The 262,994-nt window shown below is 41.5% G+C and overlaps 2 protein-coding genes across 3 annotated transcripts in view; both read left to right on the top strand.

Annotated features, from left to right (window-relative positions):
* Positions 1–19,990: 19,990 nt before the first annotated feature.
* Positions 19,991–177,047, top strand: ENAH (ENAH actin regulator). Its single transcript, XM_023203648.1, has 15 exons — positions 19,991–20,060; positions 107,575–107,740; positions 119,661–119,838; positions 144,660–144,744; positions 155,574–155,905; positions 157,793–157,903; positions 159,926–160,230; positions 161,818–161,963; positions 162,120–162,177; positions 162,965–163,013; positions 166,800–166,866; positions 169,792–169,854; positions 173,781–173,859; positions 176,340–176,397; positions 176,928–177,047. The coding sequence occupies exons 1-15, from the start codon at positions 20,056–20,058 to the stop codon at positions 176,963–176,965; spliced, it is 1,740 nt and encodes a 579-aa protein (XP_023059416.1). The 5' UTR covers positions 19,991–20,055; the 3' UTR covers positions 176,966–177,047.
* Positions 177,048–245,992: 68,945 nt separating this feature from the next.
* Positions 245,993–262,994, top strand: part of LBR (lamin B receptor) — a 28,558-nt gene continuing 11,556 nt past the window's right edge. Inside the window, exons 1-8 of one of the 2 annotated variants that reach the window (XM_023203650.2) lie at positions 245,993–246,152; positions 250,038–250,216; positions 251,851–252,051; positions 254,056–254,139; positions 254,399–254,588; positions 256,266–256,462; positions 259,121–259,175; positions 262,116–262,307. In XM_023203650.2, the coding sequence (XP_023059418.1) occupies positions 250,052–250,216; positions 251,851–252,051; positions 254,056–254,139; positions 254,399–254,588; positions 256,266–256,462; positions 259,121–259,175; positions 262,116–262,307 (1,084 nt within the window). In that variant the 5' untranslated portion in view covers positions 245,993–246,152; positions 250,038–250,051. Of the gene's footprint in view, positions 246,153–246,516; positions 246,638–250,037; positions 250,217–251,850; positions 252,052–254,055; positions 254,140–254,398; positions 254,589–256,265; positions 256,463–259,120; positions 259,176–262,115; positions 262,308–262,994 lie in introns of those variants that run through there. The other variant, XM_023203651.2, reaches the window with a different exon arrangement.

The following is a 262,994-nucleotide window of genomic DNA, read 5'->3' as shown; positions in this document are numbered from 1 at the left end:
CACCGTGTTAGCCAGGATAGTCTCGATCTCCTGACCTCGTGATCCGCCCGTCTCGGCCTCCCAAAGTGCTGGGATTACAGGCTTGAGCCACCGCGCCCGGCCCTTTCTTTCTTTCTTGATGGAGTCTTGCTCTGTCACCCAAGCTGGAGTGCAGTGGGGAAATCTCGGCTCACTGCAACCTCCGCCTCTCAGGTTCCAGCAATTCTCCTGCCTCAACCTCCCAAGTAGCTAGGATCACAAGCATGTGCTACCACCCCCGGCTAATTTTGCATTTTTAGTAGGGACGGGGTTTTACCATGTTGGCCAGGCTGGTCTTGAACTACTGACCTCAGGTGACCCACCCGCCATGGCCTCCCAAAGTGTTGTGATTATAGGCATGAGCCACCATGCCCAGCCAAGGCAGATTTCTTTTCATTTATTTCCTCAGTTATTCATCCACACGTTCAGTCAACCATGTTACCAAGCAGGAGTTAATGTGAGGCCCTCAGGATGTAAAAAGAGTAAGATACCACTGCTATTCTTAAGGAGTTAAGCTCCAGCAAAGAGACGCAGGAGCCCCTCAACCGACTAATACAGTAAGTAGTCTGTGGTGAGGAGCTTGTGAGAATTATGGACTAAGAGCTACCAAAGAGCACAAATAGCTGTCGATTCTACTTCACGAGGCTGAGACAGCTTCACAGAAGAGCAGACCTTTGAGCTGGGCCTTAAAGAATCAACATGCCATCATGTAGAAAAGAGCAGGCCGGGTGCAGCGGCTCACGCCTGTAATCCCAGCACTTTGGGAGGCCGAGGCGGGCGGATCACGAGGTCAGGAGATCGAGACCATCCTGGCCAACATAGTGAAACCCTGTCTCTACTAAAAATACAAAAAATTAGCTGGGCGTGGTGGTGGGCGCCTGTAGTCCCAGCTATTTGAGAGGCTGAGGCAGGAGAATGGCATGAACCCAGGAGGCAGAGCTTGCAGTGAGCCGAGATGAGGCCACTGCACTCCAGCCTGGGCAACAGAGCCAGACTCCATCTCAAAGAAAAAAAAAGAAAAAGAAAAGAGCAAAGGGCAACCAGGTAGCATAAACAGTATGAGCAAAGCCACAACCCCATGATCATGTGTGAGAAAATTAGGGAATAGTCAACAGTCCAATATGCAAGTGTAGAGGGTGTGGGGTCAAGCAGAAAAGGTGGGGAAGAAAAATTACCTTACCCAAATTACCCCAGTTAAAAGAAATTGGTCTTTTAGTCTTTTGTGGCTAATTTGGTAAAAGCCTTAAATGTCATTTTAAGAAGTGTGGACTTTATTCTGAGAAAATAGGGCTCCAGGGAAGGCTTATAAATAGGGTTAGGACACAATCAGACCTTGGTTTATGCTGGAGATGAATTAGAATGTTACATTTTAGAAAGGAGATGATGAGAGCCTTGTATTAGTCAGGGTTCTCTAAAGGGACAGAACTAATAGGATAGATGAATGTATGAATGGGGAGTTTATTAGGAGAATTGACTCACAGGATCACAAGGTGAAGTCCTACAATAGGCTGTCTGCAAGCTAAGGAGCCAGGAAGCCAGTCCAAGTCCCAAAACCTCAAAAGTAGGGAAGTTGATAGCGCAGCTTTCAGTCTTTGGCGGAAGGCCCAATAGCCCCTGGCAAGTCACTAGTGTAAGTCCAAGAGTCTAAAAGCTGGAGAACTTGGAGTCTGATGTTAGAGGGCAGGAAGCATCCAGCATGGGAGAAAGATGGACTCCAGAAGACTCAGGAAATCTGCTCTTTCCATGCCTGCTTTTATGCTGGCAGCTGATCAGATGGTGCCTGCCCAGAATGAGGGTGGGTCTGCCTCTCCCAGTCCACTGATTCAAATGTTTATCTCCTTTGGTAACATCCTCACAGACACACCCAGGAACAATACTTTACATCCTTCAATCCAATGAAGTTGGCACCTGATATTAACCATCACAAGCCTAAATGTGGAAGAGTGGCAATAATGGGAACAGAAAAGGTATATGGGTGGCCAGTAAGCACATCAAAAGATATTTACCATTAGCCATCAGAAAAATGCAAATTAAAACCACAATAAGGGCTGGCGTGGGGGCTCACGCCTGTAATCCCAGCACTTTGGGAGGCTGAGGCGGGTGGATCACATGAAGTTAGGAGTTTGAAACCAGCCTGACCAACATGGCGAAACCCCATCTCGACTAAAAATAGAAAAATTAGCCAGGCATGATGGCGTGCACCTGTTATTCCAGCTACTTGGTTGGCTGAGACATGAGAATTACTTGAGCCTGGGAGGTGGAGGTTGTAGTGAGCTGAGACAGCACCACTGAACTCCAGCCTGGGTGACAGAAGGAGACTCTGTTTCCAAAAAAAAAACAAAAACAAAAACAAAAACAAAAAAACCAAAACAAATAAACAAAAAACTAAATAAATACAAATAAATAAACAGACTAGGCACCATGGCGCACGCCTGTGATCTCAGCACTTTGAGGGCTGAGGCAGGTGGATCAGGAGATCAAGAGATGGAGATCATCCTGGCCAACATGGTGAAACCTCATCTCTACTAAAAATACAAAAATCAGCTGGGCATGGTGGCATGCACCTGTAGTCCCAGCTACTTGGGAGGCTGAGGCAGGAGAATCGCTTGAACCCAGGAGGTGGAGGTTGCAGTGAGCCGAGATTGCGCCACTGCATTCCAGCCTGGTGACAGAGTGAGATTCTATCTCAAAACAATAAATAAATAAATAAATAAATAAATAAATAAATACCACAATGAGATACCATTACATATCCACTAGAACGGTCAAAATTTTAAAAACTGATCATGCCAAGCATTGGCCAGGATGTGATGCAAATGAAACTCATATATTGCTGGTGGGAATGTAAAATAACACAACAATTTTGGAAAACAGCTTGGCAGTTTTCTTTAAATATACACTTACCACGTGATCTGGCCATTCCAATCCTAATTATTTACCCAAGATAAATGAAAATATATGCCCAAAGACTTGTATATGTATGTACATACCAACTGTATACATAATAGTCCCCAAACTGGAAATAAGCCAAATGTCCAATAATACATAAATGGATCAACAAATTTAAACAAATTGTGGTATATCCATACAATGGAATATTACTTAGCAGTAAAGAGGAATGACCTGCTGATACCATAAATTCATTATGTTGTGTGAAAGAAACTGATTTGTATGAAACTCTAGAAAAGACAAATCTAATCTATAGTAACAGAAAGCAGACCAGGCTGAGGTTGAGAGAAAGATTAACTAGGAAGGATTACAGGAAATTTTGGGGGGTAACGGGGTTGTTCTCTACCTTGATTGTGATGGTGGTCACATGATCATATACATTTGTCAAAACTGATAATGTAGATTTAACAGGAGCCTTTTATTATACATAAGTTATATCACAATACATTTCATTAAAAATAATTGAATTTAGATGGTTAATGGAATAAACTAACAACATGGTAGTTGATCTGATTTTATAGGCTTTTCCCTTGGTTCTGTGTAATCATGAATTGATGTCTTAATGCAGTCCAAACAGACGGAAACAAACTTAGAAAGGATTCTCGCTTCCTTCAGCTAATCAAGGGGAGGGATTTATGCAGTAAAATTCAGTAGCCAATACAATACAGAGCTCCAGTTCCAATGTTAGCAAAAAACAACTCAACTAAATGTTAATGTGATATTAATAAACTCCCCTGAAACTGGAAAGAATTTATTTTAAGGGCTTCTTGTAACCCCTTCCATTCCTTAGAAGAGTTTTTAAAAAATATTTTTCTACATTTATTTATTTTTTCCCTCAATATTGATGATGTCATTTTTTTCTACATTCAGGTGCATCTCTGCTGCTTTATTTATGTATTTAGGCCTAATACAATGACTGGGTTATCTTTAATACTGCTGGTTTCAAAAAATTATTTATTCCTTTTTATTTTCATTCTTCTTTTCACAATTTTTATTATACATCTAGGGAAAAAGTAAAATATGGAGGGTGATAAAGTGAAAAAAAAGAGAAAGACATTGCTCAGAGCTTGTTATTATGCCATTATTTTAGGTTTTTCTCTATTATTTTCCGTCTTACTCCTTAAATGTGTGATCCATTGGGAAGCAGCAGAACTTGGTAAGAAAATCAGAACTTAGCATTGTTTCATTTCTGTCTTCAGGGAGTAATCCCTCCCTTCTTTGAAGGACAGTCTCTCTTCCCTGCCTCCAAGGATTTTAGGAGGGCTCTGAAGCTGGGCATGTGACCTGAGAAGAATCAATGAAAGTACTTTACCTCCTGACCAGTGTTTGGGTGGGATATGGGCACATGACCCAAGTAAGTCAATCAGAGCCTTTCCCCAGTTTCCCCCCACCTATAGTTTATTGGGGGAAGAGTCCATCCTTCTCTGGTGGCCAAGGAAGAGGTGAGCCAGGAGCTGCTGGCTGTTGTGGTTACAGCTTTGTGAAGAAGCCAATCTGAAAGAAAGAAGCTAATACTCACAGAGAAGCAAAAAATGGAAGACAGAAAGAGTTCTGACCTGTTTGAGATGCTGTTCATCCCTGTCTTTCCTGAGATTTCATTACATGAGAAAGAATTCTCTTAGTTCAAGCTGGCTGTCATTGAAATCTTTTTTAAAAGGAGTAATTAATATAGGTTTCTTGGGCTGGGTACAGTGGCTCATGCCTGTAATCCCAGCACTTTGGGAAGCTGAGGTGGACAAGATATATATATATGTCCTCTGGCATCGATCATAATATAGTTAATCTTTCCAAAGCAGCAGACAGTGGCTTGGGTCCCTAGTGAAAAAAACTGAGGGTTCCTCCTGTGAGGCCAGGTTTATATTGATATGCAATATAGTTGGTTCCCAGGACCCCTTCCAGACGGCTACATCGCAGGTATTTGTAAAGAATTTCCCTCCCCCTCCTATAAGCCTTGATTCTTTCCTCTTCCTGACCCAGATGTCAGCTTCTATTGAGATCTAAGTGTCTTGAGCTCTCTGTCCCCTTATTACAGCCTTCTTGGATCTCATATAATCTAACTTCACTGCAGTTACTCCACTGGACTGCTGCCTAGTAAGTCTGGAGGCCAAGATCTAAAATACTGTTCTGAGACCTCCAGGAATATCAGCTTCCTTCCTTCTTCCCCCGTTGGAGAGAAATGGCCTCACTGAACTCTTCTGAGGGATGACCTCAGTGTCTTTTTCAAATTGGAAAGAAACATGAGTTTTATCCCAACTCATGCCCACCTCCTTAGCCATGACATATGGACAATGGCCTCTCACTGAGAACTCTGCAAAGCGTATCTGAGTAGCAGCTGATTCCTAAGTGTTTATTCCTAAGGAATTTATTAGGTGGACTAAAGCATGAGAGGGGTGCTGTTCTCCTTAGAAACTTGAACTTGAGCATGGACAAAGACTCTTCCTTTACTAACTTGTGGATCAGCTGAGAGCAATTTGGAACATTCCAACAAGACTTTACCAAAGATTTCTGGAAAACAAAAGGAAAATAAGCAGAGAGGGAAATAAGACTCTAGATCATCTGACATCAAGTTACAGCTCTTGTTATGGCCTCAATAACGCCTGCCTTCAACCTGGGCAACAGAGTGAGACTCTGTCTCAAAAATAAATAAATAGGGCCAGGTGCAGTGGCTCAGTCCTGTAATCCCAGCATTTTGGGAGGCTGAGGCAGGCGGATCATGAGGTCAGGAATTCAAGACCAGCCTGGCCAACGTGGTGAAACCTTGTCTCTACTGAAAATACAAAAATTAGCTGGGCGTGGTAGAGCACCTGTAATTTCAGCTACTTGGGAGGCTAAAGCATGAGAATCTCTTGAACCAGGGAGATGGAGGTTGTGTTGAGCCGAGATCGCACCACTGCACTCCAGCCTGGGTGACTGAGTGGGACTCTGTCTCGACAAAAATAAAATAAAATAATAAATAAATAAATAAATAAATAGAGCCAGGCACAGTGGCTCCCGCCTGTAATCCCAGCAATTTGGGAGGCCGAGGGGGTGGATCACCTGAGGTCAGGCGTTCGAGACCATCCTGGCCAACGTGGTGAAACCCTGTCTCTACTGAAAATACAAAAATTAGCTGGGCATGGTGGCGCATGCCTGTAGTCCCAGCAACTCAGGAGGCTGAGGCAGGAGAATCGCTTGAACCCGGGAGGCAGACGTTGCAGTGGGCTGAGATCACGCCACTGAATGATGCCTGGGTGACAGAGTGAGATTCTGTCTCAAAATAAATAAAATAAAGGCCAGGCATGGTGGCTCACACCTGTAGTCCCAGCACTTTGGGAGGCCAAGGTGGGCGGATCACGAGGTCAGGAGATCGAGACCATCCTGACTAACACGGTGAAACCCCGTCTCTACTAAAAATACAAAAAATTAGCCAAGTGTGGTGGCGGGCACCTGTAGTCCCAGCTACTGGGCAGGCTGAGGCAGGAGAATGGCGTGAACCCGGGAGGCGGAGCTTGCAGTGAGCCGAGATCGCGCCACTGCACTCCAGCCTGGGCAGCAGAGCAAGACTCTGTCTCAAAATAAATAAATAAATAAATAAATAAATAAATAAATAAAATAAATAAATAATAACTTCTGCCTTAACTGTATGTCATCTGGTGCTCTCAGAGTTTCCACCTTTTTATCATTCTCATCCTTCCCATCTTGGATTTTCTGCCCCCTTCTGGAGGAAGAACTCCAAAGAATATCAGTCAACAAACCAGTGGTGAGTAGTTGTGGTATATCAAGGCTCATGGACTCTGCAAAGTCTTAAGAATATGCCTGGATATGAGATCTTGGGCAAAAGTGAACATCTTTCTTTTTTTCTTTTCTTTTTGAGACAGTTTCATTCCTGTTGCCCAGGCTGGAGTGCAATGGAGCGATCTTGGCTCACCGCAACCTCCGCCTCCCAGGTTCAAGCGGTTCTCCTGCCTCAGCCTCCCGAGTAGCTGGGATTACAGGTGTGTGCCACTACACCCAGCTAATTTTGTATTTTTGTAGAGATGGGGTTTCTTCATGTTGGTCAGGCTAGTCTCGAACTCCTGACCTCAGGTGATCCGCCTGTCTTAGCCTCCCAAAGTGCCGGGATTACAGGTGTGAGCCACTGCGCCTGGCTGAAAGTGAACATCTTTCAGCTGGAGCAAGAGCTTCAACCACAAATACTCCTCTCAGTGCAGGAGTCATTATTCTATTCAAGGACTTACGGGAAGTTGTTGAAGAAAAGAATGGGTCTATCAGTTAGTGTTTATTTTATTTTATTTTATTTTATTTTTTTTGAGACGGAGTCTCGCTCTGTTGCCCAGGCTGGAGTGCAGTGTCACGATCTCGGCTCACTGCAAGCTCTGCCTCCCCGGCCCACACCATTCTCCTGCCTCGGCCTCCCGAGTAGCTGGGACCACAGGCGCCTGCCACCGCGCCCAGCTACTTTTGTGTATTTTTAGTGGAGACGGGGTTTCACCGTGTTAACCAGGATGGTCTCGATCTCCTGACCTTGTGATCCACCTGCCTTGGCCTCCCAAAGTGCTGGGATTACAGGTATAAGCCACTGCGCCCGGCCAGTTAGCTTTTATTGTATAACAAACTACTCCACAACTTTAGTGGCCTTAAAACAATGGGTTGACTGGGCAGTTATTTTGGTCTAGATGAGCTCACCTGGGGCTGGATGGTCTAGAACGGTCTTACGCACAATCTTTTGGTTGGCAGGCTATTGGTCCAGGGCCTCAGCTTGAACAACTCGATTCTACTCCATGAAGTCTCTCATTCTTCAGTAAACCCGTCCAGGCTTCTTCACATGGCCACCACAGGTTTCCAGAGAGCAGCAAGAAAGGGTGGGCCCTGATGCAAAAAGCCCTTTACAAGTCTCTGTTTGTGTCACATTTGCTATTGCACCACTGTCCAAAGCAAGTCACAGGGCCAAGCTCGGGGTAGTGTGGGAGAGGACAACCAAAATCATGGATATTGACAGTGTAATGATTGTGACAATTTTTGTAAAAAATCTACCACAGTTAAGAAGGAAGGAAGGATAAGGGAAGGAGGAAAATGAGGAAGATCCAGGGACTTTGTGGTGCTGCACCCTCTATTACTCTGGTCTATCATTCTGTTGAGGTGAGCAGGCTGTTGGTACAAGCTTAACTTCAAAGGAGCCCAGGGCATCTGTAGAAGCACCTATGGCTATGTTTGAGCCTGTGAAAATATTACTCTCAGAGGTTTCTGCTTTCTGGGTTTGTTTTTGAGACAGAATCTTGCTCTGTCGCCCAGGGTGGAGTGCCGTGGCATGATCTCGGCCCACTGCAATCTCCACCTCCTGGGTTCAAGTGATTTTCCTGCCTCAGCCTCCCAAGTAGTTGGGACTACAGCTGCCCGCCACCACACCCAGCTAATTTTATGTATTTTTAGTAGAGATGGGGTTTCACCATGTTAGACAGTATGGGATGGTCTCCATCTCCTGACCATGTGATCCGCCCGCCTCAGCCTCCCAAAATGCTGGGATTACAGGCGTGAGCCACCGTGCCTGGCCTGTTTGTTTGTTTTTTGAGACAGAGTCTTGCTCTGTCTCCCAAGCTGGAGTGCAGTGGTGCGATCCTGGCTCACTGAAACTTTCATCTCCCGGGTTCAAGCGATTCTCCTGCCTCAGCCTCCCGAGTAGCTGGGACTATAGGCATGTGCCACCACACCCGGCTAATTTTAGTATTTTTAGTAGAGATGGGGTTTCACCATGTTGGCTGGGCTGGTCTCAAACTCCTGACCTCAGGAGATCTGCCCGCCTTGGCCTCCCAAAAAGTTGGGATTACACAGGCGTGAGCCACCTGGCCCGGCCAGGTATCTGCTCTTTGTAAATTGACTCCCACCACCAAAGAAAAATTATTCCCTTACCCATTCCTCCTACCTCACTCAAGAATGTTGTTCTTGTTTAGTTAAACCCACGCTCCCTAGCTGGAGGCCCTTTGAGTAGCTTTGGATTTGGTTGCCCAGTATATTATTTTATGTCCCATCCCTTCCAGTAAGAGAGCTGTCTTCCTGACCAAGGGTGGGCCCATGATTTGGTTCTGGCCAATAAGAGAACCTCTTCACCCTGGTTGCAGCCAGTGGTTCAGGATGACCATGTGACTCCTGCTGGTCCAATCAGAGAGACCTTGCTACTTGGACAGATTGTCAAGCTTTGGGATCACAGTACTGATAGAAAGTGAGGTTGGGACTATATATAGGAGGAGAAAATAGGTCAAAACACAAAGAAAGGCAAAGATAGGCAGAACTAAAAGATGGAGAGGATGCCATTGTTTGAGCCCCTGATCTAGCTAGCCGGAAGAGCATACTGAAAATATGCAGTAACATTAAGCTACTTTGAATTGGGTTTCTATCACCGGCAACCAGAATCCTAACAAAAAGGCCAGATAGAAGGTAAAAGCAGAAAAGCTCCTTTTCTTTAATGGGGGTGATGGTAATGATGGGAGTAGTTAAGTTGGCATCAGGACCCCTCATTATTATACTCCATTGACTGTTCTCTCTTGGAGCCCCATCATTGAGAGCCAGTTAAGGGCCTTATAGTCTTTTTTTTTTTTTCTTTTTTTTTTTTTTTTTTGAGACAGAGTCTAGCTCTGTCACCCAGGCTGGAGTGTAGCGGCCAATCTCGGCTCACTGCAACCTCTGCCTCCTGGGTTAAAGCAATTCTCCTGCCTCAGCCATCTGGGTAGCTGGGATTACAGGTACCTGCTACCACGAAGGGCCTTATATTCTATTGGTTGATGCCAAGTGAATAGGACTTAACCAAGAGAGCAAACTGCCTCACTAACTTTATTTATTTATTTATTGAGACAGGATCTGGCTCTGTAGCTCAGGTTGGAGTACAGTGGCATGATATCAGCTTACTGAAACCTTTGCCTCCTAGGCTCAAGCCATCCTCCCACCTCAGCCTCCTAAGTAGCTGGATCTACAAGGCATGCACTACCAAGCCCAGCTAATTTTTGTTATGTTTGGTAGAGGCAAGGTTTTTCCATGTTGCCCAGGCTGGTCTTGAACTCTCGGACTCAAGCAATTGCCCGCCTTGGCCTCCCAAAGTGCTGGGATTACAGGTGTGAGCCACCTCTACCTAGACTGCTTTAATTCTTTCTTCCTTACTCTACGTCCTCATCTAGTTTTGGAACAGAGTTACTCTGGAAAGCAACTCTTGAATCAAACCTGACATAAACTATTAGCTAGTTACATCAATTTTCAAAATTAAACAGACTGTCCAGTGCTTGGGATACCAGAAGACCATGAAGAATTACAGGCCAGCTTTCTTAGGAATTGCTTCTTAACTTAATTTGGGCATCATTCAGTAGGAAAAGAATGCCAAGCCAGACTTGATATTAAACAGAGGCCGGAAGATACAAATAACTCAAATAAGGCAAATCAAGAATCACCATCTCACTAGTAGGAGGAGAGAAAATAAAGTGAACAATTAGAAGGAAAAGACCAGACTGTGAACTTTTGAAGGGAAATATTATTTGCAAGTGAGAGACACTGAAAAAAAGTACAATGAGATGCTCAGTGAACATTACAAAAAACCGCACAAAACAGGAGCTATTCAAAGACTAATTGTGAGATGTTGACAGATATAAAATGCCACCTGAGTTAGACAAGAAACCCTCAATGGGAAGCTAGGATAACAGTTTTCTATTCGGGACCTTTCCCTGAAATATAAGCACCCTCACTGCTGATAAATTTTAAATGAGCAAGTCCTAAAAAAAAGTTTTTCACAAGAATATAAATGAAGAAATAGATGAGTTATTGTGAAAGATTTTGGTACATCTCATCCTAGAGTAAGACTTTTATGCCAATTGCTTTGCAGACAACCAAAGCTAAATATAGCGTGAGGTTACTCTTGGGGTACAGTATCCCTTAGTTACTCTCTGATTCTAATCAGAACGTTAATAAAGAGAATGTTAGACATTCTCAGAACACCTTTAAAAACACACTGGCTTACAGGTATATGCATATATCCAAACTCAGCAAATTGTATACATTAAATATAGGCAGTTATTTTTCTAAAAAAACTACAAAAACACAAGAGACAACACATACACGCACTCACTGGCTTGGCTTTATTTTGTTTATCACTCTGTGTTCAACAAAAAATGTTAGCATTTCTATGAGTTTTTTGTTTACTGAGTTGGTTTAAGTAACTCTACCCCTATAAGCTTTATAAAACCTCCACTAGTTGTATGCCTGAAGTATCCAAGTTGAAGGAGTGTTGAATGAATGAATGGCTATTGGCTACTTCTCAGTAGTATTACTGTTTTGGAAATGAAGTCCTAATGTTAATTTGGAGGCTCATTTAACTCATTTATTGAGCCCCTAAAGTGCACAAAGCCACAAGCCTAGGCACTAGGAATCAAATCTGTGCTTAAGGGAAGACCTTATTTATTGCTTGGGAGATAGAAGTGTCATGATTTACCAGATAGGATATCTCTGTAGTTTCTAGCAGCAGAATGAGGAAGTTAAGGAATTGAGAGTATTTTGTTTGTTTTATTTTTACCTTCCATTTCCTAAGTGGGACTTGAGGCTTTTTTTTTTTTTTTTCTTTTCTTTTGTTTTTTTTTTCTCTTTTTTAATCAGAGTAAGTAAAGTGAAATAGAAGAGATCCTGTGGTGCAGAGGTTAGGAGTGTGGGCTATGAAACTGGCCTTTCTGACTTTCTCATTTACTAGCTGTGTGACTTTGGGCAAGTCTCTTAACCTTTCTGTGCCTCACTTTCATGAGTTGTATAGCAGGCATGACTATAATGATATCCATATCACAGGAATATCGTGATGATTAATGGAGTTAACATACGTTTAAGTGCCTAGCAGGTGAGTAAATATCACTATTGGTCAACCAATCACTTAGCTACATTCATCTCTTACATTCCTGTCACTCAAATAACATTATTTTTCTCAAATAGAAAGCTTGTTCATGTCAGATTCCATCTAAGGTAGGTATTCCCACAGAGAGGTACAGAGAGGGGCCTGAAATAAGAGGTTAAATTTAAATTCTTCCCTCAATGGCTTTAATTTTTGATTTGCAGTTCAATTCATTTACTACCAAATAGAGTATTCAATCACTGCCTACTTTGATCAAAGAATCCAACAGCTTCATATACAAAATAAGTACAATATCAACACTTTACTTCATTAAAAGTTGGTACTCATGATAAATGAGTTAAGGGTATTAGAATGTTTGGAGGCCAAATGAAAGTATTATAACTAATGACACATAATGACATTTTTTTTTTTGAATATTTCCTTCCTTTCAATTTTAGAAAGACTTGACTAAAGGCTGAATTTGGACATTAAACCCAAGAAAATGAACATTTGAAGATAATTTCTCAAAGTAGAATTTGGCTAGGTCACCATCTTAGCAACAGTTTCAAAGAGAAAGAGAATTGAGATTTTTAATAAGCTTTGAAACTTACCTGAAAGGTGGGATAAAAGTGTGGTGTTAAGCAGTATGAATTAATTTTTTTTTTTTTTTGAGGCAGGGTCTCACTCTGTTGCCCAGGCTGGAGTGCAATGGCACAATCTCGGCTCACTGCAACCTCTGCCACCCACGTTTAAGTGATTTTCCTGCCTCAGCCTCCTGAGTAGCTGGGACTATAGGCGTACACCACTATGCTCAGCTAATTTTTGTATTTTTAGTAGAGATGGAGTTTCACCACGTTGGCCAGGATGGTCTCGATCTCCTGACCTCGTTATCTGCCCACCTCAGCCTCCCAAAGTCCTGGGATTACAAGTGTGAGCCACAGCACCCGGCCTGTGAATTAATTTTAGACAGCTTGCTTAGGACACATCCTAGTGGTAATATCTTTCTTCTGTACTGTGATTAGTCAGAAAATAATCTTTAATAACTTTTTTTCTGATCTCCTTTGAGGAAATACTCTAAGGTCAGTCGTCACCTGATCATATTGTTTGTGAAAATTAAGTGGTATTCTCTAGCTTTGTTACAATAAATCACTTCAATGCAAGAAAGAGGGTACCAATCTTTTTTTTTTTTTCCTAGCTACCAGCTAGATTTTATAACATAGGAGCTAAGAGTTCAGAATTATATTATGATGATAGTTCATTTCTCCCTCTCTTTCTCTCTTTCTTTCTTGACGGACTTTTGCTCTTGTTGCCCAGGCTGGATTGCAATGGCGCAATCTTGGCTCACCGCAACCTCCACCTCCTGGGTTAAAGAGATTCTCCTGCCTCAGCCTCCCGAATAGCTGGGATTACAGGCATGTGCCACCACTCCCAGCTAATATTTTTGTATTTTTAGTAGATACGGGGTTTCTCCATGTTGGTCAGGCTGGTCTCGAACTCCCGACGTCAGGTGGTCCGACTGCCTTGGCCCCCTAAAGTGCTGGGATTATAGGTGTGAGCCACCACGTCCGGCCGATGATAGTTCTTTTCTATTTTCTTTCTTTCTTTTTTTTTTTTTTTGAGACCGAGTCTCGCTCTGCCGCCCAGACTGGAGTGCAGTGGCCGGATCTCAGCTCACTGCAAGCTCCGCCTCCCGGGTTTACGCCATTCTCCCGCCTCAGCCTCCGGAGTAGCTGGGACTACAGGCGCCCGCCACGTCGCCGGCTAGTTTTTTGTATTTTTAGTAGAGACGGGGTTTCACCATGTTAGCCAGGATGGTCTCCATCTCCTGACCTCGTTCGTGATCTGCCCGTCTCGGCCTCCCAAAGTGCTGGGATTACAGGCTTGAGCCACCGCGCCCGGCCCCTATTTTCTTTTTTAGGACAGAGTCTTGCTCTGTCACCCAGGCTGGAGTGCAGTGGTGTGATTATGGTTCACTGCAGCCTTAACCTCCTGGCTTGAGCCATCCTCTACCCTCAGCCTCCTATGTAGTTGGGTCTACAGGTGCATGTCACCATGCCTAACTAGAATTTTATTTTTTATAGAGATGGAGTCTCACTATATTACCCAGCCTAGTCTCGAACTCCTGGACTCAAGTGATTCTCCTGCCTCACCCTTCCAAAGGGTCAAGATTACAAGCATGAGGCACTGCACCAGGCTCCATACTTATTTTCAATCCAATTTCTTTCTTTTTTTTTTTTTTTTTGAGACAGAGTCTCGCTCTGTCACCCAGGCTGGAGTGCAGTGGCCAGATCTCAGCTCACTGCAAGCTCCGCCTCCCGGGTTTACGCCATTCTCCTGCCTCAGCCTCCCGAGTAGCTGGGACTACAGGCGCCCGCCACCTCACCCGGCTAGTTTTTTGTATTTTTTAGTAGAGACGGGGTTTCACCGTGTTCGCCAGGATGGTCTTGATCTCCTGACCTTGTGATCCACCCGTCTCGGCCTCCCAAACTGCTGGGATTACAGGCTTGAGCCACCGTGCCCGGCCATCAGTCCAATTTCTAACGCACTATGATTTGACTGTTATCTAGATATGGGGCCCACTTGCCATATTCTTTAAATCGCAGCCATAGCTGAATTTTGTGGGAAAAAACGTATTGCATTTTATAGAATATGGCCTCTATAGACTAATGTTACTTCAAAACCATTCAGGCTATGGGAATCTTCTGCCAAATGTAAACATTGTAGAGCTAAGAAAAGAAAGAGACTCTGGGGAAGATGAAATGAAAGTAACTCAATAAATCCTAATTTGGAAGGGAGAAAAATGACAAATGGAAGAAAAATGCAAAAGGCAGAGAGGCAAATAGTTTCCTCTAATGTCTGTGTCTCCTGATAATATTTTAGAGCCAAGATTATATATGGGCAGCTAAAGCTGAAAGATGAGAAATAAAAATATCTTGAATCCTACCAGAATATCATGTTCTACCTTATTTTTTTTCCATTCTTGGGGACACAAAAATTACACTGTGAACTAACTGCCACAAAAGAAAACACAATACTGTTAGGTGTAAGCAGAAATATACAATCAAATTCACTCCAAACTACCTTCTCTTCCTCACCCATCCGTAAAGTAACTCTTAATTTTTTGAGGGAGAGCCTTTTTTTTTGGGTGATGGGGGAGACTGTGCCTACAATCCTTAGCATTGATTTCCTGACTGCTGAGTAGCATTAGTCATGCATCCTCCTCATGCCCATAAATGGAGGACAAGCCTACACTGATGCTATCAGATGAATTTAAACAAGGCATGTTCCAAGTGAACCCTCAGAGCCAGACTGACAACACTCCTGCAGCAAACTCATCTTCAACAGAAGCAAGTTTTATTTCCTTTTCTGAGTACACACTGCTAACAAATATATAGGCCAATGTGATGGCTCTGTACTGTACACCTAGGGCTTGAAGCAGGCCTCCTACTGTGACATTAGGCAGGGGTGGCTGGGCGCAGTGGCTCATGCCTGTAATTCCAGCACTTTGGGAGGCCGTAGTGGGTAGATCACCTGAGGTGAGGAGTTAAGAGACCTGCCCGGCCAACATGGTAAAACCTGTCTCTACTAAAAATATGAAAATTAGCTGGGTGTGGTGGCAGGCGCCTGTAATCCCAGCTACTGGGGAGGCTGAGGCAGGAGAATTGCTCAAACCTGGGAGGCAGAGGCTACAGTGAGCAGAGCTCTCACTACTGCCCTCCAGCCTGGGCAACAGCGCAAGAGTCTGTCTATAAAAAAAAAGAAGCATGGGTGAAAGTTTATCTGAGGGAAAGTTGAGGTCTATACACTTGATGTTAAGAACAGAGTATATTTCTTTTGATGAATAGTTTTCTCTTTAATTAGAGAAGTCATTCACTCATTTTATTCATTCACCTTTTAAATACCTAGGTGCCTACATGATGGGCCAGCCACCGGGCCTTGGGCCGGCAACCCTTATGAGAGAAGAGTTCAAATGATTTCCACTATTCAGCCAAGCCAATACAACCTCAGCTAATTTTTGGTTTTTGATTTTAATTGTTTAGAGACAGAGTCTGTCTCTCAGGCTGGAGTGCAGTGGCCAGATCATAGCTCACTGCAGCCTCGAAGCCTCGAATCCCTGGGCTCAAACAATCTTCTTGCCTCAGCCTCCTGAGTAGCTGGGACCACAGGAGTGTGCTACAATACCTGGCTCTTCGGCTTTATTTTTTCTGAGATGGAGTCTCGCTCTGTCGCCCGGGCTGGAGTACAGTGGCACAATCTTGGCTCACTGCAACCTCTGCCTCCCGGGTTCAAGTGATTCTACTGCCTCAGCCTCCCGAGTAGCTGGGATTACAGGCTTCCACCACCGTACCTGGCTAATTTTTTGTATTTTAAATAGAGACTGGGTTTCACCATGTTGGCTAGGCTGGTCTCGAACTCCTGACCTAGTGATCCACCCGCCTCGGCCTCCCAAAGTGCTCGGATTACAGGTATGAGCCACCGTGCCCAGTTACCTGGCTTATCTTTAAAAAATTTTGTAGAAACAGTGTCTTGCCATGTTGACCAGGTTGGTGTTGAACTCCTGTGATCTGCCTGCCTCAGCCTCCCAAAGTTCTGGGTTTACAAGCATGAGCCATCATGCCAGGCCCAGACCTAATTTTTAAGCAGAGTTTATGAGAAGAGAATTAGCTTTAATTTTTATTGCCTTAATGCACTCTCATCCCATAGGAAGGTAGTTTGATACAGTAGAAGGAACAATGGACCAAGAATTGGAAATCCTGAATTTAAGTTGTGGGCAAGTTACTTAACCTCTCTGGGTCTCACATTTCTTTTCTGAAAAATGAGTGGGCTGGACTGAAGATTCCTTCCATCTCTAAAATTCTTTTATTCTATATGGTAACACATTCCACAGCATTTCCTTTGTGACCAGAATTAGTCTGTGACTTCCTACCTCAAGTATCCCTTTTGCCCTCTTTGAATGTTAAACCAAATATGAACAAGAAGCAATAACATTTTGTCACAGCCAACAAATTGCCCTTCCACAGAATGACCTTTGGAGGTCAGGCCACTCATTGCAATATCTAAATCCAAAAGGCAATGCTATGACCAATTTGTGAACTGGCAGGCTGCCATCCAAAAGGATGGAAATGGTTGTAGGCAGCCAAAATTCTTGGCTGGTACATTTTTAATAAACATAGAAAATAAGAACAGCGTTTTCCACTTGGATTGCTTAATTTGGTGCCCATACCATTGGAACATTTGCTGTTAGAATAAAGATGATGTGATATATCACTTATTTAGCGCAGGATGGATTAACTTTCACAAATGAGAAGTAGGTTATGGAGTCATCTGTAAGGAATTTTTATCCTTGTTTCTTGTGTCTGGCAGGAGATAGCTTGAGTCATTACAGCACTCTCTCCACCCCTTTTGGCCCTTTGTAAGTTTTCCCTGAAACATAAGCTCTGTCGGATTTACTGTATGGCTATGAATGGACTAAGGCAAATTGGTGTGACTTCTTTGTGGTCAAATATGTTTTATTAATACTTTTCCAGGATGGTTCAATATGTCTTAATTTTTCCAAGAAAAAAGTCTCTACAGCACATGTTCAAATACTTGAGGTATGTGTTTCAAACTACAGGGAGAAACTTTTGTAAGACAATGACCCTCATAGTTGGTAGCTATGATTTTTAATCATGCCTGCTGCACTGATTCAGTTACTTGAGCTCTGTGTTTCCCTGTCTCTACTTGCAATATGGCAACTAGGACATTTGACTGGCAAGTTTGTTTTCTCTCCAGTGCTTGGAGATCCTTGAATAAAATGTCCTCTGTAATGGTAAGCTGTAATTAGATATGTGGGTGGAAATTAGCGTTCTTCAAGTACACCATGTTTAAGGCAGAGGCATCATGCTTTTTACTACCTGAGGCCACCTTGATCCTGTGCCATAGCCCTAGGTCACTGCTTCTATAGGGCTATTGGTCTAAGGCTGCCAGTTCCAAAAAGAAAATAACTCGGTATTGAGCTCTGAAACCAGGAAGCTTTTTTTATTTTTTGAGATGGAGTCTTGCTCTGTCACCTAGGCAGCAGTGCAGCGGTGTGATCTGAGCTCACTACAACCTCCTATTCCCGGGTTCAAGTGATTCTCTTGACTCAGCCTCCCCAGTAGCTGGGACTACAGGCGTGCACCACCACACTCGGCTATTTCTTTTTTTTTTTTGTATTTTTAGTAGAGACAGGGTTTTGCCATGTCGGCCAGGGTGGTCTGGAACTCCTGACCTCAGATGATTCATCCGCCTCAGCCTCCCGAAGTGCTGGGATTACAGGTGTGAGCCACCTCACCCGACTGAAACCAGGAAGCTTTTTTATGGTTAAAAATGGGCTACACAGTTCTATTACAGACAAGTTAGGCATTGACCGCGGATCACTATAACTTGTCTTTTCATTTGGAAGTGTACATTATCCCAACCTTTATAACTATCTTTTGAATGGTACCTGCATCTTAAAACACCAAAACTTTTGAATGGATGCCTGGAGTCATGGCAGGTCCTCCATTTTGGATGAGATCCTTCAGCAATAGGATCCCTGTAGCAACAACCCTTTCTCATCCTCATCTTTTATACAGAAAGTACATCCCTGTCTTCGGGACTAAAAGGGGGCTGTAGTTCGTACAGTTAAAATTTTTATTATTGGATTTGTTTTTAGATTAAAAAAAAACAAACCAAAAAAACCTCAACAACAACTATCAATTCTGGCTTCCTGGATGCCCTCCTCCCCGACTTGACTTGAAATTGTCTCGCCAGTATTTTATATCTACTTTTTAAGGGAGATGACTTCAAGACCATTGGGAATGACGGAAGATTTAAAATTATCATTAGTTCCTCTCTCTCCCCGCCCCCTGTCCGGGATTCCCTCTGCTAATGACGCTGGAAAGCGGTTCCACTGGCTGCGTTTCTCTTCTTCCACTCTTACGGCAACACACGGTTCTGCGCGCGTCTCCCGGCGACTGCGTTTCCCCCAGAGTCGGCTGCGTTCGTTTGGGGATGAAGTCATCCCTATACTAGTGTGCATATCAGCTTGTTCCATCGGCGCAGCACGCTGGGTTTCCTCGGGAAGAAAAGGAGCAAAGGGAACAATGATGACCATATTTTCCATTTATATGCCCCTCCTCAACTCCGCAGGAATCGCTGGGCGCAGCCGCGGCGGGGTCGGGCGGTTGGGCTGACCGGGATGCCCCCTCATTCCCTCGTCCCAGTCCTGAGACCGCAACAGGGCGGGCTGAGCACTCGCCCCGCGCGAGGCACTCGGCCGCGAGCCGACCCGGAGTCTCCTGGCCCGGCCCTGTGCCCAGTCAGTCACGCGTCCCAGCTCCCCACGCCGGTGCCTGCGGGTCCGGCGCCTAGGAGGTCTCGGCGCCTCGGTCTCCGCACCGCGGCCGTGGGGGAGGCCCCGGAACTCCCCAAGCCTCTGGGGAGCGGGAGGCGACTGGGAGGGGGCCGACAGTCAAGGACAACCCCGGGCGAGGAACGCCGGCCGACAGCGGACCGGACGTTTTGGGTAGGGGGGCGGTGGCCGGCCCGAATCCCAGGGGGTTGCAGGGGGCTGGGTGGGGAGGCAACAAAGAGCCTCTCTACTCCGCCGCCGCCGTCGCGCTCGCTCCCGCCCAGTCAGCTCTCAGCAGTCCGGCGGGGGCCCACCCGCCCGCGCGGGGGAGCTCACCCGGCCCCCCGCCTCCCCTTTTCTCCCCTCCCCCCCGCACCGCCCCCTCGCCCCCGGGGGAAGGAGGCGAGGAGGGCGGCGCCTGCGTGTTCCTCCGCCGCGCGCCCCGCCTCCTCCCGGGCTCCTCGCGGCGATCCCGACTCTCCTCCCGCGGCTGCAGCAGCTGCCGGTTGCACACGGCCTCGGCGGCGGCGCGGCGGGCGCGGGCCTGTGGAGCGGCGGCCGGGCGCGCGGCCCCGGCGGGCACCCCTCCGAGGGCGGCCGAGGAAGCTCCGGGAGGAGGTGCAGGACCACGAGGAGGTGGGAGGCGGCGGCCGCCTAGGGACCCGCTCCGCGCCTCGTCCTCTCCGCCCCCTCCCCAGCCTTTCTCTCACCCTCTTCTCCCACACTCCGGGCCGGCGCCTCGGCTTTGTGCGAGGAGATGGTGTAGCCCCCTGGCCGCCGAAGGAGGAGCCGAACACTTGTCTCCCGTCTCCGAGCTGCTCCCCACCCCTGGAGGAGAGACCCCCTCTGCTCGGCGCCTTCCGCGTCTCCCAGCTGGTGGGGAAGCCTCTACGCCGCCGGCACCATGAGGTGAGGGGCGCGCGGGGCGGGGGCCGGGCGGGCCATTGTGCCGCGGGAGCCGCGACCCTAGTTCTCCTTGGACCCCGCCTTCTCTCTCCCGGCCCGGCGCCTCTCCCCTGGTCTCCGGTCTGTTCCTCCCCCCTCCCCCTTTTGTCCCTTCCAATTTCTCTTTCTTTCTTGGAAACCTCCCCAACCCCTGTGGTTTGGGGGTCTCCCTTCATCGTTCTCTCATTTTTCCTCAAATGCTCTTCTTTCACCCAGGATTTCCCTTCCTAAATTTAATTTGCGCCTGGCTCCCTCCCCCCAACCTTTGCAAGCGAAACCCGGGAGATGGGGAGGGGTTCGAGAATCGAAGCGTGCATGTTGCTGGGAAACAGGTATTTTTTCGTATGTATGTAAAAATTTCATGCACTTTTGCCTCCGAACTCTCGTGTTTAATTAAAAAAGGAGGAAAAGTTTGAAAGATCTGATTTTTGCGGGTAATAAAGTGCCTCTAGTAGGGGTAGGTAAAGGAGCTGTAAAAGGTGAAATTTCACGGATGGTGGGGGAAGGGAAAGAATTGATTAGCTTCACGTGGTGGGGGCAGTAAAAGACTGGGATAAGTTGGTAGGGATGTGTAAGCGGGGGCGAGGAACGGATCTGTTTGGAGAAGCTTTTTCTCCCCTTCCTCTGTAGCAGCCTGTGTTGCATTGCAGCAGCTGCTTTTGCCCTTTGCTCTGTAATCAGTAAAACAGGAGCTAAATTATTTTTGCGGCCCTGAAGAAGAGAATTGAATGTACTGTCGTAAAATAGTTTTTTAATTGATACGTTGAAACATATGGTGTGATATTTTTCTTTATTGTTTCTCAAATTGTGTAGGAGAATAAACCGTGATGTGGTGTGTCATTCATTGGAGATTTTTTTCTTCCAGCCTTTCCTAAGCCTGTTTTGTGTCCATAACCTTCTCTTTTCGGATTGGTGCAAGACTTCGTGAGAAATGGGACTTGGTAGACTGAAGGCTGATCCATTCTGCGTTATCATCCTTAAAGGCCTTCCTTTTGGGTTAAACAATTGTGGATAAAGTAAATTACTCCATTTCTCTCTCCTGGAAGAGATAGTCTTACAGTTCATTTGGATTTGATTCTCCTTTGTGTTAAAGATTAACGGTCAACCGTTGCCAAGACCTTTATAATGTAATACAATGAGATTTGAATGATATAATCTACAAATTCCTTCGCTTTGGCAAGAAAATGTCATCTCATTGGAATTCTTTCTCAATTTCGGTGGTTTCCATTTTAAACTTTACTTTTCATTTTTTTCTATCAAGGTTGAGCGTGTTTCCATTTGGCTTTTGTATGTATATATTTTGTGATATATCTGTGTTGAATTTTCACTTTCGCTTACTGTGAATTTGAATTTTTTTCTCTGATTCCAAGTTACCTGTATTTATGATGGCCTTAAAGAGTGAGTTTAATGTTGTGTCTCTAGGTGACTGACCCCTTTTCCCTTGATGATTTCGCACAAGTTATTTTCAAATATAAGCGATCAGTTTAAATAGTAATTATAGCATACAAACCAGAAAACACAGTCTTTGTAAAATATGGCTTGAAAACTTTCAGTCATATGTTTGAGCATGACTTTTTTTACTGATGTCATTGAAAACTCAGGAACTATAATATACGTACTGTTATATCTCGTAATATTATATGTTGTTGGTTTCTGTTTTAGAGATCTAATGCCGTAGGGATCTTACAGACTAGAAGTTATCAGTTGTTTCAAACTTTGGGTAAACTTATCTTAACATTGAGAAATATAAAACAGTGAAAGTTTTTTTTTTTTTTTTTTTTTAAAGATGCAGTCTTGCTCTGTCGCCCGTGGAGTGCAGTGGTGCGATCTTGGCTCACTGCAGCCTCCGCCTCCCGGGTTCAAGCGATTCTTCTGCCTCAGCCTCCCGAGTAGCTGGGATTACAGGTGCGTGTCACCACGCCCGGCTGATTTTTTGTATTTTTAGTAGAGACGGGGTTTTACCTTGTTAGCCAGGATGGTCTCCATCTCGGGACCTCGTGATCCACCCGCTTCGGCCTCCCAAAGTGCTGGGATTACAGGCGTGAGCCACCGTGCCTGGCCAAAAGTGGGTTATTTTTAAATAAAAACAGGCATAGTTGTGTAATTCAAAGATTGTGAACTAAAAAAAAGTTGCCGTTTTGGGTATTCAGTGAAGTTTAATCACTGTCATGTATAGATGTCAGTCTGTCACAGGTAAATTATGTCTTCACTTGAAAGTTCCTTTTCTAATAAAAAGTAACTTCTGTTTTTAAGCTCTTTTCTTGCTCTGTTCCTTGTGAAGTGTAGAGAGAGAGGAACCACACTGATGTTTTCCAGTAACGTAAATATAGAACTTGGTACACGGGTCTGAAAAGTTTATTTAAGCAGTCTACAGTAATTCATTATACAATAATTTTGAATAAGAGCAGGAAAGAGGGTCAGCTTTTCACTTTGGAAGGAACTGGATTATTTGGTAGGTGGTTAGGTAGTGCTTAGGATGCTTAGATACTTGTAAAAGTGAGATTGGTACGAGGTAGAACGTTCTTGTGCTGCTTGCAAAAAAGTCTTTGGGATATTCTTTGGAATATTTTGGTGCTTAAGAAAGTGCTTTTCAGGTTGTATTAATATATGCTTAGTCTTCGTGTTTTCAAGGCCTGTGGGACGTAAATGTTAGTCTTTTAAGTTGAGTCCTTTTTGGTTATATTAAGAGGTATTTCTGATGTTTCAAAGGCCACCTAGAAATAGGAATGCGTGAACAGGAATTTCCAGTGAAGTCGGTCAGAATCTTGAACAGAGGATATGATAAATACATTATGGTATAAATATTAGTGATAGCTCTCAGATGACTTTAATTTTAGGAATAGCATGCTCACTGTGTATAATGTAATCTTACACAGAAGAGAACTGAATAATAGTTTATGCTCCTGAAACAGTCATAGGCATTTTACATTAGTAAAATGCAGTATGTAGATTTACTTGTTAATAATTTGTTTAAAGATGAATATTTAAGAAATGAAAAAGCATATTACTTATACAGGACAGTGGAAAAGTTGACACCAAAAAGCTGGTACTTTTAGTGTCCTATCTGACTGTTTAGTTCTATTCTTATTTTTCATTTATGCAATGTTTCAAAAGTGTAAGATGCTTTGTGATTGAAGTGTGTGTGTATGTATGTGAATGCGTGTGTATGCATGTACATTGTGTGCCTTTTAAGTGCATTTTTAAAATTAGTTGGTTGGTTACTTAAGATATATATATTTTTTTTTACTGAAAGAGGAGCTTGTCTGATCTAAAATAGTTGCATGTAGCCTAGTGGCTAAGGAGAGCTCAGAAGATTTTGTATTTACATTCTTGGATCCGTATTAAATAGTCCAGGCTTCCACTAGCTACTCTGACTTTCTCATATAAAAAGGTGTAATAGGGTTATGAGGATTTGTCCCAGCCATTTACTAACTGGGTGACCTTGAACTAATTACATTATTCCACTGATGCATTTTTTAAAAATATGTAAAAATAGAGATAATTCTTAACTGAGTAGTGAGGATCAAATGATAATAGAAGATGCTTTATATACTGGTAAACGTTAAATTTATGTTACTCCTCCAGTTTCCAGGCCTATTTCTATGTTAGACTAGTTGGGTAAAACTTCTGGGCAGTGGGCTCCACCTTGCGACCTTATTTAGCTCAAAGATGTCAAAAAGGCCACATTTTGCTTATTTTATAGGTGAGGAATCTGTTTCCTTCTTGTGTGTTTCCTTCCTTAGGGTTTTTGAAGTATCTTCATTTGTGGTAACGATAAATTTTATATACATTTTAGAATGTGGTACAGTCAAGGGTCAGAAGATCCAGGTTTTATATGCTGACCTGTTAATTGAGCAAACTGGTTAAAAAAAAAAAAAAAAGAAGATAATCTTATATTTCACAGGATTGTTTTGTGAAGTGTCAATTGAGATATCCATGAAAGGATACAAATAGTAGTCTCTTTGTTCCCATGGGTCTTCATTTATACTCGTAGCTGTTGGATATGTGACTTTCCCACAGAGGTTTATTTTAGGAGCAAGAGCCAAATCTTCATTTTTTGAATGTCAGTATTGTATTGTAGGAATTTACTAATTGAAGAAATCTTGAATAAGAGTGTGGATTAATGGAGAAAATTTACTAAAGTTTATCCAGTATTCAAGGTGTTGGATACCTTGTTAGCCCAGTTGTATTAAGCAAAATAACTATGGAGGCACCATTTGGCTGGTATAGAAGAACTTACATACTGAATAGGTTTTGGTGATTTATCTTACAGAAGGCTTAAAACAGGGGTGATTGTATAACTTGTAAAACATCTAGTCTTTATCATGAGTGTAAGAAAGATTTGAAAAAATGTGATTTCAATTTTTACCTGGTTGTTGGGGAGTAAAAGGGTACTTAAACCCTACTTGTGCCAACTTAAAGTTGTCTTTTCCTCTCTTTTCTCCCCCTTGTTTGAAATTGATGAATGGAATTGAGTGGAAGTAAAAGTTAGAGAGTATGAGCTGAGGCTGTACTTCAGTGGATGCTTCTTCAGATGAGGGTTTATGAAATTATCCCGACTAGAAACAAGAAGGGGATTCCTTGTCAGACTTGGAGTATAGTCCTTGACTTGCTCCTAACATGCTCCCCCAACCCCCTTGTCCCCCACTATTCCTGTGTGTTCTAGTGCACTTTACATGTTTTTTCCTATTGCATTTATTCTGTTGTTTTATAATTATGTGGTTCGTTTTGTCCCTCTTCCTTTTAAGTTCCTTGAAGACAGGGACTGCCTTTTTATATTTATGGTGCTAGCAAAATACTTGGCAAATAGTGGGTGGCCTGTGTAAGTGTTTGACTTTGACTTCGTTGTTCTTTTATAGAATCTATTCACTAACAATCCCGTTTTTGGAATGCCTGTAGTGTTCTAGAAGCTATACTGGATATTGTAAGGTGTAGTGTAGTATTTGGTGGATACTAAATGTTAATAACATTTAATTAAGCAAGCAAAAACTCACATCCTGACTACAGGAATAGGTGTAGAATTTGGTTTTCTTTCTTTCTTTTTTAAATTTTAATTTAATTTTTATTTTGTAGAGACGAGGTCTTGCCGTGTTGACCAGGCAGGTTTTGAACTCACCTGGCCAGAATTTATTTCTTACTCTAACATAGAGCTCAGAAGTGGCTACAAGTGTCAGGATTGTCTAAATCCTAAGCCCTTTGGAGGATACCATGTTTCCTTGACTTTATGATTAAATTCTCAATTACTAAAAGGGCCGTCAATCTGTTTTTAAAGTCTCATTGACCAAAGAACTTGTAAGTATTTTCGAGTAACAAGCATATGCATCTCTTATTTTTACCCCATTTAGTGCTTGCTTTGTTTTGATTCTTATCAGTGCTTCAAATACTAATCATTGGGTAGTGCATGATACTCTTGAAGTATTAGTGTGGGCTGCCATAACAAAATACCATAGGCTGGGTTGCTTAAACAACAGAAATTTATTTTTTATTTTTTATTTTTATTTTTATTTATTTTTTGAGACAGAGTCTCTCTCTGTTGCCCGGGCGATCTCGGCTCATTATAAGCTCTGCTTCCTGGGTTCATGCCATTCTCCTGCCTCAGCCTCCTGAGCAGCTGGGACCACAGGCATCTGCCAGCATGCCCGGCTAATTTTTTTTTTTTTTTTTTTGAGACGAGTCTCTCTCTCTCTCTCTCAGGCTGGAGTGCAATGGCGCAATCTTGGCTCACTGCAAGCTCCACCTCCTGAGTTCACGCCATCCTCCTGCCTCAGCCTCCCTAGTAGCTGGTACTACAGGTGCCCACCGCCATGCCCGGCTAATTTTTTGTATTTTTTAGTAGAGACGGGGTTTCACAGTGTTAGCCAGGATGGTCTCGATCTCCTGACCTCGTGATGCACTCGCCTTGACCTCCCAAAGTGCTGGGATTACAGGCGTGAGCCACCACGCCCGGCCATTTTTTTGTACTTTTTAGTAGAGACGGGGTTTCACTGTGTTAGCCAGGATGGTCTTGATTTCCTGACCTCGTGGGATTAGAGGCGGGAGCCACGGCGCATGGCCTAGAAATTTATTTTATGGTTCTGGAGGCTGGAGGTCAGAGAACAGATTGCCAGTGTGGATGGGTTTTGGTGAGGGTTCTCTTCCTGGCTTGCAGAGGATATCTTCCTCTCTGTGTCCTCGCTTGGTAGGGCGGGTATGGGAATCCTGCGGTCGGGGAGACTGGGGGGAATTTCTCTCTTCTCATTTCATAAGGCCACTAATCCTATTGAATTAGGGCTCTACCCTTATAACTTAATTTAACATTAGTTACCTCCTAAAAGCCCTTTTTCCAAATATTGAGGGTTAGGGTATTAACATGTAAATTTTAGGGGAACACAGTTCATTCTATAGCAGAAGATAACTACATTTTTTTTTTTTTTTTGTCAGCGCATACAACTTTGGAAGAAAATAATTTGTTTAATGTTTAGATGAATTTTAGGTAAGTTTTGTTTTAAGTAACCAGAAATTGTTTGCTAAAGAAGATAAATTGGGGGAGGGGGTTGATGGATTTATACAAGGTTATCTGTTAAATTTTCTAGAAATATCTTTACATTGGGAACCTATTTTACAATTATTTAAGTAAGTTTTATTAACAGGCAACTTTTCTAAAGACTACTTTGGGTATGAGACACTGTACATATATCTAAGTGTAGAGATTGAATGGTGTAGAATAAAGCGGACAGGCTTTGAAGTCAACTCTGGGTTTGACTCTAGTTTGACATTTACTAAATAATTTATTTTTGAGTGGGTTATAAACATTTTTTGGGATCGAATTTCTTATGTAAAATAGAGATACTTTGTGAATTATAGAGTTGTTGGGAAAATTAAATAAAATTCTGGCATAACACTTGGCACACAAAATGAGCTTGATAAGAGTAAGTCCCCTATTTCTATGAAAGTCTGACATCTCTTAAGTTTATGTTAAGAATGTGAAAAACCATGTAAAATGGTGCAGCTGCTTTAGAAGACAGTTTGGCAGTTCCTCAAAAAGTTAAACATAGAGTTGTCATATGACCCAGCAATTCCATTCCTAGAAGTGAAAACATTTGTCCACAGGAAAACTTGTACACTAATGTTTATAGTATCATTATTTGTTATAGCCAAAAAGCAGAAATAATCCAGATGTGTCTCAGTTCATGAATAGATCATCAAAATGTGGTATGTCCATACAATGGAATACTATTTGGCCATCAAAAGGAATGGAGTTTTGATACGTGCCACAGCATAGATGGAAGCATTATGCTAAGTGAAAGAAGCCAGACACAAAAGGTGATATATGCCGTGATTCCATTTATATGAAATGTCCAGAATAGGCAGATCTATATAATAACATGAGAAGAAGATCTCATTAAGTTGTTTCTGACATATTTATTACTTTGGATTAATATTTTAAATTGTCATCTTCATCCTTTTTGAAGAAGAGAGATTGAAGATAGAACCACTGGACATTTCTCTGTAGGGAAACAAGCAGGTGGGAGTGCTGAGGTGGAAACCTTGATAGTGGCGCCATTGAAAGGCCTGAACAAATTTTGGAGCTGTATATTCGTGCTAAGTAGACAGCCATCTCTTTGGTATGCCTGTTGTAAGTAAGGATGACTAAGGTCACCAGTAAAATGTGATGAAGCAAAGCCATCAGAATCTTCAGCAAACTTAAATCTGGGTGGTGATTTTCTGGGGTTTGTTTACAGTAGTATCAAATACCAAAAGTTTTGTCTTTGGGGAGTGAGGTAATCATGATATTTTTAAATAAACTGAGCACTTTTCCAGTGGTAAAGGCCTTAAGGAACATCTGGTCTTGGTAAGAATACATCTGATGATGTGAAATCAAATGACTACCTTTGACTGTGCTTTAGAGGTCCTGAGTCTTCTGTCCTTTTTGGTATCTGTTACATTTGCAATTTGGCAGGAGGGGAACTTTATAAAGAACCAGGAACATAAGTAAAATAAAATGAGTGGCTCTTTAGGTCAGATCTCAAGGGAGTCCAAATTGTTCCTTTACAGTTCAGTGAAGGGATCTTTCTATGCAGGTTTAATAATCATTAAATACTGTTTATTTGGATATCTGCTTTGTTCTGCAGTCTTTCTTCTCCTCCCCCGAATTCTCATGTTAGACTGATAGTGAAAGCAAAATTGTGACTGTTCAGTTTTTAACAATTTAAGATTTATGTATCTTGAGTTTTCATTTAAAACTTTTACTTACAGTCTACTTAATTGTGGTCTTTGCAGTATTTTTAGAAAAATAAATCAATGACTGTTGTCCGTATGTCTGGTATTTTTTAAAATTACATTTTCCCTTCCATTATAAAGTAGTACAGATTTTGAACAGATTTTAGAAGGCATGGGAAGTATAAAACATTTATGAAATGTTAAATCCAAGCCATCTAGAATTTTAATATTTTAATGTGTAGATTTCTAAACTTTTTGTAGTGCATTTGCAGCCATCATTGTGTGTGTGCATATGAGATATAAAAGTAAGATACTATTTGAAAACGGACTTATACTATATTTGTATTGTGTATTCTGTAGCTGATCCCTTTCCATATATAGAATATCTATATTTTTTTACATTTTATTATTTTTATTTTTATTTTTATTTTTTTTTGAGACGGAGTCTGGTTCTGTCGCCCAGGCTGGAGTGCAGTGGCGCGATCTCGGCTCACTGCAAGCTCCACCTCCCGGGTTTACGCCATTCTCCTGCCTCAGCCTCCCGAGTAGCTGGGACTACAGGCGCCCGCCATCTCGCCCGGCTAATTTTTTGTATTTTTTAGTAGAGACGGGGTTTCACTGTGTTAGCCAGGATGGTCTCGATCTCCTGACCTCGTGATCCACCCGTCTCGGCCTCCCAAAGTGCTGGGATTACAGGCTTGAGCCACTGCGCCCGGCCTTATTTTTATTTTTTAAATAGGGTCTTGAACTGTCACCCAGGCTGGAGTGCAGTGGTGCAATCATAGCTTACTGCAGCCTTGAACTCCTGGGCTCAAGCGATCCTCCCATCTCAGCCTCCTGAGTAGCTGAGACTACAGATATGTGCCACCACACACTCTAATTTTTAGGTTTTTTTGTAGAGACAAGGTCTTGCTATGTTGCCCAGGCTGGTCTTGAACTCCTGGCCTCAAGTCATCCTCCCATTTCAGCCTCCCAAAGCACTAGGGTTACAGGCATGAGCTGCTGTGCCCAGCCAGTAATTCTTGTTCCTAACTATATAGCTACATAACTTTAAGTGATGGCATAATATTCCATTGCTTTGGATGGATGACTTTGTCTACTTAAATCTTAAAGATGGGCTTTTAGATTTGTTCCATTGTTTTTGTTATTATAAAAAACACTGCTATGAATATCTTTGGTTATATGTCTTTGGGTACATATCTGATTTGGTTTTAGGATACATTCCTAGAATTAAAATCAAGAAGTAGTGCTTTTTTTTTTTATTTTTTATTTCTCTACTTTTCTGTATCCAGTCTATCATTGTCCTACCAGGTTACCTTCACTTGCTTCTGTCCATCTCACTGCCTCAAGTTCAGGCCACTGTTATCTCTTACCTGAACTATTAGTGTTTCCTCATTTCCATTCGTGTCCCCTATTCTCCATGCATCACTTAGAATACTCTTAAAGTGGAAATCAGATATTGTTATTTCCCACCTAAAGCCTTCAGTGGCATCTTAGACTAAAACCCAAATTAGTCATAAAACCAAAATTATTAAGGTCTTGCATGACCTGGCTCCGCATTCCAAGTTCCCTGTACAGGCCTGTGTGAGTATGCAGTAAGTATTTGAGTGAATAATAAAATGACTGAAAGGAATTGTATCAGTTTTTGATACACATTACCAAATAAGCAAGAGTAGATGAGAGTTCTGGTTATCCCACATTCTGGCCAGCTCAGGCCATTATCAGTCTTTTAATCTTTGCCAATGTGATAGGCAAAAGGTGTTATCGTTTTAATTTTTATTTCTTTGATTACTTGTAGGGTCTCTTTACTTGTTTATTGGACATCTTTATTTTTGTATGGATGTCTGTTCATGTGCTTTTTCTATTTTCCCAATGAGATGTTTAGTTTTTCTTCTAATGATTTATAATAATGAGGATATTAACTCTTCATAGTGCATATACATATATCGTATCCGACATCTACTGCTGTTTAACAGAGCATCTCAAATCCTAGTAAAACTGTCACCCAGGCTGGATGGCAGTGGTTCAGTCGTAGCTTACTGCAGCCTTGAACTCCTGGGCACAAGTGATCCTCCCACCTCAACCTCTTGAGTAGCTGAGACTACAGATGTGCTATATGGGTTGGCTGGGCAGCTCTTCTTACCTGCACTCATTCGTGTGTTTTCATTCACTTAGGTTCATCTGGTGTGTGTGTCCCATCTCTCTGCCTCATCGCTCACTTAACAGTAGCAGCCTCCTCATGACAGCATGCCCTAGTATGAAAGCTCTTATCAAACCTCAGCTTGCATCCTGTTTGCTTATGTTTCTTTGGCCAAAACAAGTCATATGGTCAAGCCCAAAGTCAGTGGGGGAGGCGATTACACAAGGACAGATCAAGAGGTGCGATTCATTGGTGGTCATAATATAAAATTTACTATAATGTATCTTCTTTTTTTTTTTTTTTTTTTTTTGAGATGAAGTCTCGCTGTCTGTCACCCAGGCTGGAGTGTGTGCAGTCGTGCAATCACAGCTCACTGCAACCTCTGCCTCCTGGATTCAAACAGTCCTCTCACCTCAGTCTCCTGGGTAGGATTACAGGCATGCATCACCATGCCTGGCTAATTTTTTTTGTATTTATTTTTATTTTTATATTTGAGATGGAGTCTCGCTGTGTCGCCCAGGCCGGAGTGCAGTGCTGCAGTCTTGGCTTACTGCAACCCCTGCTTCCCAGGTTCAAGTGATTCTCCTGCCTCAGCCTCCAAGTAGATGGATGAGACCACGCTCAGGTAATTTTTATACTTTTAGTAGAGACAGGATTTCACCATGTTGGGCAGGCTGGTCTCGAACTCCTGACCTTAAGTGATCTGCCTGCCTCGGTCTCCCAAAGTGCTGAGATTACAGGTGTGAACTACGCCGCCCAGCTTTTTTTGTGTTTTTAGTACAGATGGGGTTTCACGTTGGCCAGGTTGGTCTCAAACTCCTGACCTCACGTGATCTGCCTGCCTCGGCTTCCCGAAGTGGTGGGATTACAAATGTGAGCCACCGCACTCAGCCTTGTATCTTCTGTAATACCAAGTTTTCCATTCTTTTTTTCCTCTATATATTAAGATTTAAAATTTTGTCTTAAGTGTGCAGCAACTCATTTGTTTCTTTTTTTTAATTAAAGATGGGGTCTTGCTGTGTTGCTCAAGTTAGTCTTCAACTCTTGGCCCAGTGATCTGCTTGCCTTCACCTCTGAAAGTGCTGGAATTACTGAACCACAGGGCTTGGCTTAGTTTCTAGTTTAATAGGTTTAACATGGTACCTTTAAAAACAGTTCTTACATGTTTAGTAAGAATGTTTAGTAGTAACATGTTTAGTAGTAACATGCATAATTTTTTTACTATATAGACATAAAAGCATGTATGATATACTTTTAGATTTTTTTTTTATAAGTACATTTGTTCTCATTTTTCTTTGTCTTAATTTTATCTAAAATGTATGTACTTGTATTTGGCCAGGTGCGGTAGCTCATGCCTGTAATTCCAGCACTTTGGGAGGCTCAGGCGGGCAGATCACGAGGTCAGGAGATCGAGACCATCCTGGCTAACATGGTGAAACTCCGTCTCTACTAAAAATACAAAAAATTAGTCAGGTGTGGTGGCCGGTGCCTGTAGTCCCAGCTACTCGGGAGGCTGAGGCAGGAGAATGGCGTGAACCCGGGAGGCGGAGCTTGCAGTGAGCCCAGATGGTGCCATTGCACTCCAGCCTGGGCGACAGAGCGAGACTCTGTCTCAAAAAAAAAAAAAGTATGTACTTATATTTAAACCGTAAAGCTTGTGTTTTTAAAAATGTTTTTCCTTTGCTAATTAACTTAATTTCATTGTTGGCATTTATATTCTTCAGTTTTCTTAGAGTTTAAAAAAATGTGATAGCTAACTGTTACTGAGTACTTACTGTTTGAAATCTTTATGTATTAACTCATTTAACACTGATGGAACTGTTATCTCCATTTTATAGATGAGGAAATCGAGCCACAGAGAGTTAAGTGACTTGCCCAGGGTCACCCAGTTAGTAGACAGTGGAACTGGGATTCCATCTCAGGCAGTCTGGTTCCAGAGCCCATGGTTTTTAACCAGTAAGCTCTTTTTAACCACATAACTCTTTGTAATGGTTAACTTTTGAACTGAAGCATATATTTGAATTTTCCAAATGTTAATGTGTGAGTGGGTAATTTATTTCTCCTTGTGATTTCATTGTTTAGGGGGTCTTTATTTTCTGAAAATAATTGGCATAAGAACAAGATCGTGTAGGATGAATTGACCTAGAACTTTTCAGAGATAATAGTACATAGTTGGGGTGGGGAGAAAAGCCTTTATTTGGGTTTAATCTTGAAAAATGAAACAAAATTATGAAAACATTCATGTTACAGTTGCAACTATGTGTTAAATTCTTAAAATGAAAGAAGAATGGATCAAGTGTTGGTTGCTTAAAAAGTTTTACAAAATTTTTCTGAGAAAATTGCAAGATCACATGAAACTATCCATGTTATGATGGACTTTTGCAGTATGATCATAAAGACAGTCCTTTTTGCCAAAATATTCAAGGGCTTCATTAGTTTTCCTCACTTTACTTTGATTTTCAGATTTTCTTTTGACTTCCTGGTAATCTCATCTTTGTTAGTTCTCCACTTATTAACTACAATCTGTTAAAATGCTTTCAGCTGCAAGTAACTGTTTACGACTTAAAGTGCTTAAATACTGAGAAAATTTATCTCATATAATTGGAGGTCCAGAGGTAGGGTAGGCTCCACACATACTACAGTCAGTGGGTCACTGATGTCTTTGAGGACACAGGTACATTTTGCCATCTTTGGTAGTCACTTATCTTTATATTGGTAACAAGTAGACCATAGGGCTTCCAGGATTCACATTCAGACCCAGTAATTCTTGGAGGAAGTAGGACCATCCTTCTTGTGTCTTTTAATCCCGCCATAGTCCATTTTATGCTTCTATAAGAGATACCATAGACTGGGTAATTCATAAAGGAAAGAGGTTTATGTGGTTCACAGTTCTGGAGGCTGAGAAGTCCAAGATCAAGGGGCTGCATCTGGTGAGGGCCTTCTTGCTGTCTCATAACATGGTGGAAGGCGTCACACAGTGAGATGGTGTATGCTCAAAATAGAAAAAAAGGGTTGAATTCCTGTGGTAACTAACCCACTCCCATCATAACAGTATTAATTGATTGATGGGGGTGGAATGCCCATGGCTGAATCATTTCTTAGTACTGTTACAGTTAAATTTCAACATGAGTTTCAAAATTCAAACCATAGCAACTCTAAGGTATCATTTATATACAGCTAAATGCATAAATCATGTATACATATAACTTGGTACATTTTTACTATGTATACATACCTGTGTAGCCACCAACCAGGTCTGGATACAGAACACACTTAGGCCATTAAGTTCCCTAATGCCCCTTCCCAGTCAGTATCTTTCCAAATACTCATTTTTTTTCAGTTGCTTTGTAAAGAGTTTTCATCATTTTCAGTGACTTCATAAAGGCCTACATATTTTGGAATGTTTGCAGTTTCACTTTGTAGATGATATGCATTGTGTTGCTTTGTAATTGAAATAACCTGTCAGTCATTGAGAGCCTGACAGGGCAAAGGTGAAATGGCCTGACATAGAGGCTAATGTTGCTTTGGGAGGGATGTTTAATGGGGGACTGATATTATAAATGTTTAGTTCATTAGTGGATATTTTTGTGTTAAGACTGCTTTTGCTTCTCTGGCAACTTCTGTGAATCTGATAATGAACTTTCATTGTAAGACCCTTGTACCTATTTTGTTCTGTATTACATTTTTACATATATGTTGTTCTAGATTCTCTAATTTATTGCATTGGTCTATTACTCCCATGCAGTCTGTTAGCTGTGAGCTGTTAGATCTTTATGAAATTTAGATTTGATCAGCTCAACCTTGAGTTTGAACTACTTCAGTGCCTTCCCATTGCTCTTGGAATTAAGACCAAGTTCCACCAGGCTCCTCCTCATTGTGGCTTAAATCCTACATGATTTTCCTTTCTCAGTGATTCCGAAGTAAGTAAAATGACTCAATAAAAAAAATCCTCAACAGTAACTTACAAAAAAGTAGAAGTGTGCATAGGTATGACCCATTGCCTTAGGCTTACAGTTTAGTGGGGGAGGAGGCATTAATTTTCAAGAGCTGGCAGAGCACAGTGTCTCATGCCCATAATCCCAGCAGTTTGGGAGGCCGAGGTGAGTGGATCAGTTGAGCCCAAGAGTTCAAGACCAGCTTAGGCAACATGGCAAAACCCTATCTCTACGAAAAATAGTATTAGCTGGGTGTGGTGGCACACACCTGTAGTACCAGCTATGCAGTAGGTTGAGGTAGGAGAATCACTTGAGCCAGAAGGTTGAGGCAGTTTTTTTCCCCGAGGTTTTTGCATTTTGGGGTTAGTCAAGTTTAATAGAATCAGCATTGACTTCAAAGCCATTCTGCTATTTACTGGCTGTGAGACCTTGACTTTCCCAAACCATAATTTCTTTTTCTGTAAAATGGAATTAATTCATTGCCTTAAGATTTGCCATAATGTAGTTAGAGGTTTTATGGATTGGGCATATTCTATTTATTGTTTTCTTTGTGTTGTACCATGAGATTAAAACAAAAAATAAAGTTCAAGCTTCTGAATGTTGTTTTGCCTTTTTTCTTTCTTGCTTGCTTTCTTTTTCTTGTTTTGAGACAGGGCCTCACTTTGTTACACAGGCTGGAATGCAGTGGCGCGATCATAGCTCACTGCAACCTGTTACTCCTGGACTCAAGCCATCCTTGCACCTCGGCTTCCTGAGGAGCTAGGACTATAGGCACCTGCTACCACACCCAGTGTGCCTTTTTTAACTTTTAATATGAAAGTTTCTGTTTTTTAGGCACTCTGAAAGCAAATGGCCAGTTAAATTCTTAGAGTTCTTGTATTTTAAAATGATGTTTATAATTTAAGATGAGTATTTAAATAAAAACCAGCACCCAGACATGGAATGGTTATTTGCATTACTAGAACAAGTTCTTCCCCTAGATCTGTCACCCTCCCTTCCCTTCATAATGTGTGGTTCCCGTGTGGTCAGCCATCCTATTTAAACTTTCCCCTGAAAAAAAGGCCATGCACGGTGACTCATGTCTGTAATCCCAGCCCTTTGGGAGGCTGAGGTGGGTGGATCATTTGAGACCGGGAGTTCTAGACCAGCCTGGCTAACTGGTGAAACCCCGTCTCTACTAAAAATACAAAAATTAGCTGGGCGTGATGGCGCATGCCTATAATCCCAGCTACTCGGGAGGCTGAGGCATGAAAATAGTGAGGCACTTCACTCCGGCCTGGGCGACAGAGTGAGATCCTGTTTCACAACAAAACTACAACAACAGAAAACAAAAAACAACAATTTACTGAAAAAACCTTCCCCTGCACCCCGGGGCACATGGAAGAGATGTCTTAACCTGGCCTTCAGGGCCCTCGAAAAACAGTTCAGTGGTGCCTTTCAGAACTCCCCATGTGAATTCACTTCCTAACGGTCGTTTATTGTTTTCCAAAGGTACCAGTGAAGTTTTGGTTTCATTATGTTTATTCTCTTTGTCTTCTGGAAAGCTGCCTTCTCTGTGCTCACCTCAATCTCATTCTTGCTTTGGTTTCCTCTTCTGGTTTGTCTTTAGTGATTGTTACAGGCTGAGTCTCTCTCTTTTCATGGTTTCTGTTGACTAGCTCTTTTGGTATGTCATACATACATTTTTCCCTTAAAAAAATGGAGTAAGAGCTCATTACACATTTCTCTGAACACTTTATATCATGATGGGTTCATTGAGATACTTTTAATAACCTTTTTGAATAAATTAAAAAACTAAACTCATGACTATTGATTGTTTTAGGCGTTCTCAATTTTGTTCTTTATTTCTTTCCTTTTTTTTTTTTTGAGATGGAGTCTCACACCGTCGCCCAGGATGGAGTGCAGTGGCGCAATCTCGGCTAACTGCAAGCTCTGCCTCCCAGGTTCACACCATTCTCCTGCCTCAGCCTCCTGAGTTTTGAGTAGCTGGGACTACAGGTGCCCGCCACCACGCCCGGCTAATTTTTTTTGTATTTTTAGTAGAGACAGGGTTTCACCTTGTTAGCTAGGGTGGTCTTGATCTCCTGACCTCGTGATCCACCCGTCTTGGCCTCCCAAAGTGCTGCGATTACAGGCGTGAGCCACCGTGCCCGGCCTGTTCTTTATTTCTTGTAGAGATGAGAGTCTTGCTTTGTTGCCCAGGTTGGTCTCAAATTCCTGGCTTGTAGTGATCCTCCCACCTCAGTCTTCCAAAGTGCTGGAATTATGGCTGTGAGTCACTGCACCCTCATTTTATTCTTTAGCTAAATCATCTGATTTTTAATAAAGATATTGGGACAGTCCTTTAAACACTTTTATATTGTACATAGTATGTTTTGGTAAGTGACAAAGTGAAGATGTCATGGTATAACGTTTTAACAAAAATTTTCAATATGCACTTGAAAATGTAAAGACATCAAATATATTTGGTTTTATTTTTCCTGCCTGGAAATGTTATACAAAATAAGAATCTTGTCACCCAATCAGCAATTGTTTCCCTTTAACATATTGACTGTTAGTTTTTTCTGAGTCTGTAAAAAGTTACTAAAATTAAAAACTAATACAGTAAGGGCTTTATAAAAACTTTATAAGTACATAAATTTATGCAGATCTTGGGTACACTTCCGAGGTAGCAGTTTATTTTTGTGACTTCCACATCTACTCTTCCCCTGTTTCCATAAATGCTCCCATCATTATCAGCCAGGGTTCTCCAGAGAAACAGAACCAGTATTTGTTTATTTAAAGGAATTGGCTTACATGATTATGGGAGTCTGAAATTTGTAAGGCCAACAGGCAGGCTGGAAACTCAGGCAAGATAATTGACGTTGCATCTTGAGTCTGAAATTTGCAGAGCAGGTCAGTAACTGGAAACTGAAACAGGAGGATTTCTGTGTTACAGTTTTGAGGCAGAATTGCTTTCTCTGGCTTGGGTTTGCTGGCAGTCTTTGGCATTCCTGGGCTTGTAGGTCCATCACTTCAGTCTCATGCTTCTACAGTCACATGGCAGTCTTTTCCGTGTCTGTCTTCAGGTGATGTTTTCCTCTTCTTATAAAGACACCAGCCATATTGGATTAAGAGGTCCACTCTACTCTGGTATGACCTCATCTTAACTAATTACACAAAGACCCTGCTTGTAAATGAGGTCACATTGTGATGTACTGAGGTTTAGGACTTCAACATCAGCCTCTTGTCTGAGTTTCCTCTTTGGGTATGGACCACAGTAATCTCTTTCATCTCTCTCATTAGTCAGATGAACTAATTGTCTCAGATGACAGGTACAGAGGGAGACATGCATACACACATTAAAAATAAATCTATGCAAAGATTCCACAGTAAAGCAGCTAGAGCTAATGAACAAATTCAGCAAAGTGGAAGGGTACAAGATTGTTAAACAAAAAACAGTTATTTCTATACACCTGCAATGAACAATTGAAAAAAACCAATTTCAGGCTAGGTGTGGTGGCTTGTGTCTGTAATTCCCAGCACTTTGGGAGGCTATGATGGGAGGATCACTTGAGGCCAGGAATTTGAGACCAGCCTGGGCAACATAGACGGTCTTTAAAAATAAGTTTTATATAGAAACAATTTCATTTACAGTAGCATCTAAAGAAATAAACACCTAGAAATAAATTTAACCAAGAAAGTAAAAGACTTGTACACTGAAACTATAAAATATTACCGAAAGAAAATACGTCAATAAATGAAAAGACTTTGTCTTCATGAATTTAAAGACTTGATATTGTTAAGGTGACAGTACTACCCAAATTGATATGCAGACACAATGTAATCCCTATCAAAATGCCAATGGTGTTTTTTTGCAAAAATAATTCATACAGAATTTCAAGGGACCCCGAATAGCCAAAATAATCTTGAGAAAGAACAAAGTTGGAGGAGACACTTCCCGATTTCAAAACTTAACTTTGTAGTTAACAGTAATCAAAACAGGTAAAGGTATAGTAAGGACAGATCTATAGACCAGTGAATAGAATAGCCCAATAAACCCTCACATTCGATAGATTTTTGATGACTGTGACAAGAACTTTCTCCTGGGAGAAAGGATAATCTTTTCAAATGATGCTAGGGAAATTATATTCCCAGGTCTTTTCAAAGAGAGTTTGGTGTTTTTTTCTTAAAACATCAGTGCCTACTTTCAGAGTTTCTCAACCTCAACACTATTGATGTTTGGGGCCAGATAATTCCCTGTTACAGGGTTGTACTGTGAATTGTGGGATGTTTAGCAGTATCCCTAGTTTGTACCCACCATATACCAGTACCACACACCCCTTAACCTTTCTCCTCCAAGAAGAGACAACCAGAATGTCTCTACACGCTGCCAGATGTTTATGAGGGCTAAAATCACTCTTGGAGAGCCTCTTTAAATTCTGTAAAATGTCAGCAACTACTATATAAGTTACACATTTAAAAAATATGTTAACATATTTTAAACTCTTAAAAATGCTTTATGTTTAAGTGAAATGAGGTGGCATTCATGCCATTTCTTACTTTCATTACAAAATGCACATATCTGTTTGGTTGCCTCGACTTTAATAGGCTATCTTAGTACCCCAGCCACAATTATAAGCAGTTTCAAGTTTGTATCCTAAAATTCAGTTTGTAGTCTAAAAATCATAAGCTCATTTATAAGTTGGAACTGCCTGAAGAAAAAAAATCAGATTTTGAATTTTAACGTAAGTGAAATGGAAAAAAAAAACACTTTCAAAGAAGTTTAGGTACTTCATTGTTAATTTATTGCAAGTACTTAAACTTATTTTTAAAGATTAGCTTTTGAGTTTCAAAGACATGATATTAAATGTCCTTACTGATCGAGAGGCCTGATAGCTGAATATCCAAAACATGCCTGCCACAGGGTATAAGTCCTTCGCCACAGACCAGAGCATCTCTGAGGCTAACCTTTGGGTAATGTTTGTTCACATCTGGTGCAAATTAAGTGATCTAACCAATTACATATGATAACTTTGATAAGTAATATTAATAGGTATTATTTGTTGAATATTTAAAGATAGGCCAGGCAACTTCACATAGATAATTTCATTCAATGGATTTGAATAAGCCATGAGATTCATGTCTTCATTGCTGTTTTACAGTGTAGGAAACCAAGGCTTAGTATACTTAACTGACTTTGCTGAGGTCATATGGTAGATAAATGACAGCTGAAATTCAGATCTAAGTCCTGCATAACTCCAAAGCCGTTGCTGTTAATACTTTCTATAGCCTCTTGTTATTTTACCTTTCAATGCTGTTTCTCAGATTTCATTTTTCATCTTTAAGATCACATCCAATGCTGTCTCAAGTCTCATGTTGGAGTTTGTGTTGGAAGCAGTAGAAAATACGGCAGTTGGGCTGGGTTGTTTAGGACTTTGAGTGATAGTTGGCCGGGTGCGGTGGCTCATGCCTGTAATCTCAGCACTTTGGGAGGCCGAGGCGGGCAGATCACGAGGTCAGGAGGTCAAGACCATCCTGGCTAACACGGTGAAACCCCGTCTCTACTAAAAATACAAGAAAAAAAAAACTAGCCCGGCGTGGTGGCGGGTACCTGTAGTCCTAGCTACTCGGGAGACTGAGGCAGGAGAATGGCATGAACCCGAGAGGCGGAGCTTGCAGTGAGCTGAGATCCGGCCACTGCACTCCAGCCTGGGCGCTGGGTGACAGAGAAACTGTCTAAAAAAAATACTTTGAATGACAGTTTAAGGAACAAAACTAACATGCCACGTACTTCCTGTACATGATGTCTTCCAGTCCGTAAGCCACCATGCAGGGAACATTTCATTAATGCCAAACCTGCATGGGTAGTAAGTAGTGGCACCTAGACCTGAACCCACCTTTGTCTCATTTCCAAGCCTATATGCTTCTTACCCTAAGTGTTTTATTCAAAATAATTTGAACTTTTCCAGTGGATTAATGACTTCCAGTTTGTGAGCGCTGGGGGGCATCTGCGCCATTCCTTTAAAGAATAGTTGAACGCCTAGATATAGCAAGATTTGATTGTAATCCAAAGATGCCAGCCATTGTATTTCAAGTATATGTAGATGCTTTTCTGATAATGTTCTGATTCATTTAAAAGCTTGCAAATTTAATGTGCTTTTAAATCACATTTTTTCAGTCAACATACGCGGTATTAAAAGTAGAACAATTATTCATTAAGTTAAAGGGTCTTTTCATCTTTGGAAATGTTGAGAACCACTTTTTTTTTTTGAAACGGAATCTTGCTCTGTCACCCAGGTTGGAGTGCAGTGGCGCAATCTCGGCCCTCTGCTGCCTCTGCCTCCTGGGTTCAAGCGATTCTCCTGCCTCAATCTCCCGAGTAGCTGGGATTATAGGCGCCCGCCACCATGCCCAACTAATTTTTGTATTTTCAGTAGAGATGGGGTTTCTCTGCTTGGCCAGGCTGGTCTTGAATTCCTGACCTCAGGTGATCTGCCCACTTCGGCCTCCCTAAGTGCTGGGATTACAGGTGTGAGCCACTCACCGCACCCAGCTGAGAACCACTGTTTTACATAGATTTTTTCTGTATTTAATCTGTCTCTTGATTGGTAGCCATTTAACATTCTCAAAATAGAGGAGGAAACTCTAAACAATGAAAGTATTTAAAGCTACGGCAAGAATAAATGCAATCTTGTTTTTTGTTGTCTCGGTGAAGTAGAATTTTGGGAAAAAACCAAAACTTCTTGTCGATTGTTACTGGTTACCTACAAAGGCAATCCATAAAAATAGTACAAACAAATTATGAGTAGGAGAAAAACTTAAACTGTTAGGACATTATAGTCCTTTTTTATAAATTATAATTTGTAGAAAATAAACTGAAAGGGTCAAATGATGTCTTTAAAATTATGAAACAAAATCTGTGGGTATGCTGTTACCTAGGATTGAAAAAACAAAACCGCTAACTCTTGCAGATGATGCAGTCCAGGCCGGGCGCGGTGGCTCAAGCCTGTAATCCCAGCACTTTGGGAGGCCGAGACGGGCGGATCACGAGGTCAGGAGATCGAGACCATCCTGGCTAACACGGTGAAACCCTGTCTCTACTAAAAATACAAAAAACTAGCCGGGCGAGGTGGCGGGCGCCTGTAGTCCCAGCTACTCCTGAGGCTGAGGCAGGAGAATGGCGTAAACCCGGTAGGCAGAGCTTGCAGTGAGCTGAGATCGGGCCACTGCACTCCAGCCTGGGCGACACAGCGAGACTCCGTCTCAAAAAAAAAAAAAAAAAAAGAAATGTAGTCCAAAAATGAGCATTGACACTTTTTGCTGGTACATGGAGAAACTTTCAGAGTGAAGGCATATTAATACTTTAAAGTTGTAAATAGGCTGGAATTAGGGCTTGTGATTTTATAGTTTGAGAATTTATATTATTAGACTTTTAATATTGGTAGTAGTTTATGAAAAATTGTTGTTTTTTTTCTTTTTTTTGAGAGACGGCGTTTTGCTTTGTCACCAAGATTGGAGTGTAGGTACGATCTTGACTCACTGCAACCTCCGTCTCCCGAGTTCAAGTGATTCTCCTGCCTCAGCTTCCCAAGTAGCTGGGACTACAGGCGTGTGCCACTACGCCCAGCTACTTTTTTTTTTTTTTTTTTTTTTAGTAGAGACAGTTTCACTATGTGTGGGTCAGGCTGGTCTCAAACTCCTGACCTCAGGTGATCCACACGCCTCCCAAAGTGCTGGGATTACAGACATGAGCCATGGTGCCTGGCCCTTATACAAATTTGTTTTGAATACTTCTCAGCCTTGATGGGGTTAATTGTGGCTTGGCACATCAAGAAAAGGAGTTCTGTGCTGTTTTCAGACTGCAGAATCTTGTTGCTATGCAACAAAAATTGTCAGTCAGTATAGGGTATAGTAAATTGGTATTCTCTGTCCCTTTTCACTACATGCTCATTTTGTAATCTGAGAGAAGTGGTTTCGGGCTAGTTTGCAAGGTTTTATTTTAAAACAAGCACTTAAAAATTTTTGTTGCTATTTGTAATTGGTTATATTTAAGGTCTGTGAAGCCTCTCTGTACTTATTAGAAGATACAATAAAATGCTAGTGTTCAAAAGGTTTATAGATCTGTTTCCAAGTTGTTTCAGGTTAGAGCAATATATTTTTGTTTTGTTACTGTAACAGGGGTAATATTGCCAACTTCCCAAGAGTAAATTTTAGCTTGAGAATTCAAGTTGTATAATTTGAACATCAGAAGTTTATTGTAAGCACATCATATTATTTTTAAATTTAGTTTTGCAAAACAACCCAATAAAACCCTTTTATTGATAAAATTTTTAAAATACGAGCCCTAAACTTGTATGGAGTCTCATGTATGATAATTTATTTTCTGCCAGGAGAAATTAAAATGCCTTCATAGCAAATGGGTGATGGCTAATAGCCTTTTAAAAGTTGCGATAAAATATATATAACACAAAATTTACCATTTTAACCATTTCGAGTGTTTCACATAGTTGTGCAAACATCACCTCTTCATCTCCTGGAACAACCTTTTGCATCCCATTTAGTAACTTAGTCCAGGCTGTCTTCTAAATCCTTTAATTCATTTAATCTTCATAAGAGCCCTGTGTGATAAGTACTTTTGTTGCAAATGAGAAAAGTGAGGCCCAAAAAGGAACACAAAAGTAGTAATTAGTGGAGCCGGAATTTAATCACCAACAGTCCAACTCTTCTGTGCTCTCAACTATTATGCTATGTTACCCTCTTTTGGAATTACTTTTTTTTTGTTTAGTGGTAAGATCTTTGATTTAAAAAAAAAATACTTTCTGTAGCTTTTCCAAGTAAAGTTAATGCAGTTTAACAGCATTTTGGACTGTTAATGAATTTAGTTTGGCTATAAATCCCTGCAATCTTCTAGACTTTTTTTCTAAATACTTCAAAAGGATGCAGTTTATGTTATATATTGTTATTTGTATATGAAATTATACATATTATGGTTAATTATATAGAAAGGATATACTTTCCTTTTTCAGTTTGTTTCTGGACCATTTTTCATGCCATTCCTTCCAATATAGAATGCAAATTATTTTCTGGTCATTTAATATAAATAGGAAGGTACACTGTTGTTAGAGAATTTTAATATGATGCCATCCAAAGACTAAAGCCAGTTGGCATTGGATCATCTACTTAGTATTCTCTAAATTTATGATCTTTTTTTTCATGAATAATCTGGAGTTAATTGTAGTATTGGCAGTTTAGAATAAAGAGCAATAGGAGTAAAAAGGGAGAAAAGCATTGCAAGGAGTCATTTAACTTCCGGTTTATGAATAGGGATGAGTTTTTGCAGACTGCTTTTTTTTCTGCCATGCAATATCTCTACTACCATTCATTCTTTAAGGAGCTTACCTTTCCTTCTTTGATTTTTTTTCCCCACCTTCTACTTTTTTTTTTTTTTTTTTTTTTTGGAACAGGGTCTCACTCTGTTGCCCAGACTGGAGTGCAGTGGCGTGATCTTGGCTCACCGCAACCTCTGCTTTCTGGATTCAAGTGATTCTGCTGGCTCAGCCTCCCGAGTAGCTGAGATTACAGGCACACTCCACTACCACCTGGCTAATTTTTGCGATTTTAGTAGAGGTGGGGTTTCACCATGTTGGCCAGGCTGGTCACGAATTCCCAACCTCAAATGATCCACCTGCCTCGGCCTCCCAGAGTGCTGGGATTATAGGCATGAGCCACAGTGCCTGGCCTTTCCCTGCCTTCTTTTTTTTTCTTCTGAGACGGAGTCTTGCTCTGTCACCCAGGCTGAAGTGCAGTGGTGTGATCTCGGCTCACTGCAACCTCTGCCTCCTGGATTCAAGCGATTCTCCTGCCTCAGCCTCCTGAGTAGGTGGTATTATAGGCACGGTCCACCATGCCCGTCTAATTTTTGTATTCTTAGTAGAGATGGGGTTTCACCATGTTGACCAGGCTGGTCTCGAACTCTTGACCTCATTATCTGCTCACCTTGGCTTCCCAAAGTCTTGGGATTACAGTGGTGAGCCACTGCGCCTGGCCCATATTTCTGTCTTGCTCAACCAGACTTACTCTATATAGTCAGTTTGCTTTTCATGTCTGTTCACAGTTGCACCATCTTTTAAAAAATTTTTCTTCTTTTATTTTTGTGCATTTATATATGTGTGATTATACTTGGTATTTTTTTGCCTTGTTCATTTGATATGTTTTGCATTTTCTATGTTTTTTAAAAACTTAGAATTTTATTAGTTACATATTTCACTGCAGTTTACCTATTTCCTTTAAAATGGCTATTTATGTGGTTTACAGTGATTTTGTATCATGAATAATGCTTTCATAAACCCAAAGGTTTTTTTTTTTCCCCTCCTAATTGCAGACTAATTTCTTAAGATGGATTTCCAGAAATAGTATTAGATCCCTGAAGGAATAGAAATGGTTTTAAAAGCTCTTGAATCCTGTTGCCAAAATGCTTTCCAAAAGTGTTGTACCAGTTTTCATGCCAGCCAGCAAATATATGGAGTGTCCATTTCACCTCAGCCAGCAATAGGAGGGAATGTTTTGATGCTGACCTTTAAATCGAAGAAGAATTGATTTACAGCTCTGTTAGGCTTCTATCCTGAATTACACCCAGAATTATAATCATGGTTGAGATTGGATTAGAAAGAAGGAAAGCCTGGTTTACCAGTGTCTCCTCCTTCAGCTGCTTATATTCTGTTTTGCCCAGTTAAGGTACATCCTTTTGGAAACATGAAGTAACTGCCTTTTTCTGCTTTTCAGCCCCCTTAATTATTTTGATAAGTTGGTAGGGGACAAAACAGTGTATGTTTATAAGTTGATAGGGGACAAAACAGTGTATGTTTCACATGACATTTCCCTTGAGAGCTGGGATAGGTTTGGCTCTCTTCTCCACTCCACCACTGGACTTGGTGTCTCTGGAGGTGTCTAAAAGTCACATTCGGTAGCCACCTTGTCCAGGGGTGCTACTTAGATGCAGCCTGAGTCACTGCTACTTCTTTAGCTAGAAAATTATTAACAACTCTGGAGGTAAAGTAGCTTTTCCCTAAGAACTTGTTAGATAATTTAGTATTAAGTATGGATGGAAATTTTTCTCCCTGAATAGGAGGGTCAGGGGATACCATTCCTACTGAAAGTTGATAACAAGGAGGTCTTATCTGGTCTCCTGTGGCCTCATAACAGCATTCAGCACAGTTGACCATTCTGGCCTTGAGCCACTTTGCAGTGATTTTAAGCTCCCTTGGTTCTCTCCTTATCTCACTGGCTGTATCTCTTGTTCCTGTCCTCCTTTTTCATTTTCTTCTCCTCATCAGACTTCCCCTCCTCCACAATGTTACTCACTCCCTGGGCTTTTACAACCTGTGTGCTGCTGATTCCCAGATTTATTTTTTTACCTAGCTCTTGCTCCTGAGCCCTGCTGGCACCTTAATTCTCTTTGTATAACTAATAGGCACCTTAAATACCATGTATCCAAATCAGAGTGTTGTGATATTTTCATACAAGTTTATACTTAGGTGTTTCGGTAACGTTTTTCCCACAGTTTCAACCATAAAAATAACGTAGGGGGCTACATTATTTGTACGTAAATTGATACATAAATACCAATTTAAGACATACTGTATTAAAACTGTCTTTCTCATTTTATAAGCTGTAGAGCCCATAATTTTTCTTCTGATAGGCCAGAAGAAAGTTTACCTATTTCCTTCCCAATGACTAAGAACAAAAATTCTCACTGGAGGATTTTATTTTTGTGGTTTTTCATATGATATGTACTTGTGTTATGAAATACCATTCCTCTTTCTCAGTTTAGCATTTCATATGTCAGTTGACAATGATTTGAACTGTATTGCATGGTGATGGTGATACAACTTGCCCACTCAGCTCATTTTCACTAGTATCAATGCCTTTGTAGTGTTTTTATTTGAACGTTATTGTGGTTTTGCCTTTATAAAAATGAGTAGAGAATAGAAGAAAGGAAATGTTAATGCTAACACAGTTGAGATAAAGATGGAAGTCACTTGGTTTTCCAAAAGTGGTAATTCTTTGGTGTTTTAGTCTGTTCTTGCTGCTGTAACAAAACATCTTAGACTGGGTAATTTATAAACACAAATTTATTTCTCACAGTTTTGGAGCCTGGGAAGCCCAATATTAAGGTGCCAGGAGATTTGGTGTTTGGTTAAATGCTGCTCTCTGCTTCGTAGATGGTGCCTTGTTGCTGCATTCTCACATGGTAGAAGGCGCTTAGGCAGGAGGGCCTAGCTCTTTTTTAAGGGCATAAATGCCATTCGCGAGATTGGAGGGCTTGTGACCTATTCACCTCCCAAAGGCCCCACCTTGTAATGTCATCACCTTGGTGATTAGTTTCTACATAGGGATTTTGGAGAGACACATACATTCAAACCATAGCATTTAACCTCAGTAGAACGATAACCCAGTTTGTGCTTAAGCTGACTGTTTATCAGACAAGATTTTTTTGTTGGCACTGATAGAAACTCAAGTTAGCTCTCCTGGTAGAGTCAAAGTGAGAGTTGCTGGAGCTGGGGGCAGCTTGAGGACCTCAAGGATGAGAACAGAGCTGACCATTTTGGTTAAATGGGAGTTACTCTCTTATATTTGCTTAGCTTTATTTTTTTTCCCTGAAGTCTTTCTTCATGGTTTTTCTAGATTACCATTCTTCCAGCTTTCATAAATGGAGAGTCAAAGGATGTTTCCTGTAATCTTCAGGGAGGAAATCCTGAAAAAGACGGGTAAAGTCCGACTTGGATCTTTGTCCCTTCTTTATTGGGGGATGAGGTACTGTGGTGGGCACTAATAGGTAGAAGGAACAGAGTTCTAAAATGGAAGAAGGAATGCTGGCAATGGATATCTACTATGATATTCAACTAAAGAGGACAATAGCAAAATTAAGTTATATTTAAAAAATACAGGAGGCTAGGTGTGGTGGCTCGTGCCTATAATCCCAGCACTTTGGGAGGCTGAGGTGGGTGGATCACCTGGGGTCAGGAGTTTGAGACCAGCCTGACCAACATGGTGAAACCCTGTCTCTACTAAAAATACAAACTATTAGCCGGGCATGTTGGCACATGCCTGTAATCCTAGCTAGTTGGAAGGCTGAGAGTTGCTTGAACCCAGGAGGTGGAGGTTGGGGTAAGCTAAGATCATGCCATTACACTGCAGCCTGGGCAACAAGAGTGAAATTCCATCTCAAAAAATAAACAAAAATATAGGAAACGTGTTGATTGTTTTAGTAATCTGTTATATTGACAGGACCATAGAGTTTGTGGAGGAATGTAACTTGCAAGACTTCTTTTTTAAAAAAAGAAGAGGCCGGGCGTGGTGGCTCAAGCCTGTAATCCCAGCACTTTGGGAGGCCGAGACGGGCAGATCACGAAGTCAGGAGATCGAGACCATCCTGGCTAACACGGTGAAACCCCCGTCTCTACTAAAAATACAAAAAAAAAAAAAAACTAGCCGGGCGAGGTGGCAGGCGCCTGTAGTCCCAGCTACTCGGGAGGCTGAGGCAGGAGAATGGCGTAAACCCGGGAGGCGGAGCTTGCAGTGAGCTGAGATCCGGCCACTGCACTCCAGCCTGGGCGACAGAGCAAGACTCTGTCTCAAACAAAAAAAAAAAAAAAAAAAAAAAAAAAAGAAGAAGAAAAGACAGGAGTTCAACTGTGTCTTAAGATATTTTTTAAAGAAAATTGGTAAGACATCTCATTTCTTGCAAAGTCTCTGAGCAGTTTTTTTTTAAATTACTTTTGTCTACTAAATATTGCTTTAGGTGTGCCAGGAAGACTAGAATTTGAGCTAAGAATTTAAGAAAATTAATTAATTATCTGCATTTCATATTTACTTTATCTTGTTTTAAGTGATTGCTTATACCCTTTTAAAACTAAACATTCATAGCCTAACTAAGGATTTTTAGTATCTTTTGACTCCTGGAATGAAAACCCATTTTGAAATTTAGCCTATCGCTCAGCTCTTGTGCTTTCACACGCTTTTCAGGAACGGGCTATGTGTGAGAATAGGGACACTGGAATTCCAAACATCCGACATCCCCATTGTTGACCACAGTTCTCCACCATCAGGTATCAGTCACATCGAGGGGTGAGTCATTTCACATCCCACCAGGTTAGATGAGCACTTAGTTCCTTAGCTTTTCCATTTATTTGGTGATGCAGTGATGTAGAAACCATGTTAGATTGTGACCTGGGAAGAATCAACCCTGTGACAAATAACACAAGCCAAATCCTGGGGTATTTTCCTTTTAGGGGACCTTAATCTCGGCTTCTTCATCCATGGTAGATAGAATCCAGTGTTGAGATCAGAGCATCTTTTTTTCATCGTCTAGGACAGGTTGTAGCTAAGATTACAGACCTGCACCACCACATCCGGGGAATTTTAATTTATTTTTAAAATATTGATTTATTTATTTGTTAATTGATTTAGTGGCAGGGTCTTACTCTGTCGCCCAGGCTGGAGTGCAGTGGTGCAATCTCGGCTCGCTGCAACTTCCGCCTCCCAGGTTCAAGCGATTCTCCTTCCTCAGCCTCCCAAGTAGCTGGTATTACAGGCGCCCACCACCTGCCCAGCTAATTTTTGTATTTTTAGTAGAAACAGGGTTTCACCATGTTGGCCAGGCTGGTCTCAAACTTCTGACCTCGAGTGATCTGCCTGCCTCAGCCTCCCAAAATGCTGGGATTACAGGTGTGAGGCACCACGCCTGGCCATATTTATTTTTTAAATATTTCCTTGTCCGTTTCTTTCTCTATCAGCTAATCTTAATTTTTTTTTTTCTAAAGACAGGGTCTTGCTGTGTTGCCCAGGCTGGTCTCGAACTCCTGGACTTAAGCAATCCTCCTGCCTTGGCCTCCCAAAGTTGTGGAATTATAGGTATGAGCCACAGTGCTCAGCCTATGAAGCTTTTAGTATTTAAAGTTTTTATGTTTTTCAAGAGATTTGTTGCAGCCATAAAAAAGAACAAAATCATGTTCTTTGCAGCTGGAGGCCATTAGCCTAAGCAAATTAATATAGAAACAAAAAACCAAATACTGCATGTTCTCACTTATAAGTAGGAGCTAAACACTGGGTACACACAGACACAAAGATGGGAACAATAAACACTGGGGATTCCAAAAGCCGGGAAGGAACTCAAGAGTGAAAAACTACTTATCGGGTACTATGTTCACAACTTGGGGGGCAGGAAACCCAAACCTCAGCATCATGCAGTGTACCTGTGTAACAAACCTGCATACCCCTGAATCTAAAAAAAAAAAGAAATATTTGTTAATTAAAGTTTTTATCGTATTTTTGAATATACAGGTGAAATTATGAGTCTTTGCTGATAAAGACTTAATTTCCTTTTTTCTTTTCTCAGTCACCAGGTTAATACTGGTGAGCTCGGCCGGGCGCGGTGGCTCAAGCCTGTAATCCCAGCACTTTGGGAGGCCGAGACGGGCGGATCACGAGGTCAGGAGATCGAGACCATCCTGGCTAACACGGTGAAACCCCGTCTCTACTAAAAAATAAAAAAAATTAGCCGAGCGAGGTGTCGGGCGCCTGTAGTCTCAGCTACTCGGGAGGCTGAGGCAGGAGAATGGCCTAAACCTGGGAGGCGGAGCTTGCAGTGAGCTGAGATCCTGCAACTGCACTCCAGCCTGGGCGACAGAGCAAGACTCCGTCTCAGAAAAAAAAAAAAAAAAAAAAATACTGGTGAGCTCAACAACATAAATGAGATAACCTATAATCTAACAGCCTTAGGGGAAGCATTTTTACCAAACAGATAAATTGGGAAATGTAATTAAAAAAAAAAGAAACAAATTTACTTTGCTAATTATAGACAAAATTAAAACCACCTTTGTTTTATTTTTCTCAAGCTTATTTTTTCAGAGATCTCTTAAATCCATGGTAAGAACTCTAGTGTCTTGAAAAATTCTAGCTGCCTTTCTTTTGCATTTTAGCATAATCCAGAACCTTTTCTGTAATAAAAAAGTTCCCCTACTTTTAAAACCTTAACTTGCAAGTTTTTCTGCTTCAAGTTGAAAAGGTTCTGTAAACTGGGCCATGGTGGGGGTGGTGGGGTGGAGGATTTCTCTTTATGTTTTATCCCTGTGCCCCTCACTGTTGCTAGGTTTTTCCTTTTGAAATCCATCCTTCGAGTTCCTTTCTGGAGCAAATTACTCTCTGTGATCCCCTATCCCCCAGCTCTTATAAGCTGCCCTTACATGCTTAAGGCTTGTGGTTATGTCATTCTGCCATAGTGCTATGGTCTGAATATGTGTATCCTCCCAAGATTCTTAGGTTGAAACCTAAACCCCAAGGTGATGGTATTAAGAGGGTGGGGACTTTGGGAGGTGATTAGGTCGGGGGAGCTTGCCCCTTTTGCCCTTCTGCCATGTGAGGACAAATAGAAGGTGCCATCCATGAACAGCGTGCCCTCACCAAACACCATATCTGTTGGCAGTTTGATCTTGGACTTCCCCAGCCTCCAGAGCTGTGAGCAATACATTGATGTTGTTTATAAATTACTCAGTCTAAGGTATTTTGTTGTAGCAGCAGGAACAACTAAGACCCATGGCTTATCAAATATTTAATACAATTTATAACATTTAACAGCTTTAAAAAAATAGAGGTGGGGTCTTGTCATGTTGCCCAGACTGGTCTTGAACTCCTGCGCTCAAGGGATCCTCCTGCCTCAGCCTCCTAAAGTGCTGGATTATAGGCTTGAGTCACAGTGCCTGGCCAACAGCTTTATTGAGGTATAATTGACATACAATAAATGTCACATATTTAAGGTGTACAATCAAGATAGCAAACATATCCACTCCTAATATGTAAACATATGAACACAAATTTGAAGGGACATCACCCCATAAGCTCTAACACTCAATATGTATAATAACCTTTGGTGTCCTTTTTCAATGAACATGACCATGAACACTTTTCCATGTCGTTACATGATCTTAATAGTATGACTTTTTAAAGAGTTGAGCAATGGCATGTTAAAAACACGTTCTTTACACATCTAAGATGATAGTACATAGATTGATTCATGTTACAAGTAGAAACATTTTTAGCTTCTTTTGAAGTGAGAGATACGAAGAGGGAGGCTATGAGAGAATCAAAGAGAGCACAGGTAGTTCTGAATGGGCTCCCCTCTTCCAAGGCAAATACTCCTGTCTCCAAAGACTGAGTAGAGCTTTGAGAAGGAGGATAGGTATGTCACAGAGAGCAGCTAATTTCTGATTAGGTGAAACTGAAGCTGCGTGCTGAGGTAAATGGTAAATTTAAGAGTGACTGCTTGGGATTTATTCAGTTAGAGGTCCATGTAGCATGTGGGAAATGTTTATATTTGATGATGTATGCAGTTAAAGAAAAGCCAATGAAGGATTTGGGGGATTGAGTGACTGGGCCCTTATGGTGTATATGTAAAATAATCTTTGTGGTTGATTAACAGATAGGTTTAAGGAAGTAATTCCCATGGCCATACTGAGTCAAAAGGGTGATAAGTATAATGAGAATGGTTGGTGTGAAAGGTCACACCAGGGTTCTGGAATTTGGTAATAGGATGATAGCATTGTCACTCCTAAAAAGATGATTTTAGGCAAGTGGACATGGGCAAGGATTTTCCCAAGAAGATTTATTTTAATTCGGCACACGTTTTATCAAACGATAATATATCACTATGGAAGGAGGCTTTCAAAGAGTACAAAGGACTATCTCCACAATTTTTTTTTTTGAGACGGAGTCTTGCTGTGTCACCCAGGCTGGAGTGCAGTGATGAGACGGCAGCTAACTACAATCTCTGCCTCCCAGGTTCAAGCAATTCTCCTGCCTCAGCCTCCTGAGTAGCTGGGACTACAGGTGCCCGCCACCTCGCCCGGCTAATTTTCGTGTTTTTAGTAGAGACGGGGTTTCACCATGTTGGCCAGGCTGGTCTTGAACTCTTGACCTCAGGTGATCCGCCCACCTTGACATCCCAAAGTGCTGGGATTACAGGTGTGAGCCACTGCGCCCGGCCCTATCTCCACATTAAGGAGCTTATGATCTGATTGAAGTGAACATACTTTCAGAAAATAAGATAGATCTGATAGAAAGTAGCAGGCTAAGATTGAGGCTCCAGATTTGGTAATTGTGTGAAAACAAGAATGAATCAAGTATCCCAAGTTGCATGGAAAAGTAGTGGGTTTATATTAGAGGCCTGGGACTTTTTTTTTTTCTTTTTGAGACAGAGTTTCACTCTTGTCATCCACCTAGGCTGGAGTGCAGTGACTGATCTTGGCTCACTGCAACTTCCACCCCCCGGTACAAGCGATTCTCCTGCCTCAGCTTCCTAAGTAGCTGGGACTGCAGGCACATGGCACCGCGCCCAGCCAATTTTTGTATTTTTGGTAGAGACGGGGTTTCACCATGTTGTCCAGGCTGGTCTTGATCTCCTGACCTTGTGATCTACCCGCCTCAGCCTCCCACAGTGCTGGGATTATAGGTGTGAACCACTGCGCAAGTCCTGGGACTCTTCTGGTGATGAAGTGTTGAAACCAGTAGTGGTCACACTGAAAAGCATTCAGAGATACTAGATCACATTACGTCTTAATTGCAGATAGTTCCAGCTTTCAAATCAGATTTTTGGTAGGAGCTTAGCACGTATCTTTCTGTGGGAACTATGTTATAATGAGGGCTAGTAGGTTCTCAAGTGGTACACACAAGACCATTTAATGCATCGTATCCTTGAAGTATGTGTTACACTATTAGGCTAAACTATAAGAAATTACTGTTTTTGGAAGTCAGAAATCACCAGACGTTGGCAATTTCATATGGTTCAATCCAGTACATTTAATTATCACCAGACATTTTTTTAGCTTAGTGAATTTTTTAAATTTATTATCACTTATGTACTTTTTATTTCAGTACTTTTAGGGTACAAGTAGTTTTTGGTATCACGAGACATTTGATGTCTATAATTCGTTTATTTGACAAAACACTGAGACTGCAGAATTGACCTGATAGCTGTGTTTTAAAAGCATTTCTCTGAGACCATTCAGGGTTTTACATTGGGATGTCTGAGATTGAAGGCCCTTCTGCCCCAGGGATTCTCCTTAATCCCAAGGTTCTGATGGGTTTTCTCTCTATAGTCATCCTCCTTTCCCCCATCCCCAAAATAAGACTAGGGAGGTGGGAGTATTTTAGGGTGGTGTTTTTCTTTTTTTCTTTTTTTGAGATGGGGTCTCACTCTGTTGCCCAGGCAGGAGTGCAGTGGCAGGATCTCGGCTCACTGTAACCTCTGCCTCACAGGTTCAAGTGATTCTCCTGCCTCAGCCTCCCGAGTAGCTGGGACTACAGGCGCTTGCCACCATGCCCAGCTGATTTTAGTATTTTTTAGTAGAGACAGGGTTTTACCATGTTGGCCAGGCTGGTCTCGAACTCCTGATCTCAAGTGATCTGCCCACCTTGGCCTCTCAAAGTGCCGGGATTACAAGCGTGAGCCACTGCGCCTGACAAGGATGGTGTTTTTCTAACTGTAGGTTATTAGCAGGAGTTACCACAAATGAAAGAGAATAGAAAATATTCAAGAAACATTGCACATGGTAATGGCAAGTGTTGTTTCATGAAACATTTAGTCTCTTTGCATTTGTGTGTGTGTATGTGTACTGGATTGTATATACAGTGTATTTATTTATCACAGGCCTTAAAAATGTGAGTAATACTGATTTGGGAGATAAATTGATGTAGGTTGGGCATCTTGGGGATTGAAGGTAAGCCATTGTAAGGGTCCTGGGACCTTCCTATCGTGGGCCAGAAAGTAGACCTTCTCTCTCTCCACTGGTGCCATCAAACTCCTCTGAACTCTGCCTCATGTCTTTCCTTTACTACCTGCATGTAATGTAATGTAGTTTAGTATAGAGTAGAATCCATTGGAATTTTTTTAAAGGTGATTCCTGGTAGTTGCTGGTATAAATGGTTAAAAACGGGGCTGGGTGCGGTGGCTCAAGCCTGTAATCCCAGCACTTTGGGAGGCCGAGACGGGCTGATCATGAGGTCAGGAGATCGAGACCATCCTGGCTAACACGGTGAAACCCCGTCTCTACTAAAAAAATACAAAAAACTAGCCGGGCGACGTGGTGGGCGCCTGTAGTCCCAGCTACTCGGGAGGCTGAGGCAGGAGAATGGCGTAAACCCGGGAGGCGGAGCTTGCAGTGAGCTGAGATCCGGCCACTGCACTCCAGCCTGGGCGACAGAGCGAGACTCCGTCTCAAAAATTAAATAAATAAATAAATAAATAAATAAATAAATAAATGGTTAAAAACGGAAAACCTAAAGCACAGAGATAGTGTTCTCATTTCACTTTTTAAGTAGAACGTGAAACTTTCTAAGTTTTTGTAGAGTTATCACTGAGAATTCATCTGTATTTCAGAGGAAAACAAGAAAGACTAATTCCTGGTAGGTAGGCACTTGATAGATTTGTGGAGTGGGTAGAGACAGTCCTGAGTACCTGTCTAGGGTGAGTGAACTACTTATTAGTGAATGATGAAGCAGAAGTGATAGTAGGAACAGAGAGGTGAATATCTTCCTCCCCCCTTTTTTTTTCTGTGCTGTGCTGTCTTGGAGAGGTGAGGAGAAAAAGGTTCCAAATTGGCCGCTGGATGATTGAAAGAAGTCCCTGTGGCCAATTTTGTATCTGGATGACCATTCTTTTTTAAGAGACATGGGTAAGCCTTTCATATAAAGAGCTGCTGGCAGGATATTGTTTTATTAGATTTTAGGAATATTGGCCCATGGTTCACTTTTTCTTTCTCCCCAGTTATTGGAAAAGTTGATTGCTAGTAAGGCTGATTGCTTTCAGGGAATTGTCATTTTCTTCCAGGGGGATGTTTGGATGAGAATGGAGACCACTTTGGCAAGGGCAACAGCTGCTCAACAATCTGTTTGGGATTAGGTGCAAGTTGGTATGTAGTGGAAATCTGCCTCTTGGTTCCTGAAATTATGTTCCTTTGCCTCAAGGATAAATGTTTTTCTGCTCATTCCAGTTACATTCACTTAGCTGTGGCTGGTAATGCTTCTAACTGATAAAACCTTTCTCTTTTAAGAGAGCTTCCTTGAAAGAATAATTGATAGCTACGATGAGCAATTAAAAATGTTATGCCTTCCCTTAAGATTTGCTCAGGATTTAATCATAGGTTGGTGGTAACAGAATGTTTCAGTTCAAAATTAACTGTATATTATCTAACCATTTTGGTAATGGGAGAGACTTAAGGTGCTTTCTAATCATTTAGATGGCAATATCACATGAGATTTATTCATATTGTGTGTTGGAATGTAAATTCTAATAACCTTTGGAAGCATTAGTAGTAAAATGTACTTAGCTGGCTGTTTGTAAGCTTCCTAGTGGGTTGGAGTTGCATGTGTGAATCATACCTCTGACCTATTGTGATGATACAAATTAAGTCGAGTTTAAGGAAGCAACTAAATTAATTGCCATCCTGTGACCACACTGTCCACTTAGCACTGTACAGCTAAGATTCTTTCAGTTTTTTAAGTTTTAAGTTTTTTTAAAAATACTTTTTTAATACCACAGATATAAGAACCTTCAATGGGTGCTTTTAATTTGGGTCTACGCTGACCTTTATGTATCAGATAATGTATCTAAAATCCTGAGCCAGGATCCTAATAACCCCAATCTCTAGCTAAGCATAGCCTTTTAAAAGCTGTCATTCCGTACTAGAACTTTTGTGGTATGGAAGGGTAATGTACAGGGGGCTTGGAAGTATATTTACCTATTTGCTTATTTGGTTTGGTTGTTACTTTGTGAGTAGAATTTAAATTCACTTTTAGAAATGATGTCATAGTTGTCAGTGGACATGCGTGTTTCAACTAACTGTAAGAATGACAGATGGAAATGTTCCTTTCTTTTTCATGTCTGGTAATGCATTTGCATTTGTTGGTCTGAGGTCAGCACTTAAGTTGGACATCTTCAAATCTTTATTTTTATTTTTATTTTTATTTTTATTGAGATGGAGCCCTGCTCTGTTGCCCAGGCTGGAGTGCAGTGGCACGATCTCGGCTCACTGCAACCTCCGCCTTCCAGCTTCAAGAGATTCTCCTGCCTCAGCCTCCCAAGTAGCTGGAATTACAGGTGCCTGCCACTATGTCTGGCTAATTTTTGTATTTTTAGTAGAGATGGGATTTCTCCACTTGGCTAGGCTGGTCTTGAACTCCTGACCCCAGGTGATCTGCCTGCCTCAGCCTCCCGAAGTGTTGGGATTACAGGCCTGAGCAACCATGCCTGGCTTCAAATCTTAATGGATGGAGTCAGTTTTCCAATCACTAGTAGAAACTCAGTAACCATAAATTTTGAATGCTTGTATTTTATTGGAGTCTGGAATTACCACCTCCAGAGATATTTAGATTGACTTTGGAGTTCTGATTGGTGGTATCACTTTTGATTTTTGAGCATCTCAATTAGCTTATCTTTTCATAGAAGAATATTTTCTCTTCAATTTTTATATATAGATGCAATATATAATGATAAATACTATATATAACATGTACTTGTGAATCCGCATTTCAAACATACATCAACATAGATTAGTTGTAGTTAGGCTCCTTTTTAAATGTATTTTAATTTAAAATTTACTTGTATGAATAAACTCAAATTTGTTAAAATTTTTTTCTCAACATTATTTAATATTGGCATATTGTCACCAATGAGTTTGAAATAATTCTCATGCCTTAAGTGTGACTATTTTAAAGTGTTACTCTTAAGGATTTATTTGTGTAGGGGGAAGGGTATTGGGGTTGTGGAATAGAAGTAGGGTTGGTGTTGGAAGAAGGGTTACTAAGTACCTTATGGAATAGGAAATTTGCGACAGGTTTCTGAGTGCTGAAAATAGGTAAATGTGGAATTGTAATATCATAAGAAATATATATTTGGTTTCTGTTCCTGGTTCCTGGCACACAGCTCTTAAAACCCTTGGACTGACCAAAGTAATGTAATAAGTGGCTTTTTTTTTTTTTGAGACGGAGTCTCGCTCTGTCACCCAGGCTGGAGTGCAGTGGCCGGATCTCAGCTCACTGCAAGCTCCGCCTCCTGGGCTTATGCCATTCTCCTGCCTCAGCCTCCCGAGTAGCTGGGACTACAGGCGCCCGCCACATTGCCCAGCTAGTTTTTTGTTTTTTGTATTTTTTTAGTAGAGACGGGGTTTCACCGTGTTAGCCAGGATGGTCTCGATCTCCTGACCTCATGATCAGCCCGTCTTGGCCTCCCAAAGTGCTGGGATTACAGGCTTGAGCCACCACGCCGGGCAGCAATAAATGGCTTTTTGTATGCTAATGAGATGACTGGTGGCTGGGGCTCCTGGATAGCTTCAGGGTGGGGGAGTTGGTTGCTAGGGAAACCAACCAACCAATCTCATGGGAGGGGAAAGGGGAGGAGTCTGAAGGATGAGTTGATAACCAATGGCCAGTGATGTCTACCTAATGAAGCCTCTATACAAACCCAAAGGATAGAGTCTGGAGAGCTTCCAGATGGATGAGCAAGAACAATCCCTCCAAATGCAGGGATTGGGGGTACATCACAGCTACAGGAGGTCGGAAGCTCTTGCTCTTAGGACCCTTCCAGACCTTACTTCATGTATCTCTTCGTCTGGCTATTCATTTGTATCCTTTAAAATAATTAGTATTGGCTGGGCACAGTGGCTCACACCTGTAATCCCAGCACTTTGGGAGGCCGAGGTGGGTGGATCACCTGAAGTTAGGAGTTCGAGATCATCCTCCCCAACATAGTGAAACCCCATGTCTACTAAAAATACAAAAATTAGCCATGCATGGTGGTGGGAGCCTGTAATCCCAGCTACTTAGGAGGCTGAGGCAGGAGAATCGCTTGAACCCAGGAGATGGAGGTTGCAGTGAGCAGAGATCGTGCCATTGCACTCCATCCTGGGCGACAGAATGAGACTCTGTCTCAAAAAAAAAAAAAAAATCTTTGTAATAAATGCGTAAATGTAAGTAAAGTGTTTTCCTGAGTTCTGTGAGCTGCTCTAGCAAATTAAACTCTGGGGAGAGCTTATGGGAACCCTGATTTAGAGCTGTTGGGCCAGAAGCACAGGACACAACCCGGGGCATGAGATTGGCATTAGAAGTTGGCATGGTCTTCTGGGACTGATCCCTTAACCTATGGGATGTGATGCTATTTCCACATAGTGTCAGAATTGAATTAAATCATAAGTCACTTGGTGTCTGCCAGAGAATCTGGTGTCAGAAGTACGTTGTGTGAGAGTAGAAAAAACAGGTTTTTTTCCCTTATCTTTATAATACAATATGCTATAAGGTGTAGTAGAGCATTATCCCTTATTAGGAAGGTTTATAATTAGTTATTTTTGTTGTTATGACTGAACCAGACCTTTGCTTTGTTCTTAGAAAATATCTAGCAAAGTTACACGTTTTCTTTGGTTCAGTAAGTGTTGTTTGTTGACCTAGTTGTATATTTAAAAAATAGTATTAAAAAATACAACGTGTTTATTACACACAAAATTGACAAACTGAAAAAGTAGAAGGAACAAGTTAATCAACAAATATTTATTATCTTGACAGATATTTATTATTACCGCCAGGCACTGTTCTCTGCCCTGGGGAAATGGAGTTAAGTCATGTACCCAGGGGGCTTACATTCTGGTAGCTGAATGGAGAAGGATGTACCAATAAGTCAGTTATTCTCAGTAAGTGTGAAGAAGATAAAATGTGTAGTGAGAAAAGATGGTGGTGAAGGCCAGGCCTAACTTGGTTGGAGTGGTAATGGAAGGCTTCTTAGGGAGGGACATTTGAGTTGATCTGAAAGATGAGGAGGCAGTCATTGGAGAGCAGGAGGAGAGTACTCTAAAGCAGAAGATGTCCAAAGGCCTTGCATTGAAAATGAGCTTGCTTTGTTCAAGGGACAGAAAGTAGGAAGAAAATAGTGTCCATAGGGAACATACTTTTTGAGTCTTTGTGGATGCATACTTTGGCTTGTATTTATAGAATTTGTGTTCTGTTTTAATATTTGCTTCATAATATGAACATTCTTCATTTCATACCTTAGTAAACATTTTTAGTGTCGACACAATTAATTTTGTAAATGTATTGTGGTTGACTTATCCATTTCCCAATAGTTTGGCATTTAGATCCCTCCCCCTTTTGTGTATTATTATAAGTATTACAGTGAGCACTTTGGATATAAAACTTTTTTGCTTCTTATGGTTGGTCCTCAGAAGGCAAAATATAAACTGGGGCAAAGATATGAATTATTTAGTATTTATTACCAGAATATTTGGCAAAAGCTTTAGTTTATGTTCCAGTTACCAAAGTGTAGAGAGTGTTTACTGTATCCTGGCCAGCATTAAGTATTATTTTTGTTTTGAATTTTTTTTTTTTTTTGCTGTGGAAAAGTACAGATAACATAAAATTTACCATGGTAACCATTTAAAGTGTACAATTCTGTGGCATTAAATAAATCCACAGTGTTGTGCAACCATTGCCACTGTCTACTTCCAGAACTTTTTCATCACCCTAAGTGGAAAACCCCGTACCCATCAAGCAATCATTTCCCAATCCCTGTTCCCCACCAACCCCTGGCAGCCATGAATCTGCTTTCTGTCTCCTTTGCCTATTCTGGACATTCCATGTAAATGGAATTATATAGTATATGGCCTTTTGTGTCTGGCTTCTGTGACTAAGCATAAAGTTTTCAGGATTCATCCATGTCATAGCAGTGTCAGTACATCTTCCCTTTTTATGACTAATATTCCATTGTTTGGATATACCACATTTTGATCATTCATCTCTTGATGGACATTGGGCCATTTCCACCATTTGGCTATTGTGAATAGAGCTGCTATGAAGATTTATGTACAGGTATTTGAATACCTGTTTTCAGTTTTTTTGGACATATATCTAGGAATGGAATTGGCCAGGTCACATGACAGGTAATTTTCCATTTAGCTCATTGAGGACTGGCCAAACTGGTTTCCCCCTTGGCTGCCTGATTTTACATTCTCACCAGCAGTGTATGAGGGTTCTCATTTCTCCATATCCTCATGATACGTTATTTTTAATTTTTTTTGTGTTTTGTTTTTTATCATGGCCATCCTAGTGACTGTGAAGTAGTACTTCATTGTGGTTTTTGATTTTCATTTCCCTAATGACTAAAAATATTCAGCATCTCTTCATGTGCTTGTTGGCCATTGAGTACTATCTTTTTGTCACTCTGTCACCTGTGCTGGAGTGCAGTGGTGTGAACACAGCTCACTGCAGCCTTGACCTCCTGAGCTCAACTGATCCTCCCACCTCAGCCTCCTGAGTAGCTAGGACCAAAGGTGTAGGCCACCACACCTGGCTAATGAAAACATTTTTTTTTGTCTGGGCATGGTAGCTCACGCCTATAATCCCAGCACTTTGGGAGGCTTGAGGCAGGTGGATCACCCGAGGTCAGGAGTTCAAGACAAGCCTGGCCAACATAGTGAAACCCCATCTCTACAAAATATATAAAAATGACACGTGCTTGTAGTCCCAGCTACTCAGGAAGCTGAGGGAGGAGAATCGCTTGAATCTGGGAGGCAGAGTTTGCAGTGACCTGAGATTATGCCACTGCACCCCAGCCTGGGCATCAGAGCAAGACTCTGTCTCAATAAGTAAATAAATATGTAAATAAATAAATAAAAAATTTTTTTAAAAAATAAAGACAAGGTTGCTTAGGCTGGTATAGAACTCCTAGGCTCATGCAGTCCTTCCACCTTTGGCTCCCAAAGTGCTGGGATTACAGGGACTATTATCTTTTTTCAACTCGAAATTTTTATTGAAGTATAAGATGTACAGAAAAGGGCACATAGCACCAACTCAATACACCCGTGTAACTATCACTTTATGCCCTCTTCCAGTTACAGTTACTCTTTCACCAAAGAGTAACCCCATCTGACCCAGAACACCGTAGATTAGTTTTGCCTGCTTTTGTACTCATGTGAATAGAATCGCATAGTACATATTCTGTATCTGGCTTTTTCGGCCTAACATTAGATCTATGCCATTCATCTGTATCATTCACATTTTATTGCATTGTGTGAAATACTAGTTTATTCATTCTAAGGCTGATGGACATTTGGATTGGTTGCAGTTTTTGGATCTTATAATGTCCAAATTATAAGACATTATAATTTCTTGTTATATTCTGCATTTGTTTTTTCTTGAGCTATTTCTGCTATTTGTTTTTTCTTGAGCGTGTGTGTGGGCCCAATACAGCTTTTGGAGTGGTTGTACTAGCGTTAAAATGTCGCCATTGGTATAAATAATTCCTCTACTTTGTTGCCTGTTTCTTTTTTTTTTTCTTTTAATTTTAGTTCTGTTCAGGCATGGAGAAGTTGTAAGTGTTTTTCTTTTGTTCATTTATTTGGTTAGTTTTAAGTTTGGATTGTAACCCCTTCATCCAGAGTTTTAAAATTGGAAGTCAACTCTCTGAGTCACATAATCTTGGTATGAAGTTTAAGATGAATGAAATGCAAGCATACTTGAAAAAAAAGAGAATATTTTCTTACTGGGGACCTATCATTCTTTTCTTTTTTTTACCAAATGTTGAGTATCCCCCAATATTTTTATAGTAATTATAAAATTACAAATTTATTATAACCCCACAGTAGGTCCTAGAGACTAATTGGAACAGAAAGCAATATTGTTTTAATTGTTTGGTTTTTGAGCTCTAGTAACCTTCTATATCTTTTCTTTCTTTCTTTTAAAATTACAAAATAATGCATATACATTATAAAAAATTTGAAAATTACATAAGAAAATTAAAAAAATGCCACTACTTGAGAGAAAACCACTTTAGTATGTACACTTCCTGTTTGTTTTTAGGCAATACTAGTTTTTTTAAATTGAACATAATGTTCTTTAATGTGATTTCCCCTAAATATACTGTGAATACTTTCCTCTGTAATTAAATATTATTCTAAAGCATGGTTTTAAAAAATTAGAGCATGATTTAAAAATTTAATTTTTATCAAATGGTGTACATGTACATATTAATAATTTATAAAGTCATGTACTTTTACAAGGCTAATAATAATAATAAAAGTAGGCTGGGCGAGGTGGCTCATGCCTGTAATCCCAGCACTTTGGGAGGCCGAGGCAGGCGGACCACTTGAGGCCAGAAGTTCAAGACCAGCCTGGCCAACATAGCAGAACCTTGTCTCTTCTAAAAATATACAAAATTAGCTGGGCCTGGTGGCGCATGTCTATACTCCCAGATACTCGGGAGGCTGAGGCAGGAGGATCGCTTGAACCTGGGAGGTGGAGGTTGCAGTAAGCCGAGATCGCGCCACTGCACTCCAGCCTCGGCGACAGGGAGATTCCATCTCAAAAGAAAAACAAAAGTCCATTCCCTTTCCTGCTAGAATCTAGGTCTCAAGAGGAAACACTATCAACATTGACTTGTTTCTTTGGTAGTTTTTTATTTCCAGATAACATGCTTAAACTAACCTTTTTTGACTCTTTCAATTTTAGATTTATCTTTTGACTTGCCATGATGGAAGATAGTGGTTTAGCTGTTTTACATTTTCTTCTCCCCATGATGCGTACTTTCCGTCTTCTATATATGGTTATATAACCAATTTTGGTTAATAAAAGTTTATATAATTATTCACATTGGAGCCATGCTGTGTACTATTTTAATATGGTTACTCTTTTTTTTTTTGAAACAGCTTTTTGTTTTAGCTGGATTTAATGAATCTTTGTGTTTGTTTGGTTTTCCATGCGTTCATCACTTCCTCAGCTCAGACTGTCCTACTAAAGTTTAACTCTCCTTTTAGTACAATAAACACATCAGGTAATCTTTCAGTTTCTTTTTATTTTTCATTTTGGATACTTCTAACTTTCTGTTCCAGTTGAACTGATTGCCTTCTTGGCTTGCTTCCTGTAGTGGGATTTTTACCATCTTCATGGGAATTCTTCCAGCCTTATTCTGTTGCTTTTCATTGTAGCTCCCTTAGAAATGAAGCATGGGAAGCAAATTCTTTGAGACCTAGAATATTTAAGAATATCTATTAGAGCCTACTCTTGATAGATAACTTGGCTATATTTACAAGTCAGGGTTGGAAATTATTTTTCTTCAAAATTTTGAAGGCATAACTCAAGTGACTTGTTTCTACAGTTGCTCTGCAAAGTCTGATGTCATTTTGATTCCAAGACACCCCCCGCCCCGACTTTTTTTTTTTTTTTTTTGAGACGGAGTCTCACTCTGTCATCCAGGCTGGAGTGCAATGGCATGGCATGATCTCGGTTCATCTCCGTTCACTGCACCCTCCACCTCCTGGGTTCAAGCGATTTTCCTGCCTCAGCCTCCCGAGTAGTTGGGATTACAGGTGCCTGCCACCACGCCTGGCTAATTTTTGTATTTTTAGTAGAGACAGAGTTTCGCCATGTTGGTCAGGCTATTCTCCAGCTCCTGACCTCAGGTAATCCACCTGCCTCTGCCTCCCAAAGTGCTGGGATTACAGGCGTGAGCCAGGGCGCCTGGCCTCCAAGACCTTTATAAGAAACCTGTTCTTTTCTTTCTGGAAACCTTTAGGATCTTCTCTTATTCCTGGTGTTCTGAAATTTTGCAATGATATTTCTTACTATGAGTCTTTGTTTTAAAAAAAAAAAAGAAAGTCCATTGTGCTGTGCCCTTGATGGATCTTTTTATTCTAGAAACATATGCCCTTCAATGCTTAGAAAGTTGTTTCTTTGGTAATGGACTCTGAAAAGGGAAAACTCCTTATTAGGGGGTTTTTGGGTCTTCTGAATTCTTTTATGTTCTCTTTGCTGTCTGATTTTGTCTCTTTTTTTTTGCTGTTCTTTATATTCCAACTCCTTTATTGGATTTAAAGTTTCTACTGTCTTTAATTTCAAAAGCTGTTCTTTCATGAATGTTTCTTTTAATCATTCTTATTTCACGGATACGTGTCTTTTTTTTTGACCCTTTGAGGATATTATGATTTGTTCCTTGCGTTTTTTTTTTTCCTTGCTCTGTTTTGATTCCTACCTTTCAAATTAAAGGCTCTCTTAAATGTTCGATGTTCCTTGCCTATCTGTTCAGACTTAAGCATGAGGCTTTTAAAAATTTTTTTTTATTTTTAAAGCAAATTGGGAAGTCTTTCCATGGCATGGGCCTGTGACATGATCTTCCTCTCTGAGGGATGAACTGGTGAATGTGGCTTGCCGTGGGACCCTCAGCTGTCAGTGTCTCCAGGCCTCTCTTTTTTAGGCTGTTTTGTTTTCCTATCTAAGCTTGACTGCCAGAATTCTGTGGTGAATTGGGGAAAAGGAGGGTGGTGGGTGGGTGGTTAGTTATCATTCAATATTTAGACTTGCATTTAAATCCCCTCAGACCTCCCTCAGAATGCCTTTGTTTAGAGTCTCTCCTGTGTAAACTTCCCAGAGTAATGGGCTGAGTGTCTGATGGCATTGTTTGGGTTGTGGTATCTGGGATTTTGATGAATGGCTCCTTATCTAGAATTTCAACCAGTTCCCCCCACCCCCGCCGCAGCCCCACCCAGCCCTGCTCTGGATTCGTGAACTTTTCTAGGCTTTATTCTTGGTGCATTCCCTCAGTAATTCTGCTAGACAGTTTCTGTTTTCTTCAGTGTAAGTCAGTTACCTCTAATCTAACTGCTTTCCAGCTTTCAAAATTGTGCTTGTATCTAGAGCAAGCTTGTCCAGCCCACGGCCTCTGGGCCACATGTGACCCAGGATGGCTTTGAATGTGGCCCAACACAAATTCATAAACTTTCTTAAAACATGAGATTTTTGTTGAGTGACTTGTTTTTTTTGTTTTTAAGCTCATCAGCTGTCGTTGGTGTTAGTGTATTTTATGTGTGGCCCAAGACACTTCTTCCAGTGTGGTCCAGGGAAGCCAAAAGATGGCACACTCCTGATCTAGAGTCTGCTGTAGTGTCCTCTTTTTTTTTGTTGTTTGTGGTCTCTGCATTTATAAATTATTTATTATTTAGTGTTGGACTTGTAAGAAACACTCTGTTCCACCCTGCCGAGGAAAGGGTGAACTGTTATGGTGAGGCCTTCCCAGGTCTGTGTGCCTGGCACTCTCAGCTACATTATTTAGGACCTTGAGGTGTGTGTAGTTATTTTATTGGATTTATGTGAGAAGGGCTAGTTTTGTGATTGGTTAAGTTTATTGAAAATTGACCTTTTTTTTTTTTGAGACAGAGTCTTGTTCTCTCGCCCAGGATGGAGTGCAGTGGTGCTATGGTGGCTCACTGCAATCCCTGCCTCCTGGTTTGAAGGGATTCTGCTGCCTCAGCCTCCCTAGTAGCTGGGACTACAGGTGCGCACCACCACGTCCATCTAGTTTTTGTATTTTTAGTAGAGACGAGGTTTTGCCATGTTGGCTAGGCTGGTCTCCTGGCCTCAACTAATCTGCCTGCCTTGGCCTCCCAAAGTGTTAGAATTACAGGCGTGAACCACTGCATCTGGCCAAAAGTTGACTGACTTTGAATGGGCTACATTATAGCTTACTACGAGTGCTTATCAACTAATATATTAAAATATGGTAATTCTTTTTTTTTTTTTTGAGATGGAGTCTTGCTCTGGGTTGCCCAGGCTGGAGTGCAGTGGTGCGTTCTCAGCTCGCTGCAACCTCTGCCTCCTGGGTTCAGGCAGTTCTCCTGCCTCAGCCTCCCAAGTACCTGGGTTTACAGGTGCCTGCCACCACTCATGGCTAATTTTTGTATTTTTATAGAGATGGGGTTTTGTTGTGTTTGCCAGACTGGTCTCGAACTCCTGAACCCAGATGATCCACCTGCCTCGGCCTTCCAAAGTGCTGGGATTACAAGCATGAGCCACTGCATCTGGCCAAAATATGATAATTCTAATAGGTCACATCAGGTATATTTTTTAAATGGTCTAATATAACATTAAAAGTATTTGTGAAAAATTCCGTTTTGGTATTTTAAGCATGATCTATCCAAAAGGAATATTAAAAAATAATAATTAAAGGGGAATGTGAGATTTAGGTTTTTAAGATGTTCAGTATTTTTAGGTAAGAGTGTTGTAGTAGTTTGTTAGGGCTACCATAACAAAATACCACAGACTGGGTGGCTTAAACAATACTTTCCTCACAATTCTGGAGGCTAGAATGTCAAAGTGTTGGCAGGGTTGGTTCCTTCTGAGGCCTCTTTCTTGGCTTGCACATGGCTCTCCTCTCTGTGTCCAGTGATCTTCCCTCTGTGTGCGTCTGTCCTAATCTTTTCTTCTTATAAGGGTACCATTCGTATTGGATTAAGGGCCCACCTGTTATACTCACTCAGTTTGCCTCAGTTATCTCTTTAAGGCCCTGTCTTCAAATACAGTCACATTCTGAGGTAATGGGGGTTAGGATTTTAACATGTGAATTTGGTGGATGTTGGAGGGGCACAGTTCAGCACATAACAAATATTTTTATTATCTCATGCATTTAAAGGAGTATCATTTCTGATACACTTCAGAAAGGAATGTATTAGTGTGAAGTGGAAATAGCTTGGACATTGTAGTCAGATAGGTAGGCCTGGTTTGAACTCCAGCCTTGCCTCTTAATAGTTCCCTAAATTTTTGTAACTTCTCTGAGACTTGCTTCCAAATCTATGAACTGGGAGTAACTGTACATCACAGAGTGATGGTAAGAAATCTAAGGACAATGTATGTTAAAAGTGCCTGACATTGAGTTGACTTCTAAATATTACGTTCTTACTGGTCTTTTCTCTCCTCCACCCCCCAAAGTAGTGTTTTGTATCTTTCCCCCTTATTTAATATCAGAAGGTGTCAATTTCAAATGTATCATTTTAATGTATCATTTCAAGGTATCATTTTAAAATTTTTAGTCTTTCTATTCGCAAGTGGTTGAATATCAGCAGTTTCTTAAGATTCAATCTACAAATGTATTTACCCAGTCGCTTGTCAGAATTTCCAACCATCATGTAGCTCAGTTTAACATTTTACATACTTTAAGTGAAACCTACAAAAGTGTAATCTGCTGAGTCAGTGGATGTTTACATTTCAAAGGCTCTTGATGCATAAGGACAAGAGCCTTTGCTTTTTATCAACAATATATGAGGATGCCTTTTTCCCACTGTATTTTCTCCTAATTATCAAAGTCTAAAAAGATACCTTGTTTTATTTAACTTGCATTTCTTTACTAGCCAACTTTAATGTTTTTCATATCTTTATCAGCCCTCTCTAAATCTTTTATCAATTGTCCTTTTTTTGTTTGTTTTTGTTTGAGACAGGGTCTTGCTGTGTTGCCCAGGCTGGAGTGCAGTGGCGCAATCTCGGCTTACTGCTTAAGCGATTCTCCGCCTCAGCCTCCCAAGTAGATGGGACTACAGGTGCACAACACCATGCCTGGCTAATTTTTTTTTTTTTATATTTTTAGTAGAGACGGGGTTTTACCATGTTGGCCAGGCTGGTCTCGAACTCCTTACCTCAAGTGATCTGCCCGCCTTGGCCTCCCAAAGTGCTGGGATTATAGGTGTGAGCCACTGTGCCTGGCCACCCTTGTACAATTTAAAAATACTGTTGTTTTTGTAGTGGATAAGGCATACAATATGTAGTCTCCCTTTTTTTAATAGCTGTCTGGGGCATTATTTTCCCACCTATTTACCCCCCAATTTTTATTAAACCCTCATTTTCCTCCTTTAGCTCTGCCTGCCTGTTCTCCCTCAGCAAGTCTTTGACATTTTCCAAAGTTAAGAGAACAGTAATAACTTCACTGAATAAAAATGGTGAGAGAGCCTGGACTTTAATTATGCCCAGAAGACCTCCTAAGAGTGTTATTTTCAAAATCAACGTGGAATTTTGGTTTTTATGTCTGCCACTGAAAGTAGCTTGTTTAAATTTGAGTTTAATTAGTAGAATGACAGGGTTATTACTCATAGTATGTACTGTTATTAAAGATTCTCTGGCATACATGCAAATTTTTGCTTATTAGAAGTTTCTAGTCGAAATTATAGCACTCACAAAAAGTTTTAAATAAGTAAGATTTAGAATGATTGACCCCCTGAAAACCTGGTATGCAAAAGGCTACTGGGTAATTTCATTAATTTTATATAACACACGTGTGATTTCACCATACTCTTTTTGTTCCTTATGGTTGATTCTAAGTGATCAGCAATTTTTATTTTAACCATTTAAACCCATAGCTATTAGCTACTTAAATTTGTGAAATTCTGTATAGTGATTTCAGTTTTACAAGTTTGTATCTTGGCCGATGCTGTAATTTTGAAAACTTTACATTTGGTAAATACCAATGTTTTTCTTAATGTACTTTTTCACAGTCCTTCTGATTGATTTCAAAGTGTTGTCTTTGAAAATAAACATGACTCATAGCACTTGGGTAGCCAGAGCATGCCTGTAGTAAATGCCTTTGTACATTTTGAGGCTGTGGTAGAATAAACATAGCAGTTCCTTTACTTTTTGAAATGGAAGTTTGATACTAGTGCTGAATTTAAAGATGAACAGAGCTGTAGGTTTGGAGAAAGAGACAAGCACGGTTATATTTGCAGGTACATTTTTTTCTAACTTTCATTGACTATTTTTGAGTGTTAATGTGTAATTATTAATAGAAGTAATTTTATAGAAGCTGCAAATTACCATATTTCAATGTATTTCGGGATTATTCCTTTAATAATTTAAGAGCTTTGAAATATGTATCTCAGACTCTATATAATAAAGAGTCATCTGTGTAGTTAAACTTTTGAGCTTTTAAGAAGTTATAATTCTAAATATTTGCTTAATTATTTATTTTTACTTAGGGAGAATGACTGTTTAAATGTTGAGTCTTCACTTTTTGGATAACCAAGAACCATTAACTAATTTCTGTTGCTTTTGCCATTGATTTGTGGGTACCTTTTAATCTTTTATTATCATTTAGTTCTTTGTGTCCCAGAGTAAGTTCTCATTTGGTTCTATTTGGGCATTTGTTTTTGTGCTCATATCTCTTACTGTTTGCTATACTTCATAGTATGTTTTAATATCTGGTCAAGCAAGTTTATTATTATTATTATTTTCTGAGGTTGATTTAGCTGTTGGTTAACCTTTATTTTAGCATGAACATTTTAGGCTGCTTATTGAATTCCTTAAAGAATCAAACTGGCAATTTGAGATTGCATTACATTTATAGATTAATTTTGGTGGAGAAATGTTATTCTATTTGTGGATTGTTTTGGTACTTCTAGATAGATGATGATGTCATTGGCAGCAGTGACAGTTTTATCTCTTTCTTTTCAAATGTTACACTCTTTATTTTTTACAGCATTGGCCAGTCTGGCACTGTGCTAAGACAGCATGGTCATATTTGTCAACTTAGGGAAAGGCTTCTGAAGTTTCTGTGTTATTTTATATTTGTTACAGGTTATATATATATATATATATATATATATATATATATATATCCTTTGCTAAATTAAGGAAACTCCTTTCTATTCCAGGTTTGCATAGATTAAAAAACCTATTAATTAGGTGCTTATTTTGTCCAGTTATTTTCCTGCTTCTATCAAGATAACCACCTGAGTTTTTCCTTTGCGCCTTTAATAATTAACAACAAAAAAACACTGTTGGATTTGATTAGTCAGTATTTTATTTAGGCTCTAACTTTATAGTGTTGTTATTTGATTTTATATTCAATTTACTAGCCTGATAAAAACAACCTAGGTAGCTTTTGTTCTTTTTAACTTTCTGAAACAACTTGTATAAGATAAGAATAGAGTGTTTCTTAAAAGCTTAGTAGAATACACCTATTAAAAAAAGTCTCATTGCGGAGTTGGTTTTGTTTTACTTTGTTTGGAGAGGTGCATTGCCATTTCAGTTCCTTTAATCTTTTGATCTATTTTTCAACCTATTTTCTTTCAATCCATTCAAATCCTCTTTATTTCTTGTGATAATTTTGTTATTTCTCTTCTTTTGGATCTTCTTTGTCTTTTTCTTGATGAATCTTACTAGAATTTTATCTAGGCTATTAATATTTACCAAGATACAGCTTTTGGTTTTGTTATCTTCTTAATTGTCATTTGGACTAGATTTTCATTGATTTCTGTCCTTTATTATTTCTTTCCTTTTTATTTCTTTGGCTTTTCTCTGTTAGGTTTTTCTTTTCTTTTTCTTTCATCTTTTTATTTCTGGTAAATGTTTAAAGCTATATGTTTTCCTCTTAAGTTCTTCCTTGGCTCTAACATATATTTTCTAAATGTTTCCTGATTTTTATTGATTTCCTTTTTAACATAAAGTTTATTAAGTTATATTTTTTTAGTTTCCAAATTTGAAGATTTTAAAAAATTACTGATTCCTGAGTTCATCGTATTATATTAGAACATAATCTGTATGCTCTTATGCCTTCTACATGGTTTAGTAATATAAATGTTTAGGGTATGTGAGAAAAAGAATGTATCCCCTGCCCATTGGAATGTAGTATTTCTTTGACCTAAGGAAGCGTAGGTCATTGCTATTAGGCCTTCCTTTTTTAAAGTAAGTATTTTGTAATTGGAATTTTTTTTTTTTTTTTAGGAGACGGAGTCTGGCTCTGTCGCCCAGGCTGGAGTGCAGTGGTAGGATCTTGGCTCACAGCAAGCTCTGCCTCCCAGGTTCACGCCATTCTCCTGCCTCAGCCTCCCAAGTAGCTGGGACTACAGGCGTCCGCCACCACGCCCAGCTAATTTTTTGTACTTTCAGTAGAGACGGGGTTTTACTGTGTTAGCCAGGATGGTCTCGATCTCTGACCTCTGTGATCCGCCCACTTCGGCCTCCCAAAGTGCTAGGGTTACAGTCTTGAGCCACCGTGCCTGGCCATAATTGGAACCTTCTGTTAGTACTGTTGAGGACTTGAATTTTTTTGCTTATATTTTGTCTGCTTGATCTGTCAGTAGTTCTGAACAGAGTTGATTAAGAGTAATTGTTGATTTTTCTCTGACAGTTCTGTTAATTGTTGAATATATTTTAAGGCCTGTTGTTTGAAGTGAGTTTGTTTATGGTGGGTAGATATATTCTCTTGTCATTTTCTCCAGTATATAGCCTCTTCTTTATGTATTTTTAAATCTCTTTTAATTTGCTGTTTTTGGGGAGAAATTTCAGACCTTTAAGAATGTTGTAAGAATGTTACAAAGAAAATTATTTTGCTCATCATATAGATTTACCAATTAATATTCTTTCTTTTTCTTTTTTTTAGCCTTTTTTATTTCCTGGTAAATGTTTAAAGCTATTTATTTTCCTCTTAAGTCTCCCAGGTTGCAGTGCAGTGTTGTGATCATAGCTTACTGCAGTCTTGAGCCCAAATGATCCTCCCACCTCATTCCCCCCCAGTAGCTGGGACTGCAGGCACACACCACATGCCTGGCTAATTTTTTAATTTTTTTGTAGAAATAGAGTCTCACCTTGTTGCCCAGGCTAGTCTTGAACCCTTGGGCTCAAGCAGCCCTCCCACCTCAGCTTCTCAAAGTGCTCAGATCACAGGCATGAGCTACTATGCTCAGCCTTTTCTAACTTAAGAAGGACGCTTACTTAGGTTGTTGCTTTTAGGCCTATTAGGTTGCTGCAGAAGTAATTGCGGTTTTGCCACTTCTAATGGCAAAACGCACAATTACTTTTGCACCAACCTAACATAAGGATTTAAAACTATAAATTTCCCATTAAACACTACTGTACTTGCATCTAATTTTTTTTTCTTATTTATTATTTTTTAGACAGGGTCTGACTGTCACCCAGGCTAGAGTGCAGTGGCACCAACATGGCTCACTGCAGCCTTGACCTCCTAGGCTCAAGTGATCCTCCTGCCTCAGTCTCCCGAATAGCGGTCTTACTCATTTTCTACGTGTGTGTTGACTGCACCATTTGAGAGTTAGTCACAGTGTTAGTCCATTTTGTGTTGCTCTAAAGAAATAGCTGAGACTGGGTAATTTATAAAGAGAAGAGGTTTAATTGGCTCATGGTTCTTCAGGCTTTACAGGAAGTGTGGTGCCTGTATCTGGTTGGTTTCTTGTGAGGCCTCAGGGAGCTTTTACTCATGGCAGAAAGTGGAAGTGGGAGTAGGCATGTCACATGGGGAGAGAGGAGAACCCAGGTTATTTAATGCTATTAAATAACCAGCATTCCCGCTGGGCGCGGTGGCTCACACCTGTAATCCCAGCACTCTGGGAAGCCGAGGTGGGCGGATCACGAGGTCAGGAGATTGAGATCATCCTGGGCTAATACAGTGAAACCCCGTCTCTACCAAAAACTGTAAAAAAATAAGCTGGGCGTAGTGGCGGGCGCCTGTAGTCCCAGCTACTCGGGAGGCTGAGGTAGGGGAATGGCATGAGCCTGGGAGGCGGAGCTTGCAGTGAGCCAAGATAGTCCCGCTGCACTCCAGCCTGCCTTGGGGGCAAAGCAAGACTGTCTCAACAAAAAACAAAAACAAAAAACAGCATTCCCAGCTCTCAAGTGAGCTGACAGAACAAGAACATACTTTATTATACAAGGAGGGCACGAAGCCATTCCTAGGGATCCTCCCCCATGATCCAGACAGCTTCCTCCACGCCCCACCTCCAATAACGGGGGTCACCTTTTTTTTTGAGATGGAGTCTCCGCCCTGTTGCCCAGATTAGAGTGTAGTGGTGCAATCTGGGCTCACCGCAACCTCTGCCTCCGGGGTTCAAGCGATTCTCTTGCCTCAGCCTTCCGAGTAGCTGGGATTACAGGTGCCTGGCTAATTTTTTTGTATTTTTTAGCAGAGGCGGGGTTTCACCATGTTGGTCAGGCTAGTCTCAAACTCCCGACCTCAGGTGATCTCCCCGCCGCCTCCCAAAGTATAAGGATTACAGGCGTGAGCCACCGAGCCCAGCGGGGAATCACAGTTTAACTTGAAAGTTGGAGGGTACAAACATCCAAACCATTTAAATCACTTACAGCACTTTACTCCGCAGTGTAAATAACACAGGCATTCTCCTACATAATCACAATACAGTTATCATACTCTGGAAATTTAATATCATCTAGTATACCTTCCATACCCAGATTTTCTTGGATTTCCCAATGATATTTCTTACTGCCCTTCTCCCTTTAGCCTTCCTCCTTCTCCATTCAGGATTCTACTATGACATTTCATTTTCATATCTCTTCAGTGTCTCTTTAGCTTTGTTTTTCTTTCTTGATGTTGCCACTTTTAGGAGGCCAGGCCAGTTATTTTGTAAAGATCTATTCTCTTTGATATGTTTCATTTTGGATTTGTTTCATTGTTTTTTTTCATGAATGGATTCAGGCTAAACAGTTTTGGGCAGGGCTATTTATTGTATTACCTAGTGATGTGTTCTTTTCAGTCCATCATCTGGAGGCCCCTGATGGCAGTTTTCCCAATATTGGGAAATCAAGTTTTGCCCTTAAAACATAGACATGTTTATTCTTGTTGATTTTAAAAACTTAATAGTGTTACTATCTTTTCTTTAATAAGATAGGTACTTTATTTCATTCTGTGTTCTTGGGCAAGGTCTCCCCTCACCCAGTCAAGTTGATGTTAATCTAGAATTTTTAGTTTTTTAAATTATGGACATACTTTTTGTCTTTTCCCTTTTCTTTCACTCTCCCTGTATTTGTGCCTCCCCCCTTTACTCTCCCTCCCTCCCTCCCTCCCTCCCTCCCTCCCTCCCTCTCTCTTTCTTTCTTTCTTTTCTTTCTCACAGTCCTGTTCTATTTTTCACTCTTGTGTAGATTCTCTTTTAGAAAACAGCAGGATATTATATACTTTACTTTATATTCTCTTTCCAAATGAGAATAATTAAAAATTTTTGATATGTATGTATGCAAGGATAGGAATCCTCTTGTAAGTGGAAGAACTCTACCACATGCATGAGTCATTAGTGTGTTAAACACTGGGATGTGACTTTAGGTCCAGCCAGGTGCTCTGAAGAAGGTAGGTTTCTTCAGTTCTTTACATTAACTGTCTCCTTATCTTAAGAAAGGAGTGAAGAATACTGACCTTGCAGAGGTTTTGTGAGGATTCAGGTAGCATAGAAGCATAGAACTAGAAAAGAATATTAATATTTGCAAAAAAAAAGTTAAGCAGAGAGAAACTCTTAAAATGTCATTGAATTAGAAAGTAAGGATTTAAAAAGTTAAACAGGTTGATTTCAGATCTAGCTCTCAGTAGAATATGATCTTAGGATGGACCTTCGATAGGCCTTATGCATCATCTATTAATATTTTGTTCAGTTTCAGTGTAGCAAAAGAAGAAAAATACTCTTTTTTGTTTTTCTGGCCCAGGATTCAGTTCACATGGCACATTGGGTTTCACTGTCACATCTCTTTAGTGCCTTTTTTTTTTTTTTTTGAGATGCTCTCGCACTGTCGCCCAGGCTGGAGGGCAGTGGCGCAGTCATGGCTTACTGCAGCCTGTACCTCCCAGGGGTCAAGTGATCCTCCTGTCTTGGGCTCCTGAGTAGCTGGGACTACAGGTGTGCACCACCATGCCCAGCTAACTTTTAAATTTGCAGAAACAGGGTCTTTCTATATTACCCAAGCTGGTCTTGAACTCCTGGGCTCAAGAGATCCTCTTGCCTCGGCCTTTCAAGGTGTTGAGATTATAGGTGTGAGCCACCGTGCCTGGCCTTCTTTAGTGTCTTTTGATATAGAACAGTTCCTCAGTCTTTCTTAACATAGATATTTTTGATGAATAACAACTATTTATTTTGTCTAACATCTCCCACTTTGGGTTATATTTTATTTCAGTATTGACCTTGTTCCAAGGCACTACCATTATGAAACATGGAGACTCATGATTTAATATGGTGTTAATGTTTAAATTCTTATATTTTACCATGGGTAGAATACTTGGTTCATGGCAGAATGGAAACATAAATAATCGGCTATTTTGGGTATATGTCCTACATGTAGGATTGATGTTCAGTATTTGAACTGAAGGCTTTTATTAGGAAGGGGAGAGGTGGGAAGGGGATTTAGAAGTCTTCTAGATCTCATCAGAATGACAGAAACAGTACACCTCACAGCTGTGGCCACATGTTCAATTTATTTGCCATTTTTATCCCACTGGTCAGATGTTTTAATTTTCATTTGAATATTTAAAGAAAGATTGAAGTCTTAAGATGTCAGTCGTGTGTAAGGAGTAGACTGTCCAACTGCAGATAAACAATAATTTTTAACCCTTCACTGCCCAAGTTGTACCTGTATCACCTGATTATGATGTTTTTATTTTGTGGCTATCTGTAAAATCAAGTTTTCAAAGTGTATTTCTAGAATAAATGAAACTTCATAGAAACATTACAACGGATTTAGAGCAATGTATATAAATCTGAACTTAAGCATTTTTTCTTATTATTATTTCCCTACTATTAAAGAGGATACCCTTTTAGTTAAAAATTTAGAAACTATAATTTTCTCAGCATTTTCTAGTCTTTTATTGTTGTTGCATAATTTAAATGCTATTTGAGGAGTACAGTTAAACTTGTTGAACAAGAGTACTTTGGAAGCCAGTTTTTTTCGCTTCCTCCTTCTTAATCTGAAGCTGTTTAATTTTACTGTGGTTATATGTGGTCCTCCTAGATTTGTAATAAGGCCGGTGTGATTTCAGGAACCCTTTTGTTTTAGAGATCAGGACATTGAAAACCAGAGAGGGCTAAACTCAACTTGAGTCCTGACTCTTTGCTGATTAAATGTTAGTTCTGACTTGTAGAAGGATCAGTCAGGTGGGTTTGCCTGGCAGGCTTACCCTAAGTAAAATATAAGTTCCTGGTTATCACTAAGGGGGGAAAATATCTGAAAATTGGGGTTTTCAATGAAGAGTACTTTCTGTTAGACATAGCTGTCTGTCTCACTAGCAGTGGGATTTCCAGGGTAGAGTATTAAAAGATATCATGAGTCTTTTGCAGCTAAGCAGCTTATGAGGTCAGTCAAGGAACAAAAAAGTAAGCCAGCTTCAGAAGAGTCTTATAAGAAAAATTGTGGGAGGGTGTAGAATTATGTCAAGATGCTGAGAAAACTATAGTTTCTAAATTTTTAACCAAAAGGGTATCCTCTTTAGTAGTAGGGAAGTAATAATAAGAAAAAATGCTTAAGTTCAGTTGCAGACTTTGCGTATCTTGAGGAAAAAAGAGGACACTTCTAAAATTAAAATATAGCCCATAACATTTTTATTTTTTATGAATTGGATTACTCATCATTTTGAATGTTGCCTTCTGCTAAATTACTCCTTTAGCATGAATTAACCGTATTTTTTTCAGTCATATTCCTAAATGTTAGATGAAATTCATTTAATGTTTTGAACTTTGTATTTTTAGCTGTACTATAAAGATTACACAGCTGTTGCTTGGAGATATATGTGAATTACTTGGAGCAGTAGGATCATGATTTGGGTCCTATGCCAGCTGATACAAATGAAGAGATCCTAACACATGGGAATAAAAATTCTTAAAGGATATGAATATCATATTTTAAAATGTTCTGGGTAGTGCCTGCCCTTGTTTTAGGCACCTAACTATTTGTCATGACATACCACATTTCATGATTAGGAGACTGACTTTAGGTTTTCTGTTGGAGAGCTGAGAGTATTCTCCCCTCATTTTGATAGCAATTAGAGTAACTGTGACCAGCTACTCCTGTCAAGATAAATTGCATTACCAACTTCAGCTTTTGTATTTCATTTGATAATTTTTTTTTTTTTTTTTTGAGACGGAGTCTCGCTCTGTTGCCCAGGCTAGCGTGCAATGGCATAATCTTAGCTCACTGCAACCTCTGCCTCCCGGGTGTAAGCGATTCTCTTGCCTCAGCCTCCTGAGTAGCTGGGATTACAGGTGTGTGCCACCACGCCTGGCTAATTTTTGTATTTTTAGTAGAGACGGGGGTTTCACCATGTTGGTCAGGCTGGTCTCGAACTCCTGACCTTGTGATCTACCTGCCTTGGCCTCCCAAAGTGCTGGGATTACAGGCTTGAACCACCGTGCCTGGCCTGATTAAAATTTACCTAAATACTTAGTTTGATTCTCTGTGCTATGGTTGATTTAGTATGTTTTAAGATTGAGTTGCTCCCAAGCTACAATTAAATAGCTCTGATACTCTATGTGTTTTCTGTATACCTATTTTTTCTTGACTGTATTAATTCTCTGTTTATTGAGAGCATGTGTAGTTTCTAACCTTCATTGATTGTGCTCAAAGCAAAGCTGTCTATGAAGCATTTTGTGCTTATAGCAAAGATGTCTATAAAGAGAAACTTCAAATACAGAATTACATATTATTTTCATTGAAAGTGATCTCTAATAAAGCTTAAAAAGATTAAAATAGTGGTTATCCATGATTCCTGCTGGGCATTGTGTTCCATTTACTAATTTGACATTCAGCAAATGCTTGAATATGCTTCAGATATTAATATTGTAGATAGAGGTGATGCAGTTCTCTACACTGGGAAGTGTATAATCAACAAATCATCATAATAGAGTGAGGATCATGCTGTGATAGGAGTATCCCTGCAGTTCTGTGGTGCTTGGAGACCTGCCTCCCAGAGGGATGTTTTTGGAAGAGGGGCAGTCTGAGTAGACTACTTGGATGTGAACTGGGAGATACAATTGAGTAGTAACAATTAAGAAGGTGGTGGAGGAAAGGAAGGATTTTCTTATTTGACAATCAGGAATAGCATGATTGAATGAGTGGAGAGAAGTGAGACTGTTGCCCCAGTGGGAATGATAGGATTTAATAGATTGTTGTAATGATGTAATTTCATTGAAATTTCCCCAAAACTGAGACTTTGCGAAGTATTTGAAGATGTCCTCACTCAAATTAGAAGTAAAATATATTGCATGCGCTGTCACTTTTACATCCATTTAAGAACAGTTTGTCCTTAAACTTTGAATCTAGCAGTATGCCAGAGAAGCAATGTGATTGGTTCTCAAGATAACAAGATCATCTCTGAATTTCTAGCTTCACGCCAATATTTATGGCAGGCTCACTCATATCACCTTCTGCCTAAGGAAATTGAAAAGGGAATTTTTATAGCTGAAAACCATATGAGAATACTAAGTGTAATCTCAAGGCACATCGATTTGGTGACTTCTTCAGTAGGTTCCAGTAGTCGTTGCAAGCAACTGTTGATTGTTAATAACTACACCTTATTGATATTATCAGAAAAGCACAACATTAAGGCCTTCTAGTCAAGCAGCTTTAAAAAATTGTAATAATTACTATTCTACCTTGTTTTAACCTTTTGTGGAAGCACAGAACAAGAAATTCCAGAATCTTTTGAATGTCATACAGTTCGTAATGAGCTGAAGACGAATGATAAAAGCGGGCTGCTGTTTTTCAGATTACGGCCAGTAATTCTCTTTGATTTTGCCTGTGCTAAAATTACTTTCTGAACACACTGCCAAAGTGTGTGAACAAAACATCATACGCTAGTGATTCCCAAATCACTCTTAGCTTTCATATTTGTTCTGTTGGTAGTGTCAACCGCGTGACACTGCATTCTATACTTACTCTTCCACATGCATAAAGTTTTAGTATTTGCCTTAACATTCAGCCTTCTCTTGTCACAAACATTCTTTGATACTTCTGGGTTCTCATACTAGGGTACTTGCACCTGCCCCACAGGGGCATGCTGTGGTATGCAAGCATATGGAGCACACTGTAGATGACAAAAGTGACATATCTACTGGGAAGATCAATTCTACTGAAAGATTTATGGAGAGAACATTATATTGAGATAGGCAGTGTAATGGGGTGAATTATAAAATACTCATTCAATTTTAACATGAACTACAAAACTCCTGAGAAATCTGTTTGCTTTTCAGGCTGGCTAGACATCTTTAGTCTGTGTGTGTGTGGAAGGTCTACTATGTGCCATCTCTTATCAAATAATCTTTTTCTGGCATTTTTGTTATATGGTAGTTACAGCTAGTCTAGTCCTTGGAACTAAAGTATTTTGAACTTCGTTTGATATAGCAAATTTGTGCCGGGGTGATCTGGCATGTCATGTTTAGGGGCTGTATTCCTCGTCTATGTGGAAGAACTAGATGTGGAGAGAGCAAGAGATACGCTTCCCCAGCCGTAGTGGACAGGCTGTTTTTCAGGACAGAATTTTACAACTTTTATAAAGTAGTTGTGAGCAGGAGTTGGCAGCTGGCAAATGTTGTATGTATTTGCCAAACTATAAATATCTAGTCTGTGGCCACAAATGTCCAAGAAAGGCTCTTGGAAAATTAAGGGTTTCCTTAGGATAATAGTAAAACCAGGCTTTCCTCAAGTGATGATATTTAAGCATAAGAAGCAGCAGTTCATAATTGATTTAGTTATATTCATTTATGTTTTATTTCAAGTTGACTTTTAATCCAAATACTAAAACATAAAAAAAGACAATTTCTTAGGACTTGAAAAGTACATAAACTTTAAGTCACATACAGTAGCAGTTAACTTAAACTGAAACAAGAAGTTAGAATTGTATTTCAGTCCATAGAAATGTGCTAAACATCGTGAATTCCCAGATTGACAGATAACCACTGTAGCTTAGAATACCCACCACATAAAACGAGTGTCCAGGGAAGAGTAAAAATGAAGAGAGCCTCATTGGAATGCACTTCATAGGAAGTTCACCAAGCTCACTTGCTGCATGGGGAATTGGTCACGTTCACTCCCCACATATCAGACTGGCAGAATGGGAAGTTTAGGTTCTTGTATTGGTCAGAGGATGGCTGGAGGCATGTGGGTCTTTGGGTTTGTTTGTCAACACATCATGTCTTAAAGGTGTACTGTTTGGTAGTGTTGAGCTCATTTGCGGTTCTAGCAAATAGCAGAACCGCAAGTGAGCTGAACACTACCATTTATTTGTGATCTCCATTTACCAAAATACTGTTGCTGCTGATAGTAATGAGTAACATCACTGAGTACCTAACGTGTGCCAGATACTTGAAGCGCTTCATGTACGTGGTTTTATTCTCACAACAGATGCATGAGGTATTACTATTACTATTATACTTTAGAAATCAGGGAACAGAGGCTTAAGGAGGCTAAATAAAAACTTGTTTAAGGTCACGCAACTAGGAAATGACAGAGCTGGAATTTAAATTCACTTAGGTTTAACTCCGATTGCCTCCTTAATCCCCATGCTCTGATGCTTCTAAAGAGACCAACACTCTGCCCTGAAGAATTTAGTACTGATGTTAAACATTTCAGAAAGATGTTTAAAGCCTTTTTTTTTTTGGAGATGGAGTCTTGCTCTGTCGCCCAGGCTGGAGTGCAGTGACGTGATCTCGGCTCACTGCAGCCTCCACCTCCCGGGTTCAGGCAGTTCTTCTGCCTCAGCCTCCCGAGTAGCTGGGACTAGGGGCTACAGGTGCCTGCCACCATGCCTGGCTAATTTTTGTATTTTTAGTAGAGACAGTGTTTCACCATGTTGGCCAGGCTGGTCTTGATCTCCTGACTTCCTGATCGGCCCACCTCAGCCTCCCAAAGTGCTGAGATTACAGGTGAGAGCCACTGCACCCAACTTTTTTTTTTTTTTTTTTTTTTTTTTTTTTAACGGGGTTTCACTCTTGTCACCCAGTCTGGAGTGCAATGGCAAAGTCTCAGTTCACTGCAACCTCCACCTCCGGGGTTCAAGTGATTCTCCTGCCTCAGCCTCCTAAGTAGTTGGGATTACAGGCATCACCACCACAGCCTTCTAATTTTTTGTATTTTTAGTAAAGAGACAGGGTTTCACCATGTTAGCCAGACTGGTCTCGAACTCCTGACCTCAGGTGATCCACCAGCCTTGGCCTCCCAAAGGCCTGGGATTATAGGCATGAGCCACCGCACCTGGCCTGAAGCTTTGTTGAGGTGTAGAATGTGTGAGAAAAAACGTATAGTCCATGTGCCAGTGATTCCGATAACACAAAATATGCTTAGCAACAATTCTATAATAAAATCATCATTGTCGTCTGGTCTTAACTTAAAAAGTGGTAGAGCGTTAATAAACTGTCTTTAATAGTTTACCTGAAAATAAGACCAATGAACCCAACGGAAATGTAAATGTATTTTGTAAAAGGTCCTAATTGAACTATTCTTGACTAGATTCTCCTATACAGAAATTGTAGGATGTTATTTTCTAGGTAATATTTAGAGGCTTATTCTTGCCCAGGAAGTAGATTATGGGGCTTCTAGCAGGAGAGGCTGATGGTAGAAAGGCTGTTTTGGAGGCCGTTGTAATCTAGGAAAGAAAGAATGCTTTAATATAGTGGTGCAGTGGAACAGAGTGGGGGAGGTGTTAGTAGAGATGTTTGGGTGGTAGAATTGACAGGCCTGGAGACTGACATAGGGATGTTGGCAGAGGAGTCATCTAGGGCACTCCAGTTTCTAGCTCTGGCCAGACAGTAGGGTTTTGATATCCTTCATCTGGGAAAGGGAATAGGGAGGAAGAAAAATAGGTTATATTTTGAGGTACGTATGATATCTAAGTAGAACACATAATAGGCAGCTGTTTATGTGAGTTTGTTGCTCAGGAGAGAAGTATGGGCTGTAAATACCTATTTGGCTTTTCTTTTCTTCCCCTTCCCCCCCTTCCCCTTCCCCCCCTCCCCCCCTTCCCCCTCCCCCCTCCCCTTACCCCCCTTCCCTTCTCAGGCTACAGTGCAGGGGTGAGATCTCAGCTCACTGGAACTCCACCTCCCAGGCTCAAGTCATTCTTGAGCCTCAGCCTCCAGAGTAGGTGTGTGCCACCATACCCGGGTAATTTTTGTATTTTTTAGTTGAGACAGTGTCTCACCGTGTTGGCCAAGCAGGTCTCGAACTCCTGGCCTCAGGTAATTCGGCATTCTAAAGTGCTGGGATTACAGGTGTGAGCCACCACGCCTGGCTCCTGTTTGGCACTTTTTAACAGGTATTAGTTGAAATGGTGAATATAGACTCTGTTTAAACCTTGGCACTGTGTGTGTGTGTGTGTGTGTGTGTTGAGTGATGAGGGGAGGAGATTAGTCACCACAGCATCTACCAAATTTTATTTTCATTTATATGTTGTTTCTCAACCCATTTGATTTAAAATTCTTAGAGTACTTAGTTGAATGAATATGGAGAAATAAAACATGCCACTCTTTTCCCCTCTAATGAAGTCTGTGCATAATTAGTTCTTTTATTAGAAAAAGCTGCATGAGGAGTGCACACATGGTTAATTTTCCCCTCAACATTTTATTATGAAAAATAATATATTCAAGAATACAGAATGGTTGAATTTTTCTGTTAACATATGTATACCCACAATCTAGAGCCAACTGTTAATAGAAACATTTTACTATATTTGCGTTATCACACATATGCCTCTCCATCCTTCTCCGTATACAGTTGGCCCTCTATGGGTTTCATATCCACGGGTCAAAAATACTAAAAAACAGTGCAACAATAATACACATAAAAATACAATGCAGTATAACAACTATTTACAATGTATTAAATATTATAAGTAATCCAGAGATTTAAAGTATACCAGAGGATGTGTATAGGTTATATGTAAATACTATACCATTTTATATAAGGGACTTGAGTATTTGCAGATTTTAGTATCTGTGGGAGTCCTGCAGCCAATTCCTCCGAGGATACTGAGGGCTGACTGTAATTTATTTATTTATTTAGATGCATTTCTAAATAAAAAGTAAGTTGTAGTCATCAGCACACTATTGCCTAAGTATGGCAGTATTTATATCATTACCTAGGGTTCAATAATGCTTATTTTTTTTCCTTTTGTGATAAATATATATATATAGTGGAATGCAAGATTATTGAGCAAGTTTTGACAGATGCAAACATGTGTAACTCAAACTCCTTTCAAGATTACAGAATATTCTGGGGGTGATGCCAAAATTCACTGAAGCCCCTTCCCACGTCACTCCTCGCTTCGCCTCCCTGCTGCCCATACAGTTTTATTCTACTATAGATTAGCTTTTTTATCCTGTTCCAGAATTTCATCTAGGAACCGTAAAATATATACTCTTGTGTAAGGCTTTCTTCACAGCGTGATGTTTTGCAATTTATCATGTCATGTATCAGTTGTTTGTTTTTCTTGTTTTCTGATGAATCTTTGTGTGAATACACCACAATTTATCCATCCTCTTGTTGATGGATACCTGGGTTGTTTTCAGTTTTGGGCAATACTTAACATTGAAATTGACTTGTCAGAGGGTAGGTGTTTGTTTAATTCTGTAAGAAACTGCCAGCTTTTTTTTTTTTTTTTTCATATGGACTCTTGCTCTGTCGCCAGGCTGGAGTGCAGTGGCGCTATCTTGGCTCACTGCAACCTCTGCCTCCCATGTTCAGGTGATTCTGCCTCAGCCTCCTGCGTAGCTGGGACTACAGGCATGCACCGCCAAGCCTGGCTAATTTTTGTATTTTTAGTAGAGACAGGGTTTCAGCATGTTGGCCAGGATGGTCTCAGTCTCCTGACTTCATGATCTGCCCACCTTGGCCTCCCAAAGTGTTGGGATTATAGGCGTGAGCCACTATGTCTGGCCCCAACTTTTCTTTTAAAGTTTGTTGAACCATTTTATACTCTCACCATTGCTGTGTGGGAGTTAAGGTTAAACCATGTTTTAGCCATCCTGGTGGTTATTTAGTGGCATCTTACTGTGATTTTAACTGGCTTGTCTCTGATGATTAATGATTTAACACAAATTTACTGAGCATTTATATATCATGTTTTGTGATATCTGTTCAATTTATTTGCCCAATGTTTTATTGGTTGTTGGGGTTTCAGAAATGTTGGATTCATGTCCGATTTATGTTTTTTAGATTTTTTCTTCATCTGTGCCTTGCCTAGGTATGCATTCTCTCCCTTTTTCCTTCTTCCCTCTCTTGCTTCCTGTAACAACTTTATTGAGAGAAAATTTATATACTCTATGCATTTTCTTAAAGGTGTCTTTTTATGGGAGAAAATTTTAATTTGCCTTTTCCTATGATGATTGAGAAGAACTTTTGCCTACCCACGATGATTTTTCTCCTAGGTTTCCTTCTCCAAGTTTATTGGTCTAGCTTTTAGGTTTAAATCGATGTATCTTGAATAATTTTTTTTGTATGGTGTGATGTATGCATTGAGGTATTTTTTCTGCATGTATATCCGGTTGTTCCAGCATCACTTACTGAAAATTCTATCTTTTCTCCACTGATGTCTTTTTAAAAAATTAGTTGTCTCTATATGTGTTGATTTCAGGACTCTGTCCTGCTTCATTGATATATTTGTCTATTTTTGAGGCCACTACCATACCCTCTTAATTGCTGTAGCTTTGTAATCTTGAAATCAGATACTGTTAGACTTCTATCATTATTCTTTTTTTTTTAAGTTGTTTTAGATATTCTGTGCTCTTTGAGTTTCCGTATGAATTTTATAATTAGTCAGTTTCTACAAAAATGTCTTGATGGGATTTTTCATTGTGATTGCATTCAAACTATAGATTAATTTAGGAGAGACTTTACATCTTAACAATATTGAGCCTTTCAATCCATGAACATTGTGTATGTTTATATTTAAGTTTTTAAAAATTTCTCCTACCAGTGTGTTTTAGTTTTTAGCATAGAGATTTTACACATGATATTATTAAGATTTTCTTTTTTGGGTGCTGTTGCAAATGTAGTTTTTAAAACTTTATTTTTCCAGTTTGTTGTTGCTGCTATATAAAAAAATGCAACTGATTTTTAAAATTAAACTTGAGGCCGGGCGCGGTGGCTCAAGCCTGTAATCCCAGCACTTTGGGAGGCCGAGACGGGCGGATCACGAGGTCAGGAGATCGAGACCATCCTGGTTAACACGGTGAAACCCCGTCTCTACTAAAAAATACAAAAAACTAGCCGGGCGAGGTGGCAGGCGCCTGTAGTCCCAACTACTCGGGAGGCTGAGGCAGGAGAATGGCGTGAACCCGGGAGGCGGAGCTTGCAGTGAGCTGAGATCATGCCACTGCACTCCAGCCTGGGCGACAGAGCGAGACTCCGTCTCAAAAAAAAAAAAAAAAAAAAAAAAAAGAAAGAAAAAAAAAAAAATTAAACTTGAATCCTGTGACCTTGCTAAATTCACTTACTAATTTGCTGCTTTGTAGATTCCTTAGGATTTTCTATAACCAACAATTCGTCATCTGCAAGCGGAGGCTATTTTCCCTGTCTTTCTGTCCTTTCTTTTTTTTTTCTTTGCCTTAGTGCAAAGGCTAGGACCACCAATACAATGTTGAACAGAAGTGGTTAGAAAGAACATCCTTGCCTTCTACCTGACCTTGGGGGAAAGGAGTTCAGTATTTCAAAATTAAGTATGATGTTCTAGATATTTTTGCATATGATCTTTATCACATTAGGGAAAATCATTTCTCTTCCTACTTTTCTGAGAGTTTTTGTCAAGATAGATGTTGCATTTTATCCTGCTTTTTCTGCGCCCCCCCCCCCCTTTTTTTTTTTTTTTGAGATTTTCAGCCTCCCGAGTGAGTAGCTGGGTCTACAGGCATGTGCCACCATGCCCGGCTAATTTTTGTATTTTTAGTAGAGACAGGGTTTCACCATGTTGGACAGGCTGGTCTTGAACTCCTGACCTCAAGTGCTCCGCCTGCCTCGACTTCCCAAAGTGCTGGGATAATGGGTGAGCCACCGGGCCCGGCTTTTTTCTGCCTGTTTTGCATTACATTGTTTTTCTCCTTTATTCTGTTATGGTGAATTACCTTGATTTTCAGATGTTAAACCAACCTTGCCTTCCTGGAATAAACCCTACATTGTCATGATGTGTTAGTATTTTAATATTGCCAACTTTGATACTATTTTGTTAAGAAACTTCATATATTATTGAAGGATAATATAATTTTCTTTATTTGTAATACCTTTGGCTTTGATGTTGGGATCACACTGGTCTCATAAATCAAGCTGGAAATGTTTTCTTTTTTTTTTTTTGAGAGTTTATGTAATATCAGGGCTGTTTTTTCCTGAGCTGTTTCACACAATTCACTAGTGAAACCATGTGCCTGGAGTTTTGTTTGTGAGGAGCTCAATATATCAATTTATTTCTTCCTTTTCCCTCTACTTTTCCCTTTTCCTTCCCCCTCCTCTTCCTTCTTTTCTTCCCCCTCCTTCTCCTCTTCCCTCCCTCCCTTCCTCCCTTCCTTCCTTCTTGTCTGTCTTTCTTGTCTGTCTGTCTTTTTTTCTTGTCTGTCTGTCTGTCTTTTGAGATAGTCTCACTCTGTCTCCCAGGCTGGAGTGCAGTGGTGCGACCTCGGCTCACTGCAGCCTCTGCCTTCCGGGTTCAAGCAATTCTTATGCCTCAGCCTTGAGTTCCTTAGCTCAGGTGATCCTCCTGCCTCATCCTCCCAAGTAGCTGGGACTACAGGTGCACACAACCATGCCTGGACAATTTTTAAATTTTTTTAATAGAGATAGAGTCTGACCTTGTTGCCCAGGCTGGTCTCAAGCTCCTGGGCTCAGTTCTTCCACCTTGACCTCCCAAGGTGCTGAGATTTACAGGCATGAGCCACCATGCCCATTCTTTTCTAACTTAAGAACGAAGCTTAAATCTTTGCCTTTAGGCCTTTCTTTTATCATATATGCATTTACAACTATAAATTTCCCATTCGTCACTGCTTTAGCTGCATCTCATGATTTTTTTTCTTATTTATTTATTATTATTTCTTACACAGGGTCTCACTGTGTCTCCCAGGCTAGAGTGCAGTTAGTACAGACATGCCTCACTGCAGCCTCAGCCTCCTGGGCTCAAGCAATTCTCCCACCTCAGCTTTCTGGGTAGCGGGGACTACAGGTGCACGCCACCATACCCAGCTAGTTTTTAAATTTTTTTGTAGAGACGGCATCTCACTGTGTTGCCCAGGCTGGTCTTGAACTCTTGGCCTCAAGTGATGCTCACACCTTGTCCTCCCAAAGTATTGGGGTTACAGGCATCAGCCACTGCACCTGGATGTAGCTCATGATTTTTATTTGCCGAATTTTCATAATGATTTAGTTAGAAATATTTCCTCATTTCCCAATTTATGTATGTATAAGTGAATGAATGAATGAATGACAGGGTCTCACTCTGTCACCCAGGCTGAAGTGCTCATAGCTCACTGCAGCCTCCATCTCCAGGGTTCAAATGATTCTCCCACCTCAGCCTCCTAAGTTGTTGGGACTGCAGGCATGCATCACCATGCCTGGCTAATTTTACTTTTTTTTGGTGCTGATAGGATCTCACTGTGATGATACTCAGGCTGGTCTTGAACTCCCCGGCTCAAGTGATCCACCTTGGCCTCTCAAAGTGCTGAGACTACAGGCATGAACCACCATGCTTGGTCCTAATTTTCCTTGTTTTCTTCTTTCACCCATGGATTACTTAAGCATGCATTTAAAATTTTCCAAATATCATACATGTATTCTGAGGTATCTTATGGTTAATTTTGAATTTAATTCCTATTTGGTCAGAGAGCATACTCTCTATGCTTGCAGTTATTTAAAATTTGTTGAATTTTTTTTTTTTTTTTTTTAAGACAGAGTTTCACTCTTGTTGCCTAGGCTGGAGTGCAGTGGCGCGATCCTGGCTCACTGCAACCTCTGCTTCCCGGGTTCAAGCAATTCTCCTGCCTTGGCCTCCCAAGTAGCTGGGATTACAGGCACCCGCCACCACACCTGACTAATTTTGTATGTTTACAAATTACAAATTTGTAAAAATTATTAAATTAATTAAATTAATTATTTATTTAAATTATTAATTAATTTAATTATAAATTAATTAAATTATTAGTAGAGATGGGATTTCTCCATGTTGGTCAGGTTGGTCTCGAACCCCCAACCTCAGGTGATTCACCTGCCTTGGCCTCCCAAAGTGCTGGGATTATAGGCTTGAGCCCCTGCACCTGGCCAATTTACTGAACTTTTTTTTTTTATGGCCCAGCATATCATCTATCTTGGTGATTATAGGTGTACTTGAAATGATTGTGTGTTCTGTAGTTGTTATGTATAGTGTCTTCAAAATATCAAATGAGTCAAAGTGGTTAATAACCTTCATTTATGTGCTTGCAAATTTTTTGTGTACTTCTGTTGTCTAGTTTCATCAGTTTAAGGGGGTGTTAAAGTTTGCAACTAATACTGTGAAAATGTCTTTTTCTCTTTCTCTCTTTTTTTTTTTTTTTTTTTTTTTGAGACAGGGTAGCACCCTGTCGCCCAGACTGGAGTGCAGTGGCGTGATCTCAGCTCACTGCAACCTCTGCCTCTTGGGCTCAAGTGATTCTCCTGCCTCAGCCTCCCAAGTAGCTGGGATTATAGGCGCATGCCACTACTGCCTGGATAATTTTTGTATTTTTAGTAGAGATATGGTTTCACCGTGTTGGCCGGGATGGTCTTGAACTCCTGACCTTAGATGTCAGGAACTCCACCTCAGCCTCTCAAAGTACTGAGATTTTTCCCTTTAATGCTGTCAATTTTTGCTTTATGTATTTAGAGTCGGTGATTAGGTGGCTGCACATTCAGGATTGTTACTTGTTTCTGATGAATTGACCGTTTTATAATTTTGAAAAGCTCCTCTGCTTAAAAGTCTACTTTATCTGATACTCATGTATCAATTCTGATATTACTATATGCATACTGTTTTCATGGCATATAATGTTTATTTACTTTTTTCCTTTTTTTTAATGTTACTTTGAGGATCCTGTTGCTTACCAATGTTTATTTACTTTGAACCTACCTGCTTTCTGTGTATTTAAAGTACATCTCTGTGGGCAGCATGTAATTGATTATTATCTAATGTCTGCCTTTTAATGAGAGTGTTTAGTTATTAACATTTAATGTAATTATGAAGAGGTTGGACTTCACTCTACCATTTTAATATTTGTATTCTGTTTGTCCCTTCTGTTTTCACTCCTTTGTTACTCCTTTTCTGCCTTTTTGGGGGATAAATTGAAAACCTTTAAAATTCTATTTTAATTTTTCTATTGATTTTTTTGCTATACGTCTTTGCATTTTCTTTCCCCGTTAGCTATTGCTTTCACTTTTACGATTTACTTAGAGTTAATGTTGTAGCACTTCACATAAAACGTAGAAATCTTGCAACTCTCTAGGTTTGTTCCCCCCAGTTTATTTTGCTGTATTTGTCTGATATATCCTCTGCATAATTTGAAAGTTCTTAAGATAACTTTACAAGTTTTGCCTTAAAAGAACACAATCTAATTTATATTTACCCTGTATTTACCTTTTTTGTTTTTGAAACAGGGTCTTGCCCTGTCGCCCAGGCTTGTGTGCAGTGGCACAATCTTGGCTCACTGCAACCCCCACCTCCCGGGTTCAAGTAATGCTTGTGTCTCAGCCTCCCAAATAGCTGGGATTATAGGTGTGCACCACCATGCCTCACTAATTTTTGTATTTTTAGTAGAGATGGGGTTTTGCCTTGTTTGCCAGGCTGGTCTTGAACCCCTGGCCTGAAGTGATCTGCCTGCCTTGGCCTCCCAAAGTGCTGGGATTACAGGTGTGAGCCACTCTGCCCAGCCTATATTTGCCATTTTTGATGCTCTTCATTTCTTTTCTTTCTTTCTTTTTTTTGAGATGGAGTTTCACTCTTGTTGCCCAGGCTGGAGTGCAATGGCTCAATCTCAGCTCACTGGAGCCTCCACCTCCCAGGTACAAGTGTTTCTCCTGTCTCAGCCGCCCAGGTAGCTCAGATTACAGGCATGCACCACCATGCCTGGCTTATTTTTTTGTATTTAGTAGAGACAGGGTTTCACCATGTAAAGCTGGTCACGAACTCCTGACCTCAGGTGATCCGCCTGCTTCTGCCTCCCAAAGTGCTGGGATTACAGGCATGTGCCGCCGCACCCAGCCTAATGCTCTTCATTTCTTACAGACTATTCGAGTGTCTGTCTGATACCATTTTCTTTCAACTTGAATAATTCTCTTTTCTTTTTTTATTTTTCTTTTCTTTCTTTCTTTTTTTTTTTGAGACAGGGTCTTGCTCTGTTGCCCAGGCTGGAGTACAATGGCACGATCTTGGCTCACTGCAACTCCACCTCCTGGGTTCAAGCGATGCTCCCACCTCAGCCTCCCAAGTAGCTGGGATTACAGGCACCCACCATCATGCCGGGCTAATTTTTGTATTTTTGTAGAGATGAGGTTTCACCATGTTGGCCAGGCTAGTCTTGAATTCCTGACCTCAGGTGATCTGCCTGCTGCGGCCTCCCAGAGTGCTGAGATTACAGGCGTGAGCCACCTCGCCTGGCCTCTTTTTTTCTTAATATTAATATATCTTTATTTGCCTTCATTTTTAAAGAATATTTTCTCTGGATGTGGAATTCTGGATTGGCAGCTTTGTATTTGAGCTCTTTAAAGACGTCGTTTTACTGTGTCCGCTCTCTTTTGTTTCTGCAATATAATATGAGAATGTCTGTCGTCATCCAATTTATTGTTCTTCTGTATGTAAAGTTTCATTTTTCTCTAGCCATTTCAAGTATTTTCGTCTTCAACTGTGACATACCTACTTGTGGTTGTTTTTAGATGCTTTTTAGATGTTTTAGATGGTTTGCTCTTTTTTGCGGAGAGTGGGGAGTTGTCCCAGACTCTTGCACATATTAATATGTTAGCCCCGATGATACTGTCCCACAGATCTGTATGACTTGGTTGGACTCAAACAGCAAATTCTGTCTTTTAGGCAGTGGGTCATATTTTGGTTCAGCTCTTTGAGTTACTTGGAAACGGCCCACACATGAGTAGATCAGGAATCGTCCGGAGATTTAGGCAGAGTTTATATACAGAATTTGGGGTTCCTTCCTGCCCACTAGCTCATTTTCCACCCAGGAATATCCTCTCATTTTGCAGCAGCTATGGATTGCCCTGAACTCTATCCTTTTATCTTTAAGCTAGAAAGTCTGTGGGGGTTTCTGTTGGAGTTTTAGCTCTCCCATCTAGCACAGACCAGGACCAGTTGTCAGGCTAAAAGCTGTAAACATCATAGAACTCTGCCCATATTATTCCTTTCTGAAAAGAGTTGACTCCCTTCTTCTTGTTCTCCAGTGCTTTCCTGCATTAGTCCATTCTTTCACTGCTATAAATAAATACCTGAGCCTGGGTAATTTATAAAGAACAGATGTTTAATTGGCTTATGGTTTTACAGGAATCATGATGCTTTACAGGAATCATGATGCTGGCCTCTGAGGAGGCCTCAGGAAACTTACAATCATGGCGGAAGGCAAAGGGGAAGCTGGCACCTCCTGTGGCTGGAACAGGAGCAAGAGAGAGAGGAGGAAGACAACCAGATCTCATTAGAACTTACTGTCAAAGGAATAGCACCAAGGGGATGTTGCTAAACCATTCATGAAGGACCACCCTCATTATCCTGTCACCTCACACCAGGCCCCATCTCTAACATTGGAGATTACAATGACATGACATTTGGGCAGGGACACAGATCCAAATCATCATTTCATATAGTTGTTCTATAAATTTTATGCAGAGGTGAGGATTGTATGCGCTCAGGAGTTTGAGACCAGCCTGGGCAAGATAGGGAGATCCTATCTCTACCAAAAATTAAAAAAAAACAAAACAAAAGCTGGGTGTGGTGGTGCGTGCCTGTGGTCCCAGCTGCTTGGGAGGCTGAGGTGGGAGGATTACTTGGGCCTGGGAGGTAGAGGCTGCAGTGAGTGCCACTGCACTCCAGCCTGTGTGACAGAGTGAAACCTTGTCTCAAAAAAAAAAAATTGTTTTTAAATTTTAATCCAGAGTTTATAGTTTTATCTGTGGGAGGGTCATTTGGAAAGGTGGCCATTACTTGGCCAGAAGCAGAACCCTCCCTGCTTACATTTTGAGAAAAACAGATTGAGATTCTATAGTATTCTGCATCATGTTTTCTTTCTTGGTCTCATATGGTACTTGTTTTTTGCTGACACTATTCATTCATTGAAAGTAATAACTTTGCAAAGTGAAAATATAAAAACAGTGTGGCTCACCCTCCACCCTCCACCCCCACCCCATCTTTCATCCCCCATTTTTATTTCCACATCTGTCCTAACTTGGCTCTGTCTGGTGCCTTTATTATAGCTGAAATTAGCCACACTTGGTATTTTTAACTCTATGGTGCTTGGAAAGTATTTTGAGAGGCTTTGCCATATAACTTCATGAAAATAATGTGAGGAAAAGAAGAATTACAGGAAACAGGTGAAATAATCTATTCAGTTACTGAGAAAAGTTTCTTGTTAATGGGAGAATTTACTAAGATAGGGAAGTATGTGTTGCCAAGTGAAGTGTTTTCCCACATTTTTTTTTTTTTTTCTGTGACCATTTCTAGGTGTCTATACTTTTTGTGAACTCTAATGCTGTGAATGATGGTTTAGGTTTGCTGGTGCACTGGGAATTGATCTTTGAAAATTACAAGTCCAATTAAAAAAAGATGGGTGGCCAAAGAATCTGAGCCCTGTGTGCCTATATGTGTGCTAAAAGTCATGAAGCTTATGAAATCTCAAGTAGTCTTGGCTTTGTTTTTTTTTTTTGGGAAGGAGTCTCGCTCTGCTGCCCAGGCTGGAGTACAGTGATGCCATGTTGGCTCACTGCAACTTCCACCTCCCAGGCTTAAGCAGTCTCCTGCTTCAGCCTCACAAGTAACTGGGATTACAGGCACAAGATACCATGCCTGGCTAATTTTTGTATTTTTAGTAGAGACAGGGTTTCACCATGTTGACCAGGCTGGTCTCGAAGTCCTGACCTCAAATGATCCACCCACCTTGGCCTCCCAAAGTTCTGGGATTACAGGCGTGAACCGTACGCGGCCCAACCTTGGCTTTTAAGTAGTTTAAGCTCTTGGGGTCAGGCAAGAGGAAGTGAAGGGGTGGTGTATTATTTATAGCTACACAATAAATTACACCAAAAGTTTTAGTGGCTGAAAACGTCACGTATGTATTACACAGTTTCTGAGCGTCAGGATTCTGGGTTTGGCTTAGGTGGATCCTCTAACTCAGGGTCTTTCACAAATGCATTCAAGATGTTGGGGAAGGCTGCAGTCTCAACTGAAGTCATCACGGGGGGAGGAGGATCTGCTTCTAAGCTCATTCACATTAATGGGTTGGATTTAGTTGCATGCCAGCTGTTAGACTGAGGGCTTCATTTTATTCCTGATAATTGTCTTTGTTGTGTGGGCCTCTCCATAAGGTGGCAATCTAGATGGAAGCCAGAGTCATTTTGTAAATTAATCTTGGAAGTGACATTCCATATATTATTATTATTATTATTTTATTTTTATTTTATTTATTTTATTTTTATTTTTTTGCCATACTGTGTTCAGTAGGGGCAAGTCTCTGGGCATGAATACCAGGAGGTGTGCAGGTCATTAATAGCTGGTTTTTTTTGTTGGTGAGTTGAGGGTGTGTGGAAGAAGAAGGTATACATTTTTATTTCTTACAGTGTATACTTAGAGTAGGAGCCAGAATCACACAGCAGGGTGAGAAATTTTAAAAGCAAAGTTTATCATTAGGAAGCTATGTGATGTCTTACATAAGAACAGCAAAGCATCTCAAAGGAACGTAACAAAACTTTAAACATTGAAAGGGTCTTTTTCTGTAGTTTTAGGTTGAAGTTTTATCTTAATTGTCTAGTCAATATTTTTCTTTCTTTTTTTTTTTTTTTTGAGACGAGTCTCGCTCTGTCACCCGGGCTGGAGTGCTGTGGCCGGATCTCAGCTCACTGCAAGCTCCGCCTCCCGGGTTCACGCCGTTCTCCTGCCTCAGCCTCCCGGGTAGCTGGGACTACAGGTGCCGCTACCTCGCCTGGCTAGTTTTTTGTAGTTTTTAGTAGAGACGGGGTTTCACCGTGTTAGCCAGGATGGTCTCGATCTCCTGACCTCGTGATCCACCCGTTCTCAGCCTCCCAAAGTGCTGGGATTACAGGCTTGAGCCACCGCGCCCGGCCTAGTCAATATTTTTGTACACTGACTTGGATGAAAATATTTATAACTGAAAGTATATTATTTCTTTTTACCTGTTCTTTTTGAAAGATGGAAAGACATATTCTTCTAATTGGCTAATCGATTTCAAAGTTCATGTGCTTCCTGTAATGTGCTAAACTCGTACATTGTGTAGTAACAAAATTGGAGTAGTTTAAAATCATGGAACAGTAGCTGCTATTCTATTCTTCATGTTTCTGTGTGCATGCCTGTGTGAATCTCTATCTGTATCTATAGTTTGATGTCTAAAATATTTCCCACAGATTTTGTCTTTCATGTAATTCTTTGAAGAAAGTTGAGATTCTATTTGAAGGAAACTTTCCCTGGAGTATTAATTTTATAAACAAGTTTCTTCTTTCTGCCTTAAAAAAATCTGATATTCTAGACATGTTTTTGTTATAGGTTAACATTATATCTTCAGTAATGAAATCTTTTAAAATAAACCTGGGTTATTTCTGAAAAGAACATAAATTTCAGCAAATTTCTTTCCTCTTAGCTTCAAATTAAATATAACATGAAGTACAGTGTGGAAATAATAGAAAATATACGAAGAGATAATTTTGTGGAACTAATATAGTTGATAGAATCTTTCTTTCTTTTTTTTTTTTTTTTTGAGACTGAGTCTCGCTCTGTCGCCCAGGCTGGAGTGCAGTGGTGCAATCTCAGCTCACTGCAAGCTCCGCTGCCTCCCGGGTTCACACCATTCTCCTTCCTCAGCCTCCCTGGAAGCTGGGACTACAGGCGCCCGCCACCACGCCCGGCTAATTTTTTTGTATTTTCAGTAGAGACGGGGTTTCACCGTGTTCGCCAGGATGGTCTCAATCTCCTGACCTCGTGATCTGCCCGCCTCAGCCTCCCGAAGTGCTGGGGTTACAGGCCTGAGCCACCGCACCCGGCCAGAATCTTTCTTTTTTCAGTAGAGTGGTTGCAAGTCCAGATTTGGAAGCAGACTGGCTGCTTTGAGTCCCATTTCTGCCTCTCCCCACAGTATGTCTTTAGTCAAGTTAATTCACTTCTTGTGTCTCAATTTCCTATCTGTAAAATGGGGATATTAAGGGTACCTACCAAATAAGGTTGTTGAAGAGGTAAGTGAATTAATAAAGGCAAAGCACATAGAACCATATATGGCACTTAGTAAGTACTATATACATATCCTTATTTTTTACTATTATTATTAGTATTATTAGTATCAACACTGGCTCAGTAATTATTTATGTCACTTAATTGTCTCTGGGGTTTAGGTCTTTCATAATGTAAACCAAGAGATTTAGATTCTTTATGACTGACTAACCGGGGAGCAGTTAGTCTCTATTAGACAGTAATTAACTGATACATTTTTCCTAATTGATAGGATTTTTTGTGCCTACAGTTAATACTCTGAAATATAGTCTCTGAAATATTTATAGACAGTTGTAGAATGCATTCTTCTGGAACAGGTGGTTTTGTTTTATTTTGTTTTGTTTTGAGACAGTGTCTTGCTCTGTCGCACAGGCTGGAGTGCAGTGGCCGGATCTCAGCTCACTGCAAGCCCTGCCTCCCAGGTTCACGCCATTCTCCTGCCTCAGCCTCCTGAGTAGCTGGGACTACAGGCACCTGCCACCACACCTGGCTAATTTTTTGTATTTTTTAGTAGAGACGGGGTTTCACCATGTTAGCCAGGATATTCTTGATCTCCTGACCTCGTGATCTGCCTGCCTCGGCCTCCCAAAGTGCTGGGATTACAGACATGAGCCACCGCGGCCAGCTGGTTTTAATTTTTACATTTGCTTTATCTTTGTTAATTAGTCTTTCATATTACAAGAAAGAGAGGATTGCTTGAATTTTTTCGGTTCTGCTTAGCAGCAGGCCAACTCTTCATCATTATGTGGCCAGTTAGAGTTGCACACACAAAGCAGGTTCCCATCCTAGATACTCAATCTTACTAGTTTGTTAATATTTCTTCCTTTTCTTCTTTTTTTAAGAGATAGTGTCTCGCTCGGTTGCCCAGGCTAAAATTCAGTGGCTCAATAATGGCTCACTGTAACCTTGAACTCCTGGGCTGAAGTGATCCTTCTACCTCAGCCTCCTAAGTAGCTGGGACTACAGGTGCACACCATTGTGCCTGGCTAATTTATCTTATTTTTTATTTCTTGTGGAGAGAGAGTTTCACTTTATTTTGTCCAGACTGGTTGCTAACTCCTGGGCTCAAGTGATCTTCCTGCCTTGGCTTCTCAAAGTGTTGGGATTACAGGCCTGAGCCACTGTACCCAGCCTGTTTCTTTTTATTTTTTTCTGTCTCCAGAGCTTTTATAAGTTTTACAAGTTTCTCTGTGTCTCTTGTGTTCTAAGAATATGGAAATTGTGCATTCTCATTGTCTGTATTATTCTCTGTCTCCAGGTATGTTGTAGATAGGGACAGGTTCTTTTTTATCGCCTGAGTCACTTAAGTAAGAGGAACTCATGACTGAAGTCAAATAGTACCATAAGAATTATTGAGAAAAGATTACTCCCTGAAAGATTACTCCCTATTGAAAAAAGATTACTCCTAAGCACACATGACTACATGTGGTAGGTACATTCTCTAAAATACTTTTTCTACATATTATTGTATTTAACCTTAACATTTTTCCCAACTTTGATTTTTTTCATCCTGCAGAATGACCCAATAGATTTGCTGAAATGTTTTCTTTTAAATCACGCCATCTTGCTTTCGATGATCATTTAGACTGATCATTTTCTTTGGTGAATCTGGATCCATTATACTAGACTGCATTTGTACTTTGCACATGAATATAGATGTTGTAGGACAAAGAGTTTAATAGTGCCATATTGATATTTTTACCTTTTATTTATTATTCTATTTCTCAGAAAGATGACTGAAATATTAATGTGGTCTTTAAGGAAGTTTTGCCTTTCTGCATATTTGGTACTGCTGCATTCCAGATGGTTTTCTTGCCTTGCAGAAAATAACTTTGTAGGCTGCTGTTATTTGCATCTGCTGATTGTCAGTGGCATTCAGAGTGTTTTTGTTGTATTCCTCAATCTCTCAGCCATTGTGGCAGAACCTAATTCTAACTAGCAAGCAGATTTTTTCCCCCCGATTCTTAGCAAGATTTGTTTTCTTTCTTTTTTTAATGGAATGGCAAAGGAGGTAAGTCTCTAATTTGGTCTAATGGTGATAGTGGTTGGTTAGTTGAAATAAAGTTTGGTATCCTTAAAAATGACATATAACTTTAAATATTTATTTTTCATTTATTTTTGGAAACTTAAGCAGATTTTTAAATTTATTTTTTCATTTTTTTGAGATGGGGTCTTAATGCTGTCATCCAGCTTGGAGTGCAGTGGCACAATCTTGGCTCAAGGCTTCAGTGATCCTCCCACCTCAGCCTCCTGAATAGCTGGGACCACAGGTGCCTGCCACCCTGGCCACCTAAGTTTTGTATTTTTTGTAGAGAATGGGGTTTTGCTATGTTGCCCAGCCTTGTCTTGAGCTCCTGGGCTCAAGCAGTCCACCTGCCTCAACCTCCCGAAGTGCTGGGATTACAGACATGAGCCACTGTGCCTGGCCCGGAAATTTATTTTCTCACAACTCTGAAGGCTGGAAGTCTGAGATGGATGTGCTGGTAGGGCTGGTTTCCTCTGAGGCCTCTCTCCTTGGCTTGCAGATGGCCGCCCTCTTGCTGCCTGTTCATATGACTGTCCCTCTGTGTGCTTGCTCCTGTTGTGTCTCTCACTCTTTAAATGCTGTAGTCTCTGTTATATCGTATGTATTAATTAATTCTTTAGTCTTTTGCTGTAAAGCTTTTTCTTTAGTGTTAGTCTGGTGATGAGACCTCTATATTGTTTTTCTTCCTAAAGCATGTCCCAGCAGATAATGATGTTTCAGCTTTGGTTTTTTTGAAGTGGAGAGAGAACTTAGACATATGCAAAGCATTCTGAATACAGAATTCTGCTAGACTTGTATGATCCTTTTAGTGACCTACCTTGATAAAGACTTTTCAAAACATTTAACTTAATTTTTATAGTATTTCTGTATACTCACATCATATCAATTTATATAATATTTAGATTGCAGACTTACAATTACAATGAATACATTTGGTCACAAACACAGCTGATTCTTTTTGTTTGTTTTTTGGGTTTTTTTGTTTTGTTTTGTTTTGTTTTGAGACAGTCTCACTCTGTCACCCAGGCTAGAGTGCAGTGACATGATCATGACTCACTGTGGTCTTGAACTCCTGGCTCAAGTGATCTTCCCACCTCAACCTCCCAACTAGCTAAGACTACAGGCATGTGTCACTGTGCCTAGCTGATTTTTTAAATTTTTCATTTCTGTAGAGGTGGGAGTCTTGCTATGTTGCCCAGGCCGCACAGCTAATTCTCAAGCACAGTCTAACCTCTGGGAGCAGAACAGTGCAGAGTGATGAGTTGAGCTCTGAGCATTTAGAGTGCTAGTGGTATGGTTTGTGGATGGGAAGGGGAGGAGTGGAGAGATTGTCCATTTGGGCATTGGAGGTCAGAAAAGGAAGCTTCCACTGTCGTATTTCAGGGCTCTTACTCTAAGTTTACAGATTTTTGCTTTTTATACTTAGTATCTCTCACCACTTTTCGGGCCACTTCTCTCACAAATCTTTAATTAGGAGAAAGACAGTGCTAGTCCTTCATGGGTTTAACATCTGATACTGGTAGAGATGATGTGCACAATATATTGTGAGAGCACAGGAAATAAGTTCTTGTTTTAGGGGAGTGTAAAAGCTTTCAAGAAGAGGTGATTTTCTGAATTCTCAAGGACAGGTCAGAATTAGAAGGTATCTGGGAAGATGAAAATGGGGCAGATAGGTCAGGAAGAGGGGAAGGCATGTTATTGCTGTAATGTTGAACTATTTTGAACACCAATGTGCTCCCAGCACTAGGATGGTAGAATAATGTCTGGCACACATTACATGCTTAATAAGTATTTTAAAGAAAGAATAAATGTTGAGGAAGACAGAGGCCCAATTATAGTGGACTCTGTATGTGATGCTGTGAAGCCAGAGTTTATCCTGAAATGAATCTTTGAGGTATCTTAACCAGAAGAGTGGCATGATCAGATTTTATTTGTAAAAATTTCCCTCTGGAAGCATTGGGAGGGGAGAATAAGATTGCAATGAGAGATACAGGTAAGGAGATTACTGAAATAATCCAGTTGAGGAACTAGGGAGGGCCCAAATTAAAGCTTTTGAGCATTGTGAACAAAGGATACTGATGCATTGTAGGAGTCTTTTGGACATATAATTGACAGGCCTTGGTGACTGTGTGTGTGGAGCAGTGAGGGTCATGGAGGATTCTGGAGTGATCCCTCCATTTATTTGTAGGATGGTGATTTCAGAGTGGTGGTGTTGGTGCTATGGACTAGGAAAAGGCTAATCTAGTGCTTAACACAATATATAGCACATGCTATTTATTGTTCACTTTCCTATTTGGGGAAACTGTTTTTTATTCCTATCTGAATGCACAATCTTTATTTTTTTATTTTTTATTTTTTTTTGGAGACAGAGTCTCACTCTGTCACCTAGGCTGGACTGCAGTGGCGCACTGTCGGCTCACTGCAACCTCTGCCTCCCGGGTTCAAGCAAATCTCATGTACTCAGCCTCCCAAGTAGCTGGGACTGCAGGCACAAGGCACCGCACCTGGCTAATTTTTTATGTTTTTAGTAGAGACGGGGTTTTGCCATGTTGGCCAGGCTGGTCTCGAAATCCTGACCTCAGGTGATCCACCTGCCTCAGCCTCCCAATGTGCTGGGATTACAGGTGTGAGCCACTGCACCCGGCCCACAATCTTTTCTAACTGAGATGGTCTTACTTTTACTATATGCCAGTACCTGTGTTATAAATGTGAACAATATTTGTGGAATTGAGTTGAAACCTAACACAGTTGTGTTTACTCTGAGCCTCTTTAATGTTTGAAATGTCCTAATATTGGCCGGGCGCGGTGGCTCAAGCCTGTAATCCCAGCACTTTGGGAGGCCGAGTCGGGCGGATCACCAGCTCAGGAGATCGAGACCATCCTGGCTAACACGGTGAAACCCCGTCTCTACTAAGAAATACAAAAAGCTAGCCGGGCGAGGTGGCGGGCGCCTGTAGTCCCAGCTACTCGGGAGGCTGAGGCAGGAGACTGGCGTGAACCCGGGAGGCGGAGCTTGCAGTGAGCTGAGATGCGGCCACTGCACTCCAGCCTGGGCGGCAGAGCGAGACTCCGTCCCAAAAGAAAAAAAAAAAAGAAGAAAAAAAAAGAAATGTCCTAATATGGTAGACTTAACCCAGTAAATTGACATCAGATAATAAGATGGAAATCCTGTCTTTAAAATTCCAAAGTTTTTAGTGTCATTTCTTAATATTTTATCTTCTGAATAAATGACATCCTAGTTCATAGAATGACTCAGTATCATAACAGATGTGATGCTAATTCTCTTTCTTCAGGATACATTCTTTTAAGAGGCTGATAGTATAGTAGCTATTGTGCACATGTTGATAACTCACTACAAACTAGACTCTGCTGCACATAGGGGATTCAAGAAGGAATGACATATTTTTCCATTTTCAAAGGTGATGAAGACATGTTTCTTTCTTTTTTTTTTTTTTTTTTTTGAGACAGAGCCTATATCTGTCGCCCAGGCTGGAATGCAGTGGTGCGATCTCGACTCCCTGCAACCTCCGCCTCCCGGGTTCACTCCATTCTCCTGCCGAGTAGCTGGGACTACAGGCGCCTGCCACAACGCCCGGCTAATTTTTTGTGTTTTTGGTAGAGACGGGGTTTTACCGGGTTAGCCGGGATGGTCTCGATCTCCTGATCTCATGATCCGCCTGCCTCGGCCTCCCAAAGTGCTGGGATTACAGGCTTGAGCCACTGCGCCCGTCGGACATGTTTCTAAATAAATGAGTTGGGTCATGACTTTCAGTGGTGGTACATTTTAATACTTTACAGCTTATCACATACTAACTGGGAGTATCATTAAAATACTAGGTGCATCCATAATTTTTTTTCCTCCTTTTGATTGCTTCCTCCTTTGCATCTTGTCTATCTACAGATCCTTTTTGTTGTACTTACAACATACATCCCTAGTGCTTTCCTCTCCCTCCTTTTTTTCTAGTCTGGTATTTATGCTTCTGTTTTGATTTTGCTGCCACTTTCTTGAATTCTTTCTCTACATAGTAGGTACAGTTATGTTTAAAATGTAGGTCATGTTCTGCTTAAAGCCCTTCAGTGGCTTCCCAGTATACACTTGGAGTAAAACTCAGGTCCTTCCCATGGCTTAAATATTGCCTCCTCAGAGAATCTTGGTTGTTGAGAGATTAATGAATATTCTGATAACTCAGAGGAAGGAGCAATTAGTTCTGGCTTTGGGAACCCCAGAAAGAATAAGAGGAATAGTATTTGATCCAGGTCTTGATGAGTAGGATTTTGTTAGATTACAGTATGTGCTGAAAAAGCATTTGAAGATTGCCTACTATGTGCTACGTACTGTCATATTCATGCTTTCTTTGACAAGTAATGATTAATAAGTGATATCTTTGAAAAATTGATACATGTTAACAACTTGATTTTACTGCGATCTCAGTAAATAGTATATACAAGACTAGCCTAGCAATCCTTAGTCTGCTTAAGTACCAGGAACTGCTTCATTCACTGGTACCTACGAGAATAGAACTTGGCAAGCGTTCTCATCACATATACCTGCTCAGTCAACTTAACTATATTCAGAAATGAACTACCTGACAAAACCACAAAATTGTAATTTGGTGTCTTGGTTTTTAGACCTTTTTTTCCCCTCTGTTAAACGAGCTGTTTCTAGCCTTTTACGAGCTGTTTCTAGCCTTTTAATGCCGTATTTTATTTTAAAATACCAAAATTAACACCAGAAGATGAAGTATAATTAACTATATATACCAATTGCATTGGGTCACAAAAGTGAAGTTTTTGTTTATAACTCTAATTTAGTGCCTAATCTTCACAAAAGTACCGCTTGTAATTTACTAATTTAATCTTTTGCGTAGTTGCTTCACTGACTCAGAATCTTGAAGACTTTGACCGCGTATTCATTTTGAGGCTTGTCATGATGCAGATAGGATGGTAGTAAAATGATGCATTGCTCTATTATTTGTTCACCAGTGTCCCTGCAGCAATACTGTCCCTTGTGGCTAAGGCCAGCCATATTTTAAAGCAGGCCCTTGGCTAAGCATTTCACTGGTCCAGGGAAAAATGAGGGGAAAAAAATCTACAGATTAATAGAGGGAATTGTCTAGAAAGCGCATGTTATTACATTTAATGATTTGTCTTTGTTTTGAAATATTCCTATTTTTAGATTCCAGAAATATCATTTTAAATAAGTTATGTTGGTCCCCACCACTGCCCCATCGCATACCTGGCAAGTAGGGCAAAATATTGGTAGCCAGTCTGTATTGATTTATCTACTCTGCTTTTGATATTCATGGCTCCATGAAGTCTAAAACTGCTTACCGCTAATTTATTTTGTGCATCACACCTGTAATTGGAGTTAGTGTGTGAGTGGCTTTTTTCCTTACTTCAACAGTCTCTTCTCCTTCACCAGCTGGGTGTCCAGCAATTCAGTTCACTCTGACACTATGCAGAGTTAACATAGACCCCACAGGTTAAGGGCTTAGTTCCATAAGGCTGCTCCTGCTTCAGATACCAGCTGCAAATGGAGTGCCCAGGCTACCCACATCTGCTTAGCCAACTGCAAATACTGAGGTTCCTGAAACCACCCAACCCACATTTGATAGTTTGCTAGAATGATTCCCAGAACTCAGGAAAGCATTTCACTATTACCATTTATTATAAAGGATATAATTTAGGAATAGCCAAATGGAAGAGAGGCATAGGGCAAGATGTGAGGGTGTGGGGGTTGAGTCTTTTCCTGCCCTTTCCAAGTGTGAGACTCTCACAGCACCTTCATATGTTGATCAGCCTGGAAGCCCTCTGACCCTGTCATTCAGGGTTTTTATGGAAGTTTCATTACATAGGCATGATCGATGAAATCATTGTCCATTGTGATTGAACTCCATCTCTAGTCCGTCTCCCTTCCCCAGTTATTGGCAGGGGGAGGTAATGGGGTGGGAAGTGTGGGCCTGAGTTCCAGCTTTCCAGTCATGCCATGATATTGCTGGCCACTTGGCCCCATCTGAAGCCACCTAGAAGCCCCTCAGCCAAGAATCATCTCATTAGTATACCAAAGACACTTTGAGGAGCCCTGTACTAGGAACTGAGGACCCCAGACCAAATACAATTGACCCTTGAGCAGTAGAGTTAAAAAAGGCGAGTAGAGGGGTGGAGGAGGTTAGGGACTCTGGCACCCAAGTACAACTTTTTTTTTTTTTTTTTTTTTTGAGACAGAGTCTCACTCTGTCACCCAGGCTGGAGTGTAGCGGCGCGATCTCGGCTCATTGCAACCTCCTCCTCCCGGGTTCAAGCAATTCTTGTGCTTCAGCCACCCAAGTAGCTGGGACCACAGGTGCACGCCACCATGCTGGGCTAATTTTTGTATTTTTAGTAGAGATGCAGTTTCACCATGTTGGCCAGGCTGGTCTCCTGACCTCAAATGATCTGCCCGCCTTGGCCTCCCAGAGTGCTGGGATTACAGGCATGAGCCACTGTGCCCGGCCCAAGTGCAACTTTTGAATCCCCAAAAACTTAACTACCAATAGCTTACTGTTGAGTAGAAGCTTTATAGATATCCATAAACAGTTGATCAACACATATTTTGTTATGTTATATGTGTTTTTACCATATTCTTTTTGAGACAGAGAGAGCTCTTGTTGCCTAGGCTGGAGTGCAATGGCGCGATCTTAGCTCACCGTAACCTCTGCCTCCCAGGTTCAAGCGATTCTCCTGCCTCAGCCTCCCAAGTAGCTGGGATTACAGCCTCCCGCCACCACACCTGGCTAATTTTTTTTTGCATTTTTAGTAGAGATGGGGTTTCTCTGTGTTGGTCAGGCTGGTCTCCAACTCTTCACTTCAGGTGATTTGCCTGCCTCAGCCTCCCAAAGTGCTAGTATTACAGGCGTGAGCCTGTAAAGTAATCTCTAGATTACTTTTCTCTAGTAATCTAGAGAAAAGAACATGTTATTTAAAAAGATTAAAAAATCACAAGAAGGAGAAAATATATTTACTATTCATGAGGTGGACATGAATCATAATAGAGATCTTCATCCTTGTCTTCATATTGAGCAGGCTGAGGAGGGGCAGGAAGAGGAGGGCTTGGCTTTGCTGTCTTAGGAAGGGTAAGTGGGAGAGGTAAAGGAGGTGAAAGGGAAGGCAGGCACAGTTTTTCCAGTGTAACACTGGAAAACATACTGAAAAACACACTGGAAAAAAAAATCTGTGTATAAGTGGACCTGCGCAGTTCCCATGTTGTTCAATGGTCAGCTGTATTTTTATTACACGACAGGATGTCTCTAGTGAGAAGAGGTCCTCAGATGCTGTGGAAAGGAATAAGAGGACTGAGTTGCATTTGTCACTAAACCCCAGCAGGCAGTGCCATCTCTTCCTGGCTGGGCCTTGATGTGGCTTCTCTGAGTGCCTAATGTCTTTTTTTTTTAAATGGAGGCTTGCTCTGTCGCCCAGGCTAGAGTGCAGTGGCGTGATCATGATTCTCCTGCTTCAGCCTCCCGAGTAGCTGGGATTACAGGTGCTTGCCATCACACCCAGCAAATTTTTGTATTTTTAGTAGAGACGGGGTTTCCCCATGTTGGCCAGGCTGGTCTTAAATTCCTGAACTCAGATGATCCACCTGCCTTGACCTCCCAGAGTGCTGGGATTACAGGTATGAGCCACTGTGCCCCGCCAGTGCCTGATATCTTCTAGGACTGCACAGTTATTTGGGTTTAGCCAATCCTTTCACAGTGTGCCGCATACCCACATGGCTATTACTACCTCTCCAGTAACACCTCGGCTCTTACCCATAGCTTATTTTTTCTTCTCTTTATTCTCAGCTTTGTTTAGAATTGGAAATGTTTAACATTTCATTTTGAAGACTTCTTTTCATCTTCATCAGAAAACCAATTACTTTTTTGCATTTTTGACTTTTCTTTGCTACTTGGATAGGTTCATTTGGAGAAAAAAAGTAGAGGAAAACTTTGGGCCATTAAAGCTAACTTTTCTTGTTTTAGATTTCTTATACTTAAAAATGTTTTTTGAAGCATGAAGTGACCTATTTACAAAACGAGGTATTCCTTAGCTTATATGATCTTACTGATACTTCTTAAAGAGACATTATTTTATTTTACCTTTTTTTTATTATTATACTTAAATTCTGGGGTACATGTGCACAACGTGCAGGTTTGTTACATAGGTATACATGTGCCATGCCATGTTGGTTTGCTGCACCCATCAGCTCGTCATTTACATTAGGTATTTCTCCTAATGCTGTCCCTCCCCCAGCCCCCCACACCCCAAGACATTCTTTCTTGGGAATCTTGGAAACAATGTAACTGTAAAAATATTATTTGAAAACTGGAAAATACTATCCTGTATTGTTCTAGATTTGTTTATTGAATTGTTATTTACATTTAGCAGTGAATTTGTTGCTTGAATTGTAAGCTATAAGAGGCACTTTGCCTTAGCTTGTTTCATGTAAACTTTCCATAGGATTCTGTAAATGTCATCACATAAAAAATATTTCTGTTGTGAATGATGGGAGAGATTTTTTCAACTGTTACTGACAAATGTCCTTTAATCCATCTTTTAAAAATAATTCAAGTTTTAGTCATTGGCTTGTTTTTATTCCCAGAAGTATTTTACCAAAAATGTCAGTACAGCATAAAAATTTAGACATTACCGTGGGTTTGCTGCACAAATACTGTTACAAGTTAGTTTTTGTAAACATTTTTCTAATGGAAAATGACAAATAATTATAACCCTGTTGTTCTGAAGCAGTTTTATTACTCGGTGCTGTGACCTCTTTAGGCCTTCAGTGATCTTCTGTCACCAAGGACAAGAATAAAACACACGCTATCTCCTGCAAAGTTGCATTTCATTATCCCTCTTGGATGGGTTAAGAGGTGGGGCAGATGCACGAGTAAGAGGGGAGAGTGTGAGGAAGACTTTCTGTTTCTGATAATTTTTAGGAAAGAACCCACATGATTTATTGTTTAAAATTTTTGAGATAAAATTGGTAGAATAAGCAGTGCTTTTGTGAAGGATATGGTTGCATGAGCTGCTTCAGAGGATTTCCATTAACGACTGTTAAGTCATCAGGAGTTATCAGAAGGTTTGTCTGTATTGAGGTTGAGTTATTTTAATTGGGTTAATAGCATAGAGTTGATGTACCTATTCTAATACCCTAGAATATTTGAAAGATGAACCCATTGCTTAAGATGAAATTGAGATTAACTTTATATTTTATTTTAAATATAGAGATGGGGTCTTGATATATTGCCCAGGCTGGTTTTGAACTCCTGGCCTCAGGTTATTCTCCCACCTTGACTTCCCAAAGTGCTGGGATTACAGGCATTGAGCCACCGTGCCCGGCATCTCTGTTTTATTTATTTGTGTATCTCAGTCTCACTTGGTAACAAATAATTGAGATAGATGAAGCTAATGTTTAAGAATTGGCCTTTTCCCCTTTAATATTTATCTGTGGAGGCTAGAATTTAAAATCTAGTGGGGTCTTTAGAAATTACCTCATTTTACATTTTCATTTTTAAATGAAGAAATTGGAAGCATAGGATGTTATCTTGCCCAAAGGGAATGAGGAATTTAGTTACACTGCCATCCATTGGTTGTTAACGGCCACTCCATGTCTCAAGGGGCAGATGGTTGATTATCAGACTTTGTTACAGACTTTAAAGCAAGCTCAGAATAAAAATAATTTTCTTAGTAAAGAAGGTGTTATCACAGGTCATCAATATACTAAACATGTATGCAATTAAGCAGATGATTAATTTACACTTGTATTAGGTTGGTGCAGAAGTAATTGCAGTTTTTGCCATTAAAATAGCAAAAAGTGCAATTATTTTTGAACCAACATAATATATTCAGTTTAGTGAATGAATTAGATACTCAAATTTAGAAGAAACCATTTGTTGTGTTGCTTATCTAAGTGTTCTTCATGGATCCTGCTCTCCTTTTGGTCTTTTAATCATACTTTATTTTTTTTTTGGTTTGTCTTCACCATTAGACTCTACGCATAAAGGTAGGAAGCCTCTGTCTTGTCCTTTGTTGTTTCCAGCACCCAGTAACAGCATGGATTGTTGACTGATTCCTAGGTTTATGTGGCTATGTGGAGCACTTAGCATACTTAATATTGTAAGTTTGAATATCTTATTTTATTTTTACAGTGAACAGAGTATCTGTCAGGCAAGAGCTGCTGTGATGGTTTATGATGATGCCAATAAGAAGTGGGTGCCAGCTGGTGGCTCAACTGGGTTCAGCAGAGTTCATATCTATCACCATACAGGCAACAACACATTCAGAGTGGTGGGCAGGAAGATTCAGGACCATCAGGTAAGGCTTTACTACAATTCTTGTTAAAAATGATTTAGTATTACAAAGGACTTGGTATATTTCATAAAATAAAGTAGTTTTAAAACTCTAAGCAAAATAGTCTCTCTGGGAAAAACTGCATATAAAATTGTCTCTCCACCCTTTCTACCTTTTATGAAGCCTGAACTTAAACAACGATTTAGAAAAAAATTGTACAAAAGTAGAAGTACAAGTTTTTTTATGATGAATTTTCATTAGATTTTCTGGCCTTCAATTAGTTTTTGAAATCTAAAGCAAAATAAAGACAAACAGAAACAAAACTCTACTTAAGTGGCAGATTGTATGTTTATGGAATTCGTTTCCTGCAAAGTTTGGGGTATGGGGTTAGAGGAGGGAATTGAAAGTATAGATAGTTTCAGAAAATACTGTTAAATTCACATATTATAGAAAAATAGTAGGTATCGAGGTTGCTGGAATAGTTCGACTTTTGCAGTTCATGTCTGGGGCGACAGCTAAGCTTTTACTAATTCCTTGCTCTGGATTTCCTAGAAAGTAGCTGGATTATCTGATATTGGGCCTTAACAGATCAAGAGCAGTAGATAGAGGAAAAGGCAGATAAAGTCTTACTAGCATTAACTATATACTAATAGTAAGAACTTTTATAAAGAGTAGATTTACAAAATACTTTGGGAAAAAATATTTACCAAAGATGTTGGAATCAACTGACTTTAAAAATCATCCTGCTACACATGCAGAAAGAGTGTAACAAATTTTCTTCTTCATTGCCCAGCTGAGCTCTTATAAAGAAAGGTAGGGCCAGGCGCGGTGGCTCAAGCCTGTAATCCCAGCACTTTGGGAGGCCGAGACGGGCGGATCACGAGGTCAGGAGATCGAGACCATCCTGGCTAACCCGGTGAAACCCCGTCTCTACTAAAAAATACAAAAAAAAAAAAAAATTAGCCGGGCGAAGTGGCGGGCGCCTGTAGTCCCAGCTACTCAGAAGGCTGAGGCAGGAGAATGGCGTCAACCCGGGAGGCGGAGCTTGCAGTGAGCTGAGATCCGGCCACTGCACTCCAGCCTGGGCGACAGAGCGAGACTCCGTCTCAAAAAAAAAAAAGAAAGGTAGGTTCCTAGGTTCCCCCTACATTGCGTGGTAGCATGCTGTAAACAGATGCTGCATTAGCCCTGGGTTTTAGGGTGGTGATTATGGATTGGTAAGATTTGTCATGTATGCATATAGGGACTGTGGGCCTGTGAGAGGTTGGGCTGTGAAACTGGTATTTTGGCAAAAACAAACAAACAAACAAACTGGCAGTCTTAGAGGGACTACACCCCATAGAAAGAGGGCTAAGAGAAATCATCCTATCAGCACAGGGAAGCAAAGGAGTTTGTTGCTTTCTTAACTGACTTAGAAGCTCCCCCGAGAAATGAGAAACTCCTTCACTTAAGCAACTTCAGCCTAGAAATTAGGAAAACACTGGTTGTAGAGCACTGAAACTGTTGGGGCACGTGGTAAAAACAAATGCGGTGCCCACATGGAGATGAACTTTCACAGTTCTGAGTCAGTCTGTAGAAAGAGCAATTCACTGAATTTACCACATTTATCCATTTATACAAACGGTTTTGGCCTGCCCCTTTTTCTGCCCTCTCTGGCTGCCTTCTCCCTATCTCTCCCCTGTGCCCCGCCCTCTTACTCTCTTCTTTCCCCTTCTTAGTCTTCCTGCCTTTTCCTCTGGGCTCCGGTTTCCTTGTTGTGTTGCACAGCCTTTTTCTGGTCTCCCAGGCTTTTTACCAAGAGCCCCCTCTGTCCCATTTGCTGTCCCATTTGAAGTCCAGGTTCTGCTGAGCACTCTCTCATTTTTGTCTTTGTTCCAGCAGCGACTTAGGCCAGAGATAAATCAAATATGCCCCAAGATGTTATTATGGGGGGAAAAAAAGAAAACTGGACAATTAAGATTTTGTAGAAATTGTTGAACCTTCTTAATACAACATTGCAAACTAATAGCTGTAAAGTAACTACATTTTTGGTAAATTTAGTGAATTGGTTATTTGAAAAGTACTGATGAATAATCCTATGTTTACAGAAACGAAAAAGAGTATTTGAAGATAATCAGAAAGAATTTTTTTTTTTTTTTTTCTGAGATGGAGTTTTGCTCTTGTTGCCCAGGCTAGAGTACAACGGCATGATCTTGGCTCACTGCAACCTCCGTCTCCCGGGTTCAAGCGATTCTCCTGCCTCAGCCTCCTGAGTAGCTGGGATTACAGGCGTGTGCCACCACGCCTGGCTAATTTTGTGTTTTTAGTAGAGATGGGGTTTCTCCATGTTGGTCAGGCTCGTCTCGAACTCCTGGCCTCAGGTGATCCGCCTGCCTCAGCCTCCCAAAGTGCTGGAATTGCAGGCGTGAGCCACTGCGCCCGGCCTGGAAAGAAGATTAAGCTAGGAAATTTGCATATGAAGTACTAAAATTTTTATTTCTGGGAGAGGTAAACTATCTTATGACTCAGATTTTGGCAAGTAGAATGTTTCTTAAAACATTAAAAAATTAAAATTATGCTAAATTGTGACATTAAGAGGAAATTATTATGAATATTAGAAAATAAGAAAACATTGAGGCCTGAGTGGTATTACATATAGAAACCTGTAGGACATCTAATCTGTCCTTAGATGCGCAAGTCTTAATTGTATATAGTAGGAAAAAAAGGGAAACTAAAAAACAATGAGCTTAACCCAAAGAAAGCAGAAGAAAATTTTAGAAAGATATTAATTAAATAAAAATAAATAGTATTTGTTAATACAAAAGCTACTTCATTGAAAAGACAAACTAGCTGGCATGGTGGCTCACACCTATAATCCCAGCTCTTTGAGGGTCGAAGGCAGGAAGATTGCCTGCCCAAGAGTTCAAGACCAGCCTGGTCAACATAATGAGACTCTGTCTCTACAAAACTATTTTTTAAAACCCAAACAGGCCAGGTGTGGTGGCGCATGTCTGTAATCCCAGCACTTCGGGAAGCCAAGGCGGGTGGATCACCTGAGGTCAGGAGTTCACAACCAGCCTGACTAACATGGTGAAACCCTGTCTCTACTAGAAAAAAAAAAAATTAGCTGGGCGTGGTGGCGCATGCCTGTAATTTGAGCTACCTGGGAGGCTGAGATAGGAGAATCACTTGTACCTGGGAGGCAGAGGTTGCAATGAGCTGAGATTGTGCCATTGCACTCCAGCCTGGGCAACAAGAGTGAAACTCCATCTCAAAGAAAAAACAAAAACAACAAACAAACAACCCAAACAACTAGCCAGGTGCAATGTGTGTGCCTGTAGTCCCAGCTACTCGAGAGGCTGATGTGGAAGAATCACTTAAGCCTGGAAGGTGGAGACTGTAGTGAGTGTGATTGTGCCACTGCACTCCAACCTGGGGGACAGAACAAGACCATGTCAAAAAAAAAAAAAAAACTTGCAGAATCAAACGAAAAAAAGGAACAGTACGAATAACCAATTTTAGGAATGAAATAAAGAATACCACTATAGTTACCTAAGGAAATAAAATATTATGAAAAACTTTATGCCAATAAATGGGCCATTTTGTAGAAAAACATAACTTTCTAAAACTGAAGAGTAGGAAAACGTGATAGACCTACAATCATGAAATAAATCAATAGTAAATAATCTGCCCCCCAAATTTTAAAAAGCTGCAGGAGAGTACAGAGCATTTACAAATGAAATCTAAAATGTCACTGTGTTTTCTGTTTTATGCAACCATTGTAGAGAATGATATTTTATAAGGCTTGTATAATTTTGATATCCAAAACATAGAACAAGTTTGGGAGAGGAGCCAGTCTTCAGTTATGAATGTATACCTAGATATAATAGTCCTCAATAAGATATTAGCAGACCAAATGTAGTAATGAGTAAAAAACAAAACAAAACCACTTCTTGATCAAATAGGGCTTATCACTGTTTGCCTCAGTAATATAAGGATGGTTAACATTAGATAACTTACTAATGTTATTTCCCAGGAGAAAACCTACAAAAGCAAGATGTTCTGGAAAAAGCATTTGATAAAATTTGAATCAATACATAACAGTTCTCATCACATTAGGCATAAAATTAATATTCTTAAGCTGATATGGGTGGATAATAGAAGCATACAGCAGGTATCTTACAGGATCGTACAATGTCAAGAGCATTTCCATTAAACTTGTGAATAAATTGAGCATTTCAGCTCTAACCGTTTTCATTTAGTGTTAAAGAGGAGGTACTAGATAACCTAGCCATACAAAGTTTAAGAAATAGAAGCTGTAAGAATTGGTAAGAAAGAAACAGCTGGTTACTCACCAATGATGTAATTGTCTGCATAAAAATCTCCCAGGAGTATCTGCAGATAAACTATTAGAACCAACAAGATTGTTCAGTGGGGTTGCTGGTTACATGATCAGTATATAAAAAACACTCGCATTTTTGTATAAGCAGTAAACAATTAGAAAATATAATTTTAGTAATATAATGATACTTAAAAAAACACCATCCCTAGGAATAAATCTGATAAATAATTGGTTTTCTTCCTTCCATTCTCGCATTTCCTTTTTTTTTTTTTTGAGACGGAGTCTTGCCTAGCCACCCAGGACGGAGTGCAGTGGCGCGATCTCGGCTCATTGCAAGCTCCACCTCCCGGGTTCACACCATTGTCCTGCCTCAGCCTCCTGAGTAGCTGGGACTACAGGTGCCCACCACCACACCCAGCTAATTTTTTGTGTATTTTTAGTAGAGATGGGGTTTCATCGTGTTAGCCAGGATGTTTTTGATCTCCTGACCTTGTGATTCACTCCCCTTGGGCTCCCAAAGTGCTGGAATTACAGGTGTGAGCCACCGTGCCCGGCCTCTTTTGAGACAGAGTCTTGCTCTGTTGCCAAGGCTGGAGTGCAGTGGTTTGACCATAGCTCACTGTGGCCTTTACCTCCTGGGATCAAGTGATCCTTCTGCCTCAGTCTCCCGAGTAGCTGGGATTATAGGCATGAGCCACTGTGGCTGGCCATCATTCTTACATATCTTAATGGTTATCAGTCAGTTGTAAGTGGGCACATGTTGTTATAATTTACTAAACTTCTAAACTTTCTATAGTAAGAGCTGTTAAAACCACCCACCATTTACTTGTAAAATTTAATATGTACAATTATATAAATATATAAGCATGTTAAAATACTTCATTTTCCAACCTAACATTTATTAAGTGCTTATGGGTACTATGCTTGGATTTTATATTAGAATATCATTCCTGACCTTGAATAAAAGATGCAGTAAAGAATGGGGATGTTGTCTGGGCGCAGTGGCTCGTGCCTATAATCCCAGCACTTTGGGAGGCCAAGGCGAGCGGGTCACAAGGTCAGGAGTTTGAGAAGATCCTGACCAACATGGTGAAACCCTGTCTCTATTAAAAATACAAAAATTAGCCAGGCGTGGTGGCGCGCGCCTGTAATCCCAGCTACTTAGGAGGCTGAGGCAGGATGGGGATGTTAAGCACATAAGCAAAGAACCTGAGTTAAATGTTTCAGTTGTGATTAGTATAGAATAGAGCACAGTGAGGGCATAAAAGCATCATCAGTTTGTTGAGAAGATAGGAGAAAGGGTCATGGATGACCTTATAGACAGGATAAGATATTGAGCCAGGTCACAAGGAAGTGTGGGTGTTTACTGTAGTGTTTACTCTGTTATGGTCAGGCTAAAAATGGATAGGCATGTGTAAGATGGAACATCACCTCCAGTCTAGACTCAAGCTCACTGGATCTGAAGCACAGAATTTAGGATTATGATATAGTCCAAACCTGACAGTATGCTCAGCGGACAGCCAATAAGTAGTTATTAAGTGAAAATACTTAACTTATTTAATTTTTTTTTTTTTTTGAGACCGAATCTCACTCTGTCACCAGGCTGGAGTGCAGTGGCACCATCTTAGCTCACTGCAACCTCCACCTTCCTAGTTCTAGCGATTCTCCTGCCTCAGCCTCCCGAGCAGCTGGGATTACAGGAATGTGCCACCACGCCTGGCTAATTTTTATATTTTTAGTAGAGACAGGGTTTCACCATGTTGGCCAGGTTGGTTTTGATCTCCTGACCTCACGATCCGCTCACCTCCGCCTCCCAGAGTGCTGGGGTTACAGGCGTAAGCCCTTGTGCCCAGCCTGAAAATATTTAATTTTAATACTTTTAAAGATTATTTGCAGTACTGTCTATCCTCAATGGTTAGATGAGTGAAAGAATTAATTCAGATTTAAAAAATTTTTTTTTGTTTCTGTTTTTGAGACAGAGTCTTGCTCTGTCGCCAGGCTGGAGTGTGATCTCTGCTCACTGCAACCTCTGACTCCCTGGTTCAAGCTATTCTTCTGCCTCAGCCTCCCGAGTAGCAGGGATTACAGGCACGTGCCACCAAGCCCAGCTAATTTTTGTATTTTTAGTAGAGATAGGGTTTCACTATATTGGCCAGGATGGTCTCAATCTCTTGACATCGTGATCTGCCCACCTTGGCCTCCCAAAGTGCTGGGATTACAGGCGTAAGCCACCACACCTGGCCCCAGATTTAAAATTTTTATATTGGGAAAATGAAACAGTAGTTTATATAATTTTGATCCTAGTAATATTTTCCACAACTTTTTCTAACATTCTGTTGTGAACATTTGAAAAAGTAGATGTAACACGTCTTTTCTCTTGTCTGCCATTTTAAGCTATTTGCCAAGCAGGGATATTGATTTGCCTTAAAAGGGTCTTCCAATTTTCTGATAATATTAAATTTTAATAGCTTTGGGTTTCTAGTATCTTCTAAAGAATCGTGACACCCTTACCCCAATATTTATAAAAACCACATCAGGAGGGTGGGCACAGTGGCTTGTGCCTATAGTCCCAGCTATTTGGGAGGCTGAGGCAGGAGAATTGCCTAGGACCAGGAGTTCAAGACTATCATGTCCTATGATTGTGCTTGTAAATAGCCACTGCACTCCAGCCTTATGTTATAGTAAAATGTGCATAAGGTTTTAATCTTTTTTTTTTTTTTTTGAGTCAGAGTCTCACTCTGTCACCCAGGCTGCAGTGCAATGGCGTGATCATGGCTCACTGCCACCTTTGCCTCCCCGGTTCAAGGGATTCTCCTGCCTCAGTCTCCCAAGTAGCTGGATTACAGGCATGTGCCACCACGCCTGGCTAATTTTTATATTTTTAGTAGAGACAGGGTTTCACCATGTTGGCCAAGCTGGTCTCGAACTCCTGACCTCAAGTGATCCACCTGCCTTGGCCTCCCAAAGTGCTGGAATTACAGGCATGAGCTACCTCCAGCCTTGGGGTAGCTCCTATCTCAAAAAAAAAAAAAAAAAAAAAAAGTTCAGATTTGCCTAGGTTCTAGTAAATAATCAGGGTGCTACCCATCCCAAATTGAGGAGGTCCCAGTGGGGATGTCCTGGTAGTGTGAGAAGGTTGGTTAGGGTTTCATGCCCAGGAGACCTGTGGAACAAACCTCCAACAGCATAGTGCTGCTGAACAGCCACTTTAACTCAGTGTCTCCTTTGGCCAAGTTACAGAACAGACTTTCTGGGCTAGTCCTGCTTCCCCACTTTGTCTCTGACTGTTCTTAGGGATATTTCTCCCTTCTGGAACTCCCAGTGCTTCCCATGGTTTGAGATGACAGATGGGTCTTTTGCCATGAACCCAAGATGGTGGAAAAGTTTGTTGTTTATCTTGATCTCACTTTTTCCAGTGTAGAAGGCGTGAGTTGGGGGAAGATTTCTGCGTGCTTGGTGCCAGCAGGCTGTGTGGAGGGCCATTGTGGTTATGGAGGTCTGATTATCTTACTGTCTGCTGAGAGCGTTTTTATTTCTCTGTGTCTCCAGGAACTGTGTCCTACTCCTATTTGAGTTGTGGGATATTGCTGGTGATAATTTTGGTGCTGTGTACTTGATTTTGTTTTGTTGGGGGGGCGGGGAGAGTAGAGAACTGTTAGGTTGATGCAAAAGTAATTGCAATTTTTGCCATAGCTTGCTTCTGCGCTGCCATTTTGGAACCAGAGGTCTCAAAGTTCCTCTTGTTCTGGTTACAAATTTACGAATCACAGCAGGAGACTTTAACTTACTTCTGTCAGTAACTGATGGAACAGGCAGTCAGAAAAAAAGGCCTGTAAGAGTATATAGAAGGTTTGAACAATATAATTACTTCCCTACCCTAATTGGCATATATACCACATGCCTTTCAAATGTACATGTCACAATTTCAAAATTGTATGTATGCTTGGCCCTAAAGAAAGTGTCAACAAATTTCAAAGGATTAAAATCATACAAAGTGTGTGGTCACGGCAGAATTAATCTAGAAGTAAGATAATAGAGAATCCCATAGGTGTAGGTGTTAAGAAATATCTTTCTGAATAGTCCATGAGTCAGAGAAGAAATCACAATGAAATAAGAAAAATTAGTTGAGCTAAATAATGATGAACATGCCACATATTAACACCGGTAGAATGCTACTAAACTTCTGATTAAAGTGAAATTTAGAGGCTGAAATGTTATCTTGGAAAAGAAGTATTGTTGACTTTTCAGCCAGACTCAGGATGCATCTCAAGAAATTAAAGAATAGGCCATTAAAGCCATATAAAATATTAATAGAAAGAGGGTAACAATAAAGATAAGAGCCAAAATTAATGCAGTAGAAAGGAAACACACTAAGCAGAGGTTTGTCTCTAAAGTCCTTGTGAGGGACAGCTCTTGAAAAAAAAAAAAAAAGAGAATGGTTTAAATAGCCATTATGAAGAAAGAAGTGACATCACTATGAATCTTAGAGACATTTAAGTGATTAAGGGGGGTATTTTGAACTACTTTATTTTAGTAATTTTGAAAATGTAGATGTAGAAATTCTTAGGAAAACACTTTAAAGAAATTAAGACTATGATTAAAAGAAATAAAAGGAAGAAAACTTCGTTTAGCTGGCTCTACTGGTGGTGTCCTTTTCAACCAAACCTTTAACAACTAAAGAACACCAATATTAGATACTTTTTTCCAGAGAATACACAAAGAGGATGCCTATCTTTTTGCCATCTCTACAGTGCCAGTTCATTTTAAGTCCAGCATTACTTTGCTGTCAAAACCTAGCATTAATATAATGAATACATGAATGCAATAGTGAGGTTAATCTCATTCATAAAAGTAGATGTAAAAATTTCAAACAGAGCACTATCAAACAAATCTAGAGATTTATAAATTGATATGTGAAGACCAACGTTGTTTATCCTAGGAATGTAAGGTTGGTTGGTTTAATACTAGAAAATAATCAGTGTAATTAACTGCATAAAAAACAGAAGAGCCAGTCACCTCAAGGGATGTTGGGGAGCACTCGATAAAATGCAGTATTCAATCATGATGGAAACCCTTAGCTGTCAAGTAATAGGAGGGTTTTTCCCCAGATAAAAGGTATCAATAAGATTATTACATGAAAGTTCATTTATTTTATTATTTATGTATTTATTTATTTTTTGAGACAGAGTGTCACTCTGTTGCCCAGACTGGAGTGCAGTGGCAGACTCTCAGCTCACTGCAACCTCTGCTTCCCAGGTTCAAGTGATTCTTCTGCCTCAGCCTCCCAAGTAGCTGGGATTACAGGCACATGCCACCACGCCTGGTTAATTTTTGTATTTTTAGTAGAGACAGAGTTTTACCATGTTGGCCAGGCTGGTCTTGAATTCTTGACGTCAAGTGATCCACCTGCCTCGGCCTCCCAAAATGCTGGAATTACAGGCATGATCCATGTTGCCTGGTGTGAAAGATCATACTTTTAATGGTTTAATTGAGAAAGCTTTCCTTCTAAAATCAGGAAATAAAGATACTTGTTATGAACACTTTTTTTCAGCATTGTATTGTGATTTCTAGTAGGTGTATGAAGATAAATACATCATGTATGGATTGGAAAGGAAGAAATAAAGCTGTCAGTTGCAGATTACATGGTTGTGTATTTAGAGGAAAAAACCTTAATTAAATTATTAGGCATAATAGAAGATTCTAATACTTAGAACTCAATTAATAATAGAAAATAATAAATCTAATGAAAGATACTCAAGACCCCCATAAAGATACTCAAGAGCCTCCTCAGATTGATATGTTAGCTTTCATGCAACCTCAAAGTCCCCAAAATTTCTTTGGTAGAAACTGGTAATCAGAATGTAAAACTAGCTGCACACAAAGGACTAAGAAGAGTGAAAGCAATTTTGAAGAATGAAACAGGAAGACACACTCTAATGGTCATCTAGATTTCATATAAAGCTACAACAATTAGGACATTGTAGAGTTGGCAAAAAGGCATATTGATCTGTAGGAGAAAATAGAGCCACATAGACACTTGATTTATATGCTGCAGGCAAACTTGTAACACATTGATACTGCTGGATCATTTTTACAGCCATATTGAAACAAATAGCAAACTTGATCCCTACCTCACACCATAGGCACAGATCAATTCCAGCTGGATTGGGGATAGAAATGTGAAAAGTAAAATAATAAAGCTTCTGCAAGATAATATAGGACAATATTTTCATGACCTTGTGATTGAGAAACATTTCTTAAACAGCACTAAAGCAGTAACTATAAAGAAAAAGATTGCTAATTTGAACAGAATCAAAGTGAAGAACTTATATCCATCAAGACGCCATTAAGAGTGAAAAGGTGATTCATAGAATAGCTTAAGATATATGCAACATAGATAACCAACAATGGTATCATATCTAGAATATATAAAGGGCTTAGAAATCAAAGAAGAAAAAAATTGACAACTCGGGAGAAAAATGGGCAAGAGACTTAATTCAAGCAGATATTCACAAAAAGAGACATCTAGATAGCTAATAAAAATCAGGGAAATGCAAACTAAAACTGCAGTGATAAAGCATTCATACCCACCAGAATTGCTAAAATAAAGACTGACAGTACCAGTTGTAATGTTGCATAGTTATGTGGAAGTAGCACAAGCTCTTGTATACTCTTGTGGAAGTGTAAATTACTAGAACCAATTTGGAAAGCTACTTGGAATTTTCTACTAAAGCTGAACATACACATGTCCTGTGATATTTCCACTCCTGGATATATGCCCAACAAAAATGAATGCTTGTTTGTACCAAAAGACATGCAATAGAAAGTTGTAACATCACAATTTTTAATAACCCAAACTGCAGACAATCCAAATGTTCATTAATGGGAGGATGCTTAAATAAGCATGATTTATACAAAGGACTACTATACAGCAATGAAAATGAACAAACCACAGCTGCATGCAACAAGTGGATGGCTCTTACAAACATAATTTTGAGGATAAGAGAGCAGATACGTTACAATACACGTTGTATAACTCCATTTTTATAAAATCCAAAATCCTACAAAACTTGATTAATAATAGAAAATAAATCTAATGAAAGATACTTAAGACCCCTATATAGATACTCAAGACGCTTTTCAGATTGATACGTTAGTTTTTGGATTTCATATAAATGTAGTAATTTATGATATTAGAAGTGTGGCTAGTACCTTTTGGGAGGTGGGAGGAATTAAGAAGATGGGCTTCTGATGTTGCTGTTTGATTTCTTAATTAGGGTACTGACTTCATGTGAACATTCACAGAGATACACTTTTATGTTGTGTATACTTTTTTGTATTTGTAAAACTTCAGCAAACAAGTTAAAATATATTTAATGAGGAAAATAGATTTTGTTTTGTTTTGCTGATTTACTGTTTTATGGCAGACCTTTGTAATCAGCAAAAAGCTTAACTTCTATCAGACTGATATTTCTGTAGATATTACCCTAGATAATTGTTTAAACCATTTTTGCCAAGGTCTGTTAGGAACACATTTGAATGAATATATGCAGTCAGCATTTGTTGACATCCTTGACTTTGCCAATTATTGGTTTGACTTTATAAAGACTTATTATTTTTTAGGTCGTGATAAATTGTGCCATTCCTAAAGGACTGAAGTACAATCAAGCTACACAGACCTTCCATCAGTGGCGAGATGCTAGACAGGTGTATGGTCTCAACTTTGGCAGCAAAGAGGATGCCAATGTCTTCGCAAGTGCCATGATGCATGCCTTAGAAGTGTTAAATTCACAGGAAACAGGTAGGGTGCCCATGGTTTACTTGTATTTTCTTTCTTTTTCCAGAGACAAAGCAAAACTGAAGGTTTACTTGTATTCTTAATCTGAAGTGCCGTGTATATGTTAAAGAGCAAATCTTTTTGTTAGCTTTTAGATCTTGTATATATTTGAAGTAGTTCTTGAATTTTTATTTTCTATAGAAATATCAACTTTTTACTGATGATAAATGTATAATCTAGAAAGACAATCCTGTGAGTTTAGTTCTCTTTAATTTGTAACCCTTTTATTTGAAGTATTTAGATGTGTTTCATCCTGCTTTAGAAACACTTTTGTTGAGAGTACATGAAGCCCACAGAATATGCAGTGGATAGGAATTATGCTTATTTATCATCTTTGTGTAAAGAAACACATGTTTTCTGAAAGTTGTTTTTCAAACCATGAACTTGAAGTAGGACTGGGTCTTTTTCCTAGTAGGTAAAAATGTGATTCTTGGTTTTTAAAAGATTTTAGGAGTGCCCTCAGGTGGTACAAGTCATGAATTGCATCTCCTCTGATAGTGCATATTGGTTAGAAAGATATGTAGAAATCACTTTTTAAAAAAATCCCAGTTTTTAAAAACTGTATATATGTCAAGGATAAGATTAGTTTTGTCTTGGTTTAAAAAAATAGAAAAATGTACCAGTGTGTGGTTATTTCTTTGAAGAGATAGATTTTATAATCAGAAAATAATTGTTACGTATAAAAACACAAATATGATTACTCTTGCTTATATTTTATATTTAGTAATGATTTTAATGATATAAATCAATATATATTTTAAGAGGAAGGAGTTGCAGTCAGATGAAAATTTGATACTTTGTTGAAAGTATAGAATATCAAAATCTGTTATGAATACATTAAAAATTTATATGTTGCCTTATACTAAAAAGGATTCAGTCATCTAGCTCATGTGTTGGTCTGTCAAATACTAGTTTCAGAGCAAGAAGACATTTTGGGATCTTGTAAAAACTTAAAGTTGTTATGGCTTTAGATGTTTTGTATCAGATCTTCTTTTGAGGAAATTAATATCAATACATAACTTATACATAGTTTGCATATTGTGTCTAGTTTGAGAAAATAAACCACTAGAACTTGGCCTGGTTTGTCTTTAAGTCCAGAAAATAGCATAGGAAAGTCTGTACAGTCTTGTATGTAGGTCATTTCTCTGAGTCTCTGTACTTCTCTTGCAGGTGTCAGTATTTTATTGGCATGCTATCATAGGTATAGAATTGCTTTTCATTTACTGTAGTTTTACCATAGGGAAGAAACTAGAATTGTGATTCTTAATATCTTGTTGGATGGATCAGTTACATGATAAATAATTAAGGTACCAAAGTTTGGAGAGTAGATGTATGACATTTGAATTTCCCGTGTTTTAGAACAAACTAGCATTGTTTTTATTTCTGAACTTTCAAAAGAGTATCCATTGATATTAGGAACTAAATGTTACTGATATTAGGAACTTATATTAGGAACTAAATGTTCCTTTTTTAAAAGTAGTTAACATTATTATTATTATTATTGTCAATGACTTTTGATTTTTAGTTTTTAGCCAAATGGAAAGGATTATTTCTATCAATGAGTAGTCATACGGTTTGATTTCAAAATGCAAATGCCAGTTAATGTGTTTTGTTTTTTTTTCTGATTTTTTTTGTTTTGTTTTGTTTATTTTGAGACAAGAGCCTAGCTCTGTTGCCCAGGCTGGAGTGCAGTGGTGCGATCTTGGCTCACTGAAACCTCCGCCTCCCGGGTTCAAGTGATTCTCCCTCCTTAACCTCCCTGGTAGCCGGGATTGCAGGCACTCACCACCACGCCCAGCTACTTTTTGTTTTTTTTTTTTTTTTGAGACGGAGTCTTGCTCTGCTGCCCAGGCTGGAGTACAGTGGCCGGATCTCAGCTCACTGCAAGCTCCGCCTCCCGGGTTCACGCCATTCTCCTGTCTCAGCCTCCCGAGTAGCTGGGACTACAGGCGCCCGCCTCCTCACCCGGCTAGTTTTTTGTATTTTCTATTAGAGACAGGGTTTCACCGTGTTAGCCAGGATGGTCTCGATCTCCTGACCTCGTGATCCACCCATCTCGGCCTCCCAAAGTGCTGGGATTACAGGCTTGAGCCACCGCGCCCGGCCTACTTTTTGTATTTTTAATAGAGATGACGTTTCACCATATTGGCCAAGCTGGTTTCAAACCTATGACCTCAAGTGATCTGCCCACCTTGGCCTCCCAAAGTGCTGGAATTACAGGCGTGAGCCACCGTGCGCAGCCTTTTTTTTTTTTTATCTTGATCTTTTCAAATTAATGAATCAATGTGGAGAGACGCAATTACATTCTCTATTGTAAAGTAATAAGCTTTAAGAAACAATATTCCTTCCACATTATAGAAAGTTTGGCAAATAGGAAAATCGACCATAATTTCACAAGCTACACAAGCATTTTAGTGTGGGAAAAAAAATAGGATTCTTGTTAGATGATTTTGATACTTTATTCTCTTCTCGGTCACAATCTCAACCACTCATACTAGGGGCTGAGGAAAGAGAGATAATGGAAGAAATGAGTCCGTCACAGCTTCCTCCTGGTATTGTGGATCAGGTCACTGGCAAGGAAGCTTTTAGTTCCGTAGTTTTTTCATCATGGAAAACAAAGCATATAGAGTGGCTGAGTTCTAAATAGTCTGATTTACTTAGAAAATGACTTTTCATAAATTACTGTAGTTAAGTACTATTTCTTATTTTTGATGGCCTTAATTAGTGTGGAAGTAGAAGCATAGGAGAGAGTAAGATGTTAAGAATCAGGAGTGTTCTTGGGAATAGATATCATTTCTTATGCAGATTCTCCAATGTAGAAAAGGTATGTACCCTACCCCAACATTATATGGGCCACCTCCCCTTTATCTAAACAAGCATACCCACTAGTGTCGCCTCTGAGCTTGGTCATACCCTGCCAAAAATCTTTGCTTTGGGTTCACAGCCAGTTCACTGCTGAAATCATCTACTGTCTTTCTTCCAAAAGCAAGTTGAAAAAGCCTAACTTACATGTCCCTTCCCTTTACAAACTGTAGCCTGATAAAACTGATGAGAAGCAGAACAAACTTATTGATAAAGTAACTACAAATATTAGTCTTGCCTGTTTCTTAATGTTTTTACCACTTAGTAAAACATTTTTCCATATAAAACATTTCTGTTTGTATTTTTATTTATTAGGTGCTAATATCAATATTATCCACGGCTGTCATCGGCTAATCCTTCTCAGTGATTTTTCAGACTTTTAAAAGTTATGGAGATTTTTGTGCAAATGAGATATTTGGTAGTTCAGTCTATAAATGGACAAAAAATATGGAGCTTCTCTAATTGATGTGGGGTTCAGGATCTGCAACCTCTGAGACACCTCCATGGTTGTCTAGAACTGAATTTGAAAATTACTAGCTCATGTTTTGTGTTAAAACCAATAATCACATAATTCTCATTTCCTCTTCTCCCATGTCCCCTAAATCCTCCAATTTTTAAAATGTATAAAAAACAGTTTTCTGGGGGTCTAGTCATACCAACCTTTACGAGGTGCTTTGTGTGTTTGTGTAATACTTCCATTTTTTTAATGAAAATGGTGGGTGGCAGAAATGTTTTCCTTTATTTTGTTTTTAACTTGGTATGCAATTATCTAATATACTGGAAAGTACAGAAGGTGCTAAATACAGTGAGTTATATTTGGAAGTTAAAAAAACACAAATCACATGTTCTAACATTTTTGAAAAAGAGCTGAATTAGTGCTCTTCCTTTTATACCAAATGCTACTGTGTATTTTTTCCTTTCTCCATGGAAATGGATTCAATTTTAAATGGGTGTATTACCTAAAGTGATATTTTTTATTTCTCTATTATTATTTATAGATTTTTGTAGGTAATAGTTATGGATTATATAAACTACAAAGTTAATTTTTGTGATAATTGGTGGAGGCAAATTTGCCCAACTGTTTTGTTTTTGTAAAAGGTTTAAATCATTTGAAAATAGGAAATAACTTTTTAAATCCAAAAAAAAAAAAAAAGAAAATTATATGCATAAGCAGTAAGATAATCCCACTGCTTTTGTTCTCAGCCAAGATGAAGCATGCCTTTTCAAAAAGAACACCCCAAAATAAGTATTTTACCATTATCTAAAAGACTACTTTTGCTGGGTTTTATTTTTTAATCTATTGAACATGAGAACATAGTCAAAAGTCATACTTTCCTTATAGTTGAAATTTTCTTCAGGTTTTATAATACTGAGATTTCATTTTTTAGTGATAATTTGGCCTGACGTACCTTCCAATATGTGCATTTGTATGAGTTTTATCACAGCATTTAAAAATCTCTTTATGTTTGGAATTAATAGGATTTTTAAAAATCTCAATAGTTTCTAGAAATACTTTATAGTGACAGTTTTGTTTTTTAGTCTTCCAGATTGTTGATATTAATGCAAATAATATTAAACTTATCACAAAAATATTTTCAATAAAATGTATTTTTTACAAACTGTGTTAGGCACTGGGAATAATACAAAAATGATAGATAGAGCCTGTCCCTTGCCTGATGTCACAGTCGGGCTAGAGCTGCCAGAAACAAGGCCAGCAAAATTAAGATATGGCTTGCAAATGTAGTGTGAAGAAAGGCCTTTGGAATACCAAAGAAAATTCTAGGGTCAGGGAAAGCTTTGAAGAGAAGGTGATGTTTCAGCTATGTTTTTAAGAGTGGAGAGGGCTCATCAGTGATAGAACATTCTAGATAGGTTTGGAAGCATGACAGCATGGAGCGATTGGGAAATAACAAATACACTATGATGTGGCTTGGACATGAGAATTTATGTGGTGGGGGTCAGGAGTAGGGCATCCCAAGGGATAAGGTTGGGAAGGGCCTGGTGCTGATGAGTATGCATTTTATCATGGAGGTGGTGAAGAGTCATCGAAGGAAGCTAAATAAAGGATTGATATGATCAAGTTTGTGCTTTAGGACAAGTGTGGTGAGCATGCAAGTTACATGCATGAAGATCAATTCAGGACACTGTTGTGATAATACCGGTGAGAAAGATGAGGCCTGAACTGACAAAGTAGAGGAGAGGAGCAGAATGAAGAGGAGGTGACCAGCTTTCATTTAGTGCTGGCTGTACCTGCCATGGCAGTGTTCTAGTTTTCTACCTTTGTCCTCACATAGAAATTAAAGCCATTCTGAGGCAGGAATAGTGATCTATTTATTGGTCACCTTCTGTGTGCCTGGTCTTAATCTGGCATATACATAACCAATCATCTTTATAACAACCCTACAAGGTTGGTGGTATTATCCTTGTTTTAGAAATGAGATTGGCACTTACAGAAGGTCACTATAGTGGTGCAAGGACCCACAGCTAGATAGTGGCATTAGTGGCTTTTGTACCGAGATCTTAGAATTCAACCTCTTTTCTCTTTGTCAGTAAGATGTAATGGGCAGGCCAGGAAGGAGAGAACAGTGTTTTAAAATGATGACCAGGTGTGTCAGTTTGGGACCCCGGTAAAGATGGTACTGTTAACCAGAGACAGAGTGGAAGAGGGTGGAAGAGGAAATACTGTGCTGTAGATAACACATTTGGTTCTGGATATACTGCATTTGGGGTTCTTTATTAATGCTTTCATGAAATCTTAAAAATTTGGACCTGAAAAGAATCCCAAAGATACTCTTGGACTAAGTTTTTTAGTTTAGCTTTGCGAAACAACTAATCTTATTGGAGAATTAACATTTTGAACTCTATAAAACCTATCTGTATGGCCGGGTATGACATTTTGAACCCTATAAAATCTATCTGTTCAGCCGGGTTCGGCAGGCTCATGCCTGTAATCCCAGCACTATCAGAGGCCAAGGCGGGCGGATCACCTGAGACCAGGAGTTCGAGACCAGCCTGGCCAATGTGGTGAAACCCCATCTCTATTAAAAATACAAAAATTAGCTGGGCGTGGTGGTGGGCGCCTGTAGTCCCAGTTACTCGGGAGGCTGAGGCAGGAAAATTGCTTGAACACGGGAGGTGGAGGTTGCAGTGAGCTGAGATCGCACCACTGCACTCCAGCCTAGGTGACAAGAGCAAAAACTCTGTCTCAAAAAAAAAAAAAAAAAAAATCTGTTCATTAAGTATTAAATGACTAACAGGTTTGGGGATTGGATAGATGGAGACAGTCTTTTTGTATGCCTGCCTGCTCTCCTTTATTCTCATACTTACCTCTCACAGTTGTCCCCTTTTGTGAATCACAGTAATGTGAGGTTAATATGTCTGTTGTTACTCACAATTTTCAATTAGGAAGATTGACCTGGAGAGATGGGATTTCCCCAGGTTGTCCATACCTAGAAAGGGAGGCACAAAGAGGATTGGGTTTTCGAGCCTTTAGGCCATTTCTTTTTATTGAGTTTGTCTGGCCTTCAATTCAAGATCTTCGAAGCATTTTTAAAAACACCTTTGAGGGAAGTTAGTTTAGAATGAGAAATTAGGAAAGAGAAAACTTGAATTTACTTTTAGTTTTGTGTTTTTAAGTAAAATGTTACTTTATTGTGATTTAGTAGAAAGAACTTGAGTTTGGAGTCAAAAGACTCTAGTTCTGTCTCTCCCTCCGGTGGCAGGTTGCCTTCTCTAAAGCTATTTCCTAATTTATAAAATGTGAATCATGAGAATATTTATGTCAGGATATCATGGGAATTAAACAAGGCAACAGCATAGTATTAAACTATAAAATGTTATTTTGAATGCTAATGTCCAAAAAAAAAAAAATGAAAATTCTATGTGGATTAACTTAGAGGGGAAAAAAAAAAAGGTAGACTTTCAAATTTTCTCCAACATCTGCTTTATTGTAACTGTCCAGTAAAGACATCTTTTGGGTGGTTTTTTTTTTTTTCTTATAGAAAAATTAATTCATCCATCATTTGAGTGCATCTGTATGCCAGGGCAAACTAGACACAAGTCTTGTCCTCATGGATCTTCTTTCTCCTCTCATAGGGGAGATAAGACACAACCGTAACATACAAGAGAAACCCTGTCTAAGGACAGATAACATACTGTATTGGGTGTGTGAAGGGGATGAGCTTTCTTTTCACTGGAGCAGCTGGGAACATGTTAGTGACGAGCTGACTTTCAGGTCTGGATTTTGAAAGTTGGGCATACTATAGGCATGGGAAGACAAGGGGGAAAGCCATATCAGGCCTGAGGAATAGCATACATGTACAAAAAGTGGGAAGAATAAGCTGTGTTTGTAGAGCAGGGAATTCTTTGGCCTGGTGGGAATAAATTCAGAAAGGTAGGTGATCAAGAAGGGCCTTTGGGTGATAGAGATTCAGTGTAAGTTGTCAAGCAAGAGTGATAATGTGAGCAAAGCTGTACTGCAGAAAGCTAGCTGTGGTTTGAAAAGGGAGCTGCTGAAGGCTGTAAGTTAAGCATTCAGTTCCTGAGTAGAGGCAGAAATAGAGAAGAAAATTCAAACAGTGGTAGAATGAGGTGAATTTAAACAGGAAACCAATGTGGTTCTGATTGTACTTCACTTACGTAACTTTTTCATTAAGAAAGAATTCTGGCTACCCATTCTCATATGTTAATAATAGAGGTCTCGGCCAGGTGCAATGGCTCACGTCTGTAATCCTAGCATTTTGGGAGGCTGAGGCGGGTGGATCACGAGGTCAGGAGTTCGAGACCAGCCTGACCAACATGGTGAAACCCGTCTCTACTAAAAATAAGAAAATTAGCTGGGCATGGTGGTGAATGCCTGTAATCCCAGCTACTCAGGAGGCTGAGGCAGGCGAATCGTTTGAATCCAGGAGGTGGAGGTTACAGTGAGCCGAGATCGCACCACTGCACTCTAGCCTGGGCGGCAGAGTGAGAGTCCATCTTAAAAAAAAAAAAAAAAAAAAGAGGCCTCCGGGAGAGTATCATATATGTTTGAATGTAATGTGTGTGACACCTAAAATTATTTCTACTATATGAAGAAAATCAGTACTTTGGGGGAAACAGGTAAAAATGAAAATGTAATTCAGCTTGAGTTTTTCTGTGAGCCTCAGTCCAAGTTTTAGAAAGAAAGGTACATAGACACAATTCTGGCTTTAAATAGTTCACAATGTGATAAAAGAAACTTCATTAATTTCTTAAGATTAATGGTAAATATACTTTCTTTGGGCAGATTCACTCTAAATATTGAGTTCAAGGGGGTTAATTACAGTATAAAAGGGTTTCTAGCTGTTGAAAAGGTTGGGAGCTACTGAATTAGGCCTCTAGATCCTGTAGCCTACCTGTTACACCTCAAAGCCTCAATTTTCAGCCCCTTCCTTAGCCTTTCTCAACTAGGGTTGTGAGACAGTTAAGCTCTAAGGAAAATTGTTTGAGTAACTAATATCAGTTCTCCCAAGGACTATATTTAGGTATTCTTTACCTACCGTGGATGTGTTAGGGCTAGACTCTCTTGGAAGGATATTTCTCTTCTGTTCTCTTTCCTTGCCCTCCCTTTATGCTTCTGTTTTCTGATCCTCCATTTACATACAAGAACAACCTTGAAGTTCTGGGTTGGAATTGGGACCAGAAAATGACTATAGCTTTATCTTCTAATATTTGTGTTGATTAATGCTTGAAATTATATCTAATAATTCATAGTCACTAAAAGGAAAGTTTGAGTGAATATCTGATAGTAACTTATCCTCTTAAAGTTTACAGACCTCAGGCCAGGCTGATTCTCTTCTCACTAGGGTCAGGCATGGTGGCTCAGGCCTGTAACTTCAGTGCTTTGGAAAGATCTCTTGAGGCCAGGAGTTTCAGACCAACCTGGGCAACATAGTGAGATCCTGTCTTTAAAAATATATATATTAAAAATTATGACTGGGTGCAGTGGCTCACTCCTGTAATCCCAGCACTTTGGGAGGCCGAGGTGGGTGGATCATGAGGTCAGAAGATCGAGACCATCCTGGCTAACATGGTGAAACTCTGTCTCTACTAAAAAATAAAAAAATAAAAAAAATTAGCCGGGCGTGGTGGTCCCAGCTACTCGGGAGGCTGAGGCAGGAGAATGGGTGAACCCAGGAGGCAGAGCTTGCAGTAAGCCGAGATTGCGCCACTGCACTCCAGCCTGGGCGACAGAGCGAGACTCTGTCAAAAAAAAAAAAAAAATAGGTGGGCATGATGGCATACACCTATAGCCCTAGCTTCTTGGGAGGCTGAGGCAGGAGGATCACTTGAGCCTGGGAGTTTGAGGTTACAGTGAGCTGTGATTGTGCCACTGCACTCCAGCCTGGGCTACAGTGAGGCCCTGTGTCTTTAAAAAAAAAAAAAGTTTACAGATGTCCTAATCATTAGAGCTAATAAGGCCTAGATTATTATGTACTTGGTGGTTCTCCATGTTTTAAATTCCTTTGGGCTAAATCAGGTGTAAAATTGGGAATCTTGAATTTAAACCTCTAACTCCGGGATTCAAAAAGTGTGGTCCATGGCAACTCTTGAGGGTCCCCCCTCTGGACCCTTTCAACAGATCGTCTTCATTATACTTCAGCCAGAACAGCATGCCACAGCATACTGAATACAAAAGCAAATGAAATAATCTAGCTGTCTGGATTATTATTTAATATTTACTATTGTAAAACCATGGCATTCTAATCACTTAAAATTTTTTGTTCTGGGAAATAGTTATTTTTCATTAAAATGTTATTTTTTTTTATGTAACTGCTTTTTAGTTATTTTAAAACTGAATTCCTAAAAGTTGAAACATGTAGTTTAGTTATTTAATATAATAAATAATGATAGATACAACCCACATAAGCAAAAGCTCTTTAGTGTCTTTAATAATTGTTAGGAGTATAAGTGGATCCTAGGAATAAGACCTTTGAAAACTACTGTCACAACTTAGCAGGGACAGCTATTGACTAAGAATGGAATTTTTATAGTCTTTTTATCTTTTCCAAACAGCCTAGCAAAGCAATCTTAGAGGTTGTCTGTCAGATGGGCTTGATTATTCCATATTTTCTGTCCCTTCAGTGTCGGTGGACATGCCTAGCTTTGACTGTAACAGAGAACTCTTCCTGTCTTTTTCCTTTCTGTATTTCATCTTCTCTCCTCCCCCATGAAGACATCATGGAGGGCTGGCCAGAAGTAGGACTTTACAAGTCACAGAAGTGGCAAAAATTATTCCTAATTGCTCTCATCATCTGTCAGCGAAAGGGAAAATGTAGATCTGATGGTCTTTTTGATGCTTAATATGTAAAAATTGCACAGCAATTAGCTTTGTAACCACCATCTATTTAATAGCACTAACTGTTGTTACTAGCTGTTTCTAGCTTAGTACATTTGTGATTTTTCTTTTTGTGATTTTTTTTGTGATTTTTCATAATTATATATGAATTACATATTCATATATGTGGATTTGTAAATTGTTTATACTAAATTACAATAAATGCATTTTAATATATTAACTTCTGTGACCTTTAAGTTCTTGTTCACTAACTGTATGGGAAAGCTGCTTTAGCTTAATCATACCTGAAGCCTCATTTTTCATGAGCACAGCATTTAGTCTTACGTTGTGGAACTTAAGATATCTTGTCCTGCTTCAAGGTGGGAATGATTAAATGGCTAAAAAGGGGCAGATACTATTTTTGTGATAAATATGGGTTTCATGTATTATAGAAAGTTATTTTAGCCTGGAGTTTGTTGTCATACAGACACTATATTCTCTCTGCCTTTCATTCCCTTTTCTTTGCGTCCTTGTGTTTCTGGAAGTTAGGCACCTTATAATCTATTGTCTGATGCATGTCCAGCTAGTGACTTCAGTTCTTCTAGGCTTATTTTACAATAGGCTTGATCTTTATTCAATGGTGCTACAATGACCTGAGGATGTCATCTCTGGTTATTTGCATGCTTTCCTACATGAGGATAGTAATTTGCATGTAATTATCTTTATTCATGAATTTTTATCCTTTATTGCTCATAAATTGAAGAAGCATTTTGCTGGATGTTAAATAGTCAAAAATTTTGATACCTTTGTGTGGAACATTTTCCTCCTAAAACAAAAATAAAAAGAGGCTTTAATAGTCTGTCTTGTTTTCCATTGATGATAAGAGATGAATTGCAGGAACCACTTCCAGTCTGATGAGACCATTCACAACACACAGCAGCAGCCAAACCTGTTCCACGATTTTTACAGCTTAATCTTGGCTGTGCTTTTGTGCATTTGGAAGCGTGATAATGCCCTGTCAGGTTTCCCATGTGCATATTTTGGGGCATTGCCTCTCAGTTAACATTGGGCATTCCTGCTTTCATAATCTAGGCAAGGTAGAAAAATTCTAAAGAGTCTTTTGAAGATGGTGTTAAATAGCAGTATCTTTGAAGTCGGTTGGTATTTCATATATGAAAAATATTGTGGCATTATTTCATTAATACATGAATTGCTAAGAGGTAGATGCTGTTCTAATCTAAGAGAAGAAATGCTGTAGTTAACTGGACTTATTTGTACTCCTGTTAAGGTACTATGTTACATGATAGGAGAGAAACAAATAATTCAAAATTTTTGGTCTTAATGGGGCTGTTAATTGTGTAGAGAGGATAAGTCATGGTCAAAAATATCCACAAGGCAGTGTAAGTACTATGAATAGTGCAGAATGGTGGTTAGGAAACAAATATAGAATGCTACTCATGTAAAGGTACCAAAAAGAATTCTTACAAGGTAGACCTGATATTTCTGTGAGCTTTTGTCATTTCTGGAATGATTCACATGAGAAAACAAATGACTTCTGTTTTCTGGAAAATTTCAAGAGTATTTGGTTATGACATTGTCATTCATGTAGGAAGAAATACATTTTTTATGAAGGAGTTTATTTTGCAAACACTATCCTGCTCTTTGCTGTGGTAATATTGTAACAGAGAATTACTTTTTCTTCAGAAATAGTCACTGGTTTCCTATTGATTTAAAGTTTTCCTTAAGCCTTGAAATCAGTCCCACTTTGAAGACTGGATGAATGATATGGGTGCCTAGGAAATGCGTTTCCAGTCTCTTTTGCAGATAACTAATGGAATTGGCCTTCTATTGCTAGGAAGATGGTAATGTGGGTTTTGCATAACTATTGTAGTATTCTCTGATAACCCTGCCGTGGCTTCCTGTCAATCTTGAATAAATTACAGAATTTTTTTTTTTTAAGAGAGAGTCTTGCTTTGTTGCCCAATCTGGAGTGCAGTGGTGCGATCATAACTCACTGTAACCTCGAATTCCTGGGCTTAAAGGATCCTTCTGCCTCAACCTCCGAAGTAGCTGGGACTACAGGTGCATACCACCGCACCCAGCTAATTTTTAAATTTTTTGTAGCGATGAGGCCTCGCTACGTTGCTCAGGCTGCACTTGAACTCCTGGCCTCAATGTCCTGCCTCAGTCTCCCAAAATGTTGGGATTACAGACATGAGCCACCACTCCTAGCCATCTTTAATTCTATTTAGTAAATCCCATGTGAGACAAACCCAGTTTATTTAATTTTTATGTATTCAACCAAACTATTTTAATAGAATTTTACATATTTTTGAATTTCAAAAAGTAAATGTGGACAATTTTGTCATTTAAATATTAGCTGTCCTGTGTTGTTTTAGATAGAGATTGCTTCTTGGTAAGCAGCTTGTTGAAATACCAGAAATTATTGTGCAGAGAGGTAGAGAAGGGCAAGGGCAATGTGATTCCCATGGAAAAGGAGACAGCTGTCTTTGTTTAACTAGGACAGTCCTGGTTTTTGATGAACCATCCTGAATGGATATGTACTGAGAGAGTCATGACCTAAAAAATGCCTTTGGGTTTAATTCCTCCTCCTGGAAAGTAGTGTGGTGGCAGAACAGCCACTGTATGCCTTCTCTCAACCAGCTCTGGTGTTTGGAAAGGGTATTCAGGTCCTGGCTTTGCAGTCTTTCTAAACATTTGGGGTCATGTTGGGGTTATTCATAGAGTCACTTCATTCTTTATGTCCAGTTCTCTTGTTAGAAACTAGAGCTAGGCCAGGCGCAGTGACTCATGCCTGTAATTCCAGCAGTTTGGGAGGCCAAGGTGAAAGGATCACTTGAGGCCAAGATTTTAAGACCAGCTTGGGCAACATAGTGAGGCTTTATCTCTTCAAAAAAATTAAAAAATTAGCTGGTTGTGGTGGCATGCACCTATAGTCCCAGCTACTCAAGAGATTGCGGTAGGAGGGTCACTTAAGCCTGGGAGTTTGAGGTTCCACTGCACTGGAACTCACCACTGCACTTCAGTCTGGGCAATTGAAGTAAGACCCTGCCTCAAAACAAAAAACAAACTAGAGCCAGTTAGAGCTCCATCCATCTAGAACCACTCTTGTTAACAGAACTGTAATTTCCATAGCATTTTGTTTTTCAAATGAGAATAAGTTCTTTTTTTCTGATGATAAAGTCATGTGCTATTTATAAAAATTTAAGCAGTATAGAAAAGCATGAAGAAGAAAATAAAAATACCGAAAATTCCACCAATCACCTCTTAATATTTTTCAAAATGGAAAAAGCAGTAGGCATTGGGATATTTTTGAACTTTGTGTTATAAACAATTGTGAGATGAAGAACAGATGCACAGCATGACACTTGTTATTTTCCGTAACAGCTTTATTGAGCTTTACTTCACATACCATACGGTTTACCCATTTAAAGGGTACCATTCAGTGGTTTTAGTATATTCACAGGGTTGTGCAACCTTTGCCACAATTTTAGAACATTTTATGTTTTTTTGAGACTGAGTCTCACTCTGTCGCCCAGGCTGGAGTGCAGTGGCGCTATCTCGGCTCACTGCAACCTCTGGCTCCCGGATTCAAGCGATTCTCCTGCCTCAGCCTCCCGAGTAGCTGGGACTACAGGTGCCCGCCACCACACCTGGCTACTTTTTGTATTTTTAGTAGAGATGGGGTTTCACCATGTTAGCCAGGATGCTCTCGATCTCCTGACCTCGTGATCGGCACGCGTTGGCCTCCCAAAGTGCTGGGATTACAGGCCTGAGCCACCGTGCCTGGCCAATTTTAGAACATTTTTAATCACAGCAGAAAGAAACTCTCTACCCTTAAGTCATTGTCCCTTTACCCCCAATTTCTCCATACCTCCCAGCATCTGGCAACTACTAATATAATTTCTATCACTGAAGATTTGCCAGTTCTGGATGTTTGATATAAATGGAATCATAAAATATGTGAGTTTTTTTGTGACTGGCTTTCAGTTAGTATACTGTTTTCAGGGCTCATACATCTTGTAGCATTTATCATGCATGGCATTTTGAAAAGCAAATCTTAGTTAAAAAGCATGTATTCATGTATCTAGGCATGCTTTCTTAGTTTTAGTTATTGGCTCATTTTAATTGTGTGAGTGTGGTGTATAGTGAAAAGTAATGGCTAAATCTTAAGATTTTTTTTTTTTTTTTTTTCTTTTCTTTTGAGACGGAGTCTCGCTCTGTCATCCAGGCTGGAGTGCTGTGGCCGGATCTCAGCTCACTGCAAGCTCCGCCTCCCGGGTTCACACCATTCTCCTTCCTCAGCCTCCCGGGTAGCTGGGACTACAGGCGCCGCCACGTCGCCCGGCTAGTTTTTTGTAATTTTTAGTAGAGACGGGGTTTCACCGTGTTAGCCAGGATGGTCTCGATCTCCTGACCTCATGATCCGCCCGTCTCGGCCTCCCAAAGTGCTGGGATTACAGGCTTGAGCCACCGCGCCCGGCCAATCTTAAGAATTTTTAAAGTGATTAAAATCAAAGCAAGAAGCCTTCCTCAGATTCTTTAGTTGTTTTCTTTTTAATAAACATTTTAAAACTTGGTAAATTATGTAAAGGAGAACTGTGTAGCATTTTCAGTGCCAGATTGAATGTAAACAAGGATGAGTTCTTGACCAAATTGTGGAAATGTCTGAGGTTTATTCTCTTGGTCCAGGCTCAGTTTTCTTGCCCAAAATTGCCCTACCTCCGCCGCCTTCATTTTTTCCCACCCTTAAGTATGTTAGTTTACTCATCAGAAATCTCATGCCTTTGTTATTTCTCTTAATTCTATTTTTCTCCTGTAAAAGTGGGAGAAAACAGACATGGTCTTTGAAAGTCTTTTAAAATACTTTGAAAGAATAAAAACTCCTATCTTGGTTAAAGGAGATTCAGTTTTTTACATGTAAATGAGAGAGTGAAATTGTGTTTCCTTAAAATGATGTGAGGTATTCTCTTACCTTGAACATCCCCACTTTTACCTATGGAATTGGGTGCCTTTATCATTTTTCCCTGAAACTTCAACCTTTTAGGCTATTCCAGATTTATTTTCTCTCTGTTGCCCACTCGCATCCAGAGTGAAAGAAACCAAAACAAACCCTCTTTCTTTTGTACCCAAATATAAGTTTGAAGCTTTTTGCATAATTTTAATATCGTTCTAAAATTTTTCTCATGATCGTCTTTAGACAGATTCCTCATATTTCTTAGGAAATTGGATATTATCTAATTTTATATTTATGCTTCTCTCCTTTCAAATCTGTTGAAGTGGCTAATCAGAAAAAAACATGTACAATAAAACCTGAAGTAGGAAGTGTGATTCCTAGTGAAAGAAGAACTAATTATTTTAGTTTTCTGAGGGCTAATAGTAACTCTGAGTGTTGACTGCCAGAAAGTTCTAGTTGGTACAAAAAGAGGCATACCAGTTGACCAAGAAAAGAATATCAGAAGTAGAAGGCACAGCATGTGTCAGAAAGGCTCTGCAGAAGAATGGTGATACAGCATGTTTGAGAAATTGAGAGACCAGTGTACCTAGAGCCTAGAGAGCAATAGAGTAGGAATTCAATGAGATATGTGGCAATCACATGGGGGACAAGCACTGGATTTTGGTATTTATCTTAAGAGCAGTGGGCAGCAGTTGAAGAGTTTTTACTAAGAGCAATGATTTGATCTGGTTAATTATTAAAGCATCACTGGCTACTGTGGGGAGGGGGACAGATACCAAGATTGGAATGGGCAACTTAATAAGATGATGCTAATGTAATTGTGTAGGTCGGTGGTCTCTCAGTTTTTGAGCTTATCCCCTGGTAAATGTGTGTTTATCATTTATATGTATGTATTTTGTTGTTGACATGTTGAGTACATTATAAGACTTTCAAAAACAGTAAAATGGATGAGAAAAATTAATGAAGTGCTACTGTTTTCTTCCCTGCCCTAACTGATGTATGTTAAGCTTCTGGGATACAAGTCGCCCCACCCTGAACATGACTAAGCAAGGGATCGTGGAACAAGAACAGTGGCAATGGAGATAGTTTGGAGAGAGAAATTAGGAGGTTGCATTAACAGGACTTGAAAATTGGTTAAATAGGAGTAAAAGAAAAGGTAGTGGATTCCTGGTTTGTGTAAGTGAATAGATAAGAGCACAGATTAAAGAGTCAACAAACACTCTGATAGAAGCTAATTGTGTTAAAGTAGCATTCTACCAGAATGTGGTGGTTTTTCTGAGCATATACTTAATAATGCCCTTAGTAACAAATGGTATGAGGGCATTTGATGGGCAAGTCTTGATCTGTGTTCAGGAAGAGGAAGCAGAGCAGTGAACCTGAGGACACAGGTTACTCTTGCTTTTGGAGGCATTAGAATATGACAGGATTGGTAAATGATAGGTCCCTCAACTTCTTGTTGCCTCTTCAAGTGTCTTTAGCTGGAGGCAGGGTCATTCATTTCACAACTAAAAATAAACGGCTTACGAAACATGGTGGACTGAGGAACATATTAAGACTATTGCCAGTGCAGATGAATAATTTGTCAGCAAGTTATCAACTGTTAGCAGTCATTTTCATATTGGTTTAGAAGGGAATAAAATGCATTTGAGTCACAATTTGAGAGAGGATTACAAGAAATAAAGGATGGGAAAAAACCCAATCATATATACAGTTTTGCCTTAAGGTTGAGTTAAAAAAAAAAAAAAAAAAGGGAAGATGTTTATGATGGTACATTTTCATGTGTAGCTATATATGCACGATGCTCCATTTCCTGATATATATGAAAGTTTATCAAATTTTAAAACTTTGAAATAATATTTTTGAAAATGTTTCAAAATGCCACTTTCAAAATGCATTGCTTTGAATAAAATTTACTGTTTGTAATCCTTATGCCTCCTAGCACAGTGCCCTGCAATGTGGTAACTTTTTTTTTTTAATGCAGCAACTGTACCAGTGCAGTATCTGCCTCCCTTCTATTCTAGATACCTTTGAGCAAACATAAACACATTTGCTTTCACTGTCTCAAAAATGTATTGCATAGAACTTTGTAATCATGTGAGAAATACCTGGGGGCATTATAGATGGTCTGAAGTGTGAACACCACTAATTTAGATTCTGATGTTGTGCTCACTCACCCACTCAGCTGACCAGCCTTCCAGAGAATGCAAGTCAGATTCAAGCCAGTCTTTAAGCAAACATTATCTCATTTAATCGTAAGAAACAATGCTAGGATGGGTCATATCCCCATTACCAATTGCCTTGGGACTAATTGGTAATAGGAGAAACTGCTGGTTGTAAAAATCATGAATGCAGAGTTTACTATAGTAATTATATATAGTAACAAAATACAGTCATGCCAATCAAATCTAAACAGCCTGTCATTTTGCACTACTGGTAACTCACCCAACCATTTCTGCATTTCCTGGCTCATACAAAACACCTAATGGTAAAGTATGTTAAAGTCAGGGGTAAGCCTGAAGGATGGCTGTTTGACAACTGCATTAGCGATAAAGGGACAGCCATGCAAAAAAAAAAAAAGTTAAAATGGCTAACTTAAAAAGAAATGTCCTTTCATAGGCAAAATGTAAGGTCTATGTAACATCAGTGCTAGTGTTAAAAACTATGTTGAAAACATCGTTTTACTGAATTTACTCAACCTGGACAGTGTTCTTTCCCTTATTTTGTTCTGTTCCCCTGACTGAATGAAGAAAGAGTTAATGGCATCAGTATTAAGCAGGAAGTTCTGTTAGGCTTATGCATATAATGGAATGAATAATTTAGTATCTTCAGGAAATGCAAACTGCAGTAGAATTTAAGCAACCTATCAGAATTTAGACCAATATTTTACATGATAGTATGAAATTAAAGTCAGTGGAAAGAAGATGCTTAAAGATACGAAGTGCAAGAATGTTAATAGTTTAAACTGTGAGAAAGACTGGGAATTCTTGATTGGAAATATTTTGTCTTACGCAGCAATAATGGTTTACCTGCATTCTGACACTTGTCAGATGACTTTTTGCCAACATGATTGGTAATGGGATGTGGCAGCTTCTTTGCTGTCAAAGAAGAGAGAATTTCTCAGGTTTTTCTTGTAAGTTTTTAAAATTGTCCTTATGGGGTTTTTTTTCCTCTTTAAATATGGAATAAAGGAACTGAAGGGTAAAACCTGAAGACTAGGCATGTTTCTTTAATAAAGGTTTTATAGAAGTAGCCATTTGCATACATCGGTAAGACAGATCTTTAAAAAACAGTTTAAACTTAAAATACAGTGATTGAAAATATTCTAAATTTTTTATCTCCTGTGGAATGATCTCATTAGCTTGGTAGACATTTTATATGTACGCCTGTGGTCTTTCTATATCTTATGTCATTACTGTAAATAAATATTGTGCATGCAACTTTAATAATAGATTGGGTGGTTGGAAGTACTTAGCAAAGGTGACATTTATCAATCTTATTTTGTGTTTGCAAAAAAAAATACAGTGTATGTAATATTTTCAAAGCAAGACTTAATTGGATTATGTTAAATCTAATTTCTAAAAATGATGAAAAATTACCTTATTTAAGACATTACAATTTTTAGATGTGTGTTATTTAAATTATATTGGTTTGGTTCTGATTTTTCTAAAACTTTTAGTTAGCACGAGTTGTATGTTTTAAATAATACAGTCTTAGAGGAGATCTAAAGCACTGTCTTGTTTGCCTTTATGTGGGCTTTCTTAAGCCCCAGTGCATTTTAACCACTCATTGTTTCTTGGTGAATACCAACGGAAAAAGAAAATCTTGCCCATGCTGAAAAGAATTTAAGATTTTACAGAAAATTATTGATGTAAAGTTTTGGATGTCACTAAAGTAATAGTTAAAAAAAAGTTTTGTTTTTCTCATCCCAATTTTGAGTGTCACTTTGATTTCAGATAAATCCTTCCCCTTTTCATAGATCATCACCTTCTCATTGAGTTTTTTCTCCTAAAAAGAATTTACTTCATTGACACTTAAGCTAAAATTTAATGTAAATAGCCTAAATAAATGGCTGTTTGATCTGGCCACACCTTTTTAATAAGACGTTTTGTCAAGTATGTATATATATTGAGGAAAAAATAGTAAATTGTGGCTTGGTAAAAAATGAATAGCTGATTTTTAGCAAACCAAAGATACTCTTATTTTGTATCAGTGAATATAAAACTCTTTATTGCAGTGGGCCGTTTATAATAACTTTGGTCTTTTTCCAACTAGTAGGAATGAGTTAATCTTAAGCACTTCCAAGCCTAAATTTTTTTCGGATTCAATTCTCCTAAATGAGAGGATAGATCTTGTGAAATTAACATTAATGGCCATAGATCTTGACTTCCTCTACCTTATCTTCATTGACTTTAAAAATATATAACCATAAAATGCTGGTTACGCTCTTTGACCATATAACTTAGGAAATAACTAAGTTGTACGTGCATCATTTGATCTATGGCTGCTTATAGGGTTTTTCCACAAAAAAAAAGATTGCATAAATTTTTTTTAAGAGCCTATGTTAAAGAGGATGCGTTTTTATTAAATTACAGAGCTTCCAGGATGAGGATCTAGATAGGACGTATGTATAAATACATTTTGAACATTTCAAAGCACCTTTTAGTTTATGTGAAGTTCTTCAGATGGCCCCGTTGTCCTTCGAAGCTTCTAACACCAAGGTGTCTGTTGCAGCCCAGAGCAAGGTTACTGCTACCCAGGACAGCACTAATTTGCGATGTATTTTCTGTGGTAAGCAACATTATGTTTACATTACTTTTTCAAGCTGTGGTACATGCTACTTGCGCATTTCCATAACTTTTGTTTTTTTTAGGCCATAGTCTGGTTTGTGACATTTGGGATATATAGCAAGCTATTGTTTTTATGTTGTGATATTTGTTGTGGTTCATGTAGGTGATTTGGTCAGCTCTGAGTTGCCTTGTTAGTGAGGATTAGACTTAGTTAGAATTAGGTTCTTAAAACTATTCTTGTCCACCTTTTCCAACACAAATGAGAGGGGTTTTTGTTTGTTTGTACATTTTTGTTTTTAGTTATTTTGTTTGGGAGCAAATTTTTGATTTAGAGTTTAAAGAAAAAATTTATGTCCATCTTAATATGTTTTGAGGAATGTAAATGTGCCTTAGCAAAGGGAACTTTTGCTTAACTTGAATTAATTTTAGGTATGCGTGTTGTGAGGCAGATGTAAGCTATTACTTGCTTTAATAGGTTGATTTCTGATTGACAGCCTCCTTTATTCAGTAGGTTAAAGATCTGTGACTTAAGAGTGAATTTAGGCTTATTGATTGTTTTCTTTCACTCTCACTCTCATATGCACACGTGTGCACATATATGTATTGTTTGCATGGACAAACCAGGTATGTCACTTAGCCACCCCAAATTAGAGATAATAAGATATATACCTAAGGATACGTATCTATCTCTATACACAGATAGACACATATCCTTGTCTAAATTCTTTTTATTTCCATTTGTTTCTGAAACTTTCTGTTTTAAAAACCCAAGTTCCAAAGAGTTATTTTTAATTACTTGAGCTTTGAAAAGAAACCTCATATATACCTTTCTGACTCATGTGTACCTTGCTAGCCAGGTTATTTTATGAGAGATAGTTATTAAATGATATACAGTATTGCTCCAGTTTTACATAAAGTGTTCAGCTCTGTGTATGTACTTTTTGTGACTCAGAATTTTTAATGTGACTCCTCAATACTAATGATACTTTTTTTTTTAACCTGTGAAGAGAATTATTTTAAAATGTATGTACTTTCTGGTGTAGGCAAAGAAGTATGTGTTGCAAATTTCTTAAAAAAAAAAAAAAAGGAAAGAACAGAAAAGGCTAATGTATTTATTAGTCACTTAAAGTTATATTTTAGGATTATTCCAGAGGTCACAGTTACAGTAGTGAGCCTACTGTGTGGCTGTTCGTAAATCCTCCCTCTCTCTCCGAGATCCCACAATAAAACACTGCAGATTAAGTGTGTAATCAGTAACTTTTTCTCCTCATTTTTCTGCCTCCTCCTGGGGGTTTTTCCGGGCTATCTTTTGAACTAGCCATGAGTGATTATTGGTATTTGTGTTATTAGGACTCTCTTTAGCTCATTTTGAAAACCCACCCAATGTTGTATACCTTTCTACTTAATATGTTGAGGTCCAGATGCAGAATAATGGATACTTTACCCAATTGCAGAGAAAGTATTGATTTGACCTAAGTGAAGGTGAATCTTTAAAGTTGTAAAATAATGTGTTAAAAAGCAGATTTCCCCCCATTATTACCTTTAATTTAACTGTGTATAAACAATATAATTACCACGTTGCTAAGTTTAAACTTGATTGTATTGTGTATATAATAACACCGATTTGTCTTTTAGTCCTGTGTTTTTAAAAAGTCTGTGGCTAATTGTGAAAATTAAAATGTGACATTAAGTGAAATGTGTTTTAACCAAAACTCAATATTGAAGGCAAGACTGACATGCAGTTCCTATTACAGAGTCTCCTGATCTGATTTTCATCATTTATAGGATACTGTATCAGTGACATTGCCACATTTCTCTGTTACAAACAGTAACTCACAAACTTTGCTATATATCTTCTTCTTGTAGTCAGGACAAATTAAGATCAGCCACTATCTTTGGCTGTGAGGGAGAGAACAAACTCTCAAACAGCTGCTATTCTTTATGATAACATAGAAAGAGCAAAGCAGGTTCACTGATTTCTTAACCTTGGTTGTTCTTCCCTCTTTTTCCCCTCCCCAAAGGGCTGTTAACCACCACATGATGCTCATAAATATTGTCATTTGCCCACTGAAATGGTTATGAAAGTACCTATTTTGCATTTTATGAGAACACAGATACTCATTTAGTAATGTGACCTGTGTAAAGTAATGTTTATATTCCTGAACATACAGCAGCAGCTGACAGACATTGCCTTATCCTAGTTGCTGCTTCATGTCATGTGGGGTGCCTTTGATATTACTTAACAATTTTATAGCCCATTAGAATGTTTGACAAGAAGGAAAAATGTAATTGTGTACCTTAAGTTTATATTTACCTGGAACTTTTAATGTTTATAGTATGTTTGTATTAATTTTTAAATGCACATAAATTTCAATGTGCTAGTTACTGCAACCTGACAATCTGAAGAAGAAACAAACAGAACAACCAGATTAAATGTACATGTGAAAAGGTGCCAAGGGGAGTGATTCCGTGCACACACACACAGACACACACACACACACACACCCCATTTAAAGGATATCTGGAAAGACAAAAAGCCCAAAAATCCATTATCATCACAAAGAACCATGTAGAAAAGAATTGTTAAGAGTTGTTCTAGGATCAGGATTCTCCCCACTTTAAAAGGATCTTCCTTGAAGCTTTTAATTGCAACTGCAGGAATAAACTGTAGTAAATTTTTTTTTATATGATAACAGCCAGAAAATATTACCCACATTTAAAATATCTCCTTTCTGAACAGATTTGCTTAGTAACCTTTTAAAAAGCTTAAAAAGAAATATTCCAAAGCAGGTTCTGTAAATTGCTAAAAGATTTTCTTTTCTCAGCTTTTGTGAGTTACATTAAACTTGTGTTAGTTTTTTAAAAACCTGTTAAATAAAATAAATAGGATTGAGTTGAAATTTTGACGTTTTTTGAATCTATATATTTGAATTAAAGCTGAGATTTTAATTGGCAGATTTAATCCATTAATATTACTTTTGATATATAACACCTATCCTAGGTGTGAATAGTACAATTGCATTCTTCTTTGAGGTAGATGCCAAACAAGTCTAACCTACTCACATTCAGCTGTTTCATTATTTAAGCAGCCTGAGGCTTTCAACTGAAATACTCAAGTAAACATTATTTTAAAAAATAGTTAAAACATAATGGTCTTGTGTGTTGCCCATGCTAAATGCTCACATTTAGTACTTTGGATATATAAAGTACATTCCCCAAATAATTTCATGCTACCTCAGATTTACCCCCCGCCTCCCGCACTTTGTATGTCTCCAGAAGAGAGGTCTTTTCCCTGTAAAGTATTAAACATTCGTGTATAGCCTAATGGGAGAGTCTGTTTTTACATCATTATTTTAATTTCCCAAGAAAAGAATTCTAGTCTGTTTACTAGACAGCAATCATGTATTTTCATTTATACAAACATTTATGTGTGTATTTAATTTCAAAAGTTTTGGTTTTTTTTTTGGTTATTGATTACATAGGATTAATTTTTTTATATTTCCTTTATTTGGTTCTCAAAATAGCAGAGTCTTAGGAAATCTAATGTATCACTGCAGTTGTCATCAGTTTGTCTTTAGAGGACAAATGAAATGATTAATCTAAAAACATTTGTAAAGAGGTGAGAAAAAAAGTTAGTAGGTAAGTTCAGATCAAGTTAATTATGTTTTTCCACACTTGGGATACACCAGTACTGCATTACATCCTAGTAAATCTTCCAGTTGTGAAATCTACTCCACTACTATAAAATACTTTGCATGATTAGCCCATAGATTATAAGAATTTAGTACACAGAAGCATTTATTTCGTAACTTTTAAATACCAGTTGTCTACAAATCTTTCAAAATATCTGTTAGGAGCATTTGCTGGTACACTGGAATTCACAAATACATGTAGTATGGCATTACTCATATATTCTTCTCCAAGAGTGGAAGATAACTACTGTTTCTTTACTTTCTTGTTTACTGGATTAGACTTCAAGATTGTTCTATTTTAACCCTAGGTATTATATATTAGCTCCAGTATTTATCTCATTTTGTGACAGATTTAATTTTTATATCCAATGACATTAAGATGTCCCATAATTCAGTGGCATTCTATCTAAGATGCAAAAAGCAAGTCTGCATTGTACATGGTATGTGGGAATGGATGGTCATTAGTGTCTCATGACAGAACCATGTTGTATGAATGCAAGTTTTTTTTTTTTTTTCCTTCTTACCCTAAATGAAAACTTAAAATTACTTGTTGCATTAAAAAAACTCAGTTCAGTAGGTTAATTACTATACAGAGGTTTAGCAAATGTTTGTTTTCACCAGTGCTGGAAATGCTAGGCCATTAGACAAAAATGGCAGCTTAAATTGGGCAAATTTGATAAATGCTTTAGCATACTGGAGTCTAGTAATAAGGTTCTCATGCTCTCTCTCTCTCCTGTTTTTCATTTCCAGTGTTCTATTTAGGTGAGTTTTTGAATTCTGATTTTTCATTTAAGTTCTCCCTCTCCACTTCATGAATAATTACCCCAAAGAGAATGTCTCATTGTCTTAGAAAATGTCAAGCTTAGGTGCCTCTTCAGATGCTCATCGAACACTTGTTTTACTCAAGCTCTTCATATATAAATGTTTCTTTTTCCTTATTGTTGATGTTTTCCATTTGTTTCAAGTAAGCCTTCTGGAGATGATGACAGTATTATGTTGCAGTCTTTCATTTGCTCTGTGTTATGTAAAGCTTATATTTTATTTTGCTAGACAAAAAGAAGACACGTTTGTAAATATGTGATGATTTTATGTTATTCTTATGATTTTATCTCCTCTATCTAGCTAGATATGAAGATAATGTTCATCTGTAATGTTTTCTCCCTCTGTAGGGCCAACATTGCCTAGACAAAACTCACAACTACCTGCTCAAGTTCAAAATGGCCCATCCCAAGAAGAATTGGAAATTCAGAGAAGGTAAATTTGCAAGTTACTGTTTGTGCTTTTTCTTCATGCTTCAGAAGACAAAACTGAATATCCTGTGTTTAAGTCTTGTCAGCTGTTTAAGAGTCACAACTTTTATTCTTATATTAGTAAGTTTTGCAACTATCATTAATAAGTTACCAGATACTTGTTATGCGTGACATGAGATGTTATAAAATTTCATACCTGTTTTGTTTTTGTTTTTGTTTTTTTGTAAAAATTCTACTCAAGGTACGTTGAAAATATTGTAAATACACTTAACAGAATTCAAAATGTTTTATGGTTCAAGAAGTCTTACTTTTATAATTATAAAGTGATCTGTGACTGCTGTGGTTTTCATGTGACGAATTTAACTAAAAAGTTGAAAATAGTGTTGGCTGTTTCTGTAACACATTTATCTTCAGATATTACTATAGGGTTTCGTAGTAGAATAAAAAATCATTCTCTGCTGGGCAGCATTCTTCCATGACTGGGAGTTCTCTGAAAGTGGGCAGAGTAAGTAGGCTGACAGGCTAACCTTTGGAGTACCAGAATGGGGAGCAGGCAGGCCTCAGAACCGCACAAATGCTGAGCTACTTAAAGCTCCACCGGAAGCCCCAATTCATCTGAGGCAGCTTCTTCAGTTTCTTTAAAGAATAGTCTTCCGTGGTAAATGCCATTCCATCCATTGAGCTGGGGTTGGGGAGGACAGGGGAGGAGCTGGTACATATAGCTGTTCTGCGGATTTATTAATCAGCTTGATTATTGTGGTACTGCTCATTCCCGTTCTCTCTACCTGTTAATCTGAAGTTAGATCTTCCTCAGGTTCCTCTTCCCATGTCTGCTTTGACCGTCTTCAGTATGTGTTCTGGGTTATGGATGCCTCCGCTGCTCCATTTATTTATGTCACAGGCGTTGTTTGTTCTAAGTGCTTAAGTTATATTGGGAAGGGGGAGGGAGTGGAGGGAATAAAAAGCCTTAAACTCATCAGACAATAAACATGACATGATATACTAGAAGATGGTGAATGCTATAGGGAAAAATGGAACAGAGTAAAGAGGATTATATGTTGTGGAGGGGCAGAGGGAAGTGCTGGTTGTAATTTTATTTTATTTTTCCATCCATTATTTATTAGTCTCAGTACTTGTGAGTTTAAATAGATTGGTCAGGGTAGTAGATCTCATTGAGATGAAAAGAAGGAATTAACCAAGCAGATATCTATGTAAATGCATTCTATGCAGAGGCCTTAAGGAAGGATGGTGCTTGTGTGTACAAGGGAAAACAAGGAGGCTGTGGAGGCTGGAGCAGAAGAGAGTATTAGGAGATAAGGTCAAAGGCGTAATAGAGGTCAGATCATGCAGGACCTTGCAGGCTACTATGAAGAATTTAACCTTTACTCTGAGAGAAAGGAGAATCACCGTACAGTTTTGAACATAGGCATGGTCTGACTTAAAATTTTAGCAGAATCAGTCAGGCTGCTCTGTTGAGCCTACACTATTGAGAGATGACTTGAGGCAGGTACAGGGTTGTGACAGCAGCTCAACAAGAAAGCCAGTTAAGAGACTTTTGCAGTGAACTAGGCAGGAGATAATGGTGGCTTCTACCAGGTAATAGAAGTGGGTGTTGAGAAGTCAGATCCTTATGTCTTGGTGGATTGTATGGTGGGGTATGAGGGAAGGAGAGGGGTTGAGGTTTTTAGGCTAAGCTAGTGGGAAGGATGGAGTTGCCATTAATAGTTGAGAAAGACTGTGGAGCAGGCCTTGTTGGGGGATGTCAGAGATGAATTTTGGGGATGTTAGGTTCAGGTTGTTACTGGATGTCTAAGTAGAAATGTTGAATATTAATCTCTAGGAGACTAGGGAAGAATTCTAAACATATAACTCTTTCCTACCCTTTCTGTCTTCCAGAAATCTCATGATAAATTTGTCCTACTAATGACCACCACCTTCCGTTTTCTACTTGGTCATGGGTTTATTTAAATGCATTTTAATGATGTTTCTGGAATTTTAGTAGAATATTGGGGGAAGATTACAGGACTGCTCAATCTACCAACCTGAATAAGAGTCCAGACACTCCTGTATTCTCATCTCCCTGCTCAGCATTCCTTATGGCTGCCTCTCCTCCCATCCAGTTTACTTCTTTGGCCTGGCATTTAGGAACTCACCCCGTATTTGTGTTTCACCCCTCATGACTGTCTCTGTCTACACCATACTCATCTTTCCCTCTGTATTTGTGTGTGGCATTCACCTCTTCTGACATGTCCTTCTCATATCCTTTCTATTCTACAGAAAATTGTCATTTTCTGTAGACTCTTTTCCAGGCACACTGATGTTCTTCTTTTCTGAATTCCTGTAACTGAATCACACAGTATTTTGTATTTTCTTCCTAATTGTTTATTTTACATTTGAGTATTACCTCTGCAGTGAACATTATGGGCTAATTTGAGAGTAGAAATCTCAATAAAATTTCTAATAAGAAGTCAAGAAATTTCTGGTACTGAATTAATTCATATGCAGGTTTTGGGGTATAAGACAGAAAATATATATGTTTGCCCTTTAATGTAGTAATTTTCTTCATTTTTGCCTAATTTTTCCCCCACTCTAAACCCGTGGTTTGGAGGAGAAATTATTGACGTTTAGCTGGTAAACGGCCTTTTAGAGACTTCCCAGGTGCTAGGGAAGGCATTACCTAGGAAGGTTGTTGAGTTGATTAAGATAACATACTCTTTTCTTGCTGCCGAGGATTTTCTGTGTTTTTTGAGAGTTGGTGGGAGGTTCACGGAGGAGGTGCTCTTTGAGCTGTGCCTAAAGAGGCAATAAAGTAGGAGTTTCCAGTCATAGAAGGGAAAAGCATTCCAGGAAGAAAGAGTAGGCGTGTAAAGGCAAGGAGATGCAAACACACATGCAATGTGAGTACGCTTCCTCCTTTCCCTTCCAGGACCAATGGTATGGTTAGATGAGGTTGTGTCCACCTTGTAAGGGCCTTATATACTGTGCTAAGAAATTGCTTTTTAAAACTCTTTTCCTGAATTTGTCATATACTCAAAAAGCATCTTGCTTTCTATCACTTTAGTAAATTTCAAATTATAAGAAAGGTATTTGTCATATATCCCATGCAATCTGTTTTTGCCTGTGGTTAAACCATACTTGGAAAAAGATAATACAAAACTCTAAAATATATACTAAATATTTATATAGACGCTTAGTACTGGTTTTCACTTTCTCTCAGCTGATAGTAGTGCATGACTGGATCTGGTTGTGTAGGCTAGCAAATGGGAAGGATGTATAGCACGATCTAGTGTGAAGTTTGGTTCCCAGTGGAAATTATATTTCCAAAATTTATTTCATGTGGTTATTTATATAAAAATCATTTTTTAAAACTTGATTTAATCTTCAGAGGCACAATAAAATACCCTTAGGCCAACTTTATACTTCATGAACTGAGTGAAATTGTCTGTTAACTTTGGCTGTTTAACTGGCTTTTTTCTATACTATTACTGGAACGTGTAATGAGAAACATCAGTTTGCATTATAAATTCACAGCTGTGAGGATGTGGGTAAGGTGCCAAATGAAAAGAGGAATTAGGTGAAAGTTGGCCAACTTGGTTTCTTTCCCTTGCTCAGCTCCTAGACACTGGCAGCCAGACCTGTAGAGCCCAGCAAGAAACTAAGATTCCTCTTTGGGAAAATTGCCATGGCCAAGAGAAGACAGAGATGTTGACACTCATCCTTGCCAGTGAAGCTTATTTACTTAAGGGCCTCTGATCAATTTTGGTGCTACTTATAAATATGAACAGACAGCCAAGGATCATCAAACCTTTCAGGCCAACTTCTATAAAAGAAATTGTATGAAACAGATGCAATGCAGGGAGCAGAAGAAAACCTAAAAATATACTGCATGAAATAGTTTCAGAGAACTAGGAGAGTATATTTCATTGATGAAATAAAAATTAATAGTTACTTTAAATGGATCACTCAGAGAACGAGAAAGTAAACTTGGAAACGTTTTTTAAAAACTACTTTTTTTTTTTTTTTTTTGAGAAATAGAAGAACTGGCGCACTGTGGCTCACGCCTATAATCCCAGCACTTTGGGAGGCTGAGGCGGGCAGATCATGAGGTCAGGAGTTCCGAAGACCAACCTGGCCAATATGGTCAAACCCGGTCTCTACTAAAAATGCAAAAATTAGCCAGGCCTGGGGGCACGCACCTATAGTTCCAGCCACTTGAGAGGCTGAGACAGAAGAATTGCTTGAACCTGGGAGGTGGAGGTTGCAATTAGCTGAGTTCGTGACATTGCACCTTAGCCTGGCGACAGAGTGAAATTCCGTCTCAAAAAAAGAAAGAAAGAAAGAAATAGAAGTTTTGAGAACTAAGGTTGAGGAATTTATTCTCTGAAAATAGTCCTAAAACTAAGAGGTGGCATATGAGAAAGAAAGTAAAGTAAGAAGAACAGATTAGAAGGTTCAGCATCCAAATAATAGAAGTTCTGTTATTATTTGGGGAGTGGGGAGGAGAACAGAAACATGAAGAAATTGAATTTGCAAATAAATAACAAGAAAATTTGCTGGAACTCATTGATCGTCTAGATCAAAGGTCCGCAAACTTTTTCTGGGAAGGGCCAGGTAGTAAACATTTTAGGCTTTGTGGCCCATCTGTGTCATTTGCTAGACTCTTCCTTTGTAGCTTACCATAGACAACATGGAAATAAATGGGTATAGCCAGATTTGGTCCTAGGGCTGTATACAGTTTGCTAGCTTCTGGTCTAGGTCAAAAAAGCCTGCCAAATTCCAGCCCAGTAACTGGGAAAAATACAAAGACCTCCCACCAAGGCCTCTTCACTGTGGAATTTTAGAATGTTCTGGAATAAGTAAGATTTCAAATGCTTGGTAAGGGGTGGTGGAAGTGACGGAGGTGTGGGGGAGCTTCAGAATCCTGAGAGAATCTCTATCCTGAGAGGAGATTTCTTCTGCACAACTTCCTAAGAAGCTATCGGAAGATGTGTTCCGTTAAGATGAAAGAGTGAAGCAAGAATGATGAACCCAAGACAGCATCGAGGAGATAAGAAATCCATTGTAGGAAAGAGATGAGCAATTCCCAGCTCGACATTTGTGATTTTGATTTCACTAAGGTGAAATCAAAACCTAGGGAACAGTTGCCGGTTGGTGCCAGGAGGGCTGAAGGCTCCGGACGGGGTGTTTCTGAGGGAAAGCAAAACAAAAGAATAGAAAAACCTGACTGTGGTTCTGCTATGTTGAACTATGTTAATTGGGATTACAGTTCTAATGGAGAGTTTGGGGTGAAGTAGGGATAGGTATATAGAAAAAGAATCAAAAAAAGTACTACTTTGTAGCACCAGAGTAAGAAAGAAATTGTTCTAGAAAGTAAGTGTGATCAGCAGCAAATTATGTGATACGTGAATATTGATGTAATCCAAAGTGGTGTTATGAGTTTATTGGAAAAATGGAGAAGAAAAAGTTTTGGGGGGCTAGGGATGTAGGAATTAAATCATTTGTATAGTAGGAAGTCAGTAGATAACATCTAAATATGAAAAATCTGGAAGTAATAGTTCTAAATGAATTACTGTATCTAGAAACGAGATAAGTACCAGAGTATTGAAAATAATTGCTTCTGGGAGCAAAATCAGAAGTGGTGAGCGTTAGTAAGAAGATTACTGTTTTGTTATAAGTCTTATAATTTGGCTTTATAAGTTATATATTACTACTGTTATGTTTAAGTTTTATTTTTAATAGAGTCAGTAGAGTAAATGTCTAAGTGTTAATTCTTTTTAGTCCAATACCCTTTATTATTATATCATTATTAAATAGTTTTTGGTTCCTACTCATGTAATTAATATTTGACTTGGCCATGATGAGAAAACATATTCTAAGAAACATGAGTCAGTTCTATGTTAGTCTCCACATAGAACCTTAATATAGTTAATATCTATAAATACTTCACAAATCACCAGTACTACCTGAAAGTTATAAAAGGGGAATAATAACTGTGGCACAGAACTGAGCAGTTGGAGCAATGAGAGTGTATAGCCCTCCTATTGGCCTTCAGAGGCAGGATGGACCGAAAGTTGACCGCCTTCTCTTGTGAGTATCAGCTCTTGCCTCAGCAGCTTTGTAATATTAAAACATAGCTGTCTGAGTACATTTTATCCATTTTTTATTTGTTTACTGATAGTGAAGTGAAATGCCCATGTTATACAATCAAACCATATCTGTGTAGTTTTATTTTCTGAGAAATGTCAATAATAATAGTGTTACTAAATGTTAACAACTCAGAACATTTTTCCTAGACTGTTCCTACTTCGTTTTGTTAAAATTGAAATCACTCTTTATTTACCTAGTAACACTATTCATTACAGGTAAAGCTGGATGAAATGTATTTTGAACTGATGTTACTTACGTTTTACTTATTTCAAGAAATGTGTTTGAGTCAACATAAACTAAATAATGAATATATATTTAAATCTCAATGTGGGCTGGTGCTTTGTGCATCTATTTACATTTGGGGATAGCTGTTTTGGAGAGAAATAGGTATTTGGGTGGTGGGAGGAACTGTGATTTTTTTAAATGCTTAAAAATAATACTGGTCATTTGCACTATAATTGTTTCTGAATAAAATTTATATTCTCAGAAACTTTCAAATTATTGTAGAATATACAGGCCTAGCTTAAAAGAAAAATTAAAGTAGTCTGTCAGGATTTTTCCATGGTTCAGAATTAAGCCACTAGTTCTTTGAAAAAAGTCCTCAGACAATTCTATTAATGACTGAAGAAAACAGTTGGAGAGAGAACTCTAGGAAGAGGAGCCATGCGCATTTCCAGTGTGTGAATTGGCAGCAATAATTCTGAGGAAAAGCAAAGTTTATAAATTTGGAAACTCCTCCTAGAAAGCTACACAAATGTCTTGCTTTAGAGGTCAAAACATGAAAGTCAAATTTATAAACCATCCAATTTAGGTGGGAATTATTCATGTCACACAAGATTCGGAAGCCAGAGATATTCTGCTTGAATCACTATTTTGGGAAATCCATTTAGATGGGCATCTTTTCAGCAAGCAGGCTAAAAATTAGCTTACAGTGTTCAACACTTTCTTTTCTTACCTTCAGAACAAGAAAATAGTAAGAATCTCCTGCAGCTATATGAATTGCCTGCTTGAATCATCTGTCTGTGAACTTAGAAATATTCTCCAGCATTGTGCCCTTTTCCTGTATCAGTAGACACTCCTTATCTTTTATAGCCTGAAAACCCTGGAATATGATGACATGTGGAACAAACTTCTTAAGTCAATACACCCTAGCTGTAAACACTGTTATTCAATAATTCTTTCAGATTCATCTCACTCATGCCTGGCCTTCTGCCTGTGACTTTTGTATGTGTTAAAAGCATTGTGTTGCTTAGAGAAACAGCCATTAACTTGGTAGTTAAAACCCACAACTAAGAACTTGAATGAGAAATGAAATGTAGTCATAGACTACTGTTTGGTTCAGCTGTGAGCGGTATTTACATTATCATGTTAATAAGCCCTGAATATTGATTTTCCATACTGGGAGAAGCATGAGTGGAGTGAGGGAGTTGTAGAAGGCCTCTTCCTGTTAGAAAGTAGATAGCGAAAGCTAAAATGTAAGAAACAGCTACAAGAGTAGGAAATGGGTGGGAGGGTTGGGGCAGTGAACTACTGATTTTTGTTATAAATTTTAAAAACTATGTATTTGTGTTATTTTGATAAAATAGAAGAAGTAACATGTTCAAAGATCTAAAAACTTAGATTTTTTCATCATAGATTTCTTGGGACAGCTACTGTGCTCTTAAATATTTTTCTTTAGCTTCTATATTTAAATTTGTTCTAATTAGAATAATACGTGTGTATCTTTTGCCCTTTGGACCCAACAGATTGCTTAGAGCATTATATTTAAAATGGCCCATAGTTTTTGATTTGTGTTGGATGTTTGAAATTTAATACAAGCTCCAGCTGAGTTTATTAGCTGCAGGTTACTGGAAAAACAACCACCACCAACCCTGACTTTTCTCTATTTATTATTAAAAACATTCTTTTGAATACATCTGATTTCTTCCCCTCGTCCCTGCAGGAATATTGTTATCCCTCAAAAACTTTGGCAGCTAGTGATTTATCAAATAGCGTAATGAAGTCAGTACTAGATCCTGAAAATCTCATTTTATTGGTAGCCAATATCTCAAACAACTACTCATAAATAAATAACTACACATAAACTCAGTTTCTTGTGTTTTTCTCTTGCAGTCATTGTTAAGTGTGGTGGTATGTCCAGGAGAGGCTGTGTGTTTTGTGAGAGCAGTGGGGTTGATGTATTTGTCAAATGGGCCTTTTCTTTTGTTGTATAGCCAGCTTAGAAAACATGAAGGAGAGAGCTTTTTGGAAAGATCTTACTGGTGTGTTGGTACCTCTGGAAGGAACAAAGGATAGCATGCATGTGCTGTCATTTAGCTTTGTCTCTAACTAGAACCCACACAGTTTCTTAGCCAGTCCAGAAAGTCCCAATTTGAAATTTCCAAATAATAATTATTGTTATAGCCTACATTGAGCGTTCTTGTGTTCCAAGTACTTCTTAAAGAGCTTTTTTAGGTATTACTTAATTTAATCTTCCCCACAGTGCTATGAAATATATATGTGTAAGATAAAGATACGCTTTTTGGGGGAGGGAGACAGGGTCTTACTCTGTTACCCAGCCTGGGGTACAGGGGCACAATGTTAGCTCTTGACAATGTCACAGCCACCTCCATCCCCAGGGTTCAAGTGATCCTCCTGCCTCGGCCTCCCAAGTAGCTGGGATTACAGGCACATACCACCAGGCCCAGCTAATTTTTGTAATTTTAGTAGAGACAGGGTTCCACCATGTTGGCCAGGCTAGTCTCGAACTCCTGACCTCAGGTGATCCATTGGCCTCGGCCTCCCAAAGTGCTGGGATTACAGGCATGAGCCACCATGCCTGGCAAAGATAACTTTTTTTTAGGGAAAGTTAATTGACACTTTTCCTAAAGACAATTTGGAACCATGTGTCAAAAATCTTAAATTCATACCTTTTCACCTAGCAAAATTTGTGTCCTTATTGATCCTATAGAAACAGAAAAAAGATCGAAAGATGAAGACAAATGTTGCAGTATTGCCAATAGTGTTAGGATAACTTAATATCCTACTATAGGAGATTGCTTAGACTCTGGACAGCTAAACAATCGAATATTATTATGCACTTATGGAAAATAAAGATGCTGAACTAAGTGCCTTAGGATCTCTCTCTCTCTCTCTCTCTTTCTCTCTCTGTGTGTGTGTGTGTGTGTGTGTGTGTGTGTGTGTGTGTGTGTGATTCCAGTCAGAGTTGTACACACAGGCAGGTCCTCATCCTAGATAGCCTCAATTTTACTAGCTTATGTCTTTTTCCTTCCTCCCTTCCTTCCCTTCTTTTTCTTCCTTCTCTTCTTTTTCTTCCTTCTTCCCTTCCTCCTTTTCTTTCATTGTTTTTGGAGACAAGGCCTCCTTCTGTTGCCTGGGGCTGATGAGTGGTGATGCAATCTTAGCTTACTGTAGCCTCAGACTCCTAGGCCCAAGCAATCCTTCTCCCTCAGTCTCCCAAGTAGCTGGGAATACAGGTGCATGCCACCATGCCTGGCTGATTTTAAATTTTTTTGTAGAGATAGGTCTTGCTTCATTGCCCAGGCCCATCTTGAACTCTTGGCCTCAAACAGTCCTCCCACCTCAGCCTCCCGAAGTGCTAGGATTATGGGCCTGAGCCACTTCACCCAGACCAACTTTCACAATATATTAAGTGAGAGAAAGGAAAGCAGATTTCACAGTAGCGGGAAATGATCACATATTATTACGTTTTTAAAGTTTATGTGTGTATTTTTACACGAGGGAAAGTCTATCGGGGGAGGGTGTGTGTGGGGGAGGGTGTGTGTGTGTATGTATATGTGTATATATAGATGTTGTATCTTTATATACATATGTTGATGATAGTTGCCTCTGGATATGAGATTTCAGTCATTTAAAGTTTATTTCTTCTTTCTTGACCCTTTTTCATTCAGTAAACTTTTTTTTTTTTTTTTTTTTTTTTTGAGATGGAGTCTTGCTCTGTCACCCAGGCAGGAGTGCGGTTGCATGATCTCGGCTCATTGCAGCCTCTGCCTCCCAGGTTCAAGCGATTCTTCTGCCTCAGCCTCCCAAGTAGCTGGGATTATAGGCGCACACCACCACGCCTGGCTAATTTTTTATATTTTTGGTAGAGATGGGGTTTCCCCATATTGGCCAGGACATCCTGATCTCGAACTCCTGACCTCAGGTCATCCACCCATCTCGGCCTCCCAAAGTGCTGGGATTAGAGGTGTGAGTCACTGCACCTGACCCATTCAGTAAATATTTATTGAGCTACTGCTGTGGCCAACCGTTGTATTTTCTGAAATGATAATTATTATTTGTACAGTTAAATTTGATGTTAAGAAGGATATTGCAATTTTACAAAGTTTTTCATTAAATGATTAAAATAATGACTTGGTTATTAAAGTGGTATGTTATTTGGAAAATTCATTTACTTGCAACAGTACTCATGAAAAGTACAGAATAAAATGAAATGTTAGTGTAATGTGCTGAAGCATTCAGCCAGTATGATGCTAATAGGAGAAATGATTTTTATTTGTATGCAACAGTCTCTATCCAAGGTAGTCTTCATGTGGGAGGAGAGATGTTTGCATGCTCTACATTGCTTTTATTTAACTCAGAAATAAAGTTTACATAGGTGAAAAGAATCACTTTTTCGTGATGAGTAGCCGTAGATGCATGTTTTTACCTTTTTTTTTTTTCCAGACAACTGCAAGAACAGCAACGGCAAAAGGAGCTGGAGCGGGAAAGGCTGGAGCGAGAAAGAATGGAAAGAGAAAGGTTGGAGAGAGAGAGGTTAGAAAGGGAAAGGCTGGAGAGGGAGCGACTGGAACAAGAACAGCTGGAGAGAGAGAGACAAGAACGAGAACGGCAGGAACGCCTGGAGCGGCAGGAACGCCTAGATCGGGAGAGGCAAGAAAGACAAGAACGAGAGAGGCTGGAGAGACTGGAACGGGAGAGGCAAGAAAGGGAGCGACAAGAACAGTTAGAAAGGGAACAGCTGGAATGGGAGAGAGAGCGCAGAATATCAAGTGCTGGTAAGAAGTTTACAAACTCTTCTGTGTTCTTGTATCCGAGCTTGGATGATGTCTCTTGTGTAGTCATGTGTTAAAATATTTCACATTTGAGATGTTTGGGATTAAGCCATACAATTTGAAATTATGAAAAATACGCAGCAATTACTACTTTGACATTTTCTTTTTATTTCTCTCTGTATTGCTTTTATTGCTTGGAGACTTAAAGCTCTTGGAAATTTTTATTCTGCCATTCTAATTCTTCTGACTCCCTATAAATTGGCTATAAAGTGTAAGTGTGTTTTTATGGGAAATTTTTTATACTGGATGAACTTCAAATATATTTCCCTCATGAGATCACTTAAATTGTCTCAAATACTATAGTACTATAGTACCATTCAACAAGAAATTTGCTTGATTACGTTCTAAAGATTTTGGAGGAAGAATTATTTTAGAGAAATATTCTCTAAAACTGACTAGTTATTTAAATATACTTTCTAGTATTACGAAAAATTAGTGAAAATTATGAAATCTGATGGAATTTACTGAAAGACATAAGGGTTAATATATGGCTGAAAGTTTGAGATATTTTAACATCTATTAAAATTAACATTCATTATAGGATTTAAGAATACGCCTTATGGCCTATATAAAAAGTCTCAATGTGGTTTGATTAAATAGTGGTTGGTTGGTTGGTTTATTAAGTTACTTTATGTATTTTTAGCTACCTAATTATTTTCTGGAGTTATGACCAACAAAACAAAACTTTTCCACAAGTAAGCATTGAATAGGAGGTTTCTCACCTCATTAAATGTTTTACCAACTTTACTAGTTTTGCTATTTGTTGTTTTTAAAAAAAACACTAAATTTATTCTTCTGTTTATGGTCCTATTCTTGTGATTTTAATGTCCTTTTTCTTGTCTAAATAAAAGTTAAGACTAATACTGGCTTTTTCTCGTAAAAGAAATGAGTCAATAAATTTGTTAATCCACTTATTAGATAAAAAGGAAACTTATTTCATCCCCTTCTGAATCTCAAAATGTATTTACAAGTTAAAATATTCTTGGGTGAAAATAGTTATTTGCATTTGTGCCTAATTCTCTGATACTAACTGTAGTCTACATTTATACATTGTGTCTGAATGCTGGTTTTGTGGCTTCACTAGCTCCCTTTTTCTCTCTCCTTTTTTATCCTGTCTTTTGCTGCTGCTTTCCACCTTCTGTCCAGCTCCATCTTCAGACAGCTCCCTGTATAATGCTCCACTTCCTGAGTATTCCAGTTGCCAGCCTCCTTCAGCACCTCCTCCATCATACGCTAAAGTCATCTCAGCTCCAGTGTCAGATGCCACTCCTGATTATGCTGTAGTGACTGCTTTGCCACCTACTTCCACACCCCCTACACCACCACTGCGACACTCAGCGACACGTTTTGCAACATCTTTAGGTTCAGCCTTCCACCCTGTTCTTCCCCATTACGCTACAGTTCCTCGTCCTCTGAACAAAAACTCTCGACCTTCTTCTCCTGTGAACACACCCTCTTCTCAGCCTCCAGCTACGAAGCCCTGTGCCTGGTCTACTTCCAATTTTTCGCCCCTCCCTCCATCTCCTCCAATAATGATTAGCAGCCCCCCAGGCAAAGCTACTGGTCCAAGGCCTGTCCTCCCTGTTTGTGTTTCTTCTCCTGTGCCCCAAATGCCTCCATCACCGACAGCACCCAATGGGCTGGTTGAATCTGTAACATATCCAGTGTCTCCACCGCCTACCTCAGGGCCAGCAGCTCCTCCGCCGCCGCCTCCACTGCCTTCCCTCGCATCACTCTCGCACTGTGGATCTCAAGCTTCTCCTCCTCCAAGCACCCCTATTGCCTCAACTCCCTCATCCAAGCCTAGTGTTCTCCCTTCTCCCTCTGCAGCTGCCCCTGCCTCTGTTGAGACTCCTCTAAACTCTGTGCTGGGAGACTCTTCTGCTTCTGAGCCAGGCTTGCAGGCAGCCTCTCAGCCGACCGAGACTCCAGCCCAACAGGGTAAGGCTTTCTTTATTGCTACTAACAGCTAATCACTTGAAAATGTTACATAGCAGCAACTTTAATTGCCTGAATGGATGGGTAGGATGGTTTTGATCCTTGAACATTTATGTGCCAATGCCATGTTTTTTTTTTTAATTAAAAAAATTAAAGTAGAAAAATGGTTTTCCTGTTGGATTAATTGCATTTGGATGAACTTCCATATTGAACTAGGTTTTGATATCTTTTATAGTGCCACAGTTAAAGATGTTTTCTAGTATTTAAGCGCCCTCATAATACATTTCTTTTTTTTTTTCTTTTTCTTTTTTTTTTTTTTGAGACACAGTCTTGTGTTGCCCAGGCTGGAATACAGTGGCACGATCTCAGCTCACTGCAACCTCTGCCTCCCGGGTTGCAGCAATTCTCCTGCCTCAGCCAACTGAGTAGCTGGGGTTACAGGCACATGCCACCACGCCCGGCTGATTTTTGTATTTTTAGTAGAGACGGGGTTTTGTCATGTTGGCCAGGCTAGTCTTGAACTCCTGACCTCATGTGATATGCCCCCTTTGGCCTCCCAAAGTTGCTGGGATTACGGGTGTGAGCCACTGCACCCAGCCAATACATTCTTTCACTGGGAAAACTTTGCTTGACACATTGATATACCACACAATAAATACATGATCTAAATTTTTTTCCTTTATTTTCTGGGACACTTAGAGAGATATATTTAGTGCTCAACTGTAGTCATTAGGTACATCATCCCAGAGTTTCCTTTGGAGCAGTTCTGATCTTGGGCCCTGTTTCCTTATCTTGCCTTTCCTATATTACATGCTCCATGTTGGACTTTCAGGATAGGTGTCACCCTAACCCTTGCAGCATTATGACTTTGCAGGAGGAGTAGAGAGGATGGCAGGCTTGGCATATGCCCTAAAGAGTTCCAAGGTCCAAAATTACAATAAGTAGTGGCTTGAAGGGGTAATTGTTGACTTACCAAATTTGTTTACAAGGTTAGTCAGAATTCTAAGATGTTCAGTTTGGTTTCACCGTGACAGTTATACTGTACAAAATGGGCACAGCCAGCCTGACAAAGTGACCTGCTGTACCCTCAGAACTCTTAACCACCCCTACAGAAGGGACAGACTATTTCTAGATGCTTCTTTCAACAGTTTATGTTTTCTGCTTGTGTAACGGCTCAAGCTGAAAAAGTTAGCAACTACCACCCAGTGTGCAAAATAGCATTTTATTCATTCTGAAAACTCCCCTCTTAAACCTTAACTAAAGAAGCATCTACTATTTCAGTATTCTGTTATTAAATAACTTTTTGTTCCCTCCTTTTGTGATTTTATAACATTTGAATATTTCTTTTCTTGGCCCCCATTTTGTGGGATAAAACAATTCTGCTTCAAATTCTATGGTATTTAATTATTTCCGAGCGTTATTTTGAGGTTTTACTTTGTACTAGTAAATTCCTTTACTTCAGTGATTCTCAACCTTGGCTATCCATTGAATTTAAATATTAAGAATTTTTAAAATACTGAAGCCTGGGACTTACTCCTCCTTCATGTTTTTAATCCAGCCACTTTGACTGTAAACAACTAAATATATGTGTTCACTGTTACTGAATTTACTGTCTCAACACTTAAGGTTAATGTGGATTATTTTGGGTCTTATTTCAAGTAGTACTAACTGCCATTGTATATACTAGTTTGTGTTTTCAGGGATGCTTACCTCTCTTCCAAATTTTATAAGTATTTATTTTGTTTATTTACCAAATCCCCATGAACAAAAAATCTTAATTAGATGATCTGTTGCATAGTTCTATTACTAAAGCTCTAACATAAAGTAAGTAGTTATATATACTTTGACCTTACATTTCAGTATCTTTCAAAACTGACTGGAGTTTTACAACTATGATAAATTGAACTCATTAAGTAAATACATGAGTCAGTTTAATTTAGCATGGCATTCTGCGTACCTTCCCACATAAAATAATATCACTCAGCTCTATTGTTGATGGTCTTACTTAACATTTCTTTCTCTCAGGCATTGTCTTGGGACCACTTGCACCTCCACCTCCTCCACCACTCCCACCAGGGCCTGCACAGGCTTCAGTAGCACTCCCTCCTCCCCCAGGGCCCCCTCCACCTCCTCCACTCCCATCCACTGGGCCTCCACCGCCCCCTCCTCCCCCTCCTCTCCCTAATCAAGTACCCCCTCCTCCTCCACCACCTCCTGCCCCACCCCTCCCTGCATCTGGATTCTTTTTGGCATCTGTGTCAGAAGACAATCGCCCTTTAACTGGACTTGCAGCTGCAATTGCCGGAGCAAAACTTAGGAAAGTGTCACGGGTAAGTAGCTTTCTGAAATTTGTTTTTTAATATGTCTTATTCTTCCTAAATATCTAAAATGTTGAATTTATTGTATTCTAATTTTATGAACTGTTATGAACTTCATTTATTTAACAAATTGAAATAATTTAACTGGGCGCGATGGCTTACAACTGTATAATCCCTGCACTTTGAGAGGCTGAGGTGGGCAGATCACCTGAGGTCAGGAGTTAGAGACCAGGCTGGCCAACATGGTGAAACCCCATCTCACTAAAAATACAAAACTTAGCCAGGTGTGTGACACATGCCTATAATCCCAGCTGTTCGGGAGGCTGAGGCAGGAGAATCACTGGAACCCGGGAGGTAGAGGTTGCAGTGAACCGAGATCGTGCCACTGCACTCCAGCCTGGGTGACAGAGTGAGACTTCGTTTCAAAAAATAAAGTAAATAAAAAATAAAGAATTGATATAATTAAAATTTTTATAGTAAAGTTGTAAAAATAGTATAAATAATTTCTATAAATTCATCACCTAGATTCACCCATTAACATTTTACCAGTATTTGCTTTTTTATTCCTTCTTCGGGTATGTTTCCTTCTTTACACATGCACTTTTTTTTTTTTTTTTCCCTTTTGAGACAGAGTTTCACTCATGTTATCCAGACTGGAGTGCAGTGGTGCGATCTCAGCTCACTGCAGTCTCCACCTCCCAGGTTCAAGTGATTCTGCCTCAGCCTCCTGAGTAGCTGGGATTACAGGCACCAACCACCATGCCCAGCTAATTTTTGTATTTTTAGTAGAGATAGGGTTTCATGGTGTTGACCAGGCTGGTCTTGAAATCCTGACCTCAGGTGATCCACCTACCTCAGCCTCCCAAAATGCTGGGATTACAGTTGTGAGCCATCGCACCTGGCCTACACATGCACTTTTGTTTGAATGATTTGAGAGTAACTCAGAGACACAAGCTTCTATTTTCCTAAGTACCTCAGTGTGAATTTTATAAGAACAAGGACATTTACCTGCATAACCAGTAATATAATTGTCAAAATCAGGAAAGTTAACATTGATAGAATACTGTAATCTACAAATGTATTAATATTCAAATTTTGTCTGTAGTCCAATGACATCTTTAGTGACAGTTTTTTTCATAGTGCAAGATCATTTACTGCATTTAGTTCTGATGTCTCTTTGATCTACTTTATGATAATTCCTCAATGTTTCACAATACTAGCATTTTTGAAGACTGTAGGCAGTTATTTTGCCTGTTATCCTTCAGTTTGGCTTATCTGATTTTTCCTCAAGATTAGATTCAAGTTATGCAGGGGTTGTTTTAGCAGGAATATTATCAAAGCAAAGTTATGCCCTTTTCAGGGCAACACAGGAAGAGACACATGATACTGTTTCATTGCATTCTTGTTGATAGTAGTTTTGATAAACTCTTGTTGGGATATAAAATCAATGCTAAGAATCTATTGGTTCTTAAAGCTTAAAAATAATATTTAGATTTTTAAAATTAATGCTGATGTTTCCTTCTGTTTTAGCTGTAATATATTAATAAAAATATGGTTGTCTAACATAGGAGTTGATTATGTCTGTGTATTCTCATTAAGATGGAGGATGCCTCTTTCCCAAGTGGAGGGAATGCTATTGGTGTGAACTCGGCCTCATCTAAAACAGATACAGGCCGTGGAAATGGACCCCTTCCTTTAGGGGGTAGTGGTTTAATGGAAGAAATGAGTGCCCTGCTGGCCAGGAGGTAAGGAATTTCATTATAATGGACATGCCCAGAATTGAGAGGATTTTAATTTTATTCCAAATACAACTAACTAGATGCACTTCTTTCCTCATAGAGAAGTGGTTTTTATACTGAATCAGATAATATTTTTAAAAATTGGATTTGCCTTCTTTGTAGGAGAAGAATTGCTGAAAAGGGGTCAACAGTAGAAACAGAACAGAAAGAGGACAAAGGTGTAAGTTAATAAAGATAATCTATCTTAAAATATGGTATTCAAGCATAGCCCATTCAGGAAATAGTGTCAGCATTTATTTAATTTGAACTTAATTAGTTTGAACTTATATTTGCTAATTTTTAACTGTTTATGCATGTGAAGTGGCTTGTTTTGACTGTTATTTATAAATTTTTAATGGCAGTCTTAGTAAAATGAGTTGAGTATTTGGAGTTGTGGGAAAAGCATTGAAGTTCAAACCTGTGGAGTTTAATTCTGTTCCTTAAATGAGTGAATGACATTTCATCTCTTAGAATCTCAGTTCCCTTGCTTTAATTTAAAAGCAAGGAATTAGCCTAAATTCATATGTTTCCCCTAGGAGCTCGATGGTTATTGGCTGTGCCCCTTAAGAGTGTATCCTTCATGCCCTCCTCCCTGATTCAGCTGGGCACACTCTGCTTTGTCTGTGCTATATATTGGTGTGCAACAAATAATATGTTTCCCTTGCTCCATTTGGCTGCCTTTGATACCATTCCTCAAATCTGTCTCTTGTGTCTGGCTTTGTAGCATTGGCTAGTGAAAGTTCTCAGGGAAAACACATGAGGAAAGGAACTGTGGGGAGGGTTGAAAGGGAGGTGATTGAAAACAGGAGAAGAAAGAAGTCTAAGCTGAAATGAAAGGGAGAGAAGACCGATGAAAGAGAAAGTGGGGAGTGGCAGAAAGAATATTAGAAGTACACGTGTAAAACACTAAATGTATATAGCAGCAGGGGAGTGGTAGATGTGATATTAATATGTATCTGTATATTTAGGAAGATTCAGAGCCTGTAACTTCTAAGGCGTCTTCAACAAGTACACCTGGTAAGTTCAAGATAAATATTTTAACCTTTATAAACTTTCTCTGCAAGTATTAATACTCCCCAGTTAAAAATTCCCCGTTTCCCCATGTTTGGACCAAGTGACTAGACACCAAAATGCCAGAGTTCTTTGTTCACACCTGAAAGCATTAATTAACTGTTTTCCTCCTGGAAGCTGCTGTTGCTTTCTTGAGGTTACTTACTAAAACAAGGAAAATATTAATATACTATTAGATGACGAGAAGTATTTTTCATAATTGTTTTCCTAAAGGTAAAAATAAAGTGAGCATGTTAGTTAGTACTGCAGTTTCCCTCAGAACATTCTCAAATTGAGAAGGGTATCCTAGCCATTCATTTGGGTGATATTGATAATTAAGGGAATAAAGTTTCTGATTTGTAAACTTAAAAAGTCTCCTTAAAATTTTGGGGAAGTGTTCTTGAATTCAGTGAAATTTCTGACATTGAGAATTCTTGAGCATCCAGTAAATCACCTAGAATATTAACAAAGTATATTTCACTAGAGGTACTTGATGAGTGCTGTATCCAAGATGAGAATACGAACTCATTACATATTCACATGTTATTTCTTCATTTTTGATTAAAGACTAAGGGCTGGACTATCCAACTCCTTATCTATTCTGGAATGAAACAGCATAAATAAACTTGATGAGTTAATATCTAGAGTGGTCCATAGGAAACCAGTATAGAGAAATGCTTATATTCCTACAGTTTTGATTTAAAGACAACCAATTGCATCTACAGTTACCTTTTTAATTTTCATTGTTTTATTTTTTCGAGATGGAGTCTCACTCTGTTGCCCAGGCTGGAATGCAGTGGTGTGATCTTGGCTCACTGCATCCTCCACCTCCTAGGCTCAAGTGATCCTCCCCCCTTAGCTCCCCAGCCCCCCAAGTGGCTGAGGCCACAGGCACATGGTACCACTCCTGGCTAATTGTTTGCATTTTTGGTAGAGATAGGGTTTCACCATGTTGCCCAGGCTGGTCTCAAACTCCTGAACTCAAGTGATCCAGCTGTTTCAGTCTCCCAAAGTGCTAGGATTAGAGGCGTGAGCCACAATGTGCCACCTAGAATTCCCTTTTTTTTAAGTACTTCTGTTTTTGTTTTTTTGTGATTGTAATCCATCTTTTCACACACCCCCCACCCCATTCCTCATTCTCGTTATTAAATAGTGACTCTTCAGTAGACTGATTGCTGTACCATAATTAACATCATGGCTTTGTTTTCCCTCTGAATAGGATTCAATTTATGTTACTTTAATTAAAAATTCACTGCTTTGTGACCCACTTATTTTAGCTTTATCCTTCTTTCTGTAAGCCAAAATTAATTATATATGCTGTCATTAGTACCGCATAGATGTTGTAAATCTGAACCATACTTTGGGGTCACAGAACCTTTAGAATATGATGAGAGCTATAGATCCTTTTTCCAGGGAGGAAAATTGTATTTTTATTCAGATTTGTTCATAATTTCAGAATGTTCATGAATTTCTTGAAGGTTATCCGTGGACTCCAAGTTAAAAATTCCTTATAATGTATAACCCCTTATATAAAATATGAAAAACTAATGTGCAGATTTTGTGTGTGTGTGTCATATATATAAGCAAAAAGGGCAGGGCCTCTTTTGTCACTTGTTTCATTCCGTTTTTAAATTGACATTGTGTCAGGCACCTGAAGTGAAAGGTGCAGGTCCTAAGCAAGAATAAACTCTTGGTCCAGCTGGGAAGATGAGACACACAGGTGTAAAGTTAACCTTTAACAACCACATGTTGAATACTGAGTAATGTGTGTCAAAGAGGGAGGAGATGACACATACGAGTCACCTGAGTCATCTTTGTAGAGAAAAGTGACATCTTAGTGTGCCTTGAAGAGTATTTAGTTTGGCTGAAAGTGAGGGAAGGTGTGATATTTCAGAATGTAAGTATCGCTTGAGCAAAGGTATGGAGTTGGAGATGAGCAAGAAGAGATTAGGAAATAGGAAATAGACTAGAACGGGGAATTCTTTGTGAAGAGTGTTGTGGGGGAAAGTTTGGAAATATGAGTTAGAAACAAAAATGTTGAGAGCCTTTTATAAAATTATCAAGAGTTTAGACTTTATCCTGCCAGTACTGAGTTCAGTGGACATTTAATCCACTGAAACTGTTTGAGGCACATTAAAATGGCACTTGCGGTTTTCCCATTAAAACTAGGGAGGATTGAGATAGGCAGACCAATTAGGAAGCTCTATACGCATGCCAGTAAAGATCCTCTAAAGGGAACCCAGCCCTTGCCCCTCCTGAAACACAGCCGAGCTCCTTAGAGAGAAGAGGCCCTTGCTTCTCAGCTTCCGCAGAGCCAGCTGAACAGCTCTTTCTCACAACCAGATGACCTTTAAGACTAAAAGATGGTTCTGGTTTGGCTGACTGGGAAAGGACCTCAGCCAGCTGTTAAAAGGTAGCACTTGCTGCATCTTATCCACTTTAGAATTACTCCCTCATCCTTCCACCTGCCATCTCTTTAGTGACAGTGTCCGATGACCGTTCCCCTCCCTGTCCAGGTGTCCCTCAGTTTCATTCAGGACTTCCCTCTTTTCACCTGCTTGGACTGGTGTCAGTTGGATATGTTTCTGATTCTGCCCGTCCCAAACCCCATCCAATTTGATCTTCCTGGTCATGTGTGGAACTTGCCACCACTGTGGCAGTCATTGAGAGACTGTGTTAGCTGTTAGAATACAAAAGAAGGAATATAAAAAAGAAGGAATTTGGTTGATGAGGAGTAAAGCAAGATCAATAATGACTTTAAGGTTTCACACCTAATGCCTGCATGCAACAGAAATCCAGAACCAAGAGCAGGGCTTCATGGAAGAGTGTGAGTTTATTTTTGCGTAAGTGTACTTTGAAGAAACCATAAGCTACCTGAGAATGTGCAGAAGCCAGTTGAGGAGCTGAATTGGAACTCAGAGCAGTTTTAGTTAAAACTACACAGTGAGATCACAGCTCATGAATAGACTTCATTGTCATGTGGCCCAAATTCTTTCCTCCATGACAAGATTCTACTTCTGATTTTACCCAGTCATGTAGTGAGGCCAGTGACAGCATCAGTGAGTCAGCCCAGATTAGAAAAACAATTCAAGCACAATAGATAGCCAGCTAGTGAGTCACTGACTACATAGTGTCTTTTGTAATAAGAGCTTAGAGCGAACTTGTTTATGTTTAACTGGAATTATCGGCAAAGTCCCAATAATTCATTGTTTAAGAATCAAGGAAGTACAGTAGAATTTCAGGATTCTGAAATTTATTTTGAGTTGCTCCTGTTTTTTTCCCCAAGAGGGACTATTTGGATTTAGATTAAATGTTGAAATACATGAACATATTATAAGTTATACTTATTGTTTTTATCGTTGGCGCTAAAAGTAATTTAAAACAGTGTCAGTAATACTCCATTTTAATTAATTGAACTATCCTAATTTTAAAATTATCCTACTTTATTCTTACTATCCTTTCTTTATTAGAGAAACTCCTTACCATCCAGTTTATAGAATTATAATATTTTAGACTTAACAATGTAAGTTTTTCCTTGGAAACTTCCCGTACTGGTTTATAATTTCTTCTCATTTTGAGGTCTGGCATTGTGCAAATTAGAATCCTTACAGATTTCAACTAAAGTTTAGATTTTAAATTTTTATTTATATTACTGCTATGTAAACAGGTATAATGAGATTTAGTATTTTGTTTTTTGTTTTATAATAACTCTGGAAGTGTATATTTAATAACTTTTGTTCTTTGTTTTTAAAGAACCAACAAGAAAACCTTGGGAAAGAACAAATACAATGAATGGCAGCAAGTCACCTGTTATCTCCAGGTATCAACTTTTTTCTCTTAAGTTTTATATTTTATTTGTATAAAAAAAGAAATCAGTGCATTCTTAGTATAGAAAAAAAATTGAATGGTAAGAAATCATACAAGGAGTCCATAAAACTCTCATGATCCTCCTAGTATTGGACAACCACGAAGCCTCATTATATATTACTCATCTACATTACTAGTGATTGATAAATTATACCCTACATTAATTAACCAGATGATCTGAGATTTTAAGATAGCTTTGTCTTTCCCAATTTGTATTTTGAAAAATTCAAAACTACAGAAAAATTAAAAGGATGGTACAGTGAATATGTGTATACCCATTTCCTAGGTTTAACAGTTGTCAACATTTTGCCCCACTTGTCTTAACTATCTACATATCCACACTTTTTTCCCCTCTGATTAGTTTCAAAGCAGTTCACAAATAAGAAGTGTTTCACCCTAAATACTTTAGTGTTTTTTGGAAGAACCAAGACATCTGCTTTGTAACCAGAATACCATTATTACTCTCAAGAAATTTAACATTGAACAATAATATTATCTAATATAGTATATAGTCACATTTCCCCAGTAGTCCCAATGACATAGTGTGTATGTGTGTGTGTGTGTGTGTGTGTGTGTGTGTGTGTATAAACATATAACTTGTGGAGCCTTTTTTAAACCTGAAAATCATCTGGAGAGAAAAGAGCAAAATGAAACCTACATTTTTGAATTTATAAAGTAGAAACATGTATTTCCCTATCTCATTTGAAACGTGTACGTGTAATCAAGTTAGAAAAGATAGTATCCAGAAACAAGGCTAGCTAATACTTGTTTCTACAAGTACGTGTGGGCATGTTTAGGCAAATTTGTTCTTCCTTTAGCTAGGCATACTTTATTTTCATGACTAAATTTGTATCACAGCTCCTGAACACAGATGAAACCTTTTCTTGGTTTATGAGACTTGTATAAAGTTTAAAGGACTTGTATTTTTCCCACACACACACACAAAAAGTATGTATTTAGAAACTAAAAGGTATTTTGTCTTTTCTTTCTGAGCTATTTGCCTTATTTTTGTCTTGTAAAAAGCAACTTGACTCTAATTATAGAAACCTAATAAAGAGAAGTACAAGGATAGACTTTATGTTATCACAGACGTGTTCTGTGTTAGTCTGAGTCTGAATTTGGATTTGGCTTTCTATGTGGTGCTTTCTGCTAGTAGGAAAGATTTGGTAATGACGCAGTTGTTTAAGCTCCACAAAGAAACTAGACCTTTTGGAATGTATAAAAGCTTTTAGTTTCTAAGTGATTGAAAGATGATCATATTTTACTTTAGAAAAAAGAGGGGAATTGCTTTTGGTGTACATGTGTTTTCAGTAGAGTAGAAAAATTGCACATTTATGTTTCTCAGACTCCTAACTGAGATGGCCTTCTAACGTATCTCTACCGGTTGGATTTTCTTAAGTACCACATTATGAAGTGCTGATTTATCAAGCCCATAACAAGGGGCTGACCAGGTGTGGTGGCTCATGCCTGTAATCCCAGCACTTTGGGAGGCTGAGGTGGGTGGATCACTTGAGGTCACGAATTCGAGACCAGCTTGGCTAACATGATGAAACCCCGTCTCTACTAAAAATACAAAAATTAACTGAGCATGGCAGCACACACCTGCAATCCCAGCTACTTGGGAGGCTGAGACACGAGAATCACTTGAACCTGGGAGACAGAGGTTGCAGTGAGCTGATATCGCGCTATTGCACTCCAGTCTGCAGACCTGTCATGTGTCATTTGTTCTTTCTCTTCATCCTGCTTCGTTGATCTGCATTCCATAGTGAACTAAAGCTAAGCCTATGTTGATGGCAGAAGTCATGTCTTAGAATGGACATGGATGAGGTTCTCCAAATGGAATACATTCTTTGATGTATTTGGTCCATTTAGTAAAGGAAAAGTTGTTCTTTGAAAGATTTTTTTATTTTTCCTAATTCCAGAGTAGGGAAAAAAAAGATTTCTTTTTTTTTCCAGACTTGGAAATTTAGTAAGTGCTCTAAAGGTCACCATTTTGAAAATAATTTTATATAAATGAGTTGAATCTTGATTCTTAATATCTAATAGTGTACCATAATCATGTTCCAATTCTGTTAGGTGGTTTTCCTCCCATTTCCCAAAATAGAAATTCTGAAACCCTGATTATTTCCTGACCACTCATATATCTTTTGATAGATTTGATCCAACTACTGGCACGTAGGTTTTAAAATTTCACAAAAGCTGTTTTAAACTATAAAGGATTTTAAAAATACGTTTAAAAGAGTAAGAACTATATTGCTTTTCTTCCTAAGTTATTTCCCTGTTCCTTCGGAAAGCAGGTGTATTAGCTTCTTTAAGTATGTCTCATCTTGCATTGTAGTGAAGGTGCCCATTTATCTTTGGAATAGCTTTGTCAAAATTATGTTAGTGGTAAGATGGATTAATATCCCATAATATACATGAGATATTGCATATTGCTGTGTTTGTTAAGAGTAAAAGCAAGAATGTTTGGTTAAAAATGCTTCAAACTATGACTGGATTATAACATTTGGAAGGTTGGTGCATTCATCTGTGATTATTAAGACCTTACAGATCTTGTATTCAACATGGGAAAACTAGTCCTTTACATGCCTCCTGAGAAGAGTTAATTTTTTATACTTTTATATACTTACTGTGCCTAACAACCTATAAAAAGTAGCCATTGTGTAATGATTTTTAAAATTTTCTGTAACTGGTATCTTCACATAACTAAAAGTAGTCTTAAAATATCTTTTTTATTGGGGAAAAATTGGTTATTTTAAGGTTAATAGACTCAATTATTGTTTGGTTTGCTATTAACAACCTATAAAACAGTAACATAATGAGAATTATTTTTTAAAGTTCTATTGTGTATCCCTTTCAATGGTTTTCCCCTTCATAGACGGGATTCTCCAAGGAAAAATCAGATTGTTTTTGACAACAGGTCCTATGATTCATTACACAGGTATCATCCTGCTGTGACGTTGTGATTTGAGACTTTTAAATAACATGTTCAGGATAGGGCTGAGCTTTTTCTACCTGGATTGGTAATCACCACAAGGGAGATTTTTTTTTTCTTTATTTTGAATACCTTTTAAAAATTCTGCCATCACTTCACAGTTGGATTAGGATAAATACAAATGGTAAACATACTCGAAATACTAGACTGGGAATCTAAGGCCACATATATTATCTAGGCCATTTGTGGCCTAAGCATTTTCTTTTAAAGGCTGTTTGCCTTATGACTGTAAGACAAGGTTTCAAAAAAGTAGTTAGAAGATCCTTTTCCATCTGTTACTGGAACATGGGCTAATATTAAAGCCACGGTTGTGGATTCTTTGAGGAAAATCTGTTTCCTAGGTACTTTGTAGTAAGTTATCTTGGACAATTTAACATCTAACACCCTGAGTAGATTGTTTTCTAGGTGAGCCCTATTATACCATTTTTTAATTAAGAACACTTAAGATATGAACTAGTTTTTTCTTAATTAAAAAAATTGACAGCTAAAAAAAATTCTCAAATGCTTTTCAGTTACTTACACAATTAATGTGGCAGAATAGGGACTTAAATATAGTAGTACAGTCATTTTATAGGCAGATATTTAAAGGCAACACTCTCATCATAAAATAATAAAAACTGGCCCAGCACGGTGGTTCACACCCATAGTTTTGGCACCTTGGGAGGCCAAGGCTGGATGATCATTTGGGGCCAGGAGTTCAAGACCAGCCTGGGAAACATAGCGAGACCCCATCTTTACAAAAAATAAAAAATATAGCTGGGCCTGGTGGCTTGTGCCTATAGTCCCAGCTACTCAGGAGGCTAAGACAGGAAGATATCTTGTGCATAGGAATTAAGAGGCTGCAGTGAGGCGTGATCACACCACTGCACCCTAGCCTGGGTGACAAAATGAGACCCTCTCTAAAAAAAAAAGTAAAATAAAAACCTGAGAAATCCTCATTTTGTGATTATGATGAAAACCCATAGGTTAGAAATAACTGAAATATATTTATGTTATTTTACAAATCTTACAAATCTTTTTTTTTTTTTTAAATATACATCAGGTCCACTGGGAATATGAATTAAATGCTATTCATAGTGGATGTGTATCACAGTGAGTTGGGAGTTCAGTAAGCAGACTCTGGCCAAATTCTTACTAGCTAAAATTATTTTTATGCTATTAATGATCGAACTACTTAACAAGTTAATTTTGTCAGCCAGTTAAATCTTCACAAAATGTTTATATTCCACTAGTGAAATAGTTTTTTCTGCCTTTTTTTTTTTTTTTTTTGAGGTGGTTTGTTTTGGCCAAAATATTTCTTTAGAAAATTTGCTAGTACATAGAAAAATAGCATTTAACAATGAAATTTTTAAGGCTGGGTGCCATGGCTCATGCCTATAATCCCAGCTCTTTGGAAGGCCTAGGCAGGAGGATCACTTGAGTCCAGGAGCTTGAGACTAGCCTAGGCAATGTGGTTAAACCCTGTCTCTATAAAACATACAAAAATTAGCTGGGCATGGTTGCATGTGCCTGTGGGAGGCTGAGGTGGGAAGAAGGCTTGAGCCCAGGAGGTCAAGGCTGCAGTGAGCTAAGATCATGCCACTGCACTGCAGCCTGCATGACAGAATGAGACCCTGTGTTCAAAAATATATATATATATTTTAATGTAGTAAATCTGCTCAGTTATCTTGCCGCTTTCACACATAGTACCCCCTGGGATAATGTTACTGATAAACTTTTTTGGTAAAAGTTAAGAAAAAAAGTGGTGATTACATCTTTCCTTCAGTATGAAAAGTTCCCCCCTTTAGTTAATTATCATGGTGGTGGTGGTGATGGATTGCATGTTAGCATGAATTAAATTTTTAAAAATTTGCATGTTTCCACAATTGTTTTTATTACATGACAATAATTTTTTGCATTGCCTAGTAAATATGGATATATTCGTAACATACTTGCCCAATTAAATAGCAGACTGTAGTTGTTCATGTGAATTTCAGAGGTATTCATTATATAACTTGAGAAAATAACTAGCTAAATGGACCACTTAAATGAGAAATGTAAAAGAAAAGCAGAGTATGCATTATAGTTTAATTCTAGAGAACAGGAATAGGTAGCATGAGTGAGTATATGAAATGATGATGTCCTAAACTGTAAGACTATTTGCCAGACGTGACTCTGCATAGGGCACCATGACTTGCATTTTATGGATCTCAGTAAATCTTAAGTGACCTTGGAATTTAGTAGTCTTCCCTAGCAAAGTAAGAAGGTGTAGCCTCACAAGAGGAAAGGAAATATTTCATATAAATCTTACTCCCTACAGTGCCTAGCTCAGTGCTTATTGAATGAAATTTTCTGAAAGTTATTATTTCCCCCCATTCATATAAGCAGATACCTAATAAGATAACATTGGACAACTTGCTTCCTAACAGTCTTTTAAGCAGTAATACATTTTGATAGTAAAGCAGATTAACAGGCCGGGCGTGGTGGCTCACACCTACACCCAGCAATTTGGGAGGCTGAAGTAGACAAATTATGAAGTCAGGAGTTCAAGACCAGCCTGGCCAACATGGTGAAACCCCGTCTCTACTCAAAATACAAAAAAAATTAGCCAGTCCTTGTGGCGCACCTGTAATCCCAGCTACTCCGGAGGCTGAGGCAGGAGAATCGCTTGAACCCAGGAGGCAGAGGCTGCAGTGAGCCGAAATCGCACCACTGCACTCCAGTCTGGGCGACAGAGCAAGACTGCATCTCATAAACAGCAGCAACAACAACAATAAAAAGATTAACTCAGTGTTTAATCTTCAGGAACCATGCCTATGGGTTTAAAGTATTTTATGTCTTACAAGAATTATAAAATTATAACTTGGAAAAATTTATTATGCCTTTTGGGTCTTGCTTCAGATTGCTAACGTTGGTACTCTGCAAAATTGGGAATATATGATTTGCCTGATGGTTTTAAGTTGCATTTATTCGTGGCTCGTACTAGACTAAACCAGAACCCAGAGGCGTGCCCAATTAAAACTCTAGGTTTTCCACTGAGGATTCTTTTATTGCCACAATTGGAGAGGGCACCATGACTGGTTTATTTGGTGCTGAAACTTGTTTAAAATATACCTAATCATTGACTTATTAAGAATTATAATAGAAACTAAACTTTTGAAAGTGCAATAATAATTGACAATCTGCTTCTGTTTGGCATTTCCTTTTTATTTAATAAAATAAATGTGTGGAAGTAGTTAGCCTGAAACACAACATTCAAATGACGTCTCCATAAAATTTTCACAAGGAAATAGTCACATAGTCTAATCTAATAAACATTTTTAAAACATTTTTTATTTTGATGCTTGAAATGGAATAATATGTATAAAGCACATCATGCTCACTAAGAATGTTTTCTTCCTACAATCCAAGGCATCAACTTTGTAAGCTGATTTATGTTAGTGTAAAACATTCAAGTCTTTATGTTTCTCCTTTCACTGGTTTGCCCAGGTATTTAAGTAGATAATGTAAAAGTTCAAAAGAAAGACAAAACAAGATTGTGTTATTTGAGCCTCAGATGTTCCAGCTGGCCTCTTCTTCACTGTCTTGGTCAACATGCCACGTTATCTGGTTACCTCACGCCCAAAGAATACTGTCTTCTACTCTTTTCTGAAGAAGTCTTACCATCTTGTCACCTTTTTCTAGTCCCTTTATAAATAAGAAATACTGAGAAAAGTGAAAAAATTTTGTTTTATGTCCTATTCAGCCCTACAATTTTGATAATTTTTAACAAAATGGCTATTTTAAAGAAATGTATTTAAATCTGGTGTTGGGTTGGCAAATTTGTAATTATTTATGAACTTATTAAGTGTTAAGAATGTTGTTTACCTGTCCTGGAAATTTCATTTATGCAGACCAAAATCCACACCCTTATCACAGCCCAGTGCCAATGGAGTCCAGACGGAAGGACTTGACTATGACAGACTGAAGCAGGTGGGCGCTCAGTGGCAGCTTTATTTGTACTTATTTCTTTTTAAAAAATATCTCATATGCATATCTTTGACATGGATCCTGAATATACTTAGAAAGACCATAGAGCTATTGTTATACAAATTAAACAGTGGCATTAGTAGTACTGTATTTTTTCAAATCTACACTTCCAGTTCATTGAGTTTGCATGAAGTTCCAGAGGTAGTGGAGGATGGGGCTGTGATTCAGTGATAACAGCATAAGGTTTAAATGTAAGTGCATGGTATGCAGTTGTAAAGAAAACAATGGGGCTTTTACTTTTCAGTTACTGTATTGGCAAAATCGAATGCAACAAATCTGATTTTGGCAAGAGTGCGAGGAAATAGGCACTCTTCTATACGTCAGCTTTCTAGAAAGCAGTTTGGAAAAACAAAATCAAAAGCCTGAAAAATTATCTTATCTTGAACTCAGTGATACGAATTCCAGAAATTTATTCAAAGAAAATATTGTGGAAGTATCCAAATGTATAGTGGGTGGAGTAGAGGCTCTGTAGGCTTCAAGGGATCAGAATTTAGTATGCTTAATAGTAAATTGTGAATACTTGCCTGTGTTAGGTAACAAAACAGATGTGTACAGTTATCTCAATTTTGTATAAAAAAAGATACTGTACACATTTGGGTACATATGCATTATATTTAATACCTGTGTGCTCAGGAAGAAGTAGTAAGTGATAGGATTGTGATTTAAAATACCTTATTCACAGAAGAGATGAAATACATTTTTTAGATAAACTGAATTTTCATACTGCAAAGCTATTTGAAAAGTTAAATTCAGTTATATGATCTTAAAGGGGAGCATGTGGTCATTGAAAATCAAGCCCTTGTTTTGCTCTGTATTGAATGTGGCTTTCTTGAAAAATGTTTTAAAATAGAGCACTTCCACACACTTCAAAACATGGTCAATTCTTGGTTATCTGAAGAATTGGAGGATAACAGAGGAATAGATTTGATTTGGGGGATGAGATGTAAAGAGTAATTTGGATCAGGATATCTGTGAGTTTATTTAATAACTTCGGTGTCTCAGTCTTTTCCATTGTTAAAATGAAGACTTTAGTTGATAGTTTTATTTTAAACATGAGAAGCTTTTCAAAAGGTAAACTTTAACAGAGCAATTTAATTTTTCCTGGGGTATTCAGTGTTAAAGTCACACAGTTCAAAACTAATCCTTCCAAAGGACAGCTGTTACTTTTCACCCATTGAAATTGTGTCACTTTGTCACAGGACCTCTAATCTTGAATCTGCAGGGGGGTTTTTTTGTTTTTTGTTTTTGAGACAGAGTCTCACTCTACCGCCCAGGCTGGAGTGCAGTGGTGCGATCTTGGCTCACTGCAGCCTCTGCCTCCCGGGTTCAAGCGATTCTCCTGCCTCAGCCTCCCAAGTAGCTGGGATTACAGGTGTGCACCACCACACCCGGCTAACTTTTGTAGTTTTTGTAGAGACGGGGTTTCACCATGTTGGCCCGGCTGGTCTCAAATTTCCCAGCCTTAAGTGATCCGTCTGCCTCGGCCTCCCAAAGTGCTGGGTTTACAGGCGTGAGCCACTGCACCTGGCCAAATCTGCAGTAGTTCTTGAAGGAGGGTCTAGAGCACCACAGTTAATAGAAGTATAATGTGGGCTATGTATATATTTTAAATTTTTTCTAGTAGCCGCATTTTAAAAATACAAAACAAAAGGGCAACATTAATTTAAAAACTTAATAATGTATTTAAAGTATGTTTTAATATGTAGTCAATTTTTATAAATTACTAACGAGTTATTTTACATTATTTTCATCATATTAAATCTGAGAAATCTGGTGTGTGTTTTACACTTACAGCACATCTCATTTCAGATTAGCTTCATTTCAGCAGCTGCATATGGCTGGTGCCTGCCGTATGGGACAGCATGGGTCAACCAGGGCCTCATCCACCTTTCTGCCTACCCATTAGGGCAATCTCTGAGGTCCCTTCAGGGAAATCCTAGACTCCTTGAAATATGGTTTGGCAGCTATGGTGATTCCTGATAAATCTCCATACTTCAAACAAAAGAACAGATTTGCCAAGAGCCGATTGTCCAGTTTATTGTGATATCTTCATCCTCTAAAATTCCTTTGCATCACCTCTGAGATTGTTCCCAGAGGACTAGATTGAAAGCACAGCTGTTATCATTTCTAGAAACTATCTGAATCATACCTTTCACTGGATGACAGAGTAATTATCTTAATTTTAGGAAGCATTCTATTTCACATATTGCTAGGCTAGAATAAGCCAGGATTGGGAAGGGAAGAATATTAAAACAAAATTTACCAAGGCTAGTCTTCCAAGAAATAGAATTGTGGCTCTGGAAACAAACAAAAAAAAAAACTACACATCGTACTTCATGACATTCTTAAAATTTTATATGAGTAAGAATCTTTTTAGCAGTATTTTTTTTCTGTATTTCTGATATTTTTCTCTAATATTTTAGGACATTTTAGATGAAATGAGAAAGGAGTTAACAAAGCTAAAAGAAGAGCTCATTGATGGTAAGTATCTGGACAAATTTACTATTCCTATTCCTATAAACAATGTTTAAGATTCACCATTTTTAAGAAAATGCAAATAAGGAAATGCCCAGTTGATTACTTGAGGGCAATGACTTCCATAGTCCTGCCCTTTTAGGATTAGGGTTTTGGGGAGGAGGTTTCTCCTTCATGTAATGGAAATTATTTTTATAAATAGGGATTAAACAAAATCCCTCAATTCAGATGTTGTCTTTTCTTAGATGGAAATCCACGTGAACAGATCTTTCTCTAGGTTACCCCTGCTCACCTATCCCAGTGCCCTCTTGTTTTTGAGCCCACATACTCAGTGTTTTCATTTTGTATACAAAAGGAGAAAATATATAGAAATTAGTATCATCTTTCTAATATTAAAGATGTGTGCAATGAAAGATGCAAAGTTAATCTTTTTATTACTGTTTGAGCACAATCCTTAAAGTTTCTTAAAAATGAACCACTCATTTATCTTACTTCACCATTATATTTATTTTCAATACTTGTTCTTTTCCATCCAGCAATCAGGCAGGAACTGAGCAAGTCAAATACTGCATAGAGGAACAGACTAAGGAGAGATAGGACTTTAATCTGGAGGAAAAATATCCTACAAACAACAACTGTTCACAACAGCAAACTCCTACATTTTATGAGCTGTAAGAAGAAAATGGAGACAAACAGAAGGAGGGAAAAACCAACCTACTCTGAAAGCCTTCAGACATTATGACTCTGGCGATAAGCTCTTTCCCTCTCCGTTTGCTGCTTTTTTCTGGCCTTTACAACAGAATGGAAGAGAATCATATAAGAGTTCCTGTAACAGTTATGCAGAAAATACTAAAACCCATCAGGCAAAATCACCACGCATTGAAATATTTTCATGTCAAGATAAAATCGCACATTTTCCACAATACATTGCTAAAATAAAGAGGAGAAAGGCTTAGGAAGTTTTTTTGCAGAGAGTGCTGGTAAAGAATTGAGCAAGTTTGCTATTGTATTGTAATGTTTCTCTCAGGTTTGTTCTTCCTATCATGTTTGATATTCCATGAATAATTGAGATCAGGCCTATGTAAGTTAAGATCATAATATGTGGAACAAATGGAATTGTAAGTGCTTTCAAAGGGTAATATTTATAAGACAGTGTCCGAAAAATGATTTCTTCAGCTTGAGGAATTTTAGAATGATAGGAAGTCTCTCAAGTTAGCCTTCATGCAATTTTGTAGATTAAAACATAAAATTTGTCCAGAATTTAAAGATTTAGATGCCTTCCTAAATTGTTACAATGCTTTACCAAATCTATGACTTCTACATAACACAAACCAGTGGTCAAATGTAAACACTATATTGTAGATTTACTGTAGGTTTTCAACCTTTTTTAGATTTATGCATGTGGACATTTTTATAATGTAATTACAATCACCACAAAGTTAGCTTTTTTAATTGCAGACAGTAATGCATGTCACACTAATATGTAGTGGCCTTTTCAAGGCCTAGTCCCAGGGAAAACATTTTGTAGAGTATAGGGGAGTGGGAGGAAGGGGAGGAATAATTTTTTATTTGAAGTTGATTTCTGCACTTTTTCTCAGTTACCTGCATGAATAATAATGAGGAATATTTTGTGACTTTAATTGGTAAATATGTTACAAAACCAAGTACTTAATCCTTTACATCATGTCTTCAGCTATTTGTATTTTAACCAGTAATTTCAATGGTCTGAAACATGATTCAGAGCTTCACATAATATCTTACTGTGTAACTCAAAAGTTTGATCACTGAATTTGCCAGTTATTATTACCTAGGTACCCCTGCTGTTACACAGGTATTTAGATACATCTTCCTGAATGAAGCTGCCTTTGAATTTTGTTATGTTGAAATGCAAGAAATAACAATGATGGCAGCAATTAAGGTCACAGAAATCATTAGGTAAAGGAAAACCAACAAGGAGTTCTGCAGTTTTCTTCTAATAAGTAAAGTGAGACTTGAGGGTGGTGGGAAGAAGGAATTCGACTCTCTGCCTTCCACCCTGTGTGTGTGTGCCGTCACGCACATGCTGTCTATATGGAAGCCACTTTTCTTTCCTTTGAAACTGGTAAGGTTAAAATAAGGGAGAAATCTTATATGTTGCAATGATAGCTTTTTGGAAAATTTAAGAAATCAAACTCTCCAGGCTCTCCATCTTGATTTATGCTTGAGTTGTTATGTGCCATATTTGCTTTGAACTCTGATTATCAGAAGTTTTACTAAAATTTTGAAATAATTCACTTTCATCTGCTTTCTAGATTTTGTACATCTCTGTCCATAAAGCAGAGCTTGTTGATAGTGTAGTTTTCTAAATGCTGCAGATTTGCAGCATTTAACACTACAAAGGAGTTTGGATGAGGGATTTCTTTTCCTTTGTTAAAATAGTTCCTATTTCTGTAGAAATTTCACTTATAGATTAAACTGTGATGGATGAGCTATCATAATTCAAGTATACATTTCTTTTTTCTATCAGATATTCATTGTCATGCAGTAGTAGTAAAAACATCAAAGATGCAGCAAGCTTATGACGTATTTTCTAAAAGAAATAGGAGGCATTTTCATCTTTATTATTGTACTTTTGGTTATGCAAACACTTTGATAATATAAACAGTTATGTCCCCTATAAATCTGGTCAGAAACCTCTTTTGATTTTGTTGGGTAAGTTAAATAGTTTAGAGTAGGTAGAGTACTGGGTACAAGTGGTCCAAACTAAGACAAGAGACTAAAATAAAATGCTAAATCTTAAAAGAAACTGGGTTTATGCACTAAACGTTTTGTGCCTTGGTCTAATATTAACATGATGTCTGTGTGAAATGACAAAAGAAAAAAAAACCAGTGTTGAATCACGCTGTATTTTCCATCATCCCAGATTGCTACATGTGTTCTTTCCAAGAAGTCTGAATGAATTATTATATACATTTGCTGTCACATACATGACAGTTGTGTCATTATTAGAGATTTCAGTAATTACAGTGGGAAACAGAAGCCTAAGTTCTTTACCTTATCAAAACTATGTTCCCTGGAACCACATTATTATGATGGTTTTTGTGCTCTTGTACATTGGATGTCTTAAGCTGAGTACAGTTTAGGGGATCCTTTCTCATGACAGGAAGGTACTGCTTTCCTCAACACTGTGATCTGACCTGTGACAAATCTGTACTATCCACTATGTAAATGGCTCACAAGTCAATTGCAAACAAACTGAATGTACACATCTTAGTGCTGGTGCTGAAATCTCTTCAGAATAGTCATCATGATTTAAAAGTTTGTTTAAAAATTTGCAAGCATCAAGTGTCAATCAAAACTGAAGATGAAACACTAATGAATGTTGAATTCTCATGCTTTTTAGGTGTACTTCCTTTTTAGAATTTTCAGTTTTCTATTTTTACCGTAACTATTTCGTTTAAATTTGTTTCACTTCAATTTCCTACACGCTAACTTCGTTTGTGCGATTGAAATAAAATTGCAGTATATATGTGTTGCTTGTTTGTGACACTTAGATAATCTTCTGAAATAATTTGTTTTAAAGTAAGTTACATTGGATGTGAAAAACACCTTTTAAAGTCCAAGACTTTACTACTTAAAAGTTTACATGTCACGTCACTACTCTTTAAAGATTTCATAGAAGTCGTGAATACTAAGTAATGTATACAAAAGAAATACGTGATGATATGCCTACTTTTTGTTTGAAATAACTGTTGGGTATTCCCTGTTCTTATTTTCTCTCTGCCCACCTTGACACAGTAACTTCCTCTTATAGTCAAGTTGATAGTAAGTGTTTAATTTTTATTCCATTTTGTTCTGCAACACATTCAGATACTTAAAACTCATTCATGCAGTTAGAATTTTCCTTTATATAGTTTGCATGGTAAAGGACATTGTGTGGTAAAGGGCATTATTGAGTAATGAACTTTATAGCAAAATGTCTATGGTGTTTATACATGATGCTGATTTCTTAAAACCTACATATAAGCAGTAGTACTTTTTCTCTATTATAAAGTATTAATTTTGAGTTCCATTTTATAATTCTGATGTCTTCTTTAGAAATACAAAATTACAATCTTTGTATTATTTTCTTTGACCAGACCCAAATTTTCCCCCTTTCAACCGCCTCCATTCTCTTCTCCACTTATCATGGACCACATGTTCCCAACGTTCATTAACATTTGCAGCCATTACAGGGTTGACAGTTGTTAAATTTTCAGCTGATTTTTTTTTTCTTTTTTGCTCTATCCTGTTTCATGTTCTTGCTTCTCTTCATATGTAAGTCAGAATTTTTGTCTACAAATTAAAAGTCACTTCTCATTCAAAAATGAGTTAAGTAACATGCTAACCTTTTAAATTTGCCTAGCTACAACTTTTATGTTTCTTGTAAATTTATATATACTTTCAGTGCCATTATGAAGAATTGGCCCTTTAATTCTAAGTAGTGTTACCCTATGAAGCACAGTGTGCAAAAGTATGCTACAGGGTCTCTTTAATTCCTGTGTAGCCATTGTAGCTTTTTAATACCATTACCCTTTAAATTCTACCGATTATAAGCAGCATAAAAGTAACTGTATAAAGCAAACGTCGCAAAGGAACTCTGTAGGAGCTCTTAATTCCTCTCTGTAGCTATCATAAAATTCTCTTTTCTGAAGACATTATCATTCACTTCCAAACTCCAAACATTTTTCTGGTAGCACCACTTTCGTTTTTAATAGAAAGGTGAGTTCATATGTGTACATCTCTCCAAAGCTCTAAGGAATGAGAAAAGCATGCTAGTATATTGAAATTACTGATGTTTAATACCTCTGTCTTTTCACTGAAAGCCATTTAATATTTATAAGTTAGATGCTTTTTAAAGTCAAAACTTGACATACAGGTATTTATAAGGAATCTCCATGAGTCTGAAAGAATGAAATTGACGTAGATAGCTTTGGCTACATAAAGACATGGTAGAGGACATTTACTTTTTCTTCTGAGGATATGTAGATTTAAGCAGCTGAAGTCAGTAACCCCTCAAGAAAGGCCGTTTATGGGAGCCAAGAACTGCTGGAAGTCTGTGATGCAGGTTTTTCTGTTCCCAACATCAAAAGCTGTGGATTATTAGGTGTGTTCCCCTTTATGTTATCTCTAGGTAATTTTTGAGACATCAAAACTTTTTAAAATTCAATACTGGAAAGATGAAACCTTCAAATTAAAGCCTAAAAGTGATTAGAAAGTAAAATATTAATGCAGTAAACTTAGGATGGTTACAGATATTCACCATCAACATAAATGAGTTCCAAGATAAATTCTTTGTGGAATGCTAATGGTCAAGTCACGTAAGAGGAAAATTAAATCTTCTGGTGAAGAGACATTTGAAAACTAAAGAATTAACTGTGTCAATTTGTCTTTCTAAATAGTTCTCTTTATAAAGTAAGAGAAGCATTGTAAAAGGGTAAATAAGTGACCGTCATAATGACTTAGGATGTTGTAAGAATATCTGCCACATTTATTGGTTATTTCTGTTGAAATCTGAAGGAATGAATACATGTGAAGATTGAGAAAGGGGAAAAGGACTGTCTCCATTATAGATATTTTGTAATGCACAGAACCTTCTAAACAGAAATGTTAGTATCATTTAAAGCACATAGTAGACCTTGAGTATTTGCTGACTAGTTTAACATACAGAAAAAATCAAGGATGAAGCACCAATTAAGTGTTTGAACCAAAGACTCACAGTCACTGAGCTGCACCCCAGTTCTGTAAAGCATGTTAAATACTCAAAAGAGCAGAGAGCAGGGCCCGTAAACGCTTCTAGTGCAGGACACAGGAATTCTAGGCAGAGGGAGAAAATTAAGGGCCCTGATTGGTGGCTGAGAGTAAAAAGAATACACCATTTGAATAGTGCTGTTCTTTTTCCTCACTTTATTTAAAGACATATAATTCCTAGTAATCAGGACATCTAAATAGCTCAGTAAACTGGTCAGAGGTGAAAGGATAGCTTGAGGCCACAAGTTTTGAGATCAACCTGGGTAACGGAGACTCGTCTCTACAAAAAAAAAATTTTTTTAATTTGGGCCAGGCGTGATGGTGCACACCTGTAATCCCAGCTACTCAGGAGACTGAGGCAGGAGGATCACCTGAGCTCAGCGAGGACAAGGCTTCAGTGAGCTGTGATCACGCCACTGTACTCCAGCCTGGGTGACAGAGCGAGAACCTGTCTCTCAAAAAAAAAAAAAAAAAAAATTCTAAGAGAATATAGCTTTTCATTTTAATAGAAATTATTAGAAAAGCGTACATATTTCATTAGAGCCCAGTTAGACTACATTTATTCTGTAAAAGATCTATATAAAAATGACAACCTTATAGTTGATCATGTTGTAAATCTGATTTAACTGTTTCCCTTCAATTCCAATCAAGATTTCTTCAGCAGTAGATGACAATTCTAAGAGCATATTATAAAGAAGTAACTAATAAAGGAGATGGATGATGTTATAGATTGGTTGGGTTTTAGTAAATAGTTATTCTATGAAGGCTTAGAAAATAGGGAAAATTGGCCGGGCGCGGTGGCTCAAGCCTGTAATCCCAGCACTTTGGGAGGCCGAGACGGGTGGATCACGAGGTCAGGAGATCGAGACCATCCTGGCTAACACGGTGAAACCCCGTCTCTACTAAAAATACAAAAACTAGCCGGGCGAGGTGGCGGGCGCCTGTAGTCCCAGCTACTCGGGAGGCTGAAGCAGGAGAATGGCGTAAACCCGGGAGGCGGAGCTTGCAGTGAGCCGAGATCCGGCCACTGCACTCCAGTCCGGGCGACAGAGCAAGACTCCGCCTCAAAAAAAAAAAAAAAAAAAAAAAAAAGAGGGAAAATTGAATAGCTGGTACTTTGAATTCAATAGGAAAACACTCAGAAGAAAAGAAAGTTTACATTCACTGGTGTTTAGATTGAGAGAGATTTAATTTTCCCATCAAGTCCAAAAGTTTCCATCCAAGTCTACAGAAACGGAAAGAAAGGGTCCTGGCTTACGCTTAAAATATGCATTGTTGTAACCGTACACGTGAAATACATTATAGAAAGCTTTTAAAAATTTGGTCTTAAAGCGCCTAACATTCCATGCTTTAGTCACATCTGTGAAACCTCTTTTTTTTTTTTTAAGATTAAAGGCGTTTTAAAAAATAAATGTTTTACAGCCGGGCATGGTGGCTCACGCCTGTAATCCCAGCACTTTGGGAGGCTAAGGTGGGCAGATCACCTGAGGTCAGGAGTTCGAGACCAGCCTGGCCAACATGGTGAAACCCCATCTCTACTAAAAATGCAAAAAAAATTGGCCAGGCATAGTGGCGGACACCTGTAATCCCAGCTATTCGGGAGGCTGAGGCAGAAGAGTCGCTTGAATCTAGGAGGCAGAGGTTGCAGTGAGCTGAAACCACGCCACCGTACTACAGCCAGGGCGACAGAGTGAGATTCCATCTCTAAATAAATAAATGTTTTTCAACTTGTTTTATGTGAGAAATACCAGCTTTTCATTGTTACCACCAGTTTATCTCAGGTATCACTCAGGTGGTTCTGCTGACCGAGGCACTGGGCATTTTAAATATAGAGTTTCCCTCCACCCTTTGATCAAGTCTGAGGTTTGTCCATCCTTGGCGGTGGGCTAACTTAAGTATGGATTCACAAACCTCATTTGATTGTCATAAGTCATGAGGCCACCCCAGTGCCAGTGGTTGGGCATCACATTGAGTCTGAGGTGATGAATTTGAGTTAGCTGTAGGCTAGTTCTGTACCTCAGCAACAGCCCATGGATGAGGTAATAGCCATTGACTGCCACTTAAATTTCCAGGGAGAAGAATAGCTTATAATTTATCTGAGGAAAGTAATTGGGAAGGCTTAGATACTGAGAAGAAAGCCCTGTTAAAATCTAGGTAGCATTTCCTTTCTACTTATTTATTACTAGAGGTATGGGAGGTTCAGGCCTGAGTTAGGATTTTACAATTTAGTGTCCTTCCCAGAGGTACTTTAGGCCTCATCATTTTAAGTTTCAATTACAAAAAAAATTTTTTGATGGAGTCTTGGTCTGTCACTCAGGTCGGAGTGCAGTGGTGCAATCTCGGCTCACTGCAGCCTCCGCCTCTTGAGTTCAAAGGGATTTTCCTGCCTCAGCCTCCTGAGTAGCCGGGACTACAGGCACGTGCCACCACGTCTGACTAATTTTTGTATTTTTAATAGAGACAGGATTTCACCATGTTGGCCAGGCTGCTCTTGAACTCCTGAGCTCAGGTGATCTGCCTGCCTCGGCCTCCCAAAGTGCTGGGATTACAGGCATGAGCCACAGCGCCCGGCCTTCAATTGCAGAAATTTTTGAAGGGAGAATATTTGATCCTCACATAAAATGTCCTTGTTTCTGAAAGAAAACATGGTAAAAAGATTGTCATTGAGTCCATGTCTTTGCCACCTTGTTGGACTTGATTTCCCTTTCTCTGTGTTCCTCCTGCCCTCAGTCTCTCCCAGTCTGTCCTTTTTGCATGTGGAGTTGTGGGCAGGTCATTGGACTGGGACTGACTTTACCAGTTTTCAGGCTGCGGGGCTAATCAGTCATTCTCTCTGAGCCTTCTACCTCTAAAGTTTAGTTCTTTTTTAAAATTATTTTTGTTTTGTTTTTATTTTTTCCTCACCACTATACAAGCGAGGGTAGATAAAGCTTGTTATTGTTAATATTATTTTGAGACAGTCTCGCTCTGTCGTCCAGGCTAGGGTGCAGTGGCATGATTTCAGCTCACTGCAACCTCTGCCTCCCGAGTTCAAGCGATTCTTCTACCTCAGCCTCCTTAGTAGCTGGGACTACAGGCATGCGCCACCACACCCAGCTAATTTTTGTATTTTTAGTAGAGACGGGGTTTCACCATGTTGGCCAGGCTGGTCTCGAACTCCTGACGTCAGGTGATCCACCCACCTTGGCCTCCCAAAGTGTTGGGATTGCAGGCGTGAGCCACCATGCCTGTCCCCGATAAAGCTTAGTTCTGAATTTCCTCTTTCAGCGTATCCTCGGCAGCTACTGGTTGGTTTATTCTTTTTAAATCTTTTTTGGTTTATTCTTTTGATTTTTGAAGAGAAGGAGAAAAAAGATCTGAGTTTGGCTCTCCCATCTTAAGTGCAGCTTTTAGTTGTTTTATAGTCATAGATGCTATTGCATGCATCCTGGATATAAACAATGCAGAAAAATCAATGGAGTGACCATTTTGAGGTCAGTGGTGTTGCATAAAGCACCAGTGGTATGCTGTTCTGTGCCAGTTTCCTCTGCGTCACGTGCTTTCACAGTTTGAATTTCAGGCATCTGTGTGGTGGCTTCAGTGCATTCTCCACTGTGCTTCAACCTGGAAGCACATTCTGCCATTCAGAAAGACCGATTCCAATCATGTAATGGGACCACATGAGATCCATGCTTGGATTATATGAATAACAGAAAGTCCATTTAACTCTTCTCATTCAAGAGCCGTTTCTAAGTAAACAGACTTTCCAGAGCTCGACGAAGTGAAGAAGCCCTTCTTTCAATTCCTGGGCAGAATTCAGTGGTTTTCATATCATCTGAACCTGCTGTGCTGCTGTTTATTCTATCACTGCCATCCTTGAAAGGAAAAAAGGAATAATCTCACCCTCCTGCCCTTCTTATTTTATATCTTCCATCTTACCCATCTATATCCATGTAGTCATTTCTTCCAAGTTCCCCGGTTTTAATCCAAAAGACTCTGTTAACAGCAATGTCTTGGCAGACCAGGTGCTGCTTCCGTGCCATTTGAGGGCTCTGAGTCTTTGCTTCATCTTAGGAAGATAAAGATAATTTGGCAGAAAGTCAGAGATGGAAATAGAAGGTTTGGGATGATAAAAGATGGGTCCTGTTTTGCTGACATTCTTTTACTCTGGTTCTTGGTGCGTGTCTTTTGGGATTCATTTCTTGTTAGCATGAATAGGACATGCTTTTCATTAGGTGCTTTTCTTTTTTGGAGAACATGAAGTGTTTCTAACAAAACTGAATGAACTAGAAAGAATTCTATTTTGAGACATCTGTAGTTGATGTGAAGTATTTCTGAAATTCTCAATTACAGTACTTACATATTTGCACAGATTTTTTTTTAATTTTTGAGGAAGCCTCTCTGGAGTCTGTATTGACAGGAGCATCCTGAAAGCCCCTATTATGTAGCTGGTGGGAGAGAGAGGGACAGCCACGCCCGTGCTGTGAGCAGAGCACAACTTCAGGCAGGGTGAACCCCTTCTGAGTTCTCATTGGAAGCTTTCTGTTGCTCAACCTCTGGCAGGTTTCAAAATCTTGTGCTTAAGCCAGGTGTGGGGGCGTGTGCTCCTAGACACTGACTCGGGGGGCTGAGGCAGGAGGATCACTTGAGCCCAAAGTTGGAGACCAGCCTGGGCAACATAGCTAGGCCTGTCTCCTTTAAATAAATAAATAAATAAATAAATAAATAAATAAATAAATAAATAAATAAATAAATAAATACCCTTTTCCTTGACCATTGTGCTTTCTGCTGCCCCTTTGTAGGGATGGGGTAGGGTCAGAATAAGCATGTGCATGAATGGCGGAAAGCTTTGGTGGTGTTTTTTTGTTTCTTTGTGTTTTGAGAGGTGGGGGAGTCAGCAGTGAACCTTTCTGGCTAAAGAACAACATACATAATTTCTATTATGAGATTTAGAAGGTTAAATACATTTTTTTTCAGGCCTACCAAGTTGATAGACCAAAAGTATATAGTATAACAGCACAGTAGAAAAAATGTAAAGGTGAATTTCTTATGGTCCAAAAGGATGGATAGTCACAGTCCATAACCTTTCGTAGTGTACGCTGGAATTGGAATCTCTTGCTTTGCTCTGAATTTTAGAACTACAAGTGTGCATGTATGTCAAAAGATTATGCAGAGCTATTTTCTTTGCTAATGATGTAAACATTTGCACCCCACAAATGGGACTTTATAATCTGGAAGTTAGCCTAAGGTTGCATATACTGAAATCATGTTTTAAAAGTTAAGGTTGACTTAAGCATATACAAGGCTGTATTTTAATTGTAACTAGAAATCATTCAATATGCATACAGAACCTCAAGTATCTTATCATGGAATTTGTGAATTATGGGCCTGCTGAATTCAAGGGTAAGGGAAACTGGTAACAACTTGTTTTAAATCAACATAAGTTCCTGCTTGCTTGACTAAAGTTGTTTGAAAATCTGAATTAAACAGGATCTCATTGTCAGGAAACATCTTCTAAGCTTGACATCTACACTTAAGAAGGGAATGTGGAAGAGAGGGCGAGACATGAAACTAAAATAACTGGCAGGGTAGGATCAGACTGCACCTGATTTTTGCACCAAAGTTTCATATAGGAATAAATAAAAAGGAGGACCACTTGTGAGCCAACCTAGGAAGGACTTGCCAGAAAGTAGCAGCTCCTGCTGCAAAATACAGTGCCTTCAAAATGATTCTCTGTGTGAATTGCATGCAATTTCATGTAACCATAAAGTGTAACCTGTATGTGCATGACATGTGTCTAGAATGTGTAAAGTTAGGGTTCAGCAGGAAGGGGCCTAGCCCTGTCACTGTGGTGGATCAGTGGACCTGCTGAAGTCACTGAACTTATGTGACTTAGGTTTGCAGCATCAGACCCCTGTGTTTGCATTAAGTGGTCATATCGTTGAAATTGGATCCATCTCTCCCTCAGCTTTCTTTCCTACTTTGCAGCTTTGCTGGTTTTAACTGCATTCTTCTGCTTCTTGGTATCCTTTCTTCTTTTGAAATAAAAAGATTAAATACTTAATTCAAAGAAGACTTGTATTTATTTTACCAGTTGCTCTTAATTTACTAAAGGTATACGACATGAAAAGAGTTGCATTCCGTTGCCTTGGTTGTGATTCTGACCTTAAAATATGCTCAGTTCTAAAAGCTTGAGGAGCATTCTATACTGGTCCTTCTGCATTTCAACCTGTCACCAAGGGGAGTGTTTCGCAATCCGCCATCCTTTCCCTGAATGCTGCTGCTGCTCTATGACGGAAAGCTTGGTGACCTCTTCACTGGAGGCATCCAAGGCCAACGAAAAAAACAGCCTGTTGGTAAATGAACAAGCTGTATGCACATGCTATTTTCCTTCAGGACCAAATGCCCTGTGCATTTTAATATTAAGCATACTTACTGCAGGAACCAGTACTGGCACCACTGCCAAATTACACAATGATGCAAGTGCTTTGGGGTTTTGAAGAGCTGAAGGCATATATAAGATTTAGCGTTCTCAGGCCAGGCACGGTGGCTCACGTCTGTAATCCCAGCATTTTGGGAGGGGTGGGTGGATTGCTGGAGTCCAGGAGTTCAAGACCAGCCTGGGTGACATGATGAAATCCTGTCTCTACAAAACAAGACAAAAAAAGGACTTGGTGTTCTCACTTTGTGACCATCCTGCTCCCCACTGGAGGTCCCTAGAGGCAGGTGCCTTTCAGCTAAGAACATCTGGGAGTGTGTGGTTTGTGAGGAGCTTGCTGGCGCATTAGTGTAAAGGGTGTGATCTTTTTAATGGCCACACTTTTCTGTATAATGTCTTTGTTTTCATTCTCTGATGTCAGGGAGGTGAAAAGAAGGCTCAGGCACTTTGATCAACTGAACCAGAGTAACTTGTCACCTCCTTTTTTGCCAGCCTCATTTCTAAATAGACTGAATGTCTGTTTCCTCTCCTTTTCAACTGAGAAGCCCTTGGCATACAGCGGAAAGGGGCTGTGTGGGAATGCGTTTTGCCACTGCAGTCATGAGCTGGCCCAGCCTTCTGTATTCTTGGATGTTTTCATTCTAGGCTGAATCCCATTGTGCTATAGCGAACAGGCCAGACCCTAAGAGACTATGTGCTGAAAAGATTTGTGAAGCCCCTCAGTTCCCAGTGACTTTTAGAGCTTATTGTCATGAGATTCCTACCCTAGCCCTGGGCAGTGTGGGCAAGGACACCATAGTGCCTGGGCACTGAGTCCAGGAGTTGTATTTTAGCCGCGACACTTAATGGCACAGTGTCGCGGGTGCTTTCTTGAAACCTGGTGATGTGAACAAAGAATAAAAATAGCTGCTTGAAATGCCTCCAAATGAGCAAATGCAGGCATTGTTGGAATTCCAACAATGTATTTAGTTGTATTTATTCTCCTCTCAGCTGTAAAGTGAGGTGTTTGGGTCTTCAAAGGTCATTCCAGCTCCAGCTTCTGTGGTTTCAATATGCTGGAGGTACCTGGCTGAGGCTCCCCACCCAGGTGGCCTGGCTGACAGTGACAGTATCATAGAGTGCAAGCCTCTGTCACCGCACTGCCAGCTGCAGACACCAGTATGGAGGGGTTATGTGGGTGAAGCTCAAGGCTTCTCTCTGTGAACAAGCTAAAAAGAACCACTCATTTGTCATTTCTCCTTGGCCACAGGCTATCATGGCAAACGCCTCTTGCTGAGGAGTAACACAGCATTGAACCGATTTTAATATTGTAAAGCCACTCCTGTGGATAAAGGCATTGAAGATGTATGCGTCAAAGCATTTTTAAAAGTCACCTGGGATATGACAGTGATGTCTATGCTTCTTGGATGATTATAGCTCTAAATCATCACTCCCAACCCCCAAGACAAAAACGAGCCTGAGAAACCAGGAAGCTGGTTTGCAATGTGTTGCATGGAGTTGGGCCTTTCCTGCCGCAGTTCCTGCTGCTGGGTGAAGTGTTGGAACCCTGCAGACAGGTCCTGTCGCAGCCAGCTGGGAAGCCGAGGTGAGCAGACCTCCTGAGACAGATGGAGCCCCAATGATGAGGCCACTCAGATCCACAAAAGGGCACCGTCAGGGGCCTCCACAGCTGGGATTGCCCACCATGTTTTGGCTTTTTTTTTTTAAAAAAAAAACCTTTTTTAAATTTTAGAGATGGAGTCTGGCCATGTTCCCCAGGCTGATCTCGAACTCCTGGACTCAATCCTCCCAAAATGCACCTCAGCCTCCCAAAATGCAGGGATTACAGGTATGAGCCACCATGCTCAGCCTTAAGAAAAAAACTTTATTGAAGTAAAACATACGGACAGAAAAGTGTACTTATGCATACAGCTCACTGTCTAAACAAACTACACCCATTTGCACAGCACCCAAAGCGAGAAACGACATTGTCAGGACCCCAGAAGCCCCCTCGTGTTTCCTTCCAGCCATTCCCTCCCAGCATCACCCCTCTCCTGACTTATGACCCCCAAGGTTGCTGTGTCTGTGCTTGATGTAAAGGAATCCTGTTATTTTGTGCTTGGTTCCTTTCTCCCAACATTGCGTGTGAGATCATCCGTAGTGTGTATAGTGGTGGATCGTCTGTCCTCGTGATATCGTAGTTCCCAGCTTAGGGCTATTATGGGTAGTCCTGCTATGAATATTCTAGCATGTGTCTTTGGTGAACATATGGACGTGTTTCTTCTGGGTGTGTGACTAGGAATAGCGTTGGTGGGTCACAGCGTATGCCTGCGTTCAGCTTCAGTAGATCCTGACCCACTTCTAAACGTGCCTAGCAGTGCTGGAGCCATTTATGGGCATGTCAGCTGGCAGGGCTGCGAGCCTCCCTCCATCGTAGCTCTCTTCTGTGAATGGCCCCACCGGCAGCACAGGAAACAATCCAATGAAAGAACCGAACCTGCCTTGGACGGCTAACTAACTGTGGTCTCATTCTGTTTCCCTGAAACATGGAATTAAGTTTCTAATACAACGTTCTTTCCCTCTTAACAACAATACTATTCATGTCTACATTTATTGTAAGCATTTACTTAGAAGACAAGGCCTATTTTCCTCCAATAAGGTGAGTTTATATTCAATGAAATTAATTTTTTTAGTTCATTTAAAACTGCTACCCAACAAGTTGCAGATTTACGGATTTATTTCTTCCTGACCTGCAGATTATAAAATGGTCTCACTCTCAGGGCACAAGAAGCAAGAGCACGTACCCAAAGGCCAAGGAAGTGGCTGCCTTTTTTGTTTTTCCTTAAAAGATGTCCTCTAGAGAAATTCCCATAGCCCCATTATGAGATGGGAATTTGCTTGATTTAAGGAGATGATTCCACTTTCTGTCTAGTAATCTAGGGCATGAAATGGATGGTTAGATACAAATCTCCAGTGTTAAGTGCCAATAATTTTTGGCAGTATGAAAAAGTGGCCGGGTGCACTGGCTCACACCTATAATCCCAGCACTTTGGGAGGCCGAGGTGGATGGATCACCTGAGCTCAGGAGTTTGAGACCAGCCTGGCCAACATGGTGAAACCCCATCTCTGCTAAAAATACAAAAATTAGCAGGGCGCGGTGGTGGGCACCTGTAATCCCAGCTACTCAGGAGGCTGAGGCAGGAGAATCACTTGAGTCCAGGAGGCCGAGTTTCCAATGAGCTGAGATCACGCCACTGCACTCCAACCCGGTCAACAGAGCGAGATTCCATCTCAAAAAAAAAAAAAAAAAAAAAAGTGCTTTTCTTTTTAAAAATGTAATTAGAGACATAGTCTTGCTATGTTGTCCAGGCTGGTCTCAAGCAATCCTCTTGTTCTGGCTTCCCAAAGTGTTGGGATTACAGGCATGAGCCACTGCCAAAGATTATTCATTACTATTATTACTTTACTGGGAGCTGGTCAAGTCCCAAAGCCCTCTAGCTCTCCTAAGTTTTCAAAAAAAGGCAAAAGGCTTTTTCCACATAATATCAATCCCATGTGTCAGATTCTCTTGTGAACACTGAGACGTGTTGGTCAGGAAGGGTCCACAAGCTGTGAGTGCATAGCAGGTGGAACCGGAAGGGGAATTCGTTTTTGCCTTGCAGATCTCCTGTCCTGACTCAACACTTAATGGCACAGTGTCGCGGGTGCTTTCTTGAAACCTGGTGATGTGAACAAAGAATAAAAATAGCTGCTTGAAATGCCTCCAAATGAGCAAATGCAGGCATTGTTGGAATTCCAAATTTCAGAGCTGCTTTCTGGAGTCCTCGTGGATTAACGTAGCAGGAGTGGGTACTGAACAGCAAGGATGGGGCTGGAACTGTAAATGAAGAAAGCATGGTTATAAAAGGGGCATGTCAAAGGCCCAAGGATTGGAGAACGATCAGAGTTCCTAATTTGGGGTAACCATAGAAATTGTTAGCTCCAGCCCTGCTAGACAGCGATGGCTCAAAGAGGCAGCTTGTCAGAGTTGGTGCCTCAGTCCCCCGCCAGTGCCCCCGCCCTGCCAAATCTCACTTAGAGGAAGCTCTAAGTGTGGGGAGGAGGGAGGGTAATTGGAATTCAGACAGGAGCCAGTTTCAAGTGATATGTAAAGTATGTGAATGAGCTTGAAAAGATGATTTTATCCAAGATGGTAGCTCAGCTTAACATTCTCTTCCCATAATAACCCCCATCACAAATACACAAGGGCCTCAACACCCAGATACGAATGGAATGATACACTTCCTTCCCTAGAATTGTAAGGCAAGGGAGAGGGAGAAGCATTTACTTGCCTCTAAAATATAGCCCTGGTCCCTAAGTCCATGTGTATTTAGGGGGAGGCAGACAAGGAGATCAGTGAACAATTTGGCTTAAATTGGTTTACAAAACAAAAATTACAATATGAGCATAATCAATTATACAGAATGATATAGAAACAGATGGAGAAATAATGTCAGCTGCTTGGTGGAGAAGTCAATTCATCTGGAATTAACAGATGAACTGTTAAGAATGAGCAGGTGTCCTTGGGCATCAAAGGGGCAAGGGTATTTCTGGCAGAGCAACCAGCAGTGTTTGCGGGTGTGAGAGTGAATGGGCTGTTCTGCAACAGGCCCCATAAATGGGAGAGGTTGGAGATGAGCCGTGGGGTGGAGGCAAGGCGGGAGGTGAGCTGGAGAGGTTGGGAAAGAATTGGAAACATTTTGCTCTGTCCTCTGAAATCCCGACACACGCCACATTAGATTGCATGGTTTCTAGGGAGCTTCAGAGGTCCTAATGAGCATTTGAGTCTGATTTTAAAAAGAAAACGATTTTAAGGTTCTGGCACAGAAGATATAAAAATGTGTGACATATTCCCTGTCTGCCAGAAAGCACGTTCTTCTGCACATTTAGAATGTATGTAGAAAATATAACTCTTTAAAAAATCACAAATACAAATTGTCTTCAAGTATTCCAGAAGGAAAATAAAAATAATATATTGGCCCCTTTAGGAAACAGAACGGCCTCTCATTTCCTGGACGGTGGTTGAGAGCAGTCGTGCCAGTGCTACCTGGATTCATGGATGTGCCACACGGTGATCAGGTTCTGTGATCTGTCACGCTATGGGCACAGGAAATAAACCCACTGGCTTGATGCTTTCCTGAGTCCGTGTCAAGCAAGGCAAGTGGCAGACATTCAGAGTAGGAGTAATTGGTATTATGGGAGCACCTGGGCTTAGATGACAGGTTGCGTCCAGCTATAAATAACACCTGACTTAAAGCAGCTTATGTAAATAACAGTTTCAATTTCCTCCTTTTCACCTGTTAATGAGGGAGGGATTCCTGCCCTGGGATTGTAGCAATGGCCAAACACACAGCACCTGATACTGGACAGGTAAGATTGACAGCAGGTTATTAGTAACCTGAACTCACAGCTCAGGGGAGGAGGACACTGCCCCACATAGGGCTCCATGGGAACTGCACTCAGGAACAGAGGGAACCAGCCGGGGCTGTGGGAGGCAGGCTTTGTGGTAGCAAGAGGGTGTGGTGACCCCTGGTTCCCACCTGAGAATATGATTGACTTGTTTAAGTAATTCCGCAGGCTGGGAAGGAAGTGAAACCCACAACTCGTGGGTGAGCAGGAGCCCTGCCTGGTCTCCTGGGTAAGGAGGGATGTTTGGCTGGGGGCCCTCATCTTTGAGAACACAGTGAGGAGGGGAACTTGCAGCTCGGTCACACCTGGCCCAATTGGAGCAGAGATCAAGGCAGCACATAGTGTTGGGTTTCAATTTTAGGTTTTACCCTACCGGTTTATTAGCACGCGTGACACTCAACCCTGAGGTAGGAGGGCTTAATTCCACAGCTTTGGATGCCACAGCTAGGTTCCTGCCTTTCCTCAGTGCCACTGTCACTGCCTCAGCCCCCAGCAGGTGGTTTCCTCTTTGTGAATCCCTTCCATTTTTCTCAGGCAGGAAACTTTTCTGTGGCCCCTGTGACTTTCAGATCTCAGGCAGAGCTGGTCCCATCCCACTACTCTCCATCTGCAGAGAGGAGAGATCCCCTTAATCCGTTCAGATGAATTACCATGCATCTCTCAGGACCCAACCTGCTTTCCTGAGCTCCTCGCTGCCCAGCAAGGAGCAGTGGACATGGCCATCAGACAGGCACCCCAGGGCCTCATCTTCACCCCAAAGCAAGGCTAGGGAAAGTGGAGTTCTGGAAAGTCACACTGATGTGTGTCACACCTCTGTGCTAAAAATTGGATCCATGGTCTGGTAGGCAGTAAAATATCTATTATATAGATACATTTATATAATATATCTAATATATTATATGATTTATATTTATATAATATATATAACATATTATATGATTTATATTTATATATAATTAAATATAATATATATTTATGCCCCCCCCCTTATTTTTTTTACGGAGGAGTTTTGCTCTTGTTGCCCAGGCTGGAGTATAATGGAGCGATCTCAGCTCACCACAACCTCCACCTCCCGGGTTCAAGTGATTCTCCCGCTTCAGCCTCCCGAGTACCTGGCATTACAGGCATGCGCTACCACCCCCAGCTAATTTTGTATTTTTAGTAGAGATGTGGTTTCTCCATGTTGGCCAGGCTGGTCTCGAACTCCCAACCTCAGGTGATCCACCTGCCTCAGCCTCCCAAAGTGTTGGGATCACAGGCATGAGCCACCACACCCGGCCACCTTTTTTTTTTTTTGAGACATAGTCTCACTCTGTCACCCAGGCTGGAGTGCAATGGCGCAATCCTGGCTCACTGCAACCCCCACCTCCCAGGTTCAAGCGACTCTCCTGTCTCAGCCTCCTAAGTAGCTGGGATTATAGGCACACACCACCACACTCAGTTAATTTTTGTATGTGTAGAGACAGGGTTTCACCATGTTGGCCAGGCTGGTCTTGAACTCTTGACCTCAAGTGATCTGCCCTCCTCAGCCTCCCAAAGTGCTGGGATTACAGGCATGAACCATCACGACCAGCCATACATTTATACTTTTGAGACGGGGTCTTGCTCTGTCTCCCAGGCTGGCGTGCAGTGGTGCAATCTCAGATCACTGCAGCCTCAACCTCCCAGGCTCAAGCGATCCTCCTGCCTCAGCCTTTTGAATAGCTGGGACTCCAGGTGCACGCCATCATGCCTGGCTAATTTATCTTTACTTTGTAGAAATGGGTTCTCACGCTGTTGTCCCAGCTAGTCCCAAACTCCTGGGCTCAAGCGATCCTCTTGTCTTAGCCTCCCAGAGTGCTGGGATTACAGGCGTGAGCCAACATGCCTGGCTGGCAGAATATATTAATATTTGCATGTACCACAAATCAAAATGTTTTAATACAAAAACTGATTAACTGTGTCTGTTGGCTTGTGTATATAAAAGTTTTGTGAAATAGTCTCAGGTGAGGAACCTAAGGAACTGAGGATGGTTCTTGCAACACTGAAAGAAGGTAGATATCAAGATTAGTTGCTTCTCTCCAAAGACTGAGTGACAGTTTGTTTAAAAGTTTCAAGCGTGCACCACACTGACTACTGTGGTTCAGCAGAGAAGCAGCTGAAATATATCCTTTTAGAGCTAAGTTCTATCCATAGGGCTGAACTTACAGTGAAGTTCAGTAAATTTTGGATTTACTGTAGGTTCTTGGAGACCAGAATTAGAGGAATGAGAACCCTATGAGTTATAAAGTCCAAGCTGTGTCGCTGTGTCAGCCCTTTTCCTGGGAGCTGTCCTGCCCTGTCCTGCCGTCTCCTCTCTTTTTTGGGGGGCCTCCTTCTCAGTCTCCTATTGGTGCCCTTTTTTTTTTTTTTGAGATGGAGTCTCACTCTGTCACCCAGGCTGGAGTGCAATGGCGCGATCTCAGCTCACTGCAGCCTCCACCTCCTGGGTTCAAGTGATTCTCTTGCCTCAGCCACCTGAATAGCTGGGATTACAGGTGCCCACTGCCATGCCCAAATAATTTTTGTATTTTTAGTAGATACGGGGTTTCACCATGTTGGCCAGACTGGTCTCGAACTCCTGACCTCAATGATCCACCTGCCTTGGCCTCCCAAAGTGCTGGGATTACAGGCGTGAGCCACTGCGCCCAGCTGCTATTGGTGCTTTTGAAGGCTTTGTTCCTTACCCACCTCTCAGCCTCCGGAGAAGAGCCCGTTTTCTCCCATGTCTTCTCTTGCCTTTTCTCCATCAACACACCAGTAACTCCAAGGAGTGTCTCAGCCCTGTCCTGTCTCCTGAGCACCAGAGCCTACCCACTGGGGACAAGACCCCAGGACAGCCCTGCAGCATCTCAAATCCAAGATGACCCAAACAAAACTCTTCACACTCCTCCTCCATTCTGATCCCCAAGCAGGTTTTACTTTCTCCTGGGCTCCACGGCCCATAAGTGAGTGGGCCCCATGGATGTGCCTCCTGCATGATCCTCCTGGAGCTCCACTTGTTTCCAGCCTTGTTGCCAAGTCCTGTCAACCTCCCTCCACCTCTCACTGGACCTTTGCAGCAGCCTCCCGCTTCCTCCTCTCTCGCCCTGCACACAGCCCACTATGGCCGGAGGGAGCCGTATGAACCGCATGTCAGAACACGCCTCTTCCTGCTCAAGGCCTTTTGAGGCTCCCTGACTGTAATCAAAATGAAGTCTGAATGTTTTAAGTGCCTTTTATGGTCAGCCCTGTGATCTACAGCGGGAGGTAGGAAAGGGACAGCTGGCAATGTGGGAGAAGCTGCCTCCTCAAATGCCTCCCCTCCCTTTTTCCCTGCTGCCAGAACCCCGTTTCGTGTAGGCCTCAGTGGAGCTCCCTTGATCTCAGGAATGTAGGTCCATCCTCAGTCTGTGAAGGGGGCGCTGTGGCCTAGTTCTGGACACATCTGTTGGAAGCTCCTGGGAAGGTTTTTTTTTTCTCCCAGATAAAAGGAAGGCAAATGAGAAAGCTCTCCCCTGCTCCACCCCCTCACTTCTCTTCCTTGAACTTGATGGGAGTGTATGATGCTCTGGGCAACTGCAGCCATCTTGTAATCATGAGGGGAAGGTCAAGAATCTCAGAGAGCCAGACCTGGCATCTCCGAGCCACCACACTCATGTCAGCAACCACCTACCCCTATACTTATTTAAGGGAAAATAAACCACTCTTTGTTTAAGTCACTGCTAGTCAGAGGATCTGTTGCTTGCAGCCGAAAGGATTCCTAATAGACACAAGCAGGATGTGTGGGAGTGCGGAGGAAGACTTCATGCGGGAGGTGGCATCAGAGTGCAACCTTGGGGGTGAACGGTGAAGGGTGCCCCAGGCAGAGCGTGCTATAGGAGTACAGAAATTAGGGAATGGGAATGGAAAATTCCCGTTTAGTTGGAACATAGGAGGGATAGAGAACAATACAAGACATTTTGCCATAAACACTTCGACACAGTCATTTCAACCTCAGGGATAATTTTACATTTCCTTCCTTCCTTCCTTCCTCCCTCCCTCCCTTCCTTCTTTCCCTCCCTCCCTCCCTCTCTCTTTCTCTTTCTTTCTTTCTGCTTTTTTCAGGGTCTCACTCTGTCACCTAGGCTGGAGTGCAGTGGTGCAATCTCAGCTCACTGCAACCTCTGCCTCTCGGGTTCAAGCAATTCTTGTGTCTCAGCCTCCAGAGTAGCTGGGATTACAGGTGCATGCCACCATGCCCGGTTAATTTTTGTATTTTGGTGGAAACAGGGTTTCATTATGTTGCTCAGGCTGGTCTTCAACTCCCAGGCTCAAGCAATCCACCTGGCTCAGCCTCCCAAGGTGCTGGGATTACAGGCGTGAGCCACCGCGCCTGACCCTCATGTTGCTCTTTTGGTTTGGATGTTTAGTCCGGGCTTTCCAGAGAAGCAGAACGAAGAGGATGTGGTGTGCATATGTCTTTCGTAACAGCACTAATCCCATTCATGTGAGCTTTACCCTCACCACCTCACCTCCTAGAGGCCCCACTTCCGGATGCCATCACCTTGGGAGTTACGATTTCAACATGTGAACTTTGGGGGAAAATAAACATTCAGAGATATACCTACAAGTATATTCACACACACACACACACACACACACACACACACACACACACACTCTTGTGATAAGGAATTGACTCACTTGATGATTGAGGCTGCAGTGCGAGTTGGCAAGCTGGAGACCTGGACAGCCAATGGTGTAGCTCCATTCCAAAACCCAGCAGGCTCAAGATGTAAGATGAGCTGAGGTCTCAGTGCAAGTCTGAAGGCAAGAAAAAAATGATGTCCCAGCGCAAGTAGTCAGGCAGGTAATGTCCTTTTACCTGTGGGAGCATCAGCCTTTTTGCTCTATCAAGCCTTCAACTGATTGGACGAGGCCCACCCACACTAGGGAGGAGGATCTGCTGTACTCCGTCTGCCCATTCAAATGCAAATTGCATCCAGGAACACCCTCACAGCCACACCAGAATCATGTCTGACCAAATGCCTGGGCATCCCATGGTCAAGTCGACACTGAAAATGAACCTTCATGGATATGTGATGGTCTTCCCTTGGCTGACAAGGACCCAGCAGGCACTTTGGAAACAGGAGTTTCCTCGACTTTAGGCCCAATTAAAATGCTTCCTTGGCCACCAAGAGGAAGGGGAACTGTGACCATTCACTGCCATTTCCCATCTGGCCAGAAAGAGGTGTCATCTCCATTTCCTCACCAAGTGGAAGGAGAATTATTTTTGTTTTTATTTTTTGAGATGGAGTTTTGCTCTTGTCACCTAGGCTGACAATGAGTGCAATGACCCGATCTCGGTTCACTGCAACCTCTGCCTCCAGAGTTCAAGCGATTCTCCTACCTCAGTCTCCTGAGTAGCTGGGATTACAGGTGTGCCCCACCATGCCTGGCTAATTTTTGTATTTTTAGTAGAGATGAGGTTTCGCCATGTTGGCCAGACTGGTCTCGAACTCCTGACCCCAAGTGATTCTCCCGCCTCGGCCTCCTCAAGTGCTGGGACTACAGGCGTGAGCCACCGTGCCCTGCCTGGAAGGAGAATTCTGACATCAGCTCTGGATCCCGTCTGTTGTTCTGCAGTACCCGCTAAAGCCAGCCTGCTTCCTGGGCCCTGGGGACCTCCATGGAGGAGCAGTCCTGGGAGTTCGCAGGCTCTCAGGCGGGGCATTTAATGGAGCAGAGGGCGCCCCAGGCAAGGATGGATGGTACAGGCACCTGGCCAGGAGGAGCACATGAGGTCCTGGGCCAGGACAGGCCTCAGGAGCAGGTGACGAAAAGACACTGCTAGGGAGAGGAGCTGGCCTCGACCTCATCGAGTCCTTGGAGGTGGTGGGTCCGCTGTACTCTGTGCGGTGTCATTTCCATCCTTTCCAAGGCTGGCATCACCATCCCGCCAATCTCACCCAGCCTGCCCACCTGCCCTCGGCCACTGCAGCCGGGCTGGTGTGGGGATTTGCAGGGAACCACTCGGAGCCTACCAGGGGAGCGGGGAGAGTGAGGAGCAGGGAAGGGCGGCACGTCCCAAGGCCTCAGGGGTGCAGGTCCGCTGGGCGCGGAAGGCCAGCCGGGCTCTGCCGGCGCCCGTGGCCTGGACGGCAGCGCTCGGGCGACCCCTGGCGGTCATGCTCGGCAGCGAGCCCCGTCCAACACGGGTGCGCAGCGCCCTCTGCCGGCCGATAGGCGTCCTTGCCTTTTCCCAGCCTCTCGGTTTGCGATTGGAGGGTACTGGTAGGATCCTACTTCACAGCTGAGAGACGGAGGCACAGACATGAAGTAATGCATCCGAGGCGAAGCTGACTGAGAAGATATATGAACGCAGGTATTCGGACTGAAGAGTCTGCATGAAGTCCAAGGTAATGAATATGACCTTTGGTTATGTCAACAAATGCGTCCACAGAGCCTTTTTTCTCCGCTCAGCCGATCGGCTGGTTCCAGGGAGCTGTGTTGAGCCCTGGGTACCCCACTTTTGAAGTTCATCAGCAAACTACAACATGTTCAGGTTGCGTGAGCACAGTGGTGGGGGACTGGATTTGGAAATCCAGTCGTGTGAGGAATAATGGGAAGAATGGGGTGGCAGGTTTCTGCAATCCAGATCATTCCACTGGCCAGGGCTGTCCTCCGGAGGAGGGAACATCCTCGTGAAGTGGACATCCCACTCACCAGGGGCCTAGAGAGTGCTGGGCTGGCCACTTGCTGACTGGTCTGGAAGAATTAGAATAAATATGGGAAGGTCCTTTAAGGTGCTCATAGCATCTTTAGGAGACACAGGTACTAATCATTAGGAACGATGCAGGAGGCATGGCCAGTGCTGTGGGGTGGGCACGAGGCTGTCTCGTCTCTTCACTGGGCAGGAGGGGAATCATGAGATCAGAGTGCTTCGGGAAGGTGGGCACGGCACAGGGTTCTGGCTCAGTCCTGCTGCAGTGTTGGGTTAGAGGCATGGATACCACCTGTGAGGTGGAAACGGAGGCACAGGAGTGTTGAAGAGGGTGCCACAGGCGGGATTCTCCAGGAGGCCAACCCTGAGTCAGAGTTAGGGGAGCAAAAGATTTATTAGGAGCCAGGCACAGTGGCTCACGCCTGTAATCCCAACACTTGGGGAGGCCAAGGTGAGTGGATTGCTTAAGACCAGGAGTTTGAGACCAGACTGGGCAATGTGGCAAGACCTTGTCTCTACAAAAAATACAAAAATTAGCCAGGCGTGGTGGCACATGCCCGTTGTCCCAGTTACTCAGGAGGCTGGAGTAGGAGGATCACCTGAGCCCGGGAGATGGAGGCTGCAGCGAGATGTGATTGTGCCACTAAACTCCAGCCTGGGCGACAGAGCAAGACCCAGGCTCAAAAAAAAGAAAAAAAAAAAAAAAAAAAAGAGAGAGAGAGAGATTTATGAGGGAGCAATACCCATGAAGAAAAGAGAGAGTGTGCAGGAGGGGTTGGTAGGCTGCAGTGTGGATCTGTCACACTCACTTCTGGCAGCCCAGTGGGTACGCAGAGCCAGTGCTGCCCATCAGAGGAGCCCTCGAGGGGCGGAATAGTCAGGCCCTTGTATCCTCACCTAGCTCAGACTCCTGGAGAGCAGAGAAGATGCCGACCCTGAGGAAGCCAACAGCTGGAGGCCAACCACCCTCCTCTCAGCTGCGCAGTGCACCTTCCTTGGAAAGCCAGCAGTGGCCTGGTCTGCCTCCACCCGGAGTGGAGCCTCAGGAAGCTGGGTCTCATGCTCCAAGTCCCGGGGATGCCCTGCTAGGTCTGCCCATGCTGGGAGGGGTGGTCCCCTACTTGACTGTCTTAGGGTGGCCCTCCCAGTGACTCCATAACAAGGGGTGGTCCCCCAACTCTCTGGGCCCCTGGACCCCTGCTGAAGACAGGGGATGTTTTTAGGGGAGTCCTGCCCCTCAAGGCTCAGCTCTATCAGGGATGGCTTGGATGGGGCCGCAGGCGGCGGCAGTGCGGGGCGGGGGTTCCCCTTGCAGTTTGGTGTGATCAGCAGGCAAAACTCAGAGTGGAAGTGGCTGGAACAAGGCCACCTGCCTCCTTCAGGGTGACAGTGTCAGACCTGAGCTTCTTGCTCACCTCCAGACCGGGTTCTTGGCCCCCGCCTGGGCCCAGCGTGCTGGTCGCCTGTGGGTTGGAAGGTCCCTTCCCCTTCTGGTGGCGGTCCACACATCTCCCTTCACAGCCATTACACCCAGCAGTAGGGGCCGACTGGAGGCCCTGGCTCCCAGGCTCTGCCTCCTGTGGAGATGTTCACCCCCGCCACCTGCTCTCATTCCCATCTCCCTCAGGCCCAGGGGTCTTGCCCTGCCCAGGGAGGGGCCCGCCCACTTACTGGTGTTGACAGCAGGACTGGGTGTGGGATGACCACCTGTGCACTCTCAGTTCAGTCAGGGGTTACCCTGGAGCCCCCTTTTGCCTCCACGCCTTCCTCCTACCGCTCACTACTGTGTCCTGAGCCAGGTGCAAGGCAGTCACTCAATCTATTCATCTCCCCTTAACACTAAAGACAAGCCTGGGCGGTCCACGTGTGATCTGCACCCCCAGGAACCCTGATGGGGTTGGTGGGGGCGTCATCCTTGTCACTCTTCCCTGCAGCCTCTGAGAGCTCGGACCTCCCACAGTGGGGCTCTGAGCAATGGAGAGGGCTAGAAGGTCTTGGGGGAGTGCCCCACAGTGGCTGGCAGGTGGGAGCCAAGGGGCTTCCTTCTAGCTTCGCACCAGGCTCCGTTCACCAAGCCCGAAACTGGGAAGGACTCTGCCCCCTTAGGGATGGAGGCTCTTTCATTTCACAGAGGACAAGAGACACAGGGAACGGGACGAGACGTCATCCGAGGTCAGCCGGCATGGTTGTCTGCTCCAGAATCTGGGTCCCTGATGCCTGGTCTGGGTCCTGAAGACAGCGGCTCAAATTTCCCACCACCGGGTGGACAGCTCACGAGTGCCCAATGATCTCCATTCCCTGCTGCATGGGCTAGGATGTGTATGTTTGAATTTAAGAAGTCCTTAGCACTTTCTGAGCACCTACCATGTGCCAGGTGCTGGGAACATGAAAAGAAAGAAAAACACTGCCCCACTGGTTCACATGCTGCCCCACCAAGGCCTGTCCTGAGAGCACAGGCAGGCTCTGGAGAGCAGAAAGTCTGTCTTCCTTACCTTGCTGGTCTGAATTTCTTTCATTCAGCCACAAGATCTGACAATCCTATTTTTGACTTCCAGTGAGGTTTTGGCAGCCAGTGGGGGCCAAATTTCCCCAGCAAGGCTGTTACGAAAGCGTGTGTGTTCTCTGTGGGGTGGTCTGCCTCCGGGAGCTAGGCTCTCAAGCTGGTTGGCACCGAGTGGCTTTCCTGAGCCAAGCCTGTTGCTTAGATGAGAGTTTATAGATCCAGGAAGCCAGGTGACCTGAGGCTTCATCCCAAACTTGTCCTTGTGGAGACCCCCACCTGGGAATGGCTGCAGGTCCCCACCCGATGGGAGGTGCCGGGAGAGAGAGGGTGGAGCCAGCCTGAGCTCGGAGGCTAAGTACAGTGAATCAGATTTCCTGGGCAGCTGTCACAAAGTTCCCCAAACTGGGCAGCTTCAACAACCCCCATTTACGATCTCGAAATTCTGGACGCTGGGGTCCAAAACCAAGGCATTGGCAGGGTGGCCTCCTTTGAGACCCCTGTCTGGCTTGGAGGTGGCCACCTTCTGCCTGTGTCTTCCCACGGTCTTCCAATGGCATGCATTTGTGTCCAAGTTTCTTTCTTTTTTCTTTTCCTTTCCTTTTTTTTTTTTTTTGAGATGGAGTCTCGCTCTGTTGCCCAGGCTAGAGTGCAGTGGCACAATCTCAGCTCACTGCAAGCTCCACCTCCTGGGTTCAAGCGATTCTCCTGCCTCAGCCTCCCGAGTAGCTGGGATTACAAGTGCACACCACCACGCCTGGTGAATTTTTTGTATTTATTGGAGACGGGGTTTCGCCATATTGGTCAGACTGGTCTTGAACTCCTGACCTCAGGTGATCCACCCACTTGGCCTCCCAAAGTGCTGGGTTTACAGGTGTGAGCCACCGTGCCTGGCCCCAGGTTTCTTTTTGTAAAAGAACACCAGTCATACTGGATCAGGGCCCACTCTAATGACCTCATGTCCTCTTGATTTACCTTTGTAAAGACCCTATCTCCCAACAGGGTTACATTTTGAGGTCCTAGGGGTTAGGACTTCAGCATATGAATTTTGGGGGAACACACCATTTAACCTATAACACACCCCAATTCCAGGTTGTCATGCTTACCGGCAGGAGCTCAGCTTCTATTTCTACGTCTGGCCCATGGTGCCTGTTGCCTATGGCAGGGGCTCTCACGTGCAGCAGTCGCCTAATTGTAGTGTGTCTATACTGATACGTACAGCTGGCTAGAGTGTGTGATCGTCTGGGGACTCAAGGCACCCTAAACATGTGGGGTAGGAGGTGGGGAGGGGAGAATGGGAGGAGAAAGCCCTTAGGTCTTGTTCTTGGCCCAGAAATCCTGTGCACACTTCTGCAGGTACACTCCTCTGCAGGTATGCAGGACTGCCCAGAAGACAATTTGCCTTAATTGCTTAGGCCACCCTGGGCATTTATGCATCTTTCTTGGAGGGGAGCAGAGGGGAAGGGCTGGGCAGGGGTAGCAGCTGCAGCCCTGTCTGCCGCCCCTGGAGACTCAAGTTCACAAATGGCCTATAGTCTGGGGGCTGGGGTGCAGAGTCCTTGTTGCTTAGGGTTGCTGGATGTAGCAAATAAAATACCAGATGTCCAGTTACATTTCAATTTCAGATCAATTACAAATCATTGTTTTAGTATCGGTGTTTTCCAAACATCGAGTGGGACATACCTACGTTAAAAAATTACTTGTTTATCTGTTAGAGGAGGCAGTCAAGAAAGACCTCTCTGAAGAGGACACTGGGCAGTGATCTGAGTGAAATCAGGGACACAGCAGTGCAGATTTAGGGGGAAATAATGGAGACAGAGAGAACAGCAGATGCAAAAACATGGCTGAGGAGACCCACAAAGGCCAGCGTGGCACGGTCTCGCATTTTAGCGTGAGCTTGTTGAAGTGTGGATTCCGGGCCCTGCTTCTAGTGCAGTAGATATGGGGCAGGTACGGGACCCTGTCAAGAATAGGACAGTTCATATCTGTCCCATTCTCTACTCCTTCTCAAGTTTTCGCACACAGTCCAGGGGGTGAAAGGCACCATCATGGGCTCAGAGCTGGGGAGCCCCTCAAGGACCACCTGGTGCAAACCTCTCCAGTTACTGATGAGGAAACTGAGCTCCAGGGGGTCTTTAAGGACCTCATCCAAGGGATCTGGTCTGAGGACAGCATGGTGCTTTTGTGTACAGCCAGGTCCTGGTCTTCTGGGGCACTTCCAAAAGGAGTTTGGGGAGCAGTGTGTGGTTTTTGGGGAGCCCCCACCCACTCCCTGGTGCCTGTGGCTTTGAAGTTAGGGCTTCCTGCATGGCCCTGTCAGGCCCTGCTGATCCTAGAGGTCTCACAGCTCATGGCCCAGGGTCCCTAAGATTGCGTCCACCTTCTGGCTTTCTGGCCCCTTAACCTTTGGCAAATACCTGCAGGTCTAACTGGAGTCCCTTGCTAGAGCTTGTTTCTTTCTTTATGTTTGAAAGAACATGAAAGAGAAAGAAGGAACAGTTAGAGCTATTTATGGAGCCACAGCCCTAGAAAAGTCCTCATCTGTTCCTTCTCCAAGCAGCAAAACCAACTGTCGGCCTCTGACCTCCTCCCTTTCCAGCTGCCAGTGGCCTCTGAGAGCCACTCAAGCTGCGGAGAGATGCAGACTCTGCAAGCCCCTCACTGCTGGCACCTTCAGCACTGAGAGTCTCCACCTGGGCCAGTGGTGGGGGTGGGGAGAATCGAGGAGCAGGAAGAGAGGTGAAGGGACACTGCCAAGGAGCCCCCTGCTGTGTTCTTCGTCCTAGACCCGGGGAGCGCCGGCTTCTCCGCAGCCTTGCCTGGCGCTGCCCTGCAGCTCCCCACCCCCCTTCTGAAGGATGCACTGGCACAGAGAGACAGGAGCGAGACAGGAAGTGACCTCAATTTCCGCGGCCACAGAAAGGGCGGCTCCCCCTGCCTCTGCAGCTGAGTGTAAGTCCCCGGAGCTGAGAGCCTTGCCCCCTGCTCCATCCTCCTCTGTTGGGGGTCTCCTCAGTGTCAGGACTTAGAGAGCCTGGGCACAGGACTTGATCAGACAGGCCTTGAGTGCAGTGGGTACTTATCTGGTGTCTGCGGCCCTGAGGTCTGGGACAGACACTGCCGGTCTTTCTGGGTCACACCCACAGGGCCTGCCAGCTCCCCCCTGAGCTTGGCACAGTGGAGGGGAGCCTCTACCACACTGGAGGAGAGACACACCCAAGGCCCTGGATGTGCCCGGCTCCCTGCAGCTACGGGTGCCTCAGGCCGGCCGCTGGTGGGTCTCAGTTTCTGAGGGAGTGGCAGTCAAGTTGAAGACAAGAAACCTATGAAGGTGCCCTGTCAACTGCCACACACCCACATGCACATCGACAGCCCATCACCGCCTCTTGCCTGTCCTCCCTGGGGACCGGCAGGTCATGGGAGGTGACTCGTCAAGGGGAGACATGTTTGGGTGACACCAAGCTGAGCTTCCTGTCTTGAACCTCTTTCTGCTTTCTCATCTTCCTGCGAATGAGTTGCCTTTTGTGTGTGTAAGTTCAAAGGGCCTCTGTCACTGGTGTAACCACCCCATCACACTTGAACATGAAACAAACATCATTTCCCTAAATTAAATGAAATCCCAGCCGCACCTCCTGAGAGGAATCATCTACTGGGTTCCTGGCTGGGGAGGGGTCCTCACTGCATGTGTCAGAGGCGTGTGAACCAGAGCAACTCCATCTTGTATAGGGGCTGGGGAAAATGAGGCTGAGAACTACTGGGCTCCATTCCCAGGTGGTTAAGGAAGTTACAAGATGAGATAGGAGGTCAGCACAAGATACAGGTCATAAAGACCTTGCTGATAAAACAGGTTGCAGTAAATAAACCAGCCAAAGCCCTCCAAAACCAGGATGGCCATGAGAGTGACCTCTAGTCGTGCTCGCTGCTACACTCCCACCGGTGCCATGACTTCTGGTCATCCTCACTGCTGCACTCCCACTGCGGCTCCTCTGTTCCCTGAACAGTCTCCCTACCTCCAGGGGCTCAGAGATGTCCCCACGGGGTCCTCCTGGGTGCCCAGGGACCCCTTCAGGGCTCTTGAGACTGGGGAGCTCTGTGGTTCTTCCCGGGCCCAGGCCACAGCCCATGGGCAGTCTGGCAGCCTGGGCAGGAGGCTGGCCTTTCCTACTGGAGGACCCCAAGCCCAGGGCCCCCTTCCTGCTGGGCCTCAGGCAACTCAAGTGATTCCTCTCTGGTCTGGCTATGGGAGATGGTTCCTTCTTGCCTGGGCAGCCCCTGAAGCACAGATAATCAGCTACCAAGCCCATCCTTCCTTCCCACTTTGGGAGCCTGGAGGAGGGGCACAAAGTCCTGTTTGTCCTTCCAGGGTGGGCGAAGGTGCATTCCTGTCACTTCGTTTCTTGTGCACATACAGCTCATTTCATAGCCATCTGGCAGGCGCTCAACCAAAGACGTCTCATGGCACTGTGGTTCAGGAAAAGATACCTGATGCTGGAGTCCTGCGTGGTTCACAGCCCCAGGCCTCAGCCCACGGCCCCGCCTGCATCTCCAGGCTCTCAATGGGACAGGAGCACCCTGCTGTGCCCATTTTGCTCACCCAGAAAAAACTTTGTAAAAGGCTTTGTATTTCCTTCCCTAGCTAACTGGGCATGGTCACACTGTTTTTTTTAGATTCCACTTCCTGTCCCACCCAATCCCAAATGTCCATGGAACCAGCCCCACTAAACTAACTGCATCCAGCTGCCTCTTCCACCTGGGCCCTGCTCTCAGATGGAAGTGTCACCAAACACCCAGATCGCCCCTGGGAGCCATGATCCTGCTTCTCTGGGTAAGCACTTCCAGAGCAGACGCAGGCACTCGCCAGGTTCCTTGGGCTTGTGCCTTCTTTCCCTGTGGCCCATGCACAGGCCTCTGGCCTGCTCTGCCCAGGCGGCAGCTCTCCTGGGGTCTGGCAAGCTTCCACTGCTCCGACTCTACCAGTCAAAGCCCAGCCCTGGCTCCTGGAGTCTGCAGCAGCACAAGTGGCCTCAAAACCCCAGCCTCCTTCTGCAGTTGAACCCTGCAGCCCTTGGGTGAGGTCAGACCCCAGCGTCCCTCATTTCCTTCTTTGGAATGCAAGCACTGACTTGCAGGCAGAGGCTTTGGTCTGTGTATAAGCCCAGACAAGCCTCCCAGGTTCTGCCATTAAGAGTCTCAGGGAATTCTAGAGATTTCAGACATGAGCACATCCCAAGATGAATTTTTAAAGTATCTTTCAGCAGAGGAGAAATCCCACTGGCCAAGCTTTAATTTTCAACACAACAGAAATAGATATTTTAAATTGGGGAAAAATTATGTGGTCCTGTGCTACCCCGTCCCGGCCCCTTTTCCTGTGATGTTAACAATGTGGTCAACTCTTGCTGAGCCAAGCTGCACGCTTGGGGTTTTTCTCAACCCAGCACTTCAGGTGGCCAGCGCTAACCAAAGTTTGCTTATTTATTTATTTAGTTAGTTAGTTATTGAGACAAAGTCTTGCTCTTGTCGCCTAGGCTGGAGTGTAGTGGCGTGATCTTGGCTCACTGTAACCTCCGCCTCCTGGCTTCAAGCTGTTCTCCTGCCTCAGCCTCCTGAGTCGCTGGAATTACAGGTGTCCGCCACTGCGCCTGGCTAATTTTTGTATTTTTAGTAGAGACAGGGTTTCACCATGTTGGCCAGGCTGGTCTCGAACTCCTGACCTCAGGTGATCCGCCTGCCTTGGCCTCCCAAAGTGCTGGGATTACAGGCATCAGCCTCCACACCTGGCCTAAACAAAGGATTTTATTTGCCCTCCCTGGAACATCAAGTGCCCTCAATCCTGACTCCGTGAATTCAGATCGACATCAGCTGTCGTCAGCTCCTCCAGCCCTGTCCCCTCACAGGCTTTATCCTGCTTGGCCTCTGAGCAGCACCAGGCCCTGTGCGCCTCTCCCCTCCCCTCCCTCCTCTTCCCCGGGAGACTATTTTGCCTGTTTTCCTCCTGCCTCCCTAACTGCTCCTGCTCTGCCCGCTTCCACTGTGTTCTCAGCTGCTGATGCTTCTTTCTGCCTCTTCTTCAGCCCCTTCATCTCTCTTGCTGCACCCCCATGACCTCACTCCCCACCTGGTTACTGGTGGCTCCCAGATCCATGCCTCCAAGTGGGCCTCTGCAGAGCATGATCCCACCAGACTCTCCACGCGGTGGGGGCTGTTCAGACTCACCACTTTTCTCCCCACGCCTGCGCCTCCTCCCGAAATCCCTCTCTGTAAGATGGCATTGCTCTAGGACCGACAGCTTTGCGCACCCGCTGTGCAGTAACAGGTCAATTACATCGAGACAGCAGGGAAATGATAGCAGGGCACCAAGCCAGGAGATGGGAGAAAGTCCTGAAATTCATCTCCCTGAGGAGTTCTGGGCTGGGATTTTTAAGGGGATCATGGAGGGTGAGGGGTTGGGGGATCGGGGTCTTTGATTGGTTGGAGTGAGGGGAATGAAGCCACCAGGAGGTGGAGACGCCATTCTTTGTAAGTCTGTTTCCATGGGGTCCTTGAGACTAGCTGACATCAGTAGTGTCACTGATATGCAAGGACCTGAAAGAATATCTCAAATGGAAAACTTACCATTTTATAGTGTTCAAGTTGTTATCTATAGAACAGTGACGGGGAACTTTACTCTTGTCACAGGATCTACGTGATTCTGGGGCAATAGGCAAACACCTCTGAGAAAGCGGGTCTGGGAGTGGGCTGGCCTCGTGCTGAATGCTGGATGTGCTGCCAGCTGGGTTTATTTTCCTTTTCCCCTTCCCTACTTCCCAGGTTCATTTCATAAAGCTTATAGGGATGGTTGCAGCATCTGAGGTGAACACATTTTGAGAGCATCTTTCTAGTCCACAGCAAACCCCTTAGCCAGAGCGGTCCTCCACCCTTGCCCCAATGAGACCCTCCCTCACTGGTCTCTGTCACTGCCCCAGGTTCAGTGAGACCCTCCACCCTGAGCATGAGCCCAGCCAGGGTGGGCTGTTCAGTCTCTTCCCTGGGAATCTGGAGCTGGATTGAGCTGGTCTGCAGGTAAATGGGCTTTTATTGCATGAGGGGGATAAGGGAGAGGCCGTTCCCACCGCCACGGGGCCTGGGGCAGCATTGGCTGTGGGTTGGAGAGAGTGGGGAAGGCGAGCTGTGCAGGCAGGGTCAGAAGAGAGGTGGCCCCTGGCTCCAGTTCCGCTGAGGCGGGCCATGGGCGGCAGGGCAGTGCTGAAGGATGCTGAAGGAGGTCCTGGGAGACGAGTGATGTGGCTCCATGGCCAGTCATCCAGGATCTCCAGCCCCAGCCACCTTGACCCTCCTTCCCTCAACACCTTCTCGTGCCCTTGAGCTGCTGCTCGCGACAAGTAGGTGGGTCCCCAAATCACCAGATATTCTGTCATGCTTTGGGTGACTGGACCCCTACATCCCAGCAGCTGTGCTCCTTGACTGCTCCTGAAGAGTTGCCACCCGCCTTCCTGGCCCGCACCAGTCCTGACAAAGGGGCTGAGGGGAGAAGGGCAGGACTGGCCTGCTGGTTCCAGGGTGGCTTGGGGCCAGGCCATTCTGTATCCTGGTTTTATAAAATTAAGCTGTGTTGCTCCTTCAGGCGATGGGGTGGGGCAGAGGGGGCACAGACTCCTCCTGACATCTCTGGCTTTGGGACAAAACAATTTACCGGGTAGATTCTTCTAGCCTGGTCTGAGAACCCAGCAGGCTCGAGACACTGCAACCTGGCCTGGCTGTGGGCAGGCAGGGAGTGGAGATTGCTGCATCGTCTGGGCAGAGGCCCTGGGGCGTTTGCCAGAAGTCTCCAACAGGCCATCTGGTCCCAGAGAGCAGAGCACACAGCCTCAAGAAATACGAGAAAGGCGGCAGGGGCAGGTGAGCTACAAAGAGGGCTCCCCTGGGCAGTTTCATTTTTAGGGGATTGTTTCATATGTCTTCGAACCTTCAGGGTTTTAATGTGTTTGGAGCTGCGCAGCGAAGCCCAAGGTCCTCTATGTGACCTTGCAACCCCTTTGGGCCTTGGCTGGCTGCCGCTCTGCCTCTTGCCTGCCCTCCAGACTCCGGTAAACATCAGCAAACCTGGATGGAGAGGAACCTTTGATGGTGATGAAGTGGGGAGTAGGTAGGTCCTCCAAGTCCTTCCAAAGCCACTTCATCCTTCCAGCTAGCTCCAGGCAAGAGCAGCAAGCTCCCTGTGCTGTCCTGCATCAAACAGGCAAGGATAGCTGGACACAGAGAGAAGAGGCTGCAGAAGTGAAATCACCTCCACAGCCCAGGCAAGGTAGCAGCCAGGGGAGCCTGTATGTCAGCTGTGCAGGAAAGATACCTCCCTGCCCCGCCCCGCTGGTTAGGGAGAGCCTCACTTGCTTTTAACTTATACTCAGTAGGTGTGATTAGCAATGTGGGTCTGGGAGGTTTTGTTTCTTGAACTAGAAACCTTGGGTGGCACCCTTGTTGGGGTAACAGTGAGAGGTGTGGGTGACAGAGGGGAGGGGCCTTGCTGCTTCCTTGCTCTTGGCAGGGGGAGCTGGCTGGTGGATGATTCATTCATTCAGCAATTTTTTATCTTGAGGAAATGGTGGCAAAGGCCCTGTGGGGTGGGCAGTGTCATATGAGGCGTCAGGAGGTGGCTGCAAAGGAGAGGAGCTTGCAGGGGTTAAGGCAGCTGAGGGACCTTAACCCCAGGTGGCGCCTGGCTTAGCTTTCATAGCTGTGGTTGCTGCTTTTACGGTAGATTAGATTTTCCTGAAGCATGGCAAGAAAGAATAGTTGGAACAGGCTAGGTTTCTGAGCAGAATGCAACCTTTGGCAAAACTCTGTAAAATACTCTGTAGCTTAAAACATCCCCATACCTCAGCCAACTATAGTTTATGCTCCTAAACCAGTTCAACAGAAGCCGCCGACATGGCTGCTGCTCTGGGTGGCAGGTGGTGGCTGTCCGTACCCTAGGCTGCAGGGAGGATAGCCCTGGGAGCCCCCAGACCACAGACACAGACAGGCCGGGGGTGGGGTGGGCGATACTACCAGAGGCAGCTGCAAAGGACTCTTGGAGATGCTCCCTCTGTTCCTCCTTTCGCCACCAGGGGCCTGAAAAGCGATTTCCTTCCTTGGGAAAATCCAGATCGGCCTCCCTGTCACCTCTTCTTTACCCTCATTCATTCTTCCCCCTGGGGTAATCTGACTGTGCCTGTTTAGCTCTGTGGCTAAACAGAGTGGCTCCTGTCAGTCCTCATCTTATGGATCGCCGAGGTCCTGCACCCTTTCCTTGGCCATGCTCAGCTCTGGGGCTCCCTCCCGCCTTGCCTTTACCCCAGGACTGCTGTCCGCCTCCGCGGCTGGGTCCTCTCCTCGGCTCCCTTCTTCAGTAGCAGGGACCTTAGGTCCTCATCCTTGAGCCTCTTCTCTCCCAACCATACCCCTGTACCTGAGCTTGTCCACTTCCGAGGAGAACAGACATGTGCCCAGGCCTCAGAAATCTGTTGTTTCTAGGCTTCCTCTCTGTAAAGCTCCTGATTCATATAACTCATTGTAGGAATCACGACTGGACATCCAGAGGCATCTCAACTCCATTGTGTCCCAAACTGAACTGGTCCCCTTTCCCCCACATCCTTGCCCCTCCTTCAATATCCTCTACTCGGAGAGTAATGTCACCTCCTAAATACCCAGCCCAGAAGCCCTGGGGTCAGAGGAATGCAGACTTTGGAGTCAACCACCATACTCAAATCCTGGCTCTACCACCTCCTGTGTGACCCTACCAAGTTCCTGAGCCTTTCTGTGCCTCAGTTTCCCAGATAACATCAGTGCTCCTCTTATAGACTTCTAGTAAGGAAGCAATGAGATACTCCATTAGAAGTGGCCATACAGATAGTGCTCAGTAAAAATGAGCTATTAATCCCCTTCCCCCAACACACACACACACACACACACACACACACACACACACACACTCAGCCAGTGACTCAAGTGACTCAGTCCTGTGGGCTCTGCCTCATCTCCAGATCCAGGTCCCATTCACTGCCACAGTGGTGGCTCCGACATTCCCCATTCCCACCCTCAGCAACTGTAGTTGCCTCCTTACTGCCTTACTAGTCTTTCTTCCTCCATGGTCTTCCTACTGCCATCTCAGTGAATAATTCCTTTTTAACAACAACAAAAAAAGCTTTATTGAGATATAATTCACATACCATAAAGTCACTGATTTAAAATGTAGAATTCAATGGCTTTTAGCGCATTCATTGAGTTATGTGACCATCTCCACAACCAATTTTTTTTTTTCTCGAGACAGAGTCTCACTCTACTCCCCAGGCTGGAGTGCAGTGGTGCAATCTTGGCTCACTGCAACCTCTGCCTTCTGGGTTCAAGTGATTCTCCTGCCTCAGCCTCCTGAGTAGCTGGGATGACAGGTGCGCACCACCATGCCCAGCTAATTTTTGTGTTTTTAGTAGAGATGGGGTTTCACCGTGTTGGCCAGGATGGTCTCAATCTCTTGACCTTGTGATCCACCCGCCTCGACCTCCCAAAGTGCTGGGATTACAGGTGTGAGCCACCACCTTACAACCAATTTTATAGCACATTTTCATCACTCCAAAAAGAAACCCTGTGCGCATTACCACTCACTCCTCATTCCTGCCTCCTGACCCCCTCCCAGCCCTAGGCAGCCACGAATCTACTGTCTGCCTCTACAGATTTGCTTATTCTGGACATTTCATACTAAGGGAACCCTATTCTATGCAGTCTTTTGTGACTAGCTTCTTTCACTTAGCATGTTTCAAGGCTCATCATTGTTGTAACAAGTAGCCTTCCTTCTTATGGCCAGATAATATTCCACTGTGTGGATATACTAGACCACATTTTGTGTATCCATTCACCAGCTGGTCAACCGAATAATACATGGGTTGTTTTCATCTCTTGACTATTACACACAGTCCATAGAAAATGCTGCTATGAAATTCCTATACAGGTTTCTGTGTGGACATATATTTTTGTTGCTGTATATACCTAGCAGTCATATTAGTCATATGGTAACTCTGTGTCACTTTTAGAGGAACTGGCAAACTGTTTTACAAAGTGGCTGTGCTATTTCACAATCCCCCCTGTAAAGTATGAGGGTTCCACTTCTCCACGTCCTCACCCACACTCATTACTATTGGTCTTTTTGACTGTGGCCATCCTAATGCCTGTGAAGTGGTATCTCATGGTTTTGATTTGCATTTGCCTGATGGCTAATGGTGTTCAGCAGCTTTTCATGTACTCATTGACCATTTGTATATCTTCCTTGAGAAATGTCTGTTCAGATCCTTTGCTCATTTTAAGTTAGAATGTTTATCTTTTTATTATTGGTTTGTGAGAGTTCCTCATATATGCTAGAGACGAGTCTCTTAGGCATATGATTTGCAAAACTTTTCTCCATTCTGTGGGTTGTTTTTTCACTGGCTTGATAGTGTCTTTTAAAACACAAAATTTTTTAATTTGAATGAATCCCAGTTTATCCATGTTTTTCCTTTGGTTGCTTGTATTTTTGGTGTCATATTTTAAAAACCATTGCCTACTTTGGTGTCAAAATTTATGTCTATAATGTGGAGAAAAGAGAAGTCTTAGATGTTATTGGTGGGAAAATAAATTATTTTAGCCATTCTGGAAAACAGTATGGGAGTTTTTCAACAACTAAAAATAGAATTACTGTACAATCCAGCAATCCCACTAATGGGTATTTTCAAAGGAAAGGAAATCAATATATTAAAGGAATACCTGCACCACCCTTGTCTATTCACAATAGCCAAGATACGGAATCAAACTAAATGTCCATCAACAGATGAATGAATTAAAAACTGTGGTAGATATACACAAAGGAATACTATTTAGCCATAAAAAAGAATAAAATTCTGTAATTTGCAGCAACATGGAGTGACCGAGAGGTCATTATGTTGGTGAAATAAACCAGACACGGAACCACAAATGTCTTCTCACTCATGTGGGAGCTAAAGAAGTTGATCTCATGTCTCATGGAGGTAGAGAGTAGAATGATAGTTACCAGAGGCTGGGAAAGGGGGTGGGATGAAGAGAGGTTGAGCTACTGGGTACAAACGTACAGTTAGACAGAAGGAATAAGTTCTAGTGTTCGATAGCACAGCAGGGTGACTATAGTTAATAATTTATTGTACATTTCAAAACAGACAGGGATATGTGAAAAGTTGCCAACACAAAGAATCGATGAACCTTTGAGGTGATGGATATTCCAGTTACTGTGATTTGATCATTACACATTGTAGGCATGTGTGAAAATATCACATGTACTCCATAAATATGTACAATTAGTATGTGTCAGTAAAAAATGTATGACTATGTTTTCTGCAAAGAAGTTGTATTAGAGTTCTCTAGAGGGATAGAACTAATAGGATATATGTGTGTATGTGTGTGTGTGTGTGTATGTGTGTGTGTATATATATATATATATATATATATATGAGTTTATTAAGTATTAATTCACATGATCACAAGCTCCCACAATAGGCCATCTGCAAGCTGAGGAGCAAGGAGAGCTGGTCCAAGTCCCAAAACTGAAGAACTTGGAGTTTGATGTTCAACGGCAGGAAGCGTCCAGCATGCGAGAAAGATGTAGGCTGGGAGGCTAGGCCTGTCTAGTCTTTTCATGTTTTTCTGCCTGTTTTTTATCCTAGCCACACTGGCAGCTGATTGGATGGTGCCCACTCAGATTAAGGGTGGGTCTGCCTCTCCCAGCCCACTGACTCAAATGTTAATCTCCTTTGGCAACACCCTCACAGACACACCCAGGAGTAATACTTTGCATCCTTTAATCCAATCGAGTTGACACTCAGTATTAACCATCACAGAAGTGTATAATCTTACTTCTTATATTTAAGTCTTTGATCCATTTTAGGCTAATTTTTGTGTGTGAGGTGAGGCAGTGTTCCAACTTCATTCTTTTACATGTGGATGTCTAAGTTGTCCCAGCACCATTTATTGAAAATTGTCTTGGCATCCTTGTCAAGAATTAATTGGCTATAAATGTGAGAATGTGAATGTGAGAATGGAACTGAACTCTCAGTTCCATTCCATTGATCTATATCTCTATCCTAATGCTAGTATCACATAGTCTTGATTACTGTAGCTTTGTAGTAAGTTTTGAAATCAGAAAGTGTGAGTCCTCCAACTTCATTCTTTTTCAGGATTGTTGTGGCTATCCTGTGTCCCTTGAACATCTACATGAATGGGCAATTCCTTTTAAGATGCTTTATTTATTTATTTAAGATAGAGTCTTGCTCTGTCTCCTAGGCTGGAGTGCAGTGGTGTGACCATGACTCCCTGCAGCCTCAACCTTCCAGGCTCAAGTGTTCCTCCCACCTCAGCCTCCTGAGTAGCTAGGACTATAGATGTGCTAATTTTTATTTTTCTATTTTTTTGTACATACGAGGTCTCACTATGTTACCTAGGCTGGTCTTGAACTCCTGGGCTTAAGCCATCCTCCTGTCTCAGCCTCCCAAAGTGCTGGGATTTATGGTTTTTTTTTTTGAGATGGAGTCTCACTCTTGTTGCCTAGGCTGGAGTGCAATGGCACAATCTCAGCTCACCACCTCTGTCTCCTGGGTTCAAGTAATTCTCCTGCCTCAGCCTCCCAAGTAGCTGGGATTACAGGCATGCACCACTATGCCTGGCTAATTTTGTATTTTTAGTGGAGACGGGGTTTCTCCATGTTGGTCAGGCTGGTCTTGAACTCCGGACCTCAGGTGATCCGCCTGCCTCAGCCTCCCAAAATGCTTGGATTACAGGCGTGAGCCACCATGCTTGGCCTCCAAAGTGCTGGGATTACAGGTGTGAGCCATTGCTTCTGACCCTTTTAAGATACTTTAACTCCTCCTCCCTTGCCCTGTCATCAATCTATCTACAAATGGATTGATTACCTTTAATGGGAAACATACATCTTCCCTTTCTTGTGTTTTAGAACAACACTCAAAATTAACAATCATTCTGAGTCATTCTTTTGTTTAAAGAGCTATTCTGATTCCCTGTGGACTCTGGGGGCAATTGTCACCCTGGTTCTGGTTTTCTGAGACTAGACGTAAGGGGTGGGTGGCGTGGGAGAGGTGACAGGAGCAGCCAGCCTGTGTTGAACAACAGTCCTGGCATTTCCCTGACTTCTCCAATACCCTGACCAAATGGGCGGCTGAGTCACCAGTGTGTGAATCACAAGTGGAGAAATGTCAGGTAGTTGACTGGTCTTTGAAGGCAATGGAACCTGAATGCAAGCGCCTTTCTGAGTCTCTGTGCGCACTTATTAAATGCAGATTCCTGGAGCTCATCATTCAGGCACCTTGAGCTCCTATGACAGGCTAAGTCCTCTCTCTGTAGAGTTTTCACTCTAGTGGGGAAAAGGCCATTAACAAACAAACAAACATCAGATATCAATGTTAATAGCAGAAAACAACAGTAATGTCCAGAGAGTACCAGGAGGGCTACTTCAGGTCAGGTGCCAAGGGAAGACCTCTTAGGAGATGACATTTCAACTCAGATCTGAGTGACCAGAGGGAGCTTCCACTGAGAAGGCTTTTGTGGCCATGAGAGTTCCCTGCCTGGCCAACCTCAGGATGGCCTGCAGCAAAGGTATCTGTATCTAAGCTGACTTGAGCCACATTCTCTTCCAGGAATGACCATCTTTATGTTTTAGTTGTGTTCTTGTCACATTCTCTCCTGTTTGTGGATATTTTTGTGATGCAACCTTGTTTTCTTATTACTCACTAATGGAGGGGGGGTGAGGAGTTGTTCACTTTTTGTTTGATCTCTGTTCTCTCCTACAAGAACACACGTTCCTGGAGGGCAGGGGTGCTCTGTCTTTTTCCATCTGTATTCTCATACCCAGCACAGGTTCTCAGTAAATATATGTTGAATCAACTAATGGCACAGCATCAACTGCTACCAAATTTAGCTACTGACTGATTCCTGGCACCTGTTATAACAAATAAACATGACTGTGTGTGATGGAGCATTGCCAGCTTCTGATGGGTGTTCTGTTTAATCCAAATGTTAGACTGTGAGGCACATTTACAAGAGTGCAGGTTTTAGTAACTGCTCTTCCTGTAGAGTGCTGTGTTCTTTTGTGCATAATATATAATAGTTAGCATTAAAATATGCTGTGAGATTTGCTACATGTCAGAAGTCATGCCCAGTGCTTAATGCATTATTCCTATTTACCTCTAACAAGTCATATTCATGAAGGTGCTATCATTATTCTCATTTTATGGATGAGGACACTGTGGCAGCTAGAAGCACTCACTTGCCCAAAGTTGCACCGCTGCCGGATGAGAATCTGGGATTCTCAATCCAGGAAATACGTCTCTGATGTGGTTTGGCTGTGTCCCCACCCAAATCTCACCTTGAATTGTAATAATCCCCACGTGTCAAGGGCAGGGCCAGGTGGAGATAATCGAATCATAGGGGCAATTTCCCCCATGCTGTTCTCATGGTAGTGAACGAGGCTTATGAGATCTGATGGTTTTATAAATGGGAGTTCCCCTACACAAGCTCTCTCTTGCCTGCCACCATGTAAGACGTGACTTTGCTCCTCATTCGCCTTCCACCATGATTGTGAGGCCTCCCCTGCCATGTGGAACTGTGAGTCAATTAAACCCCCTTCCTTTATAAATTATCCAGTCTCGGGTATGTCTTTATTAGCAGCATGAGAACAGATTAATACAGTCTCCAAAACTGATGCTTTTGACCATGATGCTATGCCCCTTCCTCCAAATGAATATCTAGAAGTGTCCAGCCCAAAGGATTATTCTGCAGATGAGATGCACCCAAACACATATTTTCCTAAGCACCTGAAATTAGTTTTTTCATTTTTATTGTGGTAAACATACACAAAATTGATTATTTTAACAATTTTTAAGTGTACAGTTCAGTGGCATTAAGTACCTTCACTCTGTTGTGTAACCATCACCACCATCCTTCTCCAGAACATTTTCATCTTCACAAACAGAAACTCTATATCTGTTAAATAGTAACGCCCCATTCCCTTCCCCTAGGCCCTGGCAACTCCCATTTTACTTTCTGTCTTGATGATTTTGACCTGTCTAGGAACCTCGTTTAAGTGGAATTCTACAATATTTGTCTTTTGTGCCTGATTTCTTTTACTTAATTATGCTCTCGAAGTTCGTGCATGTTGTGGCAGGTGGGGGCATGGTCTTCCTTGAATGGCTGAGTGATATTACATTGCATGAAAATACAACGTTTTATTCATCCATTCATCCACTGAGGGACGCGTGGGTGGCTTCCCCCTTTTGGCTATTGCCAATAACGCTGCTATGAACATGGGTGTAAGAATCATGTTCTACGTACTGATTAAGGAAATCAAAGCCTCACCCAGAATGTGTCCTGCGGCTCGAAGGGCAGTTGGGGTCCTGAGGGTGACGTGTCTCCCCGAGCTGGTGGGGAGAAGGCGCCATAATTTTCATGTCCTGCGCCCTCCTCACCCACCACCGCCCTTAGCCATAGTTACACCGCTGCCTTTCCCATCAGACGGTGAGGCCCCGAGGACAGCCTGGGTTTTTTTTTTTTTTTGTTGCTGCTTCACCGCCACCGCTGCTGGCCCCTGCTAGCTCCAGTCCTTGTGGTGCACGAGTTCGGCAGGAGAGGGGCCGCCGCACCACTGCCGAACGGAGCCCAGTACAGGTACAAAGCGCCAAGATCTGGGGAGAGCACCCTGAAGCGGGGACCCGGAGGTGCGTGCGGGCATGGGCAGCCGGCAGACACTTGCAGCCCGCTTGGCACTGGGAAGCACCCACTCCTAGTCTGCTTTAGGGGGCGCTGCTGCTCTTGGACGCCAGAATGGCTGGACTGAGCGTCCCCGACCCAGCTGGGTGCCAGTCTCAGAAGGCGCTATGGCGCTGACACGCAGGAATCCAGGTAGGCCCCCGCGCTGCCCCCGCAGCCTGACCTTGTTTCCTTTCCCAGCGTCTTTTTTTGTCTTCTTCCTAAACCATCTCTGACAAGTGGGGCCAAAGTGAGGATCAGTCCGAAGGTTTCTGAAGGCCTGGTTCTTCGAAACTTTTTTTTTTTTTTTTAAATTTAAATAAAGGTTCCAGGAGATCCTATTCTGTCCTAACAAAGCAGTCTCTCAAGGTGTGTCTCCAAAAGGCCACCAGGTCAATGACTCAGTCCTCCGGAGCAGGGAGCTGAACCACAGGGGCTTGCCGATGGCTATCACTGCACACAGGGAGATGCTTCTTTACCGCATTTGCTGTTCAGAGGGTATCTTACCAAACCACAACCGCCTCTGTCTGTGTGGAGGAAGGACAGCAAGCTGCCCAGGGCCACTCTGTGGCATAACCTATGAGTCAACTCCACTCTCGGCCAGTCCATGAGCACTTAGTGAGAACCTGCTAGTCCCCACAAGCTTTGTTCTAGGACTGGGCATGCAGTTGCGAACAAAACAGACACAAACCCCTGTCCTGCAGGAGCTGTTCTTCCGGCCCAGACAGACTGATGGGCGTACAAGGAGTGACATATGTGTGTGGTGGAAAGTGCTCTGCGGGGAAGGAAAGGGACTGGGTCTGGTAATGGATTGCAGTTTTCAGCAGAGTGGTCAGGAAAGGCCTCATTGAAAAGGTAAGACCTGAAGAAGAGAGGGAGAGAGCCTCAGGAGTGTTGGGGAAGTGTTCCAGTCATGAGGGCAGCATGTGCAAAGGCCCTGAGGTGGAATCCAACAGCACAGAGGCCACTGTGACTAGAGCTGAGTGAGCAGAAGGAAGAGCGTCCGAGGAGGAGGCCAAAGAAGGGAAGGAGGATTCTGAAGGGCTGTGTGCACATTGGATTCTGAAGGGCTGGGTGCACGTTGGTAAAAGATGGTGATATGGTTTGGCTGTGTCCCCACCCAAATCTCACCTTGAATTGTAATAATCCCCATGTGTCAAGGGCGGGGCCAGGTGGAGCTAATTGAATCATAGAGGCAGTTTCCCCCATACTGTTTCCGTTGTAGTGAATAAGTCTCAGGAGATGTGATGGTTTTATAAATGGGAGTTCCCCTGCACAAACTCTCTCTTGCCTGCTGCCATTTAAGATGTTACTTGCTGCTCCTTGTCTTCCGCCATGATTGTGAGGCCTCCCCAGCCATGTGGAACTGTGAGTCTATTAAAATTCTTTCCTTTACAAATTACCCAGTCTCAGGTATGTCTTTATTAGCAATGTGAGAACAGGCTAATACAGACCCGAAGCCACTGGAAGGTTTTAAGTGGACAAATGTCATGACCTTTAACAAGAGAAAGAATCTGTTAAGAAAAAGAATCCCAGGCTGGCATGGTGGCCAGGAATTTGGGAGGTGGAAGTGGGAGGATCACTTGAAACCAGGAGTTCAAGACCCCATTTGGTGGGCTTTGCCTCGCAGGGCAAGAGCAGAGCAGGGGACCAGTAGAGAGCTGTTGCAATAATTCAGGCAAGGGATGGTGGCCGTGGGATTGAGAAGTGGTCACATTCTTCATATGTAGCATTTTGGAGGTACAGTCAACACACACACTTTCCTGATAGTTAGATATTTCTTTTCTAACACAGAGTGTGGAAGAATAAAAACTGGACCAGGTGTCAGCAAGCCTGGCTCTGGTTCTGGCTCTGGTTCTGGCTCTGGCTCTGCCTCCTACTAGCCCTGAGACATGAATAAGCAAATCAACCTCTCAGAGCCCGTTTTCCTTATTTGTAAAAAGGAGGTGAAAATTATCTGCCCCTTTATTCCTTAGGTAGTTTGTGAGGATCAAAGGAGAAACTATTGGTGAATGTTCATTGAAAGCCACAGAATACTGTGAAAACAGGGATTATCCATTCATCCATGGCTGAGCTTTCATCAAATAAAGAAACCAGATGAGGCCGGGAGCAGTGGCTCACACTTGTAATCCCAGCACTTTGGGAGGCCGAGGCAGGTGGATCACTTGAGGTCAGGAGTTCAAGACCAGCCTGGCCAACATGGTGCAACCCTGTCTCCACTAAAAATACAAAAATGTGCTGGGTGTGGTGGTAGGCACCTGTAATCCCAGATACTTGGGAGGCTGAGACAGGAGAATTGTTAGAACCCGGGAGGTGGAGGTTGCAGTGAGCCGAGACTGTGCCACTGCACGCCAGCCTGGCCAACAGAGTGAGATTCCATCTCAAAAAAAAAAAAAAAAAAAAAAAAAAAGAAAAGAAAGAAACCAGATGATTTGGTTCAGCGACAATTGTATTTTGCCCACCAGTGGGCAAAAACCTTGGGGAGGAGTTGCTGGGGTTATTGGCCCCTTTCTTTCTGCCTGCCCTACAGGGTGCTGGTGTGCTGGGGTGGGGACTCGCCTCTTGCTTCCCCATAGTCCTGCCAGAGGCATCAGGAACGACTGTGCCGGTTATGCCCACGCAGGGCTCCTGGGTGAGAGGCCATGGGATACTGAGATTCAGCCTCGTGCCCCACTTCAGGCCGTGTGCCCCGGTGTGGGCTGCTTCTGCCCCAGGAAGGGTTTGGTTTTGTTTGATTTTGTTTTTTTCCCTAATTTGCATAAGACAGAGGCTTAGGCAGCCCCAGTCATTTGGGCAGAGAAGGAAAGATGTAGGTAGGGAATGATGTATTGACCACATCTCTGTCCTTTGAGTGTTTGCTTTAGCCGTAGTTTGACAGGGAAAAAAAAATCTCAGGAGAAATCTTTTCAACCTGGATGGATGAGGGTGGGAAATGCAAAGTTGGGGCTCCAGGACCATTTGATGCTAGAGAAGGGGCAGCCATGGGCTCCTCCCCCAGCCCCTTTGGAAGCAGCAGCACTTCAGGGAGAGGCGTTTTGGGCTGAGGTGTCACACTGGGTTCCACCCAAGAGAGGGCTGAGGACTGGCTTCCACCTTGTCCTGAACTCCTGCCTTCTTCCTCCGTTGCCTGGCTCCTTCCTGACCCTTTGACCTCTCATCTCCTGACTCCATAGGTCTTGGGTGGTGCCTATGGTTTCACTTGTCCCCTGACTCTCCTTCGGTGGTGGTGTGTGGTCTGTGCCCACCCCCTGGCTTGGTCAGAGGCTGGCAGATGGGCCTGGTAACCTGGTTCTGGCCACAGGCCACCCCTACTGGCCTCAAACTACACTGAGGGGGCTGCACGTTTCCAGAGTCACCGTCTCTCCCCCATGTTCCTGAGCCAGGTGGCAGCCAGCTTTGGTACAGTGGGTTCAGCCCTGAGTTTGGTGTGGTAAGAGCCCGTTTGTTGCCCTCCCACATCTGTGGAACCCTCCACGTTACCCGCCAGGGAAGCAGGGAATCACCCCCTCCCTCACTCCTAGCTCCTGAACTTCTGATGGGGTCGAATCCAGCTCAGCAACAGTCTGGTGCATGAGTCACGGGCTTCTGTCTTATCCTTTGTCCCTGGCTGGGACAAGGGGCAAATGTCCTAGCCAGAGTAGCACAGTGAGATGAGACTCTGAAGGGTCTCCGAGTCTGAGGATTTCCCCGGGCCTGGCAGCAGGAAGGATGCAGGGCATCTCAAGCCGCTGCGGCCTGACAATGAAACCAATCTTCCAGCAGAAGTAGAAGCAAGGGCTGGGAGACTCTGGCTCCAGTGGTATCATATGAGTCCCTGGGTGAAGCTGAGCCGGAAGCACCGGATCTCTCCCTAGACTTTTTGGTTACGTGCCAATAAAGCAGTTTCCTTTTTTCCCTTTTCTCTTTGCAGTTTACTCATTGTTATATACATTGCAGTTCGGAGAGTGCCCCTGCTCACAGCTGTGAGCACAGGCTTTGCACAGGCTGTCTGGAAACCAGCACAGCTGCGTTCATCAGAAGAAACAGTTGCAGCCGGATGCGGTGGCTCATGCCTGTAATCCCAACCATTTGGGAGGCTGAGGTGGGCAGATCACTTAAGGGCAGGACTTCAAGACCAGCCTGGCCAACATGGTGAAACCCCATCTTTACTAAAAATACAAAAAAATTAGCTGGGTGTGGTGGTGCTCGCCTGTAGTCCCAGCTACTTGGGAGGCCAAGGCAGGAGGATTGCTTGAACCTGGGAGGTGGAGGTTGCAGTGAGCTGAGATCGTGCAATTGCACTCCAGCCTGGGCGAAACAGTGAGACTCTGTCTCAAAAAAAAAAAAAAAAAAAAAGAAGAAACAGTGGCTTATGCTTGTACATATTTTATTTATCTCACAGTGTGGTACAATGTCATAGCCCTAGAGAACTGGAAAAGACGCCCCCTGGACTTCTGGAGAATCATGAGAAATGTGTCAGGAGCTTGTTCTACCTTGGAGGGGGCCTGGAGGTGTGAGGCATAGGGGCTGCCCCTGAGTAACCTGGATCATCAGCTGCTGCGGGGCATGGCCTGCACTGTCCTGCCTCCCGGACTTGGTTCTCTCTGTGCCCCCTGCCAGGTCAACCTTCCCATCTTTTCTACTGTCATCTAAAATCCTGCCCACACTCCAAGCCCTTCTGGAATGCCACCTCCTCCTATCACCCTTGCTTGCTAGTCCCCGACATGTGAACTCTGTTGCTCCTTTGCCATAAAAGCTTGGCAGTGGTTGAGGGAGGCAGCGCTGCCCAGTGAGCAGAGCACAGTCTTCCCTTCCAGGCGACAGAGACCTAGCTCTGCCACCTTCCCACTGTGTGACTATGGGCATGTCACCTAACCTATTTGAATCTGATTGTCCTCATCTGTAAAATGGGAATAACACTCTCTACTTCGACATTGCAGGGTTCAGAGAGAAGCAGGGGCCGGGTAGAGTAGACCAAATCAGCCGCTTGCAGACTCCTGTGCTGTGTCATGGAAGGTTTCTAGGGGCTCCTCCTCTGCCCCAGGTGCTCCTCAGGGGCCAGGACGACAGGGCGGAGGCAGGTCTGGGCGAGAAGGGTGTGCCTGTGCACTGAGATATGCATCCCTATGGTTGGCGGTCGGCGCCTGCCTTTCCTTGTTCCCAACCCACTCTAGAATTCAGGCTCCGAGAGAGCAAGGATGAGTTCTGACTCATCCTTAAGCTCAACGGGTGAATGCCCAGCCTAGGAGGTGGCATACAGGATACAGGTGGCCCTATGATTGAATTGAGGTAGTGAAGAGTGGGCTTTTTTTTTTTTTTTTTTTTTTTAGATAACAAATTGTGGCTGGGCGTGGTGGCTCATGCCTGTAATACCAGAACTTTGGGAGGCTGAGGTGGGTGGATCACTTGAGGTCAGGGGTTTGAGACCAGCCTGACCAACATGGTGAAACCCTGTCTCTACTAAAAATACAAAAAGTAGCCAGGTGTGGTGGTGCACGTCTGTAGTCCCAGCTACTTGGGAGGCTGAGGCAGGAGAATCGCTTGAACTCGGAAGGTGGAGGTTGCAGTGAGCCGAGATGGTGCCACTGCCCTTCAGCCTGGGCAACAGGGCAAGACTCCATCTCAGAAACAAACAAACAAACAAAAACTCCAAAAAATTATGTGGAGTTAAGCTGAGATCCAAGCAAACAGAGAGGCTGAAAAGAACAAAGTTATGTGGAGTTTTCCCTAAGCACAGCTCCTCAATCTCAGCTTTCCACCCTTTGCTGGGTCCTTCCCTCATTCAGCTTTATGGGAAAGTCTTTATAGAATTCCCACCCTGAAGGTGGCACCTGGGTCACCAAGTAAGACAGAATTTGCCCTTGGGGTACAGAAATAGTGGGCACCCAAGGCAGGATGCCCCAGGCACCATAAGGACATCCAGATAGGGGGGTTGGCAGCCTGGGACTCAATTAGAGGGAGGCGCTGGAACCAAGAGGCCATCCCAGGTTCAGACTCTGAGAGGGTTAACCCTTGCCCGCCCCCACCAAGCCTGACTCTTTTCTCACCAGAGTGGACACAACTTGAAAACCAACTGGACTGAGCATCCTTCTCCTAAAATCTCAGCCAGAAGCCAGGATGGAGGGTCCTGGGAAGGGAAGAGATGAGAAGATTTCTATGATTCTTTTTCTTTATGAGACAGAGTCTCGCTGTGTCGCCCAGGCTGGAGTGCAGTGGCCGGATCTCAGCTCACTGCAAGCTCCGCCTCCCGAGTTTACGCCATTCTCCTGCCTGAGCCTCCCGAGTAGCTGGGACTATAGGCGCCCGCCACCTCGCCCGGCTAGTTTTTTGTATTTTTTTAGTAGAGATGGGGTTTCACCGTGTTAGCCAGGATGATCTCGATCTCCTGACCTCGTGATCCACCCGTCTCGGCCTCCCAAAGCGCTGGGATTACAGATTTCTGTGATTCTAAAACCTTGGGTCTGCCTGCAGACTTCTCTCTGACCCCAGCCGAGAGCTGTGCACGTGCTAGCTAGCCCTGTCAGACAATAGCCCAGCGTTCCCGTCACAGTGCCTGGGCACGAGAGGCTTTTGAGGCCACAGAATGATGACAAGTCCCTGGGTCGAATTTACTCTGGGGGGACAAACTTCTGAGAGATTCACACAGGTCCTTATCCAGGACAACCTCACAAAGAGCCCTGAAACTTAGCTTCCTCTGCTTCGTGTGTAGTTTGAGGTATAAACTTTCCTCGTATGTCGGTCAGATGAAGCAAAGGATGAATATTATCCCAGGCTAGAGTAATGAAAAGTCCGGAAGCCAGCGATGACAGAGATGTGTGTGGAAGAAGGCTGTGAGCATTTCCATCAAACCCTGTGGGTTTCCGAAGATCTTATCCCAAAGATATGTGTTTGGCCAATAAAACAGTGAGTAAAAATCCATCATATTTCCAGAGCCAAGTAGAATTCTGTGGGGCTGGGGTGAGGCAGAGGCAGAATCAGACCTTATAAAGATGTTTTGAATAGCTGCTGTTCTGGGATCGCAGCCCGGTGACAGTGAATGCTTTCCGAGTCCTCGGATGAGAAGGAACAGAGGGACAGACTGACCATAACTGGCTACTGTGGTGTGTGCTCAGTTCCAGACCAGCACCTAATTTGGGGAGGGAGAGGGTTCAAGGCTCCAGCGAGACAGTGAGTCCTGGGAGGGAAGGAACTCTGGCCAAGCTGAAGGCAGTGCAGTGGAGTGGGTTAGGAGTGACCCTCGGGGAGGGAAGAACAAGGAGAGAGGGAAATGAGAGGAAAGGAGGTTTCTTCCTCGTCTAAATCCCAAGTATATATCCTTCTAAGGTCTGTTCTGGCCCTTCCCTAGAGAGTGCCTTCCCCTCTACCTGCCGGTCCCATAGAAAAGGACATCCTGCCCTGCAGACCCTGGCCTCCGTCACAGCACGCCCACTCTGTGCCCGCTGCAACCTCCTCTGACTCTCCCACTAGACCAGTGCCTGGCACACATGCTCCTGCATGCATGAACGTCAGTCAGCTCTGGGTCCTCGAGATGACAAAAGCCCCTGCTCCTGCATCCTCATGGGGATCTGCACCAGCACTGGGCTGAACCTCTCCCTGCAATCCCTCAGTCACGTCTCCTGTAGCATTTTCTTTCTGGCAACAACATTTGGGATCATTAAAAGTGTTTTCGAAATGCAACCTTTTAATTACAGGAGGAATTCTGCCGCTGGGAAGAGGCCTTTCCTCAAATGCTCCAAGAATTCCTTGGCCAGATACGCTCCAGGGGGAACACAGCCCAAAATGGGCCTGTGGCTGTGATCAGACTCAGGCATCCTGTCAAAACAGGAGCCTGGGAAGGGGGAGCTTAGGGAAGGAATTGGGGCGCCTCTTGGGAAGAGCAGAGGTGCTGGAGGAAGAAACCCGCCCAGTGCCCTTTGGGCCTAACTTACAATAGGCTCACTGGCTCTCTAGCATGCAGTTTTCCCTAGGAGGTCCCTTGGCCATGACCCAGAGTTAGGAACTAAGGGTCTGCGGACGCATTCCTCTCCTCCCATATCAGAATGTGCTCTCTACCGCAATGCATGGTGGCATTGTCTTCCCGGAGCTTTAAGGGCAGGCAGCAGGGGCAGCAACCGCCTTCCCGCATGTCTCAGGCTGACTGCATACAGCTCCTCTCTTTGTTTTCAGAAGCCAAAAAGAGCCAGGCAGGCCAAATTGGGGAAAGAGGGGGTTCTAGGAAACACCTGGGGTGGCTGGGCAGAGGTGAGATGTGACCCTGGCTAGCCTAAGGGCTCCCTGTGGCCTTCTATGGTCAGCCTGTGATAAAGCCCTGAGAACTCCATCTCCTGTGATTTTCCTGGGGTACTGATTTCCCCTGCCCTGAGAGTCTAGGTGTTTATTTTTAAAATCCCAAGAATGCTAATTGAGATCAAAGTGACTCTGAAGTTCACCCTGGGGGTGCTGCAATCTGAAAAGGTGTTTTGCAAAGACAATCTTGGTTAGCCCTTCCCTGGCGCTAGGCTGCAGGAAACTTCTCACAGGGAATAACGCACATTGTAATCTACCTCGGGCAGGTGTGCTGCTGGGAAACTCAGTTAATGATGTCTAATCTTTAAGAGCCATGAGAAACTCAGGAGGACCTAGCTGAGATATTTCTCAGACATTTTCTCAAATAAGTGTGGCAGAGCCCCTCATCTTGTTCTTCCCAGTCTTAGTTACCTGCTGAGCCAGCTGTGGCAGGTGGCAGGGATCTGGGAGCTCAGAGAGCTGTAGCAGGAGCTTTAGGCTTCAGTTTTTTCCTCCCACTTGATGGCCCCAGATGCCTTGAGTAAATTCTCCCTGCCTGGGGCCCCAGGATGCGTTCAATGTGACTGTCTTAAGGTTATTATTGTGTCTTCTTGTGGCTAAGCCAGGATGTTCTGCTTCACCAAGCATTTCTATCCTCAACTGCCATGTCCCTACTGAAACTCTGTGTTCTCTTCTCAAGCAATTTTCTGGTAAAAACATTTTCCTGGCTAACCTGTAAGCATTGCTGTCTAGCTTTGGTGTTAGCACTGATTCAGATGGCCACTACCCACTCTGTGCAGCAGACTTTCAAGAACAAGCGGACTGATAGGCAGGCAGGAGGGTAGAGCTCTCTACCTGCTGGAATGCCCTGAGGTCCAGAGAAGGGATGGACAGGGCATCAGTGTCTCTCCCGTGTCTCTCTTGCCTTCAACCACTGACTCACCCATGTTGTTCCTCACTCAGGTTAAAACACACAGAGGAGCTGTTCTTAGAGAAAGTCTAACTCGGCTGGGCGTGGTGGCTCACGCTTGTAATCCCAGCACTTTGGGAGGCCGAGGCAGGCAGGTCACCTGTGTTAGCACTGATTCAGATGGCCACTACACACTCTGTGCAGCAGACTTTGAGGTCAGGAGTTTGAGACCAGCCTGGCCAACATGGTGAAACCTGGTCTCTACTAAAAATACAAAAATCAGCCGGGCATGGTGGCGCACACCTGTAGTCCCAGCTATTCGGGAGGCTGAGGCAGAGAATCACTTGAACCTGGCAGGCGGAGGTTGCAGTGAGCAGAGATCACCATTGTACTCTAGCTTGGGTAACAAGATCGAAACTCCGTCTCAAAAAAAAAAAAAAAAAAAAAAGTCTAAGTCTACACTTTTGATCAAATTGTATTCTTGCAAACAATTTTGCAAGAAATTGGCTGTCTCACTTTGATGGCATGATGACATTTCGGGAAATATTTCCAAGATGTTATAGTTTTCTAGCTGCCAGGACCTGGGTGCTTCCTGTGGCAGACAAAGGGTGACTCCCAGCCTAGGGTGCCAAGAGGGAGGGCTCCACTCTGTTCTGAACTTTTACACATCAGCCTCCTGCAATATACGCTTCCTGGCTTTCATATTACAACATAAACCAAACCGCAGAGGTTATGACTTTTCTGTGTTTCTTCTTTCATGAACCACCAGGCAGTGCAGCAAGCCCTGCCCACTTCCTGCTCACGTGCCTAGTCTGCAACGACCATTTACTTCAGGAAGTGAAGTCAACAGCAGAGCCCAAACAATAGTGAAGTGGCTCCCAGAGCCAAGCTCGCCAGCCTGCTTACCCACTCAGAATTGCCCCATCTTCAACACGAACAAGTGCTTCTGGAACAAATACCAGCCAATTGCACACAGTCCAGGGCTTTGACATGAAATATGAATCCACTCTACATTTATGCACGACAGTGTCAATTTTTTATCTATTGGAGTTACTATATTCCTTTGGTGGCAGAATGGAGGTTCCCAGGGGAGCTATTAAGAAAAAGCTTTTCTGGCCCAGGTGCAGTGGCTCACGCCTGTAATCCCAGCACTTTGGGAGGCCAAGGCTGGTAGATCACCTGAGGAGTTCGAGACCGGCCCGGCCAACATGGTGAAACCCCATCTCTACTAAAAATACAAAGATTAGTCGGGCATGATGGCGCATGCCTGTAATCCCAGCTACTTGGGAGGGTAAGGCAGGAGAATCGCTTGAATCTGAGAGGCAGAGGTTACAGTGAGCCAAGATTGTGCCACTGCACTCCGGACTGGGTGACAGAGCAAGACTCTATCTCAAAAAAAAAAAAAAACGAAATAAAAAGCTTTTCTGGCTGGGTATGGTGGCTTATGCCTGTAGTCTCAGCTACTTGGGAGGCTGAGGTGAGAGAATTGCTTGAGCTGTGCAGTTTGAGGCTGCAGTGAGCTGAGATCACACCATTGCACTCCAGCATGGGTGACAGAGCAAGACCCTGTAATTAGGGGGGGGGGGGGGGAAAGCAATTGCTTTCCTGATAGAACTAAGAGAGTTTGGAACTAGGATTCTATAAAGTCAGCCCTGGAGTGGAACTTCTGTTATTACAGAGAGTACAGAAAGTGTCCTAAAAGGACAGCTGGGTGGCCGGGCGTGGTGGCTCACACCTGTAATCCCAGCACTTTGGGAGGCAGAGGCAGGTGGATCACCTGAGGTCAGGAGTTCAAGACCAGCCTGGCCAACATGGTGAAACCCAATCTGTACTAAAAATACAAAATTAGCCTGGCATGGTGGTGCATGCCTCTAATCCCAGCTACTTGGAAAGCTGAGGCAGGAGAATCATTTGAACCCAGGAGGCGGAGGTTGCAGTGAGCTGAGATCATGCAATGGCACTCCAACCTGGTCAACAAGAGTGAAACTCTGTCTCAAACAAACAAACAAACAAACAAAAGACAGCTAGCCAAACAGCAATATGTGTATTTAGCGCACATGGGCACAGCCCATGGCACCAAGGCGGACATGCAGGTCACAGATGACAAGACTTGCTCTCATAGTGCTTACAGTTTATGAGCCAACAGCCATGTTAAGCAACCACCATCACTGGGTATATAATTAGGGGTGGGGTAGATACTTTCCACACCAAAGACAACTCTTTGGGCTCCAGATGGGATTCCAGCTGCTCCTGGCTGGTCTCTCTTAGTCCTTCATACATCACACACCGTGGGCTCGCAGTTACATGCCCTTTGGTCTCTCTTCCCGGCTCAGCCACTCACTCCCTATATCAACCGGAGCAGGTCATTCAACCATTCTTTCAGTTTCTTCACCTGCAGAATGGGGATAAATGGACCTACCTCATAGAGGCATAGAGCGATTACATGTAAAATGCTGGCACCTAGTGGAGTTGTAATCAGAGTAGAAAGGCACTATCGTGTGTCTCTGTATTCCCAGATAGTGGCTGGGCTGCAGTGAGCCACAGCATTACCATGGGTGGGCCGGTGGGAAGGGGCAAGCATTGACCTAACGCCTTACATTTCCTTATTTTTCTCTCCCCTCTGTTACTTCCTTTCTTTCTTTCTTTTTTTTTTTTTTGAGACAGAGTCTCGCTCTGCTGCCCAGGCTGGAGTGCAGTGGCCGGATCTCAGCTCACTGCAAGCTCCGCCTCCCGGGTTTACGCCATTCTCCTGCCTCAGCCTCCCGAGTAGCTGGGACTACAGGCGTGAGCCACCGCGCCCGGCCACATCCTTTCTAAATAGTCATTCCAGGATATACAACTCCCTGCCCCTGAACACTTCTGTGGGGTGGCCTGGCTGAGGACCCAGCTTCCCAGGAGAGCCCTGTACTCAGCCAGCTCTCTGTCACCTCCCCCTCAGGAGAGGCAGGCGGGCAGACCCTGAAACCTGACAGTCCTGAAACGTGCTGAGCATGTCCATATTACCACAGCAACCAGGTCACCTCTCCAGGGTGGCATCTTTTCTGCCTCCATTCTTCTCCTTCTTCCTTACCTTTTTTTTTTTTTTTTTTGGCCCTCTATATGTGTGTGTGTTCTTTTTGTTGTTGTTTTTGTTTTTGCGAGGGAGTCTTGCTCTGTCACCCAGGCTGGAGTGCAGTGGCATGATCTCAGCTCACTGCAACCTCTGCCTCCTGGCTTTACACAATTCTCCTGCCTCAGCCTCCTGAGTAGCTGGGATTACAGGCACTCACTACCATGCTCGGCTAATTTTTTGTATTTTTAGTAGAGTTGGGGGTTTCACTATGTTGGCCAGACTGGTCTCGAACTCCTGACCTCGTGATCTGCTTGTCTTGGCCTCCCAAAGTCCTGGAATTATAGATGTGAGCCACTGTGCCTGGCTCATGTGTTTTATGCATCCAATAAATCATGACAAGGACAAAAAGACCACTATGGTGGGAAAATAGTGCCTGTCTTCAGTTAGCAGTGAGAGGCCAGCAGGTAGGTCACACAGACATGTGGCACCAGTTTTGAAGGGGGACATGTAACAAATCTTCATTAGCCAGGATAAGTCCTTCTGCTGGCTATGCTGGGCCTTACCTGCACCGGGAAGCCCTCACAGGGCTCTGGCATCCAGCAGGACGCTCTGTGCAGGGGTTTTTGGAGAGCATGATGGTGGAGGAAGTTCCTCCTTCTCCTGAAGAGAAGCCACTCACTCCCTGTGTCAACTGGAGCAGGTCATTCAACCATTCTTTCAGTTTCTTCACCTGCAGAATGGCGATGAATGGCTCAGAGGAACCTCAGGATAAAGTGCCTCCTGATCCTGTCATGCCTGGAGTGATTCCCATACAAATCAGTATTTTTGTTGTTGCTGTTCTTTCTGTTTGGAAATTTGAAACAGAAAAAAAAAAAAAAAATGGCCCAGATATTGTTTTATTCTCTCTGAACTCCTTCAGGTGCAGAACAAATGGAAAGGGTTCCAGCCCCTTTGCTTTCGGTTTTATCTGCACACAGTAACGACATTTTAGAAGGGTTCCTGAGCTGTGCACCATCTGCCCAGGCCAAGAGCAGGACACACAACCTAGATTTCTGCCTCGGAAGTGTAAATCCTGTCTGGGAGTGTCCACCAACTAGCAGCTACTTAAAAAGTCCTCCATTCTTTATGTCTTTGCCTTATCATCCCTGCTTGTGGATTATAAATCACTCTTTTCTTGAAAGAAATGTAAACAGAAATACCCCCTGCTGTAGCTGGCTGAGGCAGAGCCAGTAGAGGGAGCTCAGGGACATCATCAATTATTAATTTACGGTATTCAGAGTTTCTAATGTTTGCAAACGTTTAAAAATGACCCAGGTCTTACCAACAGGGATCGAAATTGTCATGAAACATGCCTGAGCCAATGGCCTGACAAAGCAAGATGATTTCAACATGGGCATGGGTGGCAATGTGACCCTCAGGAGCCATAAGTCCAATTGCTGAAGGTGGATGCACCCATCTCCCATTCCCTCACCATCCGAGGTGAGCACTTTCTTCCCACAGCCTCAGATCCATCCTTAGTTGTTACTGACCTGTGGGTGAGGTCTTAGAGGCCCTGGTGTGAATTCGGTGAGTTCTTACTGCAAACTGTATTTAAAAGCTGGGACAGAGAGGAGGCCTGGGTGTGTTCATGGAGGGGCAAAGAGCATGTTCAAGTAGTCTAAGAGACTTCCTGCCAACTGGTCCCTTGTATTTTACAGTAACATGTGGCTCCAGCACTACAAATAGATTTAGGGAAAATGGTTGTTTTGGTTTTGAGCTATTTCTGAACTCTAGCAAAGACATTTTTCCAATTTAGGGATGTCAAAGAACTCATCTAGTTATAACTATATACTCAGTCCATTGCTCCAGGGATCAGGCATAGTGTGGTGATTTTCCAGCCAAAGTACCAATTCAGAGAACTGGGAAATGGTCTCCTGCTGTGGGAGGCCGTGTTCTGAGCAACACCCAGCTGGCTTACTGGACTGGCCTTTCCAGGCATCTAAATGTCCTACGGCCACATGGATCCTCTTGGAAAAGCCTTTTAAGTAATTCCTCAAAAACAGTGCACCTCATTTCTTCACTCTCCCTCATTAACCTGAATGCCATTTGATAGACATAAAAATCCCAGGCACTCCTGGAATTTGTTTTACATTTCTTTCACTGTAAGAGTTTGACACACGTATTTGCTGAATGAATGAATGGTTAAAGCAATGAATCAGAGCTATTTATTGATTGCTTATTGTTCAATTTAAGTCCCACAATAGCCCTGTGAAAGGCAGGTATTATTACTTTTCTCATTTTACAGATAAGGAAACAGTCTGAAAATAAAATGTAAGTACCTTGCCTAAGATTTCAAGTGCAGGCGCAGAAGCCAGGATTCAAAGACAGGTGTTTCTGACTCCAAAGTCCACGTGCTTTCTGTTACTCAGTTCTGCTAGTTAGGATTCCTCCAACTCTTTCAATCATGGGCTCTCCGAATGGGAAAACAGCCGTCCTACACCTGAGTTATTTTCCTGGCAGATGTAGCATTATACTTTTAAAAATGCAGTCCCAGTTACTCCAGAGGCTGAGGCGGGACCATCCCCTGAGCCCAGGAGTTCAAGGCTGCAGTGAGCTATAATTGCCACTGCACTCCAGCCTGAGTAACAGAGCAAGACCCTTAAAAAAAATAAAAAGCCTATGTGTCCAAAATACTTGCCCTGAAAAGCTGTGTACAGTAAACATGGTTTGAAACTTCACTTTCCTTCTTGGAAACCCAGACCACTTAACTATAGCTTCACTGGCATTTACTAACACATTCACCATTGGAAAAATGTTTTCTTGCTTTGCAAAGGACAAACCACGTAAGAGAAAAGATTCTGAAGTTCAATTCTCTTCCACCTTAAAATTATGCTGAGATGAAAGCAACTTGAGGGAACAGTTTGCTTCTATGTTAATTAACTCCCATTAATATTTTATGTTTAAGCCATCCTCAAGCCATATTTTCCCTAGGAAATCGGAAGAGTTCTCCATTTGCTTGCATGTTTCTTGGCCTGAAGAAATTAACAACATTTTGAACTATATTATATATGAAGCCATTTTATGTTGTACTGAAAAAAATGCATGATGCAAATACCACTTAGACTCCTAGAGCAATAATTCTTAATCTAATGGACACATGCTAAATCAAAATTTCAGTGGGGTCTACATGCTTTGGCTAAGCATATCTGATATAACTCAGTTGATTAAAAAATTTAGAAATCATAGTATTTATTTTAGTAAAAGAAGATTGGTAGTATCAAAGATAAACAAGGCTCGGTACAGTGGAAGGACAGACTTTAATCGGTAATATACTATCGCTATTGCAATAGGGAAAAAAGTCCAAACTCAACTTCAATGTGTACAGAGGTGATGGCATTTTAAAGGGAGGGTGGGCCAGGTGCAGTGGCTCACACCTGTAATCCCAGCACTTTGGGAGGATGAGGCAGGCAGATCATGAGGTCATGAGGTCACTATGGCCAACATAGTGAAACCCTGTCTCTACTAAAAATACAAAAATTTGCTAGGTGTGGTGGCATGCACCTGTAGACCCAGCTATCTGGGAGGCTGAGGCAGGAGAATTGCTTGAACCTTGGAGGCAGAAGTTGCAGTGAGCTGAGATGGTGCTATTGCACCCCAGCCTGGGTGACAGAGTAAGATTCTGTCTCAGGAAAAAAAAAAAAAAAAAGGGAGAATGAGGGAATAGGGAGTGGGTGAGCAAGGGCTCAAGAGGGTCTGTGAAAAAAATTACAAAATACAGGAAATGGGGGTTGGTCCATGTGCAACCCATCTGTGTTTACTTACTGGTGCTTATGGGAGTTGGGCTCCTACCCTCCCACAGAAGCAGGGAGATAGGGGCCTTGTCTTTAGGTGTTGGTTGGAACCAACAGTAAATTCCCTGGGCAGCCTCAAGTTTTCTCAAGCAGGCAGTCTAAGAGGGGCTAGGGCCATCCTAAGGAAGGGTCCTTGAGCTGTTAGAAACTATGCTAACATTTAATCAAGTCCTTTTTTTGAGACAGAGTCTCACTGTGGCAGTCGTCCAGGCTCGAGTGCAGTGGCATGATCTCCGCTCACTACAACCTCTGCCTCCTAGGTTCAAGCAATTCTCCTGCCTTAGCCTCCAAGTAGCTGGGAATACAGGCATGCTCCACAACGCCTGGCTCACTTTTGTATTTTTAGTAGAGACGATATTTCACCATGTTGACCAGGCTGGTCTCGAACACCTGACTTCAGGTGATCCACCTACCTCAGCCTCCCAAAGTACTGGGAATTACAGGCGTGAGCCACCGCACTCGGCCTGATCAAGTCTTTATAGACTAAGGGTAACACTTAGTTGAGAAGAGGGCTGAGAGGTGGCTGGGTGGAGTTTTCTGGCCGGGCGCGGTGGCTCACGCCTGTAATCCCAGCACTTTGGGAGGCCGAGGCGGGCGGATCACAAGGTCAGGAGATCGAGACCATGGTGAAACCCCGTCTCTACTAAAGATACAAAAAAATTAGCCGGGTGCGGTGGTGGGCGCCTGTAGTCCCAGCTACTAGGGAGGCTGAGGCAGGAGAATGGCGTGAACCCAGGAGGTGGATCTTGCAGTGAGCCGAGATCATGCCACTGCATTCCAGCCTGGTGGACAGAGTGAGACTCCGTCTCTCAAAAAAAAAAAAAAAAAAAAAAAGGAGAGAATTTTTGTCAGTAGTAGTTATCGCTGGGTTGAGTAGATATTAATGAGCAAAGTATTTTCAAAGTAACTGATAGGAATTTATGTTGTCCTTTTGAATGTAATAAAGAAGACTAATTGTTAATGGGAACCCCTAATCTGACTTTATGATTTGAAAACCTTAAGAAGGGAGTGATATCCTGTTAAATTCACGGTCAGTGCTGCAGATTTTTTTTTCCAGAAGCTCATACATTATCCAGCAGGCACAAGGACAACCGAAGTGTGTTTAAGGATATGGCACTTCTTTTTAAAAATGAACACAAATGGATCTGAGTAGCCTGCCTTGGCCAGGGAGAGGAGCCCCCTTCTGGCAGGCCTAGCAAAAGGAGATGTGGGAACTGGGGATCTTTCCTTCTGGTCAGGGTGGGAGTTCTGGCCTTGACTTACGAAGCAATAGGAGTTCTCTATAGGACGAGGAAGATGAACACACAAAACACCAGAGAAAGTAAAACAGAAAAAAGTAGAACTTTTTTTTTTAAAAGGGGAGGAATTATATATTTGCAGAAATGACATTTTTGAATAACAGACTAACACAGACCAGGTAATTTATAATGAACAGCACTAAACTGGCTCGCAGTTCTGGAGGCTGGGAAGTTCAATATCTAGGTGCCCGCCTCCGGTGAGGGCCTTCTTGCTGGGTCACTCCATGGTCAGAAAGTGGAAGGACCAAGAGATGAAAAGGGGCTGACCCTGTGCTTTTATAATGGCAGTAATCCCACCCACGAGGGTGCAGCCCTCGTGGCCCGATCACATCTTTAAGGTCCCACCTCTCAACACTGTTACGATGCCAACTAAATTTCAAATGAATTTTGGCGAAGACAAACATTCAAACCGTAGGACTAAGTATATAAAAAACATACCCGTAGAGTCAAATAGGATTAAAGTAGACCTAAAAATGGCATTGTGTTTGGCAATATGACTTACCCTGGAGAATGGGAACTGCCAATTCAGAGTAACATGACTTGCTTTGCTATAGCAGTGAAATTTCTGGGATCCTAGCCTCTTGTATTTAAAGTAAGCAAGCAAAATATCTTCAGCAACTTAGTATGAATATATAGTTTTTTTCTGCTGAAATACTCATGCCAGTTAATACTTAGAGTTGTTGAATAACTATCAAGCCAACTCTGTACAACTTTCAAATAAATCTACGTTGCAATTATATGTCATCTGTTTAAAAGGATATAATATTGATATTTTTAGTCATTTATGTAGGTGTGTGTTATGACTAAAATGATTCAATACACTACTGTGCTCCAAATAGGTTTTATGTTGTACCATCAGTTAGGATCCTCTTGCTCAAGTAAAATGGAAAATAATTAAAACAATTATGCAAATTTGGTTTTAAATATTCATCTCAAATATTTCATGTTTTATCCCCCTTAAATGTGTTTTAAACAGATTTAATTGCATTGGGTACTGTGCTAAGTGTACCGCAAAGATTACAGTGATCCTCCCTTGATATAATACCTACAAGTGAATATTCTAAGACAGTCCCTGGAAAGGAAGACACATAGACAGTCCTACAGAATCCAGAATAGGTATCAGGATTAAAAGAGACCAGCCATGGAAGAAAGAATCAATGGGGGTGAAAGACAATGGCAAATTCACATGCACAGTGCTTTTAGAGAGAGCAGGGATGGGTGTTCTTTGCCCCAGAAGTGTAGACAAAACGTCCACAAGCTATATTCTCATTAGCCTGGGATGTCTTCAGCTGACAATGACAGTGGGATCATGTAATATGAATTGTGTGTGGTGACCAGACGTCAATGGCTAAGAGAACCAAGAGGCTGCTTGGGGACCCTAATGAGTTTGGAGGGTGGAAAGAACATATGCTTTGGAATCCAGAGACCTGGGTTAGAATTTCTGTTCCAGCCCCTGTTTGGTGGGTGTGTCGTAGTGCAAGTTTGCTGACACAAGTCTCAGTTTCCTCATCCTGAAAGAGGGGGTGATGCCTATTTCGTTGAGTTGATTTGAGCCATAAATAAGGTAAGGACTGGTAAGTGACATATAACAGGGCCTCATTAGAAATGAGTCCCCTTCCCTCTCCTTCTTCTTCTCCACCTCTATGATGCCAACTGTAGTTGCTACACACTTTTCCTAAAGGGTAGGATGTAGTTTTGTTGATAGAGTGGGAGCAATTGCTGAATAGACATGAAGTGCTAAACATTAACACTGATGGGCTGAGCCTTGTCTTGTCCAGAAGGGAAGCAACATGGTAATTACATATTACCTAGATGGTACTTTCTGTTCCACAATTGAGCCCCCTGTCTGCCTCTGAGTGTAGACTTTGGGTGGGAGGTGGGGAAGAAGGCTGCCCTCTGGGACTGGCAGTTTTAGCAACCATGCCAAAACAAGCCATGCACCTGTGTTCCCTGTAGGCTTTAAAAAGAAACATTTAGTTACATATTCTGAATTAAGAGAGACGGTGGCAACCCAGGTGGAGAGAAGGGTATTTAAGCACAGCAGAGTCCCCACTATGGGGCTGTGAGCCTGTGGCAGACAGCAAGAGAGACACGGACGATAGGCTTCCGCACCCCTCCAGCTGATGGGAACAGTCAGTGCCAGTAGAGGCTTTAATCTCTTCTTGCCTCTGTCTGGCCTGTGGCAATTCAGTAACTGGAACAAGAGAGTTTACTACCTTCTGACCTTTAGGAGAATATATACGACACAGTTTCATGATTAACACATTCATTTACTTAATGGGGAGAGATACAAGGAGAAGTTAAATATACTTCCTGATTTCAGGAGTGCAGATGCCCATAACATGGGAACGCAATGACAGATGTATGTGGGACTGCCCTAGGAAGTTTTGCTGGGGATAAGCAAGAACAGGCCACTCTCAAAAGAAGGGGGAGGCATTCCAAGCAACAAGAGAGAAAAAGGCTTATCTGAGGACTCATCAGAAATTTAGTAGAACTGAGGGTGGAGGGGGTGGGAAAGAGAAGGCAGGTGTAGGAAAGCGAAAAGGGCGTTGAGCCTACCAGAAATCCTTTAGGGCGAGTTTTTGAAGGCCTTGTCTGTGTCATGTTACTAAGTTTGGTTTTTTTCCTGCAGATAAATATTTCAGGACTCCCTACATATCCAAACGCATTTTAGGCTATTTTTTAAAGACAGTTATTCATTAGCAAACATTAAAATAAATGTGAATAATAATCACGTCCTGAATAGTCCAAGGACCTTTAAGTTTTAGGGTTAATCCAGCAGGTTAGATTTTTCAGTTAGAATAGCATGGATGAAAAGACGGAGATACGTCTTTTATGTTTAAATGTGCACTATAGGATGATTCAAAGGATTTAGGTGGTTAGAGAAAAAAACAACAAATGCATTAAAAAATTATTGACACATCTACTATTGAAAACAGTTTCATCTATTTATAGTTGACTAAAAATGGTGACTTAATGAACTTGAAATAAAATGATTACACTAAGGGTTATGATTGCCTGATATGTTCTAACATGTATTTAATCCTCACAATTAATTAGTGTACCTTGTGTGGAATGGGTACACTTTTTTCTTTTTTTTTTTTTTTTTGAGACAGAGTTTCACTCTTGTTGCCCAGGCTGGAGTGCAGTGGCAGGATCTTCGTTCACTGCAACCTCTGCTTCCTGGGTTCAAGCAATTCTTCTGCCTCAGTCTCCCGAGTAGGTGGGATTACAGGCATGTGCCACCATGCCTGGCTAATTTTTGTATTTTTAGTAGAGATGGGGTTTCGCCATGTTAGCCCGGCTGGCCAAACTCCTGACCACAAGTGATCTGCCCGCTTTGGCCTCCCAGAGTGCTAGGATTACAGGTGTGAGCCACTGCACCTGGCCAGAATGGGTACTTTTTATCCCCATTTTACAGATGAGGAAATCAGGATCTAGAGAACTTGCTGGATAAGGGCTGAGTGGCAGCACTGAAGCTTCAGACACTGCATTCCTGGCCCATTGTCACTTCCATGGTCACTCTATGCCCTTTAGTTAAAGCAGGAGGATCTTTTGAACGAATGATATTAACATCATTCTGATAGTTTTTTCCTATTATAAGCTGTTACTCCACCCCAGCCAGGCTGGTCTTCTCACTAATTTCTCCTTTTACTGAGCGTTGGAACAATCTTAGAATTGTCTCCCTCCTTCTCTCCACCTAATCGATCAATCACCAAATCAATCAATTAATTCAACAAATAATCACCTGTTATGTGCCAAGAACTATCAACAAAAGCAACATAGACCTGGTTTTGCTAGAATTATAATCTAGTAAATTCTGGTACTGAATTCTGTTCCTCTTTCCGGCTGGCAATAAGTAATGTAAATCAAGGTTGCATGTGCTTATGCATCTGACCTTCTTGCTAATGCAGGTGCCTGCTCTAGGACCTATGATGGGAACATATGCTTTGGAGTCCAGAAGAACTTGGTTTGAAGCACAGCTTGCCACACGCTGTGTGACCTGATTCTCAGTGTCCTCATTCAGTTTAAATGTCCTTTACCTTTAGTTTTCTTTATTATTATGCTTTAAAAAGTAAATTTCCTTAGAAGTTTTCAGAATATATTAATTCTACAGCCAGTAAAGGAATAATTTTCCAAAACAAGAAAATACACTTTGTGAGAGCAGTTAATCTCATGATGCTCTGGCCAGAGTGGAGGAGAGGGCTGCACGGTAGCAGCCACTCCCATGCCTGACAGTCCCCTTTCCCTACCCTCCTACCTCTTGGCAAGTATCTTCGGCCTGGCCAGCAGGTATGAACCGTTAATCTAAGGCTCAACGTATTGTCGGTCCTTTGGGAAGACACTCGGGTGCTGCACAAGCTTCAAAACAGCTTTCTAGTGTTTCTCTCTATAAATCAAGTAAGTGGTTTAAAGCCTCAGAGAGGAAACTGTGAAGGAAAAGAAATCATTAAGGTCACCATGACCTGTCTTTTTGCCAGAGGTTCTCTAACTGGAGCCTGCTTCTATCAGAATCCTCTGGATAGCTGGATGGCTGAGCCCACTCCAAGCTTCAAGCTTCAGGAGCGGACCTGAGAAGCTGCATTCATTTCTTTCTCTCTCTCTTTCTCTCTTTTGTTTTGGTGGAGTTTTGCTCTATCGCCCAGGCTAGAGTGCAGTGGGACAACCTCGGCTCACTGCAACCTCTGCCTCCTAGGTTTAAGCGATTCTTCTGCCTCAGCCTCCTGAGTAGCTGGGATTACAGGCGTGCACCACCAAGCCCAGCTAATTTTTGTATTTTTATTAGAGATGGGGTTTTGTCATGTTGGCCAGGCTGGTCTCGAACTCCTGACCTTAAGTGATCTGCCCGCCTTGGCCTCCCAAAGTACTGGGATTACAGGTGTGAGCCACTGCGCCCAGCCAGAAGCTGCATTTCTAAGAAGCTCCCAGGGGAAGCTGTGCTGCTGAGCAAGGACCATACCTTGAGAACTCCTGCACTTTGCTAATTGGTTTGGGAGGCAATGGAACCAGACTGCCTTGGGTAACTCTGGGGAAGTATTAACCTTCTCAGTTTCTTCAAGTATAAGATCACCTACCTGGGACAGTTTTTATGAGGGTAAATCAGTTAGACCACAGGGAGCACTTTGAGCAGCAACTGGGTGAGGTAAAAACTGAATAAATAAAGGTTATTTATCATTTTTATTACATCATATCCTACTGCTGCTTTTTTCCCTCTATCGTTGTCATTAAAGCACACATATCCCACGTCTTCTAAGTTCTTCCACTGAAGCAGTATACTTAGCTTCATCCATTCAAATAGTTTCCCCTTCTAATTTATGTATTAAATAAATAAATATTTAATATTGAAAATGCTTAACTAGGCCGGATGTGGTGGTGCATGCCTGTAATCCCAGCTACTTGGGGCTGAGGTGAGAGGATTGCTTGAATCCTGGAGGTGGAGGCTGTAGTGAGCCAAGATTGTGCCATTGCGCACCAGCCTCGGTGACAGAGGGAGACACCATCTCAAGAAAAGAAAAAAAAAAAAAAAAAAAAAAAAAAGAAAAAGAAAAGAAGAAGAGAGAGGCCGGGCGCGGTGGCTCAAGCCTGTAATCCCAGCACTTTGGGAGGCCGAGACGGGCGGATCACAAGGTCAGGAGATCGAGACCATCCTGGCTAACACGGTGAAACCCTGTCTCTACTAAAAAATACAAAAAACTAGCCGGGTGAGGTGGCGGGCGCCTGTAGTCCCAGCTACTCTGGAGGCTGAGGCAGCAGAATGGCCTAAACCCAGGAGGCGGAGCTTGCAGTGAGCTGAGATCTGGCCACTGCACCCCAGCCTGGGCGACAGAGAGAGACTCCGTCTCAAAAACAAAAAAGAAGAAGAGAGGATAAGTGCTGCAAATATACATACAGTATGCAGAAGTTTCAAATAATGTTAAAATCACTATTGAAATGGACATAATTAATGCATCATGTTAATTGCGAGCTCCATTTCTGTGTGAATAGAAACCATACCAAACACCATCAATAGAAATGTGTTTTTATCAGACAACTTTTGAGGTACCTCTACCTTGTGAATAAAGGCTTTCTGCAGTTCGCAGCATACAGAAGTTTGTTCCTTATGTAACAGTACCAAAGGAATCCAGCTGGATCTCATGCCACGTGAAATTTTACCTACACCTCTTTCCTGAAAGAGACGTCTTAATCCTGGGAGCCGAGATCCTCTGGAGACCAGGGCCAAATAACTGCCACATTGGAATGCATTCCACTGGGGGTTCCTGTATTTCATATATGAAAGCTTCCTGGCTGCATGTGTGTTTTGGTTGGCTTTAGTTGCAGTACTGAAGGGTTTTGCTTTGCTTTTGTCATGTAAATGACGAAAGGGAAAGGGACTTCGCCACTCATGGCCTCATTAACAACAATGGTGCCAAGATGTGGACCTTTAAGTGACTTTTAGTTTATAGATTCTGAAAACCCACAACTTGCTAGTTGTGAGTGACAAGCATCTTTCTGAGAACCTTCTGAGAATTCCCTACTTCCAAGTTTACACAGCCTTTCGTAGTCTTAAAAAAGAAGAGAAAAATACTGAACAGTTCCTTTGTTGAGAAAGCAGCCTACATATAGATCGGATTTTTCATGGTATGTTTGAGTCCACGAAGTAGAACTGAACAAAAATTATTGCTTAGTTTGCCTGATGTCAAATCAGTTTTGTTTTAAAAATGTCTTTAGTAATTTATTAGGTAAAATGTTAGCTGACTCTAGTTAATTTACAAAGTTTTGACTTCATTTTGTTATGAGACTTTATAAACCTGATCTTTAAAATAAGCCTTTTATAATTTTTAAAAATTTATTTTTGAGACAGTTTCGCTCTTCTTGCCCAGGCTGGGCGGAAGTGGCATGATCTCAGCTCATTGCAACCTTTGCCTCCCGGGTTCAAGCAATTCTTCTGCTTCAGCCTCCCGAGTAGCTGGGACTACAGGTGCTCGCCACCATGCTCAGCTAATTTTTGTATTTTTAGTAGAGACGGGATTTCACCATGTTGGCCAAGTTGGTCTCAAACTCCTGACCTCAGGTGATCCAACCACCTCGGCCTCCCAAAGTTCTGGGATTATAGGCATGAGCCACCACGCCTGGCCAGGTGTTTTTTTTTTTTTTTGGAAACGAATCTTCTTTTATTTCACAAGTGGAAATCTTCCAGGAAATGTCTACCTCAAGGGAAATCCAATGACATCTTGATTCTGGGTAGAACATATGAGAAATGAATAGTAGCACTGCTTGGCTATTTGGGATAGCATCTGTCTTAGGTCCCCATAAGCGCTTTTATTTCTGTGTAATTTACTGCAAAACTCTATGAGGTAGGACTAATATTATCCTACGTTAAGGGTTAAGACAACTGAGACTTGGGGATTTGTCAAAAATAAAAGATTTTCTGACTTTGGAGTGCAATGTGCATTTCTGTTGCACAGATCTCCACCAAGGGCAAATTCGATGACAATGACAATTCAATGTCAGAACTTGTTCTCAGGAAAGGCTCTTATGAACTCATTCACACTGCATGTGAATGACTGAGAAAACTCGATGTATTCACTTTTTTTTTTTTTTTTTTTTAATTTAAAGAAGTAAACCTGGGTGTTTTGTAGTTCTGAGTATGAGAGAACGAAAGCTGAAGCTTGGCTATAGATGAAAACTTCTATTCATTATTCCAATTTAACAGACAGTGCTTCCAAAATAGCAATTCACCTAAATATACCTAGTTAGGGTGTTAAGAAATACTTTGATTAAAACCACACTGCAAAATAGGGAACTTCAATGACTGCTTTAAACTCTCGACCTCAGAGGAAGGAAATCAACTAACCGTTAATGAAAACTAGCAGGAAAAAAAAAAGTTTAGGATCCGTAACAGATTCGGAGTCAACAATGACATGATTCAGCATTTTAGGGTTCAATTAAAACCAGGCTTGTGGGTTGCCGGTCAAGTTGTGTTTCAGTGTGTAACGCATAAAACTTCTTATTCCACGCTCCGCGATGTTGGGGATTTTCTATTGCATCTCGACAGCACCTCGGTTAACAACCGAGCCCCTCCTCGCAGCGTAGGTCGTAGGAGTCCTCGGCCATTCTTCCTCCTCCCTCCCGCCGCAGTCCCCAGCATCAGTGCGGGTCCGCTTCTACGCAGGTTCAGCGGCCGCGGAGACAAAAGCGCCCCTGCTAGTCTTCGATGCTGCTGCTTGGTCCAGGGGCTTCTGTGGGATTTTAAAACGCTGAGGGGGACACTCACAGTGTTTTAGCGAGAAACGCTTTCGAGCTCGGATCTTTGGTGATCACTTTAAGAACTTATTAGTTTTCTTTGTAGCTTAAAAAGAAAAAATCTCGTTCGCCAAGCCACCTGGCACCCGAAACACTCTGCTGCGAGCGCCGGGAGGGAAAGGGCGGGAGCGCGCAGACTCCGTGGGCTGCGAAGGCGCCTGGGCAGCTGAGATAAGGCAGCAGCAAACGCCGGACTCCGGACCGTCCCACCAGGCTGAGTTTCCCGGCTTACCGGCCTCCCCGTGGGGCGGGGCGGGGCGGGGCGGACGCGCCACTGCACGCGACCAACCGACAGCGCCGGGGATGATTCAAAAGGCCGGGGAGCCAATGGGAGCCCCGGGCGGCCTCGCCGGAGGGAAGGGAAGGCGAGGGGAGGGGAGAAGCGAGGCGAGGCGGGGCCGGTGAAGCGCGCGCCCGGCTTGCGGGACCGCGGGGCGCGAGAGCGCGGCCAGGCAGCGTCGCGCGCGCGGAACTGCCGCGGGGTTGCTGTACGACTGTTCTCCCGGAGCCGTCCGTGTTGCCGCCGGAGCCTGGCGCAGGTGAGCGCTTCCACCCCCGTCCTGCTCCCAGCTCCCCGCGGCACGGCCTTCGAGGGGCCCCTGCGGGAGGAGGTCTGAGGCGGGCGCAGCGGCAGGGCCGGGGTCCCTGGGCGTGGGGCCTGGCGCGGCGGCCTTCCCCTCCTCTCCTCGCCTCCTCGTCTCCTTCCCTCTTCACCCCCTCGCCTCTCCTGGCCCAGTCGGGTGGTCAGGGCGGTGGCGGGCAAGGCTGGAACTCGCCGAAGCCGGGCGCGCTGCGGAAATGGAGCTGCGGGTTTTAAACTGCGGACGTTTCCCTCCATGTTGGCGGCGCGGCGCGGCGGCGTAGGGGAGGGTTCGTGGGCGCCTTTGTCCCGCCCGGCCGCAGCCTGGTTCCCGACCCCTCCGAGCGCCCGTCTGACAGATGAGCGGGCGGCCCCGCGGTCCTGCAGTAGCGAGGCTGACGGAGCACGGCGGCCTGGCGGGACGGGGAAGAGGCTGCGGCCGAGGTGGGCTTAGATTCGCGCTGCTTGTCACTGGCTTTGAGGGTCGTGGTCGTCGCGGTTTGGTGGTTCTCCAGGCGCACTGCAGGGCCGCTCGCTCCGATGCGTTGAATTCTTTCGCCCGGACAGTCTCAGAAAAACGGGTATTTAGGCGGGTGTGCGTGCTCTTGCTAAAGCACGGTCCTGCTTTTTCACCTTTTTGAGGGTTCAGAAAAATGTTCTCCTAATGACAGCCAGCCTCGCACTGCCAGCAGCCTCAAGGGGCACTTAGTAAGCACTTGCTTGCGGAGGGCTTTGTTGCAGGCGCTTTCACCGAGTGATTACGGGGCCCGGTCGGGTGTTCGGACGAGGGTGCGGTAGATACTGTGGGGCGCGCGTGGTCACCTGCAGCGAGAGGCGCGGCGCCTGGACAGTGCCAGGATGGACAGGCCCCCGGGGACCTTGCACATAAACACGTGTAGATCTGTAGTTATGCATTGTAATAACTGCTGTGTAGGAGAAGATGGAGCTACGGAGAAGAGCAGAGGGATCCTAATTTAGACTAGGCAACAAGTCCAGTTTAAGTTTAGTTTCTCAGGGCTGCCTGGGAAGAGGGAGAACAACGAGCAGGAGGGGAATGAAGAGCTGCCCAAGGGTGTTTATAGGGAAGAAGGCGCTTCTGCCTTTACAGCCAGGAAGGTGGCCTTTCTGTTGCTTCATGAAGCAAAGGGCGTGGAACAAGGCCCGGGGTTCCTGTTTGCCTTTTGCCTAGTAGGGCTACCGGGGCCCAGGTGTGAAAAGGAAGCTGTCAAACTTCATTCAAGCGTCTTGCTCTATGCCTCATTTAGATGAATTTGGAGAAGTGAAGGAAAGATAGCCGGAGACCCCTGTAATGCTAATGAGTAGAGAACAGCAGCAAAAAATGGTTGTGTTCATAAACAGTAACATACCGGAGCTAGAATGTGTGAGGATTGCAGTGCCAGTTGACTCTGAAGTTAGCGGGCATCTGGTTTAATAGAGAAAAGCCTGAGGGTCTCCGTGTTTTTCCTGTTTATCGCAATGAGGACATTGTGTTCAGTGAACAAAATTTTTCTTTACAAACACACTTGTCTAAAACATCTCTTGTAAGAAAAGCCTGTGTGTATCTTGACTCCTGTAGGTGAGTGCATAGTGACATGCACAAATGTGGGACTTTTGTGTGCCATCCTGGCTATTTCACTCCTGTGGGGGAGTATATTAGGATGTGATTGCACTGTATCCTCAAGTTTGACAATGGTGTGTGGATCTTGTGTAAAGTGGGGGTGCACATCATATTGCTGGCTTCATCTTTTGGAACATTTACGTTTAAGATAATGATCTTCTAAGAAGAATGCTGGTTCATTTTGTTTTTCAAGCAAATCCTAATTCTTCTTTTAAAAAATTAAGCTTTAGAGACCTAACACGTATCCACCATATGCGTTCATTTGTTTAACCCAAAATATTTTAATTGATAACAAGAATCTTTTTGGCACTGGCCTGCGTTTATATTACACAGATATATGTATCTGTGTATGTGGTGTGTAAGTGCAATGGAAAGATGCCCGTAAATAAGTTTTTAAGAACACGCAAAAACTGTTCAAGGGTCTTTTAAAACCTCAAGTAGCCCCTGCGTCCTGAAGGGCTTGTATTTCAAAAGTTTATAAAGCGTTGTTTGCAACTTGAGCATCTTCCTGTAGGAAGACATAATTGCCTTCTTTTAACCCTGGCTGACCAGTGTAGGAGAGCTAGTAGTAAGACTGGTTTGATTTTGGGGGGTCTAGGGAGGGGAAGGGGGCTCAAGAGAAGAGAGAGGGAGGGTACATTTCCTTCCTCTTTCTTTGTACTTGGAGGCTCTGAGTTAAATGTTGAAATAGGCAAAGTTGGATGTTGTCACCTTCCGTTTTTATGCCCCTCCTCATGCAGAGGTGTTCACTGCCCCCGTGCTCCCCTAAGTGCCCCTCAGGTGACTCAGCCAGGCCTGACTTCATCGAGAAAACTTGTGGGCTCCTCCCCACTACTCCAAGCCCAAACCCATTCATTACCCCAGTGATGCCATCTCAGGTAGGTGTCGGGAAGAAAGCTGGCTCTCTTACCTGAGGTGTTAATTGACTGACATCCTCTAATCACCAGATAACTACTTGTGTTTTCTTTCATCTACCAACCTAGCTGCCATCTCTGTAAACTAGTAGAGCTTGTTAAGTTTTTTCTCAGACGATTAACAGTGAAAAAAGGTGATGCTTAGGAAAGGCCTCCCCCACTCTGCCTCCCCCCTCCACCCTCCCACTGCTCCGTTGGAGTAGGTAATTCAACTTTCTCCTTAATTCCAGAGTCTTCAAAGGTTCATAAATGTTGCTTTTATTGTATCATCAGCTCTTAACAGGAGCTAGTGAGGAATGTACATTGATATGCTTGGACAATGCATCAGGAAGTGCTTAGTTGGTGAAATGAAGGTGCTTCGGGGGAGAGCTCCTATCTGTGCTACTGGCTGCCCCTTGAACTTGGCCCCAGCTAGTTTATGTGGTACTGGGGAAGGTCAGCAGCCCTGGTTTTGTTGTGTGGAAATGTGAATCCGCTGGTCAGTGGATGGAGTGGCATTACTGCCTGGCAGCTGGAAGTACCCAGCTATCAATTGATATTTCAAAAAGGGTGGCAGACAGGCCTCACGTAAGTAGCAGTTCTTGCAGATAGATTGTGGATTCTTGGAGTATTGTGGGACTTTGTGGTCATGTTTTGAATCAGAGGAAAAGAGTCTTATAATTGGGGGTTAATGTCTGCTGTAGACTTGAGAGGGGTGAGCTTGGATGAACGCAAGGTACACCCTGACTTGGGTGGTTGGCAGAGTTACTTGCTATGCATTTGTACTTTAGCTGCAAGAGTTGAAAGCTAAATAACCCCCAAATTTATTCATTACAAACTTGGAATTATTTTTCTTCTTGTTGGTGGGTTATAGTCATGTTAATTGTACATCATTGATTTTCCCAGTCTGTTTTATAGTTTACTGTTTTTAATAAAGGCAATTTGTTAAAAATACAATTAAATGCATTTTTAAAGCCATTGTAAGTTGTTATGCAAATTTGCAAATGAGAAAATGTGTCCTTTGTGAGATTGTGCCTCATTTTTTGATTAACAAGAACTATGATCACGTAGGTGGGTAACATTTTACGTGGTGCAAACTTACGGCACCTATATACATTGTTATAATTAATCTTTAGTGTCACTTACATAGATACCACAGTGGCTAAATCATCTTCTAAAATGATTCCAAATGAGATTGAATGTAACCTTTCTGGCCCTAAATCCTGACCAGTCAATTCTGGAAAGTTACATTTTAGTGATCAACCTGTGGATAAAGACAAATACATAAATATGTATGTATTGACTCAAATTTTTTTTCTTTAAAACTGTTCAGGCTAATTATAGAAAATGCCAAGTAGGAAATTTGCTGATGGTGAAGTGGTAAGAGGTCGATGGCCTGGGAGTTCACTTTATTATGAAGTAGAAATTCTGAGCCACGACAGCACCTCCCAGCTTTACACTGTAAAGTATAAAGATGGAACAGAGCTTGAATTGAAAGAGAATGATATTAAGGTAAGCGCTCCTTTGGTTTATCAGAGTATGTTTACAGTAAGTGGGAAATAACTGTTAAGTACAGTTTCTAAGCTTAGGATAGTCAGTTCAGCTCGGTTTGGAGGCAGAGGGTTGAACTCTTGCTTTGGGTCACATACTGTTTTTGACTCTGGGAATGTATGAATGAGGCATAGTGCCTTGTTCCCAAGAAGCTCACACTTACTGGGAAAGACAGCCATTTCCATCTGTTGGTCCCCTGGGTTTACTACTTTCTGTGCCTGGAGTTTGTTGTGGGTGGTGTTGAGTTTATCAAGGGTTAGAGAAGATCCCTGGGCTTCAGGGGAGGCTTTCAGAGGCAGTGACACCTGAACCAAGTGCTGAGAACAAATAGGAAAAACTCAGCTGATAATGGGGCTGCTTCTGCAGAGAGTGCAGTATGCCAAAGTTGGGGGTCTGGGGACACAGTCAGCCAAATGCTGGAAGGGAGTGGTAGGGGAGGGCTAAGTAGGAGCCAGGCTGGAGGGGTTTTTATATTCCATGCCCAGGGGTTTGGGCTTCATCCTGAACACCAAGGATTTAATCAGGAGAGTGACATTAATTAGATTCGAGTCTAGCCCAGGGCTTTTCAACCTGTCAGGTGAGCGTCTGGGTTTTAAGATATCTGATCCATAGTATACAAGCATTTGTGTAAAATGCCATAAAAATGAATTACTAGAAAAATAAAGACATGCAAAATAAAAGCCTCACAGTTTTACTGTCAGATTCGATAGACGTGAGATTACTTTGTCAAAATGCTATAAACATTTCCATATGTCTATTTCTTGATTTTGGTACTTGCGCAGATTAGTAACAAGCATTTCTAGGACCCATGGCCGAGGATGACACTTTTGAGTGCTCTAGACCAGGAATAAAGCAACAGATAGTAAATATTTTAGGCTTTATGGGAGCAACTCCAGGCAGTATGGAAGGGAGCAGACATTGCAGTGTTCCAATACAACTATGGATAACTGAAATTTGAATTTTGGATAATTTTCACATGTCAGGAAATACTATTCTATTGATTTTGTTTGTAATCATTTAAGGATGTAAAAGCCATTCTTAGTAGGAAGGCTACACAAAAATTGGGGTGAGGGACTTGGCCTGGGGCATAATTTGTCTACATCCCTAGAAGCAACATAAGGAGATTTGGAGTAGGTGGGGACACGGTAAAACAGTTCCCAGTCATCCAAGCTCATGTTTTATTTTCAAGATCTGCTTATGTGTTTTGTTCAGAGTGAAACTGTGGTACTATTTTTTTTTGTCTGTGTGCTAATTTCTTTTGTCCTATCCTCTTAGTTTTAATCCATGTTAATTATTACCCTTCTTGCATATGGTGTTGGAAATAAGTACAGCTAATTGGTTTAGATACATTCATTTCATGGAAATACCTTCAAAGAACAAGAATGGAAAGGCTGCATTTGTCTCATGAAAGGTGGATCATTATGAAAGCATTTTCTGCTGGCTTCATCTGATCCATTCTTAGATCTTAAGATTTCCCATGATGATTTTAGAGTTAATGGTAGCAGTTCTTGCCTTTGTTATCCTCTTCTAGTTTGGGTCTGTCTGTATGTGTTATGATTTGTGGTAAAGCTCTTTGCCTTCTTCCCCCTTTCTAGCCTTTAACTTCCTTTAGGCAAAGGAAAGGTGGCTCAACTTCCAGTTCCCCGTCCAGACGCCGAGGGAGTCGATCAAGGTCACGCTCCAGATCCCCTGGTCGACCACCTAAAAGTGCCCGCCGATCTGCTTCTGCTTCCCACCAGGCCAACATTAAGGAAGCAAGGAGGGAAGTGGAAGTTAAATTGACTCCGCTGATTCTGGTACTTGTGTTTATCCTTATACAGCCTTTTGTCTTCCCCTTTATGTATGTATTTACTCGAATTACTTGCAGTTAATAATATTAAAATGTCAGTGAAGTATCAAATCTAAGGCGATGACTTTGGAAGATTTCATAAAAAACAAACGTTTGGAATAGAAAGTTTTAAGTATCAATGGAAAAGAATGTCCTTCAGTTACCAGAAATGCTATTTAATATTTTAGTTTTTAAAAAAGCAGTGTTCAAATTTGAAATAGATGGAACTTGTAGATTGAACTGAGTAAGGTTTTTACAGTGTATGAAAGTTCATATCATGTATGAAATGGTAAGACAAAACCTGTATTACAGAAACATTCTTACTCTTAGCATCATTATACTTGATCACTTTACCTAGTCAAAGATGATTTTAGTGGAATTACTTTCAAGGTGTAAGCTTTGAAATATCAGGATGCGTGGAGCCTGTAAATCTTGTCCAAAGAGCATTTTAGATAGTAGACGAAAGAAAAAGTATTTTAAGTAAAAAGAATAAAAGTAATCTTCTATTCACTTAATGTTAACCTCTTTTCCGGATAGAATGCACACAGCCTTTTAATAAACTTTAAAAGCTGGATTACATACATACTGTTCTGTAGTCAACTTTAAGAGATTTTAAAATATTGGGGATAACCTTTCAGAGCGTATTTTTCTACATCATTTTTGTTGTTGTATTCTATAGTATGGATATATGGTAAATTCTATAGATGTAACTTAATCGTTAAAGTCAGCTCTCTCATTGATAGACATTTAGTGTTTTTCCTTCCATATTTTCACTATTACAAACAAGTATTTTTATATAACATCTGATTATTTCCTTAGGTACAAGTGGAACTGCTAGGTCAGCTATATGGTGCAGATCTGAGGCTTTTAATACATATTGCCAGACTGCATCAAGAACGTTTATAGTAGTAGTATCAGTGTATGAATGCCCAGTTTCTCATTCTGAGTATTACAATTTTTTTTTTTTTTTTTTTTTGCAAATGTGGCTGTCAGACATTTTCAACTTACTGTTCTAACTTACATTTTGAATTTGAACATTTTAACTATTAGTGGCTCTCTTTACTACCCAGGGACTCCAGGAACAGATGCTGTGTGATACTTTGTTATCCTTTCATTTTAATATTTAAAATATTAAAATGACTGCTGTATTTTTATAGTGTAATCTTATGGTCCTGGTGTCACAAGAACAACAGACCGGCTTTACTTCTTACTGGTAGAGTCCTGGGCCTACTGTGTATTGCACAAGTACCCACTATTTCTTAATTTTCCATTGTTGGCTGTTTTGGAGCAGTGAATGTGTTTTTGAATGTCTTTTGTTTTTTATCCAGTTAATGAACTAATTTACCAATTTTTACTTTATCTGCCTTTCGTAGTAAATACCCATATAGTCTATCAATGAAATTATAACATTCAGTCTAATTACATGAAAGATGAAAGTTTTTTTATTTGTTTGAGGCGAAGTTTCATTTTTGTTGCCCAGGCTGGAGTGCAATGGTGCAGTCTTGGCTCACTGCAACCTCTGTCTCTGGGTTCAAGAGATTTTCCTGCCTCAGCCTCCCAAGTAGCTGGAATTACAGGCGCCTGCCACCACGCGTGGCTAATGTTTTTATATTTTTAGTAGAGACGGTTTCATCATGTTGGCCAGGTTGGTCTTGAACTACTGACCTCAGGTGATCTACCCGCCTGGGCCTCCCAAAGTGCTTGGGATTACAGGTGTGAGCCACTGTGCCGGCCAGATAAAATATTTTATGTAGAAATCTACATTATAAGATCCAATATTTCAGAGACTGGGGAATTCTAGTCAGTTTTATTCCTCTTCATTTTTAACAAAAATGAGGGTTAAATTCTTCAGAATTAAGGCTGTGAAAAATCTGTTTTATTGCTTGATTTCAAAATAGTAAGTTTTTACCATCATGTTTCTTTTTAATAAGTTACAGTTCTTTTGATTAAATGTTTATATTCTTCAATTTAGAAGCCATTTGGAAATAGTATCAGCAGGTATAATGGGGAGCCCGAGCACACTGAAAGAAATGACATACCTCATAAAAACACACAGGTGGGAAAGTGTTCACGTTCATCTTGGTTGATTTTTTTTTTTTTTTGGGTTAAAAGTGACTCTCCCTCGAGAAGCACATTGAAAATTGTAATATTTTATAACCTGTTCTAAAATTCTGTCCTTAAATTAAGACTGAATATAATTTCACAAATTTATTCTAATTAGTATACAGCTGTACTGAGATGCCGAAATAGTTAATGCAGTAGCATTAGTGGTAATTGTTCACTACAGATACTTAATTTTTAAATTTTTCATTTAGGAAAAATTCAATTTGTCACAAGAAAGCAGTTACATATCTACACAGTATAGCCTTCGTCCAAGAAGAGAAGAAGTCAAATTAAAAGAAATAGATTCTAAGGAAGAAAAATTCATTGCAAAAGAACTGGCAGTGAGAACCTTTGAAGTGACCCCCATCCGGGCAAAGGACTTGGAGTTTGGAGGAGTACCTGGTAGGCCTCAGAGCTGGGCCCAGAGAGGGCAGGTGGGGTGGGCTAGGGGTGGTTGCCACAAGGTGAATTGGAAAGGCCTCTCTGAAGATGTCTGAGGCAGGCAAGGTGGGAATCTGTGGAAGAGCCTTCCAGAGAAGGAGCAGTGGGTGCAAAGGCCTGAGGTGGGGGTATTTTGGGGGATTATGGAGTAGAAAGGATGCCATTGTAGCTGTGTTTAAAAGTTTTAGCAGTCTGTTCAGAGGTTTTGAGCACAGAAGTACAAAGAAGTGATAAAGGAAGGTTGATCTGGGAGTTTGTATAGCATAGATGGTTACCTATCAGGAACAGAGAGCTCTGCTAATAATCAGACCTGAGGCGGCAGGGCCTAGCAGCCTGGGAGTCAGCTGCCTCCATAAAATGGGATCCCAAGGCTGCCCTACCTGCTAGGCAGGTTGATTGTGAGGGGCAAAGATCTGAAGTGTGCCGAGTTTTGGAGTTATTAAGTGGGTGGAACTGATGAAATTTTATGTAAAAGAAAAGACTTCTTGTCTGAATGGGTCAAAATCCTGCATGACTTAATTGCTTTGTATTTTGTTATAACCTTTGGCTAGCTGGTCTATTACAGATGCTGTCCAGCATCACTTAAAATCTGCACACATTACATGAACGTGACACTATTTAATTGTTAGAAACTTAGGAATATAAAGCTTTTTGTTAAGATTAGGCTGATAAGGGCCGGGCGCGGTGGCTCAAGCCTGTAATCCCAGCACTTTGGGAGGCCGAGGCGGGGGGAATCACAAGGTCAGGAGATCGAGACGATCCTGGCTAATGTGGTGAAACCCCGTCTCTACTAAAAAATACAAAAAACTAGCCGGGCGAGGTGGCGGGCGCCTGTAGTCCCAGCTACTCAGGAGGCTGAGGCAGGAGAATGGCGTAAACCCGGGAGGCGGAGCTTGCAGTGAGCTGAGATTTGGCCACTGCACTCCAGCCTGGGCGGCAGAGCGAGACTCCGTCTCAAAAAAAAAAAAGATTCAGCTGATAATACTTAGATATTCTGATCTTCAGTTTGCTGGAGTTTCAACACATTTGCTCCTTAGTGGTTGGAGGTCAAATGTTTTAGAGTTTGGTTTCTGAGGTGGGTGTAGCTATTCAGTGTTGGACCCCTTTTTGTTTGTTTGTTTGTTCTTTTCTTTTTTTAAACTACTTTGATGCCCGTGGTTGCCTGGCCACCAGAGCTGACAGGTAGAAATGGGAGTTTTTGATGGTACATTAGAAATTGGTTTCAGACAGCTAGCCATATATGAGTTCTGATCTTAAAAAAACTAACATGACAGCACTTTGGGAGGCCGAGACAGGCAGATCACGAGGTCAGGAGATCGAGACCATCCTGGCTAACACGGTGAAACCCCGTCTTTACTAAAAAAAAATACAAAAAACTAGCTGGGCGAGGTGGCAGGCGCCTGTAGTCCCAGCTACTCGGGAGGCTGAGGCAGGAGAATGGTGTAAACCCGTGAGGCGGAGCTTGTAGTGAGCTGAGATCCGGCCACTGCACTCCAGCCTGGGCGACAGAGCGAGACTCTGTCTCAAAAACAAAACAAAACAAAACAAAACAAAACAAAAAAACAAAAACAAACATGATTCTTAAATGAATAAACCAGATTGAAATTTGAGCCTCAAATGTTCATGAATTGTTTGCAGGTGTGTTTCTCATCATGTTTGGCCTGCCTGTGTTCCTCTTCCTGTTGCTGTTGATGTGTAAACAGAAAGATCCCAGTCTTCTGAATTTCCCTCCTCCTTTGCCAGCTTTGTATGAGTTATGGGAAACCAGAGTATTTGGGGTCTACCTCCTGTGGTTTTTGATTCAAGTCCTGTTCTACCTACTGCCAATTGGAAAGGTACGTTTATGGTAATTCTGTTTTGTTTTAATAGGTTGAGGTCTCACTATATTGCCCAGGTGGGTCTCCAACTTCTGGCTCAAGTGATCCTCTTGCCGCAGCCTCCTGAGTCACTGGGACCACAGGCGTGTGCCATGCTGCCCAGCCTTACAGTAGTTCAGAGGTTAGAGGCTGTTGTTGGTCATAACTCCCAAAACTTAGTTCATGAAGCCATTTCTCTTGTGCTGTCTATATAACACTTGCTTATTAAGAGGAGCTTAAAAAAAATCTGATTGAGATTTCTTGTGTAACTTTTCAAACCAAATAGAAAAGAATAGGCTGTTTTGCAAAGCAGCCTGACTCTCCGTGGAGATTGCTGTGGAAAAAAAATTCACTCTCAGTATGCGTTATTTCAGATGCAGCCTTTTAAATGATTAATTGATAGGCTGCTGGGCTCGATGGACTTCAGTCTACATCTTTTACTTTAAAAAAGTATGAAAAATTTCTAATTTTCATCTCTTTCAGAAGCTTGTTGTCAAGAACATTTTATGTTGTTTTCAGATTCCTGCAATATCTTTAAAATATCCATTTAAAATCTTTAAAATCTCCATTGCTAAGTGTAGTTTTTTCTTCTTTCAGTAGAATCCTTTACTTGGATATATTTAAAGAAACATGAGATTACCTAAGTAATAAATCATTTATTTAAAGATCTTATTCTTAGGGCTTTGCAAGTTTGCCAGTTGTCTGTAAACCAAAGGATCACTTTTACTGGTGAATGCCAGTAATAGGAGGGTAGAGCTGCAGGCTTAATACTGTGGAGTGAGACCATAACTTTAGTGGCTCTAGCAAGGATTTTTGTGATAAAGACCTTCAGTCATTTTTACGTTAAGGCTCTACAGTTAAATTCAGATTCATTTAGGATGAGGTGATTTCAGTGTATCAAGGAAAGCAGTTTTGTGTTTAAAGTCATACATGTATATACTCATAGACTAAAGTGACTAAAAGCATATATATTAAAATATATTAATATTGTACCGTCATCCCTTGATATCCTTGGGGAGTGGTTCCAGGACCTCCTGTACATACTAAAATCTGAGGGTGCTCAAGTCCCTGATAAGAAATAGTGTAATATTTGCATATAACCTGTGTACATCCTCCTTGTATACTTTTGTTACCTCTAGGTTACTTACAATACCTAATACAACGTAGGTGCCATGTAAAGAGTTATTATACTGTGTTAGGGAATAATGACAAGAAAAAGAAGTCTGTACATATTCAGTGCAGATGCAGTTTTTTCCCAAATATTTTGGATCTGTGGTTGGTTGAATCCATGGATGTGGATCTCACGGATACGGAGGGCTGACTGTAGATTTGGATCTGTATATTCACAGATTAAAGCCCAACACAGTATTTACTAGACACCTTTAATAGATAAGGATCATCTGAAATTAGCATGTGGGATTTTACTAATCCTGCGATCTCAAACAGCTTTTACATTTCTCCTGGGAGAGGAGGAATACTAGCTAGTGAAATCTGTAGCTAATGATAGGATAAAGTAGGTTAGCCCAGAGCAAATGATACTATATTTATATTTTACAGTTTGAAATGAATTGCTACATTTCTGAATAGTTATTTTGTGGGGTAAAATGTGGCTGCATTGGGCAAGTGGACTTTTTACTCAGCCAGTTCAGTTGGGTACCATGTCTGTTGGTATCTCTGTGCTGAATGCTGTGGGTGATGCCGAATGAAGAGAGGAGATGGTTCTGATGCATGATGCATGCTCACAGTCTCTCTCTCTCTCTTTTTTTTTCTTGAGACAGTGTCTTGCTCTATCACCCAGGCTGGCATGCAGTGGCGCAATCTGCAACCTCCTCCTCCTGGGCTGAAGTCATCTTCCCACCTCAGACTCCGGAGTAGCTGGGACCACAGGCGTGTGCCACCAGGCTTGGCTAATTTTTGTATTTTGTATTTTTGTAGAGAGAGGATTTCACCATGTTGCCCAGGCTTGTCTTCAACTCCTGGACTCAAGTGATCCTCCTACCTTGACCTCTCAAAGTGCTGGGATTACAGGCACGAGTCACCACACCTGGCCTCTCACAGTCTCTTATTGCAGATAAAAGAATCACATGAAATGGTTAAATCACTGGATGGGCAATATATGTATAATATATAGCAGAGCAAGTAAGCATATGAGTACGCACCATCAAATAGCACTTGGGTCATAGTAGAGTGGGTCAACAGGGTAGAGCCCAGTTGAAAAGGACCCCACAAATGGAAGACAGTGGAATTGTACTGTTACTTTGTAAGTGTTAGGCAGCCATTGGTAGATGTTTGAGCTAGGGGTCCACTAGATGTAAAGGTATTTAAGCCCATTTAGTCTTGAGGTGCTACACAGGAATGTTGCGGGGAGCATGGCTGTTGCAGTTGCTGGGTCCTACACTAGGAAGTCATTACTGAGTTTATATTTAAGATAAATTCCTGAAGGTGGAATTGCATCATTAAAAGGCTTGCCACTAGGGTTTTTGAAATACATTACAAAATTTCCCTATTACAAGATATCTTCCTTCTTGGGCATGTTGAAAATTAAGTGATATTAGAAGATATATATGTATGTGTATATATATATGTATATATGATGGTGATGTGCTTTGTAAATTTGTAAATTTTTTTTCTTTTAAGGTTGTAGAAGGAACGCCTCTTATTGATGGAAGAAGACTCAAGTATAGATTAAATGGTGATTTTCTTTTTTTAAGACTCAAATTGATGATTTGACAGCTTAAACTTCTAAGTGTTAAACTGTTTGTTAAAGCTGATTAGACCAGAGTAGTAAGTGGTAAATTATCTTAGTAGTCGGAAGGGCAACTATTTATACCTGTAGCCAACATGTATAAATTATGCCATATAACGTAACATAGCCTCTTAGTCACTCTTGTCCACTCTCCAGTTTTATGTTTTTAATAGTGTTCATCACTGTTAGAAATCATTGCACTTGTCTAGGATTTTGTCACCTTGAGGTGTTACACGGATGCGGGTATCCAGGCCACTCCTGCTGTGTGAGCTGCTCTTGCCCTTGCTCATGTCCTCTGGGCTGTCCCTTGAATATTTGTCACACACTCTTCCTGGGCCTTTGCCTGGAAAACTTACCCCCAAATGTCTGACACCTGCATCTTCACCTCCATCTCGTCTCTGCTGAGAGAAACCTTCAGGTCCCTTTCTCTCCCCTGCTCTGTTTTATTTTTCTGTCTGACATTTGTGCCTCCACACCTCAGTGTGTTTGTCTCTTCATTAGGGTCTCTCTACTAGAATGTGGCTTCATGGGCTAGGACTTGGCTGTGTTCATTGTGACGCCCTTCGTGCCAGGAAAATGGGCACGTAGTGGGTGCTCATTCATATGTGAAGGCTGGATGGATGAGTTGTGAGCTCACTGAGCAGCTCAATAAATGGGTAGACCTTGCTCCCTCTGGGTCCGGCACCTGGCGCTATAAGAGCATGTGCACTCTAAGAGCATCAGTCCAGCTTTGCCATTTGAAGACTTTGGCAAAGTACAGATCTATTTTGTAGTCATCCTTGAATGATTTTCCATTTGACGAGATGGGAGTAGAGTGTTTTCCTTTTCTTGAGAATTACATTATATATTTTAATGGTTGAACTTTTTATCCTTTCAATTCTTCATTTTCTAACTTTGGATCTTTGTTTAGAGACTTACCCAGCATCTACTCTGTCTGCAATCACTCTCCTGGGTTCTAAAAGGGAAGCCAAAGGTAGTTTAGACACCTTCTGCCTTTTAGTGACAGTCACGTGACAAGGCATCTGCCGTAGCTCCAGCATCTGACCCCTGGTGGGTGCGTAATACTTGTCATTGGTATTGTCAGACTTTTTGTTGGTTTTACCAAATTCTTTGCTGATGGAGCAAGTTTTAGAACCTTTGGCACCCTCCCTCCCTCTGGTGGTTCACTTGCCATACCAGGGAAGGTGAGTCTGGGGCGAGGTGGGTTGTTGACTTTGCTGCCAGATCCTTTGATTTCAGTGTTTTGTGTGTTTCTCTGCAGGCACCGATTCTTTTCTAAGTAGTCTTGTGTTACATTTTCATTTCCCTCTGAGGGGTGTGGTACATACAGAGACTGAGCACAGTGCTTGGACATGGAGCTCTTGTAGCCAGTGGGGCAGTGGCTGGCCAAGTTGCTTGATCCTTTTTAAAAATGTCCTTATCTAATTACTCGGGTTCAAGTATTGAGGTTTCTTTTCATGAATTTTACCATTATTAACTAAGGAGATTCCTAAGACATTTTGGATGATTATTTTTAATCCATGTGGGCTAGAGAGCGAAAGACTGCTTCATCTAACCATTCTTTTTTAAAATATACATTTTATGAAAGGTAAATGAATATCTTTAAAAGTCAGAATTTAAAATTAGAAGTTATTATTTGGAGTATTTGTGGAAAATGTGGATTCAGATAAGTTGAGACAACTATTTTGTTTTACAAAAGGTTTGGTTTTAGAATTCTCAAGTAAATAACAGCTACTTCTTTTTTTTGCGTTTGACCATTTATCCTAATGTGATTTGATGACTTGTTAGGAGCACAGCTCTTTCAGGCACTCAGCTCCCTTGAAAGCAAAACTATTTCTTTTTTTTTTTTTTGAGACGGAGTCTTGCTCTGTTACCCAGGCTGGAGTGCAGTGGCGTGATCTCGGCTCACTGCAACCTCTTCCTCCCAGGTTCATGCCATTCTCATGCTCAGCTTCCCGAGTAGCTGGGACTACAGGTGCCTGCCACCATGCCTGGCTAATTTTTTTTGTATTTTTAGTAAAGACGGGGTTTCACCGTGTTAGCCAGGCTGGTCTCGATCTCCTGACCTCGTGATCCGCCCGCCTCGGCCTCCCAAAGTGCTGGGATTACAGGCGTGAGCCACTGCGCCCAGCCACAAAACTATTTCTTTAGCCAAAAGGAAAAATTGGATCTCCCAGTGAGCCTTTCTGTGTGGCAGCAGGACTAGCCTAGAACGAGAGTTCTGTGGAGCCTCACAGGGTGGGTGCTTTTTAACTTGGCATTGCCTGTGAATGTGCCCACCTGCTGTCCCTACCCCATGGGTACTCAGTCCCCTGCCTGGCCTCCAGCATTTGTGTTGTGGCGCCTTCTTTGCGGGTGGCATCGTAAGATCTCTGTTCTGGATGATAGAGTTTTACTAGAATCTTTTGAAACCATTATTGACAAGTTGGTTAAGTATAAATATTTATAATTTTGTAACTACTAACCTAGCTCAGTGCCTGGCCCCCGGTGAGTGCATAATACCCTCCCCTTAGGTAATGGCATTAGACTTTAAAATGTGTGTTTGGCTCAGCTCTGTTAATAATTAGCCATTTGACCTTGTGCCTGAGAGTTTGGATTGTGGGAATTTTCAGGTTGCACTTGTCAGTTTTCCCTTAATTAAAAGCAAATAATGACCATTTGAACTGAAAAAGAATCAGTGTGTTAAACTATTTGGAAAGTTCTACAAGAGATATGTATATTGAAGATAATACCTCAGGACATTGCTTATTTGCATATTTGTGTGTATTTAGTCTGAATAATGACATTAAGACTTTAAAAATGAACATTGTATTGTTTCATAATGGCGTACGTCTCATGTGAGCCTTGGGTTAACAAATTTTACCCTTCCTTTTTTTTTTTTTAAAGGATTCTATGCTTTTATCCTGACATCTGCAGTCATCGGAACATCTCTCTTCCAGGGCGTAGAGTTTCATTATGTGTACAGTCATTTTCTTCAGTTTGCACTTGGGGCCACTGTTTTTTGTGTGGTCTTAAGTGTGTATCTCTACATGCGCTCTTTGAAAGCCCCCCGGAATGACCTGTCGCCTGCCAGCTCTGGTGAGCAGTGATGAATCGCGTGTTGGATGAATGCGTTCCAGAGCCCTCCAGCAGCCATTTCTAGATTTGAGTAGATTGCTTTTTTTCTAACTTCATTTTTTGGGAAATGAAGAGAAGTAAGAAAAAATGAAAAGATGAAGAAAAAAGTTAAAGAGATATGAATTTAAAAGAAGAAAATGTTTTTGTTTTTCCTTCATACTTATTCATTTCTTTTTTTTGCAGTTGCTTGATGACAGTAAGACGTTTAGTAAACTTACAGGCGTTTTAACTTATGACAAATATTATTTCTTTGTCCAAAATAGTAAATACTCTTTAAAAAGCAAAAACAAAACAACAGAGGTTGCTGGCTGGGTGAGGTGGCTCACGCCTGTAATCCCAGCACTTTGGGAGGCCAAGGCAGGCAGATCACTTGAGATCAGGAGTTTGAGACCAGCCTGGCCAATATGGTGAAACCGCGTCTCTACTAAAAATACAAAAATCAGCTGGGCGTGGTGGCGCACACCTGTAATCCCAGCTACTCGGGAGGCTTAGGCAGGAGAATCACTTGAGCGTGGGAGGCGGACGTTGCAGTGAGCTGAGACTGTGCCACTGCACTCTAGCCTGGGCCATAGAGCGAGGCTCCATCTCAAAACAAAAAGAAGACAAAAGAAACAAGAGAGGTTACAAATTGGTTGATGCTGAGCTAAA

Source organism: Piliocolobus tephrosceles, chromosome 1 (assembly GCF_002776525.5).
Source record: "Piliocolobus tephrosceles isolate RC106 chromosome 1, ASM277652v3, whole genome shotgun sequence".
Classification (NCBI taxonomy): Eukaryota; Metazoa; Chordata; class Mammalia; order Primates; family Cercopithecidae; genus Piliocolobus; species Piliocolobus tephrosceles.
Note: the sequence above shows the minus strand (reverse complement) of the source record. Positions and strands in the feature narration are given on the sequence as shown.

Excerpts from the sequence above, each read along its gene's own strand:
- ENAH (XM_023203648.1), top strand. Across the intron at positions 144,745-155,573 it reads GAATTGGAAATTCAGAGAAG|ACAACTGCAAGAACAGCAAC; the intron begins GTAAATTTGCAA and ends TTTTTTTTCCAG. Across the intron at positions 160,231-161,817 it reads AACTTAGGAAAGTGTCACGG|ATGGAGGATGCCTCTTTCCC; the intron begins GTAAGTAGCTTT and ends ATTCTCATTAAG.